Here is a 271740-nt window from a genome sequence, read left to right as displayed (position 1 = left end):
TAAGGTGACAGAAGAATGGACCGGCATGGACATGGGAGTCTTAACTAGAGCATGGATAATTCTTCAATTACGCCGATTGACAAGAAAAAAGACATATACAGTGACGCCTCTACTTACGAAAATTCGACTTACGAACTTTCAGAGATACGAACTTGTCCGTATGTAGAGTTGCCTGTTCGGACCGAGAGTCGTAAGTTCAACCGCTGCGCAATAGATGGCGGTGGTGGCATCTACATCTGCAGGACATGAAGAACCAGTGGCACCTACATCTACAGGAGATTATACAACTTTTAAAGCCATTCCCCGTGTTTAGTGTACATGCCATACGACATGTTTGGAATCGACAGGGGTAAAGTTGGACTTACAAACAGAGCCCTGGAACGTAACTCGTTCGTAAGTAGAGGAGTCCCTTTACTGTAGTATATACTGTAGTTTAGTAGTGTATAATGTAGTATAGTAGTGTATAATGTATAGTAGTACTGTACATGCCGTACAACACGTTTGGCATTGACAGGAGTAAAGTTGGACTCACGAACAAATCGACTTACGAACAGACGTCTGGAACCCAACTCGTTCGTAAGTAGAGGAGTCCCTGTAATCTATTTTTCGTGGTCGATTGCTCAGGCCTCTTAGAAATCATAGCCGCTCCGACATCACCCTGCCTCCTGAATGCGGGAAACCCCCTACCACGCCCAGCGTTGTAACGTGGCTGGTGATGCCAGAGATATCATCCAAGCCCTGCCCATCGCCTCCCGTACAGAGGGTACCGCTTGGAAACTAATTGTTTCCAATTGGTCAAACAATCGAACCGATAATCAATAGAGCAATCGATTACTGCACTTAAATAATCGGAGAGCGCAACTCATGTGTGGACCTTCTCCCAACTCCAAAGGTGTGGAATCTCTTCCTTACAGTCCTTACTAAGCGCCAAATAGGACTTTCATATAGCTTTGGCAGGCAACCAATGATTAACAAAAACATCATAATCAAGTAGTCATGTGAACAATATTTAGTCCGCCTTTCCACTGTGACTAAGCGCTCTGAAATTAAGACAAAGAGTGCTGCTATGTTGTAAATACAAGGTGATCCATGTATAAATACCCCACTTAAGTAATCAGAAATTATAGAGCAAGCGAAGTCTATATTTAAAACACCCCTCTGTAGAGTATTGAACCTTCACAATATAATTTAGATAATCACCAATAATAACACTGGTCAACACACTTTTTCTGGCATAAGGTATTCCAACGGTTTTAATGTAATTTTGGGGTGCTGATTCCAAATCTGGCATCAGTTTTTGTCTATCACATTAGGTTTTTGAGATATCAAATATTGCATTTTCAATAAAAACTGCAGAAGAAAAATATTAAATAAATGCGGATATCTACATCAAATGATATTATAAACACACTATCCTAAAAATACAGCACCATATTTTAACAATAAAGCAGTCACTGACTCGCAACAACTTGCAATCATAAGTGACAGAGTTAATTTCGGGTAAAATCAATGAAAATGGGGTATGCCAATAGCATTAAAATGATGTTATAGAGCAAATCTGAGATCAGATTTGGAATCAGCACCCTGAAATTAGTCTAAAACAGCTGCAAAAGTCCAGGCCAGAAAAAAAAGTTTTTTTCTTGTTGACCAGTGTATAATCAGTGGGGTACCGATAAAATGGGTCAGCCTGAATTCTCCCTCTGGTACACGATTAGAGCGGCTAAGATGCCTTGCAGCAACGGATAAATGTCAGACACAGGCCGCGGGCCAAACGAAACGAAGCGGCAGGCCGTATCTGGCCCCCCGTGTGGGTGAAGCGTCGCCAACATGACTGCCCCCCTCTTCTGCTTTTCACCCGCACGTGAAGAGGCGGCCGTCTGCGCTAGCCACGCGCGTGACGTTCGACCGTCACATCTAACGCAGGAAAAAATGCGCGATATACCTCGGTCAGGACACGTGGCACCTCGCGTTGTGGGCTAACTACCCGCGTCATAACGCGAAATATAATGCGCGTTAATTTTTTTTTTGCTGCCAAATTTTGCAATTTCGTGACCGTTGGAGTCGAGAGGGCCGGGGGTGGTGGCTGACGGCTCTCCGCTGCCGGACTGCGTACACGCGACCAATGAAGTGGGGAGGGCAGGTGGCGGAGGCTGGATCGGCCTCTGGACACCTGGGGCTGCACCGTTGGCGAGGCACACTACCCGGTTGCCAAGAAGCTGATCTACCTGATCAACAAATCATCTTAATTGTCATCTTCTTGCATCCATCCTCGTGCCTCCTTTGTTGTTGTTTTTTAGGAAATTTTTTAATAACCGGCGAAGGCCCACGATTTGCCCCCCGCGCTAAATCTGACTCCGTGGTGTAACGAGCCGCGCTTTATCGTGGGGCTTTTATTGTACTCGTGTGCCAGTGCAGTGCCACCGACACTGTGTCAGTGACGGAGCCGGCCTAGGATCAGTGGGCACCTACGGCTCACGCTGTGGCAAGAACCACTGCCGAGTCCGTGTGTGTGTGTGTGTTTGTTTTTGTACCGACAGGATATTGCACTACATTACCGTATACATTTTTAATGCCATTTTCTTTTTAAAAAAAGGTCAGTGTTAAGAAAATTGATTTTTCAGGGAGGCACATTTATAGAGGTCATTTGCTACCCCCGATGCTGTAAAAATCGCAGTGACAGCAAGTGTGGATTTGTGCACGCCTGTGTGCGGGCTTTTATATAACTGCACTCTCTTCACGCTTGGAGTTCTGTATAAAACCAATTTGTATTGCATTTGATAGGCGTGTCGTCTACCAGATGCAATCATATAGGCGGCACCAAAAACTAGTGACAATATTTCTAATGTCATTTTTGTTTAAGTTTGATTCAGAGTAAAAAGTAAAGTAACATACAAATCGTTACCAAACTATACATTGCTGTTAGTGGTAGCACAAATGTAAGGAAAACAATACCCATGTTGGGCACCTGATGGCCTGAATGATTTTTGTTATGAAGTGGTGGTCCTGGAAAAACTCGATAACGCACGTTTGTCTTTATCAAGATAACTTGTCACGGCTTCATTGACACACAACCATTAACATGTGGTCATTTTGTATTTGTATGGCCACGCAAATTAACTTCACTTCATCTTCCTACGATCACTAAAACACTACTTGCAGGACAACAAAGCTTTCCCGTGAATTGGCACGGTTTTTTTTCAAGACGCCGCTTATTTCTTCCACAGTTGTTGTTTTTTGTGTCTCTGAACGAACCTCTCCCGTTAACTGAACCTCTGCGCAACTCATTTGCTGCTCCAATGCTTCCGTTCATCACACCACTACAACAGAGTTCAGAATGAGGGTTAGCACAGGGCATCGTTAAACTCATCAGAACTGCACCTGCGGAATTTCTGAACCGCAAACTCCTGTGTCGGCGAAGGTGAAATTGCTTCACTCTGCACCCAGCTGATCTCAAATCGTCGCGGAGATGATCAAAAATATGCCGGACTGCTTTTCGACAATTTGTGGTAGCGGGCTCGCATGTTTACGCTCCCCCGCGGCTCATTCCATCGCTCTCGAAGTGGGCGAACGCCTAAAACATCTCCAAGTGCGTACTCGGGGTTAAACAAAAAAAAACCACGGGGAAACGTTTTGAACTCGAACTCGCGAAGCTTAAACAGCGAGCGGCATGCAAAGCAACGCCGGTGCGTCGTTTGGTCTCCACGCAGCGCCGGGCAGTACCTCCATCACCGCAATGTGTTCCATTTACTTTAGTTGTGTACTGAACTGCACTGTGCTGGGAGCAGTGCAGTGCAGTACTGCTCTTCCACACCCTCCAGACCAGGTCAGGATTTTGTTAATATTATTACTTTTAAAAGTGATGGCATATCTTGATAATTGTATACGGTTTGTGTTTTTGCTCCGATGTTATTTGTTTATCGCTTAAAAAAATAAAATTCCAAAAGTTGATCTTCATGGAAACAACCGCGGTTTTGTTAATAAAATGGATACACTGCAGCATCAGTTTGCCACCTCTGAACTTAAATAAAAAAAGTGGGACATGAGAAAAATATCTAAGAAATAAGGGAAAGATGGGATATTACATGTCAATCTATTGTCTTGAGCAGTGTATTATTAGGCAAGTGACAAAAAACAAGATTTTGAATATCCTGGCAAACCAAATTTTACAACCCTACAACAACAAAAAGGGCAATCCTGTGAAGACCAGAACTGATGGCAACCTTTGTAACCGGGGGGGATGCCACCACTTCACTCCCTTGAATCACTCCGCTATTTTTTTTGAGGACACGCCGTTTTTAGGCGGGCAGTGGATGGAGGTACTCTGGAAATCAAAATCAAAGTAAACTCCGCCACTTGCGGCTCGTTCGTGCTGTGCTTCGTGCCTGGCGACAGGGGGCCCTCAAAGCGACGAGGTCGTGGAGTCGATCACCTCCTTTCCGTTGCACACGGTAGGCACCCCTCGGCAGGGGACTTGGCCTGCGGCGCACACAAAGACAAAGATCCCCCGTGCGGCGCTGAACAGAATGTTCGGGCGAGTGCTGCGAGTCGAGCGCCTATGCACGTGCAGTGTATGTTGGAGTTAAAAAAGGACAAGTATAACCCGTAAAAACAAAGTTTTTCACTATAAATCCTTTATTTGCGTGGCGGCTATAGTCCTCTCGTCCTCTGGCTTGAGATGGCTGCCACCTATGGGTCAGATGATTGCATGGCAGCATTAAGCAATTGGTAATTAAATATAATATTAATTGTCACGCACAACGAGTCTGTGTGGAAAATGTCAGCTCGATTGGATCACGGGAAGTGGGTTAAAAAACGACCGAAAGATTTGCACGGTCCTAAGCAAGCAAGTGAACTTAATATAAAGGATTTAAAAACGAAAACAAATCAATTAAATGACGACGTTTCGGAGGCAACGCCTGGAGCTTTGTGATGTAGATGGCGGAAGTAGATAAGCAAGCTAGGTTTCATATTCTTAGGTTTTTTCGGTAAAGTCACGTAGGTAAAAAAATAAAAGTAAAATTAATAAAAGTAAAATAAATAAAATAAAAATCACGACGTTTCGGAGGCAACACAAGCTTCCGTCTTCAGGTGGAACCGTCACAGCACGATAGCTGTATCAAGTAAGATAAATTCCAAGAAAGCAGTCCTTGTATATATACTGGTTGAGGGTGGGAGGAGCCAAGGTAGGCCCTGGATATTCCACCTGAAGACGGAAGCTTGTGTTGCCTCCGAAACGTCGTGATTTTTATTTTACTTGTATTAATTATAATTGTATTTTCTTACCTACGTGACTTTACCGAAAAACCTAAGAATATGAATCCTTGCAGTCACGAAAGCTTCAAATCTAGAAGCAAGCTAGGATTAAGCCGCCTTTTATTATGCACGCCCGTGGGTTGCTGGCAAGCAGTGTGTGAAACGCTAAACAAGCTACTATGGCTGTACAATTATAAGGCGGCTAAAGTTTGGCTTGGTTGATGACATCTTTCCAATGATTGCTTAATTTAAAACCATCCTCTCGGTTGAAGTTGTGTCTATGTTTGTATATCTGGATGGCTTCATGGACAAATCTTTGGTAGTAGTGAGAAAATATAAAAAAAACCCCAAAGAGTATGGATCCTTGCAGTCACGAAAGCTTCAAATCTAGAATATGTTGGAGTTCTTTCGAGCCGGACGTAGCCAATCGTGCTAATCGAGGGGTGCTTTCACACCTGATGAGGCAGAGCTGGGGCTACTACGGACAGTCAGTGCAAATACACAACAACAGTGTGAGAAAACATAGAGCTCACAAAACACAACTTCATAAACTCCCCGTCGATATTTTTCTCGTCTCTTTTTCTTGCCAAGTTTATTGTTGCAACCAGTTTATGGATCACTTTAGAATGGGGGGGGGGGCAGGGTTGGGGGGGGGCACATTTTGTCAATGTTGCTGCTACCTTTGAAATTCCAAGCTTTCATGCGAGCATGTTTATAGACACGCATTGTTTCATACTTTCTGCAAAACTTTTAAACCATTCGTCAGTGATGTTCTGCCCTGTCTCTCCCATCTTTCGTTTTGTAAAGCGTCTTGAAATTGAAATTACATTCGGATGCTATGAAAAAAAATGAATTGTTGTGCTTATTTGTTTAAAAAAATTCAATGGCGAAAAGCTGTTGCATGGCTAAGGGCTTTAAATTGGAATTTGTTTCTGCCTTACACTTATAATTCAGTGTAACGCATGTGCGTGTTCGAGTCAATTTCATCACAGCAGTTATAATAAATGGACAGCCTATTCTCAATCCACTGCTAGATGACTGCCTCCCCATGCAATGTCCGTCATGGTGGGAGCTGTTTGACCATACTTCACCACGCTGGTTACTGTCAATTGGTGAAGAAGTGAGCGCACAGGCAGGACTGGTTCAGATGTCACTCGCCTACTGCAGATAGCCCTGGGGCCTGGATTTGAACTCAGGTCACCGGGTTCACATTGCAGCGTGCAACCTGTTGCACCACTTCTCCAACCCCTGTGCAACCGTACACGATTTAATAATCCTCCCCCCCCCCCCCCACAAACATCCTGCCTATAAAACAAATGCTCGTTGTTTACAGCTCGTGCGCTGGTTCACAATCATGACTCTCGATTCTCGGAGGCCGCCGAGGTTTTTTGCGTCGGTTGGCACAGGAAGGGCGGCAGTGAGACAAGATGCCACCGGTACCATTGTCAGCACGGCCAGCGCAGTTCGCACCCACTCAGGTGCAGCCACCCCCGTGGGCTTGGTTCTCTCTCGGAGAACTTGGGGTGCATGGGCAACAAGCGGCTTCAACTGCGACCCGGCAGAGCCTTCCCAAGTTCATAATATTTCTGCTCGGCCCGAATTTCTAACGCGGAATGTCGAGGCGAGCCTGCGAAGCAAAGTTGTCACGGGAGAATTCGGTCCCCTTTCTGTCCTGAATTTGCAGCCGAAACTAAACTCAACTTTTTGGTTTTATTTACCAGGTAAGGCCCACTGTGCAACATAGGCTCTTTTATTTAACTATGTTTGTCTGTTGTTGTTGTCGTTGTCGTATCCTCAAAATTTGTAGCTCAATTTTAACCCACTTCCCAATGTGGCATCGACTGCAAACTTGGTATACTTATGTCATACTGATGACAATACTATATTCTATCATAAAAAATAAAAAACATATTTTTAAGCATTATTTTTTATATGTTACGTTTCGGCTTGGGTTTAATTATTCTACGGTCAACTGACGATGGCTGTAAATGACCAAGGCCTCTTACGTTGTGGCAAGCTTCGGGGCCACTCCTGGAGTCGTGGAGTTCTGTCATTACTAGTACATTTCATAAAAGCGTGTTTATATAAAAAAAAGTTTGTTTTAATATTACTTATTCAGAAGCGACCTCGCCACAAATGGACATGACTGCAAGGTGTTGTGGGCTACACTCCAGTCCTGCGGTTTCACAGAAACGCGTAATATAAGAGCCGTCCCCTCACAGCAAGTGGCCGGACCTCAGGGTCTGTTCGTCACGGGTGGCCGTAACAGAGATTCGTCATTGCGTGCGTGTAGGACGGGCTGAAAAACAGCCACCTTTTTCCTTGCGAGCGTTGCCACCGCTGCGGCAATGTCCGATGGCTTCAAGAGACACTGGAGCTTTGTGCTAATTGAATCACGCCCGCACGTTCGTGACGTTCTTAAGGGTGGCGCGTGCAGCTATGCGTGGTATTAAAATAGTGCGCGGGTCATTTCCTCTGCAGCAACTGTGACGCCTTTGAAGCTGTTTGTTGACTTGAGCTTCAACGGACGTCACTTCCTCATTAAGAGGCACGCGCTTGTGATTACAGGGACGCGAGAATGTGAGCTAACTCGAAAAAAATAATCGTACGAAATGCGCTCGGTGTAGGGGACCCGGCACAAGATTCATGAGCCACACACAAACGCTCATCTCGTGTGGCAGGGGGCCGTCCATAAATGACGTCACGCGATTTTGGACGATTTTTGACCACCCCCCCCCCTTCATCACACGGCGTCACAAAAAGTCAGACCCCCCCCCTCAAATATGACGTCACAAAGCTCTGCCCCCCTCCCCCCAAAATAAAACATGCTTCAAATCGCTTTAAACCATTGTCATCGTAGTGCGTATTTAATGTGGCTGCTGCACTCTGATGTTGTAGGAGAAAACATTTATTAAAAAGTCTATTTAACTAAGTAGAACGTGTTGTCTATATTTATTTAAAGTTGCGCATTTTGATGTGACGTCACATTTCTCAACCCCCCCCCCCCACCCTTCGTCACGCATCGTCACAAATGTCTGACTACCCCCTTCCCCCCAGGTGCGTGACGTCATTTATGGACGGCCCCCAGCCTCCACAGGTGAAGACTTCGTCATTCAGAATTTAGCCAGGTAGGAGCAATCAATTTAGCGCGGGCCACGTGAATTTTATTTCATCGAGCCGCAGCGGGACTTTTAACAGGACACCAGGATTAACTGTCGGCTCTATTACCAAGCACAATGAGATTATGAATGTCCAACGAGCAGACTGGTAATTTAGTTTATTATCAATTCTAAGTGCCACTACTACCTTGCACGGCACGATGTCGCTTGGCACTGTGCTATGATAACGGATTATTTGTCTCGAAAGATACATCTCGACGGATCAGCAGCACAACCTTGCGCTCGGAACCAGGATTGAGGGATGTTGTTTTAGCTTACACATCCAGCAATGACAAAGCCCGGCTTCAGCTTTCTGCAATCAGATCGTTTTTGAAACGTTTTGCCCTTTGCCAGCGTCGATTAATGTCCAAGGTCCAGATTGATTATATTTATACGATTTGAGAAGCAGTGAGTTTCGTGATGCAGAGCCACAGTAGGCTGCCTTTATTTTTATATTCTTGGTTCTTTCGGTAAAGTCACGTAGAAGGGAAATAATAAAATAATAAAAATATAAAACAATAAAAATTCTCACGACGTTTCGACTGCAACACAAGCAATTATCATCAGGTGTGGATTTCACATAATCAGGTGTGGATTTCACACCTGACGATGACTGCTTGTGTTGCAGTCAAAACGTCGTGAGGGTTTTTATTGTTTTATATTGTTTTATTATTATTTCCCTTCTACGTGACTTTACCGAAAGAACCAATAATATTAATCTCTGCAGTTACGAAAGCTTTAAATCAATAATTTAACTGCTTTTATTTTGTCGGGAAAGTCGGTCAAATTGGTTAGGAGAGTCAAATAATGCGCGGCTCATTGGATTATTTCTCCCCTCCCCCCCCCCCAAAAGGAACGGCTAGTGTCATTTAAAAAATGCAGCCGAGTTGCTCTGTGATGCAGAGATTTTCTATGACCAGCCAGCAGCACTAATTGACATTAAACGACTGCAATAAGCAATGAGGCCAAAGCATTTTCCTTCCACTCAGCGTCCGATCCTTACATGCCTTTGCTCTGCCTCTGTGACTCAAAGAGAAAAAATCAAATCAACCTGATCTTGGGGGCGATGGGGGGGGGGGGGGGGGGCTTCACTTCACGTTGACAGGCTCCTCAGGCCAATCGCGTACGGCACCCGTTCGAGACGGGCAGAGCGTGGCAGCAATCTCCCGCCCTCAAATGTCAATCCAAACGGAAACCCCCGCTGACACAATCTCCCAGACGAGCTCTCCCCAGTCCGTCGCTCTCGCCGGCCGGCTGTCAGTCAGCTGCAGCGGAGGGCTTGTGGCTTACAGCCAGCCAGGCACCCTGTGTGAAAAGCATAGCCCCACCACCTGCCACGCGTTGTTGTATAGCGCGGGGCGTCGCACTGCCGCTGTTCCGTACGTTGACACTGCTCTGCACTCCTCTGCGATGGTTCGACGTGACGGTTCCACTTGACGATAACATTGGGGGAAATTCCATTTTGATAAAAATACAAATTAAAATAATCCACGAAGAGCCAATTCTTCCTTCTAGATTTGAAGTTTTCGTGACTGCAGGGATCCATACTCTTTGGTTCTGTCGGTAAAGTCACGTAGGTATAAAATAATTATTCTTCTGTCGTACAGCAGGAGGGGGGGAAAGGAACAGTTTTGAAATGCTAAGTTTTTTAAACCATTTCGATTTAAAGCTTTCGTGACTGCAGGGATTCATCTTCTTGGTTCTTTCCGTAAAGTCATTCAGACGCTGTCTTTCCGACAGCCCTGTTCTTCACCTGAGGACGGCTGCTTGCGTTGTGGCCGAAACGTCGTGAGAATTGTATTTTATGATGTTTTATTTTTATTATTTGATTATTTCCCTTCTACGTGACTTTACCGAAAGAACCAAGAAGATTTTTTAAACCAGCCCAAGGAGGCAGCAGACGCTGCGTGGATCGCAGCGGCACCGCTAGGACGTTGCACGGATGGCGCCTTCGCCGGCGACGCGTTTTGACGCTTTGGATCTCACCACCGTCACAGGTCGGTGAACCTGTGCGTTCGAGCGCGAGGTCCAGGGTCGTCGTGTGAGAGAGATGCTCGCTGCCTCCACGGTCGGGTCCTCGACGAGGCATTTATTGCCACCTCCATAACCGCCCACGATTCGTCCAGCGAGTGCCGATGTCGGTATTTTATTTTCGGCTGCCGGAGCAAGAGGTGCGTGTCCAGAGAGAGCTTCCAGGATTTCAGCCTCTGGTGTGGGGTGTTCTTTCCTGTCTTGTTGATGAAAACCAACGGACTCCATCCATGCATGGGCGGGGAACCGAAGGCTCATGGGATGGCCATGGCTTGCGACCTCACTTCATGCGGCCTTCTGCCACGTGACACCTACCACTTTGTAACAGCTCGCAAACGATATCCGTCCATCGTCGCAAGCTTCGTAGCCACACTAATCTGGTTCCAGAGGGAAATATTTTCGACATGGCAACAACACTGATTGGAATTTTGGCACGCTTGAGGCCCTTGCACTCACTGCAAGGGCCTCTTGCTCACGACTTCACTGCAAGGGCCTCTTGCAGTGACAGAAGTGGCTGAGCTGTGTCTGTCCCCCAGTAACGCCTTAACAGACTGTTTGGGCAAGTGCTGTTAGCGAGTATCACCTATGAAGGTTGGCACGGCACACGAGGGGGTGGCTGGCCAACACTATGCCTGGCCGCCTTTGTCTCCCCAGTACTGATGTTTACACATCGCCCCAGATACTCGTTTGAGGCTGAGTCGACCTAGGGGAGGTCCAGGACCGATTATGTTAATAGTCACTGGTGTTGTTGGCCGTGAGTGGGAATTGAACTCGGGTCGCCGGGTTCGTAGCGCAGCGCGCTTCCCGCTACACGACCGCATTGTAGACAATACACACACATATCAGAAAACAATTATTTGAAACCAAAAAATATGCTCTGATCTCATCTTATTTTGGGCCCTTCATTCGAGATATTCACATGCTGTCTGAAAACAAAATGTCTTTAGTATAGAATCGATGATTTGTGGATGCACTAATAATATATCTGGGGAAGCAGTTACATATATGTCAATCCATACGGTTTAGCCCGTATTCTTGTACAGGGAAATTGAGTTTTCAGGTCCATACGGCGCACAGCCATTTCGATACGGGCAAACACATTTTTGCCTATTTGTTTGTGTTTCTCCCTTGTAATGGGACTTTGTAGGATGAACGTTGAGATTTATAAGGGCACCACGGGGTGACCAATACGGTCTGAATTGGTATGTAATAAGACAGGCACTAATACATGGTGTTGACAGGCATGCTATTATGTAACTTTGGTGCCAAAACTCTTAAGCACACAGTGGCGGCGGTGGCGGCGGTGGCTGTGGTGACGGCGGTGACTCACTGAATGAGCTGGAGGGGCCGGAGCCCGAGACGCTGAAGCGGTTGGTGACGACGCGGAGGCTCGCCACGTTCTTCTGTGGCTGGAAGAGGATGACGTGAGCCTTGGGGGCGAAGAGGCAGCCAAGCACCACGGAGCCACTCAGGCTCACGGACACGCACATCGTGGTGGTCTGCACCTGCTCAACACACCGCCGTGGGTGAGTGGGTGAATGTGTGGTTACGTGAATGGGTGGGTGGGTGGATGGATGGGTAGGTGAATGGGTGGCTAAATAGGTTTGTGAATGGGTGGGTGGATGAATGGGAAGGTGGACGATTGAATTGGGGAGGGGGGCTGGGGGGGTCCGTGGGTGAATGTGTGGTTACGTGAATGGGTGGGTGGGTGGGTGGATGGATGGATGGGCAGGTGGGCAAGTGGGTAGATGGATGGGTGGGTTGGTGGATGAATGGGTGGGTGGCCAATGTGAGTGGCTTACCCAGGGCAGGAGAGAGAATGAAATTGGGGGAAAGCTGGTCGAAAGTACATGGCGTGATCAGAGTGGTTTATTTGTTACCACAAAGCTTATATTAATAATAATCCAAATAATTACCTTTATGTTCCCACGAAAACTCACGGAATTTGTAATGTTTGGCCATTTCTGTGAATATTTAGTTTTGTTGGTATAAACCAGAGGACATGGAGAAAACTCACTGTGCATACAAAAAGGTGACACTCAAAAGCTCCGTACAGATAGATTTAAGATTCCACTGCTGCACTTCCATCTCTTGGCCATCTCCCAGCCAAGGTGACAACACCGGGTGTTCCCAAGCACTCTGCTGTCCGGACACTTTCCAGGCTCAATTCCTGATTAACGTCCGAGCGTTGACATGATCGGGTGCGTTCAGGGTGGGCCGGTCTTACGCTCGGTAGTTGCGTCTCTTTTCAGCCCAAGTGGTGATGAAATATGCAAGTGACTTCTGCCAAGTAAAAAAAGAAACTGTTCATTATTTACCTATTATCAATTTTTGGTGCGATCTTTTTTGGTTCAATTCGTTTTGCGCGGCAGGGTTGAGCAGCCTGCATCGTGCTTGGATGGGCGACAACCAAACACCATCAGGAAAAGTGTGATGACGACCGCTTGTGTTGCGATCGAAACGTCGTAGTTTTTTGTTGTTATATTTTTCTTAACCTATCTACGTAATAATAGGGCTTTTGGCAACAAAACTGAAACCTTAACCACAATATTTGCAGTCAAAATGCAAACAAAAAACACACTATGATAATATATGCATTGTCCTTGAAACTCATTGATCTATCTACGTCACTTTACCGAAAGACCCAAAGAATATGAATTCCTGCAGTGACAAAAGCTTTAAGTCAAGATTTAAGCAAAAAAGAGGTTTTGGCTGCTGAGCGGGGATACAATGTGGGCCTCGGAGGGCAATGTCACTCTCCAGGCTCGAGCCTGCTTAGCTACCGAGATTCGTCGAGATCCCGAGTAAAATCTGCCACGTGGACAATGATGTACACGTTTGGCAGTGGGCGTAGCCATCGAGTGTGCAGGCAATGCAACTGCTCCACGGCCCGTGGGCAGAATGGGGCCTAGGCGCCAGGGCCCAGGCCAACCGCGATACCCCACAGAGCTAGAAGAAGGGTAAAGGCAAGGGCCGAAGCGACGGAGTTACCCTGTAGTCGCTGGAGGTCACGTAGAATATGGGCAGGAAGGCGAGCCAGATGATGCACGTGGTGTACATGGTGAACCCGATGAACTTGGCCTCGTTGAAGTTCTCGGGGCACTTGCGCGTCTTGAACGCGTAGACGGTGCACAGCACCACCAGGATCACGTCGTAGCCCAGCGAGATGAGCATGCTGGAGTCCTGCACGTTGCACTTGAGCGTCACCACGTTGCGCTTCTCCAGCGACGTGTCCCTGCGGTCGCCGGGCGGCTCCACGACGAGCCACGCGATGATGAAGAGGACCTGGCAGCAGATGAGCGCCATGCAGATGAGCACCTGTGACGCGGGGCTGATGAACTTGAGCCGCTGGGCGCCCTCCTTGACGCTGTTAAAGATGCGCGCGATGCGGTTGGTCTTGGTGAGCAGCGCCGCGTAGCACATGGCGAACGACGTGCCCAGGCCCAGCCGCCGCAGCGTGCACACGGACGGCGACGGCTTGGCGATGAAGAAGAAGGTCATGCTGTAGCACATGAAGACGCCGAAGAGCAGGATGTAGCAGAGCTCGCGGCCCGAGGCCTTCACGATGGGCGTGTCGTTGTGCTTGAAGAAGACGGCGGCCACCAGCAGCGTGCACACGATGCCCAGGCACGAGATGGTGACGGGCACCACGGCCCAGCCGTCCTCCCACTTGATGTACTCTTCCGGGAGGTCGTAGCAGCCCGTCTGGTCGTCGGTGGGCCAGCTGCCCAGCTTGCACTCCAAGCAGGTGAACTCGTCGAACAGGAACTCGTAGGGCTGGCACGGGATGCAGATCCAGCAGCAGTTGTCGGGCTGCATGCTCTTCATCTCGTTCTTGGCGCATGGGTCACTGCACTGCGACACGGGCACGGAGTTTTTGGCCCACTGGATGCGGCTCGTCTCCAGGTGCAGAGCCTCGGCCCAGTAGCCCACCTTGGTGTAGGTGTAGCGCTTGCCCGTCTGCTTGTAGTTGAAGAGGTTGTAGCGGCCGATGCCGTCGCCGAACTTGTCGAAGCGAACCCTCGAGTCGTTGCGGAACGGGGCTGCGTGCGGGAACGAAATGCATATATACGTACGTATGTTGAACCTTTTTCGCACCGTACATAGCCAACCGTGATCATCGCAGGTGCGGGAGGAAGGACAACAAACTGTACACAAAAAAGTGGTTCTCAAGAAATGAATTTTCAATCTAGACGATTTAAAAGTTCATAACTCCAGTGGCTTCCTAATATCGGGAGAGCGTTCCAGACGGCCGCAGAAGCGCATCTTAAAGTGCACGATGCGGTGACCATCTTTGTTTGATGACGAGCCAACAGCCACTGCTGCGAGGATGATCGGAGTTTCCGTAATGGTTTATGCTCCTTGACGAGATCAGCAAGGTGCACTTGTGGTTTATTTGTGGCAAGCATTTTGTGTGTAATGGGTGCTACCTTATAATAGTATGTATGTATGTTGAACCTTTTTCGCACCGTACGTAGCCAACCGTGCTAATCGGACATGGTCCGATCTTGCAGTACTACCCATTATGACACGTGCCAAAGAATGTTGTACACCCTGCAGCTTAGTAATGGAGATGAATTTCAGTGCGTTACAGTTACGGCTTTGCGCGGCGTGATGATCACACGCGCGTGTATCAGGGACGCGTTCCCAGATTTCCATATTGATCTCAAAAATATGAAATCGGGCCGAGATTTAACATTTTGGATGATGCAATTTAAACAAAAAACATGTCGGATTGAGGTCACTGTCGAGGCCTTAAGCCTGCGCTTTTTTTCCCGCCAAAAGTAGTCACGTGGCATCAGCCGATGTCGTGTTTATCAGCACAAAGACACACGTTATATGATCACACGATGTAATTGGTCCGAAGATACAAAAAGTATCCGAAATTGTCCTTAAAATATGAAATGTTAAAATAAAAAAAATCGACCACAGTATGTACATATCGTTATTATTTAACAATCACTGTTGTTTACCAAAGGGCCAAAACGTCATGCAGCCTGCAAGAACACATCACTTTTGAAAGAGTAATCGATGAGAATGAATACGTGTCTTTAATTGAACAAGCTTATGAGAACTTGGGCAGAAGCAGACAGAGGAGTGTTTTGACCTGCAGAGTGTGGTGGTCGAATGCATTTTGGGTCATATTAAAGCAGTGGTTCCTAACCTGGGGTGTACGCACCCCCTGGGAATGCGAGATGCCCTTTCTGGGGGTGGCGAGACACGGCAGGAATTTTTTTTAGAAGGTAAATCACCGAAAGACAAAATCCGCACGGGCACCGAATTACAACTATATTCATATTCTTAGGTTTTTTCGGTAAAGTCACGTATGTAAAAAATAAAAATGAATAAAAGTAAAATTAAAATAAAATTAAAATCACGAGTAAGATACTTACTTGATACAACTATCGTGCTGTGACGGTTCCACCTAAAGACGGAAGCTTGTGTTGCCTCCGAAACGTCGCGATTTTAATTTTATTTTTATTTTATTTTACTTTTATTAATTTAAATTTTTTACCTACGTGACTTTACCGAAAAAAACCTAAGAATATGAATCCTTGCAGTCACGAAAGCTTCAAATCTAGAATTACAACTACTTTGTTTCATCAAAATTATAAATTGATTGGACGACTGAGAACCAACAATGGGTTGCAAGACAGCAGTAATGGTCAAGAACCACTGCATTTAAGAATCAGCCGAGTAGATGGAGTAGATATGAGCACGATGTGTTGGTATGTATCACGGTACTTTATAGCTGCTTGGGTTTAGCACTTGCTTCAACAGTGCAGGCCACAGGGGGATCTTCGTCCCCGGACACGCATGCTTAGCCTTACATTTTAAACGGTGGTGGAATATTCACTAATATAAAGTAAATATTTCGCGTAATTGTTTAATAGCGCAGTGATAATTATTAACCAATTACGAAAAAAATAACATTACCTAAGGTGCAATTATATATAATGGTTAATGAAGCAAGATAGCTTTACTCTTTATCGTAATTAGACCAGGGTAACATAATGGGCAATTATTCTAATTGCTCTACCACGAGGAGCTATGCACAATTAATTTACCCAATGCATGCACTCCTATTGTGATCGTCTCATAATAAATGGTCGGATCACCTGTGGATGTAGACTTTGTTCATACCGTCACGCGCGTAGTATTCCTCGTCAAAAGGCAATGCCAACGTGCCTTCTGCCAATAGCCAATTTGTGCTTAAATGAGTAGAAACAAGAATTGGTTGATTTACACTGAATACAATATGCCAGCGTCCTCACGCGCGCTCTTTTGGATGAGATTTGGTGGAAAGATTCAGCACGAAATTACGTTTTTTGACAATATATTTTGTCAAATAAACACAGGCAATGCATCGTGAAATATAATTTAGCAAAAACATCGGGTAACATAAGTATGAATTAGCAGTCAATCGTCAGATTTTTGTAAATTAACGTGGAATGGTGGCAGAGTGGAGAGTGCACTCCGCTATGAAGCCAGTGACCCCGAGATTGCTTCACAGCCAGGTCTAGAGGTCAGTGGCAAAGAGTGATTTGAACTAGTCCTTGACCCCTCGGTACTGACCGGCACGGTGACCTATTGCCAGACAAACCACTTCAGACGTACATGTTGCGGTGTGGCCTTCTTGCACCAGTGGATTAGCAAAAGGCTGTCAATTCTGATGTATTTATCGTCATTGTTTAATTATTGTATTCATTTTAGGTTTAATCCATGGATGGAGTTTGCCGGGGGGAGGAGGGGGAGGCAATGCCCCCTCCCAGACTGGACACCTTTATTAATTTATTGTCAGTAGTTTACAATTAATCTTTAAAAAAATAATTCTATGCTCCCGCTATTCCTAATGTGCGGGAGAAAGCGAACCCCTGCCCCCACGTTCCAAATAAAGAAGTCAGACTCCGCCTATGGTTTAATCGTATAGCTTCTCGCATGTCTTTGTGTTGAACTTCTTTCGCACCGTACGTAGCCACCCGTGCTAACCGCAGGTGTGGGGAAGGCCAACAAAGTGAACACAAAACAAATTTGAGATGCATTATATATATACGGCACGTGAATGTGTGCGTTGCATGACCTGCCATGGTTCGCAGTCTTCTATATTCGAAAACAAGGCAGTACAAGTTGCACATGTCTGATGATTGGCAGACATTCCTCAAGACGTAGAGAAATCTTAACTCGAATCAGCGCTCTTGGGTCACCAAAGACGAACACACACACACAAGATCTTTATCGTCATCTGAAACAGTGCCCTCCACGTGGAATGTATTTGCCAATCATCAGGTGCGTGCAGTGTGTAATGCTGAACGAAGAAAAACTGTCAAACGCGTAACTCTAGGGGAGGAGTACGGGAAGAGACGATGCTCAACAGGCGTTAACAGGCATGCAGTGCTCTTAGGGACATCGAGCCAGAAATTATTTGTTGGTGCAATACACGACGACAAACATAACGGACACGCCTGCGAATCACGCAAACCCCCTAAAGCATGCATACATACGTACATACGTACATACGTACACCAATGCAATTGTCGGCAGGCGACGGTAAACATGGCCCGCGTTCGAACGCAACGCACGAACTTACCGTCGAACTGTGCCTTGAGTATGAACTCCTTGTAGAGTCTCTTGCCATCGATGGGCTTCATGGCATCGCAGAGCCCCGTGGTGTTGGGGCACAGGGACCTCTGCATGTTGTGCAGAGCGTGCGCCATGGCGTACACCGCGTTCACCACGAACATGATCTTCGACTCCTGCTCAAAGTTCTTGTCGTTCAGGCTCCGCTGCTGGCTGCACTCGTTCTCCAGGTGCGGCAGCTCGGGGAGAGTGCACTGGAACTTGTGTTGCCAGTACTCGCGGAACCACGGGTTGCGCTCGTTGGCGCTGGGCCTGAGCGACTTGAAGTATTCGCTGAACTCCTGCACGGGGAACGACGACAGCTCGATGGTGATGGCGCCCAGGGCGGCCTTTTCGTTGCCCTTTACGACGTTCTCGAGGGCGCCCCACCCGTCGCTTGCCACCCACAGGAAGGACGTGTTGTTGCTGGTCGCGGCGGCCAGCAGGTTCTTGGCGTCGTCGCTGCGCATGAAGAGGACGACGACTCGGGCGTTGGGCTTCTGCATGAGGTTGTGGACGATGCCCTTGTACGAGTCGGGGCTCGTCAAGCGGCCCACCTTCTCCGACGTGGCGATGCAGATGTTGCGCGAGCGGGCCTCGTTCTCGAAGGCCTCGATGCCCGTCTCGCCGTAGTCGCCCTCCGACGCCACGGTGGACACGTACGTCCAGTTGAAGAAGCGCAGGATGTCCGCCATCGCCTTGGCCTGGTAGAAGTCGGGCGGCACGGTGCGAGCGAAGTAGTCGTAGCGCGACTTGTCGCTCAGCTTGGCGCTCGTCGACGCGTAGCTGATCTGCGGGATCTGGAAGAGCCGGAGCAGGTTGGCCACCTAGGGGTAGCGGGTGAGGTGTGACGATGATCAAAAGGTGGGAAGATGTACGTGAGAAAATGTAAACTTTTTTTGTAGTATTGCCAATGTTGAGTCAATTCTTTTTTAAAGCTATCGGTGTCATGCCGAGACGAAGCATCCTTTTAGATCTATAACAGAGCAGTGCAACCCTTCATGTTTCATAACAGCCCATGGAAGCGGATATCAAAGAGCTACCTCTGAGGTCTCTGCGAGTGATCTATGATCCACACCGTAGGGGGCAACACTTTAATGCCAACTTTGCCACCGACAATAATGTGTGTTGCACAATAGTCAGACCGAGATTTTTTTTTTTTACTCCCAGAGCTGGCATTAAGAAACATTAATTTCAGAACAAAATGTAATTTGATGGGACTTATTGTGCAGTTATTGATAAATGGGCTGAGGCCGTTACACCTGCGACACTTGAGAACCCAGTTTAATATTGGGTAGCTGCCTGAATTTGAATCCAGGATGTTGGCGATGCAAGCTCAGAGCTCTGTCCTCTGAGCCCAGCGTTAAATGCATGTTGACGTGTTATTCTTGATGGAGTGGGGAGGCTACTATTTTCTGGCTTTGCCTGGGAAAAAAATATCCGTCCATCTCTCTGTCTGTCCCCAGGACACTCCACACACATTTTCACAAAACTACAAAGCCCCCTTCCAATGCAATCGCTGTCCGCGACCGACCGACCGACCGCACCTGTATGGAGACGCTGCTGTCAGACCCCCCGATGACCCCCGCGATGGGCTGCGCGTTCCCTCCGTGGATGGCGTACGTGCCGTCAGGGCACATGAAGTCCGTGCCGTCCACCTTCTGCAGCGACGAGCGCACGAACTCGAGCGCCTGCTCCAGCGCGTACGTGTCCTTGAGGCACGTGTCCAGGACGCGCGCGCCGAGCCGCACTCCGGGCAGCAGCCGCGGGTCCTCGTTGATCCGGTCGAGCGCGAACAGCATCGCCTCCATGCGCTGGATGCCGCGCGCCTCGTTGATGGGGCCGCAGTCCTTGGAGCCGTCGCCCTTCTCGTGCACGGGGAACAGCCCCCCGACCAGCAGCTCCTGCTCCTTCTCCGCATCCTTGCGGCCCGGGCTAGGCTCGGGCCGCGAGGCCGAGCAGACGACGGCGGCGGCGGCGTGAAGCGCGAGGAGCAGGGGGAACGCGCGGCGGCGCTGGTGGTGGTGGTGGTGCCGGCGGTGGCAGCGGTGCGGCGGTGGCGGCGACGGAAGAGGCATGGCTCGGCCGCGGAGGGGCGTGCGTGCGCGATGGCGGGCGGCGGGTGCGAGGGTTAGACCAGCGCGGAGGAGCGGGCGGCCCAGACGCTTGCGCCCCTCGCGCGTTCACCTGCTGGCACGGTTACGGGCACGGACGGTTAAGCGGTGTTCGTCGGTGATTCTGCATCGGCAGTGGGCGACGCACGGAGACAGAGCGAGTGAGCGGCTCGCAATTCGGGAGGTTGCGAGTTTAAATCCTTGTTGGAGGGTTACTTAGCACTGCATCCCTCCGGGGCTGAAATAATGACGACAACTTTGTGGTGAAGGATGGATGGAGTCGTTCTCGCCATAGGAATATGGAATTTCCTCCATTGCTTCAGACCTGTAAACGGGAGGCGAGCACCACCTCATTGCTCAGCTGAGCAGGAAATCGCTCCGAGTGGTGGATGCGCACGAGTGACAAAAACTCACGGTTGGCTACGTACGGTGCGAAGGAAGTTCAACATCCATGCATACGACACATTCGCAAATGACAGGCGGCATTTTGGCCGACAGCACAGAGAGGGACCAGTTATAGTGGCAATCAGTGGACTAGGTACTGAGCTTGCAGGCAGTGCGTCTGCACCGATGTTAGCCATAACTGTCAGAGACACCCCTCCCCTTACCCAACCCGCAGCGACCAGCGTGGTGAAGTATGGCCAAACAATTCCCATGACCAATACAGCATGGGAGATGCCTTCATCCGATTTGAAGAAGAACCGTACACAACATCCATGCAAATTGTATAAAGGCAACGGCAATTGGCTGCGAGGCGTTGTCCTGGCTGGGTAATACGTACACTTTTCAGTCTGATGAAAGAAAAAAAACCTCCCCTTAAAAAACTGAAACCATCTGCGAGATTAGATGCTTCCAGTCGACGTACTATCTGTATAGACTGATTCCGCGCTTTTAAGTGCACCGCATTCGACGCTCGTTACACGTGGCCTGAAAAGGAAGCGTACGAAACCCGGGCCGAGGTAAAGGCCAATCTTGGAGAGGGCGCAAATGACGAGAGACATTCAAGATCAAAACTAACAAGTTGACACAAAGGTCCCTGTGAAGGTCAGTAGCAATCTACCACTCGCTGTGCTCTCTGCAAGGCAGCAGCAGCAGCGGCGGCGGCGGCGACGGCGACTGTCAAATAGCGGCTGTCACCGAAGGACCCGGCTTGTTACGGCCAAGGGAGGGAGGTGGGAGGGGGTGGGGGGAACAAACGGAATCTTGATTTTTGTTTGTTGTTGTTGTTGTGTTCTCGACCGTACACTTGCGAGGCTCTAAATTACCCATAAAACAGGTTTTTCTTTGGGTTAGATCGCGTAAATATAAACGTGTCGTTAAACCCGCCACCACCCGACACAGCCAATTAGTAATGTTTGTCACGTAAAACAGAACGTTGCCAATTCGTCACTAGTACAGCACTATTGTATAGTGCAGTGTATAGTGTAGTGTATAGTAGTGTATAGTGTAGTGTATAGCGTAGTGTATAGTAGTGCATAGTGTAGTGTATAGTAGTGTAGTGTATAGTGTATAATAGTGTATAGTGTAGTGTATAGTGTAGTGTATAGCGTAGTGTATAGTAGTGTAGTGTATAGTGTAGTGTATAGCGTAGTGTATAGTAGTGTATAGTGTAGTGTATAGTAGTGTATAGTGTAGTGTATAGTAGAGTATAGTGTAGTGTATAGCGTAGTGTATAGTAGTGTATAGTGTAGTGTATAGTAGTGTATAGTGTAGTGTATAGTGTAGTGTATAGTAGTGTAGTGTATAGTGTAGTGTATAGTGTAGTGTATAGTGTAGTGTACTAGTACAGCACTAGTGTATAGTGTATTGTGTGTAGTGTACAGCATTAACCGGTGTGTTGAAGAGCAAATCCACAACATTTACAATCTGAGTACGACGTTTCGCCAGTAATTACAACCAGCTTCATCAGGCGACAGCCAGATTTGTGGAGAAATCCTCCTCTTTCGTTCCTTGAATAGAGTGGTAGATGTGATGACATCACTTGTGCTCTTCTTGCGCGAAGTGGTGGGGGGGATGACATTGTGTTTTGGCCTGAGCAAGTTTTGCATGGAAATCCGTGGGAAGCCACTGCTGTGTGGAGCTGCTCAAGCTTCAGATGTCCCCCCTGGCAGTGTCGTTTTCTCACAGGTTCGGGGTTTTCCTTTGCATCTGCCAACGTCGGGCTATCGGGCAGAGGCTGAGGTGTCCCCAATGAGGGAAAAGGGGCCCCAAATGTCACCGTAGCCAAAACCATTGATGCCGCAACGCCTCGCCGATGTTTTCTACTTGACGGTAAAAAATAAAAATAGTAACCCGATTTATTTCGCACGCAATATTCTTTGACGGACATAAATGACCGCGACTCTTGACGTGCAGAGCCGAGCTCAGTGTCGCTCGCGAGTCAAACAAAACGTGGTGGAGGGGGCCTCGATCAAAATGCGCGGATCAAAATGCGCGGAAGGCGCGCGCGGGAAGGTAGCGATGTAACGAGCAAATGGTCGCACAAGTCTGCATGTGATCGGGGCTGATGTGCAAGTCGTGCCCGTGATGTACGCGAGCGACGTTCCCTTTTGTCCACCTCGGGTCAGGCGAGCGGTGGCTCCAATCGCCGTTTATCCACACGATTAAACGTTGCGGTCAATTGTGACTTCATCGATGCCATTAGCTGTGCACTGAAGCACTTGACAGGGCTATTCGGGGCTCATGCTGTAATATGCAACACGACGCGGTTTCTTTGCATTGTTTTGTTCCACGAGTAGCCGGTGCTCGAGTGGTCGCGCAGTGGTTCGTGCAATGCGTCGTGAATCCTGCAATCTGAGTTCAATACTCGTCCGTGGCTAGCATGAGTGGCGAGGCTAGCATGAGTGGCGAGGCTAGCATGAGTGGCGAGGCTAGCATGAGTGGCGAGGCTAGCATGAGTGGCGAGGCTAGCATGAGTGGCGAGGCTAGCATGAGTGGCGAGGCTAGCATGAGTGGCGAGGCTAGCATGAGTGGCGAGGCTAGCATGAGTGGCGAGGCTAGCATGAGTGGCGAGGCTAGCATGAGTGGCGAGGCTAGCATGAGTGGCGAGGCTAGCATGAGTGGCGAGGCTAGCATGAGTGGCGAGGGATTATCGGAACTGGTCCTGGATGCTGCGCGTCAATCAACCCGATAACTGACAAGGCGTGTGGACACCTTTATCTGGCAGCGGACTGTCAAACAAGGGCAGGATATTATACAATTCGTATCATTATGAGACCTCTTTTACCAGTGGCAAAATATAGTAGTAGGTTTTAACCATTTTAAACTGGTACAAAACTGACACCTTTATACAAGGCATCATGTTTGCAATAACCACAACACAAGTAGTCAAAAATGCAAACAAAAAGAAGCAACTCTGATAATGATAATAATATGTACAATCAACTTCAAGGACAGTGCATATTATTATCATTATCAGAGTTGCTTCTTTTTGTTTGCATTTTTGACTACTTGTGTTGTGGTTATTGCAAACATGATGCCTTGTATAAAGGTGTCAGTTTTGTACCAGTTTAAAAGGGTAAAAACCTACTACTAAATTCGTATCATTATGTATATATATATAGCATAAGTGGCATTTCTATTTTTTTATATATATATCAACCTATATTATGAAAATAAAGCACGCTGTTAGTTCCAATTTAAAATATAATCTCTCTCGCCACAGGGAAAATCAATACACGTTTCATGTGGTGGTGCATCACGCGCCTTGATAAATCTCTCTGCAGCGAGAGGCAGAGAGTCTTTGCCTTGTTAAAGTTAACAGTTTTGTTAAAGTTAACAGTTTGTTAAATTTAGCAGTTTGTTAAAGTTAACAGCGCTCAACGCAAACATCGCGTTCGCTTCCAGCACCTCCATGCCTCTTGTCCTAAAACAATTGCGAATCTGGCTCATGTGTCGCTTTAAGCGCTGTGTGATATTTGCTGCGTGATATTTGCTGCGTGATATTTGCTGCGTGAGATGTATTGCGTGATACTTGTTGCTTGATATATCTTGCTTGATATTTTTTGCTTGATAATTGTTGCGTGATATTTTTTGCGTGATAATTGTTGTTAAGTTTGATATTTAATTGTTTTCTTGGTTCTTTCGGTAAAGTCACGTAGAAGGGAAATAATAAAATAATAAATATAAAACATAATAAAATAATTCTCACGACGTGACTTTGCCGAAAGAACCAAGAAGATTAATCCCTGCAGTCACGAAAGCTTTAAATCGAAATTTAATTGTTTGTTAAATGTTCACCAAAAATATACATTTAACACATGTTTAATTATTGGCAACACATTACACTATTGGAATGCAAACAGTTTTATACGTGCAATGATTAACTGTATATTACAAAATAACCAACGACATGCATTGTCATGAATTAAACGCACATGCAAATTGCATAACCATTGTGCAATCCATTGCAAATGATTTAACAAACGGCATATGTTAGATGTGCGTGTAAAACGTTGGTCAACATTCAACAAACATTAAGGATCCAACGTCGCAACGAATATTTTGCCATATGGCATGGCGGAGCAGCTGCTATTGTTGATTCCAAATGATCTCGATCCGTTTTGTTCAGTGATTTTGGCTCAAGTTCCGTGCAACAGAACCTCTTACCCCAACATCAGCGAGCGGCGTATTTGTTTTTCAAAGAGAAAAAAAACCATCAAAGATAACGCAACAACAACAAAAATAACCCCTCCCCCCTCCACCCCACCGCGTTCCAATCTTTGATTTTCGTTTTCAAACATTTGCGTTTGATTCGCGCACATAATTTTTCACAAACTACCAAACACGGCAAATATGTATGTCATCTCCCCGTACGTGTGGGAGGTTTAATTCAACACGCTGCAATTCCGGTTTCCTCGCACGTGCAACGTTTACAACAACACCTTTTTATAAAAAAATATATTACTTGTATCTGCGAGAGAGTTGGCGCAGTGGTTAACACTAAAACCCGAACCACGAGTGCAATTCGCTAGCCTCCTCCTGCTACTGCTCCTGCACCGACCTGCACTCACCAGCGTGGTGATGCAGAACACAAGGCCACATGTGAGTGACAGAGCTTGGAGTGTGGCTTTAATCCAGCAACGGATCGACAAAGGGCTCCGTAAAACGTGGTGAAATCTCCCACCCCACCCCCCATATACCCCCACTTCCACTAATTATAAGACTCGGGGAGGCCTTCAGTGGATTGACCATTTTGATTTAAAGCTTTCGTGACTGCAGGGATTCATATTGTTGGTTCTTTCGGTAAAGTCACGTAGAAAGGAAGTAATAAAATAAAGTATATAGAATTTTTTTTATCATTATTATTTTCTAATTTCCCTTCTACGTGACTTTACCGAACGAACCAAGAATATGGATTGACCATGGCTGCTGTTGAAGATGCATGCGGGGGTGGTGGAAGAGGCGTGGAGGGAGGTTGCCGCTGTGGAAGGAAGGCTGCGTAACCAGACAAAGATCCCCCCCGCCCCCTTATAGCTTTAACAGACTGTTGGGGCAAGTGCTGTTAGCGAGGGTGGATGGCCAGCACCCCGCACCGGCCGCCTTTGTCTCCCTTCGTGGCGATGTTTGCGCACCGCACCAGATTCTCATTCGATGAGGCTGACTCGACCCAGGGGGATGCGGCACCACGACCGGTCCCGATCGATTGATCGTTGCTGACGTCGGTGTCCGCGAGCGGGAATCTAACTCGGGTCACCGGACACCACGTGGCACAGAGCGCGTGCATCCGTGCACCACACTGGACCGGCGATGAATTTTTCCCCCCCTCTCTCCATCCCCTGCATTGTGTAGCAACAACAGCGGTAGGCGAGCGAGGCGTACCCGCAGCGCCGATGTTCGCAAGTTCTCCGCTTTTTCAGCCGCGCGACTCAAGTAAGTTTCGTCGGTGAGACGGAAGAAGAATAAAAACGCAACGACAACAAAAAAAACACAGCGATTGTAACCCGCCAGGGAACAAAAGTTTTTGTCCCCCCCTCTTCCAACGATAGCCCAATTTAAAAGCGAAAACAAGCATTTGCTTGTCAGCAGTTTCAGGGTCTATAATTGCGAGAGAGTGTCCTGCAGCAGCAGCAGCAATAACAGCAAAGGTGGCATTGACTGCGTCGTTTAAAAGCAATTCATGTCTCGCGGTGTTGTATCATTAATGTTTACTGGGGGAAATATCATCGGCATTAAGATGCTTATCCGGCGATGTACTTCCAGAAATGAGCCTGTGATGCGATCGAGGGACGTGCGTTCGATGCTGTGCCTGCTGCAGATGCCTGCCGCTACTGTTGCCTGCTGCAGTTGCCTGCTGCAGTTGTGGTAGTCGCTACTGGAAGGCAAACGATGTCCGTGGCGCGCTAACGAAGCGATAATTGACTGTGTAACAAACAAAAAAATTTTGCTCCTGGGTAATAAGTGTTATTTTCTAATTGCTTATGCCTCAAAAGTCCATAAAATGGCTATTATTTCCCACAAACTTTGCCTTTTGTGACTAGGACAGTGATATTTTGAAATGTGCCTATTTTCAATGTGAAAACGTGGTGTGCATTTGTGTCATTCTTTCACGTAAAGTTCTGGTCACAAAAGCAAAGTTTGCGTGGAATAATAGCCATTTTCTATTCTTTTGAGGCATATAAGCAATTGGAAAAGAACACTTACTACCCATGAGCTAAATTCGTGTTACAGATTGATTCCAACCCACCCCGCCCGACCCCGACCGTTTCCATGCGCTCGTCTAATTGAGTCGGCGTGGCTTGACGGTGACACTCGCCCTTGTCCGGCTACGCTTGGGGGGGGGGTCACGCAAAGGTCAGCCGGCGATGTTGGAATTGACCCAATTTTGTAACAGCAGCAACAACAAAAAAACCCCGCACAAAATCTTCAAGGCTTCGTCTGTACCTCTTGTTGCCTCGTGCTGGGATTGTTGGTGAATGTTGAAGGATCAACATCATGATAATAGCAAGGGAGTGGCAGACAATTAATGAAAGGCAGTTGAGAGGCACGTAAACTGGGGAGATGGAGCAATGAAATGGGCTTGCGTGTGGGCGCTGGGTGGATTATTGCATCACGGGATCGTGAGAGGTAAGTGTGGCAGCGTGGGGAGGCCTTCGTCCAGCAGTGGCTGATGACGATAATTATTAGTACTGCCCCACGCTTGCTATCATATCATTCCATTATAATTTCGGGGGTTATCGGGATCGCTGCCGTACTGACGGTCATCGCAATCAGACGGGTGCGAGTTGACTGACGGGGCGACGACTCGTCCCATCGTGTGACAGAAAACAGCACGAAGCAAAATAGTCCAAAACAAGAGAAAACGTTGCGACCGAACGCAAACATAATTCGTGCATTTTTGCCTATTCGTCCACGCCGGTCGGACATCGTGGAAGAGGCGGAAGTACCCACACTTCACCCCACCACACCTCACCCTACCACACTTCACCCCACCACACTTCACCCCACCACACCTCACCCCACCACACTTCACCCCACCACACTTCACCCCACCACACCTCACCCCACCACACTTCACCCCACCACACTTCACCCCACCACACTTCACCCCACCACACTTCACCCCACCACACTTCACCCCACCACACCTCACCCCACCACACTTCACCCCACCACACTTCACCCCACCACACCTCACCCCACCACACTTCACCCCACCACACTTCACCCCACCACACTTCACCCTACCACACTTCACCCCACCACACTTCACCACACCACACGTGACCTGCCGATAGGCGGCTCGAGTAAGAACGAAAGGACGAACAAACAAACAAACAAACGCGTCCTTCGTCTTAACTGCCGCTCCTGGAAATCGAACGGGACGCTCCTCTGGATTGCAAGTCCCGTGTCCTAACCGTAGCACGACGAGAGCATTCCTGCATAGCCACGTGGCATCATAGCCACGTGGCATCATAGCCACGTGGCATCATAGCCACGTGGCATCATAGCCACGTGGCATCATAGCTCACCGGTGCGCTCACCGGTTGCGCTCACCGGCATCCCATTCGGGCACAAAGCGCGGCGTGAATTCTGCGCGGAGAGACTTTAGATCGAAGGAAGCTGTCCGCGCGCGAGTAATCTCTGCCAAATTGAGACCGGCGCTCGGCACTGCCCGGTATATTTATGGACGGGGTAATGGGCACTGTCGTGCACACGGACCCTGTTTCGTGAAGCATTCGGCATGCGATGATGACTGTCATCGGGGGAATATCAGATCAATAGCCAGAAGCGTGTAATTAAAATGGAGGCAGCACAGCCTACCTTTGTTGACTTTGGGTTTTATTTTCTGACACGGATATTGTTGTTGTTGTCGTTGTTGTTGTTTTTGTAAAGGAGCGCACGAGTTTGTTCCCGCTCGCAGTAGAAAAAAGGTAATATACGGTATTCCGAAGAACAAAAAAACATGTTACTCGACCGAAATATTTACCGAGGCAGAGCCCTACCGAGCGCCGCCTTTTGTACGGTGCGGAGTCGATGAGTAAACGCGTCTGCGTCGTGTCAGCGAGCGACTGGGTGAGCCATGCGAACGGCTTCAGGAGTAGCCTCGTGGAAAATGCCTCAGGCCACGTGGTAGCGGTGCTGCGGTGCTGTCCGTGGCTTTGATATTTGGTGACCACAGTCGCATCGTGAGCCATTCTTAATTTTTCGATGTAAAGCTTTCGTGACTGCAGGGATTCATCTTCTTGGTTCTTTCGGTAAAGTCACGTAGAAGGGAAATAATAAAATAATGAAAAATATTCCTCGAGTGAAGAACAGGTCTGTCTGTCTTCCGACAGACCTGTTCTTCACCTGAGGACGGCTGCTTGCGTTGTGGCCGAAACGTCGTGAGAATTATTTTATTCTATTATGTTTTATTTTTATTATTTTATTACTTCCCTTCTACGTGACTTTACCGAAAGAACCAAGAAGATGAATCCCTGCAGTCACGAAAGCTTAAAATCGAAATGTATTTTATTATTTTATTATTTCCCTTCTACGTGACTTTACCGAAAGAACCAAGAAGACCATTCTTAATTGTCCATCTGTTCAAAGGAGATGGCTGCATCTTCCCCTACTGATAAAGGGGTCCTGAGACTGAATTAGGCTTCTCTGGATAACTATTTTTTTTTATTTTCACAGTATCCATGACTTCACCTAGGAAACAACTCTTTCAAACAAGCAATCTGCGCTGCACCAGGAATTGTTTTTTTACCACAATGCAGTACTAAAATCACATTATATTTTCCTTAATTGAAACCAATTTATCCCCGCATATTTGACTGATGCTCGGTGTCTCCAATGGAGTATTTTTGGGACCCCCTCCCTAGTCACGTCCCCCCTGGACCTCCCAGAGAAATATTTTGTGAAGCTCAGCCCCAGATAGCTGCGGCTGACATTAATACCTGTCTAAGACCGAAACAGCCCGCTTATATGTCCACTCAAAAGTGTTAATTTCTCACCTTCCACAATTTGTCGAATGTGACCTCCAACAATAAATTCAGTCCAACTCTCTGGCCTCTCTGCTCTGAAGAGGAGGCGCATGTCCCGACACATCCGTCTATATTTTTCCATTACAAAGGCAGTGCTAATGGCGAACGCCGTGAGCATTCATTGTGTCCGTATTGTTTTTGCCCTGCCGAGAAGGCCCGGTACATTTGTTAGTCTCAAAGCGTGGCAGCTTCAAGGCGCCTCGACAACTCTCGTCGTGAAATGTTCACTTCAACCTTGACACTGCCACACGCAGCTGTTGCGTGGCTTAATGACCGATAAATAATACATCGCGCGGAGACAGACGCGTGGACAAAAAAAAAAAACCCCAACCCTTAACGCTCTCCTCGAGATTGTCGGAGGATGTATTTTAAGACACAAATGTGACGCAACCTTCTGCTAACACATTAAAATTACTTTTCTCTCCTCCAAGCCCACCACTTCGTCGCAATTGCACTTCGTTGGAGTTGTCGGGCACTCTGGCGTGCTCAAAGCCACGTGTTTTAAACGTGTCGCTTGATGCTGCGCCATTAGAATGGAAGTCAAGCCGCTCAACAGCCCTGCAACGCAAGTTGCGTGCGAAGGAGAGACGGGGGGAAGGGGGTGAGCGGGTTACAAAGCTCCTATTGATTAACGTGACCCCACGCAGTCGAACGCCCGTCTCTAAATTTTCCCTCTAACCACCTTGCGCTGGACCCACCCCCGTCCCCCCAACACCACCACCCCACCACCACCCCACCACCACCTCCACCACCACCACCCCCACCACCACCTCCACAATCACCCCACCACCACCCCCACCACCACCTCCACCACCACCCCCACCTCCACCACCACCACCCCCATCACCACCCCCACCACCACCTCCACCACCACCCCCACCACCACCCCCACCACCACCTCCACCACCTCCACCACCACCCCCACCACCACCCCCACCACCACCTCCACCACCTCCACCACCACCCCCACCACCACCCACTCCCGCTGAAATTGTTTTAAAGCAGCCCGAATTGGCGGGTCGCGCATTCCACTTGCCCAAACGCTGGGGCCGATCTTCGCTCGCCGAAAGCCGCAACCTCGACTCCAAGCGGCATGCCATCGCACACCTGGGCTCCGCGCTCGCTATCGATCGAACGTCATCCTCGGAGCCGTCGCGTTCGATCGCTGCCCAAAAAAGAAGTCGTTCCCCCGCCCTCCCACCCCCCGATGGAGTTTGCTGACCTGGAATATTTTGAAGTCTTTAGACCACTCGGGGTGGTGGGGGGGGCGGCCCTTGTACAGCTACTGCCGCCGCAGTCGCTGCCGCTGCTGCAAGGTGCAAATCGTTAGAATAAGGGCAGAGAAGCCGGGTCTCATGTTCTGGCCTGGCTCACCGTGGGTGGCCTCGCCATTTGCACACGGATGCGTGTATGCTATGTTGAACCTCTTTCGCACCGTACGCAGCTTACCGTGGCTAATCGGAGGTGCCTCATTGAGAGGCCGGTGGGGCCTCTGGCACTAAGGAGAACGGAGGAAGAAGAATAAAAATGAACTCTTAACGATACGTAATAATTGTATTTTTTTAAATATAACAATGCTAATAATCTTGACATGTTTCTGCATTCTCTTCGGGTGCTCCAGTTTTCTCTCACGTGTATACAAACTAATTAATTGGCTGAGTGGAAGTTAGCAGCCTGCATGCGGTCCACTCTGTTAAGTGAGAAATCAACGGCTAATGCCGTCATTAACGCGGCGGTCGAAAATCGATCAACAATGCCCCGGTCTCCAGAGGAACAACTCATTTACTGAAAACATCTTAATATATTGAGGACTGTAGAGCTTGGGCAATTGTTGGTGGCTGGTTCACCGCCTGGCTGCCCCCAGCTTGGCTGTCGTTCCTCAGAGATTGTGAGATGCAATTTACATGAACGACGACGCTGCATAAAACGAAACATTAAAAAAAATAGCGCTTACATGCCCCAGGAACTTAAAGTGCTTAATATCATAACTTATCTCAAACATTAGAAGGGCACCCCCAGTGGCAGCTGTCCCTTCGCCGTACAAGATGAGTCGCGAGATATGAATTACCTCGCCCAGTATGCAGGAGGTCGTGGGTTCGATCCCGACCATTACGGCTGTATATTTGGAGTTTGCATGATCTCCCTGTGGTCGTGTGAATTTTTTCTCTGGGACCTCCGGGTTTTCCGCACACATTTATAATCAACGTGCATTTAGAGTATTTGGCTGCTATAAATGTCCACTTCATAAGCCACTTTGTTGAGCTATCATTTGTGGCCAGGTCGCTTCTGAAAAAGAGCTATGCAGCTCAGTGGGCCTTACCTGGTAAAATAAAATAAAAATAGGGACGATAGTTACGCGCAATCCTAACTGAGTCATTTATGGAACTTTTTTTTTTCTTATAGAATAACATACGGTGAGCGCTCGACCTGCTCATTGTAAATATTACACACCGCTGCCCGATGGGCGCAAAGCAACATACGTCGTAAACTCTCTTCATAGTTGGTCCCAACAGTCATGTGACCACAACATTTCGAGATGGTGGTTTCAACGAGGCTGAGAGTCGTGCACATGTTGAGTGCCGGTCACGTGACACGCACGGCATGCCGTTACGGGAGTTGTTGTCTTCCTGCTGGTTTCTAAGCACGCCCTTTTCTTCGTGCTTCTCACATTGGGATTTAAAACTACGGCACGTACATTCTGCTCTCCTCCCTACAAATGCAGTGGATTTTCTGTCCCATCACACGAGATATTTGCTTCATGTAGCCCATTGATTGATCACTTTTGGTGACGTAAATTTGTGGGTACCACCATTGGTACCTCATTTGCCAGTAAAAAATATGATAATTGTTTTTTTACCCTTTAATCTGGCAACAAACTGACACCTTTTTTACGAGGAGTCATGTTTGCATAGACCACAATACCTGCAGTCATAATGCAAACAAAAAACATAACTCTGATAATGTATGCACTGTCCTTGAAGTTGATTGGTCCACACCCGAGAGAGCTTTCCTTAGAGCCTAGTCTCACATGGGTTGGACCAGATGACGCCAAAGGCGCACAACTCAAAGACAATGCACCATCAGAGTATGAGAGCTCGGGGTAAGCATTTACACCATTGGTACCTCATTTGCCAGTAAAAAATATTGTGGGTACCACGCAAGTGGCACAGCTGCAGAATGTTGCCGGCGGTGCAACTGCACTGGAGCCCACGGAGCGGAAGGGCTCCAGCCCCCCGGGGCTACGAATAGAGGGGGCTCAATCGGACTGTCCGCATAGCCCATGGCAAAAAAGAAAAACACTCTACGGCCACCGCTGACGACGACGACGACGCCGCTTCTGCGGCTGCCGAATTGAATTCGAATGCACGACGCGTAATCGGCGACAGGCAGAGCGGAGTTGGATTGACGCGCGCGCGTTTTGATGTCTCGCTTTGTTTTTCTTTCTTCTGCGCCGCTCGACTGGCCAAAGGGGAGAGAGGGGTAGGGGGGTGGTGAAGGGGAGTCACGCGCATGCCAATAAATGAAGAGGCTGCCGTTATTGAACGACACGCTCCAGCAAGTACCTTACAAGTCTCGGCCTCGCTCTGACACGGCCGCTCGCCACTCCCGTCCCTTGTCCGTTGAACACGCCGTGGTTCGAATTCGTGTCAGCTGTCGCTCCCTCCGTCCGCGGATCTCTCGTTCGGACGGGATCAATGCTATCGGTGGGATCAATGGGATCAATCCGCTGGCACAATACGAGCCGGTTTGTATCTTCCAGAGTGATCACCGGTGCTTCGTTTTAGCCTGAACGGTTTGGAAAACATCGTTTCCAATCATGATTTTTGGCGCTCCACACGCCCGTTTCATCATACATTTCGTCCTCATCACACTTATTTTGTGTCCTCTTTGAACTATAGGGATATGTAGGATAATTGTGGACAGGCGTACTCTCTACTGTACTCTAGTGGTAGTGCCTTACGCTGATAACCCGTAACTCCAAGCGGGCCTGGCAGCATCCCAGAAAATATTGGGTGCATGCCCGGGGTTTCTTCTCAGGATACTTTATTCTGATTTCCTGCCACTTTGCAAACGCTTAATGGAATTGATTAAACATCTTTAATTCAGGGCCACTCTGAACAAAGTTTACGTTAAAATTCAGTGAGACTTACTCAGGTAAATGGCATTGTTTTTTATTATTATTATACGAGGACACGGATTTGTATTTTCATTCCAATTTGTAGCTCAACATTGTTATTCTTATTATGATAAATCGTGTGGTGCGTCGCCTATGACCACAAATCGTCGTCGGATCTTCTGAGACGAAAAATCCTGGCTGGTGCTGTTACGTAATTTGGATGGGATGGGCTTTCTTGGGTGTGCGAGGTGACCAGACGAGGGCAGTGACGGAGTTGATCTGTGCACTCCTATTTGAGTGTAAAGTTACCCCCACCCCGCCCTCATTCTCTCCTCCGGGTACAGCAAAGAAGCCAAGCAAAGCGTTGATGGTGTTGGCAACTCATCCCAATACAGGACCCCTCCTTACCAACATTCGACTTACGAACTTTCAGAGACACGAACAAACTTGTCAGAATGTCCAGTTGCCTGTTCGGACTGAGAGTCGTGAGTTCAACCGCCGCGCAATAGATGGCGGTGGTGGCATCTATATCTGTAGAACGTGAAGAACCAGTGGCATCTACATCTACAAAACGTGAAGAACCAGTGGCATCTACATCTGCAGAACATGAAGAACCAGCGGCATCTACATCTGTAGAACATGAAGAACCAGTGGCATCTACATCTATAGAACATGAAGAACCAGCGGCATCTACATCTGTAGAACATGAAGAACCAGTGGCATCTACATCTATAGAACATGAAGAACCAGTGGCATCTACATCTACAGAACATGAAGAAGCAGTGGCATCTACATCTACAGAACATGAAGAAGCAGTGGCATCTACATCTATAGAACATGAAGAACCAGTGGCATCTACATCTATAGAACGTGAAGAACCAGTGGCATCTACATCTATAGAACATGAAGAACCAGTGGCATCTACATCTACAGAACATGAAGAAGCAGTGGCATCTACATCTACAAAACGTGAAGAACCAGCGGCATCTACATCTGCAGAACGTGAGGAACCATTGGCATCTACATCTACAGAACGTGAAGAACCAGCGGCATCTACATCTGTAGAACGTGAAGAACCATTGGCATCTACATCTGCAGAACGTGAAGAACCAGTAGCATCTACATCTGCAGAACGTGAAGAACCATTGGCATCTACATCTGCAGAACGTGAAGAACCAGTGGCATCTACATCTACAGGAGATTATACAACTTTTAAAGCCATCCCTCGCGTTTAGTGTACATGCCGTACAACATGTTTAGACTTACGAACAGAGCTCTGGAACGTAACTCGTTCGTAAGTAGAGGAATCCCTGTATTGGGGGGAGGTTCGCTTTGTCCCTCACTATAGGAATCGCGGTTTCTTTATAATCTATTTATTTTATCTATCTCCACCTGATGAAGACCGCTTGTGTTGCGATCGAAACGTCGTGGGTTTTTTGCTTTTAATTTAGATTTTTGTTTTCTATCTACGTGACTTTACCGAAAGAACCAAGAATATTAATTCCGGCAGTCACGAAAGCTTTCAATCAAAAGTTAGGTTTTAAGATGTTCAAACACGAATGTTTTAAGTCTAAATTTATTTTAAAGTTAATTGTAATATTGAAATAAACTATTAAAGGTGTCTAGTTTGGGCGGGGCATTTGGATGCAAACGTTGCTTTTGTGAGTAAATAAAAGACATTATTACAATTATATGTATTTAAGAAGAGAACGCCAGATTCAAATGTCGATGTCTATCTACATCTTGCATGCGTGTGCGTAGATACGTGAGTGAGACCCACATCACGTAAGAGAATGCTGATGAACGCCCGATTCAATTTAAGGCGGAGACGCTGTGTAGGGGAGCGGTAGTGTGACGGTTAGCGCTACGCTGCGCTACGAACCCAGTGACCCGAGTTCGGATTCCCGCTCACGGCCAACACCAGTGACGATTGTCTGAACCGGCCTTGGGCCTTCCCTAGGTCGACTCAGCCTCAAAAGAGTACTTTGTGTGGTGTGTAAACATCGCCACTGGTGGAGACAAAGGCGGCCGTGCGTGGTGTTGGCCGTCCACCCACTCGTGTGCCGTGCCGACCTTCATAGGTGCTCGCTAAGAGCACTTGCCCCAACAGTCTGTTGAGGCTATACGGGGGATCTTTATCTTTTTTGGTGGGGTCGTGTGGGCACTGCGGCCACGAGCCGTTGTCCAGCTCGTGCACAGGATAAACACGTGTGCATAATTAACATTTTTTAAATTTTACTTTTATTAATTAAATTTTTTTACCTACGTGACTTTACCGAAAAAACCTAGGAGTATAATTGACATTTTGTGCTGTAAAAATACTTTAGATCTATCACTCAGAATTCGCTCGATTTCGTCTTGATCCGAGAAGCTCGAGCAGGCTCCAGCCCGGAGAGTGTTTGGCCTCCGCTAACGTCGTCGTTGTGTTCCGATGAACGCCTTGTTTGCGTTTTCCCTCTGCGGAGCGGTGTCCCCCGACTATAACCTCCGCAGCCTGTGATTGGACGAGGGTCAGTGCGGGTTAGTGAGTTCCTCCCCTCCCCCACCACCGCCGCCTCCGTTTTACGTCGTTTCGCGAATACGTCGTCACTTTGTGATTAACACCGCTGACTTGATTTACGTCGCTTCAACACCACACGCTCACGGCGCTGACAGCATCATCGTCCGCCCTTCCTCGTAATCCGTCGCCTCTCGACCTTCGCCACCACCACCACCACCGTACGCTTCGATTTTACGTCGTTTTCGATATTCGTCGTCGCACATTTCAGGAAACGCATCGCCCCCCCCGCCCCCAAACGTACAGCAATTAATGTCGCTGTGCTTTCCACCATGCTTAGCCCTTCGGCAGCCTGCAGCAGCAGCAACAACAACAACAACCTAACGTCCATTGGTGGTCACCCATCCAAGCACTAGCCAAGCTTTAGACGTCTGATGACGTTGGGTGAATTCTGGGCGATTTGGTCATAGGCCTTGTACATTCATAATAAACGTATAAACTGTTTTGTTTGCCAAGTGAAGCCCACTGAGCTTCTCGTTCTTTGTCAGATGCGACCTGGCCACCCATGATAGCTTATCGAAGTGGCTTACATTGTCATCACACGTGAAGCTGTATAGTTGCAGCCAAATAATCTAAACGCATGCGATTTCAAGTTGCGGAGGGCAAAAGCCTGGAGGACCTGGGGAAAAATCCACGCAAGCACCACACACCAACTACAAATAAACCACAGGTATCGTCGGTGTAGGCATCGAACCCAAGACCTCCTGCGTACCAGTCGAGAGATATATCATCTCGGACGATACAAGCAGTACCGGATGAAGCTAGTTGCGGGATCTGATGCATATGTTATAAAGGGGCCCTAAATAAAAATAAAACGCGTAAATATTAAAACACACATTTTTTATTTGCACAGTAAAGTAATTGTAATTTTTTCATTTGCTATACAGCCATATAATACGACAAATCGCTCACCTTAAACACCCAGTCGTTCATAACAGTTGAAGGCAGTATAGTACTGTAGTAATAGAGCAAGTGCAGAACCATTGAACCGGAATTGATAGCTTGAAAGCGTTTAGCGCGGGGCCCTTGAAAGTGCGGGGCCCTTGAAAGTGCGGGGCCCGTAGCTACTACATATGTAGCTACTACATGTGTAGCTACTACATGTGTAGCTACAACACATGTAGTTACAACACATGTAGCTACAACACATGTAGCTACTACATATGTAGCTACTACACATGTAGCTACTACACATGTAGTAGCTACTACACATGTAGCTACTACACATGTAGCTACTACACATGTAGCTACTACACATGTAGCTACTACACATGCAGCTACTAAACATGTCGCTACTACACATGCAGCTACTACACATGTAGCTACTACACATGTAGCTACTTGTGCTACGAGGATAATCCTGCACTGGATAGAAGTAAACACGAGCGAGCCAGATGTGTGCGTCTCTGCTGCGCGATGTTTGTCCTGTATACACAACATTTCAATGGTGAATGGCACACGGGATGCACACGTTGACTGCCTCTCTCCATCGTCGAAGTAAAGCAAGTGCTGAAGCCGTCGCATGCTGGGATTGCTGCCGAGCGGTCGCGTGTTCGCCGCTTTCTGCAGAGGTTCGCGGTTAGAATCCAGCGGCCGCCCTGGTTATCACTGCGCGTGTGACAACCGACGTTGAACATCCCTTGACGACATTCGCAAGAGCAGGCCCATTGCGTGTCGGCGTCTAGGGGTCCAAATGTGTCGGTCAAATTTGTAAAAGTTCACGGCAAATTACTCCATTGGTGGTTATGTTCAGCAGCAGCAGCAATTGTCGCCTCCTACTGGCAGGCTGATGCCCCAGGCCACTCTTGAAAATTATGCTACATCCGGGTCTCTTGGGTTCTCACCTCGTTCATCTTTATCGGTGCATTTTATTTTGTTTCTCTCCCTCTGCCCCCAGCAGACATTTGTGGAAAGCGCTTAAAAGTGTTTCGTACGTACGGGGAACTTCTTTCGCACCGTACGTAGCCAACCGTGCTAATCGGAGGCGCGGGATGGGGGTGGTGGCAACAGCCTAACCGCAAAAAAGCAGCTCTAAAGAAGTTCGCTTTCAATCGGGATTTAAAAGTGCCAACTTTCATTGCAAAGAGGGAGCAAAGGAGAGGATGAAACACCCATCCACGGGGGTGACGTCCCCCCACGGAGATGGAGCTGGGAATTTAGCTCGCAGATTGTTGCGTGGAGAGAATGTGAGAAATTGCGACGGCTCGGAGAAAAATAACACGTGGTTTAGATAAGGTACGCAACGATAGGGGCAGCATGCTGACCGCTAAGAGAAGGGAAACGGGCCCGGGGCATGGGTCGAGATGAATAATGGAGAGGAAAGCCAAAAGGAGGAAAGACGCCAAAGGGGGCAATCACCGTGGAGATAGAGTGAGGCTTTCATCCAGCAGTGGATAAATAATGGTTATTGTTGATGATGGGTTTAGTTTGAATGGTTGATGTTAGCGGGGTGCTGCAGGTGGTGAGATGTTAACTACCTCGCCTGGTCTACACGAGGTCGTGGGTTCTGTGATATGTTAACTACCTCGCCTGGTCTACAAGAGGTTGTGGGTTCTGTGAGATGTTAACTACCTCGCCTGGTCTACACGAGGTCGTGGGTTCTGTGAGATGTTTACTACCTCGCCTGGTATACACGAGGTCGTGGGTTCTGTGAGATGTTAACTACCTCGCCTGGTATACACGAGGTCGTGGGTTCTGTGAGATGTTAACTACCTCGCCTGGTCGTGGGGTTGATCCCGACCTTGACGCCTGCTGCTGTATATTTGGAGTTTGCGAGTCTCTCTGCCCGTGGTCGCGTGGATCTTTCTCCGGGTCCTCCGGTTTTTCCCTCCACATTTAGAATGAACATGCGTTTAGAGAATTTGGCCGCGGTACATTTCCACGCGATAAAGCCACGTTGTTGGGCTGTCATTAGTGGCCAGATCGCTTCATAAAAAGGGCTACATAGCTCAGCGGGCCTTACCTGGTAAAACAAACATAGGAAACCATAATAGAGGCTTTTTTGGGGTTTGGTCGCGTAAATATATAAATGTGTCGTTAAACCCGCCACCACCTGACACAGCCAACTAGTAAAGGTTGTCACGTAAACAGAACACGCCGATTCGTCACTAGTACAACCAAGCCACGACATTTAAAATCTGAGTACTATATTATGGATGATATTGGTCGCGAAGAGCCTACGTGTTAAACAAAACATAGGTACACAGGTGATGGGATCTGCACCCATTCGGTGGTTCTCAGAGATTGACTCAAGCCACGATGATCATCGCATCACTTGAGGAACCCTGCAGTGCTCACTGCACGCAGCCTTACGTAAAAAGAAAACTCTCACGGAGTGCGAGCGGAGGTTTCATTGTGAATACGGCCGAACAGGCTGCGTGCATTAATAAACGTGCGCGCCGTTACCCCAAAAACTCACGGTGCCAGTTCACGTGGGATCGCAAGCCCAGCCGACTTGTAAAGTGATAGGTTACGCCTTGGGCAATGTCCCTACTTCACAGCGCATCGTGTTTTTTGTGCTCGTGCGACACGTTCAGCGCAGCATCGCCAATTCATTTGCCGCCGGATCAAGTTGATCATCGGTGGTTTTGTCTGCCGCGTCAACATTCTATCTTTTAATTGGCCTTAATAGATGCTCGCTCAACAATATTTGCCCGACCATTCGAACGCATTCAGTTGCCAAACTCGTGTGCTCGACGTTTGTACGTTGCACCCAGTGGGACGTCGTCTTCATGCGCTTACCAAACGCTCCCATTCAATTACAAATTATGCCGTTGCACGCCGCACGAGTCTGATGATTGCTAAACACCTCCATCATGATATAGGAATAGGTTTTACCCTTTCTGGCAATAAAACAGATGTTAAGACATTATTGGTTCTTTCGGTAAAGTCCCGTAGAAGGGAAATAATAAAATAATAGAAATATAAAAAAATGTATCGTGAGAATTGTTATTGTTTTATATGTGTATTATTTTATTATTTCCCTTCTACGTGCCTTTACCGAAAGAACCAAGAATACGAATCCCTGCAGTCACGAAAGCTTTAAATCGAAATTTAGGTGTTAAGATGTTCAAACACCAAATAGCTGTCTCTGGTGTAGGCCAATCAGTTTCAAACACCATGCCATCTATTACTAGAGCACGCTTGTTTGCATGTTCACCACAAGTCCGTGTGGTTAATGCCGACATGATTCCCTGCGAAATGTTTCTATTTGGTGTTTGACCATCTTAACAGCTGTTTTATTGCCAAAAAGGGTACTTGATACAGCTGTCGGGCTGTGACGGTTCCACCTGAAGACGGAAGCTTGTGTTGCCTCTGAAACGTCGTTATTTTTTATTTTATTTTAATTTATTTTATTTTTTTACCTACGTGACTTTACCGAAAAAACCTAAGAATATGAATCCTTGCAGTCACGAAAGCTTCAAATCTAGAACCGATTCTTGTATTTTGCTGCTGGCAAGGGACCTCCATCGTGATGCGGAGAGAGTGCAGCGGACGAGAACGGCCACTGGAAGTTGACAGAACGACTTTCGAGTTCTCTGCAAGTTGCCTCATCCGTTATTATTATTATATTATTATTAAGGTTCGGGTTATTCGTCTTGCTAATCGGTTTCGTTTCTGGCACGTCGATCAAACTTAATATTAGAATTTGTTATTCATCACAGCAGGGGAAAAAAATGCGAGCTAATTGAAAAAAAAAAACTCCACGCCACAAATGTAATCACTTTTGTGCAGTCACTTGTAACAAGGGGGGAGGGGGGGAGGGTTGGGGTGAGTCAATCAATACATTCGCTACACTTGAGAAGCCAGATTAACCATGGTTGCTGGAACCCTGGATTTGAACCCAGTGCCAGCACGGTTTGCTCTCTGACACACGAGCGCCATCTCCCTCGCCCGTGCCATCTGGCAACGTCCGCCTACGACGCAGTTAACGCCTTAGTTGTAGGGGGGGGGGCACTGCGAAGTGGGGCCGCCTCTGCATTGTAAAGGCAACGGCAAGGAGCAACCCCCCCCCCAGCCTTGCCTGATGATCCCTGGCTGCGTGGGCGTTCAAAAACGCGATTTCACTCACCCCAACACCACCCACCTCTCTTTCAACAGCGGGGGCTGCTTTCCGGCACAGTGCCGCGTGACCTCCCTCCCTCTGTCATGTTGAGCCAATACCGAGAGCCCCTTCTCACACACACACACACGCGATAAACTAATGCGTATACCACGCGCAGAGAGCCGAAATAACTCAAGCGTTGGCCGTGACACCCGGGGGGATATGGTTTAGGGGCCTCTCTAGATTCAATGCCCCTCCACTGCACCGGCTTTTTTCGTGCTTGCGTCTGATATTATTTGTTGGCTTAAACAAATGCAGCCCGTTGATATTGTCGAAATGGAAGGGCGGTGGGGAGGATTCATTCAGCAGTTGATTGATCATGGCTGAAGATGATGATGGCCAACGGGCCGATAGAATAAGACAATTATGTTTTAATGCTCAACCCCCGGTTCACAATGATTGCACACAAACACGCAGAAGGCAATTCAAACGTGAACGGCAGTATGAATTCAAGAGTATGGATTCCTTCAGTCACGTTTGCTTCAAATCAAGAATGAGCAGTAGTTCTTGTACAGCCCAATTTGGAAATCCACTGCTGGATGACAGACTCCCACACGCCGCGTCTCTCGTTGCAAGGGGTTGATTGGCCCTATCTTTACCGCGCTGATCGTTGTGCGGATCGGTGAACGTGGGGGAGCTTAGTAACTCAGTAAGTATTAGCCGTGTAATTTGATGCACGGCCCAGCAATATTTTTTACGCAGCTACATTGTTTTGTTTCCGCGGCCAGAGCCGTGTCGTTTAGAGGAATAGCTGCCGCCGATAATATCCGCTATCACCGTTGAGTACTTGCTGACGAAAGCCCGATAGCCTCAGATGATCGAAACATGCCCGGAGTGTGCCTGCTGAAACAAACGCCAACAGGGCGACACATTAACGCGTGGCTCGTTCCCTTGATGACCTATTTCTAGGCCGGCTTGAGCCTGGACGCTGCTTGGGACGGGTGACCGCCACGCACAAAAGAGGTCATCTTAGGGCAGGGATCGGCAACCAAAATAACAAGAGGAGCCATTTATTTTTGTCGAATTCGGTAAAAACAAAACAAAAAAACCCCACTTAATATTTCAAGAGCCGCAATGCACACCGCGTGGTGAATCCGAGACGGGCGGTCCTCAATGAATGACGTCACAAAGCGGTCCCTTGAAGAGCCGCACGCGGCTCCCGAGCCGCGGGCTATCGACCCCCGCCTTAGGGTTTGGTAGGAGCCACACGGTGACCAACAGAAGGCGGTTGCGACAAAATCAATCGTTGTACTGTGCCTCCCTATGCTTCCACGTACTTGCTCTCCGCCTTCACCGAACCAGCTACGGATCGGAGTGGCGAAGTACGGTCCAATGTCCCCGCCACCCACAGCTGCGTATGGCAGCTCTCATCCGGCAGTGGAATTGATCAAAGGTGTGTTGTGCGTGTACACCTTCCCACGTGTACACAAAAAAAAATGGCACTCGACTTCTTTATTTAATTAGCCACAATCACGGCTCCCATCTGTCGTTAAACACATTTGCCGGGACCCACTAACCTCCCACAAACCTACGCTGAATATTTTCCGGAGCTCAGCCCACGGATAGCTCCGGCTGAAATAATTCCCTGTCCAGACTCTGCTCCACCACATACTCGCGCGTGTGCTCACCGCTAATCGATTCGCCGCCTTACAACCCGATCGTCCGCCGAAATATCCTTTCCGTCGACCTCACAGTTGTCACCAGTGCGGCGGTTCCTAAAAATACGCGCTTGAAGACGAGGCGTTATAATTGGGATGGCATCCAATTTGTGCAAAACGGTGAGCTGGGTGGGGTGCGTGGGCGCGATCGTGCCTTGTCTCGCCACCAGCAGCGACTGTGTGTGTGTGTAGGGGCGGGGGAGCGGTGGCGCAGTGGTTAGCACACCGCACTCCAGTTCCCGCTCACGGCCAATAACAGAGGCGAATATTTGAACCGGTTCTGGTCTTTCACGGAGATGGACTCAACAATACCTGGTGGGCTGTCTAAACATGAACACCGGGGAGACAGAGGCGGCCGGGCGTGGTGTTAGTCACCCACCTCCCCGTGTGCCGTTGTGGCCTCTAAGGGTGCTTACTCGCTAACGGCACTTGCCGAAACAATCTGTTGATCTTTGTCTTTTTTGTGGGGAGCGCGGGGGGGAGCGGTGGCGCAGTAGTTGGTTGTCGTACTAACCCAGCGGCCTGAGCTCGTTGGAGAGTGATTTACGAGCACCTGTGTAGAACCTCAACACTGGCGACAACAAAGGCTGTTCGGTGGGCTCGATTCTGGCCACACCACTGGCCCCAACAGTCTGCGTAAATGTTGTGGCCAATCACGGCCATGGGCAGTAGCCGGATTATCCTCGTAGCAAAAGTAGCTACACATGCTACTGGATCCGCACTTTCAAGGGCCCCGCGCTAAATGCGTTCAAGCTATCAATTCCGGGTTAGTGATTCTGCACTTGCTCTATTACTATAGTACTATACTATCTTCAACTTTTATGAACGACTGGGTGTTTAAGGTTAACGATGTGTCGTATTATCTGGGTTTATAGCAAATTTAAAAATACAATTACTTTGCTATGCAAGTGAAAAATGTTTTTTAATATGTATGTGTTTGGTTTAATTTAGGGCCCCTTTGTAACATATGCTACAGGCCCAGCACTAACTTAATAGGTGGTCCTCATCACCCTTCCCCTCCCCCCACGACCCACCCCCCCTACCCCCCCCTCCCCCCGACAATTCCATTGTTTCTTTTCAGGCTCAAGATTCCGAGTTTGCAGTGGTGCACAGAGCAAATAATGTGCCATATAGAAGGGCCATTTCCCGAAATATCGCCGATTATATATTTCCGTTTAAGGCCACAGTGTTATTGACGACATTTACGAGTACAACATTTTAAATAAGCTATTATGCACGCGATTAAACGAATGCATCGTGAGCTTAGTGAGCGATTATTATCGATTAATTGCAATACCCCTATACCAATAGTGTTTCATGAAGTCACCAGCGGCTACATGGATTCGAACCCAGGTTTTCAGCGGTTTCAGCTCAGCATTCAGCGTCTCGTCGGACTTGCTTGATCTAATGGTCTGGGGAATTGACCAGAATTGTGATTCGGAGCAATCCTGATTCTGCCGATGAGACAATGAAGTGGAAATCGCTCCAGAGGTATCTTGTGTTCAACAAACGCTGTTGAAGATTAATTGATGGGATGTCTCAATTGCTTTCATGTGTTTTTTTACGTGGACAAAGGGAGGCGTTTTGTCTGGTTATTTATACTACTGCATGACTTATATTCTCCCACCACGACCCAACTGATTATATTAATTACTGTGTCACGAAAAAATATTTTGTTCCTGGGTAGTAAGTGTCATTTTCCAATTGATTTTGCCTCAAAAGTACAGAAAATGGCTATTATTCCCCACAAACTTTGCTTTTGTGACCAGGACAATGATATTTTGAAATGTACCTATTTTCAATGAGAAAACGTGGTGTGCATTTGTGTAATTCCTTCACGTAAAGCCCTGGTCACAGAAGCAAAGTTTGTGGGGAATAATAGCCATGTTCTATACCTATGAGGCATAAGCAATTAGAAAATAACACTACCCAGGAACAAAAATCGTGTAACATAGTGAATTATCTGGTCTCATGAAGGCAGACAGGCAGACCCAGCACTGTTCAGCCGGGTGAGAGAACCCATCGAGTGGTCGTGCCACACAGAACCATCCCATCCCGCAGCGCGTGAATTCGCCACGGACACGGATCACACGAAGTCTGATTGCAAATCATCGATCGTGATTGCAATCATCGATCGTGGGTCCACACCGATGCCGAGTCTCACGCCAAGAGCCGTCGCGTTCTGCTCGAAGCGAGACGATTTTTGTTGTTTTTGTTGATGTTGTTTTCCCTCTTCGGAGTTCGCATCTTGAACCCCGTCCGCGAGCTTAGTGCCCGAAACGTCGCGCTTGGGCCGTTTGTGAGCGACCTGGGTCGTGTTAATTATTAATTGGATGGGGAGCGGTGGTGCAGCGGTTAGCGCTGCGCTACGAACCCGGCGACCCGGGTTAGATGACTGCTCAGGGCCAACACCGGTGACGATTTATCCGAACCGGTCTTGGGCCTCCCCTAGGTCGACTCAGCCTCAAATGAGTACCTGGTGCGGTGTGTAGGGAGACGAAGGCGGCCGGGCGTGGTGCTGGCCACCCACCCCTTCGTGTGCCGTGCCGGCCTTCATAGGTGCTCGCTAACAGCACTTGCCCCAACAGCCTGTTCAGGCTATACGGGGGATCTTTGTCTTTGTTTTTATTAATAATAATTGAGGAGCGGCTGATGAAGGGGGAGCGAGTGACTCGTCGTCCCTCCGTCGCTTATGGACTATCCAGCTCTTGAAATGTAAATGCATTTTAATATTCCCGTCGCAAATTTAATCACGCGCCACGCGCCGACCCAAACCACCTGAGGATGGGAAGCCCCCGCTCCTATCAGACACCGCGTACACAGACAAATGTGCCCCCTCCCCGCACCTCCGACTAGCACCCGGTTGGCTACGTACGGTGCGAAAGAAGTTCAACATACGCGTGCGTGCGTAGCCCCTGCGAGGTCGACTCAGCCTTCAGTGAAGAGTACAGCTGGTGCAGTGTGTAAAACATACACGCGCAAACACGCACAACAGCCAAAGGTCACCCGTATAGCAGTCAACAGATTGTTGGGGCAAGTGCTGTTAGCGAGCGGCGCCCACGAGGGGGTGGGATGGCCAGCACCACGCCCGGCCGCCTTTGTCTCCCCTGTGGCGATGTTTACACGCCACACCAGGTACTCATTTGAGGCTGAGTCGACCTAGGGGAGGCCCAAGACCGGTTCGGATAATCGTCACCGGTGTTGGCCGCGAGCGGGAATCGAACTCGGGTCGAGCAGCGCGCTAACCGCTGCACCACCGCTCCCCATCAACATACATGTACACACGCATGTGAATGGATGCGTGTTTACATGTGTGTCGCTAACAGGGGTGGCGCAGCGGTTAGGGCGCTACGCTACGAACCCGGCGACCTGTGTTCGATTCCCGCTCAAGGCCGGTGACGATCGTCTGAACCGGTCCTAGGTCGACTCACTTAGGTCGACTCAGCCTCAAATGAGTACCTGGTGCGGTGTGTAGTAAACATCGCCACTGGGGGAGACAAAGGCGGGCGGGCGTGGTTACTGGCCACCCACCCTCGTGTGCCGTGCCGGCCTTCATAGGTGCTCCCCAATGGCACTTGCCCCAACAGTCTGTTGAGGCTACACGGGGCATCTTTGTCTTTGTTGTCGCAAACAGCACTTGCCCCAACAGTCTGTTGAGGCTACACGGGTGATATTCTTACTATGTCACATGGTTTGGATACAAAATAGAGCACAGATATCTCGCACATGGTCATCAACAAACTAACTGGTTAATTGTTGTCAGCGAGCACCTGTTAAGGCAGCACGCCCGACCGCCTTTGTCTCCCCAGTGTCGATGTTTACACACCGCCCCGGCAGGCACTCGTTTAAGGCTGAGTCGACCTAGGGGAGGCTCGGGACTGGGTTCAACTATTCGCGACCCTCATCGCATGCTTGGGAGCGGGAATCGAACTCGGATCCCCCGGGCTCGTAACCCACGGCCTCCTCTTCCCCCCCCGCACCACCGCTCTGTACTACCAAGACAAAGACAAAGATCCCCCGTGTAGCCTCAACAGACTGCTGGGGCAAGTGCTGTGAGCGACAGCAAAGACAAATATCCGCCGTGTAGCCTCAACAGACTGCTGGGGCAAGTGCTGTCAGCGACAAAGACAAAGACGCCCCGTGTAGCCTCAACAGACTGCTGGGGCAAGTGCTGTTCGCGACAGCAAAGACAAAGATCCCCCGTGTAGCCTCAACAGACTGATGGGGCAAGTGCTGTCAGCGACAACAAAGACAAAGACGCCCCGTGTAGCCTCAACAGACTGCTGGGGCAAGTGCTGTTAGTGACAACAAAGATCCCCCGTGTAGCCTCAACAGACTGCTGGGGCAAGTGCTGTTCGCGACAACAATAGACAAAGACGCCCCGTGTAGCCTCAACAGACTGCTGGGGCAAGTGCCGTGAGCGAGCAGCGCCTATGACAGGCAGGCACTGTGGCACACGAGGAGGTGTGCGTGGGTGGCTCAGCAGCACGCCCGGCCGCCTTTGTCTCTCCCTAGCGGCGACGCACCGGTGCATGGAATGCACGCACATACACAAACAGTATAGAGTGGAACTGTAGACACACACGCACACACACGCGCGCATCTGGCATCACCAAAGCGCCGAGAGCCCACGTCATGTTATTTTGCAGTAATTGCTGCTCGAGTGAAACACGGCTGAGTGATAATTGTCGGCACCGGGGCGTTATTAAATATGCATGCCCTTAATAGCGTAAATACAGGGAGACGCGGAGAGGAGACTGGAGCAACTTCTTGCGATCAGGCACAGTCACATGTCGTGCACAGCGATTTTTCACTCACCCACTCGCTCACTCACACACTCACTCACACACTCACTCACTCACTCACCCACACACTCACTCACACACTCACCCACTCACTCACTCACACACTCACTCACGCACTCACTCACTCACTCACCCACACACTCACTCACACACTCACCCACTCACTCACACACTCACACACTCACCCACTCACCCACTCGCTCCCACACTCATCCACACACTCACCCACTCACTCACTCACACACTCACCCACTCACCCACTCGCTCCCACACTCATCCACACACTCACTCACCCACTCACTCACACACTCACCCACTCACACACTCAGTCACCCACTCACTCACACACTCACACACACACACTCACCCACACACTCACCCACTCGCTCACCCACACACTCACTCACACACACTCACCCACACACTCACCCACATACTCACCCACACACTCACCCACTCGCTCACACTCACCCACTCACTCACCCACACACTCACACACTCACCCACTCCCACACACACTCACCCACACACTCACTCACCCACACACTCACCCACTCGCTCACCCACACACTCACCCACACACTCACTCACCCACACACTCACTCACACACTCACCCACACACTCACTCACACACTCACACACTCACCCACTCCCACACACACTCACCCACACACTCACTCACCCACACACTCACCCACACACTCACTCACCCACTCACTCACACACTCACCCACACACTCACTCACACACTCACTCACACACACACTCACACACTCACTCACCCACACACTCACCCACACACTCACACCCACTCACTCACACTCACCCACACACTCACCTACCGACTCACTCACTCACACACTCACCCACCCACCCACTCACCAACTCACTCACCCATCCACTCACTCCCACACTCTCCCACACACTCACCAACCCATTCACCCACTCATTCCCACTCACCCACAGACTCACCCACCCACTCACCCACCCACTCACTCACACACTCTCCCACACACTCACCAACCCATTCACCCACTCACTCACATACTCACCCACCCACACACTCACCCACACACGCACCAACTCATTCACCCACTCACTCACACCCACACACTCACCCACCCACTCACCCACCCACTCACTCACCCACACACTCACACACTCACCCACAGACTCACTAACCCATTCACCCACTCACTCACCCACTCACTCATACACTCACCCACACACTCACTCACCCACTCGCACACTCACCAACCCATTCACCCACTCACCCACACACTCACCCACCCACACATTCACCAACCCATTCACCCACACACTCACCCACTCACTCACACACTCACCCACACACTCACCAACCCATTCACCCACTCACTCACACACTCACCCACCCACACACTCACCAACCCATTCACCCACACACTCACCCACTCACTCACACACCCACCCACACACTCACCAACCCATTCACACACTCACCCACTCACACACCCACCCATTCACCCACACACTCACCAACCCATTCACACACACACCCACCCACTCACCCACACACTCACCAACCCATTCACCCACCCACTCACCCACTCACTCACCAACCCACACACTCACCAACCCATTCACCCACCCACACACTCACCCAATCACACACTCACCCACACACTCACCCACTCACTCACACACTCACCCACCCACACACTCACCCACCCACTCACTCACCCACTCACACACCCACTCACGTGTTTGATCCCTGGTCCAGCGCCGGAGGAGCGAGGCAATTTGGCTCCGTTTCAGCACCATTCCGTGTCCATTCTGAGGATACGAGTCCATGCGAGGTCCCGGCACAGTAACGGCGAAGTGTCGTCACTCATACTGATCATTATAATCGCGGTACGTGCCACGACTATTAGCTGGCCTCGCTAGCGCTCTTTCAGTTGTCAACGCCGCACGTTCAAGGTTTTTGCAATTAATCAGAGATTTAATATTACAAATAACAATACAGATTAGGATGATGGTTATGATAATGGAATGATGAAAATGACTGATGTAGTCATAAGCTAATATTATTTTTGTTGTAAACTGATTATTATAATGTGTGTTGTTGTTGTTGATGATAATAATAATACTAGAATGATAACACCGATCTAGCCATTAACTAACGGCATCCCCCCCCCCCCATCCTTCTAACGGATGAGAGTGATGATGATGATGGTGATGCCGAGGATGATACTGGAAGCGGGAGAGAGAGAGCGGTGTAAGGCCAGGACCTTTCCTCCTCCTCCGTGCTAGCGCAGTGCCTGCCGATTGCTGCCCCCCCCACGCCTCCACAGATCTCAGGCACCAGAGACGCCGAGGCTTTGCAAGCGCCTCGACTCGCCCGGAGGATGCAACATCACGGATCCGTAGGAGGCACACGAGGGCCAAGGAAGGTGGTGGTGGTGCGGGAGGGAGGGAGGGGAGGGACTACACGAAGCCAATTAGCGCTCTCCAACACATTGCACATCCACGCAAAATATATCCCACCCCACACCCCCCACAACCGCCTCAACCTCCCCACTTCCACAGTTTCTCGTTTTCTTTTTTTACGATCAGAGGAAACAAGAAAATGATCGGTGTAGTCGGCACTTTGCTTCGTTCATCATTTCGTTTTTTTTCATGCTTTGCTTTATGTAACCCCCCCACCACCCCCCCCCCCTTTTTTAATGAAAGCTTTCACGAAAAATGTCACGTTCTGCTCTCTCTGCCCTCCCCCCCCTCTCTCTCTACCCCCCTCTCTCTCTCTACTCCATGCCGCTCTCTCTCTCTCGATTCTCTCTCTTCTCTCGCTCCCTCTCCTCGCTCTCTCCGCACTTCCCGTCCAGCTTAAAAAAAACCCCCTCCATGCCCCCGTGTGATGATCCAGCGAGCGCTCTGTAGATCTCGCCCGAATTAGCATGGTCATGCATATGCATAGGGGCGGCCTTTGGCAGGCTAACCCGAGCCGAAACGCGACGATGTTGACGCTGCAATGCACCTTGTCCCCCCCCCCCCCCACCTACGTGTCTCTCTGCATCCACCCGGTTTGTGTCTCCGTCTGACCGTGTTGGGGGTCTCGTTCCTTCGTGTGTGTCCGTGCAGTCTGTCCGCTTGCTTGTCTCTCTGCTCGCCCCAACAGTCTGCTCAAAGCAATACGTGCGATCTTTTGTCTTTGTATGTTTTGCCTGGTGCGCTCACTCTCTCTCTCTGCCCCCTTTTGGCCGTCTGTGTGTGCGTCCGTGTGTCTGTGTGTGCGTCCGTGTGTCTGCTCGTCTGTCTGTGCCGTCTATGCATCCGTCCATCTGTCTGACGTACGCGTGGAACAAAGGTTACAGAACGATGCAATATTTATTCACGTATTGTTATGGCTGTACAAGTGCCCTGTGTTGCTCGTCCCATGTGTGCGTGTGTGCAGTGTGGTGATGCACGCGTGTGATTGTGTTATGTATCTGTGCAAGTATTTGTGTGCTACTTGTATGCGCGTGTACGTACACACCCATGCAATGTTTGAAACCCTTTGTAATGTCAATGCTGGATTAACATCTCTTCCACGCGGTGTCAATCATGGACCATACTTCACCACGCTGGTCAATGTATATTTATAGAGAGCGGAAAGGCGAAACGGATCCGGTATCACTCTGGATCGGTGTTCGCCGTCGGCCGTGAATCGAGCCCAGGCGTTGAGACCGAATGTGAGACCGACATTGATGTGAAGCGTTTAGTTGCGTTGGTTTGTGAGCACGTGTTTGTAAGTGTATGGTCCTGCGGCACACAAAGTTGGCACAATAGGGGGCACAGGTGGTGCATCGGCCAGTCAATCATCTTAGCCAGTCGACCCGTGGCACTCGCTGGGTCTGCCCCTTGACCTCCTGCCAGCGGGCGTTCGACGCTTCACGTGGCCTCGACGTGCACCTAGCCTGGCACAAGCGTCGCGGTGGCGTCACCGCCACTTAGTGGCGAATTGTGGTTGTTGTTGTTTGTGGTTTTTGGGGCGATGTGGGGAGCGGTGGCGTAGCGGTTGGTCCAGTAACCCCGAGTTCGATTCCCACCACTCACCACCAATAAAATATAATCAGTGGCGAATATTTTCACCGATACTGGGACTCCTCTTAGGTAGACTCGGCCTTAAATGAAAAAGGCGTCCGGTCGTGTTCCTGGCCACACTCAGCCCCCCCCCCCCCTATTGTTATGGGTGCTCGCTTACAGCACTTGCCCCAACAGTCTGTTTAAGGTTATACAGAAAGGGGGGAATCTTTGACTTTTGTGGCATTGTGTGCAGGTGCCTTGCACTCTTCACACAACATCAGCCCACGGAGTTCATTCATTAATCTTCTGGATTTGCCGGCCGTCTCGCGATTATCGCCTTACCCTTTTGGCTATTAGCTTATGAATTCAGAGCGCCGCCCCCCTGCCTCAGCTAACCCGATTATAGATCCGGTCAATACGCAGCCATCGAGCCGGGGAGTCAATAGAAAAACAGAGGATACGCCGGATTTCACTCGCAGAAGAATAACCACCAAAGACAAAGGTCCCCCGGATAGTCGTGCAGACTGTTGGGTCAGGTGTTGTCAACGAGCAGAGCACGAGGCTGCGTTGACCTCGGAGCCAATGCCCGACCACCTTTGTCTCCCCGGCGCCGATATTTTCACACCGCAGCAAGTGCACTCATTTAAGGCTGGCTCCACACGAGAGGAGACCCAGAACCGGTTAATATTTTCCGAACTAATATTTTGCAGTAAGCAAGGTGCCACGGTTGCGAGATGTTAACTACCTCGCCTGGTGTGCAGGAGGTCGTGGGTTCGAGCTCGACCCTGACGCCTGCGTGGATTTTTCTACGGGTCCTCTGTTTCACCCCCACACCCCTCCACATTTATAATCAACATGCTTTTAGAGGACAGTATTTGGTTGCTATACATTTCCACATTTGATGAGAAGCCTTTTGTGACTGCTAGAATTCATACTCTTTGGTTATTTCGGTAAAATCACGTGGATATTTATTTTCCTACCTACGTGACTTTACCGAAAGAACCAAAGAGTAGATATTTCCACATTTGTTGAGCTATCATTTGCACCTCCGATTGGCTACGTACGGCGCGAAAGAAGTTCAGACGTGGCCAAGTCGCTTTCTCTAAAAAAAAAATAAGCTACATAGCTCGCTGGGCATTATCTGCCAATATAAATAAATGAGTTTAAAACTCAGGTGGCATTTCATAGAGGCAGCGGTGCACGCTACCACGACGCTAACGGCTCCAACAACTATCGCTGCTTCCAACACTGACCGCGGCAAAACAAGAAAACGCCGCGCTACCAACCGACTCGGCCACTTAATTTCCCTTGCCCCTTGCCTCGCAACGGAGACGGTTACATAGATGTCAACCCCATATCAGTGCCTAGCTGATTACAGACAAATTCAGACCTTGTTGGTCATCTTCTGTGCCCTTATAAATCGCAACGTTCCTCCTACAAAGTCCCATCACAAGGGAGAAACACAAACAGACAAATATATATTTTTGTGCCCGTATTGAAACGGCTGTACGTCGTATGGACCTGAAAACTCAATTTCCCTGTGCAAGAATAGGGGGTAAACCGTATGGGGTTTATGCAGCTTTAGAGCACATGTTGCTGACATTGGGATTTACGCATTAATGCGTCCTTGCCAGCTCCTCTCCCCCGAGTCTTCTGCGCGTCATCGCGATCAATTCCTAGTTGTGTAGTTATAATTTATTTAGACGCTATTGCTTGTATCCTAGACAGTGTGTGCAGATGGTGGGCATTTGCCGTCGCAGGCAGAATGTCACCCGCGCGATTGGCGATTCTCTTTCAAAAACAAAATCTCGACTGCTACTACATTGCATTAAACGTACACTTCGACATTAGGGCGTCGTCGTCATAATTGACAGTCCTTTTTCTGAATCCACGATCGGTCGAATGCCTCCTCCCCACTCCGTGTGTATCGTTGAGCGGTTGGTTTGTTCGGCCCTAATGCACCACGTTCGGCCAAGCACGTTTATGACGGATGCGTTCGAGACTGGCTCAGATATCGCTAGAGCCACTGATGTTAGCCGTGACCGGGGTTTCGAACTCCTGATCGCCAGGTCCATACAGTGCAGGTGCGCCAATCTCGTCGCCACCTCTTCGCCAACAATAAAGATATTTTAAATGCCATTAGCTCCCATAGACCGTTTTCAACCAACATTGCTCGCTAGCGTTGACTGGTGATTCGTCTCGTCGAAGGTGGGAGTCTTTTGACCAATAACATCTTGGAAAGCCAGCAGCATTTATTTAACCAGCCGGACTCTGCCAAACGCGAGACCTTGAGCGTCGAAGCCGTTCCAGAGTTGTACCGTATTGTTTCAACAAATGCTGCTGCGTACAATTTGTCTGGAAAGCCAAGGGGCCCGATGGACACCAATGCACACATTTTATTTTGACGCGAAGAGACAAATGGAGATATCATTCGTTGATTTCGTGACAGCAAACGGCACTTTGACTTGGCAAAAACGGCAACGGAAAATGCGTAACGGATGCGCATGAATTATGCACGGACATCTAAAGCAACGTGTTGAGTGTGATGTTAGATACTTGTTTTTTTAAAAACCTCAAACGTAATCATTTAGAAAATGCATCGTTATGAGCTGTCCCAGTGACCGTCTGAAACGTGCACTCTTTTACCAAACTAAGACATCTCTCCATGTTAAGCGCCGCAACGTAACGTCAACGCAAACGGCTCGGCCACAGTATTCGTTTCGGTGGTACGATTTTAATACCGATCTGAGAGCGAGTGACAATGCAACTCGTACGGAGGAGGGGTGCACATGCGTACCTTACGCCAAGCGCTCCATCCACAACCTCCACTCACCGTTTCGCTGCATCTCCGACTTTCTCCAGGCGCGAGTGACGTTCCACTCATTCGGAAGAGTCAAACAAAGTGAGCGTTTTATTTATACGGAGGCCGGCGATCACGATCCCCCACTGGCTAGCCTGCCAGAGCCAGTTCGTCTCTCTCGTCTCGCCTCGCCTCCCCAAATCCCGCATCGGGGCACTTAAACGCCGTCTCAGCCCGAGTCTCTGCTTGCCCGGACACGCGCGTTGCGCAGCATCCTCTGTAGCAACACCGCAGCTGCTGCAGCAGCAGCAGCAGCATCAGCAGCTTCGCCATCAGGCGGAGCGCGTTGCCATGGTGCCGGCGGGATGGGTGTCGCCCTGGTAACGTGTAGAGGAGGAGGAGGAGCAGGAGGAGGAGGAGGAGAGAGGAGATGGGGGAGAGCGCCCGGTGTGTGTGATACTAGGGAAGAGGCGTCTTTCTAATTGACTCGGTTGAACGTGGTCTGCAGTGGGTGTAGCCTAGTTGGTTGGCATCGGTCATCGTAGACCTGCGCCCTGGCTACTCTGGGCAGTGCAGCTGCACCGCCTGCACACTCGATAGCTTACGCCAATGAGTGGCCAGTGTCCCGTGGCAGAGCCATACCGCGGACTGTGGGGCAAGGAGGCGTGCAACAGATTTTGGCAGAGAATGCGAACTAAATTGGGAGGATCTTCGAATTGTAAAGTCAATAAGCTCTCGACAGCTGATGGACAGGGGCCGCATCGTGACAGAGTAAGGAGAGGTTAGCGAGAGAACGGGTAGAGAGGAGGAGGAGGTGGAATAATGGGTGGTTGTAACTGATGGAGGTGGTGCGGGATCAATGCGTGCGGCACCTTGCTGCAAGCGTGGGGGGCTGGATGCAGGTTTCCATAGTCGCGAGACTAGGATCGATGGTAACAACGGGCTTGCAACGAGCCTTTGGCCGTTCATCGCAAGTAGTGGATGGGAAGCGCCGGCTTCAGCGGTTCCCTCCCCGTCTTCTTGCGAACGGCGAACTTCCGAAATGCTCGGCGGGAGAGTGACACACGGCAGAGCCCACGTGCTGTGGTGTCGGGGAAGAAGGGGAGAGATACTGGCACGGGAGGTCCCATGATGTAGCTGCTCACTCCGAGCTCTCAATGCCCTGGTAGTGGCATAGTCCTTGTGCTGTTCGCCTTTTGGCGTCCTCTGGTCTAACAGTGTTCGAGACGAGGCTCTATAGAAAGCTGTCTCTGGTGCGGACCAATCAGTTTCAAAGACAATGCATCATATACTACCCAGGCATGTTATTTTGTTTCCATGCTCACCACAAGTCTATGTGGTTGATGCAGATACGATTCCTTGCAAAAGGTTTCAGTTTGGTGTTTTAACATCTTAACACAACTGTTACTGGTAGGAACCTCCTGGTTACACCAGCACACAGGGGATTATTGTGTCCGTTCGTCGTGCAGGGAGGGGTGGGTGGGGAGGGGTTGGGAGGGGAGGGTGGGGAGGGGCTGGGTGGGGGGGGAGGGGCTGGGTGGGGAGGGGCTGGGTGGGGAGGGGTTGGGTGGGGAGGGTGGGGAGGGGCTGGGTGGGGAGGGTGGGGCTGGGTGGGGCTGGGTGGGGGGTGGGAGGGGTGGGGCTGGGTGGGGAGGGGCTGCTCACCCCGTGGTGCCCTTATAAAACTCAACGTTTAACCTACTCACGCCGGCTTGTGCCCGCCCTCACAGTCGGGCATATTTGAGGAATACACCACACCGCCGTTGACCCTGGCCATTGACCGAGCTCCCTCCGCAGGAGGAATGTGTTTTATTGCCAGAAACGGTAAAACCTATTCTTATATGGAGAAGTAGGCAGTTTATGCGTTCCAACACACGCGTATCCTGGCAGGAATAACAACGAGCAGTCTCCCCTATCGTCCCCTCGTGGCCTTCTCGTTACAGACGGATCAAATAAAACGACACGAAAGACGAAGATCCCCCGTATAGCCTCCAACAGACTGCTGGGGCAAGTGCTGTTAGAGAGCACCCTATGAAGGGTGGAACGGCGCACGAGGGGTTGGGTGGGCAGCACCACGCTCGACCGCCTTTGTCTCCCGAGTGGCGATGTTTTACACATGCCCACTGGGCACTCACCTGGGGCTGAGTCGACTTATCTCCAAACACACAAACACGAACGCGCGCACAGGGAGATTCGGTGAAACCCAGCGGATGCGTTAATGTTGACGGTAAAACGAGAAAATACGGACACCAAAATACGAGAATGTAGAAAAAGAATAAAACAGGACATCGTTTGTTTTAGTTTATTGTCCATATACAGTAAAGCTATAGCCCGTAGAAACGATGCTTGTTTTTACGTGTGTTTTTTATTTGCGGCGTGAAGTGGAGTAAGTGTGGAATCGGAATCGGCATTAATACGCCATTCAACGAGAGCCACACACGGAGGGCTTTGCGTGGACTCGTTACATACGACCACGGATTGAACCCAAGGCCCTTCATCACCACACGGGATCCTTCCCAACTAGCACGCCACAGCTCATCACCCTTACAAACGTTATCCACTTCCCACCCCCCCACTCCACCTCGGTCCTCTCCGTAAAAATAAAAAAATACCCCCAAAAATTGCTCCGTTGGAATGAAACACAGCGATCTGCGAAATAGGTGGCAGGACCCTTCCGAAAAAAAAGAGTTTATGAGTCTCAGGATTTCCTTGGTGCAAAAATAAAAATAACGATACAGGGTGCTTCAAAAATGTTTTAACACTTCTGAAAATGTGCAACGATATCACGAGAAATGTGCCTCCGGGCTCTGGAGACCACCTGGAGAAGATTCCAGGCACGTGTTGACAATGATGGCGAATAAGTGGAGACTCATCTTTTTGGTTCTTTCGGTAAAGTCACGTAGAATGAAAATAATAAAATAATAAAAATAAAATATAATAAAATAATTCTCACGACGTTTCGGCCACAACGCAAGCAGCCGTCCTCAGGTGAAGAACAGGTCTGTCGAGAAGACAGAGTCTGTATTATGTTTTATGTTTTATTCGTATTATTTTATTATTTCCATTCTACGTGACTTTACCGAAAGAACCAAGAAGATGAATCCCTGCAGTCACGAAAGCTTTAAATCGAAAAGTGGAGACTCTTTGACTTTTTGAAGCTATGAAGCTACGATTACCATTAAAACGATCATCGCATAAAAGTGTTAACATTTTTTAGAAGCACCCTGTTCTAGCAGCAGCACATGAGGAGGGGACACCATCTAGTGACGGGAACCCTTTAGCCCGCATGTTGGACTTCTTTCACACCGTACTTTAGCCAAGCGTTCTAATCGGAGGTGCGGGGGAACGACAACAAACTAAACACGCGCAGGTGAAGGGAAACGTCATTGCACTCGCCCTGTAGATTTGTTTCTGTAAAAAGAAAAAAAAAGCCCCTGGTCCATTTTGAACAAAATGTGTTCCGTCTGCAATTGACAAAAAATTAGCAGCTTTTTTTCGAAGTGTGTGAGAAATATTTTATCAGCACTTTGCCCCGGCTCACACTTACACCGCCGCCGGCGCTGGCAAACATTGAGGTTTGGCAGTACATTTGTCAGCTGACGGTACACCAATGGATCCTTCTCTTGTCACTTAGCTCACTGCCAGGCCGCTTTGATAACACTGGTCAACACACTTCTTCTGGCACAGGGTATTCCAACGGTTTTAAGGTAATTTTGGGGTGCTGATTCTAAATCTGGCATCAGTTTTTGTATATCACATCAGGTTTTTGAGATATCAAATATTGCATTTTCAATAAAAACTGCAGAAGAAAAATATTAAATAAATGTGGATATCTACATAAAATGATATTATAAACACACTATCCTAAAAATACAGCACCATATTTTAACACTAAAGCAGTCACTGACTCGCAACAACTTGCAATCATAAGTGACAGAGTTAATTTCGGGTGAAATAAATGAAAATGGGGTATGCCGATAGCATAAAAATTAGATGTGATAGAGCAAATCTGAGATCAGATTTGGAACCGGCACCCTGAAATTAGTCTAGAACAGCTGCAAAAGTCCAGGCCAGAAAAAAAAAGTTTTTTTTTGTTGACCAGTGTAATTTAGACGAATGCAGTCATTCTCGTTTTATGGTGAAACACGCTGAACAGGAAATTATTCCCATTTGTTGTTGTTTACGACGAACCTTTCCAAACACATTTTTGCAATCACAATAATGAATTAAGCAGCGCCGCGTCACGACCGCAGCGTGCACTGTTCCCTAAATGAACGACAAACGCACATGAACATTTCATCATTTGTGCCCAACCTCCTCGTCAGAACTCGGAGGTTAAGCAGGCGTGAGCCTGGTCGACCGCCGTGCAAGACCCACAAAGTCTGTGAGCCCAGATCTGATATCCCGCACCTCCAATGAGCACGGCTGGCTACGTATGGTGCGAAAAAACACATTCCTGCGGAGGGAGCTGGTAGGAACGTTGGGTTGCTCGGTCAATGGCCAGGGTCAACGGCGGCGTGGTGTATTCCGCAAATATGCCCGACTGTGAGGGCGGGCACAAGCCGGCGTGAGTAGGTTAAACGTTGAGTTTTATAAGGGCACCACGGGGTGAGCAGCCCCTCCCCACCCAGCCCCACCCTCCCCACCCAGCCCCTCCCAACCTTCCTCACCCAGCCCCTCCCCACCCTCCCCCTCCCCACCCAGCCCCTCCCCCCCCTCCCCACCCAGCCCCTCCCTCTCCACCCAGCCCCTCCCTGCACGACGGACGGACGGACACAATAATCCCCTGTGGGCTGGTGTAACCAGGAGGTTCCTACCAGTATAAGTTCAACACACATACATGCATCTCACTTGTCGGTACCACCTGAGCTGATTGTTTCGACGTGGCCAGTAAAACATGGTGATAACCATTTGGAATGAGTGGGCTATTAAAGGATTCACTGTTATTGGACGTTTCGGTCATTCGGTACGACTGTAGCTTTGACAACAGAGGTGATAATTATTTCAGCTCTGGCCCAGGGCATCACAGTGTCCATCTGCCTTTTCCATTTCGCATTGAAACTTCTGCGATGTCAGGACATGCCACAACATTCCCAGGACTGAGTCCCAGGAGTACATATTCTAAATTTGGGAAATGTGTTCTTTTGAAACATCACGCTCCTTGCACACGTTAGAGGAGCGTCGCTTTCCCGTTACATTTAAAAACGGGTGCTACCCATACAGTCGATGCGTTGCATTCGTTTGCCTGGCGATGATGAAAATAATGTCTTCAGAGGTATTCCACAACCCAAATGTATTTCACGAGAAACGAAGCAGCGATTTTTAAAAAAAATTTATCTTGGCACAATTGCTCATCGCTAATTCATTGTCGGTTGTTGTTTCACGTTCATCTTTGATGTCGAGTTTACGATGTTGGGTGCGTCCGCGCGATTTTGTTTACATATTAACTTGTAATGTTTTCTTGTGGCTCGGTGTCATTTGAACAAAAAAAGAGAGAGAGAGCACTTCGGTTTGCACGGACTCTGAGCTGCGTTAAAATAAAGGATGTGTATATATATATAAAGTATATTTGACCCATAACCGACCTCGTAATTTCTCGGATTCTAATCAGGCCCGACCACCGGGCAAAGATAGCCATACGTGCTGTATGGCTACGTTATGTCCAGTGCAGTAAAACGTATTTTAGTACTTGCGTTAAATCTCGGTTTGATAGGTGGCCACTGACCCACTCCGCATTGCGATCCGAGCGAGAGCATGTCGGTGACCACGATATCAACAGTCAATTTTTGTACTGTACTTCTATGCTCCCCACACAGACAATCTTGGTGAAATATGCTAAAATACCCACACCCCCAAACCCCTCCCATAATTTACACAGTATAGAGAGGCCCTCACTCAGTAGTAGATTACACACTGTTATTTATAACACACACATATGTAAATCTACTTCTAGACGAAAGCCTCCCCAAACCCTGTTGGTCACGGGGTTGTTTGATCATACTTCACCGTGGTGGTCAGTGAAGGATGATGGCATGGAACACGAGTGACTCAGGCATCAGTCGCCACTGATGTTAGCTGCGATCAAAGAATCGAGCTCGGGTTGCCAGTCTCAAAGTGCAGAGCGCTAACCACCGCGCGACCACTCGGCAGAATTTCATCACGCACGGAGGGAGGGGGGGCACAGTTGCTGTCACACTCTCATGCCAACGTCTTAGACGGAGATAACCCCCCCCCCACATCTCCCCTGTACGGATAGGGATGACAACTTGGTAGACATTTAATTTCCAGTGCCACTATCCTATTTTCACACCTGGCGCTCAGCCGGCTGTCGCAGGCGCACGGAGGGGAAATGTCAGACTCGAACCGAAAAAAAAAACCCCCATTGAAAGTTGTACCTGTTGCGGCCAACTTTTAAAATACAAATTAACCACCGAGCCTAATTAACGCGTGACGCGCGAGGCAAGTCTGTGCACATCTTCTACGCTGGGATACAAACAGTGGCGGCAAGGTTGGCTGCCAATTTGCACGGTCGGAAACGTTTCGGGTGCGAAATAAGTTCAACATACGTACGTACATCGTGGCGGCCAGCAACTTTTCAACGCGACAACGGAGTGATTTTTGAAATCTCCGATGAAGCACACGAATCATTTTTCGTGTTGTTTTTTTGTATCCGTATGATTGGAAAAGATAAAAAAAAAAGTATTGTATACATCGGCTTTGACGAACCAATGTTATGATTTCGTAAATATATTTTTTTGGTTGGATCGTGTTGGTAAAATGTAATATCAAACAATTATGAAATAAAATGTTTTAGAAGTTGATAATACGAACAACTCCCGCACCTCCGATGGCTACGTACAGTGTGAAAGAAGTTCAACGTGCGTACAGCTACTGTGCACAAATAATTACAAAGTACATTTTTATTTTGAGTCGTCCCTCTCATGTTTGCGTTGCTATCTTTGAACGCTCATTGCATTGTTGCAGTGATGATAATTCACAGCCGTTATTCAATCCAATGCTGAATGAAGGTTGTCACTCGGTGTTGTTAGGGTGGGGGGTGATCATACCTCTGGGTTGTTTAAGAATTGGGGTGGAGCAAGGACCGCTTCAGATTTTATATATTACGTGATCAAATCTAGGTCACCGGTGGGTTCAACGCGCATTGCCTTAAGCACTGCGTCACCGCTTCGCACATCGGACTAGCGGCGGGTGGCTACGTACTGTGCGAAAGAAGTTGGACGTACATACAATATGTAACATTGTATTCTTGGTTATTTCGGTAAAGTCACGTAGAAGGGAAATAATAAAATTATAAAAATATAAAAAATAAAATTCTGACGACGTTTTGACTGCAACACAAGCAATCATCATCAGTCGAAACGTCGTGAGAATTTTATTGTTTTATATTTTTATTATTTTATTATTTCCCTTCTATGTGACTTTACCGAAAGAACCAATAATATGAATCCCTGCAGTCACGAAAGCTTTAAATAAAAAAAATGTAATATTGTTTTGGTGGACTTTGGGTTGGGAGTACAATGTTTTCGGTTTTCACTGAAATCTTAAAGAAAGACATTTGACCGTAATATAGGTTTTTTTTGTGGGTTAGATCGCGTAAATATAAATGTGTGGTTACAGCTGCCACCATCCGACACAGCCAATTAGTAAGGTTTGTCACGTAAACAGAACGTGGCCAATTCGTTACTAGTACAACACATCGGTGTGTTGGAGAGAAAATCCACAACATTTACAAACCCCCCCAAAAATACTCCTGTATTCCCATGTTCTATTGAAAGCCTTACAAAGCATTTTTTTACCCCAATCTAGGTAAACAACCGTGTTGTTGTTAAATTTTAACTTAAAGCTTTCGTGACTGCAGGAATACATATTCTATGGGTATTTCGGTAAAGCCACATAGATATAAAAAAAATCCTAAAAAATCACGACGTTTCGATCGCAGCACAAGCAATCGTCATCAGGTGAAGTTAAAGACAATACCCATAGAATACGTGTTGGTGTTGTTGTTGTTCACGATATTTCTCCGACTGATGTCGCAACATCGTCTCCCGCGATGAAATTCGACGGACAGGGGCTGCCGCTGCGCGTGCTGAGGAAGAGGAGGAGAAGCCGTCACGTGCCGCTGTGGTGGTGGGGCTGTGTGGGCTGTGTGGGCTGTGTGGGCTGTGTGGGTTGTGTGGACTGTGTGGACTGTGTGGGCTGTGTGGGCTGTGTGGACTGTGTGGACTGTGTGGGCTGTATGGGTTGTGTGGGCTGTGTGGACTGTGTGGGCTGTGTGGGCTGTGTGGACTGTGTGGGCTGTGTGGGCTGTGTGGGCTGTGTGGGTTGTGTGGGCTGTGTGGACTGTGTGGGCTGTGTGGGCTGTGTGAGCTGTGTGGGCTGTGTGGGCTGTGTGGGCTGTGTGGGCTGTGTGGGTTGTGTGGGCTGTGCGGGCTGTGTGGGTTGTGTGGGCTGTGTGGGCTGTGTGGGCTGTGTGGGCTGTGTGGGCTGTGTGGGTTGTGTGGGCTGTGTGGGCTGTGTGGGCTGTGGTGGGGCTGTGTGGGCTGTGTGGGCTGTGTGGGCTGTGTGGGGCTGTGTGGGCTGTGGTGGGGCTGTGTGGGCTGTATGGGGCTGTGTGGGCTGTGTGGGGCTGTGTGGGCTGTGTGGGCTGTGTGGGCGGTGTGGGCTGTGTGGGCTGTGTGGGCTGTGGTGGGGCTGTGTGGGCTGTGTGGGCTGTGTGGGCTGTGGTGGGGCTGTGTGGGCTGTGTGGGCTGTGTGGGTTGTGGTGGTTGTGTGGGCTGTGTGGGCTGTGTGGGCTGTGTGGGGCTGTGTGGGATGTGTGGGCTGTGTGGGCTGTGTGGGTTGTGGTGGCTGTGTGGGCTGTGTGGGCTGTGTGGGTTGTGTGCGCTGTGTGGGCTGTGGTGGGGCTGTGTGGGCTGTGTGGGGCTGTGTGGGCTGTGTGGGCTGTGTGGCCTGTGTGGGCTGTAGGGGCTGTGTGGGCTGTGGTGGGGCTGTGTGGGCTGTGTGGGCTGTGTGGGCTGTGTGGACTGTGTGGGCTGTGTGGGTTGTGGTGGCTGTGTGGGCTGTGTGGGCTGTGTGGGCTGTGTGGGTTGTGGTGGCTGTGTGGGCTGTGTGGGCTGTGTGGGTTGTGGTGGCTGTGTGGGCTGTGTGGGCTGTGTGGGTTGTGTGCGCTGTGTGGGCTGTGGTGGGGCTGTGTGGGCTGTGTGGGGCTGTGTGGGCTGTGTGGGCTGTGTGGGTTGTGTGCGCTGTGTGGGCTGTGGTGGGGCTGTGTGGGCTGTGTGGGGCTGTGTGGGCTGTGGTGTGGGCTGTGTGGGCTGTGTGGGCTGTGTGGGGCTGTGTGGGCTGTGTGGGCTGTGTGGGCTGCAGGGGCTGTGTGGGCTGTGGTGGGGCTGTGTGGGCTGTGTGGGATGTGTGGGCTGTGTGGGCTGTGTGGGTTGTGGTGGGGTTGTGTGGGCTGTGTGGGCTGTGTGGGGCTGTGTGGGTTGTGGTGGCTGTGTGGGCTGTGTGGGCTGTGTGGGTTGTGTGGGCTGTGTGGGCTGTGTGGGCTGTGTGGGCCATGTGGGCCGTGTAGGCTGTGTGGGCCGTGTGGGCTGTGTGGGCTGTGTGGGCTGTGTGGCTGTGTGGGCTGTGTGGCTGTGTGCGCTGTGTGGGGCTGTGTGGGCTGTGTGGGCTGTGTGGGCTGTGTGGCTGTGTGCGCTGTGTGGGCTGTGTGGCTGTGTGGGCTGTGTGGGCTGTGTGGGCTGTGTGGCTGTGTGGGCTGTGTGGGCTGTGTGGCTGTGTGGGCTGTGTGGGCTGTGCGGGCTGTGTGGGCTGTGTGAGCTGTGTGGGCTGTGTGGGGCTGTGTGGGCTGTGTGGGGCTGTGTGGGCTGTGTGGGCTGTGTGGGGCTGTGTGGGCTGTGTGGGCTGTGTGGGCTGTGTGGACTGTGTGGGCTGTGTGGGGTTGTGTGGGCTGTGTGGGTTGTGTGGGCTGTGCGGGCTGTGTGGGCTGTGTGGGCTGTGTGGGGCTGTGTGGGCTGTGTGGGCTGTGTGGGCTGTGTGGGGCTGTGTGGCTGTGTGGGCTGTGGTGGCTGTGTGGGCTGTGTGGGCTGTGGTGGCTGTGTGGGCTGTGTGGCTGTGTGGGCTGTGTGGGCTGTGTGGGCTGTGGGCTGTGTGGGCTGTGTGGGCTGTGTGGGCTGTGGTGGCTGTGTGGGCTGTGTGGGCTGTGTGGGCTGTGGTGGTTGTGTGGGCTGTGTGGGCTGTGTGGGCTGTGTGCGCTGTGTGGCCTGTGTGGGCTGTGGGGGCTGTGTGGGCTGTGTGGGCTGTGTGGGCTGTGTGGGCTGTGTGCGCTGTGTGGGCTGTGTGGGCTGTGTGGGCTGCAGGGGCTGTGTGGGCTGTGTGGGCTGTGTGGGCTGCAGGGGCTGTGTGGGCTGTGTGGGCTGTGGGGGCTGTGTGGGCTGTGGGGGCTGTGTGAGCTGTGTGCGCTGTGTGGGCTGTGTGCGCTGTGTGGGCTGTGTGGGCTGTGTGGGCTGTGTGCGCTGTGTGGGATGTGTGGGCTGTGTGGGCTGTGTGGGCTGTGTGGGGCTGTGTGGGCTGTGTGGGCTGTGATGGGGCTGTGTGGGCTGTGTGGGCTGTGTGGGCTGTGGTGGCTGTGTGGGCTGTGTGGGCTGTGGTGGCTGTGTGGGCTGTGTGGGGCTGTGTGGGCTGTGATGGGGCTGTGTGGGCTGTGTGGGCTGTGGTGGCTGTGTGGGCTGTGTGGGCTGTGTGGGCTGTGTGGGTTGTGTGGGCTGTGTGGGCTGTGTCGGCTGTGGTGGCTGTGTGGGGCTGTGTGGGCTGTGGTGGCTGTGTGGGCTGTGTGGGCTGTGGTGGCTGTGTGGGGCTGTGTGGGTTGTGTGGGCTGTGTGGGCTGTGTGGGCTGTGTGGGCTGTGGTGGCTGTGTGGGCTGTGTGAGCTGTGTGGGCTGTGTGGGGCTGTGTGGGTTGTGTGGGCTGTGTGGGCTGTGTGGGCTGTAGGGGCTGTGTGGGCTGTGTGGGCTGTGTGGGCTGTGTGGGTTGTGGTGGCTGTGTGGGCTGTGTGGGCTGTGTGGGTTGTGTGGGCTGTGGGCTGTGTGGGCTGTGTGGGCTGTGGTGGCTGTGTGGGCTGTGTGGGCTGTGTGGGCTGTGTGGGCTGACGTTCACTCGGGAGGACATTTATTGATCACTTTTGCTTTTAAGAGCGGTGTCACCGTGCAGTCGCGTGCAGCAAGCGTTGGCTAAATAAAAGTCGACTGCATTTCTCTCGCGTGTATCTTGCAAAAAAAAGCTGCTTTGATCGGGTTCTTCCATTGGTTTCGTCGTAAATGATCAAAATCTGAATATTTATGCTGGAGGAATTCGACGAGCTATGAAGCTCTTTTTCACAGATGCCTAGTAGGAGCACGGGGTAAGAACGTTACAACAACAAACAGGACAAAACACTGTCGTAGTGCAAAGTACAAGAAGGGTAAACAGATCACCCAAAATTTTTACAAGTTAAACTAAACCATGTCCACCCGACCAGGCAAAGCCCACTGAGGCATTCACCTATTTTTCAGAAGCGACCCGGCCACAAACGACAGCTCAACAAAGTGGCTTTATTGTGTGGAAATTTAAAGCGGCAAAGCGCTTTTTTAATATTGGGGATAATTGCACGAATCATATTTACTTATAGTGTGTATAATGTGATGCATGGGTTAAGCAATTGGGATGTGCGAACGGCGTAATGTTTGTAGAACGAATGACGTGGGAAGAGAAACACGTTGTCAAAGAGGATTTGTTTTGCGATGGCACGCGCGGTTTTTTTTACACGCACACACGCACGCACACGCACGCAGGCACACACACGCACACGCACGAACGCGCACACACACACACGCACGCACGCGCAAACACATACACACGCACGCACGCGCACACGCACTCGCACACGCGCACACATACACACACACACGCACACACACACACACGCGCACGCACGCACACACACGCACTCACGCACACACACACGCACGCGTGCATCACGGAAACGATTTCGATGGCGTGGTGACTGCGATGGCGACACGGGCGAAGCGAGCTCGTGCCGTATCCGTGTCCATTGTTGTGAATCTCACGAGACGACCGCGTCTCGATTGCGCCCCCAACCCTCTTGAAACTTACATATCCCAGTAGGTTTGCGAAGTTTCTCAAAAAATCTAAAACGATCGCAAAATACTCCCCGCCGCTGCCGCCAACCATCCCGTGCCCAAGTTCCCGATTAGATTTCTGTGCCATAATGCCTGCGCCCTCGTGTCATAATCATAAAAAAGCCTTTGCCGATTAATTGCATGGGGTTTTCACGCTAAAGCTTTACACCTTGGTCGAAGTGGGAATACCCACACTTTACCACCACCACACACGACCCGCTGATCGACAGCGATGGACCCATTGATACTGCTGGGTAGACAGAAGCTCCGGCGTATTCTAATAACCATGCCCCCCATCACTTTCACGACCACGTCAGGAGATCGAACCGGTGACCTCTCCATCGCAAACCACCCCCCCCGCCGCGCTTACCATTACCACCACGGCGGCATCAGCGCCGTTTGTAAACCGGTTGGATTAAGGCGACAGGACGATTCCGGAATCCATCGTCGGATTCGGGTGCCAGAGGCCACCGAGAAAGAAAGGGGCCTTTTGTTCTCGTTCCGGCGGATGCGACAAGCCATCACTGGGGACGTACACAGAGCGAAGCCGATGGGAGCGAGCGCTTTTGCGAGCCGACCGCACACGTACCGCTCCCGAAGAACAACGCAGAATCCCTCGGCGAAAGGGAGAGAGAGCAAGAGAGAGGGGGTGGGAGGGAGGGCTTTCAGATCGCTCGCTCGCTTGCCCCATCTATTCGCCGCTCAATCGAGGTATTCCCCTTCCACGCTGTCGAAACTTCCAGCCGGGTCCGAGATAAATGCGTTTCACATGATTGCTATGCAAACCTTTAAACTCCCCTCTTTCATTAATTCTATTATACCCCACCCCTCTCACTCGCTATTCAGTTGTCACAAAAGGGAAATAAATAATTAAGTTTATTTTCACTTGGCATCTGCGTGTTTCACACTGGGGGATTTTCATGTTTTACCGAGTTGCCTGTTGGCAATGCCGCCTTGTATGGCCTCCTTATGCATGCATACTTACCCTAGGGAGTTAAAACATCTCTAACAGAGCAAGCTGAAGATTATATATATATGTATAAATGCTATAGATGTGTTTGCTTACGCAGTAATTTGTCTATTTGGTGAGTGAATTGTATGTTAGACTCACGATGAATTCCCTCCGCTTCCATTTGATGACAATTCAGGATCAAGAATTGATGTTTTTGTCGTCGTTAGTACCGAGTGCGTCGTCTGTGTTGCCTGTGTCGCGTGTCTCCGTCTTGTTTGTGTCCGTCCAAAAGTTACACATTTGCACAGCATCTGCACAGATTTTTAACACCGGAATTCACGCGCACAATTCACAAAAATATCGTGAGCATCCTCATGTTTCATTGATGAGCCGACGACTCACCACGTGCCTCGTAAACAGACAACACGGTGTAAACTAAACGAGGTGAATTTAAACGAGGTGAAACTCAACGAAGTGAAACTCGCCAAAGCGCCAGGTTTCTTACCATAATTTTATTTTATTCAAGAAAAAGGTTGCAACACAGTACACGGCGAATTATATTAAATTCGTTTCAACATCAATCACACGGATTTTTTTTTTAAGTTTGTAACGATGACAACATTTACTTAGAGAATAAATCTGAAGGGCTAGCGAATAACAATCTTGTTAAACTCCAGGCAATACAACGAAGAAAGCATTTATTTTATAGCATCTCATATTTAACTTATTTTACATTTTTTTTCCACCGTTTTTTTCTAATCTTCCAGTCTCTCTCAGTTCTAACGATGTACAAAATGAGCGAACGATATCGTTGCAGACGCAGCGACGGTCGGCACCCCCCAAATCAGTCACAGAGGGAGGGGGGGGGGGGTTGCGTTCCCCCCCGCGTTGTTTCAGCCAAAGTCGCCAATAACACTGGTCAACAAAAAAAACATTTTTCTGGCCCGGACTTTTGCAGCTGTCTTAGACTAATTTCAGGGTACTGATTCAGATTTGCTCTATCACATCTCATTTTTATGCTATCGGCATACCCCATTTTCATTGATTTTACCCGAAATTAACTCTGTCACTTATGATTGCAAGTTGTTGCGAGTCAGTGACTGCTTTAGTGTTAAAATATGGTGCTGTATTTTTTGGATAGTGTGTTTATAATATAATTTTATGTAGATATCCACATTTATTTAATATTTTTCTTCTGCAGTTTTTATTGAAAATGCAATATTTGATATCTCAAAAACCTGATGCCAGATTTGGAATCAGCACCCCAAAATTACATTAAAACCGTTGGAATACCTTATGCCAGAAAAAGTGTATTGACCAGTGTAATCAACCCATCCGCAGTCGGAGGTTCATCTCGAACGTCCGACCGCGTTCACCCAGCCATTATTGTTTTGTTCCACAATTCCGCGAGTTCATAGCCAACGCCCGCCCGCCCGCCCGCGTCCATGACTTGAGAGTGCCGATAAGGCTAACGAGTGCGTTGTGTTGAACTTCTTTCGCACCGTACGTAGCCAACCGTGCTCATGGGAGGTGCGTGAGAAGGACGACGAACTAAAGCCAAAAAAAGCAGTTCGAAAGAAGCGAGTTTTCAACCAGTGCCTGCTGCACGGCAGAGAAAGAACTGCACACCGCTCACTCACCCACCCACCCACGCCAACGCAGCGTGTCCAACATCGCACAACAACACGAGACCTACACAACAGGCAACGCGATCGGACTGTACGCTGGGTAGCGACTACCACGGCGGTCGGTGATGTGTTCCGACGCATCACGAGAACAACAACAACACAAATAAAGGCTCTGGAAGCCTGCACACGCAATTTGCGACGTGCCGGCTGAACAAACTCTGTTCACGCGGGTTGACCAATGCGTGGTCCACGCCGTATCTCGCAACGACATTCCACACACACACACACGTGGCTGCTGATTGTAAAAGATTGTCCCCCCCCCCCCCCCCACTTTTCTCATAGCAAACCATTCCCGGCTCGTACGCCCCCGCCCCCCACCCCCCCCCCCCGGGTGTCGTGACTGGCGATGAGCATATTTTTTTTTCGTTGTTGCCACCGTTTTAATAGTCTGTCGCAAAATAAATAAATAAGCGGCAATGAAGGGGCCCGCGTTCCACTTGTCCGCGCTAATGGGAAAGATTGGCCCCGCAATTTACGGCCGATTTTGCGGGCAAAAAAAAAATCTCAACGCAGCTGTTTGCATTGTTAGGGAATTTCGAAAACCGATTTTCTCGCCGCTTTTGTTTGTGTGTGTTTTGTGTCTCAGGGCAGCAGTTCCGGAATGCACATATTACTGACCAAAAAGGCAATTATAAGGTAACAGTTATTGTCGGGAAATTACTGTTAGCCGACAATAACCAAGCTCCTGTCGAGTCGACAGCAAGACTAAATGCAGTGAACATTTCTCCCACTAACCTTATCTCTACTCATCCTGAAATAAATTCATTAATGTGTGCGTGTTTTTGTCTTTGTGTCTGTGCTTACATACAAACATCTCCGCCACGTGTGCACGCGCGCGCACACACACACGTGTTACTGACACACGTGTTATCACCTTCGGACAACATACTAATGAGGGCATTCAATTCGAAGTTGCCTAACGCATGAAAATCACGTTGTACTCGAGAAAAAAAATAAAACACAAATTTAAATCGAACTCGGGATAAAACTCGACGCATATTTAACATGGCCGGCTGTTTGGGAGGTGGCTTTGTTGTGAGGTCAAAGGGCGCAGTGCTCACCATTGGGCAGGAAACGATACCAAGTATTATTTAAACGTTCTGCAATCACAGCCAGAAGGTCCAGAGAAGAGGGCCAGACGAGAGCCAGCTTCTTCTGGTGAACATGACCGTGGCGACAGTGTCGTAATCAGACGAGGCAGGAGATCCTGCCCCTTCGTCTGCGTAACTCCACCACGACTCACCCCACAAGAGGCCTCGCGATCAGCAAGATCTTCAACCATCTCGAGCAAGTTTTATCTAATTCTTAGTATTTATTACGAATTTAAATGTATCCCAACGATAATGTGCATTTTCGTACACTTAATCACATTTAGTGACGTATTTATTTTCCAGATATGATCGGCTAGGAATGCAACCCCTGATTTTAACATGTTCATGGGAAATTAGTAGCATTTCCCAGCAACGAATGCCTCGTGCATTGTGGGGGATTCCTGCAATTAAGTGATTTCCAATGAAGCAATGCTCTTGTGGCATTTTGATGTCAAAATTGGAATGTTCCACATAAGGGGGATCCCTGTTTTTGGAGAGGCGGTGCAGCGGATTTTACACCATGCGTTGCGAACATGCGTTAAGAACATAGCCACCCGAGTTTCTGTTACCAACCACAGGTGAAAACAGTGGAGAGCGATCGGTGCCAGCCCCCCCCCCCCCCCCCCCCATTAACCTCCGAAGACCATCAAGGGTGTGGAGAGATCTTCATCCAGCAGAGGTTTGACAAAGGGCTGTAAATCATGATGATGAATGCATTCTCAAAATCATTCTGATTGCTATCCGAAGAGCTCAACCAAGTGACAGGGACAAGATACAGCTCCAGAAACAAGTGGTCAATCAGGTTTGATTCAATGGGATCTGAATCCTTGATAAGATGCCACTGCATCCTGTGTCGATGGAATGTGCCGACGAGGGCACATAATGATTTATGTAATCATCACGAATCAGAGGGAACGATTCAACCCGGGAATACATGCATACCTGTCAACCCGTATTATTGTACAGGGAAATGGAGTTTTCAGGTCCATATAGCGTACAGCCGTTTAAATGTGGGCAATTTTGTTTGCCTATTTGTTTGTGTTTCTCCCTTGTGGTGGGACTTGATAGGAGGAACGTTGAAATTTATAAGGGCACCACGGGGTGACCAATAAGATCTGAATTGGTCTGTAATAAGGTTGGCACTGGTAAGGGGTTGACAGGTATGGAAATTCTGTCCCATTTTGACTCTATCTCGTTCGAAGAGTTGAGTTCACCTGATTAGCCTATATGTAACAGCAATAAATGTGAATTGTCAATAATTGGCCATCACGTGCACGAATCAATGCGTGCATCTTGAGCGGGGAAAAAAAAAGACAAAACTCCACTAACTTTAACCGATGAATGCTGCACACTGGGACCGTGATATGGCAATGGCTTGGGGGGGACCTTCACCCACAGCAGTGGATAGATTATGGCCGCCGACGACGACAAATCGATGCGTCGCTACATGCCCAGTGCGGTAAAGTGTTGTGAGCTTCGCTTGTAAACACGCAAGGCTGCGATGACCACGAACTAGTGAAGGCCGTACACGGCAGCGATGGGCCGCCCGGACGAGTCGGCGGGCAACGTGAGCGGCCCTCCTTCACCTTCGGTGGGGGCCGCAAGCTCGACCTCGTTGCTTGTGCACGTGACCCCCGCGCGTCACGCCGAGACCAGGCCACCACGAGGGGCACCACGGTACGCGGGTTACCCACCACTGCCGTCTGGCATTTAACCCGAGGCCCGTCGGACCCATGCGTGCGCGACGATGGCTGCGTAACGGCCGCACTTGTGACTCGAGTACTACTGTGTAAGCGACGCTAAAAATAACATCGCGTATTAAATCCGTACAAGAAATGCATAGACTGTGGACAGCAGCGACAGTGACGCTCCTGTTCAGTTTCTCACAGCTGTGCCGCGCAACTATCCGATGCGTTTTCAGGTTGTACCGTGGGCTGCTTTTGCATGACGATTCACTCCGCACGCTGGCGGGCTTCTTCGGGAACCGAGGGAAACATCGGGACATCGTGCTCAACAACACGCCACACAAAGACACGCGGGAGGGGACACATCGAAAGCCAAGCCGCTACAAGGAACACTGAGGCACTGCCAACATTTCAAGAAAAGCAATACAAATGCCGGCCAAACGCCTAAAACAAAAAGCTCATAACATTGCATTCGTCTTAAAATATGAAATGGCACTATTTTGCCTAATGCGGGGTGTCCCGGATTTTTGTGTAACCTTCAAGAGTGCCGTCCTGCTGCAGACACCTGTGTGTAAACCGAGGGCAATTTAGCGACTAATTATTGAATCGTATTAAATGCCAACAGGTTTTGGCTCGAACGGCTTGCTTGAATAATCCTTTTCAAATGTAATCCCGTTGCGAACATCACCTCCATTGGATATTCATGGCAGCGCCACTTCGTTTTAATGGGCTGCGTGCGCAAAGATTAAATAATTTTGAATCAAATAAATCGTGATTCTATTTAATAAAAGGAATGCCAATTATAACACCTTTTTCATGGCCACAAAGCATTTGATACGCCGTGTTAAAATAAGTGTCATAATTTTTTAAATATTTGTATTATGGTTTGTGGTGGCGTAGCAGCTAGCGGACTGCACTGTGAACCCAGCGACCCGAGTTCCAACTTGTGGCCACGGCGAACATCGCTGTCAAGTGATACCTGAACCAGTCCTGGGACCTACACTCCCTTCACCAACCTGTACTGACCTTCATGGCGAAGCTCAGCCAAACCACCACCATGACCGATAAAGCATGGGCAGGCCTTCATCCAGCAGTGGAATGACAAAGACGCTGTAAATTGAAAGTGGGTTTACATTTTTTTTTTTGCGGATTGATGTGCATCTGCCGTCTCGACCCCCATCCCTCCGGCTGATCGATGTCTTCCACATGGGCCTGACATCGCGCCGTACGGCTATCCAGGTCATTGGGGTCGGCATGGGGCCCAGTGCAGAGCTTCGCAATGAAATTGGCCAAGGAGAGCAGGGCCTGCGTTGTGTGAGCAGGTCCCGTGTCACGTGAGGAGGGCCTGCGTTGTGTGAGCAGGTCCCGTGTCATGTGAGGAGGGCCTGCGTTGTGTGAGCAGGTCCCGTGTCACGTGAGGAGGGCCTGCGTTGTGAGCAGGTCACGTGAGGAGGGCCCGTGTCACGTGAGGAGGGCCTGTGTCACGTGAGGAGGGCCTGTGTCACGGGAGGAGGGTCTGTGTCACGTGAGGAGGGCCTGCGTTGTGTGAGCAGGTCCCGTGTCATGTGAGGAGGGCCCGTGTCACGTGAGGAGGGCCTGTGTCACGTGAGGAGGGTCTGTGTCACGTGAGGAGGGTCTGTGTCACGTGAGGAGGGTCTGTGTCACGTGAGGAGGGTCTGTGTCACGTGAGGAGGGCCTGTGTCACGTGAGGAGGGCCTGTGTCACGTGAGGAGGGTCTGTGTCACGGGAGGAGGGTCTGTGTCACGTGAGGAGGGCCTGTGTCCCAGACAGTATGAGAATCTTTGATAAGATTTTAGTAAAAAAAAAAGTGATTCACATTTTTCGTCTTGTTAATTGTTTGTGTTTTTTTAGTATTGTTCAATGTGTAATTGTTGTTGGAGTGATGAGTGACGGAATATCTAAGTCTGTGCTCTCTGGTCGCCTGGGTGAAGAGTGGGGGGTGGGGGCTATCTCCTTGCCCAGTCCTGGCCAGCTGGCTCTAAAACTCAATAAACAAACACCCACACACACCCACACGCACCCACACGCTGCTTCAACATCGCGCCCGTATCGCTGGACGTGCGTTGCCCAGTTCCCAACAGCGGCACCGGACTACAATGGGCAAATAAATAATAGTGAATGCTCACTGAATTTAGCATTGAGGTGGTGATCGTCTTCCATTTATTGCCCCAAGCCGATGGTGGAATGTCTATATTCTTTTGGCGGGGTTGAGTGTCTCCACAGGCCAACCAACCACTGATAACTTCCCCACGAAGTGGTAATATTTTTTTCAGCCTCGGTGAAACGATGAGCTTAGTCAACACCCAACCAGGATTCAAAACTAGCAAACTTTCGATTGCGAGCTGCATGCTCTTTCCACTGCTGAGCCACCCCAGGGCCACGTGGTGGTCATGCATATCTACCGCTCTCTGTGGGTGGCCAACACTGGCAACACTCCCCCATAAGTCCTGGGTTTCAAGTGTCCCGAATAGCGGTGGCGCGTGCTACATTGTCGATCGATAACTCTGAAAAGCCACGTTGAAAAAGTGTCAAATTAAATAAATCTAACTTAAATATGTATTCGCGTGTAACATGCCATTTATCGACGCTTAATCGCTTCTTTAAAACCCGAAGAAAACTAAAAAGAAACAAAAAAAAAGCAATTCAAGTGATTCTGTTCCGAGTTGTGCCGCCTGAAATACAACGGAAAGTTTGACCACGTGGGCCCCCCACGTGTCAGTCACCTTCCAATCCCTCTCGCCGTGAACCGAGCTAATTTAAAATACTCGACGTACACTGAACAGGAAACGGCACTAAACAAACTAAAATGAGCGACCACGACAATAATGATTATTTAACATTATTTGTGAAATGGAACGCATACGAGAGGACGCGGCAGGCCGAGGAGTCCAAGCGATAAATCCAGTTCATGTGTCGGTGCAATTAAAATTGTGGTTGGGTAGTGCCAGGTTGGTGAGGACTTTGTCCAGCAGTGGATTGACCATGGCTGATGACGATAATGTATTTTTTACACCTTACATACATTTAGTAATTTTGTCACGCCACATGGCACTAATTCACAAGCATTCTGAGTGTAATAGTAATGTATCTTTCAAATTAGTTGCGCCGGACAGGAGAAGTGTTAAGGAGGTGCAGACTGAACGTCTTCATTTCTTTGTGGCTTGAACAGCTGCATGATCCTCGCTCAGCCATTCGCGTTACCTCCGCACTGCCGATGGAATCATCGATGTGTCTGCAGTTGGCATTGCTCAGCCGGTGCGTGCAGCACAGCGTTAACAGTTGCAGTTTCCATAGTCCTGCAGTAACAAAAAAAGATGGTCAAATTCGTATTTGCAAAACGACGGATTGGAGAATAACGCGCCAGGTTAAGTTTATGGAAAAGGCTCTCGCGTGATTCCATTGAGGTTACAAAGAGGAGATTCAATATTTCCACTCGTTACCTTTAATCTGTGCTTGTGTAGTGACCTGTGCAATCATTATGATGTTCGTCATCATTGACTTTCATCCACTCGGTGCGAGCTCGTTGAGACAACGCAGGTGTGTAATATCTGCCAGGGTGGCTTGGGTAGACAAAGTTGAGTGTGAAATGAGAATGGTAAAACCTGTGATGATGATGATGGTAACAATGATTCCCAGCTATTGTCCAAACAACCCTGAGAAAGTACAAAGCAATTTTGGAAACGACTCGCTTGCACGCTGATAACAACTTTTTTATAGCACGGCGCCTGTTTGAATTTGCTAATAATCCTGAACAGGACAGATGTTGTCCGTGCCGTGATGAAGCAAAACATTGTGAATGCGCTGCTATCGCATAGTTCCTTTTTTCAGGAACATTCTGTTGGAAAGTGTCCAGACTCGCAGGCTGCGTTCAAATCCGATGGTTTATTACAGGACCGCGGAAGCTGAAGCTCTGCTATGATTTTTCTTCGTGTTGTTTGGAAGCGTGAAATGAAATTGTCCCCTAATTTTGCGCGCCCCTCCCACCTGCAGAGACTAAACCGTGGGTTCTCTACAGAGGACCGACTGCCAATCACATACTCCAGTAAGACAAGCGCTTTCAACCCAATCGGCTGCGCTGCATGAAGCTGTGTATTACAGCTTCTCTACCGAATTACAACGGAAACCCCTACAACAAACAACGGCGGCATATGGAGGTGACATTGCCCAGAGGTAATAAGAGTGTTCGACGCTTGTTGCAGAGGTTCGCGATTCAAATCTGACAGGCTGCCGTGGTAATTATTGGGGTGTGTATTTACCATACAAATATACTCAGCCATTGTGCGTCAGTGTCAACGTCCAAATTAGCAATATTTCAAAGATTACCCGCAAATTACTCAGTTTGGATTACACGTTGCAACATCGCCCCCTAATGCAAAACTTCTGCACACCGTGTCTGCACAACACAGCCCCTTCATTATAGCCGAGCGCTATAAGAATTGGGCAAAATATCAAATGCACTCTAATATTATTAGTTATTAAACAACGGGTGGCTGCGAATTTGCAGAGGGGCAGCACTTTTAACTTAAGCATCGCCAAAACAAGAGACGACTTAATTAGGGCATCTGTGCATACGACGAAGGAGCTACCTGCATGTCAGGTCATGCTTAATGGCCGGCCCTTGATATATATATTGTTTGGCAGCGGGTAATGTTGTTACACTTGCGGCTTAATTAACAATTTTGCCACCAATTGGAAAAGAGGGGCACGGTGGGACTTGCGAAGGCATGTGCCGGCAAAGCCGTGCGTCACACAAAACTGCGGTCCCCCCCAAGGTGGCTATGCCAGTCAAGCCATTGCAGCCCAGTGGAAAGGCGTTGCGGCTGGGCTCCATGGGGACACGGTGCCGATGTTTGCTGCGAGGTCTTTCGCAAATTTCAGCACGACGGGCGTAACCCAACAGAGACGCCTCGAGTAAACAACGCGTCCTCGCGCTCTGCACTGCCGCCGATATTACAGCCGCCCGCTTCCGCGCCGTCGTTTATCCCCCCCCCACGCCATCAGCCACTGCTGGCTGTGGGAATTGAGAAATGACAAAAGAAAGCAAGCAAAGAAGAGAAATGAATAAAATGCTCAACAGGACCTCAGGGGTGACGATGCTACAGAGCCGAGCTACACCACCGCTAAGGTGGAAATGTCAAAAGCCATCACCGGCATTAACGTCCGATAAGAAAGCAAAAGGTTCAGGCCCATGCCAGATCATTTCAACAAACGAACAATTTTTTTGCAATGACAGTGGGAAACCAAGTAAAAATGTGGAATAATGATGCCGGACGGCCGAGCATGGTAAGTCATTAACCATCTCCCATTCCGATGACGTACCTGAACGTCATCATTTTTTTTTTCAGAATAAAAAATAAAATAACTTTATGGGTACCGAGGGCTTCCACAAGGCCATGCAGGAGGGTGTGTGGCACAGTTTGGGGCCAGCTATCATTGAGTGCGGTCGAGTTGCTACAGTTCTCTGCGGTGAGTACAGTGTCTTTAAAAACAATGGCGCTTTGCCTCTCTAAAAAAAATTAACGCTAACCGCTTGCACGTTCCGAGATTCAGCGGTGAGCGGGACCCACCCTGCAACTTGCAGACGTCTTGGAACGGGAAAGGGTTTATTGATGTTTTGTTACATTAACCCCATAAATTGAAAGGTATTATTCTGTGTCTCTTATAGATCTCAAAGTTGAAATCTCTAAGAGACACTGTGTGAGCATAGTATCCCTTGTTAGGAACTTGTTTAGGATCCCTTGCTGGCACATCAACATCATTGTAAGCAAGACCCTCACTCGCTGGGCAAATAAGACTGACAAAAAATGTATTTTGCAGTTTCGTTTAAACAATAAAAAGCAGGTATACGCACTACAATTTTCTAACTCGTCCCCTGCGAAAATTAACTGCGATGGAGATACGTGCGCGCGCGTGCGTGTGCGTGTGTGTGCGCATGTGCTCGTTGCGAGCGAGCGAGCGAGCGAGCAGGCGAGCAGGCGAGAACGCTCCTACAGCTCAGCCAGCACCTCCGGCAGCTCGGGAGGCTCCGTTGCGGTGTCCTTCTGCGGGGTCGCGGGTTTGGCTCGCGCCTCCGTCTTGTCGCCGTCCTCCTCTCCGGTGATCTCTTCGAAGGAGGATCCGCTCGCCCCCGACTCGCTCCGGTCGCTGTTGTCGTCCCCGTCCGCGTCCCGCGCCGCCTTGCCGACCGCCCCGATGCTCGCGGCCAATGCCGCCGCGGCCGCTAAGGCCGACAGCGATGCGCCCGCTTCCTCGTCGTAATCCTCCCCCTCGTCCTCCTCCTTTCTGTCACCAGCTTTCGCTCTCCGGCCCGCGGGGAGCGAAGGCCTGGCTCTCGCTGCCCTGCGTCACCGTGGAGACGCTGTCCCGCGTCACCGTGGAGACGCTGTCCCGCGTGGCGTTGGTGCCCGAGTCGCAGGTGAAGGAGCTGGCCTCGCTCGACGTGTCTCCTGTGGGGGGGGGGGCACAGCAGGACGTGAGGCAATGTCCACATCGCTAGACATTCAATCGTACATTCATTCATTAGTTTTTAAATGAATTTAATCGTTTGTTAATGTATTTCTTCATTCATTAATTTGTTCATTAAATTATTAATTGCGTCATTTGCGAATTGGTACATTTGCTAACTCGTGCTATTATCTTCTATTTGTGCAGCGGTCGGTGAACTCCAGGTGCAAGTGGAGTGGTATGGCTGAAACAGGCTGGTGTCCTTAACAGGGGATAAGCCGACAGTGAGATGAGGAAGATATTGTGTTCCTACGAAGCAAACCTGTCAACATCCCTCAACTCTTAACCATGTTAAAAACATAAAAAGCACTCCGTTCTTGGACGTGAAACCCATCCCAGACCCTGGATCATAATCGCTGTGATTGAGAATTGTGTTGGGAGCTGTGCCAATTTACATGATAAAATTGGCCCTCGTTATGAAACGTGGGTTGAGCTTTTGTTTTCCGTGCGATCTTTATTCACGGCACTTGGAATACAAATCTCCGCCACCAGAGAATTCACTTGCAGCGAAAGAGGCTAATGATGGCATTTTTTCACCTCATCATTTTTGGGAGGACCTTGAGAGGGCCTTGCCTCTTGACAATTCAGCTACAGTTTTAAAATATCCATTGCTTAAACAGACATTCAAAAACGTACCCTTCAACCTGACGGGTGAAATCGTGAATTGAAGCCGCATAATTCTTTCCCATAATATCCCGCTGAAGGCTTGTCAGCAAAAGCAATGCACCGCACGAGTATTCTTTCAAGCTTCTATCGAGTTCGTTCTACATTGCTCATTAAAAAGGGGGTGCCAATCATCTCCAGATAAGGGGGGGAGAGGCAAATTTTTTTCTTAAAAATTCGACACCGTCTGTTGCAAGCACAAACGCGTCGCGATCTTTGAAGGCATTTTCAAATCGTCTTTTTGAAAAGCACAACACAGTTATCACGTGACGGGCGGCGTATTTCAGACGCGAGCCTGACGCGTTGACATTCTCGGATTTAGCCGTTATTGGCATCGTAGCGCACAAACCGGCTGGCGAAGGCCCTCATACGCATTCATGTATGCCCCCCGCCTCCCATCGCCACGGTGCAGCGGCGGCGGTGATTGGCGGAGCGCTGCACTTTGGCCAGGCCACGCCGGCATTACCCACGCTGACAGTTACGGATGCGCCAGCAGCAACGCTCGGCCTGCGCTGCACACCGAGCCATGGCGCCAGGACGTAGCCCACCCCCGCCCGCAACATCGCACGTGCTGGCCGCACCCCGGCCGCCGCCGAGGCCAGGACAAAGCGAGCGCGTCGATTGTTGGCAGAGCCTCAAGACGCTGGAATATTTTTCTGGTTAGCTCACCCGCCCGCCCGCCAGCCCGCTCGCCCCGGCCGCACACGCCAAACGGAAGAGCCTCTTGGGAGCGGGATCCCAAGTTGGGGGGACGAGGAAACGCGTGTGCTCGCAACGGCACCGATGACCCCACCGTTCGCCGTGCCCCAGTTTTGAGCGAGGAAGTGCGGCGCTGCGGGACACGCGAACGCGTGCCCGACGCTGATTTGCAAGCGCTGGCTTAGGAAAACTATTACAATAAATACGGTTAGGGTGTAGTGCTGGGAAAAAAGAGAGAATTAATGGAGGTGATAAAAAAAAAGGAGTGTGGGTGTAATCCATTCGGGAACCGGAAATTTTTTAAAAAGAGACATTTGCATTCATGTACATTGTGTGTTGTGAGATGCAAGCCGGGCCCAAAAGATGTTGGTGTCAGCATCTTTAATAGGATGGCTGGTTTGCAGTACAAAGGGTCCGCATTAGCCAATTACCGAGCTGTGCGCTAAATTATTCCACTTCCCAATGCCGTGATAAATTTGCCGTGCACAATGAAATAGAACTCTGCGGTCAAAGAGAAGTCCTGCCATGTGTTTGGAATGATTGTAAGTTAGCAACAACACAAATATAAGCATTAGCTCTTTGTCAATAAACTGCTGCGTGAAGGCCTCCACATAGCGTGGTAATTCATGTGGATTGTTTGACCGTAATTCACCGAGAATTTAACTCGGAACGCTGTGTTCGTATCACAGCATGCCAATCACTGCACCACCAATACACTCGGGATAAACACAGACAATGGATAGATTAGCACCCTCATATGAGCGATGAAAGTGAAAAAAATGGGAGGGGGGGGAGAAATCCTTCCTAAGGTATTTTGACCTTTGACTGCATATGCACACAAGCTTGATGTTCACACTTCAGCTTACAAAAACAAAGATTAACCAAAGAGCGTCAACAGACTGTTGGGGCAAGTGTTGTTAGCGAGCACGTATGAAGGCCGGCACGCCACACGAGGAAGTGGGCTGCCAACACCACGCCCGGCCGCCTTTGTCTCCCTAGTGGCGATGTTACACATCGCACCAGGTATCCGTTTGAGGCTGAGTCGACCTAGGGAAGGCCCTAGATCCTAGGCCGACCGGTTAAGATAATCATCACTGGTGTTGGCCGTGAGCGGGAATGGAACTCGGATCGTCGGGGTCGTAGCTCCTCACTTCAGCTTATCCCACAATACCACATGCAAAGGCATTAAATGCAGACAGGTTATAAAACAAACCTGATGCAACCAGTGTAAGCACATGACTTGGGGAATAAATCAGACATGTAAGTTGGTAACAGCAAATAGATTGCTCTTTTCTGCAGAACCACTTTCGTTTTTCTCCCACACACAAACAAACAATATATATGGGTGTACAATAGAAATAAAGAGAAACGGTAAAGTTGAACTTCGTACGCAACCAACCGTGCCAAGCAAACACCTCCTGACAATATTTCGAGACCCAATGAGGTTTTTTTATCACTGTGAGCTTCCCACACAATTGTATAAAATGGCAAAGAAACAAAAAAGCACCCTTCACCACTGCAAACTGTTCAATAATCACCACGGCTTGGCCGGTGGTCTCATGCGAAGCCCACTGATGGAAGTTGTGGCCAAAGTGAGGAGAAACTTAGAAAAGCTTCACTCATGGTAGAAACTGTCAACCACCGCCACCTGCGCGCTTCAAGGAGCCCTCCATTTTGAAGACGTGCAGCACGGCGAAAGCGAGGGAGTGTTTTTTTTCTTGTAAGAAGAAACTGACAGAAAAAACAAGCGTAAAAATAATACATTCGGGTGAAACGCCACAGCCGTGCACAATGGCCAAACTGACATTTGCGTCCCCATTTAGTCAATCAATTGAGGTCCAGACTATCTTTCGTCCTCAACTCCGTCGCCTAATGAGATTCTTTATTTAAATCCCCCTACCGCATTCATTAAAGCTGACGGCGTTTTTCCGACGTGGGACACCGTGTGGGGGGGAGGGAGGGGCAGCGGTGGGAGCAAGGCGTGTGCCCGAAGCCTCGAGACGTTTGCCGTGGGGTCAGACAAAGCATCGGGAAGCCGCTCGCCCTCTAATGGCGCTCCTGCCTCTTCGCCGGGCCAGTGGGTGAAATCCACACTCCTATGGCAGTTACCGGTGTATCTGCAGGACAGCCACAACATCTGTAACCTACTGGGGACCAGCGGTCGGCAAACGTGCGACTCCAGAGCCGCGGGTGTTTACTAAGGACCCACCCCGTCTCGGATTCCCGTGCATTTGCAGCTCTTGAAATATTGAGATTTTTTTCCGAATTCGAGAAAAATGGCTCTTATTGTTAATTTGGTTGCCAACCCCTTGCACTAGACAAAGTCGATGAAATGTCACAGTTGTATGTGTGTCTGTTGAATTTCTTATGCACCAACCGTACGTCGTCAACCGTGCTATACAGGTACGGATTCAAAGTCACCACTACCAAACCCACCCCCCGCTCCCCAAGCCTCAATTTGTCTCCCACATCACACGTAATTTTCTATCATTTTTACAAAACCGTCAAAAACTCTTAATAAAAACATTTATCGGAAGAATGAGAAGGGAAAGAATGAATGAGATTAATACGGTCAAACATTTTGTTACATTTTTACCAAAGTCACAGGTCACAGTTTGATCGTCACCAATAGCATTGGCCCTGGTTTCCTGCAGTTTGAGTCTTCACTTGACTCTAAGACAAAAAAATACTCAACTGGTGTTCTTGCCAGACGAATTCCAGCCACAGGCCAATTCCTTTAGACAGAACATTAAGCTGGAGAGGATGACAACCTTAAACACAGCAGCACGGTATACTATGCGGTAAGTATATGTCGGCAACATCACAATCAGCTGTTTGTCAGTCAGTCAATCTTTTCCTTCATACGGCTAATTTTATTGTAGAACAACTAAACATTTGAGGTTATTGAGCCAAATAATTGCGTCGGGAGTAGCGAAGTGTTTCGCTGTGACGCCCCCTTCATCGAGTCGTTGTATGTTCCATGGTGACCACAGTCGCACACAGCAAGGGGGTCTTACATTTTACACTCGTGCATCGAGTACCCACATGGCAGATGCTCGTGCTTGCTACACAAACGGCGAATTAAAAACGGACAGACGGATAAATGAAAGCACTTACGATGACGTTGTCGCCGTGGGCGCACTACACAAGGGCCACTGTGTTTAAGGTCATCACCCTCCAACTCGGAGTGCTGTCCAAAGGAGGTGGGGCCCCGTGATTCTAATTGGTTTGACACCCACCTCCACCCTCGCAGGATCTGACACGGCACGGCGTGTGCGGTGCATGCGCCACGTAATCCGACTGTTCGGGTGAACTTGGTTAGAAATAATCAAGTGGCAAAGGAAAATAAGACGTCTGTGGACGCCGCTAATCGGCTGAGTTTGCAAGACCACCCCCCCCCCCCCCCTTCGTTGGAGCAAACTCGCACACATCCCTTTTAAAGATCCACGGGGGGGTACGGAAGCGCCTCTTTGTCGTAATGTTGGCAAGCGCCAACCTCGTGGATTTGTTCAATAAATTTCCACGACTTTTGTGCGCTGTTCATTTCAATTATTCCGCCGCTCTTATTAAAGGAAGAGCGCCCCCCCCGGCCGCTTGACACGATTTTTATCGCCGTGCGGTGAAACGCAGCCGCGACAAAAAGCACTCATTTCCTCGAGCGGGCGAGATCAGAATAAATTTTGGGCCATTGCTAAACGGCCATTAAAAGCCGAGCACAAAGTAAACGTCCGCGAGAGAGCGTGTGAATTGCATCAACAGTGGCGCGGTTGTTCGGGGGGAAATGACCCAGCGCACAGAGTTGCACCTCGAGTGGTTTTAATGAGCGCGGTCAGTCTCGCGGCCACCCGTCTCAGGAAAATACCTGCAGCAGCAGCAACGGGGCGACGTTGCCATTCATCAACCCTGCACCACAGCCCCCCCCCGTGCGCCAAACGGCGATGCCAATTAAACTTCCCCTTACAGAATTTCCATCAGCTGTTCCGGCAAATGTCAGCAGTGTCGGAAATAGGTCTACATTTCTAGCCAAGTGGTAGTGTAATTATTTATTTTCCTTCCTCCAAAGGATTTTGCGGACGGGTGATTTTTCATGAAAATGGGAGGACTGCGGGCCCACTTTATGAAGCGACAATGCATTTGCTAAGGTTAATATATGATCCCCCTACTCTGCCTGCCTACCTGTGGTTAGTTATGATGTGTTAATAATATTCACAGCGTGTAAAAGGCTACGGGTACGCTTTCATTACATTCAATAGCGTACAGAATGAACGCGCGGGGGGGGGGGGGGGGGAATCGTTGCACAGCGGTAAGCTCGACGGGCTACGAAGGAACCCAAACACGTGGGCTTGGCCAGGACGCGTCGCTGGAAGGGCCAATGCTCGAGAATAATGATCGAGTGACAAAAAAGAAAGGGAGGAATCAAGAGAAATGGAGCAATTAAATCGTCTGCAGGTAAACCTATAAAACTATTTGTTATTTTTCCAGCTAAGGCCCACTGAGCTATGTAGCTCTTCTTTAGAAGCGACCTGGCCACAAACGATAGCTCAGCGAAGTGGCTTATCACGTGGAAATCCATGGCAGCCACATACTCTAAACGCGTGATTCTAAATGTAGAGGGAAAAACCGGAGGACCCGAGAGAAAAATCCACGCGACCACGTGAAGATACACATACAAACTCCAAATATAGAACAGCAGGCGTCAGGGTTGGGATCGAACCCACGACCTCCCGTGTACCAGACGAGGTCATTAAAATCTCGCCACTGGTGTTAGATCAGGGGTCTGCAACCTGCGGCTCTATAAGGACGACTCCGAGACGTTATTTATTAAGCGCCACCGTCTCGTATTCACACGCAATGCGGCTCTTAGAAACATTGAGGGTTTTGTTGGTTGTCGACCCCTGAACTTGTGTTAGGTGGATAGTGACATCTCAGCACCGTGACAGGTGGCCGATGGCTGGCCTTGCGTCCTCCACAAAAGGACGGCGCACTTTGAAATGTAGCCTCCCCACCTGAACACCTCTGTGGCCAGGACTGAGATCTCCCAGTGGTGACAGATGCACCTCGGAGGTGGGGGGCAGGGGGGGGGTTACCAACCAACACACCGCACATCCAGAAATGTGCAAATAAGTGTTACCGAGTGTGTGTGTATAAGCAGATAACGTTAAGCAGATAAAGGCTCGCCGCTATAGAAAGCCGTAGAAGGTGGATGTAGGTGGATGGACGGATGGCACAATAGCTGAAATAATTATTTTCTCAATTTGTATTGAGTCCCCAGTGAATGTAGGAAAGTGTCTGGCTCTCTGATAATATAAACGATTACAAGAATTTGAATAACAAAAAATAAACGATGCAGAGTGGCCGTACAAAGGCAACCATATAAACGTGAAGAGTACGCGTGGAAATAAAAACACCACGGGGTGTGCAGATCGAGCAATGGCGCGGCACTATGACACAAACCCGTCGCAAACGCCGCAAGCCCAGCAGGAGGTCGTCTTTGCGGCCCCAATGGTCCGGATCGCCCTCCCACCGCCAACCGCCCATGGCGTCGGCTCACCTGACCCTGTTCAAGCTCAGGCTCAAGACCATTCCCCCCCCTTCTCTGCCTACCTTTCTTAAATGAATAAGCCCACTCTGTATGGCGTATTCTTAGGTTTTTTCGGTAAAGTTACGTAGGTAAAAATTTAAACTAATAAAAGTAAAATAAAAATAAAATAAAAATCACGACGTTTCGGAGGCAACACAAGCTTCCGTCTTCAGGTGGAACCGTCACAGCACGATTGCTGTTTCAAGTAAGAGAAATTCCAAGAAAACAGTACTTGTGTATATATACTGGTTGAGGGTGAAAGGAGTCAAGGCAGGCACCTGGATATTATTATTGTGAGGGTCGGTGCGGCTGAAGCACGCTGCCAGGAATGAGCCTTTGTTGTGTAGACTGGTTGAAATGGGAGGTTTCAAGAGTAGTTAAGGTGCGGCTGATTTAAAGGTGCGCTTGCTGTAAATGGGACTGAACCTTTGTTATGTAGTCGTGGCTGCGTGCATTTACACGTTATAGAAATGCTCGGTGTGCTGTAATGATGAACGACTGAAACATTTGTCTAGTAATGGTAAGAAGTGGCAACCATTCCACGTACCAGCCTTTTTAGTCAATCCACTGATGGATGAGGGCCTACCAACACCGTGCAGGTCATGGGGGTCATTTGACCATACGTCACCATGCTAGTCGGTGAGTGCCGGTTGGTAACGGCGGGCAGCATAGATTGAGTATAGAGAGTACAACAAAGCATTTTGCTGTTGCAGCGATGGCGGCCACATCGACGAGATTGCAAATCTGGGTGATTTGGTCATAGACAACCTTTCATTATTAGGTCTTAACCATCGACAGAGGCTGGTACCAAATCCAAGCCACACATAGACATGCATTTAAAAAATATATATTAACCCTTTCCCGTTCCGAGATGACTGCGAGTTTCAGCGTGGGTCCCGTTTACCACTGAAACTCGGAACGCGCAAGCGGTTCAGCATTATTTTTTATTTGGAGAGGCATAGCGCCGCTGTTTTTAAAGACACTGTACTCACAGCAGAGAACTGTAGGGACACGACCGCGCACTATGAGAGCTGGTGCCAAACCGGGCCACACGCCCTCCCGCATGGCCTTGTGGGAGCCTCGGTAGTGATACAGTTATTATTTTATTACTTCCCTTGTACGTGACTTTACCGAAAGAACCAAGAATATGAATTCCTGCAGTCACGAAAGCTTTAAATAGAAAAGTGATAAAGTTATTTCATTGAAGTTTTTATCCCGGTCACGTTCCGATGATGTCATCGGAACGAAATCGGAAGAAAAACTAATGGCGTACAGGTCTTCGAGCAAGATACACATTCCCTTTGTAAAACACAGCTGCCGAGCACAGGCACAGAGATCTCACACGTCAAGCGACCAGCAACAAACAGCACCGTCAACGCTGCATAACAGACGAGCGCTAGCGCAGGTCTTGAATCGAGCGGCGATCAGAAGAGAAGACGAGACGACGGGAGGAGGGAATTCCCAAGCGGAGCGGTGCGAGGGAGGCAGCAGAAAGAGGTTGCGTTGCGGCCTGCAGTGTGGCGAGAGGGGGGTGAGTGTGCGGGCGAGTTGAGCGAGTTGCTGTGACCCCCCAGTCCGGTGGTTGAACGCGGTGTGCGCGGGCGTGACGAGGCCGTCCGGCAGCACCGAGCACTCTCAAAACGGACGGAGGAATCCAATAAGAGAAGGGTCACAGCGACGTGGTGAAAAGTCACAGCGACGTGGTGAAGGGTCACAGCGACGTGGTGAAGGGTCACAGCGACGTGGTGAAGGGTCACAGCGACGTGGTGAAGGGTCACAGCGACGTGGTGAAGGGTCCCAGCGACGTGGTGAAGGGTCACAGCGACGTGGTGAAGGGTCACAGCGACGTGGTGAAGGGTCACAGCGACGTGGTGAAGGGTCACAGCGACGTGGTGAAGGGTCACAGCGATGTGGTGAAGGGTCCTAGCGACGTGGTGAAGGGTCACAGCGACGTGGTGAAGGGTCACAGCGACGTGGTGAAGGGTCCCAGCGACGTGGTGAAGGGTCACAGCGACGTGGTGAAGGGCGGCGACGAGGAGGCTGGCCGAGCGAGTGACTCGAGCGAACCGGCGAACACCGGATCTTCGAACGATCTGACTGCTTTACATTCAAAATGTGCATTCAAGGTGGCAATAATAGAATATTCTTTCAGTGGTGGGGGGCAGCGGAGGAGGGGGGGGGGTATTTGAATAAAATAAATAATGCTAGTGGCAAGAGAGGAAGGGATAAGCCTCACATCACTCACACATATTACTATTTAACTGAAACTCGTATGGTAATGTAATAATGAAGAAAAATCGGGACGGCACAGTGACAAAGTATGAGACACCGTAACCTTTTCACAAGTGGCGATATTGTGCCGCGCGGCAATAGAGCCGTGCCGAAATAATAATAATAATGCTGAGCCGCTGGGAGTTGTTGCCACGTGGTTGAAGATTCTGCGAGCATCAGGCATAGTGCGCTGTAAAGTGTGATTCAATTACCGTGGAGGCAGCTTAACATCGCGGCGCCTAATGCCATCTCACCGTTTATTGTTGCGGAAAATTTCATCGGCATGTAATGCTAACTAAGGAGCTTAACTTTTAGCTTGAAATGTATTACACGCATTTTTTTCCCCCCCACTGGCGTTTTCAAAGGAATTTTTTTGTTGCTTTTTTTAAGGGCAGAAGTACGAGTGGGTAGGCCACAGTCGATCGGCAGATCGCGTGTTGGGATCAAATGTGGATACTCCCACCCCTTCCAATAAACTAAAACTACATATATACAAAAATATTTTACCAGCTAAAGGCCTACTCAGCTACATGGCTCTTTTTCAGAAGTGACCTGGCCACAAATGAGTGCTCAACGAAATGGCTTATCACGTGGAAATTTAGTGCAGCCAAATACTCTAAATGTGTGACGTTGATTCTAAATGTGAAGGGAAAAACCGGGGGACCAAGAGAAATCCACGTGACCACGGGGGAGAACACGCAAACTCCAAATAAACAGCAGGCGTCGTGGTAGGGATCGAACCCACGACCTCCTGCACACCGGGCGAGACAGATAACATCTTGGCCACCGTGGCGCCCAAGATGTGTGGCCAGTGTGGAAGAGTAGGCCAAAATACCCTCTAGCGCTCCCTGTAGTGGAGGCCATTCCGCCAGCAGTGGCTTGAACAAAACACTGCAGTGATGCACGTTCACCTTTCATGAAATGCGGAGGCCAATATTCTTATGGCAACTAATGATTTGCCCGTATAGAATTCCAGAAGGGATTATTTTTTGCCAACCTTGTTTTCACATTTCGTTTAAATCTCTGCCTTGCAGAGTCTGTTTCGTTCTTTCTCACATGTTCCATTAGCCAAAAGGTAATATTTGCATATGGTTTGCATCTAATTTTCACAAAGTGTGAATGATACATTCTTATTTACCGGATCCCATGCACGTACTGTGAGCGTATGAATCGATTTGATTCGATGAATTATTTCACGCTCAAAATCTTTACATCGCAGGGCAGAGAACTGAGTACTACTACTACTACCAGAATCCACCACTGTCGTTACCCAGTTCATATCCGTTACCAACCAGTTTAGCCGCAATGAAGAAGGGAAGACGGCCTGTGGAGATGGTATAACCTCAGAGTTTCTTCATCAAATAGGCCCTGTGGGCCTCCAGTGGTTGGCAAAACTCTACACCTCTTCTTCCTAGCGTTGTTCCCGCTGTGGCGCAGGGTCCGCTTTTCGGCATTGTCTTCTCCATCCGGCTCGGCCCAGGGCATCCTCAGGGGACGCGCCGACCGTCTTCATGTCCTCCCCTATTCGGTCCATCCATCGCCTCCTCGGACGTCCGCGCGGACGGCGGCCCTCCGGCTCAATACGCACGGCAGTCCTGGCCACTGATGACTCCCCACCCCGCATCACATGGCCGCACCACCGAAGCCTTGCCCCAAGCATCCTGTCCGCAATGGGGGCCACACCAAGTCGCTTCCGAACGTCTTCGCTCCTGACACAATCCCATCGAGTGAGCCCGAGGCTCCATCTGAGCATCCTCATCTCCATGGTGTGGAGAGCTTGTTCGTGTACAGTTGTGGCTGGCCAGCACTCAGATCCATAGAGTGCCACCGGTCGGACGATGGTCTTGTATATTTTTCCCTTCAGCCTATCTGGCATTTTCCGATCACAGAGGACTCCGGTGACTGGCAAAACTCTACACCAAAACCATGGAATCCGGATCCATCACAAAGGCATGGCGCGAGGCAACAGTTCGTGCCATCTTCAAACTTGGCAAAACCGATCGATAACCCGGGGAAGCTATAGGCTGATATCATCTCTGTACATGACCTACAACTCCTGGAATGCATCATCCTCGAGAGAAGCAGCCCTCTCATCGAAGCAGTGACCCCCGCAGAACAAACGCGATCCTGGCCTAAACCTAGTTGCTGCGACCAAGTCTTGGCCCCTGCAACGCACATCATCAAGGCCAGACGCCGGAAGAAACCCAAGATTGGTGCAGTCTTGGTAGACCTGTCATGGGCCTACGGCATGGGTCTGGATTATAGGCCTGGTGATGAATTTCTCCCGTCAGTCGTTCTCATGACGTGTGCAGCCCATTTACACTCGATTCTCAGTTGTTATTGCAACAGCATTGGTGACTCCCCCCACCACTTACAACCGCACGGGCTCAAACCTATGCACGTGACCCGCAAAGGCCAAGCCGGTTTCGTAAATAGCCCCGCCGGTGTGATTAAGGTTCGTCAGTGACCAAGGCTGTGCCCGACGTGCATCTGCAAGCATCTGCATCTTTACGGGTGAGCGAAGAAGACAGCGCAAGCATGAGCACCGGCGTGGGTGGTTTCCGCGCATGAAGGTTTAATGCGCTGCGAGTCCAGGGCGCCATGAATTTTTGACATATTCGGAGGGGGTGTTCGGCTTAGCAAGGCGGGCTTTTCACTTTGCTGGGGGGGGGAGGAGGAAGGGCGGTGGAGTACAGTGGCGAGGTGTTTACAGCGGGAGGGTTAGCAGCCGGTGGGCAAGAGATGCTTGATGTGACCCACCTGTCGGGATTTCTCTCGGGCAGAAAACGTTTCAATATTTAGAGGGGGCTTTTCCAGGATGTGAAGTCCCAGTCTTATTTACATGTGCCCTTTGATGTTATGAAAGAAATTTGTGTCAAAAATTGATGTCCTGCTCAAAGGCATTCTGCTAGCCCCGGCACTGGAAATTTTAATTTGTGCTCGCTGTTATGTGTGTCGCGTGCGAAATTCCCTTGTGTTTTTCACAACTGGAAACATGGATTTTCAGCGACACAGTCAACGGGTGTTTCCACAATAAGATGCTCGAACTGCCACAAACAATAAATGGAAAAAATAATGAACAGTACTTATTCCACGCATACGCGTGTCACACGTTTCTCCGGATTAATTTGCCTTCCACAGGGCTTTGCATATGATTTTCAAAGGTATAATTGGCACTTAGACAATGATTTTTGCTTGACCAAAAAAAAAAAAGCGATACATTTGCATGCAGAAGTCATTAAATAGTGGCAGAATTTCATTCCAAAAATAGCAGCGGGGCGAGAAATAATTCATCACCGACTGGTAGCAGCAATGGGTTCCAAGATAGGAAAAAAAAGCGTACGCATTTGAAGCAATCAATTATGAACACCTCATTAGGTTCAAAAATAACCGAGCATCTCAAAACCCCGATGGGCTGTGCGGCCAAAGTACCGATCAGAGTTACACAACGGATGTAAGTTTCAGGGATTAACGAGCGTGCGCCTTGCACACAAATCCAGTACCCAGATCCCAGCGTAATCAAACACGAAAGCCACATCCGTCCAGCAAGTGCTGCCAACCGCAACTGTGTCGCAGCGGTTGGGTCAGCGGCGACGGCTGATACGCCAATGGGCAGGTAGTCTTGAGCAGCATGCCTTGCGGGGTCAGGGTTCAGGTTTAGCGAGTTGTCGAGTCGAGCATCAAGCTCCCTCGCGCCGCTGACAAACGGCACGCGTGCGCCCGTCCTGAGCAAGGTGCGGTATTCCGTAAAGTACGGGGCCGACGTTTGTGGGATCACAAAGAGGGGGCGGCGCTTTACTCCGCATGACGAAGAGCAACCAAACGGGAGTGCAGCGCGGCAGCAATGAGATGCGTCTGCCCCCCCCCCCCAGTCCCCCCCGTCGATACAATCCCCATAAAAATATTTTCAACGAATTAGCAAGTTTCGATTTAAAGCTTTCGTGACTGCAGGGATTCATCTTCTTGGTTCTTTCGGTAAAGTCACGTAGAAGGGAAGTAATAAAATAATAAAATTAAAACGTAATAAAATAAAAACCGAAGCATGTTTTATAAAAATAAAACATGCTTCGGTTTCTTCTCGATTGTATAAACATTTGCTAAAAAACATAATAAAATAATGTTTTATTTTCATAAAAATAAAACATTATTTTATTATGTTATAATTTTATTATTTTATTACTTCCTTTCTACGTGACTTTACCGAAAGAACCGAATTAGCAAGTGTTTATACAATCGAGAAGAAACCGAAGCACCCAGAGAAAACCCACGCGTTGCGAGGGAGAGGGGGGGGGGCAACACTTTATCCCATGCAGAAGGGACGAACGATATCGGTCCACACTTTGCCGGACTGCATTCTGCTGGCGAGCCAGGGGTATCGCACCTCGGTGCCCACGGGAAGGGAGTTTTTCCCCCGACAACCCAAGGAAGCCGAGTATAACAAAATGGGACCTTTTTTGCCAATATCAAAGTATAAAAAAAATTTACTCGTAAAAACAAAGTTTTTCACTCTCGTCCTCTGGATTGAGATGGCTGCCACCTATGGGTCAGATGATTGCCTGCCACCATTAAGCAATTGGTAATTAAATATAAAAAAAATTTCCTAAAAAGTGTAAAATTTTGGAAAAAAATTTTCACGAAAATAAATTGTCACTCACAACGAGTCTGTGTGCAAAATGTCAGCTCGATTGGATCACGGGAAGTGGGTTAAAAAACGACCGAAAGATTTGCACGGTCGTAAGCGCGCAAGCAAGCAAGCAAGTGAACTTAATATAAAGGATTTAAAAATAAGAATAGGTTTCAACCTTTCTGGCGTTCTCTGGTCTCACACTGGTCAGACTAGGCCCGAAAGAAGGCTGTCTCTGGTGTAGGCCAATCAGTTTCAAACACAATGCCCATATATTGTCAGAGCACGTTTGTTTGCATGTTCACCACAAGTACGTGTGGTCAATGCGAACTTGATTCCTTGCAAAAGGTTTCTATCTGGTGTTTGAACATCTTAACACCTGTTTAATTGCCAGAAAGGGTAAAACCAATTCTTACTTTTTCAAGCCTAGTATAGTTATCCAAGCTAAATGTGGTTGAAATCCCTCATGGCACAGCGCACTATGCACTCCCCATCGACTGCCGTTTTCTCGAGAGATCTTTTTTTTTAAGCGCCCGTTACCACCTCTATGCACGTGTCCCTTTACGCAGCCCCGAGGTTTGTTGCGGCGGCTGTCAATTTTTCTTCCACGTCGCTTTCACTTTTTTGTGGGTCACGGTGGCTCGTACGCACGCATGCATGTACGCCGAACTTCTGTCGCACCGTACGTAGCCAACCGTGCTCATTGTCTTTGTGTGGCTATCTGAACTTCTGGAGTTTTCACCGGATAAATGCAACGATTCTTTGGCTTTTGGCGCACGGCACTTTTGACGGAATCGGCAGCATCCGTGGCCGCCGGTGGGCACGATGACTGCCGCATCCCATCGACGTTATCCGCGAACCGAATCACTGTGGGGACAGCGCCGCACAAGAGTTTTACACGCGCCTTAATAAACAATTTAGCGGCTGCCTAATTCCTTCCAATCAAGTTGTAATCACTATTCCCCATCTGCATCAAAGGATGATTTCCCACTGGGAGAGAATAGCAAAGTTCTGCATCATGGTAATTATGAGCCAGAGTGTTTTTAAGTTTTTAACCCACGTAGGATGTGCATTACGATCATCAATTCGTACCATCGAATGACGCCTAACTTTGTAACAATATTGCAGGAACAACGGCAGCTGGCACTGCCGTGGAGGGTTTGTGCGGTTGTGGCGGACACGTTGTCAGGGTTGTGTTGCGGATTGTTCGAAAAGGTGTCTGACGTTTTCGCTCGACGTGCAGGGACCGCTCAGCTTCCTGAACAAGCTCCCAGCACGCGGAGTAAAATGCAGGACACCGTGCCGGACAACACGCGGTACACGATCACACAACGGAGAGAGCTATGATAACTGATTCAAACTGGCAAGAGGAAGCCTGGTGGGAGTAGATTTCAATTCCGCTATGAAAACCATTCTGCCTAACCCCTTGCGCTCTGTAGCCCAGAGTTCATGCAATTTTGATCGTGTTTAACTGTCAGTTATAAAAGTGTTACTGCGTCGTAACGCGAAGGAATGCAGTTTTGCGGAAGCAAACGAGCGAGCAACGGGTGTTTAAAATCAAGCTGCGTGCACTTAACGCTTATTTGAGGGTGCACAGTTAGTGGGATAATTACGGTACGTGCTGGGTGTTTGGAGTGTCGTTATTGATTACTGCGAACTGGGTACCCTATCCCTGGCGTCTCCTGCCGAGATCTCGCAAAGCCACTAACCCTGTGCATCCAGCATGCAAGATTGATGGGCACAGCGAGGACATTAAGCCCCCCTATCTCTGTCGACCATGAGCATCACATGCACACAATACTGCACAGCAAATATCTCTCCAGCAGTGAGGATATTAATACAAGTAGCACGAGTTGCTTGTAAAGAAATCACGCCAATGTGTGTGTATGTGTCTATGTTCTTGTGTGGGGAGCGGTAGTGTGGCGGGGGGTTAGCGTGCTGCGCTACAAACCCGGCGGCCCGAGTTCGATTCCTGCTCAGAGCCACCACCAGTGTGACAGTTATCTGAACTGGTCCTGGCCCTCCCTTAGATCGACTCAGCCTCGAATCAGTACCTCGTGTGGTGTGTAAACAATAGCACTGGGGAGACAAAGGCGGCCAGGCGTGGTGCTGGCCACTCACTCCCACAATTGCTGTGCCGGCCTTCGTAAGTGCTCGCTAACAGCGCTTGCTCCAACAGCCTGTTAAGATCTTTGTCTTTGACTTGACTGATGTTGGCAACAAGCTCTATTGGTTGTGAGAGTGGCCGGGTGGATCAGAGATCAGTGCACGGAGCCATCGTCGCTGACATCTTGGCTTTTAACCTGGGCATCAACCACCTGTGCTTAAATTTGTTTTAAAGTCTTGGGTAATTAAGCCCAGCTTGATGGCCTCAGCTTGGTCAGCATTGGCCACACCATTTTCTACTCAAAAGTGATTCAGAGTTTTTCACCGAAATATTTTAGAAAATATAAATATATGCATCTCCCCCACGGGGCAGGGAAGGCCTTCATCCAGCAGTGGATTGACAAAGGGCTGGAATTTACTATTCCGCACCAAATGGGAACCGCCTGAATCTGGTGAAGCTGTCTGGAAAAAAAGTTACATCGTAAAATGACACATAGCACATGCAGACATGTGGAATTAAACATTGTTTTTCTCCTGCTTCAGATGTTTACTTTTAGAAAAAATTAATGCACATATAAAACGTCACAAGAATTTATTGAAGCAAACACCACTCCCATTATGTCGGTGTGGCCGCCAGCAAATCCTTGTGGCGAGGCATGGTGTGTGGGGGGGAGGAGGTTGCTTCATAAATATTTTAACAAAGGGCTGCAACCGGACATCCGAACCCTCGTGGATAACCGAACACTGTTAACCCCCCCCCCCCCCCCAGAGCCGCAAATCCTTAGCAAATTCACGGCGAAATTCAGGATGGGTTGCCCACGTGTGCGAGTCTCCCCGTGCGTCCGTTCTATAATTTGCGCCTCCGATTTCGCTGGCGGGCGGTAGAAACGAGAAATGTAGCGGGCGTAACGGGCACCTGCAAACGGGGGTTTCTCGAAAAACACCGCTGCTGTTTGCCCCCCCCCCCCCCCCCCCCCCGTACGGCTGAAATGACAGCAAAATAATTTGGCACGAGCCTCAGGGCGAGGAAAGGAAATTCCCACAGTAGGTGGAAGTGTTAAAGGCTGGCTGTGCTTCTGCCGAGGAGTATGTCAGGCTTTTAATAGTGCATGAGGCAGGGACCCCCCCCTGCACCCCCCTCTCCCGATGGGGTTTGGCAAAAAAAAAAACCCCTCTGAAATGGAGCTAACGTGATCCGTGATGGCAATGGTCGGGATGTATTTTTAGACGGTCCGATGGTGATGTCCACAAAGGAGTTCGTTTTTTGAATGAACGGCCTTCTGCACAACGATTAAAGCAAAAAATCAGGAATGTGTGATTGCTGGGTGTGGGGGGGTGGTGGACGTAGTAATTGTGTGATGTGTCCTTAAAAAAACTGGCAGCACGAAGCCCAAATTGCACTCAACAAACGCACGCAAAATTTAAAAATGAAATATTTTATTTTAAATAAGCTAATGTTTGTGAGTCCAACAAAACCACAACAGCTACCAATCGCCACTAAATGGTGGTGACATCACCACAGTGCTTGTGCCAGGCAAGGTGCACTTTGAGGAGAGCCTTTGAAGGGCCTTTGAAGTGTCAAAGGCTCACTAGCCGAATGTCACGGAACAGACCCAGGTGCCATGGGTTGACGACTGAGAAGACTGGCAGATGCACCACCTGTGCTCCCCTACTGCGCTAACTTGGTGCATTTCACCTGCCTGGCGCTCCGCTCGTTGTTGTGAGCGTCGCTCCTGTGCCCTCTGTCGCTCCGATTGTGAGCACGCACGTACATATACAAACGCGCGCACACACACACACTGTAGCTTACTGCTCGATGAAGGGGGAGGGCAAGTGCCTGCATTTGCTGAAGTGAAACAGGCAGGACTGACTTTTTCCACGTAACATATAATCGTTATATTCTAGAACTGTGAGCGATTTTAGTTGGTTAAATCGATGATTCGCCAGAAAAGTTGACGACTGCTTTTGTGGTCAATTACTCGGGCCACCTCCATAAATGGTGGCCTCTCAAAGGCGGGAAACCCCTTCACAAGTCAAATTCGAACAAACAAAAAATTGCCCGCAAACTACTCAATTGGGATACACGCAGCAATCATCAATAAGTGGCTCATCGCAAGTGGAGTGCTTAGAGATTCCCCGTCATAATGGGGACTCTCTATCAAAAGCAAATTAACGTCATCAACTCATTCCACCGGTCACACACATAAAAATCGGCTACGAATCGCACTTTGCTTCTGTGGCAAGTTGAAACGTTATTGAAAGCGTTTTTGTTTATTAGGTAATGAGGCGGCGTGGTTAGGGATGATACCACCATTGATCGAGCCACTTTGCTTCGTTTCCTATTTTAATTGCGATCCAATTGCCTTTCGAGCGGCCGACATATTTCACGTGCGTCGTTTTGGCGCCCGCACGAGACGACTCTTCGCCCGCCGGCGCCGTCCCACGGATTCCGGCCGTCCGCTCGTCACGAACGGCGAGGACGGCGAGCGAGTGCATATCATTGCTTTTGAAAGTCGACAACAGGTATGGCAACATTATTCTCTCACCACCCGCGGGTTTTCATTTCATAACGGGAGGCGCACCACGGAACGCGAGAAGGTGGTGGGTGGTGGGGGGTGGGGAGGGATGGAACGCTCGCGAAAAATCCCTCCCAGCCGCAGAGCGTCGCCCGTGATTACAGCCGTTGGCTTCTCTCGCCGGGCCCTATGATGGACTGCGGGGCAGGTATCCATCAAGTAAAAAAGCCAACTGAAGCAAGGTGGTGGCTATCATCATCATTGTCGTCATGCATGTGCACATGTGCACAGAAATGGCGAAATGTCCTCTCGTCGTGCACAGGACGCAGAGAGATTCGTGTTTTTGTTTTGGTCCTGCAAGCACCTCTTTGTAGATTCAGCGGTGTGTATAGTTCCGGCTGAAATAGCTGTTGGGCTATCAATAAGGCTGTGTGCTGAACATGGCCGAGATTTGTGATGTCATCTTTCCATGCATAGAATGCTCAGTTTATTGTTTTGCTCCTGAAGGTACCTTATTGTGTCTATATATTTGATACATATTTTAAACATATATTCGGGCATGGTGTTGGCCACCCACCCCCGCGTGTGCCGGCCTTCATAGAAGCTAGCCAGCACATTTGCCCCAACAGTCTGTTAAGGCTATACGTGGAGGCTTTGTCTCGGTAAACATATATTAATCACGCGCTTAGATATTTACAGCTTTATTTAGAACTGAAGGGAATGGTAATCATCACCGGGCTGAACGTACACAGTCATGTCGGCTGGACAGGCCACAGCATGCGTGAGATGCATGTGTTGTGATGATCCTGAAGGGCTCTGTGTGTGTGTGTAAATTGTCAACTGAAGCAGTTCGAAATATTCGCACCTCTTCGGCCACACAGGCTGCGTGGGGGGTGAGTGTGTGGGATTAAAACAACGCCACTGGGATAACCGAAGGTTGCATTGGCCATTTAAGTTAATGTCGCTCTAACATGCAATGCAGCGCCTGCAGGATAAACTCGTTATGTCTGTGAATGTTGACAAAAAAAAAATCCGTGATTTTCGACTCAAATGAGCGCTGAGACAGGCAGTCATCTGCTGCTTACAGCGCTGAGACAGTGGTGGAAATTCCTAGTTACTCTGGCAGGGGCGGGCTATTCATAGGACACAACAACATATTTTATGTTTCCTTTCTTGTTTATATATTTTTTACTTGTTTATAGTCGCCATCAAATTGATAAAAGATCAAGAATGACCACGAGCCAAAGAGATCTAAGCACCCTGAAGACCCTTGGGACTTGACAACATTAACTCTGCTCTGTTGTTAAAAATACTCTGCCTGCTAAAGCCTGGAATGCGAGCATTGCTCAGTTGTTTGGTGACATTATCCAAGCTTTATGTGAATGCCAGGGTAGAAAGTGAAAGATCCAGAGACTGCGCTAAGCCGTACTATAGCGTCGTCCGCATAATTCCTCTCCCTGCCTCGGCGATATTGTTTCTTGTTCTCAAGAAATAATTTAATCATTATCGTAACGGTTGGTTTGTTAACGTGCTGCTGGATTCACTACTGGCAAATGATGAATGTAAGTACTTTCAAAGATATTCTTTGCATTCAGGTGTAAATCCTCATCATCATGATGATCATCAGCCAAGGCATATCCACTGCTGGATGAAGTCCTTCCCCAAGGCTGCTGCCACCTCTCATGATCCTGCGATGTAACAGTCCTCTGAGCAGCTGCACACCACAAGCCGATTTCATCGCTCCATCTCCGCCGTTTAAGTCCACTCTGATCGGTTCCCTCCTTTGGCTCTCACTCCGTTGTTAACCTCGACCGGTACAGGCCATCGTCCCCTCAAAGGACGTGTCCTGCTCAGGCCCGTCAACTTCTCAACGGGGTCTTACCTGCTTATACATATAGGCCATCTATCTGTGAACATTACAAAACACTGGCACTGTGAATTTCAGGGCGACTCTTTCCAACCTTAAACAAAATGTCCACTGCACGGCCTTGACAAAACAAGACAACTGGATGTGAAAGCTGAGGGCATTTCCTGCTCTTCCCCTGGAGAGAAAGATGATGAAATTCCCAGTGGGTGCAGAGGATTTGGGTTGGATTTTCCAGCATGGTCTCTCCCAGTGGCCAATATTTATTGATCGTTCGGCCGACGAATGAGCGGCGCTTTCAGGTGATTCCTTTCTCATTAAGGGCCCATAGTATTGACCGAACATCGGGCTAATGCATGGATTCTCCTTAAGGTAAAATTTCACTCCCATTACTGATCAGAAGGAGGGTATTATGGTTCCCTAATTCGGGGATATGCTTACATGTTGCGTGTTGAGAATATCGCGTGATACTGCAATGTGGTTATTGCTCAGAAGGTGCGTAGTTATAGTGACATGTGTATAAATAGCCACTATAGTAGCTGGGTGGCTCAGAGGTTAGAGCGTGTAGCCCAGCACCACTGATATTCTGGTGTTCAAAGCCAGGCAGCCACCTGTGATTAAACTGGGTTATCAGCTGTAGATCTCAGGAGTAGTTCTCTGATGTCATCGTCCAGGGTCGTTCATTGACACGGGGTGATGCACTGCGAGCTACAGAGTTCTGAGTGGAAGTGTCTTCATCTCAAGAGCTGATGCTGGTTGCGCAAATTGGAATAAAATTGGCGAAGAGGCAAAAAAAACATACAAAGGTTGTCTTTCACACTATACCTTTTTTGACATTTTTCAGATCTGCCACTTCACAGTGGAATAATTCCAGCTCTTGGCAGGAGTGGAATTTCCTTTTACACCTCGGTGTGATTCGCCGACAAAGGAATATATATATATACCTTGTTCTAGTCTGCTTTCAAGATGTGCTCTTTAAAAATATGCACATCACGTGTTCCGCCGGCATAGAATTCGAGCCTTGATTTCACACACTTTGTTTTTTTATTCCCCGCAAGGCATGTTAATCACATGTCAATACAACACATTTTTTCGTTAAAAGGTTTAATTTCCACAAACGGAATATGCTGAATTAGATTTTTCTTTTTTACGATTTGGTGACTGGGGCTGAGACCATCAAGGTGCTACACTTGGGAGAGATCCCCACAGTTTAATAACGGATGGCTGCCTGGACTCAAAATCCAGAATATTAGAATCAGAATCTTTATTTAGACCGGAGGAATGCGATGAGCTATGAAGCTTTATTTTTTCACAGATGTCCAAGTATGGGGCGGGTGGTGCCAGGTCACTGTTGTCACATGGGATTATCCACACCCCCCCCCCTTTGCCAAGCCACCCGGTCACCCCCAATAGTGCATTAGAATACTGCTTCAACAATTAACCTACTTTTAAAATGTAGAATGCCGTTACATTCGGCCTATATTAATGCTGCAATAGGCGCAGGTTTGTAAAGGAGGTGGGGGGGGGGGGGGGGGGCTCAGGACTTGTTTAGATGTTACTCGCCCATCTCACGCTATCCGTGGCGGGGAATCACAACTCAGGGACACCAGGTTCGGTGCGGTGCGCTAACCACTGTGCCGTCGCCGCTCTCCCCGACGCGGAACGAAATTTGAGAGTCATCAATCGTTCCGCAATGATGCACTGAAATTGCTTGGAAGGCAAAACATTGTCACACGGCTGAGCAAGGAGTTGTAAAGAGCAGCGACTGTGCTATGAAAGAGAAACCTAATGGTCTTATAAGCTTCAGATTAAATCTAAAGGAAATGTATCCAGCGTACGTCTAATATTTGTCCTATTCCAATCACCGCTGTTTCACAATAATCATCCGATGCAGGCCCCCGTAGGGTCAACATCAACTGTTATTTCATTGTAAGAGCAAAAACCATGGAGATATGTACATGTACAGACCCTTTGTCAATACACTGCTGAGTGGGGGGTCATGGGAGTTATTACCCTATACTCTACCACATTGGTCAGTGCAGGCTGCTGAGAGCGGGAGGCACAGACGTCAGAATTAAAACGATGCAGTGTCATGATGGATGTTGCTGTACTGCCCTGTGCTATCCACGGCACAGCATCACAGCAGCCCATGACACCCGCTGTGACTGCTGATCGCCCATCCAAGGGCTTTCCAGGACCCTAATGAGGTCGGGAACATTGCAGCTGATTTGGTCATAGGCTCAGGAAATGATAACATCTGTCGGTTTTACTGTCACAAGTGGCACATTCATTGGGTTATTATCTGGTTCATTTCTAGATGTGTGACTTGAGCAGTGGTCATTATTTGGAATTGTGGAGAAAGTCAGAAGGCTCGAGTTATTTCCGTGGGTCACGTCTGCTTTTCCCCGACACGATTTTTGGTGCTCGCCGTTTAACATGTGGACATGCCGCTGGCTACAGACTCTTATGAACTGACAACAATGCTTCCGAGTAAAATATGAGGGTAAAACAATGTGACTGCTACTGGACCCTTTAGCCATGTTCATAGGCTTCCCATTATGCTGAGCTATTGTTGAGTGACTGTCACCAATATGTCAAAATTTAATTTCTCATTTTCCCCCTCCAAATCCATCACGGATGTGTTCCTACCATCACAGAACATGCAATGATGGATGGAATGGGGCGTCTTCAATATTCTGGCCAAACCAGTATATGGCCTGCGATACATACAATTCCTTTGCTCGCTATTTAAATTGATAATTAATCAAATGTGCGCAATGTCCATAAATGAATCGCCCGAGGTGCAAATCGTCCTGCAGTTGGTCAAAATTATAATAATTCAGCACCAAGAACTCGGATTTTTTGACCGTAAAAAGTAAAACATTTGTTAAGCTCATTACTCTTCAATGCGTGTTCTAGTTGTACCACATTCTGTTTTCGGCGTGATGTCCGACGCTTTCTGAAGGTAGCCCCGGGCACACGAAGCAAAACTTTGGACATCGTACCCGGACAACACGCGGTAAGCACCCGAGAGAGGACATCGGAGAACTGTACGGCGCGGCAGAGAAACCGTACGCAGTCGCAGCAGAAGCACATTTTGTCTCTCACGCCCATGCTACGCATAGGGCTCAGACTGTTTAACAAGGTCCCCTTCCCGAAATAGATATCGGTGTTTCCGTAGTCGTGAGCAGAGTAGCAGAGTGAGGCTCCGAAGTAACTAGCGAGCGCCGCGATGCATTTACTGGAAGCGTTTAGGGAGCGGCCGTTTGGCCCAGTAGGATCAAGTATGGCCTGCACCAGCACCCTTCTGCATGCAAACCCCCTTGAGCGGGAAAGTTCGGACAGCTGTGCAATGTAGAATGGAGAGAGAGGGGGCGTGCGAGTCAACCAGTGAAGACCTTCCCCGTGAGTGCCTTTAAAATAGAACGTGTGTATTAAATTATAAAATGGACAGCGTGATGCGTGCTGTGATCGTGTTACGTGTAATGTGGCCCCAATTCGGTCGAAGAGGCAATTTCTGGTTTTAAATATGTCCATGGCAAACTTAATTTTGATCCACAAAATTGAGTTTGTCGAAATAGGGCTCCTAAAGTTGCAGAGATAATTTCAGGCAACTAGATTTTCTTAATCTTAAAATAGCTATCTCGCATTGTCACAAAGCCGGGCATCACCAATCATTGAAAAATCACAAATTAACTTTCTTCACTTTCTTTGGTTTGAGTTTGTCGTGCCGAGGTCGCAATGTTACAAGATAAATATATGACATTAAACAATCAGACAGTGGCTCCTAAAGGCCAATGAGGGTTTTAATTTTACGCACTGCATGGGAGGCACAGAATAATTAATAAATCATGATGATGATGAATCCTTCTGGTGAGTTATGATGGTACGCAGTGGATCACACAATTACATGAATGCATTACTCTGTCATTTAGTGGTGCAATGGTTAGTGTGCTGCTCATAATCGGATGGGGTTTAAGTTCAAATCGTGGCAAAGGATCAACTTAGCGCTTCATCCTTTTGGCTGTCAATAAAGAAAACCACTCGGTTGAAAGTCCACAGTGATTGCTTGTTTGATATATTTTCCCCCTGCCATAAGAATATGGAATTTCCACCACTTGCTAAAAGCTATAAAACAAGCAGTTTCAAACGCACACTTGTGTGAGTGGGAAGCCACTTTTTGAAGATTTGGCATTCGCGTGACCTGAGCCGTTCCCCAGGGTACATGGCCAATCAGGGCAACTGCCCCGGGCCCCTCACTTCGGGGGGGGGGGGTGTGAAGGCGTCGGGAGGGGGGGCCTACACGGCGTGATGTACCCCGAGCCCTGCACACCCTCTACAGATGGCCCTGAGAGCATGAAATATATCGTAATACTTAAAGCTCAAAGAAAAATATGAGCCTTTGCTATAAGTCCGTGCAACATCTGTGGAAGTACAGTGTGACATATGCGAGGCAATATTTATTTTGTTGAGGATGTAATAATCTGCAGCCGGTAGTGTGAAGGTGTTGGGCACAAAGTAATTGACTCGTAAATAAACAATACAATTTAAGAGGCAGGAAGCTTATAACGCAATTGTAAACTACTTGGGAAAAAAACCTCTGCAGTCAAGCTACCACCTAAGCTAATTGCCATTAGAAGGCTACCGGTGTCACTCAGGAATTAAATGCTATTTTTCACTGGCGTATTCCAATAAGTAGGCGTATGAACCGTGTGCTGATGTATTTATGAACATTAAGTGGGGCCTTTTGTCAACGCTGTGATTAATGATCTGGCTGGAGCCCAGACCATTACATGAATCAAGACGGCAATCTTTCACGTCCCCTTTGCCACTGACGGAGAAGATTCGCAGGCTGAATTTCAATTGATCACTCTTAGCCATTCTCTTTTTTTTTTAACGTAACGCTCACAGAATAAAAACGCCGCCGGACAATTCCTGAACTTAGAACTCACTTCTACGTTTGAATTATTTAAAGCCCTTTGTCAATCCACTTCTGGATGAAGACCCCCCCCCCCCCCACGCTGCGTTGTCACGGAGGTCGTTTGGCCATACTTCACCACGATGGTCAAGGTGGGTTGTGGGGGAAGTGTTTGGGGCAGCACCAGTTCAGATACCACTCACCAACGATGGCCTGGGAATCGAACCCAGGCCACGTATAACACAGCGCGTTAACTGCGGTGACCCCGCTCCTCTTATTTGAATAAGTGCAATTTATTTAGATAACAGTTACCGCATGCGATGCCAGTAGTGGGGGTTGGTTCAACCACACTTGACCACACTGGTCAGTGTGAGGTTGGTGACGGAGAAAGGACATCACCGGTGCAGATATCACTTTCGCCAACTGATGTTAGCCGTGGCTGGCAATTAAACTCCAGTTTGCGGCGCAGTGTGCCAAGAGCTGCGGCACCGTGCATGCTACCCGTCCAAGACAACGTAACATCTCAACGTGTATTCAACGAAAGGCTCTTGGGCCCAGAAAACTCACAGGGAGCTCTCGGTGCTCGACAAAAATCACGACACAAGCGTGAACGCAGCAGCTATACTCCCGCGCCGTAGTCATCCCGTCTGGGCGTCTGGCGCTTATTCTCCGGCTGGAGACCCCCTCCCCCCGTGGCGCTGGGAAGCACCGATGTGGAACTCGCCACTCGCACTGCGAATCGATGCCACCGGGAGCGCAAAAGTCCGGAGATGAAACATTGTCACAGGTTGTACGGTGCCAACACCCCCCCCCCATTTCCTCCCCCCCACCACCCCCTTTAATTTTCCGCAAAATTAACCACGAGGGGGCCGCGCGAGTTACGGTCCCGACCCGACGGCGCGGCGGCAGACAGCGAAACGCATTTGTAAAATACTCCGCACGCGGCGCGGAAAGCCATTACGCGAAGAGTCCATCCGATGCATTGCAGCTCCGGTGTTCTAAGCATTACAACACGGAGCCAGCCGCAAAACACGACAAACGCAGCATGAAAACTATTTCTCAGGCCACTGAGAAAGGCTAGACTCGGCTGTTAAAAAAATAATGTTTTCTAAGTTCGTCTTTTTTGACCTCGGAGCTGTTGTAAATCACTTGTTATTTTGCCAAGTGCACTGAAAAGCAAAGCCTGATGTCTCAGGGAAGCGAGAGTAACCGAGCCACGTTCTTGACCAACAATAGCCGGGGAAAATGAGCAGCGCTGCCACGGCATGAATCACTGTCCGCTTCGCCTTGCCGCTCCGCGGTGCTCGGCAGGGCTGCTAACCGCGAGTTCACGAGTTGAAGTCCCCGCCAGGGTCAACTCGGCCCCATAACCATCGTTCATTTGGGGTCAGCCAAGTGACCACCGTATGCCAAGGCTGCACCCATTGTCAAGGACGCCGGTTGGTTATTTATCGCTACCGTCGGGGAATATTACTTCAGTCCATCCGTCTGTTCGACTATCCATCCAAGGACGTGATAATCATAAAACCCCAAGCCAATCTATATTCAACTAAGTACACCGATTTTCAATGCCACTGCCGATATTTGTGTACATTCTTGACAAAATTTACAATCAAATCCTTTATTGGTTTGTCTGTAGTGCGATGCACATGACTCTCATTGGCAGAGTGGGTGGCAAAAGTGCTGCCCCCCTACTGTGTGGACCAGAGGTCGCTTCTCGTCATCTCAAGAGGTAGCTGCACTACACCGCGGGAGGTCTGATACGATTCTTCGTCTCATGGAATAATTTGTGGGCCGAAGATAGATAAAAAAAAAAATCAGGCCACACAAACGGAGCGCACGCGCCGCCTTTTACACTCGCACCGCCGCCGCGTACCCGTGGCCTCGTCGGATGCGCGCGGCGCCTCCTCGCGCTGCTGCCGCGCTGCCTCCTCCATCTCGGGCACGTAGAACTGCACCTGCTTGGCCAGCGGGCAGAAGTAGTGGATGACATCGTCCCAGTAGATCTCCACCCAGGGGTGCGCGCACAGCTTGCGCTCCTGCACGCGGACACGCGCATGCGGACACGCGTGTTCACATCGCTGCACCGTGACCACTGGCCATGCCACGCGACGCGTCGATTCGTCGAATGAGTACAGGTTCGTACGGCCACGACCGGAGGTGTATCTCGACTCGCCCATCCTGGAGATTCCGTGATTTGTCAAGGGTCGGCGTTAAAATTCATTTTAAAAACTCGTTTTTTTTTTTATATATAGCTGCCACTTGTGGCTGCAGGGATCATATGAACCTGTTAAACACAATGTATACAAACCATGAAGATGTGTTCTTTCATCAGCGATTTGATGCACATATCAGAAGGCTTAAGAATATAACATTGATTGACCTATACCTCCACTCACAATATATACATTGATTTATGCATGAACATTGATAATTTACTTATTTAAGCAAATATTTACACTGGCATTAATGGAATGAAACCTGTACAAATTAGACTGAACAAATGAGAAACAATACAAACGAGAGAGTACAACATAGGGGTACAACGATCCAACCGATTCATCAAAATTGATGGACATTTATTCCAACGTGCTGAAATGAACCATGTATGTAAGATTCTATTATTTTTTATTCATGTAGCTTGAATGTTTAGGCCACTCCGGTTAATGTTACAGGCCCCTATATTCACCCTGAATTATGACCTCTAATCATCACAATTCATTGAATTGTGGGAAGTGGAGGGGAAGGAAGGGGGGTATCATTACAGGGTCGAGTAAAAACTAGACGAAGAAATGAAAACGGAATCCAATCTCAACTCCGAATTGTAAAACAACCCCCACCACCGACATCCCTGGCACGGTGGGTCCGCAGAAATACTTATGAACCACCCGCTGCCCGCCAACCGACCACGCCTGCATCAAGTGTTACAGTCGGAAAAGGGCTACGCTAGTAATTGAGCACACATCCCAGGAACGCAGGTCAATGGCAGCAACCTCCAAAATCCGTGTAAAATCACCTGAATTACTGCGGTGGCCATGCCCTTGTCATCTTAGAGGACTCTAAAAAGTTTCGGAAACCTACGAGAAGTTTGGGAGGTTTGAAAGGCCTCTGGCTTTCTGAGATGCGGGTGTGGGCTCGAGGCGACGGCTGTCAAAAGCGTTGCGATTGAGCGTTAAGTAACCGGCGGCAATTGCCGCGCTCAGCGATTGATCCGCACGCCCTTTGGCCCATTGTGGTCTCGGGTGTGTGCGCATGCCGGCTGGCCGATGGTAATAACGGCCACGTGTAAAGGGGGTGCTCAATCATAATCCGACTGCGTAAGTTCTCAGGTTAGCCTATGCATCACACAACACGATACTTTGTCCACGGCCTCACGCAGGCAAGCCGGTTGGGCCACCTGTCCCACTTTTTCCCAGGATCGTCGTCCTGTTCAGGGTAGCTGCCCTGGGAAATCTGAGTCTTCCTCGGGTCACAAAAAGTCAACGTTGTTGTTTTTGTTTCCAGTTGCATAATAATACTGCACGCAATACAAGCCATTAACAAGTCGTTCTTTCCTTCTCTGGTACAGAGATATTCTTTTCCCGATGATACGATGGCAACCCTTGCCAGTGGCAACATTGCACCCACAAAGCTACACGCAGACACTAGCGCGCTATTGGACGGTTATTAAATTCAGAGAGTGAGCAGGATTTTCTATATATACAAAGACAAAGATCCCCCGTATAGCCTTAACAGACTGTAGGGGCAAGTGCTGTTAGCGAGCACCTATGAAGGCCAGAACGGTACACGAGGGGGTGGGTGGCCAGCACCACGCCCGACCGCCTTTGTCTCCCTAGCGGCGATGTTTACACACCGCACCAGGTACTCATTTGAGGCTGAGTCGACCTAGGGGAGGCCCAGGACCGGTTCAGATAATCGTCACTGGTGTTTGCCGTGAGCGGGAATCGAACCCGGGTCGCCAAGTTCGTAGTGCAGCGCGCTAACCGCTACACCACCGCTCCCCACTCTATATATATACACACACACTCACAAACATATAACTTGTGCTGAATTGCTATTTACAGAGTATATATAAAAAAAGAATGTGAATTTGTAGTGTCAAATTACTTGGTTGTTTTCAACCTGCTATCATTTGGCTGAAACTAGTTTGCCAAAACAAGTCTGAGGCTGCAATTTTTTTCTGCTTTGCCAAGTAATAAGTAATTGTTATTGAGTGTTTAAAGCAATGTCTACACGTATTATGAGGTCTCATACATCCAGTCAGAGAGTGTGTTTTGGTTTAAATATTTTAACCGATTCTAATTTGACACCGTATTTTACTGTTGTGAACGTGGTTACTGTGGCTAGTATCCTTGTGTTTATTTGATGTTCCCACCGCATTATGTTACGCAAATAGCTGTTCTTGTACAGAGCATAGAGAAGCTCCTCATATTAAGACTATGTACTAATCTAAATAATTATTATATGTATGACGTATTTAAAGTTGCATTATAAAGGCTAGAAATTGTGACATCATCTCAAGCCACTGTATAAACAGGAGTAAACATTTCCAGTCTAGTATTAATACATATACATTTTTTTGAAAGATTTGAGCGAGTAGACTGGTAAAGGAATTGGAGACGACATTGCACTAGGAGCGTGTGTTTCACAAAGATAGTAGGCAATAACGCAATTCACGGGTCCCGTTGTGAAAGCTATTCGTCCTGTAGCCCTCGTTGGCTGTCGTTTGCCCTCCGTGTGAAACGCCGTACAATGGGAACCGTACATCTCGAACCGCTGCGAGCAGCCAGAGAATTGGTTACTCACATTTTCTCACACCCCAAGAAAAAAATAAAATCTCAAAAGCATTAATCGATTGACCCCGCCGTTGCGTTCAGTGCCAGCTCCCATCGGCGTTCAACAGTCAGGACGCACTCGAGCCAAGGCCCTTGGATCGAAGCGGCTGGCGGTAGAAAGCTGCGCGCACGTCGAGTCCTCGCGTCGCATCACCGAGGCGGTCGATCGGGCTCCGCCGGCGAAGTGCCACGCGCAGACGGGGCGACGGCGTGCGCGGTCGCCAATGACACGCTGCTGAGCCGCCATCGACCCAGATCCGGTTTGCGTGAGAGAAGCCGATCGGGCCAAGTGCCTCGGTGGTAGTAGAGCGAGTGGCTCGCAATAGTGTCACGGTGGCAGAATGTTAACCATCTCGCCTGGTATGCAGGAGGTCATGGGTTCTTCTGACCTTGATGCCTGTATACTTTGAGTTTATGCGTTCTCTCTCCCTCCCCGTGGTCACGTGGATTTTTCTCTGGGTCTTACAGTTTTTCCATCCACATTTAGAAACATGCGTTTAAAAGTATTTTGCTGCTATAAATTTGCACGTGATAAGCCACTTCGTCGAGCTATCATTTGTGACCAGGTCGCTTCAGAAAAAGAGTTAAATAGCTCAGTGGGCCTTACCTGGTGAAATAAAAGTAGTAAGTCGTTGTAGAAGGTTGTCAGTTTCAATCATGGTTGGGGGCTGATTCAGCCCATCATCCCACCCGTGTCAATAAAATATGTGCCACTTCGTGGGGAATTTAACACTAGTTTTCCTACGGATAGACTTGCCCCGCCATGGGAATGAGGAATTTACACTGGCGGCTCAGAGCTGCAAAATGGAGAAGCACCGCCTCGAACGCTTGAGCAGGAAATCACTTCGGACTTTTTAAAAGCAACGCCGACACTGAAGAGTCACGATCGGTAACCAGCGCTCAAGACAAATGCCGTGGGCCGTCAATTCTCAAAGAGATGACTGTCATTTATTCCTGCTGCCCAATTTATATGTAACTCCAAAACCCCCGTGAAAGCCACGTCTTCACAAGGGCAGCAGTATCAATATAAATGAACTCAAGTGCCAATTCGCCTTTAAAATAAATCGTTTCCCTTGCCTTTGGCCATCAAGTAATTGCCTCTATCTCGGCGTCATTCAAATGCTACGCAATATCTATTTGCCAAGGTTAATGTTAATCATCGCAATCATCAGCCGTCGTCTTCCCACTACTCAATAAAAAAGGCCTCGCCACGCCGTCTCCACCGCGCTCTTTCAAGCCGTTCGTGCGACTGGTTCTTTCTCAGTGTAATTCAGAGCATGTGTCTCTCCATGCCTCTTTGCACGCCCTCCAACATGTGTTACATCCTCTTTGGCAGCGTCCGTGTTTCTGATCCATCCCTTAGATGGCAATATGAATTGATTGAAAACTCTCCTCTTCAGAATCACAATGAAACACTGCAGACGCTGTCTTTACGACAGACCTGTTCTTCACCTGAGGACGGCTGCTTGCGTTGTGGCCGAAACGTCGTGAGAAGAATTGTATTTTTATTATTTTATTATTTCCCTTCTACGTGACTTTACCGAAAGAACCAAGAAGATGAATCCCTGCAGTCACGAAAGCTTTAAATCGAAATTTAAACACTGCTTTCTTCAGTATCACAATGGTACACCGCTTCAGTATCGCAATAGTAGAAATTTCATTATCAAATGCGATGATGAACATTTCATTATGAACGTCAATATGCGCCGACAATTGTTTCGTGCTAATCAACTCTTATTTGTAAGGGACCTTCCACTAATGTCTCAAGGCGTCTAGTGGCTGCAGTGATGACATGAACCTATTACATACAATGTATACGAATAGGAAAACATTGATTCTTAAAACGTAACTCAATGCATGTCTTGTGAGCTTAGCAATTCATATTTATCAGTGAATCGATGCACGGTTCCACCTCTACCACAGAATCCCTCCATGGCGATAAATGGAGAGTTTACTCATCAAGACAATATTGCATGTATGGCATGATGTTTGTAAATGTATCATGATTGTTATTGAGTCCTTGTTAACTGCTCATTGTATCTCTCATTACGACTCCATTCAACACAATCCCAGGCAAATTCAGCTAGTCTGTACGTACGAGACTAGCCATTTACTATAATGAGCCAAAAATGTCTGTGTGTACCGCACGCGACGTCACTCCACGTCGGCCCGCCCCCCTCATTAAAAATCATGAGCAGGTGACATCACTCCACATCGAACAGACCCCCTCATTAATAATCATTATAAGATGACGTCCTCCAAATGGACACCCCCCCGACTTTCATAATAATTAGCGGCTGACGTCACTCCACATGGGGGGCCAAGGCGCCTCCTCCCCCCTCCTCGGCGTCAACTCACAACCCTCACTACAAAAGCAGAACCCTCACGTCACGCGATCTCTCTAACGCTGTTGAGACATCAAAGTAAAAAGGACGTCATGATGAACAAGGGATTATAACCTTTAAATTCAATAAGTCTGTGTCACCGCGCCCTTACAAATTGCACACGAATTGATGCAATGAATATCACGTCGCAGTCTGCTTTTCGCTTGCAAGTTTCAGATTTACTGCAATACGCCCGCCGCCCTTGAACGGGCAAAAGGCCAGTAGCTCATCATTGTATAGCCAGGCTGCATGTATCTGGACTAGCCGTAGTTCACAATCATTTAGCCAGGCTGTCTGTACTAGAATAGCAATAGTTCATAATGGTAAATGTGTTTTTTTATTCCTTTCCCACCAATATCTTACTGCCTTCACAACAATTGTCTGCAGGGTAGGGAATACGGTTAATTTACTTACATACGCTGGATGAACCGTTACGCCTGCCAAATCTAATGTAAATCAACTGTAATGTTTCACATGCAGTCATTTATGTTAGTATCTAACACCAAGAGCTATAACATAATAAGCCATGACCGTTATGTTAATTCGAGGAATTACGGTTTCACATAGTCAAGGAATAAAATATTTATGCAAATGTAATCCCATACTCTTAGGTTTTTTCGGTAAAGTCACGTAGGTAAAAATAAATAATACAAATAAAATTATAGAAATAATAATAGAAATAAAATTATAAATCACGACGTTTCGGAGGCAACACAAGTCTCCGTCATCAGGTGGGACCGTCACAGCTAGATTTGCTGTATCAAATGTAATCCCAATTTATTAAGTGTCAAATATGGGATGCTGAGTGTTGAGCACACCGCAGCATGAACCTGGAAACCCGAGTTCAATTCCAAGCCAGTGCGAACATTGTCTCGTGAACCAGTTCCCTCCCCAACAGAGATAACTAAACCTTAAAACAAACTATTTTGTATTTGACCAGGTAAGACTCACTGTCCTATATAGGTCTTTCTCAGAAGTGAACCTTTCAACAAATGATAGGTCAACAAAGCGGCTTATCACGTGGAAATGTGTTGCAGCCGAATACTCTAAAACGCACGTTTCTCAACGTGGATGGGAAAAACCGGAAGACCTGGAAAAAAATCCACGCCACCGCAAGAAGAACATGCATACTCCAAATATACAGGTGTCGGGATCAAACCCACGCGCCTCCTGTATACCAGGCGAGGTAGTTAACATCTCGCCACCGTGGCGCAAACAGCTCTGAGCTATCCACTTCTATGGGGCTCTCTCTAGTGGAGGCCCTTCTGCCAGCAGTGGTGTTAGCAGGCAATTGCAGGGCTGCACCTTTACCGCCACCTTACGTGGGCCATTCGGGCTTAAAATGTCAAATACAATGATGCCAGCAGATCACTTCCCAGACGCTAATGCCACGGTCTCTTAAGAGGTGAAGTGGGGAATATTGGTTTCACGTGAATGCCGACATGCAGCTTGCGGTAGATTAAAACATTGTTTAGGAGTACACATGCTTAAAGAAGAGGCCATTGCTATCATTATTATAGTAAACAAAAAAATCACCATACCATTTGGACTTGTAACATGAGCTATGGCATTTTTTTTTTCAATATACAAAGTGATGACCTAAAACCCAATTAAAAGGACTTACTTTTTTAGAAGTAAATGTTAGGTTTAATGAAGCGCATAAAATAAGGTCACATGCTGCACTATCCGGTGTTAACATTTTACCTCTGAAATAAAGAAATATTAGTTCTCCAATTAGGTTGCAATGTCAAACTGTGACCTGCGTTTTCCAAACATTCAAATTCTCAAACGTTTAGTTTTTTTCTATTTACATACACGGCACACATACATGTACATTTCCTATTCAGGCAGAGCTGATGTATATTCAATTTCACAGCTATTACGGAGAAGTCTTGTGAATTATAAATGAGCTCGGAGGCATAGGTTACCAATACGTAACCCGCAATTGGAAATTCAATTACAAACACAATGGGAAGTCAAAAAGGCGTGGGGATACCATGGGCCCCGCCGACACAAGTACTTAGATCATGCAGCAGGGTGGAAAGCTGGCGATCGGTCTTTGCACCCGACAACAAAATAATTCAGTCGACACTTTTTAGAAGAAAAAAAAAACCTCCAAACTTCTTAGCCGGAATTCTGATTATCAAGTGGCCTCAAATTTATCTGCGCAAAATCAGAATGTTCGGGAGACGATTCTGCCTACGACCTGAGCCTTCATGGAGACAAACGGAATGACCTGGAACTGTGGCAAAATATTCTGAATATCTGTGCCTTTGTGTCGATGAGACTCACCTGGTAGTTATCTCCCAGAAGCGCTAAATTCATCATATTATGTGAGCCTTCTTGCAGATAAGAGAAAAAAAACCCAGCAGCTATGTCGTATTCTTCACCGTGCAGGGTCATGTGTTGGCCAGAAAGGGCTCACAGTCCAGGCGTGCTCGCACACTTGTACCCGGGCAAGGCGATGTGATGCAGCGTCTCCATTGGCATTAAGACATCGGAACCAAGACGAGCTGAGCCTTTTCTGTAATGGTCTGACACCGCTAAGTTCTTATCCCCATCTCATGGACCTGTGGTCTCGGATTGGTACAAAACACCAGGGCATTTTATAGGCAGAAGAAGAAGGGAGAACTACATGATAGTGTTTGGGTCTTTCGGTAAAGTCACGTAGATAGGTTCAAATAAATAATAGAATAAAACAAAAAACTACGACGTTTTGATCCCAACACAAGCGATCGTCATCTTTTTTCCTCCTGATGACGATAATTTGTGTTGTGATCGAAACGTCGTGAGAATTTTATTGTTGTATGTTTATTATTTTATTATTTCCCTTCTACGTGACCTTACCGAAAGAACCAAAAATATGAATCCCTGCAGTCACGAAAGCTTTAAGTCAAGATAGAACTACATGATGTTCCAAGAAGACTCTCTGCTCTCTGCCTCCCTCCAGAGCCAGAGGTCCAAGTAAACATAATTGATTTAAAACAAGGTTTTGTGTGTTTGAGTCAACTTACACTATCACGAGAAATAATCAGTTATTTTCGTCATTTTCAGCCACTTTTTTAAAAAGAACATATATACGGCCCTGAAGTCGATTCAGACTCAGGATCTCAGCAGTGCCGGCTCTAGCGCTATGAACTATTACACCGCCTGGACACGGCTTGTGTCTTTAAATCGCACCGGTCACTCACTCGGGGATTTTATCAGCAAGTCTGGCTGCAAGTACATGGACTGCCAGCTCAACAAAATCTGCTTTAATCCTTAGGGGACAGGATATAAATATTGTTCCCAGGACTAGCGGTGCCGACATCACAGGGCAGTCGTTTCTACCTGGGGTCTCGGTGAAGGTCACCCCAGGACCATCTACCTCATTTGTCCTGAGCGGACCTTCCTACGTGTGCGGCTCGGTCTGGCCTGCTTTACTTGCCCTTCTTCTGGCCTCGTACATTCACGTCTCCGTTAGGATTTCCGTGCCCATCACTCTGCAGATAAACCAACCCAAGAAACCAAGTGACTGTAAGCACCTGAAACGTCGTGAGAATTATTTTATTATGTTTTATTTTTATTTCTAGATTTGAAGCTTTCGTGACTGCAATGATTCATATTCTTAGTTTTTTTTCGGTAAAGTCACGTAGGTAAAAACATTAAAAAGCAAAATAAAATAAAAAATAAAATAAAAATCACGACGTTTCGGAGGCAACACAAGCTTCCGTCTTCTGGTGGTGCCGTCACAGCCACGACAGCTGTATCAAGTAAATGAAAGATTGCAGGAGCTACCACTCCGTTTATATACTTTTTAATGTTTTTACCTACGTGACTTTACCGAAAAAACCTAAGAATATTTATCCATATTATTAAATTATTTACCTTCTACGTGACTTTACCGAAAGAACCAAGAAGAAGAATACCTGAAACAGCATTTGGGGTACAAAGAAGGGATCATCACAACTCTTTACCAGAGCTTAACAGGTGCCAATTATTACTTGCTCAGAAAAGCCTCAATTGAGTTACGACTCTTTTGTTCAGGAGGGTCCTGCATTGGGATGTTTGGCCAATTCCATGAGAAAATATTTGGTGTGCCGGAATAACTTCAGAAACCAGAATGGGATTACACTCGACACTGCCATCTGCTGGTGACACCTCCCGAACCCGTACCTGCAACACCAGGCGAGACCTGGTGGATTACTCATCCAGTTCGTAAGCGAGCTCAAACTCTGCTCAGCTTTTGAGGCGTGACAAGACAGGGCACATGCATGGTGACTTGGTTGGGGGCGAACGCACGGTTCCTTTTACCCGATATCAAAGGGTGATGAATTAAATTGTAATTAGCATCATTATATATTTTTACACCTGCGGGTTTTCTTTACATCGTAAGTAAAAATGGTTAATTCTGTTATCCTACAAGCATGCCCAGCCCTGTTTCTAATCTTCCCTCTGCCACCACGTGATATACCCAGGGAGCAAATTTAATTAACAGAATCTTCTTTCTGAACCTTTTTCCCATTACCGCAGGGGACAGACCTGTAATTTTTAATCAGTGATTATGGAAGTTTTTATTAAAAGGAATGAGTGGATAGAGATGGTGAGAAGTAGGAGGCGGGGGGGGGGGGGGGGATTTAAAAAACAGTGTCTGGGTAACATCAATTTCCCTCTCCGAAGTAATTTGCTTGATAGAACTCGTTGAGTCAATGATGTCGCGTGAACCACGGCTTGGTTTGGTAGAATTGGGAGTGGTACAGCATCATCGATTCGTCAATTCAATACCCATTCTTGAGCTAACAAACCACGTGCGTTTTTCAATCATCCGTATACTTTGTATGTGCAACGTAACGTCCTTGCTCTCACCTCCGATTAGTACCGTTGGCTACGTGCGGTGCGAAAGAAGTTCAGGTTGAACAAATATAATGTACATACAGCAATGGTTTCATGTCTCCCGTGCAGCTATTGATGTAAAAAAAAGGAGCAAAACGAATCTTGAAATCGAACCATGACCCCCCCCCCACCCCACCGAGTCGTGACATTCACGGAATAGCGAGGAGATTAATAATTCCACCGCAACTCGTTATCAGAAGGTAAAGGTGCAGCCCAGCAATTGCCTGCGCGGGCCACCCGCTGGCGGAAAGGCCTCTACTCCGCGCTACACGGAGCTCTGGAGAGAGCCCGTCTCTCATTGGGGTATTTTTTTTCTCCTACTCTTCCACACTCGTGGTCAGACATCTCACCATAGCCCACCGTGCACAAATTGCCGATCGACGGTAATGCACAAATCGAAATTTAACCGCCACTACGTGGTAGGATTCCACAAAACTTTAAGATCTTTCAACAAACTCCGGGATAAGAAGGCTCAGCTAATCGAGTCTCTCACCTTTCTGAAGAGATGCCGCGACTCTAAGGTAATACCAATCACATTTACACTAACCTCTGCTGCTGTAACCCTACGCATTTCACAAGTAGTACTAATCGCATATCTGCATTACCTATAAATATGCTAAATTCATCTTGATATGCAAATTATTTTGTCAAGGCGCTCTTCGCCCCTCCATCCCAGCTTAAATAGTCGCTCCAAGCCTAGGGCGTGTCATTCAGACTCTGTCTTCTCGACAGACCTGTTCTCCACCTGAGGACGGCTGCTTGCGTTGTGGCCGAAACGTCGTGAGAATTATTTTATTACGTTTTATTTTTATTATTTTATTATTTCCCTTCTACGTGACTTTACCGAAAGAACCAAGAAGGGTAATGCGCCTATTTATACTGTTGGGTGGACAGAGGTGGGATGGAGGGGGTTAAGAAACTTGCTCCATTGTTTTAATTGCTGGGCAATGAGGTGGAATTGAACCAGCGGCCCTCGAGACTGCAAGTCCAGCGTGCTGGCCATTACACCGTGGCAGCATCCAGAGCTTCTTGGATGATCGCCAACACAAATGGCGTCTCTCTGCCCAAACACTTTGTCTGGTAGCGAAATGATACTTTTGACAAATGCGCAGGGTGTATATTCCACCGAGTTGCTTTGCCCAAAGGCACGGTAAACCTCACAGATAAAACAGACTTGTAAAGTAAAATAAATGAAGCCATCAAGAACTGTAACAGAATACGCACGTATGAACAATGGAGGTAATACAATACGCGTGTAATGCGGGCGCGGGCGACCTCCCGGATGTGACGTCACGGAGAGGTGGAGTTAGGTGACGTGGGAGGAAAGGTTAAGGTTCTTAAGGGAGGAGACCGGAAGAGGAAGGCAGAACGAGTGGGACTGGACCAGAGTAAGGCCACGTGGGCAAAGCCAAGGGGTGGCAGCGGCGGCCAGCGGTGGCCAGCTAAGGGAGCAGCCAGCGGAGCTGCGAGAGAAGACAGCGGTGGGGCGGCTGGAGAGAAGGCGGACGAGGAGCTGCGGGGAACACAGCCGGCGAGGCTGTGTGTGAGGGAGAGGCTACGAGAGCGACGAGAGGAGAGAGAGGCTGAGAGAACGACGAGGGGAGAAACTGCAGGAGAGCGGTATCAGTGTCAGTATAGAGTCTTATAGAAGGACAGCCGTGCGGGTTAAGAGAGAAGAACCGAATAAAGGACACCAAGCCAGACATCGTGGTCGAGTCCTTTATTACATTGGTGTCGGAAGTGCAACGGCATGTCGAAACAAGTGAGAAAGAAAAATGTTCCAGCGCCGGCATCGGCTTCTTCGTCCGAAGACGAAGACTTCCCTCCAAACATGGATCCTGCCAGGGTGGTGGAGGAGAGCCCTGCTGAAACGAGTGCGGGGACGGGAGTGGAAGATGTAGCCACAGTGTCAGGGCCGCCGACACCATCAGACGCTGATCGGCGATGGCTGCAGGTGGCTGAGCAACTGGAGACTCTCAAGGACGCCCTGGGCCAATTGTGTCATCTCGTCACCCCAAGCACGGCGACGGAGAGAGCGGAGAGTGCTCCACAGGCCGCCACGGGTTCTTCACTCCCGGCGCCATGGGCCACGCGGCAGGAGGCCGCCATCTTGCGCGTGCCGCGGCGGGAATCCGCCATCTTGACCACGCCGCGATTCGACGCCATTTTGAATTTGCCTCCGGAGGAACCATCGGCGGAGGGCGGAGTGAAGCGAAGTCGGAGTCGCCATCTCACCACGGTCAAGGAATTCGCCATTGGGGGCGACTGGAGCGCTTTCGCCTGCAGATTTTTAGCGGCGGTCCGTTCTGCGAGATGGACCGATGCTGAGGCCTTGGAAGTGTTGCCGACTCTTCTGGACGACGAATCTGTTCGTTTTTTTCGCTCCATTAAGGCCGAGAAGAAGAGGACATTATATGGAGTTTTTCAAGAAATGGCCGACGCCTACGAGCCACCTGACGACGCGCATCGGCGATTCGCTCAACGACAACGAGCGCCCGAGGAGTCGCCTGTGGCGTACAGGGGTGCAGTGCTTGATTTGGCTATGGCCGCGTATCCAGATACAACACCTGACCTGCTCGAGCCTCTCATCTTGGGCAAGATGCTCGAGCTGTCGCGGGATCTTGGGATTCCCATGCCGGTGTGCGGGCATGAGAAGCTCACCTCCCGGGCGGCGGCGAAATGTCTGGATGCACAATTCAACCTACGACGATGGAAACAGGTCACGGCGTGGACAGGGGGGCCCGTCGCGGAGGGTGGCGCTCTGGGTTGGGACCCTACGAAGTCGGTATACGTGCCGGATGAGCGGGGCCCTCAGGAGCTGACGGCCGCCTCGGTGCCATGGTCAGGCCGCGGTGGACCGGCCTCTCGTGCTGCACCGCCGATACGCGGGCGGCGCGATGCAAGGCCTGCGCTTCGGCGCAACGACGCCGATTGCTTCCGCTGCGGACGGAAGGGCCACTACGCGAAGGACTGCTGGGCCCGCATCCCGGGTCCGCCACAACAGGAGGCCTCATTACCGGCCAAGCCGCCCAAGGATCCACCGAAACAGGCAAGTCGGCACGCACCAGACACCCGGCAAGGCTTTACACCTCACCCATCACCTTCGTTGTGCGGTCATAGTGTTGTTGTTAAAGAGGGACCTTCGACGGGGCCTTGTCGCTCTGTGACGCAGTGGCGCAAATTGGCACGGAGGGTTGTTGCGGCCGCTACGGGTTCGTCCACCGTGCCGGGGTCTATACAAGGGGTGGACGTGCGCATTTTGGTCGATTCCGGGGCGTCCGCGACTATTATTTCGGATGTCATTTTTCATCTGTTAGGCATCCCACCCGGGGCCGTGCGTCCGGTTTACGGGTCGTGCGTCGCTGCGAACGGGGGTAGTATGGGCATCGTGGGCCAGGTGGACGCTAAAATATCTATTGGGGATGTGTCGGCCTCGGGCGTTGTGTTGATTTCAAGATCCTTGGCAGTTCCCTGTTTATTGGGCACTGATTTTCTGGCTAAGATGCCTATTTTGATCAAAATTAATGAGAATTGTATTGAACTGCCGGGTGGCCGTCAAATTTCGTTTCTGCCGTCGCCCTGGGGGCGACCTGCTTCGGCCGTACAAGTGCAGGCGCTATCCGTGGCATCTGTTGATATTCCACCTGGTTCACAGATGCTTATTCCCCTGCGGTATCGGAAGCCCCTGCCTGGTCGGCTGGGAGCGGTTGGGATCTTGTTGTCACCTTCAGCCTCGATAACGGCCGGATCGGCGCTGGTCGGAGCGCAGACCATCGTCCGGCCAGACCAATTACCGTTTTTGCAGGTGCTCAATGCGGGTACGGAAAATGTCTGTGTCCCAGCCGGCACGGTTGTGGCACATGCCACCACGGCATTTACGGCTCACGATTGTTCGCATAGCCAGGGAGTGGTTGCTGGTGTTTCCGAGCCTGTGGCTTCGGATGACCGCTGGATTGCTAGCTTATGTGACGGAAATTCTTCCCTGTCTGTGGATCAACGGGGTGCGCTTCATAAATTGTTATTGACGTATTCCGATGTGTTTAGCTCCAATGATTTGGATTTGGGACGCACCTCATTGCTTCACCATCACATTGCTACAGGCGACGCTGCCCCTATTCGGTTGAATTCGCACCGAATGAGTCCGGCCGAGCGGGAACACGTTCGGGGGGCAGTGGAGGATATGTTGGCTGCGGATATTATATCGCCGTCGAACAGCCCATGGGGCGCGCCTGTGGTTTTGGTTAAGAAAAAGGATGGCAAATTGCGATTCTGTGTTGACTTTCGAAAATTGAATAAGATATCGGTGGCAGATGCGTATCCCCTGCCGCGTATGGACGACTCCCTCGACGCATTGTCGGGGGCTAAGTATTTCTCTACACTGGACCTCTCTTCGGGATTTTGGCAGCTTCCCCTTGACGAGCCCTCACGGGAGAAGACCGCATTCCGTACGCCGCAGGGGTTGTTTCAATTTAACTGCCTTCCGATGGGGCTGAATGCGGCCCCTGCCACATTTCAAAGGCTCATGGAACTCGTTTTGACGGGGTTGCAGTGGGAGACATGTCTCATATATTTGGACGATATCATCGTCTTCAGCCGCACATTTGATGAACATTTAAGGCGGCTGGAGACGGTGTTCGCGAGGATGCGCTCCGCGAACTTGAAATTTAAACCAAAGAAATGTCACCTACTGCAACGGTCCGTCCGTTATTTGGGGCACATCGTGAGTGCTGAGGGGGTGTCTACGGACCCGGAAAAAACGGCGTGCGTCCGAGATTGGCCGACTCCGGTCACCGTGGGGGATGTACGTCGCTTTCTGGGATTTGCCTCGTATTATCGAAGATTTGTACCGAATTTTGCGACCATCGCGAGGCCCTTGCACCTCCTTACGGGTAAGGGACGTAAGTTTGCGTGGGGACCGCCGGAAGAGGCGGCCTTTCAGAGTCTGCGTAATCTGTTGGCTACCGCCCCAACATTGGATTATCCGGATTTCAATCAACCGTTCATTCTTGATACGGATGCGAGCGACACAGGTATTGGCGCGGTGTTGTCTCAGTCTAAAGGGGGCGTAGAGCGCGTCGTTGCGTATGGTAGCCGGGTCCTGTCGCCCGCGGAAACACGCTACTGTGTCACTCGCAGGGAACTCTTAGCCGTTGTTTTTTTCCTACGTCAGTTTCGACCGTACCTGTACGGCCGTTCCTTTATCGTACGTACGGATCATGCGGCCTTGCAATATGCCCTTAAAATGGATCAACCTTCCGGCCAGCTGTCGCGTTGGTTGGACACGCTGCAAGAATTTTCATTTCAAATTCACCATCGTAAAGGGGTGCGCCATGCGAACGCAGACGCACTTTCTAGGTTGCCGCAGCGCTCCCCTTGCAAATGTGCGTCGGGGACGCAGAGATGTGCGCCCAGCCTACCCCCCCCTCAGCCGGTGGTATTGGCTGTGGAGAAGTCGGATGCTACTGTGGAACCGGGGCCGACTGATGGGGTTTTGAATCTGCCACGGTCTGTTTGGATAAGGGAGCAAATGATGGATGAGTCGTTAGTGTCCTTGCGGAAGCGATCCAAAGTGGAGGTTGGGGGTCCGGTTACGGAGGGTGCGCCGGAAACCGCGGTCCGAGATGGTCTGCTTATGTGGAGGGAAAGTCTCCAGGAACACTGGCGTCTAGTGGTGCCTGCGTCCCTCCGATACGAGTTGATTAGAACTCTCCATTGTGACACGCTATTACATCTGGGTGTGCAGAAGACCTTGTTGACGTTGCAACGTCATTATTTTTGGCACGGCATGTCGACGGATGTCGTGGGGCACGTCCGCGCGTGCCCTGACTGTGCCCGGCGTAAGCCTCCTAAACATCCTTATGTGCCACCCTTACAGTCAATTCGGGTGTCTCGGGTCAATGAATTGGTGGCACTGGACATTTTGGGACCTTTCCCACCTTCGGCGAGGGGTAATAAATATTTGCTGGTCGGGGTTGAGTACCTCTCCCGTTGGCCGATGGCCTGGCCGTTGCCCGATCAATCGGCCGCGGCCATTACCGACGCCTTTTTGTTCGGATATGTTATGGACAAGGGTGCGCCGGAGAGACTCCTTACGGATCAGGGCCGAAATTTTTCTTCGAAATTATTGGCGGAAGTATGCGCGGGCCTAGGGACTAAGAAGGTCCGGACATCCCCATACCATCCGCAAACGGATGGTATGGTTGAGCGGCTAAACCGGACATTGTCTGCCATGCTGTGCCACACGGTGAGTGAGCAACAATCGGATTGGGACCTGCACATCCCGGGGGTGCTTTCGGCGTACAGGATGACTCCTCATGCGGCTACGGGTTATTCGCCATTTTACCTTATGTATGGTCGGGAAAACGTGCCGCCAATGGATGTGCAGATGGGAACCGGTGTGAGGGGACCTTGTAAACCGCTTCCTGACTACATTCGGGACACTGTTCGCCGGGTCTCGGAGGCGCGGGAGAGTGCCCGTGTGGCTACGGCCAAAGCTCAGGCCCGAAATGAGAGGTACGCACGGCGTTCCAAAGGGGAGTGCCCCTGGAAGGTTGGGGACCTGGCCTGGCTCCATTGCCCGCAGGTGCGGCCGGGTACCTCTCCCAAATTTCACAAACCTTGGCGAGGGCCTGTCCGCCTCATTGAGGTTCCTAATCCTCAGTCGGCGCGTGTTCAAATTGGTTCTCGCCGCTGGTTTGTTCACACGTCGCGCTTGAAACCGTATGTTGCTCCCCTACATGATGCATCATCTCCCAATGTTGCCTTGCCGGGGTCTGTTGCTGCCGACTCTCCCCCGCCTGCGTCCATTGATCTTGCTAGAGCGCCTGTCGTACCTGTTCCAGGCAGGCCGGCCTTGACACCGGAGGGGACGAGGCGCTCTGCTCGGAGGGTGCCTGCCAGATCTGCGGGTCCTTCGAGCCCTGCAGCCCTTCCGACCCCGCTGCAGACGCATCCGCGGGACAAGCCCAAGACTGATCCTTCAAGGACACGGGACGTTGGTGGACTTCCAACAGCGACAGGGGGATTTCACCCTGTCGCTCCTCAAACTCAATCACGTTCCCGTTCCGCGGATGGGCCGCCGACCGTCCGGGACGGGCCGGCGACCCGCACACGCTCTAAATCCCTTGTGTTTCGTTGATTGTTATGTTGTATTGTTCTTACTGTGTATTTATTGCCTGCTTCTGCTACGTTATTGATTGTTGAGTTGTGTTGATTGTTCTTACTGTTATATTGCATGCTTGGTGTCCTTTGGTGTGTTACGCTCGGGTTCGCCCGCATTACTGTTGGTGTTGTTCAGCCGAGGTCGGCTGGGTTTTTCTCCACGGGGGAGGGTGGTGTAATGCGGGCGCGGGCGACCTCCCGGATGTGACGTCACGGAGAGGTGGAGTTAGGTGACGTGGGAGGAAAGGTTAAGGTTCTTAAGGGAGGAGACCGGAAGAGGAAGGCAGAACGAGTGGGACTGGACCAGAGTAAGGCCACGTGGGCAAAGCCAAGGGGTGGCAGCGGCGGCCAGCGGTGGCCAGCTAAGGGAGCAGCCAGCGGAGCTGCGAGAGAAGACAGCGGTGGGGCGGCTGGAGAGAAGGCGGACGAGGAGCTGCGGGGAACACAGCCGGCGAGGCTGTGTGTGAGGGAGAGGCTACGAGAGCGACGAGAGGAGAGAGAGGCTGAGAGAACGACGAGGGGAGAAACTGCAGGAGAGCGGTATCAGTGTCAGTATAGAGTCTTATAGAAGGACAGCCGTGCGGGTTAAGAGAGAAGAACCGAATAAAGGACACCAAGCCAGACATCGTGGTCGAGTCCTTTATTACACGCGTATAAATAACGAAAAAAGGAAAAATAAATAAATGTAACTGTTCAATCAGTGCTATGCTATTGGCTTTTATTTGTTGATGTATCGCAGCATGATGCAGGGGTGCACGCACGAGCATTTGTCATTCCCACTTAAAGATTACAAACTTGTCAATAAGCAATTTATATCAACCCCTGTTGACATGGCACCTCCCTGAAACAGCACCGTGGCAGACCCAATAAGCAGCAGCGACTGCTTAATGTACACATACCTGTGCAACCCTCTCTCACTCCACTGCTGGATGAGCACGATAATTCACCACGCACGCCGGTTGGTGAAGGCGAAAAGCATGAACATCGGAGCATAGTACGGCACAACAATTGATTTTGCTGCACTGACCTCTGCTGACAATATGGTCCGTCAGCAGCCTATGCCACCTGTTATCCGCATGGTGGTCACCTCAAAACTATCCAGGCTCAACGCTGATGAGCTTCCGAGGGTCTGAAGTGATTGGACTCATTTTGGGCGAATTGGTCATGGATAGCTGCTCAATACCACGAAAAAATAATGCAGTGAACTTACCATTTACTCATGAATGAACATGGATGCAGGATTTGTAAATTACATTTTGCAGAAATAACTGCTCACATCCAGCCTTCCAGATATCAAGGAACTACAGTAATTTTAAGGTAAAAACAATTACATTTTAAGACAACTGTTTTCTTTTTAATACTTGACTTTGTATATTAACAAAACTTTAATATTTCGATTTAAAGCTTTCGTGACTGGATGGATTCATCTTCTGGTTCTTTCGGTAAAGTCACGTAGAAGAGAAAGAATAAAATAATAAAAATAAAACAATAAAATAAAGTGTTTTATTTTATTATTTTATTATTGAAAAAAGCCCTTAATATTTTACACAACTGGAGAGTTTTTTTTTTTTTACTCACAACGATACGTCCCATCGGCCCTTGAAGACACAATAAGTCGTGACTGGTCATTGGCAACTGCCGTGACATTTGTTTGTGCCAGGGAGTATTTCCATGTTTATCACTCAGTTGATTTCATTGCTTACATGGAGCAGAAAAGACAAGGCTGGGCACGAATGTGGAGCAGAAAGAACAACAAAAACTGAAGCTCCAATGTGAGGGAGTGAAAAGGAAGGGATGACATGCTATCGGGAAACGAAACGTGTGTTCACAATTTGCACTTCGGCCAAAGCCGAGATGTCAACAGACTTGCGGTTTACAGCAACTATCACAACTCGCTTCATCGTTCATCATGGTCATTCACAGCCTTTGTCAATCCACTGCTGAATGTAGGCCCTCTCCCACGCCGTGTCCGGTCATGGGGGTCGTTGGATCATATCTAAATTGAAAACTCATTCATTCAGAACTGCTTTTACTGGTAGGAACCACCTGGTTCCACCAGCCCACAAGGGATTATTGTGTCCGTCCGTCCGTCGTGCATCCAAAAATGGGAGGGGTGGGGCTGGGTGGAGAGGGGAGGGTGGGGAGGGGCTGGGTGGGGAGAGTGGGGAAGGGCTGGGTGGGGAGGGGCTGGTCACCCCGTGGTGCCCTTATAAAACTCAACGTTTAACCTACTCACGCCGGCTTGTGCCCGCCCTCACAATCGGGCATATTTGCGGAATACACCACGCCGCCGTTGACCCTGGCCATTGACCGAGCAACCCAACGTTCCTACCAGCTACCTCCACAGGAATGTGTTTATGGTGGTCCTACCCCCGCACCCCCGATTAGCACGGTTGGCTACGCACGGTGTGTAACAGATTCAAGATACATACTTAACCGCTCTGGTCAGTGTGGGTTGGTGAAGGGGGGGGGGGGTTAGCCTGTAGCTATCTCAACTTTTAACGAGCTACACTCAATCAAAAGCGCCGGTTATACAACACGTGGTCAGAGTTGTTTCTGACATGGACCCCACTGCCAACCTTTCATAGGCCCCGCCGCATCATCTGCCAACTCTGCCTCTTACCAGGGAAGCCACACGCCTTTAGCCTGCATCGTTGAGTCGAACACGAGGCCACCGCACATTCTAAAAATGTACGATTTTTTTGTTTGGGGCCACCAGTATAGGCTTTCTAAAACCGAGGTCTAGCGCAGCCAAAGCAGGACCGCATGGTTAGGGCTTCGCGGAGCGCAAGCAAGGGTTAACGGCACGTTCATTTGCGCTAAGTCAACGGATCCTTCTGCCCCGCGCTAATGAAGCCTACATGTTTGTTAAGTATTAATGCACAGAGGAACACTGATTATCTTCCCAGGCAACGTTGGGGGTTGTGCACAAGCATCGGCGCCGCGTCCTCCCCTCACAGGCTGTTGTGGACTTAAGAGACCCTGCGAACTGGCTATTTTATGGCACTGTGGACAATTGGTGTAACTGCAAAATTACTATGAATTCACCCCAAAAAAAGTCTCACTGAATCTCAACGCAATTTTTTGCGCAGGAGCGGCCATGTTGCTATGTATGACCCCGGTTGAGTAATTTGCAGGTATTTATTTTCAGCACTGCAATATTTGGTCAATACCAGTTACATTGTTCGCGTGTTTTTTTTAGTTATCGGAAGAAAACCCGGAAGAAGCTCATGCAAAACAGAACGCACAAACTCTGCACACAGAGAGGTGCCTGAACCAGGGATCGAACCCCATGCATTTGCTGTGAGGCACAAGCACTTCCGATACACCATCATACCACCAGGAACGGAGCTGATAGCTTCCTCATCAAAGTCGGCTGCACCTCCCGGCTCAACACGGTCACAAAATAAAACTAAATGCAACCAGAAGCAGGCCGAGGTAAATGTTTGGAATTACACTGGGAGGCAGAAGATGAACACGTGGATCAGAGAACGCAAGCAAGTCAGAGACGTCATAATGACCTGTTTTGAAAAGTGCGCTTGGGCAGAACGCGAGATGGAATGCACCCCCTGACGATGTCCACCAATGGGAGCAATTACATCAGCCTGTGTGCGGGTGCTAAATAGACTGCTGCTTCGCAAGAGATGGTGACGGCTTTGGGAGGTCTTTATCCAGCAGTGCATACATCACGGCTGATGAAGATGAATAATTCATTCACTGCGGGATGCAGTTCTCCCCTTGTCGTGTCAGCCAGCTTGGTTGTTTGACCATACTTCACCACAATGGTGGTAGACAAGCGATATGAATCGATGAATCGCTGCACCGTTAAACCTCTACTGTGTCACCTCCAGGGCCGAGATTTTACTTCACAAACCTCCCCAGATTGCGAGTGCTATAATAATCCACATCACCATCATCGGTAGTTGCCATGATCTATCCACCGCTGCACGAACTCCTCCCCAAAGCCGTCGCCATCTCGAACCGTCTTGCGATGCGGCAACACTCCGTCTTGCTCACGCCGTATCATTAGACTCAAAACGGAGGTCGGGTTCTTGGCAAGGGGTCTGGTGGGAGCCGGTTTAAAACGGACGCGCGTACACCGGCACTGCGGGACCACCAACCACAGCTTCCCTGAGTAAACAAGCTGCCAATTACCTCGGTCGTGTACTGCCAGTTCTCGCTACCCAATGCCCCGTGGAGTCCCTGGGGGCATACCTCTGGTAGACAGGAGCAGGCCCAATTGCCTGCAGTAAGGCCGTGTGCCCACTGCTGCCGGGAGCTGTGAACCAATCCAAAGGGTTCATGAATACATTCATCGCTTTAAATCGCGAGTGAGGCAATGGGAGATTAATTATGACTTATGGATTAAAGAGAATGCAATTTTAAGCCAGCAATGCGTAATCAGGGACGGCCGACTATTGCAGGGCAATTTCCACCATGTCGTATTGTGCTTTCGGCTCGGATGTTAAATTGAAGTGCACGGCAGCACGGATAATCACATTGAAGGATTTCTGAACACCCCGCCCCCCCACCCTCCCCCCGAGTTGGTGATGAATTGAGGATGTCAAATGAGCGAACGCTTTGCTGGGGCTGTCGCACATTTCCTAGGATGCATAGCTCCCCGACGGGCTGTGGCCACAAGGTGAGAGGTTAAAGGTATTCAGAAACCAACGCCCGGGGAGAAGACGCAGAAGGGTGATTGAGGACCAATGCTCCTTGAGCTCCTCAAGGTGACACCAAAATATAGAGTGTCCCCCTCCTCCCTCTCTCCTTGGAGAGAATCCAACAGGCAAATCCACAGACAGATTGTGAGGGGTCCCCGATCCGTGCTTCAGGAGAGTGCAAGTGCATCGAGAGCTGGGACGGCGAGTTGAACCGGGTCTCTCAGAAAGACTGAAGCCAGATTTTCGTCGCCTCTCTCCGTTCGTCGTCGATTACGGAGGGGTCCCTTTGACAATGGCGGCCAAAGCCGACACGAGGCCTCAAGCTGCCTCGAGTTACCCAACGAGTCGCGTACTGAGCCGATAACAGATAATTATCGACCACTCCACCGATTATAATCGATAATTATTATCTAAGAGATTGTGATAACCCGGCTTTACAGTGCACGCTTCTTGTAGAGTTTTGCACCACTTGATTACAAAATTACATATGGGCAGGTGCCTAGCGGCATTGGCTTTGGTTGGCTGTGGGAACAGATGATTTAGGTTATTTGGCTGCTATAATCTTCCACGTGATAAGCCACTTCAATGAGCTATTATTTGTGGCCAGGTCGCTTCTGAAAACGAAGCGGATGGCTAAGTGGGAGTTTACCTGGTAAAATGAACCGGTACATATATGTTTTAGTGACTTCCTTACCTTTCCGACACTTAGCACTCCTATCGTGTTTGTATTGTTATAACTTTCTGACCCACTCCAGCTGGACATCTGTAAAAAAAGAGCTTCATAGCTCATCGGATTTCTTCAGTGTGAATAAAGGATTCTGATTTTGAGAACCTCCAATGCCTTACAACGTGCAGTCGAAACCCGAAGTGAACTCGGAGCACTCTGTATCGGAGGACGCACCGATGTTCCTGTGCATGTTTTCAGGAGGCTCAAAATTGCCAATCCCGGGGTCTTAACACGAGAGGCGTAATGATGCATCAATTAATATCGGGTCTTAAGGACCACTGCATGCATTCACCGCAAGGCAGTGTGGCACACTAGTGGCTGGGACAATTGGGTTCAGTCGTTACACCATGATCTGCTCCTGCTTCCAATTTCCTTTCTGTTGTCTTTTTATTATGAAGTGCTCATTCGTGTCAAGATTAAATAAACAACGAAAGATAATGCCGTGACACGGGTGACAGCTAAATATAAATCCGCTGCTTGACGGAGGAGCAAGCTGGTGGTGAGAAATTGGTTTCGCGCGGCGGCGACGACGACGATGCACGGCTACCTGGGAGGCAGGGTTGGTGGGTCACGAAGAGATGGACATCTAATAGCATTAAATGAATGTAAAAAAAAATGTAGAGCAGGTGCAATACTGTATGTGACATTTGAAATGATCAAATTTGTAAGCACATCTTCAATTACAGATTTCAGCCTGTTTTTTTCAAAACAGGGATGAAAGAAACTTGGTTTATGCCGGACTCGAAAAACGAATTATACTCGAGTGAGACAACCCACACACATACTACCTTCTGAAATTCATAAGAAAAAATAATATTCAAATGCTCACGATTCGGATCATCGCCTGACATCATCGACGACCTAAACCCGTCTAATGTCAGACGAGCTTCAGAACAATTTCGATTTAAAGCTTTCGTGACTGCAGGGATTCATCTTCTTGGTTCTTTCGGTAAAGTCACGTAGAAGGAAAGTAATAAAATAATAAAAACAAAACATAATAAAATAATATTTTATTATGTTTTAATAAAATAATATTTTATTATGTTTTATTTTTATTATTTTATTACTTCCCTTCTACGTGACTTTGCCGAAAGAACCAAGAAGATGACTTCAGAACAATGTCGGTGAACCGCCAATGCTGCCGACGGGACGCGTAAAACAGACTTTGTGCATGCAGGCGTTGACCTGCTTGTTTGCGGCAAGGTGGCAAAGAATATAATGACCGCGGTGGCAGGTTGAGCGAGCGAGAATGAATTCAAGAATGACTGCAGCGGCTTCCGAAGTAACGTGGGGAACCTGCTGCTGCTGCTGCTGCTGCTGCGGCGGCGGCAGCTAATGTCGCAGACACTACAGCTGCAAACGCGGCAAAGCAATTTACAGCTCGGCACCAAAATCCACCCAAGGGCCTGCTGCCAGCGGGAGCCAGTGGTGTCGCATGGGGCGTAACCAACGGCAACAACTGGCAGACATATTCCAAATTACGAAGAGGAAAAAATACCTCCCGTCGTTAATGATTCTTAACGGTGTGTTGTTGTCGTCGTTGTCCGTCAAATACCGTGGCCGTACCGTGTGTGTGTGTGTGGGATGTGTGGGAGCGGTGGTGTAGCGGTTAGCGCGCTGCGCTACGAACACGGCGACCCGAGTTCGATTCCCGCTCACGGCCAACACCAGTGACGATTATTTGAACCGGTGCGGGGTCTCCTCTAGGTCGACTCAGCCTCAAATGAGTACCTGGTGCGGTGTCTAAACATCGCCACTAGGGAGACAAAGGCGGCCGGGCGTGGTGCTGACCAATACCACCTTTTGGTCGTTCCCCATCAGCTTTTGAAGATGTGTGAAAAAGAGCTTGAAAGCTCATTGGATTTCTCCCGTGTAAACAAACATTCTGATTTTGACTAGCCCCAACATTCTGCTAAAGGCTACATATGTAGGATCTTTGTCTCTGCGGAGGCTGCCATGTTGGAGGTGACATGCAGGCGGGTATCGGAAGGCAGCAGGTTTGATTCCGGTTATTTGGATGAAGCCGTAAGGGCAGGGTGCAATGTGCCGAGTTTACATTGGACTGACAGCAGCGTGGGTGGAAGACCCAACCTCATACAATCCCATCCGTCCAGCACAGCAGTATACCTTAACCCTTGCAAGAGAGTGGGTCCACTGATTAGGGCATGCACAGACTCACATCCTCTTCAGTGGCTTGATGAATCGTAACGATCTTGGGGCCGTGATTCGATTCGAGAAGAGGTTGATTTTTTTCACCGCATGGGGCACTCTTGAGATCCATTAAGGGTGCCTTATAAATCCAAGTTATTATATATTTTTAATACGTTATGTGTATTGTTTATTGTTTGCCGTGTCTTGCGTGTACAGCTTTATTTGCTCCGTCAGCCAAAATGCAACGTTGGCATATCCTAAACAAACGCTTTCCGTAAATTGGAAATAATTGTACGCGATGCATTTATCGCGAGCACAAGAATTGCTTTCAGTCGATGGATCTGTGCATCGTTACACGAACATCCATTTCAGTCATTCCACTGCTGGATGAGAGTCCTCCCCCTGCCTCAGCGTGGCTTGTGGGGGTTATTCGACAACACTTTTAACCAGGCAGGTCAACATTGGTTGATGGTAGGCGAGGAGCATAGATGCTGGAGCATAGTAGAGTACAACTCCACGATTCGATGCGCAGCACCTCCCCTGCTAATGACGCAGGCTAAGAACAGCCTACTGTGGTCGAAACATCTCAGCACTGCGGAGGTTCAACTCCTGCTCAGCTGGCAAGATCTTGAAGATAACGGGGCGCTGAGCAGGGCTACAGCCTGGCTACTAATGACACACGCTGGTCATTTATTCAGAGCATGCGCACGAGACACTCGGCGGTGGCTAATAAAAGAGAGTTAAATTTCGATGTAAAGCTTTCGTGACCGCAGGGATTCATCTTCTTGGTTCTATCGGTAAAGTCACGTAGAAGAGAAATAATAAAGTAATAAAAATAAAACATAATAAAATATAATTATAATAATAAAAATAAAACATAATAAAATATAATTATATCACGTAGAAGGGAAATAATAAAATAAAAATAAAACATAATAAAAGATACAATTATATTAAAAATAAAACATAAAAGATAAAATTATATTATATTTTATTATGTTTTATTTTTATTTTATTATTTCCCTTCTATGTGATATAATTATATTTATTATGTTTTCTTATTATTATTTTATTATTTCCCTTCTACGTGACTTTACCGAAAGATCCAAGAAGAAAAGAGAGTTAATCGCACTGAATAATGACCACGGACGATATTCAAGTTTTATTTGGGGGTTTTGTTGTTGTAGTTGCTTTACCGGCGTTGCGTGCAGATACACGAATGGAAACACGTACACTCTGTTGGCCTCGACACACGCAGCTCCAGCCGGAGGCTCGGTGGGTACGGCTGAGCGCTAATTTGAAATAAGACCCCGTGCAGGTAAGAGGACAAGAGGGGGGGGCGGTGAGGAGGGTGGTGATACATTACTCACTGCCAGCCGGTAATTTAGGCGTGACGTGAAGCGACAATGACCTTCGCCGGCGAGGCACGGCTCTGCGATCCCGCCCGTGCTACGTGCGAGCGCGTCGCTAGCGGGAACTGGCGCTCAGTCTTCTGTTTTGGGCTCGATGTAGGCGCGCGTGTGTGCGTGTTGTATAGGTGCTCGCTAACAGCACTTGTCCCAACAGTATGTCAAGGCTATATGGGGGGTTCTTTGTCTCTGTTGTATGGGGAGAGTGCAAGTGTAGCGGTTAGCACGCTGCGCTAAAAAACAGAGTTCGATTCTCGCTCAAGGCAAACACCAGTGACGGTAATATCTGAACTGGTCCTGGGCCATCGCTAGGCCGACTCAGCCTCAAATGAGTACTAGGGAGACAAAGGCAACTAGGCGTAGTTCTGGCGCACTTGCCCCAACATTCTGTCAAGGCTACAGTGGGAATATTTGTCTTTGTAAGGTAAAGGTGCAGCCCTGCAATTGCTTGCTCATGCCACTGCTGAAGGGCCATGGCTTCTTCTTGTGTATGGCTGCATTTGATTAGCAACGATTAAAAAATATAAATCTAGCTTGTGAAGCCACGAGATAGTTTGTTTGCCAAGCGAAGACCTATCATTGAAGGATCTGAGAGGCCAAGTGTTCATGTGATACATCGTCTTTCGCAACCACAGTCACATTTTCCATCGGTCGCGTAGATCCCGATCGACCGTAAGATTTCACAAATAGCTTAGCATTGTTCGGCTGCCGGGAGCTCTAGAGGGTTTTTGGCCTACTTTTCCACGCTGGTCACACACCTTGGAAGAGGTTAGTATCCAGACTTCATGCCACCACATGTGACCTGCCCGATCCACTAACTGTGGGGATGATGCTCATTTGTACTGCGGGGCAGAGGGGGGAATTGATTAAACTTCCCCAATGTTTAAACCACCGTGCCCCGAGAGGTCGAAGCGGCGACCTCTGGATAGCGAGTCCAGCGTGTGCGAATCATCGTGCCGTGGCAGAAAATATAGAAATAATAATTTCGATTTAAAGCTTTAGTGACTGCAGGGATTCATCTTCTTGGTTCTTTCGGTAAAGTCACGTAGAATGGAAATAATAAAATAATAACAATAAAACATAAAATAATTCTCACGACGTTTCTGCCACAACGCAAGCAGCCGTCCTCAGGTGGAGAACAGGTGTGTCGAGAACAGGTCTGTCTTCTCGACAGACCTGTGAAAGAACCAAGAAGAGAAATAATAATAATAACCTGAGTTCTCAATTACCGTCTAACTAGCAATTCTCACCAGCCCGCCGAGACAGACACACACGATTTTCATTTCAAGTCACGTTTACATGATTACCTCCTGCTTTAATGGCAATTGTTCCGTAGTTTGTTGGTTTTTTTTGTTGTTGTTGTAAATAATTGAGGGGAGTGATAAGTGGTTTTAAGAAAAAAACTAAAAACGTGCAGACGGCAAATTGACGCAGCAGACGGGTTGTGAAAATGTCTCGGGCAGTCGGCTTGCATTAACAACAAATAATTTAACACTAAAGCAGATCTATAAATGACTTCTCACCCAACCTGCCAATCTTCAACACCCCCCCCCCCGCCGCCACCTCCACAGAAAATAAAATCTTTAATAATAATTTTCGCATGACGTCAGTGAGGATAATACCCGTGTGCGTGGGGGATCAAGAAATATGAATAAAAATAAATAATCCGAGGTGGTAAAAACATGGAACCAACATTTATTTTCCGCGCCGGTAATGCATCACTGCTAGAATGAAAAATCGCAGGTGTACGAGGTGTCGGGTTTTATCCGAACTTAACCGATATAAATTAAAGTCACAATCGAGGAATGTCATGTTTTATTCACAGGATTGCCATTTTATTGCGGGTTTTTTCGATGCCATTATACTTTGTAATACATATTGTTAAATTGCTATATTATAAAATATCGCCATTTTCGTTGTCTCGGCCTAGGTTTTGTGGGATTGCACGTCATGCCTGATTTTCGGCTGATTGTGCCTCTGGCCATGAGCCGTAATAAGAAAAATGTCGCGCAGTCCCCGCCTGACAAATGTGATTCTATTATTTTCCTACAGGTAGTAAAATGATAATTACACATTTATAAAAAAGAGAATACAAGCAGCTCCATGCTTGGTCTGTGTGACTGCTGTTTGAAAAGGTGCCGGATGCCATTTTGGCCACACAGTTGCTTCTAGTTTTTTTAAAAATCTTTTTTTGTTCACAGAAATTGTGCAAATCGCCGGGGGAATTGTTCGTGTATAAAATTTATGCTTTAAAAGACAAGAAAAAAAACACCAGAGGAGTTGGATATTATTTTCCTTTATACGAAATGGAATAGGACGGGACGTGAGATTCTTCACATTTTCGAATGATTTTCCAGGCTGCCAAACAAAGGCGGCTGTAACAAAAGCTTTGTGGCACTGACGTCTGCCTATCCGCCTGCCCAAACATTTTACGGGTAGACACACGGGTGTCCCGACAACACCTTCATCAAAGAAATAGATTGGATACCACCGAGATCCCAAGATGGTATTTGATCAACTTCTTCTTAGCAAATTTCCCACTCGTGTGGGGGTCTGCCTTTCCCCCCCACTCATTCCCAGCCCGGGCCATCATCTCCACGTCCACTCGATAGTTCTTCATATCCAGGCTGGCAGAAATAGCTCGCCGTGTGTGGCCTGCAAACAGTCCTCCATCAGATAAAGGTGCAGCCCCGCAATTGCTTGCCCATGTCGCTGCTGACGGGGGGATTTTCACTCAAGGGAGTTCTACTAGAGCGCCCCCTATACGGAGCTCTGAGATTCCCTCCGGAAGGTACATTGGTCTTCTCTTCCACTCTGGCCAGACTTATCGGAACTGGTGGGCGTACCCACGCTTTCCCCCACCTCACACGAAGTTTGCCGATTGACTCTCTGCAGGGCGACCCGTTTATGACGCTGGTTCGGTCAGAGGTGGCGGTGGGGGGGGATTGAAGACACTTGAGCCGCTGCTTCAACTGCCACGCCAAAAAGGTCAAATCGAACCGGCGGCCTCTGGATTGCAAGCCCAGAGTGCTAGCAACTGCACCACGGCAGCATCCCCTCCTTAATATTAAAAGATAAAGCACACAAGCTACAAAAGAATAACCCACAGGGCTTGCTATTTAAATACAAAGTCATGGAATTATGCAAGACAAAAAACTGAATTTCGCAATTAACATCTCTTGATGGTCCCACAAAGTCGACCACAAAAGGTATTTTGGATCCTGTTTGAAAAATCATGATTAAGGTCAATGTGTTAGGAATCAAACCGTCTTGTTTAAAATGTACACAAATGCAAAACAACAAAACAATTCTTGCCAGCATACCCTTTAAAAGTTAATCCCGTATATAAAAAATCTGCAACGTGTAAACACACGCGAAAGCTAGACAAAAAAGGTCCGATAGCAAAAACACTAAAGAGTGCAAATGAACCAATTGTTACCGTAACGACTTTTAAACCCAGTTGCCGGGCACAGTGCCTCAATGCCCATAAACGCAGGTAGCCAGCAACAAATGGCACGATCAACGTTGCAAGAGGCAAAGGGTGTGTGAACGCGTTTCTGGAAATCGAGCGAGGTCTTGCCTGCGAGAACTTCGGGAAAAGAGAGGGATGAGAGGAGGGAATTCCAAAGTGGGGGCAGTGCGTGAGAAGTCGCAGACAGAGACCTACAGTGTGGCGAGAGGGTGAACGAGTGAGTGGGTGAGTGATGGGTCAGTGGGTTGGTGGGTGAGTGAGTATGTTGTTGTGACCTGCAAAGTGGTGGCCGGACACAGTACTGATGAGATTAAACGGTCTGATAGACCGAGTCCTCAACGTGGGAGGAGGAATCGATGAGTGACAATCACGAGAACAGTAGCCACGGTAGTAGAGATAGAAGAGTGATATGGAGGTGATTGGCCACCAGTGAGCGAGTGACTGGAATTTAATTATTTACCAAAATTATAGAAAGAGGTGCTTCCTTAATTTTTTTCAATCTGTTTGTATAATGTAGGACTTTAGCAAATCGCTGCAATGGTAATTTGACGACTTGACACAATTCAGAGGGAAGATTTTGATTCACAAATCAATTCATTTTAGACCAAATGTGAATGTAGTGGCCTCGAGTGGCAGCACATGAATCATTTACGTAAAAGGTATGAACGCAGAGGTGCAAACCTGAATTTACATGCTCACCCTGCTGCTGGCAGAGTGGCCTCCACGAGAGGAAGCTGAAGATAGCCCCTCTAGGGATTACAGCTCTATGAGTACAATAATATATTTTTAATGGTACAAGCCAATCCATGCATTAATTCATTCTGAGCGCACCAATTGACTTCAATCGATTAATCATGCAACGGTTACATCCCTAATTAAAATCTTTAATGAACCAATCACACAAAGAGACACACACACACACGTGCGCGCGAGCGTGTGTACTTCTGTTAGCTACATTCATAAGGAGGAATTGTGCAGCAGGGGTTAGTGGACTGCGCGACGATCCCGGTGACCCGTGTTCAATTTCTGACCAAGTACAACGCCACTGTCAATCGCTATCTGAACCTGCCTTGACCTCGCAAAAGGTCGATCCAGCGCTCAGATGAGAATCTGATGCATTACGGCATCAACATCAATATCGGGGAGACAAAAGCGGCAGCTGGTGTGTAATGCTGGCCACATCATCACCTTGTGTGTCATGCTGTCCTTCACGAGTGCTCACTAATATCTCGAAGCCCACGTATTCTAGAACGATACACATTTGTTTAAAGGTGGAAGATGCTGGGAATAACAATGCATTGTTTTCTGGTAGAGCCGCTTCATACTCTGGGGCGTCTCAGAGCACTTCACGCCCAATAAGCGACTTACATCTCACATCACAGCTTCAATAGTTTTTTTAAATTGCACCCCACGGTAGCAGCCATCTCCGGGTGGCACAAAGTGACTCAGCACCTGGCCTGCAAGCGGGCATTAGTCTGCCAGTAGGGGACGATGATTGCTATGTGTAATCCCAATCAGTATTGGGATTAGTACCACCACCACCTCCTGCTACAGGCATTCTGACGGCACTCCACTCATTGTGGATGTCCCGATGAGGTTGCCGGAGAGGGCTCTGGTAAAGGATCATCTCTGCTCGAGTTCAAATTAGAGACAGCAGCCGCAGCACCACTACTCCTACTGTTGACATCCTGAAGGCGCTCCGCCCTGTCTAGATGTCTCGGTAAGGTTGCTGGAGAGGGCTCCAGCCAGTGTATTCTGCTCCATCTCCAGCTAGCTAACGTGTCCTCCATAGGTGCCTCGATATCCTGCAATTGTTGACTTTGGTGACAATTACTTTTTAGCCGAGTTCCTGGCCAGAGACGTCGTGTGGTCGGGCATTGGTCCTGGTGCAAGGAATTATATGGGGCCACTCCCTGTCCAATTTCCCCTCTTCTCGTAGCCTGGCGTCTTGGCCCGTCTGGCCCATGGGCCCCGGTGCAGTTATTCCACCAGCATACTCGATAGCTATGCCACTGCAAGGCCTCGACACAGAGACGTGGCTTTCTCTGTGTGCCTATGTTTGTTCTCTCTCTCTATGTATCTCTGTGATATCTGTCTGCTTAAATGTCTGTCTATATGTTTCTGGTTCTGTGTTTTATCTCTCTCTCAAATTTAGCATTCTCAGGAAGAATGTAATCAACCAGGTAGGGTGTTGACTGTTATGTTATCCGACTCTCTGTTGTATTACATTCCATTTCTAAGTATACTAGATTTGTGTTTCTATTTCATTTATACCTGATGATGATTGCTTGTGTTGCAATCGAAACGTCGTATGCTAGTATTTAATTTATTATTTTATCTTTATACGTGACTTTACCGAAAGAACCGAAGAGTAATTCCTGCAGTCACGAAAGCTCCAAATTAAGATTTTACGTTCAAATGCTTGCCGCAAATGAACCACAATATGTTGCCGATCTCGTCAAGGAGCATAAACCATCTCGCAAACTCCGGTCATCCTCACAGCAGCGGCTTTTGGCTAACCATCGAACAAAGACGGTCACCGCATCGTGCACTTTCAGATGTGCTTCTGCGGACGTCTGGAACGCTCTTCTTTCCGATATTAGGAAGTCACTGGAGCAATGCACTTCTAAATCATCTAGATTGAAAACTAATTTCTTTAGAACTGACTTTTGTGTTTTATTTGTTGTCCTTCTCCCGCACCTCCAATTATCACGGTTGGCTACATACGTTGTGAATGAAGTTCAACATACATACATACACACGAAGGAATGTTAACATACATATAACTATAGGAACTAAAAAGTTACACGAGATAATCATAAGTCGTCTTGAAGCCAAAGTGTTTGAAACCACTGTTCCTGATGTCAATTCTAGCTGAGCGGCTACGTCATTAATTTCTGAAATCATGAGATGCTCCACATACCCGCTAGCCTCAGGGCCCTATTGGGGGTCTGCAAGCGCAGAATTTATAATGTTGGATTGTAGTTGTAGAGTTGCGTGTGTATGCGCTTCACTTGAGAAAGCGTACACAATTCAGAGCGTTGTTTAAACGATGCAATGTTTTTCAAAGCTCTTTTGTTAACGAATCCAAACGCTTTTGTGGATTTTTTTGTTCGCTCGTACGTTTGCATCATGTTACTTTGCACTGTAAAACAGAAACAAAGTAAGGATATTTCCACAATTTTTAATAGGCTGGGACCGCCGTAGACATATAACCACCGTGTCCAGCACCATGACGCTGCCCTTTACCACGAGTAAATAATAAATAAAAGTCAAGGCGACGTGGAGAAACGTCGAGGCCTTAATTGTTGTGAGACCTGACACACAAGCGCCGTTATCGCTGGCAGCTTGACAAGCAATCAACGTTGAAATAGAATCCCAGCCATGCATGGCGGTGACAAACGGAGAACGTAACTTCTATGCTCCCTCCGCGGGAGGGAGGTCAGCTCCACATACCATGCGCTGTCAGCGCCGTCTTGCCATCACTGACATCGAGTGGGCACAAGAAGGCATGTCGGGTACGTCCACTGTGCGCGTTGTGAAAATGGTGTTTTTGGTGATCGCCAACAGCGGACCTTGTCGTCGCTGCAACATCAATGGCAAGAGATACCCGTGCGCTTCCAAGTGTGGCCTACCGGGTGTTAGGCTGCGTGTTGAGTGGTGACGTGGCACGGCGACAGCGCGTTCGCCACTTGTCGCACAGGTTCACGGTTCGAATCCAGCGGCCGCCCTGATTAATACCGTAGTGCGTATTAACGATTATTATAATAATAATATGCACCGTCTGTTTCTGCTCACAGTGGACACCAGAGATCCCATGTATGTATGTTGAACTTCTTTCGCTACGTACATAGCCAATCGTGTCAATCGAAGGCGTGGGAGAATGACAACAAACTAAACGCAAAAGGAAGTTATAAAGAAATTAGTTTTTAATCGCCTGACGTCGTTCGCAAAAGTAGGGCATCGCGTGCCAGCATCGTCGTCAAAATTTGATACATTCAAAAAAATTACAGAAATCGGGATTACACACACAAACACACCATCAATCAATGCCCCCTACTGGTCAAGTAATGCCCTCAGGTTACTCTTGTAACTGAGCTTCATCCTGGTCTTTTGAGTTCTCACCTGGTTAAAAAAAGTTAAATAAAGCGAAGCAAGTAAGCATTTCTTCTCTCCGGCGTTTGCTACGATCTGCTGTGGGCATCAGCGCCATGAAGATGCCCGCAGTTGTGCGTGGCAAAAGTTAGATAGAAAAAGAACACTAAAACACGCAACCCAACTCAGAAGGCCACATCTGGATTACGAGTAGTTGCGAAATCCAACGTTAAATGCCGTACGAGTGTTCTGCACGTAATAGCTTGCAGTTTTCCATGGCGATTTAATGCTTTTCCATGATCATTCCTCATGAGTATAGCAGCCTACAGTACCCCCTTTACGGATGGCAGTCACCCATCCAAGCACTATCCAGGCCCAGGCTCAATCGTGCCCAGCTGCCAAGATCTGATGAGATTGGGCACATTTCCAGCCGATTTGCTCAGAGGCATAACAAGTACAATTAAAATATGATCGATTCTTAAAACACACACTATGATGCGAATATTACGAGGATAAGCATCAATACATTAATCAATTAATTGATGTATCCTAATATTACTAACATACATGAACATTTATTTTTCTCAAACTACACCCAAGGCTTTCCTAGCTTGGGATCCCAACACACTGGGAAAGACAAATAGGGAGTTTGGCTTGAGAACATTAATCAGCACGCGCAGCATTGATTTTATAATCTTCCTTCAATCAATTCTCAAACAAAACTTGCACGGGTATTTATGTAGTTCTCAGTAATTGCAATCGGCCAATACGCCGACTCTGCCTAATAGAGCTAATTAGTAATGTGCTCATTAAGAAACACCTGGTGCAAGTCGGCACATTTTCACAAAATCCTCCCCTTTGATTTGAAAGTTTGTAGTCTGCTTTTTTTTTACGGCGCTGCTGACTCTGTGCTGAAGGCATCGTTCGTGGCCGTGATTGCCCATGAATCTTAATGCGGCCGGACACTTTTGTGGAGGATGTTCGTGACATCCTCACACACGAACGCCACACAACCACGGGTTAAGGGTTCAAGGGTCACGGGGGCACTGTCGTGCACGACACGCAATGCGATGATTGAGTGGAGAAGGATTGTAAAAGGGCTGGAAAACCGAAGGTAATTGGCAGGAAAGGGGGAAGACGGGCTAGAAAAGGGGACGGAGTTGGAGATGTGGTGTTCATCTTCTTAGTTCTTTCGGTAAAGTCACGTAGAAGGGAAGTAATAAAATAATAAAAATAAAACATAATAAAATAAAATATTTTATTATGTTTTATTTTTATTATTTTATTACTTCCCTTCTACGTGACTTTACCGAAAGAACTAAGAAGATGAATCCCTGCAGTCACGAAAGCTTTAAATCGAGATGTGGTGTTCGTTTTGGATAACGAGTGGAAGTGTGGTGTGAGTTGGCGTTGAGAATAAAGAGAATTTTTTGTTATTTTATTTGAACCGATCTACGCGACTTTACCGAAAGACCCAAAGAATATGAATTCCTGCAGTCACGAAAGCTTTAAGTCAAGATTCTTGACCAGCTCAAGTCTCCTCTTCACTATGGTGGTGGGGTGGCGGTGGTGGGGAGGTGGTGGTAGCGGTGGGAGGGGTTATTAAATGCATGTAAACTATGGGAGGCGATGCAGCGCCTACAACTCGTGATTTACACTCAAAATGTACGGAGCGGTCTTTCAATCACAAGTTTGGAGGAGACAATGGCGGCGATGCGAACTCAAACAAGGATTGGCGAACCGCAGGCCACTGAGAATATTGACACTCAAAGCGAGAGTTTGTGATGCGTCACCTACGAAACACACACACACACATACGAGGATTCCAATGCGCTTAAAAGAATCATCATTGAAGTGACAAGGTGGCCCAGAATTCACCGTTGAGAATCCTGGACTGAGATTCAGGTATTAGCCGCATGTGATGACACCAGGTTCTGCGCTTTGGCGAAATTCAAACTGGAAGATATAAAAATACTGGTTGAGAATGTCACGTCACAAACATCACTCGCAGTGGCACAATAGTAGTCGGTGAGAGAGTGCTGCTGATGCCTACTGTGTGGAACAGATTTTAACTCAAGGGATTTCCTAGGCAGCTCTGTGATATCCACTTCAACGGGCCGTTATTGAACACGCCAAGTTGCGCTGTTGCGCCAGAGATGCAAATGGATAACTGCTGCTGCTCTATTTAAGACCGGGAGCAAGAGCAGAGCCTCACCATTCTGGCGAATTGCCCGATGATGCTGGATGCAATTACGAGCGAAACGTCGTACTAAAAATGTTTTTTTATAAATGTTGTGGTGTCACTCTTGAACACACCGGTGGGCTAAAGTAGTGAACTATTTGTCTTTTGTCAACGTGACACTTTTTTGCTGTGTCGGGTGGTGGAGGGTTACGACACATTTATAAATAACGCGATCTAACCCAAAAACGCTTATTATGACTAATATTCGTCGCGAAAACCTACGTGTTAAACTAACTGTCCCATGACATGATGCCAATAGCACAATTTGGCATAACATTAGTCAATAATGTAAATTTATACACGTATGTTTAAAATCAGTGACTAATGTTTATCCACTGCTGAATGCATGCCTGTCCAAGTAGGGGGGAGTAAAAACTGGTTTGAAGAATTACAGACCCATTTTACCTACCACGTGTCTGGATTGTTTATGAAGAGGACAAAAAAACGGAAGAATGGAAGTTATTATGCATGTTGATGAAATGCGGGTGTGCCAATGAGCACTCTCTGTCAAGTAATCTTAAAGTCTTCAGTGACCAATGTACAAGAACGCCATCGTTACCCAACTTTCACATTTGCAGGCGTGTGACATGCCCATCGCAAGACTCATCAAACCTCGTATTGATTTTAAGCCGACCTCTTTGAACTTTAAGGGAATGTAAGATTTGTTTTTCTTCGTACATGAACACTTGTGGATGTGTGACCAACATAAGGCAGTGTAAGGGTTACAATGGGAAGCATGACCAGAATTATTCATGGGGCCCTGCCTAGGACACTTTGAAATTAATAGTGTTGATATAGGTCGCAATGTGAATGAAACCAATCTTAATTTTGCTTTATTTTACGTGCCACAATCTACATCGCCGTTTCCTTGCTCAGGTCCACATAGAGATTAATTGAATAGCGCCGTAACAATTGTCACTATCCTATTAGCCACACTTATCTGTGAAAATAATCCCTGCTATCCATATACGCGCAGATAAATAGTGACAGCACAATTAATGTGATGTGCAATTCCTCTGGATCCGCATAAAAACCCAACACGGCCACGTCTCGGTGCGCCCTTTACCCACAAGTAAACGGAGATCATAATCATCAGCTAGGATCCATCCAGTGCCGGATGAAAGCATCCCCAAATGGTCGCCGTCTCGGGCAGTCTCGAGGTGCAACAATCCATATTTGCAACAATCCATCGCGTTGATTTCATTACTCCATCTCCACAGTGGCTAACCTCTTTGGGTGTGTTTCCCCTCCTGTGGCCGCCTGTCTGTCAATAGTTTGACCACCAGCCCAGATCCCCTTTTCGCGACGTCTCCCGCCCGAGCAAAGTCGAGATAAATACGCGACGAAATCTGAGAAGTGCGTCATGAAGAAGCACGGTGCGGTGCATTCTTGGAATTGCATTGAGAGAGCGAGAGGAACGCATAGTTAGGAAAAACACACACACAAATTAAGAGACATCACACACATAGTAAATCAACGTTGGCCAAAGAATACTAATTAGACGGCGTGCATGTGACAAACTGCATGTGTGTAAATACATATGTAGTGGTATAGCGATGGCTGATGGCGGCGTACGGCAGTGCTCGCGTCAGCAGGCCACGATAGACACGAGAGGGGGACATCTAGGGCAAAGGTCACAGAAAGGGGCCCATCGGGGAGTCCCGGGAACCCGCGAGAAGGTTCCAGAAAGGGGGCGTGGCCAGGGCAGAGCGAGGCCACGCTGGGAGTATAAGAGGGGGCCCTGAGCGGGAGCTCGGGGCTGTTGCTGGAAGTGGGATCCCAGTCGTGCTGCTCAAGTACATCGTCGTCACCATCTCCTCGTCCTCGTCACCATCTCCTCGTCGTCGTCTCTGTCTTCACCGTCCCGGGGCGCCGTTATTCAGACAGCCTACCAACTGTTCTAAGTAGTGTCACCGACAATAGACGGTCTTAATAATAATAATAGTGTGCACCCACGTAGGGTGTTTGTTACCCCGATGGTGCTTGTTAAATAAAAGAGTGTTAAATAAAAGAAGTGCCTCCAAGTCTTACTGTCTCCGAGTTGAGTCACTACACATTCACACAGCCACCACAATGGCTCCCATTCACGCATCATTCCAGGCTAAATCAATGTGCCGATTCTTCGCTCAATGGCAATGACACCCTAAAGGTTGGCATTATAGATGGCCCAGTAGGACATTGCCCCTGTCATTGGGTTTCTGCATTGCAGATGCGGGGACACTATAAACATTGACGGGTCCCATCGATCGCTGTGTGGACAGAAAACATATCGGGGTTATGCTCCGAACTCGGTGATATCTGAACCTGTGACCCCCTTTTATCAACTCGCACTGACCAGCGTGGTGAAATATGGTCAATGAACCCCCCCCCCCCCAGCAGATTGACAAAGTGGCTATAAATTGCTGTCATATTAATTGAAATAACAACTGACAATATTTGCAAAGGATACATATAACTGAATGCAACTAATATCCGTAACGGTACAGTATCACATACTGGTTTTAAACAAAATAAACTTTTCGTTAAAATGTGGGCCATTTGAATAAAACATCACGAAAATAAATATGCGCATCTATTTCTGGACAGCAGAGTACAGTAGAGTAGAAGGATTTGGCCATGGGGTTATTTTTTTTTGGTATGTGCTGTTACGTATGTAACCCTGTGTTCCAAGTCAACCCGCTGAAATGCACATTGATTCGTGCATGTTAACGGCAAGAGGCATACAGATGAAAGGTCACTGGGCTGGTGACACTCAAGACGGAAACGGGGCCACATCACCTGCTGTTTTTAATGATGTTGTAATGACTCAAATGCAGGATGTGGTAAATCATGGACTACTCGCTGCCCTGACAAGAGGCAGAGGGGAGGGCAACCGGGCACAACCTAATTCTGGCACTCTCGTCCTATATATTTTTTCTTAAGAATGGGGGAAAAAAAAGATAACGTGTAAAATATATAAATAAATAGCCCTCCAAGGCCTGCTTCCCAAAATGCAACGCTCGACTCGTTTGAAAACGTTGAAAAAAATGCAGCATCTGCTCACGTAGAAATAGTGAAAGGCGCACGCACGATATGACACACCGTGGCGGACGGGCCTCCTGACGAACTGCTTTCCCGTAAAAAGATGGCACTGTCAATTTACAGGAAATTCACCGTTCGTTGAAATTCCACCAGGCATACGTAGTACGCGTCCATTGAGTGTAAGACTGTCAATCAGTGGAGAGGGTTCATTGCAATATGTGCGGTGGACAAAGTTGGCACAATCAAGTATATTGTTCATGCTTCTGTGGATATTGCAGTTTGCGCAATGCCGCCGATAATCCGATAACAATGAGAATAATTTACGCGAAAAGATGGTTCGGAGAAAAAAAGCACAACAGGAATTCTCAGCGTTATTTGCATGGCAAGATGACAGTGCCCTACTTGCAAACTTCCCGTGACAACAACCAGCTTGAAATATCTTAACATATCTTAAATGTTTAATATGGGCAGCAGCAGTAGCAGCAGCAAGACAACTTCGTATCGGGTTCAATCGCATTAGAACTCATCAGCACAGTATAGCAAACATTGCCCCTGCTCCTAATTGCTGCCATTTGTGGCTGAGGGATTGATGCCGAGCCACACTCCCCCCCCAACAAGGTCTCTCGTGAGCTCTGGGGCTTGGTCACGGTGGCGTCGTGGCTAGGGCTCTGCATGACGAGACCGGCCATCCGAGTTCGATACTGGGCCACGGCTAACTGAGAGATATCTCAACCTGATTGCCCCCCCCCCCCTCCCACCATTCACCAACCCGCACTGACCAGTGTGGTGAAGTATGGTCAAACAACCCCCAGGGCAGACACAGCGTGTTTTCATCCAGCATCAGATTTACAAACGAGCAGTACGTTATGAATAATTATTCTTAGTAATATGGGTGAAACATTAAGCCAGTCTTTTTAATTAACTAAATCATGGCAGTATAGCATTATCGCTCTCTTCTTATGACATTCAATGTTTTTTTTTCAGCCAAAATTTCAAGTAGCCATTAAATTCACACATGTGCGATGGCGAGCAAAGGACACACTCACACCTCAAGCGAGATGTGAATGTTTGCACTTTGTCCTTTGGAAGTGCTGATTTATTCCAGATCGGCACACACAGCATCTTGCATGGATGTCTACACGTATTGGTGGGTGGAAGAGGGGAAAAGAGTTTTTTTCCACCCCCAAGGTTACAGTGAAGGGATGTCTTTTGGTGTATGGCATTCCTGCCTATGCACACACTCTCACGGGCTGTTTGAATAACGCCCAGCGCAACTATCCCCCGTTGATTGCTCACTGGGTGTGCTCTTCCGCGCGCTTGATACGCACGCTCCACACTATGATTGGACTCTTGGAAGCAGAGAGACGATGAGATGTTTTTTTTTACAATACTCCCCATCGTATCTTTCGAGCAAATCATCTGAAATGAGTCTGACATGTCGTCAGACCTCGGAAGCTAAGCAGGCTTAAGCCTGCAGAGTGCTCGGATGGGTAGCTACCACCCATCAAATGGGTGTCGTAGGCTGAGGGGCTACATATACAGCAAGATGGGGGTGCAACAAGAGGTGTAGCGCCCCCCGAGTGCGCATTTAGAGGGCGCGGATTCGCTGCCACGCGGTGACCATTAACCCTGCATAGCAGCGTGTACGGCAAGGTGTCGCACCCCTTAGTGTGCATGCCAGAGGTCGCTTGAAGGGATAGATCTCAGAAGTAGTTCTGATCTCCTCTTCCACGAGGCGGGGGTGATGCACTGCTCTGCCTGTGTTTTGAATGGATATGGGGAGGGGGGGGGGGTTGTGGCACAGGGGTAGTCCCTCACGCCTCACAGTTAGGAGGCCCTGGGTTCAATTCCCGACTCGGGTGCCTTTCTGCGAGTTTGTACGTTCACCACTCGTTCCGCACGGCATTTCTCTGGGTTCTCTCAGTTGCCCCCCGCCCCCCAAAACGAATCAAGTTTCAAATTTCAAAGCTCTGAAACATTGCTCGCACATTGCTCACACGTTACTCACGCAGCAATCGTTGCCCCTCATGACAGACTAATGCTCATCACCAAACCAGATGTTGTCGCTGTACCTTGTGCCGGCACAGGGGCAGCTGCCGATCGGAAGGAGGATCCGTACTCAGAGACGTCTCGTTTCGTTTACATCATATAGCGCAATATAATAGCACGTTCTTCTTGGTTCTTTCGGTAAAGTCACGTAGAATGGAAATAATAAAATAATAAAAATAAAACATAATAAAATAATTCTCACGACGTTTCGGCCACAACGCAAGCAGCCGTCCTCAGGTGGAGAACAGGTCTGTCGGAAAGACAACGTCTGAAGACTCAAACATCTCGACAGACCTGTTCTCCACCTGAGGACGGCTGCTTGCGTTGTGGCCGAAACGTCGTGAGAATTATTTTATTATGTTTTATTTTTATTATTTTATTATTTCCATTCTACGTGACTTTACCGAAAGAACCAAGAAGATGAATCCCTGCAGTCACAAAAGCTTTAAATCGAAATATAATAGCACGTTCATTCGGCCCACGACGTGGCGCCGACAGCACAGTGCTCCGCGGGCCGGGCATGCACTGCCCGGCTCCTGCTCGATTACGGAAACAGGGCGGGAGTGAGAGTTGGGCCCTCACACGCCTGAGTTCAGCACGGAGTCAGCCGCCCGGCTCCGGGTGAAACCCAGGCAACGCTGCCACCAACAACGCTCTGCTCTCGGCTGGCATCCCGTGCCTCAGAAGGGATTTAAATGTCAGCACATATGGCACGCTTCCCACAGGGACGCAAGGCATAAAAAAAATTGCCAAATATATCGAATGTTTTTAATAAGCAGCAGATGCCAACTCAGCCTGTTCCAGTAATTAAAGAGGAAACGTCTCATCTTATTGCCTTTTACAGAGAACAGATTTTTTTTATGTCTGAAAGTACGTACCAATCCAGAAAGATAATTGGCATAACCAGGTTATCTCATCAATTAATGACAATTTAACTAAAAATATCAGGTGCGATCCGGTTTATTTCATCATAGATCTCAGAAGCAAAGCATAGTTTGGGCCTAGATAGCACCTATTTGTACGCACAAACACGTTGTCATAAGCTACGGGACTACATAGCGGGCAGCAGGCGGGAACGCAGGAAAAATGCATTGTTGTACTATACTTCTATGCTGCCGTGTCTATGTTCAATCCCTTCACCGACCCGCGCTGACCAGCGTGAAGCATGGTCAAATAACCCCCCCACCCCCCCAACCGTGACTTGGAGGGGAAGTCCTCATCCAGCAGTAGAGCGAAGAACAGGTGCCATTTTGACATCACAAACGTGATAAGGTGACCGGCACTACTGTTGCTTGTTTGAATTCCTCACCCTGGTCTACAAATCCCTTCATGGCTTTGCCCCACCCTATCTTGCCACTATCATATCATTCTACGTCTCCTTCTCTCCCTCTACGTTCTCAATCTTTGTTGTCCTTCTCTGCTCCTACTTCACCTTGCGCTCAATCCACGCTTTCATTCTCTCTCTCTACTTGCTCCCCTTCACTGGAACAAACTTCCTCCTCCACATTAAACAGTCACCTTCGCTCGCTAGTTTGCCGCTCCGCACTCAAAACTCACTCATTGTTTCCTAGCTCACCCCACGACCCCTTGATCTCCCCCTCATAACCGCCACCGCTACCGTTGCTTCTTCGTACTCTCAGATGGCTTTCGCTCATTCCCTGTTCATTCCATCCATTCGTCGTCGTTCACTGTCATCAATTTCGTTTTCACCGAATTCGCGCACCATCACAGATTCGCCCCCATTGCTTCCTCTCATCTATTTCATCCACCTGATCTCCACCGTGACATTCATATGTACCACTGCAATGTCTTGCGAAGTGCCTTGCTTAAGGCGCCATGTAAATTCCTTTAAGATAACAAGATAAGACACACACTTCAATACACTTGCATGTCCTTAAAATAAAAAGAATCCACACATTCCCCTTGAAAGAGCAGCACGGAATCCACATCGCTCGGAACAGTACGAGGCCAAGTCACCCATATGTTTGCGGAAACCAATTAAAGTGATTAAAATCGGGAAGGGGACACGGGGGCGGCTCGAGCGGGAGACCGTCACTCAAAACGAAGGCTCCCGACGATGGCGGCACCTGCCGAGCCAACGAGAGCCCTCGAACATCAAACCGACTGTTTGGAGCAAATGCTCCTGTTAGCGAACACCCTGCGAAGGCCGGCACGGCTCACACGAGGGGTCGGGCGGCCCGGCGCCACGCCCGACCGCCTTCGTCTCCCCAGTGGTGAAGTTTACACACTGGCACAGGGTACTCATTTGAGGCCGAGTCGACCTAAGGGAGGCCCAGGACCGGTTCAGATTTTTTTTTGACTGCCGTTGGCCGTGAGCGGGAATCGAACCCGGATCGACGGGTTCGTAGTGCGGCGCGCTAACCACTGCACTCCAGCTGACACACAAGAGACAAAGATCCCCCGTATAACCGTAACAGACTGTAGGGGCAAGTGCTGTTAGCGAGCACCTATGAAGGCCGGAACGGTACACGAGTGGGTGGGTTGCCAACACCCGACCGCCTTTGTCTCCCCAGTGCTGATGTTTACACACCTCACCAGTAACTAATTTAAGGCTGAGTCGACCTAAGGGAGGCCCAGGACCGGTTCAAATAATCGTCACACTCACGCGTGCTCACACACAGACACGCGCACACACGCCAATGCGCACACACCTGCTATTGAGCTGGTGTTTAAGCTCGTTCCGTTTGTTCAGACAACCGATTAAAATACAACCGAGGAAGTGAAAAAACGAGGCTTGTGCTCTTTTGTGTTCGCTCAAAAGGTTATATTTATAGCCCACATACATTTCATTTATTTTGTTCTGCGGCATTAATCCTGGTTATTTATTTCAACTTTAACGTCCTTTATATTAGCTTTTGAATAATGCTAATGCAGACAATATGCAAAAAATCTGCATATCTATTTTTACTTTTTTGCACTTGCTTAATCAAAATGTGGGCGTAAGGAAATTGTAAATGAACAAAGCTTCAAACGTTGCGAGCTGTTAATGAATTCCATAGCTCGAATATCAAAGAATACGCAATGCTCATTTATCACTGGGCCTTGGAATGACACACCAGCTCCCATGCTGTGCCCACGCTCACAACTAAAATGTGTGCGTGCAGAGATCTTTTATCAATCCACTGCTGGACGAGAATTATTTCATGATACTTCATCACGCTAGTTCGTGCGGTTTGGTGAAGGCGGGAGGCGCAGGCATTGAAGCATAGAAAATGAGTACAACAATCAGTTATGATGTGCTGGCCTTTGTCGACCACTTTGTGTAAAATGTTTTGATAAACTAAACTATCTTTTATTTTACCGGGTGAGGCCCAATGAGCTAAACAGCTCTTTTTCAGAAGTGACCTGGCCACAAATGACCGCTCAACCAAGTAGCTTATCACGTTGAAATGTATAGCAGCTAAATGCTCTAAACGCGTGTTGATTCCAAATGTGGAGGGAACAACCGGAGGACCTGGAAAAAAAAATCACACTTGTCAGGGTCGGGATCGAACCCACAACCTCCTGTATACCGGGCAAGGTAGTTAACATCTGGCCACTGTGGTGCGCCACGACGACCTATGACAACCTGGTGTGCATGGTAGTCACTAGCCAGGTTTTACCCCTGATTAGCTTCAGAGCTCTGACAAGCTTACGAGATTACGAGTAACCCAGGTGATTTGAGCATAGCCATTAAAATGCATATTCTTGTGTCAATGATAATGTCATGTGCCTATCCAGAAAGGCCTCAACGAATCTCTGCATCGGGATGTTTGGCATGAAGAGTTTTCTGCGTGCGGGAGGAAATTGGTGAGACTGGAGAAAACCCACTCGCAATCAGGGGAGATTGAACTCAAACGGGTCAGAAACTCGTCTGCTGCACTGCCATTGCATGGCGAATCCGAAGCCATGAAGATTACGGAGTTTAACAAATCTACATCAGCTCCAAGGCACTGGATCACAGGTGTCCTTTGACACTCTCGGTTTTATTGGTTCACCTCAATTGCATTGATTTGGTCACAGGCCACCGAACAGGGCTCTCTCGGAGCACATTTCACGAAGCGGCGTGGCCGCGTTTCACGCGTCTCCCGTTCCCCCCCCCCCACCCCCCCGGCATCTCGATACTTCCAGGGAAAATCGAGAGAAAATTTAAGTCGCAAACGCGACGGGGAGCAGGTGGTGGTTTTGGAGTGGCGGTGGAGGCACGAGGATGAAATGTCGCTCTCGTGAGGAGGCAGGGGGGGAGGTGAAGCCGCTTGCAGATGAACGCGCCACAAATCAGCCTGATCTGCTGCACTCGATTTCATAGCCCCTTGTCAGAAGGTCATCCCCGGCACCGCGCCTCGCCGTAGAGCGCCGTCGCGACGGCGGCGGCGACAACGCTCAAGGACTGAGCGCATAAAACACCGCGGGATGGTAACCGAATACTTATTATGCGGAATAAAACAAATCAAGCGATTTCACCACACGAGCGTTAGCGCTGTAATGTTACGTGCACGCTTACGTGTTTAGGTCCACATTCGGGGAGCGGTAGTGCACCGATCGGTAGTGCACCAGGAAGCGGTAGTGCACAGATCGGTGCATTGCCGCGCTATGTGCGATGCACCCATTTCCGCTCAAGGCCAACACCAGCGACGATTATCTCAACCAGTCCTGGGCCTCCCCGAGGTCGACTCGGCCTCAAATGAGTACCCTGGTGCGGTGTGTAAACACCGACCCCCTCTCAGGTGCCGTTCTGGCCTGCATAGGCGCTCGCTAACAGCACTTGGCGCAAGAGTCTGTTCAGGGTATATGGGGGCTCTTTATATATAGAGGTTAGCGAGCTTTTGTGCAAGCTGTGGCATCACACTCCAAGGGTGACAGATTACTCGGTGTACTTATAATGGGGATATTATATATTAAGTGGTCAAACCTGAGAGACCTTAAATCAAGTAAAAATTACAGACTGACTCTCCGACCGCTATGAATGAAGCCAAAGAACCCCACCCACCTCTCCTTGCCCCAATGTTTGTGTGCCCCCAACGAAAGATGTCTGATTGTTGGATCTTTCCAGCTCACAAGCATCGACTCGACTCTTATCTGTGCCGGATGTCATCTCTCCTCGAAAGGGATCGCCATTAAAATTAATTTCAGTCACTCACTCGGTCACAAATGTCTACGGGCATTCGGTGTAGAGGAAGTGGTCGCGCAGTGATTATCCACTCTTCATTCATCCCATCACCCAGGAAAGATTCCTGGTCATGCATAATACCATTTGGCAATTGGTATACAAACATGTATTGGCCTCCTCCAGGTCGGCTCCGCCTGAAATGATTACCGAGTGGTGTGCTGTGGTCAACTTCTAGTAATGGAAAGAGAATGATAACTAGTCGGGTATGGTGCTGACTATACCACCTCCCTGTGTGTCACGGAGGTCTTAATAGGCGCTTACGAAATGCATTTGCCAAGTCCATAAGGCTATGTGCCAGACATGTAACGAGCGCATCGATTCTCATGCTCATGAAACATGCATGGGAGTTGTGTCGATGGAGATACATCATTTAAAATTATGCAAATCCTTACGGTGATGTTACGATTAAGCTAAAGGGAGCAAAGAAAACTTTACAAAACAAGATATAAAAAAAATATTTCACGGATTTCACAGTTAAAGTGAGACAAAAAAAATCAATTATTGAATCGAATCACAGCCCTGGTCAGTCACAATTTTGTGAAGAGGGCACTCCCAGGACTGGTTCAGTCATCGCTCACCACTGATGTGAGAGCCAGCCGCGACCGGGAATCGCAACTCGGTGCCGCCGTGGTCATAGCCCAGTGCGCTAACCACTGCGCCACGACTCTTTCGCATTGTGGTACGTCCTCTGCCAGCCACAGCTTGTACGGGGACCGTACGGTTGGTGTGGGCATGGCATTTGTGGCGAACGAGAACTGAAATGACCCCGCAAAAACCAAGCGGTGGTGGGGGGGGGAAAGTGTACATTATTAAAGTCGTAGCTCCCGATGTTGGGCGAAACACATCCAAGCAGCGAGGAAAAACCAATTCGAGTCTGTTAGCGTTTCAAAACGCAGCCACGTGGGTCATTAAATAATACATCGAACACAACAAGGGTTTGGGCTCTTCCAATACGCGTGACATTTTGATTGGCTTTTTTTGACACCCTCATTTCAATACGCGGTCCCGCGCCAGCACGTCCAGCAGTGCGATGACCAAGCTTACGGCGAATGTTAATTAATATTGCCTTTTTTGCTACTAAATATTGCACGAGTATTAATAATTCAGTAGGTCTTTCCTGGATGTTGGTAGCCTTTGGCGCGAGCGCATATATATTATTTTTAAGCGCAAATACATTATTCTCAGCGCCACAATAAAAAAAATTTAGGAATAAAAGAACGTGGTGTTTATGAAGTGAAATTATAACAGGGGTCGTCGAGTAAGAGGGGAAACTGCAGGAAATACAAATCGCGTGAAAACTGATTGCATAATCATTGATCAAATTAAAACACGTGTATAAATAATAAAAGCACAATGCTATTCTCGGCCCGCAAATAACGAGCATGCATTAATTAAATCCTACACATGCGATCCCATTAACTATCGTTATGCGCAAACACACTGGAGTGGTTCGTAGGGTGCATAATGAACGCTGTGCTCTTTGTACCTTATGTGCGAGCACGTGTGTGAAATCATCAAACCTAATCCGTCACCACCAACAACAACAACAAAACACGCATTCGTTAAAAACAAACTCCCGACTTTATTGCTCCACCAATCAGCAGTTTTATCCCAGGTCTCAGTTTTGAACCAAAATTAATCATTGATGGGAAAAACAACGTGAAAAAAAACCACACAGAGAGAACACGTCCATGGCCAGCGCACAGCAGGTAGCTAAACAAACGTCTCTGATGCACCGGAAGAAATGAAGTTTTCCTTTCAAGGGTGGAAATAAATTACTGAATATATAAACTACCCTGCACTCCGTGTGTTTGCCGAGCACTTGTGCACATCGGTTCTATGCATAACAGCCCTTGGGCTATAGTTAGAAGAAATTTGCACGTGTCAATTTATTTTATTGCAAACTAGCTTTATTGCCCGGCTTCGCCCGAGACTTGGATTCTTGTCTTGGATTAATACACGGTCTACGCGGAGCGTGGGGGGGGATGCGTGACGTCAGCAGGCACACTGCGTGACGCTGCCGCATGCGGGTGACGTCACAGATGTGACAGATGTGACGTCACAGATGTGACGTCGCCGCTCACATGCCGTGCAAAATATATCCACTATTGCGCCCCCCAAAATACAAAAGTCTATTTTTATAATTTTTGCATTGTGTACAGCCTGGAAGCTACCCACATGCCAAATTTCAAGTTTGTTGCATGTCGGGAAGTATGCTAAACATTTCGGACAGACACACATTCACAAATTACCGTTTGATATATACAGATAATTTTATTTCAAATAAATTGACAGCCCTATGTCAATCCACCATTGAGAAGAGGCTTCCTCGTGGTGGGGGAGGGGGGGGGGGCTGGGAGCGGTTTGAACATACTTCACCGGTGGGCAGGAACAGTTCCTACACCTCCCGCCACTGATGATGCGAGCCGTGGCCAGGGTTTCAACTCAGGCGGTATTCGCGCTGTGTGTTCGCAGCGCAGCGTCACAGACCACCACCATGCCACCGCTCAACATTTCCACGCATTCGGGGAGATCGATACTTCACGCTTCAGAGAAATACTCCCCCCACCGCACCTCCGATTAGCGCAGCTGGCAATGTACGGTGCAGAAGAAGTTCAACGTACATATTTGAGATATTTTGCGCCGCAAGTGGAAACGCACATTTGTGGCTTGTGTCTGGCGTGACAAGCGCATCAGCCTCGAAGGTGACATCAGAAAGTCGTGACGACGTGGAGAAGAGCGTTGGAGAGAGAGAGGAAGGCGCTCGTCCCAGACCAAGGGGCTTGATGGGTTAATGCAGATCGATTAGTTGGGCCATTTTATTGCGGGACTACTGCATGGTGTTAGCTTGGTGTGGTCTGTGACTGTTTTGCTGTTGTTTGTGCTGCCTTGTCCAATGTTGATAAATCGAAATTATGAAATAAATTATTTATTTATATTTAGTCACCTTTTTTCTGCCTTGACCAATGAGGATAATGAATGCATTTAATTATTTAGTTTTAGTAACTTGCTTACAATTTTCTCGCGTTTTGCATTCCCAACTGTAACGTCTGTTAAAAAAAGAGCTTCATAGCTCATCGGATTCCTCCTCCAGTCTAAAATAAAGATTCAGATTCTGAGACGCTGAACCAGGGGACTGTCACATCGGGCTGAAGTGGCTGCCGTTGCGATCATTGGCGACCAGGCCGAGGCCATCGGCTCACTTCACTTGAGAACCCGGTTAAGCACAGGTGGCCTGCCCGGGTACAAACCCGCAGAGCCAAAGTTGAACTATACGGGTAGCAGCTGTGGTCCAGTTGGGGTCCGAGGCCCCTATGCAGATGCCTCTCTCCCGTCTCGGTCACAGTGGGCGTCGCACCACCACAGCTGCCAAGTTGTGGGTGCCGTGTGGCACCGGTGCCAAATTAAGCACACGGTTACATTTTGCACAAGCACCGGTGCGTGCATTAACGATTCATGAGAAATTTTGGGCTTCGGTGCAGCGCCACTGGCGACGCACAGCGGTCCTTTAATTATCGCGACACTATCAAGAAAACGAGATTAAACTCGGAGCTTTAAGTCAATGTTGGCAAGTGGCACAATGCTTTGGCTGCCACTGGTTAACCACATGCTAGTGGCTTGAGATTTAGGGGCAAGGTGATGCCTCGTTTCATCATTAATGGAGAGGAGGATTGCGTTAGCAAGGCTATGGAGGATGTCGGTGCACGGAGGAAGGAGTAGAGGGAGGTCAAGGATGAGATGGGAGGAATGAGATACAAGGAGAGTCGATGTGACCATAGAAGAGGAACCGAATACAAGTTCAGTAAAACCTTGAGTAGCCGCACTAATACAACGGGAACCTTCATCAGGTCAGATGAAAAGTACGCCTTGCCGCCAATCTTATGAAAGCCTACGTAATAAAGACAAAAAAAACGTGCGTAGATGTTAATATGTATTATATGTAGTGTAGCGGTTAGCTTGCTGCATTACAAACCCGACGACCAGAGTTTAATTCCCGCTCACGACCAACACCAGTGACGATAATTTGAAACGCTATTCTAGGCCTCACCCTAGGTCGACTCAGCCTCAATTGAGTACCTGGTGCGATGTTTAAAAATAATTCATTCTGGGAAGTTTAAAGGTCGGGAGTGGTGCTGGCCACACCCCCTCGTGTGCCGTGCCGGCCTTCATAGGTGCTACTCACAGCACTTGCCCCAACAGTCTGTTAAGGCTATACGGGGGAGATTTGTCTTTGTTACAAACCAAAAGCCAGAAAGTGTTCGCTATTCACTTCATGTACTGAATTACTATCACTGGCTCTGGTGTTTGGTGGGGTATGTTGGTCCCCCATCTCCCACAAGCCCCCCCCCCCCAACCCTCACCAGCCCTCCCGGCATCCCTCAAACTAATACGGTGCATTGAATACACTTTAAATTCTAAATATTCTCAATATTTTAGACACATACAATGTAACATCTTTTATCGCATTGATTAAAAAATATACTTATTTATATGTAAAAAAACACAGATGATCCTTTTACATAAGTTACTCTCATATGGTTATCCCTTTCATTTAGTTCAAAGATTGTTGTTTTAATGGGCAGCCCCAGGTAAGGTGAAATGAAAAACCCCGGCTAGGAAGGAAAATATACCACGCAAGGCACGATGTGGCCCCCATACATATGAAGTACCCGTCGAGGACGCTTGACAACGGAGTTGAGGCACACGTATATTTATTTAACAAGTTGCCAGTACAGGACAGCCCTAGAGGGGGTAGCGGCCCCCTCACCCGTATAACTCAGGGAATACCCCTAGCTATCCATAGCCTATCCCCTGAGTCCTCCACTAAGAGCTAGGGGAGGCTGTCTGGCCCGACACTGGTAATCGGGCTCGGTACCCGGAGTCCCAGAGCACTGGCTCTGGTTCACGGGACCACGCCACTGGCTCGAGCCTGATCCCGTGGGGCCCTGATAAGGGCGGCGATCAGGGGGAGTCCAGGGCTCTAGCTACGACGTCTTCCGACTTCTTAGCTTAACTATAACATAACTGACTAAGCCCATATAACGACCCCTTTTTATACCCAACCCTCCTTGAGGGGTGGGGCCCCGGGGGATCGTAACGCCGAACCAGCCCCCCCCCAGGGTGTCTGGCTCGGACGTCGCAGAGGGCATCTCCCTGTGCACACACGTAGCCCCGCCCACTGTGTTTCTTTCCCATAGGCTGCCATGCATAACGGCCCTCTCTCCAACGTCCCTACATCACTCCCCCCCGCATAGCTCGCAGCCGTCCCGGCTGCAACAATTTCAACAAATGAATCTTTACCCCTTGACTCCCCCCGTGTGTGCCCCATTTTTTTTCCATTTAACAGAACGAGAATTAAACAACAACACTAACAATGCCCCTAAAGGGAGAACAAACCGACGCGCCCCCCCCCCCGAATAAATACGAAATCCGTAGAGGCAAGATATGTACATTTCCCGGAACCCTCAGCGCACGCACAACACGCACACAAGACGCACACACACACACAGCCATAATACAACAACGCGCCAAGAGCGCCACACGAACGCAGCGTCCAGCAACAATAGCACACGAAAGTGTACCAGAAAACGCAAAAAAAAATAAAAAAAAATTTTCTTCTTATTTTCGTTTCGTTTTCACTTCTTGTTCGCGTTCCAGTGTTTTTATAAGAGTCTGCGCATTTTAGCGCGCGTCCTTGCCGCAGGCCCGTCACAAGGGCCAACCTCAGATGGCGGACCATTCGGTGGCCGCTGTCCCATCCGAGGCGAGTCCGCAATTGGAGTGGCGGGACCCTCGGCATCCCCCGTGAGGGATGTGCGCGAGCCCGTCATTCCGGGAGAACCTGGGGGCGGGGCAACCGGCAAGACGTCAGGTGAGATCAACAGAGGCGGACCCTCCGGGTCGGTCGACCCCTCACATGCTTGGCCCTGCGCGTGTGGAGCAGAGTCCCGCACCGCAACGAAGGGTTTTAGTCTAGAGGGGTGAACGAACCACCGGCGCCTCCCCCACTTGATACGAACGCACTGCGGTCGCAAAACCTCGACCACCTCGACGGGGCCCCGCCATGGCCGTACCAGTTTCGAGGAGGTCGCAAGCGGTACCTGGGGACAGTGCAGCCATGCCCTGTCCCCTGGCTTCCACTGCAGCACGTGCGCGCGCGCAAGTCTGAGGCGCTCATTCGCCTTTTGGCGCATGCGGGAATTGAGCATGGCAGCATCCCGCGCCTCAGTTAGCTTTTGAAGGTTAAATTTAACGTGCTCGTCCAATTTAATTTTACCTAGAGGCGCGGGGATCTGCAGCTGTGCCCGAACAGGTGGGTCATGTTCGCGACCATACATGAGAAAGAAGGGTGAAAATCCCGTGGCAGCATGGGGGGCCAATCGATATGCTGCCAGGACCCCTTGAATTTGCAAGTCCCAATTGGTCTGTGACTCCGAAACCAGGTGCGACAACATAGACGTGATGGTACGATGCAGACGCTCGACCATCCCGTCAGTTTGTGGGTGATAGGGAGAGGTACGAATCTTCTTTGTACCTAGGAGATCACAGACTTGTTTGAGGAGGTTCCCGGAAAAATTTTTACCCTGGTCGGTCAGCAGCCGCTCCGGAGCACCTTTGTCCATGACGTAGCCTTGGACAAAGGCGTCCACGATGGCTGCTGCCGACTGATTTGCCAGGGGCCAGGCCATAGGCCAGCGTGTGAAGTATTCGACCCCTGTTAGCAAATATCTATTGCCCCTAGGGGTGGCGGGAAACGGCCCCAGGATATCCAACGCTACGAGTTCGTTCACCCTGGAGACTGTGATGGACTGCAACGGCGGGTTCGACTCCCGAGCTGGTGGTTTGCGTTGCGCACACCGGGGGCATGCTGCCAGGAGATCCGTGACATCCCGTGTCATGCCCGGCCAAAAAAAATCCAGCTGGAGCGAGGCGAGGGTCTTTTGGGTACCCAGGTGGAGGAGGCGCTCATGAGCAGCCCACACCACCTTACCCCGTAACCCCGCAGGAACTACCAGCCGGTGACGGTGGGATTTACCGTCCCAATGCATGAGCAAGCCCGCGTGTATTTCCCAATTGTCGGCATCACCCGTCCCACACCCCCTCTCCCTGGCGCGACGACGCAGCGCGAGGAGGGAGGCGTCCTCCATCTGGAGGCGTCCCCACTCAATCACAGGCAACCCAAGCAGGGAATCCCTTCCCTGTTTCCCGATCTCATCGGGGAGCGATGTGTCAACATCGGCGGCGGCCGCCAGGACTGGAACCGTCATGTCCCCAGCTGGCTTGCAACGCCCCGACCCCAGGAGGCATGCGCATTCGGAGGTGGTTGGCATGCGCGACAGAGCGTCCGCATTTGTGTGGCGAATGCCCTTACGATAGGTGGTGTCAAAATCGAAATCCTGGAGGACCTCCAGCCATCGGGACAATTGTCCCGATGGCTGTTGAACCTTCAGGGCGTACTGCAGTGCCGCATGATCCGTACGGACAGTGAAATGCTGACCGTACAGATATGGGCGGTACTGTTGGATGAAGAAAACAATTGCCAACAGTTCTCTACGGGTGACACAATATTTTTGCTCCGCTGGAGACAACACCCGACTGCCGTACGCAACCACCCGTTCCACGCCATCAACCACCTGGGAAAGCACGCCTCCGATACCTGTGTTGCTCGCGTCGGTGTCGAGCAAAAACGGCCTCGAAAAATCGGGGTAAGTCAAAGGAGGAGCCTTCACCAATGCATCCCGAAGGGAGCAGAAAGCTACTTCCTCATCCCGACCCCAGTGGAACCGAACCCCTTTTGATGTCAAAGCATGTAGGGGTTTGGCAATTGTAGCAAAATTAGCGACGAACCGTCGGTAATATGAAGCGAAGCCAATAAAACTCCTCACCTCCCCCACCGAGGTCGGAATTGGCCAGGAGCTGACACACTGCGTTTTGGCGGGATCGGTAGCAATACCCGAGCGCCCCACGATGTGCCCCAAATAACGCACTGACTCGCGAAACAAATAGCATTTTTGGGGCTTAAATTTCAAATTAGCAGCCCGCATCCTTTGGAAAACCGCCCGCAGCCTCTGGAGATGTTCGTCAAAGGTTCTTCCAAAAACAATTACGTCATCCAAATAAATCAGGCACGATTCCCATTGCAATCCAGCCAAAACCAATTCCATCAACCGCTGGAAGGTTGCCGGCGCTGAGTGTAAGCCCATCGGCAACCGGTTGAATTGGAACAGGCCGTGCGGTGTACGGAAAGCGGTTTTAGGCTTCGAATCATCGTCCAGAGGAAGCTGCCAGAATCCCGAAAGTAAATCTAGTGTGGAGAAGAATCGCGCTCCCGCCAAGGCGTCCAGCGATTCGTCCATCCGTGGGAGCGGGTATGCGTCGGCAACCGAAACCTTATTAAGGCGACGGAAATCTACGCAAAACCGCAACGAGCCATCCTGTTTCTTAACCAGGACAATCGGTGCTCCCCAAGGGCTGGTAGAGGGAGAGATAATGTCGGCGGCTAACATGTCATCGACAGCCGATTTGACATGGTCCTTTTCGGCGGGACTCAACCGAAAAGGATTTTGGCGAATAGGCGCGCTGTCACCCGTGTCAATATGGTGACGCAGCAGGTGAGTACAACCCAAATCGTATTTATTCCGACTGAAAACGTCGGAAAATTCCTTTAGCAGCGATCTAAGCCGTTGGCGCTCTAAATTGGACAGGTTCGTCGATCCCGCACAAAGCGCGTCGAGCCACCCTTCATCGCCGTCCGAATGCGGGTGCGTCCGAGCAGCAGTGTCAATGTGGTTCACGGCAGGTTCCTCGCAGGGCACCGGCGTCGCGTGAGCGAGCACAGTCCCTTGGGGAACCACTACTGTCTGCGACCCGACATTGAGGACCGCGATGAAGGGATCCTCGTCCCCCCTTACGATGGTCTGGGCCGGAATTAAATGAGGCCCATTAACCCCGGCCCTAGACGGCCCCAGCACAACACCCTGATCCCCAACACCCTTAGCGAAGGGCCTACGAAGTTTAAGAGGTACCAGCATTTGTGCCCCCGGCGGCACACGCACTGTTTTTACGACGAACGCCGGTACCGTCGCGAACGCCGTCCGAGTCGCTACAGGGGAAGGCAGGAACGCCATACGTCGCCCCGACGGAAGCTCAATGCATCCTTGGTCGATCAAAATACGAATTGGCATCCTGCCCAAGAAGTCCGTCCCCAGCAGGCACGGAACTGCCAGTGAGGAGGAGACAAAAATCGGCCCCGACAATTTGATGTCCCCGATAGAAATTTGCGCTCGAATCTGTCCCACGATGCCGAGAGAGCCCCCGTTAGCGGCATAGAAAGGGACATTAACCGGTAGCAAAGGACGGCTCTGCACCGGTAGAATATTGTAAATTAGTTCCGAAATAATTGTCGCCGATGCCCCTGTATCGACTATGATGCGTACCTCCACCCCATCAATGTAACCGACCACGGCCGACGATCCCGACGCCGCGGCCACCACGCGATGGGCCAACACGGACCACCGCTCGGGCTCGATTTGAGTCCCCGCAGTGATCCGCGCCGGTCCATCGCAGCGCCCCACCGGCCCCCCGTTCGTTACGGTGCGAGAGTGTGCGACAGGTGGGTGCGTTGGCCAAACATGTGAGGTGCCGCGACTCGCCGGATCATGGTGCTGGAGCTTGGGAGGAGGAAGAGGAGGGCCGGCGTCCTGTCGAGGCGTCGTCCCCCGCTGTCGAGGAGAACGGCACCCCGAGGCGACATGGCCCCGGATGCCGCAGTTGAAGCACCGCGGGAGCGCCGATGGAGACGATGGACGGTCGAAACGCCTCGGCCCGTCCCGACCCGGCCGCGCCCCCGTCGTCTGTTGCCGTCGATGGTCGACGGCATAAAGTTCTTCTGACGGAAGGGTGGCTGCAGCCACCGCACGCCCAGCCGATGCCCTGTTTGCCTTTCGCCGCTGCTGCAGAAGGTTGGCGTGGAGGAGTCGCGCAGCCTGGAGGGAGGTCATTTCTGCATCCCCTTGTGCGATGACGACGATGTCGAGGTCGTCCGCCAAGAGGAGGATCTTCTCCGCGACCATTGCGTCCACGCCGTCGTCGTCCATGCGGGGAAAGGCTGTTTTTGCCAGCGCCAGAAGACTTGTCCGGAAAGCCAGAGGCGACTCTTTTTCACCCCGCCTGCGATCGTAGAACTGCTGACGGCATTCGGCTGAAGGTCCATAGACCCCGGCCAGCAGCTGTAGCGCCATTGGTAGTGTAGCCCGCTTCTCTTTTGGCGCCGACGTGAGTGCGGCGAGCGCGTCCCCATCGAGGAGCGCCGGCAGCGCGCAAAGGGCCTCCTCGTCGGACCACCGCGCCATCTCCTGATGGGCGAGGAAGCGTCGCCGGAAGCCGCCCCAGTCACCCTCCGCACCGATGAATTCCTTCAGCGGGGGCAGCCTTTGGTGAAGCGCAGCGGTCGATGTGGACTCCCGCAGGTTGCTTTCACCTCCCTTTGGCGGTGCCTCGGCGCGACTGGCCGATGGCATCGCCTGTCGCGGCAGCGATGACGCATCCTTCGGCTGCGATGACGCTGCAGCCCCGGCGACGGCGATGTCGGAGCCGATGTCTAAGCTGGCCACGCCCCGAACAGCCGCGGCGTCCATGGCGGGAAATTCTAATTGTGAAGTCGCTGAAATGGCGGGAAAGTGCTCCGGCCGCCGGTTCTCCTCGCCCTGCGGTGGACCACCAGCCCCCAACCGCGTAATGCCTTCCAGTGTGGCGGCAGCGGCATAAAGTAGCTCCGCCAGCCGTTCGTGAGCCAGTCGTAGTGCATCTGGCTGCGGCCCCTCTCCATGCTGACGTTCCGGTGAGAAGGCGCCAGGCTCCGGCTGCACCCCATCTTGTTGCTCTGTCTCGGGCTCGGCGATCTCCGCGGCGTTCTCCTCTTGTGGTACCCTGGTCCGAGCTGTATGGCGCGTTTCCATTTTTACCACTTCTGACGCCAGATGAAGTACCCGTCGAGGACGCTTGACAACGGAGTTGAGGCACACGTATATTTATTTAACAAGTTGCCAGTACAGGACAGCCCTAGAGGGGGTAGCGGCCCCCTCACCCGTATAACTCAGGGAATACCCCTAGCTATCCATAGCCTATCCCCTGAGTCCTCCACTAAGAGCTAGGGGAGGCTGTCTGGCCCGACACTGGTAATCGGGCTCGGTACCCGGAGTCCCAGAGCACTGGCTCTGGTTCACGGGACCACGCCACTGGCTCGAGCCTGATCCCGTGGGGCCCTGATAAGGGCGGCGATCAGGGGGAGTCCAGGGCTCTAGCTACGACGTCTTCCGACTTCTTAGCTTAACTATAACATAACTGACTAAGCCCATATAACGACCCCTTTTTATACCCAACCCTCCTTGAGGGGTGGGGCCCCGGGGGATCGTAACGCCGAACCAGCCCCCCCCCAGGGTGTCTGGCTCGGACGTCGCAGAGGGCATCTCCCTGTGCACACACGTAGCCCCGCCCACTGTGTTTCTTTCCCATAGGCTGCCATGCATAACGGCCCTCTCTCCAACGTCCCTACACATACAAGAACACACTTCTGGCTTCGCAGAAGAAAATAGGGCAGGATTTTGTGATTTAACACATCCTGTTAAGAATAATGATGATAATAAACTTAGGTTTGTGGTGAAATAGGTTGTTGTGGAATGTTATTATGGGGTTGTTCCATTTCAAGAGGTCTTATAAGCTTATTAAACTGGTCTACGTGAATTGGATTTAGCAATATTTGTACGTTGTATTATTTTAAATTTGGAATTTGGCTCTTATTCCCTGGCCTCTAAGCAGAATATGCGCATTCATCTGTAAGACGTAACTCAGCATTACCGTCATGAAAAGCTGTTCAGGCCAAGATAATGTTTACGTCGTGCTCCTGGTTAAATAAACTCAACTCACGGTCTGACATGAAGGTTTTTGTCATGTTCACATGACAAAAACCTTCATTATTGGCTGTATCGGGTGGTGGTGGTGCGTTAACGACACATTCATAGCTAAGCAATCGTAACCCAAAAAAAACCCTTTTTCATGATTAATATTGGTCGCGAAAGCCTACGAGCTGGATGACGTCAAACCGTCTGAAACTGAACTCGGACAAGACTGACTTCACACGCTCGGGACCCCATCCACCTAAATGGCTGTAACATCTCCCCCCCACCCCCAGTGTCGAGTCAAATAATGTGTCTCGGAGCCCTTGTTGACGTCGAGCTGACGTACGCCACTCGCATCGTGCGTTTTGACCTGACGGTGCTATCGGCGTCGACAACTGCGCGCCGTCCGTCGAGACGGCTAGAGGAGACACGCTTGTCCGCGCGTTCGTCAGCAGACGCGTGGATGACCGCAACCGGCACCTTCGGCTGTTGCGCCAGCGCCGTGCAGCCGTGTCCGCTCCGGACGGTGTTGAACGTCGTGCGGCTCGCCTGATAGTTCGGAAGCGGAAATGTGACGATCCGGTCTCGCGACCTCGAATCGAGACCAGTTCACATGGCTACCCAACAAACATAGAATTATTTACAAACTACGCCGACACATATACGAGGATCTGCACCAATCCACTAAGTCCTATCTCACCGAGGAGTGTGTACCAGCCTCAATGGGCCGCAATCGAGGTCGTCGATCTGCTGTACCCGCGTGCAAACCTTGTGCGGTGATAGGGCCAACGCAGTTTCACCGGGGTGTCCAGCCCGAAGACCTGGAACCAGCTAACCGGCGGGCCAGAGGTTCAGGATTCATCTTTGAGTCTAATACTTTGAAATTGTGTGGTGCCAAAGAGCCTACTCCGTGTGATCAATGAGCATTCGTGATAGACTGGACTTGTAAGAGTGCACGATAAGAAGTGTACAGACTTACTTACTGCAATGTTATGAAGATAAACAGGTGTCTGAATCAAATCACAATTCACCAAATCCCTGGGGAGGGGGGGGGGGCAGCCGGGAGGTAGGTTGTGGTGAAATGTTCCACCACTAATGTACCCATTTGTCACTTTTCTATTTTGTTATTTCCCCCCTATTACAAAAGGTATTTTCGCTAGGTTTTAAGAAGATCACCCCTTCCCCACACCCTGCTACGGGAAGGCATTCCAGCGTGTTACGCAATCACGGAGAGCACCTCTTTCTCCATAATATTCAATAAAAACGTCGGCTACAAAAAAAACACACAAGTGGAACCCTTGTGTGACCTTGTGCCTAATAATGAAAGCCAAGGGAATGGATGGCTCAGGGGATCAAATCCATATTACACTTAGATGCACAGCTGGCCGAATCCCCTAACTTGTCTACGCACGGTGAATTATAGCCGGGGTTGAACAAATTATCACATGCATTTGGGCATTCGGTGGCACTCGGCTTGAGTGTGGGGCACTCTTTGTATTTTTTTTTCGTGGCCCAGTAATGATTTATTAATGGGGTTTTTTTTTTGTTCACACGCTGAGCCAATATTTTGCAGGCACGCATAATCAAATCAATGAGGCGATGGAACAGATATATTTGAGTCTCTTCTCACTTGGTGGCCGAAACTTGTCCGAGCAGCTGTACATTTCCCGTTCCTAATCAGCGCAAAGGAATAAACTTTGATTAAATCCGATGGTCAATTTTATAATTGGACAAATCAGACAAAGCTTTAAAAACCATAGCTCTGTAGTTTCAGCTACATTTCGTTGACTATGAAATTCATATTTTTTATCTGTTTTCAATAGAAAATACATTAATGGTTATGTAAGTTATATATTTATATAATTAATTTTTAAATATGCTTAAAATGACAACTTTCATAAACATTTGTGAAATAAACGCAATTAATGATTCGTCTTTAGCATTTACTGTCCTGTATCTCAAGATCATTTTTCTGGAGGGCCATGAATTGGGACGTTCGACCAATTCTATGACCGAGTGTTTGGTATCATGTGGGAGGAAACTGGGGCACCTGGAGAAAACCCACACACGAGGAGGCAGTAACACTGCCCCATCTCATGGCCACCTCTCAGCCCAGTGACTAAAACACTGGGTAGGCTGTGGTGGGCACATGCCAGACAACTAACCAGCCTCAAGCCTGCTTAGATTCCGAGACCAAGCTAGACTGTGTACATTTATGGTAATTTAATTAAGTGTGCCAGTTAGTAACCTGTAACCATTTCGTGACTGCAGGGATTCATCTTCTTGGTTCTTTCGGTAAAGTCACGTAGAAGGGAAATAATAAAATAATACAAATTAAACATAATAAAATAATTCTCACGACGTTTCGGCCACAACGCAAGCATCCGTCTTCAGGTGAAGAACAGGTCTGTCGGAAAGACAGCGTCTGAATGAACACCGTTGTGGCCGAAACGTCGTGAGAGTTATTTTATTATTTTTATTATTTTATTATTTCCCTTCTACGTGACTTTACCGAAAGAACCAAGAAGATGAACCTGTAACCAGTATATTAAATAAACCCATTGAGATACACTGCAAATGTCCTCTTTTGTGGAGGCAATACTTGTTTATTTTTCTTACAGTGTTCTGTTTTATATCTTTAGGCTATCCTCGTTCATAACCCCCGTCTTTATTTAAAAAAACAACTCGAAGTCAAGCATAAATAAAGGACTTAGTAGATGAATTAAATGACAAACAGGTTCATGCCTTCGGTGGGAAATCTATGCAGGAAGCTTTGAAGCCTGCGGCCTACGAGAAACCCACGGGAACACATATTCCACTACACTTGAGCAGATGTCTCATTCCCAGGTCATATTTGTAGCATCCCGGCGCATGGGAGGACAGGCAAGCTTGAGAAAACGAGGCCCACATTGGTGACCATTTACCATGGGGAAGTGTGCAGCATGGGTTGGTAACAATAAAGCCACCGTAAGACCAATTTGGTTACCACTCAGCCCAGCCTTATTGGTTCAATTCCACATTGTTAGTGCCGAGAACAAGCCTTTCCCAGAATGACCGAGCGATAAACGTCTGCACTATGATGGCTTTTGCGACGAGAAGGCTGCACTTTGAGTCGGTGTCGCACTGTTTTTATTTTAATTTATTTTCAGCAATAACAATTTCCTGGTGATGCCTGCTCAAGCACGGCGTTATAAAAGCCAAAATTGGAATGAAAAAGGCAGGTTTTGGAATATAAAAAAGAAAGTTTCGAAGGTAATTCACCGTAACTGCTGGTTCTGTCAGAGCTGCGCAACCGTTTTTGAAGGGGAGAAAAAATTAATGGGCAGTGAATCACGCTGCCAGGAGCAGCGAGGACAAGTGGGAAGGCAAGAGTGAGGTGCCACCATGACGAGATGTTAACTACCTCACCCGGTATACAGGTGGTTGTGGGTTCAATCCCGAGCCCGACGGCTGTATATTTGGAGTTTGCATGTTCTCCCCATGGTCACATGGATTTTTCTCTGGGTCTTCCGGTTTTTCCCTCAACATTTAGAATCAACGTGCATTCAGAGTATTTGGCTGCTATATATTTCCACGATATAAGCCACACGTTGAGATTTCATTTGTGGCTTCTGAAAAAGAGCTATGTAGCTCAATGGGCCTTACCTGGTACAATAAAAAAGGTAGTTTAGTTTATCGTTTCATAGGTGAGGGGTGGGAAACAGTTGGGGGCACATCGACCAACGGGCCCTCCTTGGGGAAATACTGACCAAAACGTTGACTAACTCAAATTTGACTTCCTTCATCAGTTGAATCCCAGTGGAGTCTGCCTGCTGCTAGTAGTTGACAACTATAGATGTGGTTGTTACGGTCACCACATGACCGAAACGATTAAGGCTCTGAGGAAAAGAGACCTTTGCCGCCGGGCAATCACATTGGTCCGTCCTGTGGTGCTGATTTGTTGCGGCTGGGAGTAGGTTTGCTATATGGTTGCCTGCGTGATGGACGAGCGTGGACGCTCATCACCTGGGCTGTGTGGCAGGAGCAAGGCCTTCACTCCCACCTGCACAAAAGAAAATACCCACCACTGACAAGACCTCATGTTTTGTCAGATTGGCTTTTCCATGTAAAAAAAATGAACCAGCCAAAATGTCGAGTTTTACAGTCAGCCATAACCAGAATTTGTTAAATTTATGGAGAGTAGCATTTTTTCTGTACATGTCTATTCTGTCTTCCTGGGCTCTGGCGTGAATATGCTTGGTGCAGTTTCAAGTTTAAGGTCGTGTCTATTTGGGAAATTTGGTTCTGAGAATTGTTCTTCAAATTACCAAGGAGATGAAACAATACTTTTCATGTTGCATGCTTTTAAAGGTGACAACTGAAATAGTTTGACTATGTCGGGTAGTAGAAGATTTCACAACAATGTTTTCGCTAAATCATTATGTGGCCTAAACAAAAAAAATATTTTTGCAAATGCGGATAGTAATGAACTTGAAGTGTCAACTTTTATGTACATACTACACCGTTATATCTATTAATGTTGTGGCTTACTGAGGTGCAAAATATTATGTGCAAGTCTGGGCACTTATCATTTAATTATTTAATCTTTAAACCATTCGCAGAAATATTGGCAATGTGGTCCAAATCCGTATATTAGGGACACAGTCGGAACCGGACATTTCGGAACATTATCTTCAACAATGTTATCTTCAACAAACGGGCCCCCTTGCCACCCCGTAAAATTTCTCATCGCCTGCGACAGACAAGCCAAGGGTTTTTCTAGGTTACATATCTAAATTGTTGGTGCCAAAGTAAATGCACACTTTTCCCATGGCTTCACAACCCTTGCAAATCATCAGCCGGGTAAGAAACGGTGATGCTGGAGGGAGGAGCTAGTAATGGGGAGCTGTCACCTCCACTCTTCTTGCGCCATATGTCGACAGGAAATTATACCTGTCCCCTATTCACGGCGCTGATAATCTGGCAAAAACACAATTTTGCAGGGCTGTCTGCCATGTGGAGTTTGCATTGAATCAAAACTTACCTACATTGTGAGAGACACTTACGGATGCAGCCGCAGTGCGAGGGTAAAAAAAAAATACGATGGAGTCATAAATAAATCTATATTTCGTTATGCAGCTGAAGCAATTTTATTCGTGATAAATTTACGGTCCAGGTCTGCAGATGCATTAATGTAAACCGGTACATGCCATTTCTCAACCGTGCAACAGAGTTAATGGGAACAGGTATGGGTCTAAAGCCTTGAAGCTTCTGGGTGACTAGTTTGACTGTGCCCGGGGTTAGGTAAAACTGGGATCTTTCAATTAAAGAGCACACTCATTTTGTCCCATGGGAATTTACATTTTCACTCCTTACGTCGTCCTTATTATTTCCACTGTGTGTTTACCAACGATGTTTAGTATGAAATTAAATATACATATAGTTCGATTCACACATGAACAAAAAAACTATAATGATATAATATGAACCACGACATCTCGAAGAACGCGTGGATTATAGATATTCACCCAAGCCACCGACATGTCGACCACTAAATGAAAGTGAGAGGGGATTGCGTAGGACAAGTCGCTGGAAAATGATAGCAGATGGTCGAGATTGTATGGATGTACGTATGTTGAACATCTTTCGCACCGTACGGAGCCAACTGTGCTAACTGGAGATGCGGAGGGAGGATAAGAAACTAAACACAAAAAGCAGGCCTCAATAAATGATTTCTCAATCTAGATGATGTAAAATTCCATAGCTCAAGTGGCTTCATAATATCGGAGGGAAGAGCATTCCAGATGGCCGCAAAAGCGAATCTGAAAGCGCGCTATGGAGTTGACCGTCTTTGTTCGATGGTTGGCCAAATACAGCTGCTGTGAGGATGTCGGAAGTTTGCGTGAAAAGGTTCTCACGGTTGATTATATATAACCCACGACTCGAGAGACACTCGGCACCTAACTCCAATTTCACCAGCGAGGCATTCGGTCGCTGCATTTTATTCTCATGGATTCGGAATTTGCGTCTCTGTTGCCTCGTCAAATTTAGCGCCCAAGTTGCCGATCGTGTGGTTTTAACGACTGGAATAAATTTGCCGCGGCAGAGTTTTTGGGATTGTGAGATGTGGATTCGATTTCATTGCCGCAGGTCACAACGCAAACAGCTTACACCCATTAACAAAACAAAACCACTCACACCAGAAATAAAATTTTGTAGATGGAACATTTGAGCATCTCAACGTTGCTTTAAAAGGCTCTGCAGGTTGTTGTTGCTATATGTCTATTGACAAATTTTTTTTTATCATCAGACAGCCTTCATCTGAAACACAGAAGTCGGAGTGATTTGTTATTTTCTGCGTTTACTGTGATCCTGGATGATCTCAATGGTATGATTTTTATAATCAGGTGCAGCAAAGTGGTGGACATGTCTCGTCTGCGGAATGCAGTGCACTCTGCAATTCACTTAACCTCCACAAGTCTTTGACCTGTCCAAAATGTAGTCATCATCAATGATGATGACAACTCTCAGCGTGAACCTGACTTCATCTTTCTCACCTCATTGTAAAAATTACTTCCTATTAACAAAATTGATAGTACGGTATGTGTAAAAGAAGTGCTTAGCATTCATTGCAATAGATTGAGTGCTCGCTGCAAGAATACATAACCACGAAAGATTAAAAGATTTTTCCACCTTGCGAACTCATGATTTTTTTTTACGATTCACAGTCGATTCCAAACAATTAATACCTTTTTTTAGTTACAACGTGGTGAATCCAGCACCTCTAATGACTGCAGATATCACGTGAGCATGCACAGCACAGGCAGATCAGAATAATAATCGATTCTCCCACAGATTGAAAAGACATATTATGATGATAGCAGATCGTCGTCAAGCCCATAACCCAGTAACCGAAACACAATTATGATTTCCTCTACAGATTCACTTGAGGGTCGCGAGTGAGAACCGCTGGCATCGATTACACCGAGTCTGTTGATATTTATTGCCATCAGACAGGAAGTAGACCACTGGGCGCTTCACATGAGATCCAAGTGCTGGCATCGCTCTTTGGCAAACGCTTGCTGGCAGTGCCAAGAATCATTTTCATAGCAACAGTGCCCTTGGTCACATCAATTTCTACAAGCGGACTTGGGTCTTTGGGCTCCTCACGTTGCCCACTGCTCACCAAAGCGTGACCAAATCACCCCGAAGGCGCCCGATCTCGGCAGATCTCGGCAGCCAAGCAGTGCCGAGCCTGGCTACCGCTCTCGCACGGACGGGAGGGCCTGTACAATCTCGTTTGCGTTATTTCGCCTCGTTTATCTCTGCGTCTCGTTTGTACCTCGCTTAATAACGTGACAAAATCTCCTCTCAAAACCACGAGCTATGGCAATACGTATCCACCTTCAATTTCTGCGGCAACCTCGCAGGCCATCAGCTGGATTTTTTTGGGGCTTTGCAGCCAAAGAGTCTCCTATGAAATGGAAATAAAGGGTCTTCAGCCCGGGAAAGAATCAATATAGTGAAAGATACCGGGAGTGTGTTCTGCAGAGCACACATTAGAGACACGCTGGCTGATCACTACCCTGATATTCTCTGAAAAGCCCTTTCCAATACTCTGCACGCTGATCTCTTACGACAGCTATGGCATAGACAAATGGAAGGCCCAAAGGTGCAGGATCAGAGTCAGGAACAACTGCACAATACGTCAAAGCAACGATATTGAGCTTTACAAAAAAAAACATTCCAATATCCTCGAGATTTGCTGGAACCGTTGTTGCTGGTAAATGTATTTTGGACACTGGCCAGCGCAGATTCACATTGTGCAAAAGCATCGCATCACTCGCTACAAATTCAAACGCCCATACTCATCAATGGCCTCCACCGGAGGAATCGTAAGACCCGCGTACTTGGAGCGCTAACATTTGGGGTCACTGGCAAAGCTGCAGGAGGGCACCGCCCGTTCCTTGTGTGCATTTGTGACGAGCGCCGATAAGTGGCTCGTATTGACAGCGGCTGCACAAGGACGCTTGCAGTGATGAGATTGGTAAAAAAAACAGATGGATAGCGATAGGGTGCCCGTCAATGATTTTTTTTTTACAAGCCTGGAAGGGATTAACACAGCCGGTGAACCAATGTCAGCTGATGCAACACATTCTTTGGCGGCGTATCTAATAATGGCATATTCACCAATAGGTAATTGTCGCATGCTGCTGATAAATATTTCAGAAGAAAGCACCGTTCCAGCGATTAGCACGCCGCACCGTAAACCGATGAGCAAGTTAAATTCCTGGCCACGGCTAACATCAGTGGTGAGTAAAATCCGGAGCTCGCCCTGGGTCCCTCCCCGCCTTTACAAACCCACACCACCCAGCATGGAGAAATAGGCTAAAATGATTCCTGTGATCAGAAGGCATGAGAAGGCCTTCATACAACAGTGGATTGATAAAGGGCTGAAAATTATAAAACATCTCACTACCAACAGACTGGACCCAGTATCCAGCGTCTACCCATGAACGATTGTCTGGATTGTACAAATCCTATTAGACATACTAACAGACGTCAGATTTCCATCTGGTGTTCACTTGTTGTCTCTCACCTGGTCATAAAATATATTTTTCCGTCTTTCTGTCCACAGAAGGTACACCAATGTAGAAAGTCGAACCACGTGGATGCAGTGGCAATGTCTGGTGGAGCTGAACCAATGAATCCATGGCACACACACACGCACAGTTTCCGCACATTAGCGTAGGCGCCTGCAAAAGTTGGGTCAATCAAGGGCACTGCTCAAGCAAAGCCCCTCTCTTTCCGGCTCTCAGCCTCCGCTAAGCTTTCGTCCCCGCGAGAAAGCGTGATGACGCGAAGGCGGGCCGCTCAATAGTTAACGCAACGAATGGCGCGGAGCGTCGGCCGTGCACGCGCGATGCGACGGCAATTAACAGGAGAGCTGAGCTCCCCCCCCTCCCACTCCCTCGCCTGGCCCCCCTCACTCACCAGCGGCGGTGTGAATGGAGGGTTAATGCCGCGGTGAAACACGCACCTGGATCGTAACATTGCCAGCCTGCACATTGACATGTTTTAACGTGATCGGTCTTGCTCAAAAAAGCGACGGGCTAAATTTGGGATGATGTTTTTTTACGAGAATGTTAAGGGCACCTTCTTCGTGTCAATCCACTGCAGGATGACGGCCTCATTACGCTGGTCTGCGTGGGTTGGTGAAGGAGGAAATCAAAGAAGTTGGAGCATAGTACAGTACAACAAGGCATTTTGTTGCACTGCCCTCTGCTGACAATGTAGTCCTAACAGTCGCCTACAATGACAGTTTTTTTTTATGAAAGATGGTTGCTCATCCAAGCACTATCTAGACTCAACTCTTAAGGACATCTATCCACTGCTTTTTGAGTTTAGTTTGTTGTCCTTCCCCCGCACCTCCAATTAGCACGGTTTGCTATGTACGGTGAGAGAGTTCAAGACTGTATACATACATACATGGCAAAGCAGAGTCCTTTATAACTTATCTGTGGTTTGACTACTGCAGATTAGCTATAAAGGATCGTATTACTAGTATGAACACTGCAGATGAGCTATAAGGGATTCATAATTGACAAAACATAATGCAGTATTCACACCTGAAGAATTTCAACTAAAAGGATATTACACTAATCTGCGATCTTACTATCTGTGGTTGTGAAGTCGAATCGATATCCAAGGACAAGAGGGCACATGTCGCAAATGTGTCCTGTTATCTGTGGGTGACTGCACAGATAAGGAGAATATTTTTTTTCGTGTAAGAGTGGGCAACACAAGCCACCAATCATGCCCCCCCCCCCATGTTCCATTCCACAAATGTACAATAATAATCAATGAATAAGAATAATTATTATGTTCTCCTGTGAATTAAGTGCTTAAAGTGGGCAATGCAGTCATAAAATATTTAATAACACTTTGATCACAAACTATTGCTCAACATTGAGGCTCAAACGTTACAAGCAAACCCCGCATTGTAGACTCTTATTGCAACTCGCAAATCTGAAAGTGTTATTGTATCACGGTGGGATACCCGTGGACACCGAACGTAGCTTGATTAAAACAGCCACGTATAAAAATAATGCAGTTGGAAAAATATAAATGCGTATAAACCTACGTGTGCACGTACAGCCCCCGTTAGTCAATCCACTGTCCGGTGCTTTTTCTGCAATATTTTACTGTCTTTTCTTGGATTTTCTGTTTGCACTCAGTCACATAGTCACTTAAAGATGTTTTTTGTTCATGTTTTTTTTGCTTGTTGCGGTTGCACCCGATTCAAGAGCCGAATGGCTCACAGGGCTATACCTAATAAATGAACTTGAACTTGAAGATGATGGCCTTGCGGGGCTCATAGGTACCGTTTGGACGCACTTCCCCATGCTTGATCAGTGCGGGTGACTGAAGGCGTGGGGGGCATAAACATGGGTGCACAGCGGTATAATACGACGGCGTATATTCGCAGCGCTGCCCTATGCTGCTCACGTAATGCCGAAACAGCCTATAACAACCTGTTTGGGGCATGGCGTTGGCTCATCCAAGAACGACCCGGGCCCAAACCCGCTTAGCTTCCACCATCTACTGAGATCGGGCCCCGTTCCATGTGATTTGGCCATGGGCTCGAACAAATACAGATCGAAAATAGTCACACAGAAAATAACGCCCTTACATTGTCAAAATATGAACGCGTATATTAATTCTACACCGTACACTAACATTGTGCCATGCTGAATTTTGTTGCAAGGGGAATGCGGTGCAACATAAAAGAGCGTGAGCGGTGTGTATGGGTAGTGCAACGGTTAGCACGCTGCGCTATGAACCCGGCGACCTGAGTTCGATTCCCGCTCACGGCCAAAACCAGTGACGATCATCAGAATCGGTCCTGGGCCTCCCCTAGGTAGACTCAGCCTCAAATGAGTACCCGGTGCAGTGTGTGAACATCGCCCCTGGGGAGACGAAGGCGGCCAGGCGTGGTGCTGGCCACCCACCCCTCGTGTGCCATGCCGGCATTTATAGTTGCTCGCTGACAACACTTGCCCCAACAGTCTGCTATGTCTAAACGAACAGTGCTTGTGGCTCGACATCACTCAACCTCGGCTGCGGCTATTGTGACAAACCGGGATGCCCGGGATGCCCAATCAGGTTGGGAACATCTGTTGGAAGCCACCAGGATCCGTATCGCTCGGCTGCCTGGGCCGATCTCACGCTGCTGGCGCTGCTGCGTCACGCGTCACGCCAGAGAATAGCCGCCACCTGCCCCCAGCAGCGCAAAATTTGCAGAAAATCTCTCGTTCTACTCCCAGCTGCGTATTCGTGACCTTGACAATGAATCCACTACTCCACTCTCCGTGACGCTGAGCTTCGCCAGGACACTGCTACGCCGTCCTCCCGGATAGATTTGCAATGCGACCTCTTGTCCATCACGATGGCTTTCCTCCCCTGTGCCTTTTCCTTCCACATCAAATTTGAATCGATGTAAAATACATCGGAAGCGTCCTATGATCGGTGGCGAAGCTATTTGAGCGCAGGCGGTACAACCGCACCATTGCCACAGGCTGGAGGTGCCCCAATTCGCCAGACTACAAAGAGGGGATATGAAACAGAAGAGGCCCAACTTGATTTGTTTTGCAACAGGACCCATGCCAACCACGCCACTGCCTATAACCACTAAGGAAGGAGTTTAACGAGTGTGGAAGCTGGCTTCATGAAAATTAAACATGCCTTTTATCTTTAAGACATTTATATACATTTACTTTATTACTTTATACTGTACCAGGAGCTGAGTGTCCTGGTGTCTTTACAAAGAAAGAAAATCATTAAATCTCCTTCAACAAAAAAAAAGTAAAGATTGAGCACAAAGATAGAAATAATTCATCGTATAGTCTAAAGTGTTTCCAGCAGCTGCTCAGTGATTCAACAACGGCAGCAATTTCCTCCGAACGGATTCACGAAGCGAAGGAGGACGTTGCTTGGATTGTGCCAGCTCATTTGCCATGAACGATTCGAACATAAATAGGCATGTTACTACTCATGGTTATTTTAAAGTTCTGGCAAAACGGTCGCACATCCACTCGGAAAAAAAGAATCACACTCGAAACGAGCATGCGTGCGTGCGCACGGAACATCGATTTCCTTGCGCAATGTGATGTTTTGAAGCAATCCGGGATCTACAGGCTGCAAAGGTTAAAAACTGGTTACATTGAACGACGAATAAATTCTGCTTCGTAATGCCAAAGGATGTTGCCGTGGTGCAATGGTTCCCATGTTGGACTTGCGATGCAGAGATCACCAGTTCGGCCATGGTGGTGAGATGTTAACTACCTCGCTGGTAAGGAGGAGGTCGTGGGTTCGATCCCAACCCTGACGCCTCTATATATTTGGAGTTTGAATGTTCTCCCCGTGACCGTGTGGATTTTTCTCCAGGTCCTCCGGTTTTACCCTCCACATTTAGAAACGTGTTTAGAGTGTTGAGCTGCCATACATTTCCATGTAAGAAGCAACTATTTTGAGTTGTCATATGTGGCCGGGTCGCATCTGAAAAAGAGCTATATCGCTCAGTGGGCCTTATTTGGTAAAATAAAAAAGTTTAGTTATAGTTTAATCTCCCCGTCTCGGTAGTTGAAACAATGGGTGGGCAAATCTTCTTGCTGTGGATTTCACACCTGAAGGCGATTGCTTTTGTTGCAGTCGAAACGTCGTGAGAATGTTATCGTTTTATATTTTTATTATTTTATTATTTCCCTTCTACTTGACTTTACCGAAAGAACCAAGAATATTTTTTTTAAAATGGGTGGGCAAGTTTGTTTAATGCCCAACTCTGCCCACTCAGCGGTACAAATGGGTTCACCCCAGAATCAGAATCCTCATTTATTCTGGAGAAATCTGATGAGCTATGAAGCTCTTTTTCACAGATGTCCAGTGTTTCACAGATGTCCATTACATATCTCTCTGCAGTGGGACCCTCCAGAAAAAAAAGAGTCTTGGAAGATCTCAGCTTTGCTTTATTGGGTAAACAACTAATGTTCAAATTTGCGCATTAAAATGGAGGTTCAGTAAATAAAATAAATGTTTATGAACTAAACAATTTTTTTCTACCAGGTAAGGCCCACTGAGCTATACATTTTCAGAAGCGACCTGGCCACAAATGATAGCTCAACGAAGTGGCTTATCACGTGGAAGTTTAGAGCGGTCAAATTCTCGAAATGCATACAGTATTCCTGAATGTGTAAGGAAAAACCGGAGGACCTGGAGAAAAAACATTATGCTCGCAATAAAAGCATGAAATTACACGTGTAAAAATAAATGATGTTGCATGTAATTGGGATTCAGGTGTTCTGCAGTTACTAGAGGCGCTACAGTGTAGCCAATGAAAAATTACCGACAGTATTTTGGAATAAAATCTCGATGCTGAATCACGACGATCTATTACAAAAGCACGGCGTTCCGTTTGTCCGTCAACTAAATTGTAATAGCCTTTAAGAAAGCCTGACTCAAAACGTATAGAAAGTGGACCCCCCCCCCTACCCAGATGTGGGGGTAAAAAGTTTATCTAACAAAACAAACTTCAATCCCCCAACCCCCCCCCCCCCAAAAAAAAAAATCTAGGAGGCATGTATGCCTACACACCCTACATACAATAGTCAGTAGTATCTACATATATGCCTACACACAATAGTCGAGAAGTCCTTCTCAGGAGTCAGAATAAGGCGGCAGCAGGCCACGGAAATTCTAGTTAAATCAAATTTGTTGTTTGCCTCTTACAACGAGTTGACACCCTTCCGAGATTGCCTTCCTTGTACTTGTGCTCCATTATCTCATTAAAGTGAGAGAACAAACTGTGTAAATGTTAACGCACATTCCCTGGCGATTATCGTCCCTGTAAAAGGAAGCCAACAGAAAGAAAAAAAAACGCAACACGTTATTCTATTCTTAAGTGAGAAAGTGCTCGTCAATGGGTAAATAAATAAAGAAATAGCTCTACATGTTCTGGGGAGAAGCACGCACGCGAAAATTTGATCGATACCACCTCCAGTGGGTCGCAAATCAGACATGGCGGCGTTGAGAACTGTGGTCAAGCGCAAGGGAATAGTGCCGCTGCGCATTGCCACGAGGGTTAAGCGAGACGTGTGTTCGTACCGTTTGTAAGACGCATCCATCTGCCGACAGGCGTGCAAAATAATCCGCTAAATGTATAAATGTTAACTAGCCGCAACGGCTGGGGATGTGTTGACAAGTTAAAATATAAAGGCCGATATTTGTGAAGATGCCACGAACGGGGCGCCGTGCCGAACGTCTTGTGCGTTTATGAACTACGAACTTGGCTCTGCAGCCACAGGCTATCGATGTGATAATTACACCGGGCACTCAAATCAATTTATAGCCTGTGAATATTTATAAATCTGCCACACTTTGTTTCGCTGGGGTATCGTGCTTGAAAAGTGATGCTTTCTGAATCTCTGGCCGGCCCGTGAAGATGCAGGCCTTAACGTGGGCCCCGTAATTGGGTCTGTCATAGACAGAGGCACAGCCGAATAGCTTAGGGAGTCCTAACCAGGGCCAATTGCCTATCACACTGACAGCTTCTGCAAGGCTTAACGAAACTCTTTAACAAATCACAACCGCTGCACACTGACATTTAATCACACCACTAGAATGCAGACATGTACATGAGCATTCCACACGGTTCCATCAGTGTGCATAATCTTGAGCAGCATGTTTGTACAGCCCTTTGTGGATCGTAGGGATTTATGTGACCATACTTCACCATGCTGGTCAGTGGGGAATGGGTGACTGATCGTGCTCAAGATCCATGGCCCGGGTTTTGTAGCGCAGTCTGCGTTAAACTCCATCCACAGCTCCGTGTAACGTGTTTAAGAGGCATAATTAGTTGCGTATGGATAATGCATATTGTCTGCTTACACTGGCACCCAGAGGACTCCTGTGGAGATTCTAACTCGACCTTTAATGGTCCACGGACACGCAATAGATTTTTAATGTCACTGTAACGTACCGCTGAGGATGGCCATAATTGAATGAATGGAAAGGCAAATGCATTCCATATTCAATGATCGACGGTACAACGCTGCGATTACAAAACCAGACGCGGTTTTAGGCCGGCGTACTACTCAGGAATTCGAGCCACACTGAAGTGAAAGTTCTGAGTAGCTTCGATATGTCTTGATATTAAATTAGCTTGTCCCTACATGGGGGACAAGGCCGTCAAGCAATGTGTTCGGTGACCCCCCCACCAACCCCGTGTTCATCTTCATCCTCGGCAGCTCTTTGTACCCAGTATCTGCACTCTGATAAACTGCACAGTACGTACTACGGCTTATCCTGCACAGGCAGCTTTCTCTCCCCATTCATTCGCCAAAGTCTTGCGGGTTCGAGATAATGTTTTCTCTGGCCATTCGCCCATCACGACACTTGCTTTCCTGCAGAGGAGGATCGTGGCGGTGGCCATCAGCAGCAGTGTGTGCGTGTTCACTCAATACGCAAAGTGCAATTAAAGGCGCTATTATTATCCGCAGGCAATTAAGCACGTGTGATTATGGAGCGCGCTAATTGGCCGGCGGTTGCGAGCACGGCGGAGCGTAAGTGCGGCGGGGAGCCCGTGTCGCACACGCGCTGCGAGGATGGTTTGCCGAGATACACGTTCGCGCGTCGACATTTAATGCGGCGGTCGGCTGCTCTAAGCAGGGACGCATTGTAAGTGAAAGCACCGCTTGTGGCCATCGATAGTTGTAAATGTATGTAAGTATGCGTGTTGAACTTCTTTTGCGCCGCATTGTAGCCAGCCGAACAAATCGGAGGTGCGGGGGAAGGACAAAAAACTAAAACACAAAGAGTGGTTCTAAATAAATGAGTTTTTCAACCGGGATTTCAAAGGAAACTTCTCCAAAAAAGTCCCCCCTCTGGCAGTCTGTACTTTTCCTGTAATACAGATTCTTTTTTGCCAAATTGCAAACTGGTATTTTTTATTTCATTCTGAATAACGGTCATTTGTCATTTTTATTGCTAACATTTAAATCACAATAAAAAAATATACTATCAGCAACAAAATTGTAAAGATGAATGTCCTCTGCAAAGTAAGATGCACCCCGAGCATGTGCCTGGTGTCAAATCCGGTCTCGCAACAATAAACAACAACAGCCGACATTCACCACTAAGTGGTGGTGATGTGCCAGGCGAGGTGCACTTTGGGGCTACGTGAAGTGTCGAAGGCGTGCTAGCAGGAGTTCACAGAACAGACCCAGGTGCCATGGGTTGACACAAAAAGACAAAGATCCCCCCCGATATGGCCTCAATAGACGTGAACCTACCGGGTTCGTAGCACAGCGCGCTAACACACACACGCACACCTGACAAGACTCAGCCCCGATTTTTCTATTAAAAAGGGGAGAATAAGTGCACCTTGTATGTTAATAGATAACACCCGATGCTTATCCAATTAAATACAAAATATCATCATTATTCAACATCCGTACGTACCTTCTTTTTTCAAAAGGCGGAGGAAAAAATACCCCCCCCCCCAACATCTAAATTTGACATAAGCGTGCAGAGGGGAGAGAGCGATCTGAAATAACATATTTCAAACGCGCAAGGATGATTTCCCCTGGCCTATGCTCCACACGTCTCTCTGCTGAGAACTCGCGAGAGGCCGCGACTCTTTAAGATTTCGCCGTCGCTGGGCTGCAACGGGTAGCGAGGTCGCACTCCAGCTGCGCTTACTTCTTCCAACCGAACGGGCTGCAAAATTCCAAAGAGGAAAACTCGCCTATTCCACACTATTCGAGTTTGTCAGCACGAGGAGAACGCCTGCCCGCATGTCAAACCGCCGTCATCACTGGCTCTCCGCGAAGCAACGACGTCAAAATCCACGTGCGAGCGAAAAAGGGATCTCGATTTAAAGCTTTCGTGACTGCAGGGATTCATCTTCTTGGTTCTTTCGGTAAAGTCACGTAGAATGGAAATAATAAAATAATAAAAATAAAACATAATAAAATAATTTTCACGACGTTTCGGCCACAACGCAAGCAGCCGTCCTCAGGTGGAGAGCAGGTCTGTCGAGAAGACAGAGTCTGAATGACAAGCCTGGAGTGTGTCATCCAGACGCTGTCTTCTTGACAGACCTGTTCTTCACCTGAGGACGGCTGCTTGCGTTGTGGCCGAAACGTCGTGAGAATGATTTTATTGTTTTATTTTTATTATTTTATTATTTCCATTCTACGTGACTTTACCGAAAGAACAAAGAAGAGGAAAAGGGATCGTTGAGTGAATGCGTTAATTTAGCGCTCTGCCAAGCAGCCTCTGATTAACCCCCCAATGTGTCGGGTGCTTATCCTGCAAAAGAGGCTCTTGTCTGCTTGAGCGTTGCAATGAAAGATCAGAATCCAAGCAGGCAAGATTGCACCAACTTTCAGTTTGCCATTTTTGTGAGAATGTAAAATGTTTTATTTACATGACAATTGTACATTTTCGACTCAACTAAAATACCGGTGGAACTTTGGACAACATTCTTGTAGGTTGTTTTAGGATGAGTAGTATTCACGAAGTATTCAGTTTATTTTTGATGCAAGTGTCGAATCTAGTTTGTCGATATAACGCCGAGCGAGGTAATGAAAAAACTATCAGGAGACAAATCTTTAAATGTACAAAAATTGGCGGTTCCCATTCGAAGATATATTTAGATGCATCTGTTTGGTTTTGTTAATGAAAACCCAGTTAACTAACTACAAATCATATTCTTGGTTCTTTCGGTAAAGTCACGTAGAAGGGAAATAATAAAATAATATAAATATGAAACAATAAAAAAAATTGTTACTTTCTTTGTTTTTATTGTTTTATATGTATATTATTTTATTATTTCCCTTCTACGTGAATTTACCGAAAGAACCAAGAATATGAATCCCTGCAGTCACGAAAGCTTTAAATCAAAATTTAACTACAAAACAGTATTTCTGCCCTCTCTGTGTTACGAAGTGTGGGTACATTGTCCGAAATATCAGCTTGCAATATATTTTGCTGTGATGAGGCAGCGTTAATAATTAATGCAGAAAGTTTTTTTCTTCTTTTTCTTAATTTGAGCCCATTTAAAAAGTGTACACGTGTAAGTGGCCAGGCCACAAGACCCTAACAGATGGTGATGGTTTGGGGAGGCCTTTATCCAGCAGTGGACAGATCAAGGATGATGATACATATACGTGATCAAAAATATATATACCATGCGAAGCCGAGTCAATTGAAGGTCCTCTTTAACATTAGAATGCACACTTGTTTTCATAAGCATTTTTTTCATTGTCATTCAAGAACCCAGAATGCAGCGGGAATTTCAAAAGGAGGGAGTTACGGCATGCAACTTATAACAGGCCAGGCGTAACGCACCCTCCTCAACATTCAGGAACGAACGAGGTAACAAGACACGCTGCCCTACCATGGGAGGGGTAACAATCAGGAGCAGTGTATTCAAGGGGAGGGTGGAAAAACATTGGAAAAAGGGGGGGGTGGAGAGAAGACACACTTTCATCTTCTTGGTTCTTTCGGTAAAGTCAAGTAGAAGGGAAATAATAAAATAATAAAAATAAAACATAATAAAATTATTCTCACGACGTTTCGGGCCACAACGCAACGTGACTTTACCGAAAGAACCAAGAAGATGAATCCCTGCAGTCACGAAAGCTTTAAATCGAAATTTAAGACACACTTTAAAAAAAAAAATTACTGCCATTCAATGTATTTCTCACTCCACCGCAACCTTAAGGGCCTCCCCGCAAGAGAGGGAGCTCCAAATAGCCCCTCTGGAGGATATTTGGGCTTCCCTTCCACACTGGCCACACAGGTTTGAGAAACCACGCGCCGATCGCCTCACCCTGGTGAACCCAATTGGCACCGCCGCTGGGCCAACGAAGGATGCTTTAAGCAAAAAATTCTAATTAATTAAAGTAAAATAAAAATAAAATAAAAATCACGACGTTTCGAAGGCAACACAAGCCTCCGTCTTCAGGTGGAACCGTCACAGCACGATAGCTGTATCAGCTGTATCAGCTATCGTGTGATTTTTATTTTATTTTTAAATTACTTTTATTAATTTTAATTTTTTACCTACGTGACTTTACCGAAAAAACCTAAGAATATGAATCCTTGCAGTCACGAAAGCTTCAAATCTAGAAAAAATGCTTTAAGCAGTCGGGCTGCTCAAGGGGAGCATCGAATTTTGCGTGTACGATTGTTGGACTTCTCTCGCACCGTGCTAATGGGAGGTTTGCGTCAAAAAGCGTTAATTTAACGAGGAGGAAAAGACAGTGAATTAGGGAGGCACATTTGCCCCCATTCAGAAAAAGTCTTAGAAATCTACGCATTTGCTCTCCAACTGCAGGAAATATTTTTGGAAACTGCAGGAAATATTTTAAAGAAGCTGAAATGACGGACAAACGTCTATCAATACACATATCAAAACGGCAATAGCATCGCAGCAGTAAGCTGAATATGAGCAGATCTAATTACAGCACAGTTCTGATATAAGCAACAGATGCTTACATTACACTCGTGGGTAGAAGGCAAAGGGCAACTTCTGATATAAGCACACTTGGCATTGCTCCCAAGGTGTGTGCTCATATCCAGATAATCCTGTACGATGATGATTATTATTTTACTAGGCGTCTCTCGTGAGCAATTACAATTAAGGAATCCGTTAAATGTTTTTGCCCACTCTCCAAATCAGGTCAAGCCTTTTAATGAAGTAAAATTGTGCTTTGGGAAGGGATTTTATAAATCTGTTTTGGTAAATTACTCAGCTTTTGTACGACTACGTATGTATACGTTGAACTTCTTTCACACCGTACGTTGCCAACCGTGCTAATCGGAGGTGCGAAACTAAATATTGGTTCACGAGTCAAAAGTAGAATAACAGACAACTTAAATTAAATCAAGAGTTGTGCGAGCATTTAAAATAAATTATGAGGGATCACACCGGCGACTTTGTAGAAGAAATGGATTAAATATGTTTACAGTTGCTGTTATTAACGAGCAATGCCTGACGGTTGAAAAATTACATGGCCAAATGTCAAGATGTGCTATGGATTGAACACTAGTCATTTAGCAGGAGACTTGACTCAATGTGATCTTCCTTCGACTGAATGAACAATGGAATGTGCATGACAAATAATTCATGATTAAATTCCCCCTACCTCGTGCCGAGATAATGGATTGACAACATTGCTCATCAGCATGTTAGTTTGTAATCCGGCTGGGTGGCATGGGAGGTCACAGCACTGAGCTAGCACAGGTGAATTTTAATCCTTGTAGCTTGCCTTTTATTTCACTGGGTTCTCAAGTGTACCGAGTTTATGGTCTCGACTGCACATGCAACATTTTTTTCTTCCAAACTTCATTTAACTAAATTCCAGCTTTGACAATTGGTGGCAGGGTGGGTGAGAAAGTGCTGCCACCCCCAACTCTGTGGAACAGAGGTCAGTTGAAGAGATCTCAGAAGTAGCTCTGTCGTATCTGCTTCTGTGGTCCGTTTTTATAGAACAAACGTCTGCATTGCCTACAAGAGATCCGAATGGATCTTTATGATAAACATGGCAAAAAAAACAACGAAATTAAATATTTCTAGTTTTACAAAACTAGAATTCACAAATGGCACATAACATCTTCATGAAGGCATGAGGGATCCTCTTAAAATATTCGTACGCTCGACACGAGAGCTGCCGCTCACTAAAAAAAGCAAGCACTGCAGCAATTCACTTCTTGCAGTACTTTCCAACGTGGCCTTGGGGGGGGGGGGAAGTTTGCCACATCGGCACGCGTCCCCACACAAAGGTCACACTTAGCAGCTCGGAGACATTTATCTCTGCCAGTTTCGCCCTGAAGACCAGAGCAGTGAAGGACTAAAAAATACTAATAGGGCAAATAAATGCAAAACCATGCAACCCATTATCGCAAATTGACAATTCTCTCTTACTGTGAGAAGGCATGATGGTGGTGGCAGGGGAACTGGATGGGGCTACCATTGTGGAATCTGCCAGTGGGATATGCCTCAGGCAGACTCACAAGCTACACCACTACCGTGTATTCTCCAGATTATAAGTTGCATTCTTCCCCCCCGCCCCCCCGCCCCCCGTATCTTAAAGCAAAAAATGTTCGGGGTGCATCTTATAATCCAGTGTGTGTGTGTGTGACCAGGTTTTCGGTAACATTATTCCCAGCGGGCACACGTTCGAAGGTGCATCTTACTTTCAAGAGCATCCTTTAATCTGGAGAATACGGTTTACGTCAAGTGGATAATTTCTGTGCACACGGCGGAAGCTTTAGGTACAAAAAACACAATGACCAAAGGTGCAAAATCATGTACATACGTAGTAACATTTCCTCTGGGGGGAGAGAAGAATGTGAGAAACGTGATGCCAACGGAGAGAATGGACGTGGGGATTGTGATTATAGTACAGGTGGGGATTGTGATCATATGTTTTTGTTGTCATTGTGTAGTAAATGCGTGTGCACACTTCTATAGTGCCACCGGTAACGGCATACCCTCATTGCTTGTCATTGCTCATCATTGCAACGATTCACCCCCCCAACCGACACCGATCAATGAATGGTGGCAATTTACAGCGGCGATTTGATTCAAGAATTGATTTTTTTTAAGACTACGAGCTCGAGATGTCACGTGAAGCCATCACATGCGACATATACAAATCGAAAAACACTTATTCTTACGCATACCGCTACATTCACGTACCGTAAGCTTAAGAATCGCCGACTGAGACTAAATCAAATATAACGATACCTGTGTAATACTGGTAGCAACCTGCTGGTTACACTAGCCCACAGGGGATTATTGTGTCCGTCCGTCGTGCATCCAAAAATGGGAGGGGTGGGGCTGGGTGGAAAGGGGAGGGTGGGGAGGGGCTGGGTGGGAAGGGGCTGGGTGGGGTGGGGAGGGTGGGGAGGGGCTGGGTGGGAAAGGTGGGGCTGGGTGGGGGGTGGGAGGGGTGGGGCTGGGTGGGGAGGGGCTGGTCACCCCGTGGTGCCCTTACAAAACTCAACGTTTAACCTACTCACGCTGCCTTGTGCCCGCCATCACAGTCGGTCATATTTGCGGAATACACCACGCCGCCGTTGACCCTGCAGGCCATTGACCGAGCAACCCAACGTTCCTACCAGCTCCCTCCGCAGGAATGTGTAATTATGAGTGACTGTTGAAACATATAAAAGTATGGTTTTTTGTATCAAATATTTGCACACGTATAATGCAATGTTGCGTCGAACTAGGACCCATAGGATTAAGAGATGGTCCTTGCTTATAACACAAGTTCAGCAGCATTGATTCAAGCAAGCCAGACTCTGCTGATGAGACACTGTAATGTTGAAACCGGTCGAGAGTTTTTCTTGGACTGCTGAAATCAATGCTAATAAAATTACGCACTCCCAGAAGGCCGTGGGGCAGATGTGTCATCAAAGAAATATTTAGATTTTTCACGTGGAGACAAAATTCATGAAGGCGACATTGTCTGTTCATCTAGTCTGTTATTAATATTCTGCACGGCAACGCAACTGCCTATTTTCAGTTAAACTATTGAGGCTTGTGGCATAAATACATTTACTTTACACATGTAACCAATTAGAAATTCACGTTCAAATCTTTCAATCTGCCAAAGCAAGACATTTGCCGAGATACATTTGTCCACGTTGACGATCAACTGGCATGCACAGTGCTGTGTAAAAAAAAAAAGAACACGCACACTCAAGCATTCACAGCCATTTGTCAATTCACTTCTGTGTCAAGGCCTCCCCACAAGGCTGTTGTTTTGACCACGATTCACCATTGCTGAACGGTGTGGGTATGGGGAAGGGGGGGGGCAGGACCAAACTTCGATGTCACTTGCCACCCACGTTAGCCGTGGAAGGGAGACAAACTCAGGTGGTTGGGTTTGTGGTGCGAAGCGCTAACCGCTGAGCTGCGCCACCGCACCGTGAGGGTTTGATAAAAACGTGGATGCAGTACGTACAATGTACACATGTGGGGGAAATTGCTATGGCCCGCAGCTGTTAACTTCCGAGCATTAATATTAAATCTTGTGAACTGTGGCTGAATGTACAATGATTTCTGCCCATGCAATGCGACATAACCACTATATATGCATGGGAATAGCTAAACACTCGCAAATGTCCACCCACTTGCAAACTGTGTTTGCATTTACCGTATTCTTTGGATTAGAAGACACATTTTTTTCCTCCACAAATTGTAAAGAAAGATCTGGTAGGTGTGAGTGTGTGAGCGTGCGTAACTAGATCTGTACAACTTTATTGGGTTGAGTCTTACTTTCCAGAGCATCTTAAAATCCCAAAAATACGGTATATTAGGGGTGGATTTATTCCCCCCCTCCCCCCACCCCGAACCACCCCTGCCACTTTGCAGTGATTTGATGAATTGTGAATCACGGTGAAGATTAAATTAATCAATCAAATGTTCTTGATTACGTTACAGTGAATGGTTGCACTTCAAGTGCCTGAAGAGTATATTTCGTTCTTTTGTCTATCATGTGTATCAGACCTCCCCTCCCCCTCTCTGTCCATTGTGTTGGCGTGTGCAGCAGCAACCGCGTCCAAGCCGTCGTTCAATTTTTTGCCCCCCCCCCCTTCCCGATGAGTTGTACTAACATTCTGATGAGCTCCCCCCCCCCCCTCTCCTCCCCCCTTCAACTTGCTTATAAAGGATTACATCTTGAATCATTGCCTCACTTGATGCAGCTAATTCGGCTGTGACGGTCGCATCTGATGACGGAGACTTGTGTTGCCTCCGAAACGTCGTGATTTTTATTTTATTTTATTTTCATTAATTTTGATGTTTTACCTACGTGACTTTACCGAAAAAAACCTAAGAATATGATTCCTTGCAGTCACGAAAGCTTCAAATCTAGAATTAGTGCCTGAAGAGGTGACAAAAAAAAACCCATGACATACAACGTGAGGCAGTGTAGCAAACAAGATTGTTGTACTGTATGATACTCCAATATCTATGCTTCCCACATTCACCAACCAGCATGGTGAAACATGGAGTGGAAGGCTCCTCATCCAGCAGTGGCTTAGGAGAAGGGCGGTGCATGTGCATTGCACACACAGGTACATACGAATGAAATAACATCGTATTGATGCGTGTTGAACTTCTTTCGCACAGTACGTAGCCAACCACGCTAATCGGAGGTGCGGGGGAAGAAGGACAACCGATTCTTACGCCCGCGTTTCAATGCACATATCGTGGGCTTGAGAAACATTATTCATCGATTAGCTGATGCATCGTTACCACCCTTAACGAGTAAGAGAGTGCCACAAAATATCCTTGGCAGACGCACGTTGTTTGTGCTGCTCCGCTTAGGTATTGCTTACATTTCAAATTAGCAATATTTACATGAACTGACGTGTAACATAATCAGCCGCTACTGCACCGCACCACGCAGCGGGCTGGAAATTTGATCAATTGGAGGGTGGGCCGGCGGTAGCCTAATGCGAAACATGTGTCATGCTTGTAGCGTGTAACGAAATAACCATTGGAGGGACCTGACACAATGCCACTTCAGAAACGTCCATCTCGAGCGCGCATCAAGGATCGCCGGCAAGGTGATCAACGCCCACCCACCACATCACGCTTCACGCTTGAATGTGTCTGTGTTTTTTCTCGTTTCTTTATATACATTTTTTTTTTACCGCAACACCTCCAGAGAGCAGGTCTCAGAGATGGCAATGCAGCCTAAGACACCGTCATGCCGCTGTTGTTGTTGCTGCCGCTGCTGCTTTGTCATCCAACACAATAGTTCGGCCTGCTAAGCCCTCACAGCCACCGAATCCATACTTTAAAATATCAATTCAATTACAGCTGACGTGCCAGATAAATACGTCCTGGGGAAAATAAATCTGAACTGGTACCACTGTATGGGTGAACAGATGCGGGAGGAGACCGATAGAGAGACGGGGCCGATGGGAGCGTAAGAGAGGAATGACATGGAAACATCGGCAGCAGATGGGATGTGACGATGATGGCCAACGGCGGTGGAGGAATGCTGCCAGAAGTATGTGGACCTAGCAGCCTTCACAAAGGGGTTGGACTGAAAGCGGGGGGGGGGGGGGGGGGAACTACCACAGTATTGCGCTTGTTTTCCTCGTCTCTTCCTCCTTCGAATGTTTCTGCGTCGGAATATTAATGCGGTACAACGTTTCCCCGGGGGATATCGGGAAGAAGGAAAAGTGTGCTTCGGAGCCCAGAAACGCTCGATTATTGAGAGGCCATCTTATTTGGTCACGAACGAGCAGCATGCTGGAACCAGCGCGCATGCTGGTTCGCCGTGCCAACGTGCAATTAATTTGGCAACAAAGGTAGGTGGCCAGGCCCTCAAACGAAAACGGGCCCTTGATTTTAAACGGCGATGGGCTTGAGCAAACCTAGACGGTCGATGAATCCGAGATCGATCCTCAAGTGCTTTGAACAATTACGCACCATCCTAAACACGTGAATGCCTTGAAGAGAAGCCTGCTCTCCAAGTGGCGCTTTGAATGCCAGGTTGCTTCCTCGAGAATTAAAATTGGGGTCCATGGAAGAAGCTTGACCCTCTCCAGACTAATATGGAAGCACCGGATTTAATTAGACGTGTAATATTGCCTTGGGGGGGGGGGGCAGGGGGAGGGGAGAACCTTCAAATCAAGAACAATGTGACAAAATAAGACGCGTGCGTAAAATGATAAATGAATCGTCACCACCATGAGCAGCAGTCAGTAGACTATTTGATTGAAAACTCAATTATCTGGAATTACTCTACGTGTTCAGTTTGTTCCCCTTCCCCCCACACCTGTGATTAGCATGGTTGGCTACGTACGGCGCGAAAGAAGTGCAAAATGCAAACGTGCATACACTTGTTGCATGAACGCCTCCTCCTCACACCTCCGATGAGCACGGTAGCACGGTTGGCCACGTACGGCGCAAAAGAAGTGCAACATGCAAAGGAGCATGCACCACACATGCATGCGTACGTACGCACACCATCGCCATCCGTCATGGTCATTTGGTGCCACAATCCATCTCACTCCTGCACATCAACTGATCCCATTGCTCCATCTCCGTGATGGTCGAACACCCCTCTCGTGTGCGTTCCGTTTCGTCACTAGTCTTTGTCCTCCATCCATCATCCCCTTCGATTCGTGTGTATTACCCAAGCACTTAGATTCATTAGGTCGGCACACCGCATCCGATTCGCATCTAGTCCATGATCTACGTGTTACTTTCTTCGTTTCTCAAAAAATCATCACCGAACACTTATTCACGAACTCTTCAGATTTAATAAGATTTTCTTCGCCCGTGTCCGTGATTCAAACCCATCGCAGGTGGCAGTGCAATGGGGAAAAAGTCCTGAACACTGGTAAGCTGATTTTTATTCCGGAGTTCATCTATCTAAACGCACAAATATTCCTACGATTTGAAAGTTACGGGCAAACAAAAAGGTGCGAGTGGAACTTAAGAGCTCAATCATTCCACCTATGCAGTCAGCAAAGGCAACTTTACAATGCTATTTCGTTATTGAACAGCAAGCACACTTAACGACACATTGGCCTTCAAATTCTTGGTGTTTTCGGTAAAGTCACGTAGAAGGAAAATAATAAAATACAAATATAAAACAATAAAAATTCTCACGACGTTTCGACTGCAACACAAGCAATCATCATCAGGTGTGAAATCCACAGCAAGAAATTTTTTAAAAAGAGCTTTAAATACAAATTTAAGACACACTTGGCCGTTATTCATAGAGATGACGTGATCCGTCCTCCTACCCAATTCATGAAATTGTCTCGATTCAACCTCACTATTCGATCCGAGATTCAACATACAGCAATTCCTCGTTCAATGCGGGAGTAGATGCGTTCCTGGAAAGTGCCACGTTAAGTGAGGAATTACCTGCATGTACATTACAGGGAATACATGAATAAAATCTATCCAAATATGCATCACATTTGCACTATAAAATCATCCAGCAGCCATCCCATAGCAGAACAAAGAACTGTATCATTCCGTGCATAGACCCAGATTTACAATACCGCTCAGTTAACCAGCTCTAGAAAGTAGTTTGCCTTTGATCGCTCAGAAACCCCATTATAACAGTTATAACAGACGCGTTCCACGTTATAACACAAGTGTTGTAAGTTATAACGGCCACTTTCCACGTTATGATGGGCGCGTTCCACGTTATAACAGGAGTGTTGTAAGTTATAACAGCAGTGTTGTATGTTATAACGGCCACTTTCCACGTTATAACGTGCACGTTACGAGTTTTCGCACAACGTGGAACGCGCCCGTTGGCGCGTTCCACGTTGTGCGAAAAGTGTTCCCTAATTGAAGAACTGTGTTATAGCGAAAAACACGTTGTGTGGGGGTGCACCATGAGTGTTTTACATGCATGTACTTATTCTTAAACTTAAAAACATAAATATACAGGATATTTATGAATTAATAGGTCGATGCGTCGTTATATAAATAAAGTCCACAATTTGCATGGTGTGAGGAGGCCCTCATCAAGCAGTGGATTTAAAAGAGGGCTGTTCATGAACATCATTATTATTTTAGTATCTAATATCTCTCTTCTGCTGTGGCTATGGCTTGAATGCTGCATTGCTGTAAACAACAAGTTTCAACAACTGTCAGTGACATTCAACTCTCACCCTGCAGTCAATTTACATCTTTAGTGTTTGGTCGAAAGCCTTTTCCAGCATCCGCAATGCAATGCATGCTGGATCCTCAATTCTGTAATTAAACCAATGAGTCTCGGGAGATCAGCTAGTCAAAGAAAAAATGGATATTAAGGTACAACCATTGGGCAAAGCAATAGAGTAATCACCGAGGAAGATTTAAGCCGTTAATTAGAATGAATAAAATACGACGGCGCAGCTTAAGAGGGGCTTGCATACGTTGCACATTTCAAATAAGCAGCCCGACATCTGCGTGAATCTTTCGTGCAAAATTTAAGATAAACAATTATAACCCCAAGGTATTCTCAGCGCCGAGCTGCGCGTCGCTCGGGGAATAACTCCCTCTCGTCACGCTAGACGTCGGCAATATTTCGAGGTTCACTGCGACGTGACCCAACGGTGCGCAGGACTGGCTTCAGAATGTCACCGACCAACGATCGGCGTGCGCGATATATTCGTGGCACAAACAAACAAACAATTCAAGAGCGCATTTATTTGGCAACGTAAGATATTTCTTCGAGCAACCGCATGTGGCATTCGGTGAAACTTTGTATTAATATGATGGAATTAAGCTGCGGTTAAAAAATATTTCAACAATAAAACCAACATTTTTTCAAGAGTACAAAGGTGTTAGCAATTGCATTAAAATATAAATGTGGTAATAATCTTTTTAAAGTTAAGGAGCCACGTGGTAAGCTCTCTCATGCAATTGGCTTCAAGGCCCTCTGGCATGCCTGGGTAACCTGAATCATTAAATATGCTTACCTAAAAAGTGAAGGGTGGGAACGGTGGCCAGGTGGCTCAGAGGTCAGAGCGCTGAGCTTGCGGTCGCTGAACTTGGAACTTATTCTGCAAATCGTACGTAGCCGAGCGTGCTAATCGGATCCTGGATTCGAATGCAAGGCCTGCTATTAAACCAGGGTTTCTCAAGTGCAGCAAGTTGACGATCTCCATAAAAGAGGTCTCAGCTCCGTCACAAACGACTGCACAATAAAACCCATCACATTAATTTGGCTCTGCACATAATTCAAATAAACTCCAGCCCTGGGAATGTTAAGTATTGGTTTGGCTGTCGCATGACAAACAGCAGGGTGCCACGGTGGTCGTGGGTTCGATCCCAACCTTGATGCTTGTATATTTGGAGCTTGCATGTTCTCCCCGTGGTTGTGTGGATCTTTATCCGGGTCTTCCGGTTTTTCCCTTCAAATTTAGAAAAATGCATTTAGAGTATTTTGGCTGCAATATATTTCCATGTGATAAGCCACTTCGTTGAGCTATCATTTGTGGCCAGGTCACTTCTGAAAAAGAGCTGTATAGCTCAGTGGGCCTTACCTAGCAAAAAAAAATATTGAAAATAGTTAAAAATATCTATTTTCAGTGGCAGATCGGGTGAGAAAAGTGTTACCCCCGTATTGTGCTTACCAGACACAAATATTCATATTCAGAAAAAAGATAGTTGAAAGGATTCATCAATTCATATATTCTTTTACCTCGAAATACATGCATTGATATCTATATGTGCGTGCATCAGAACCAACGTGTTTTTTTAATTCACGTATGTTTATGACTATGACCGCAGTAGATTCACAAAGGGCTGTAAATTGTAATATTTTATTACACGCTTTAGTTAATAGGTTAATGCCATCCCTATAGCCGCTTGAGGCATTTCAGGGTGTTTATTGTTGAATGGAATCACCACCCCAAATCATCAAAAATGAATCGAATCCCCAGGAGGAGGAGGAGGGGAGTCATCATTGCACCACTAATTAAATTGGCCTTCTGCATGAGAGTAATGTATAGCAACGAACAGATAGCTGCTTTGATGTGCATTCGTCTGCCCAGCTGCCAAAACAGTCAGCGGGAAATAACGGAAACAATTAGAGGGTTGATGGGACAGAAACATGTCTGCATACATCATTCAGTCATTATCCTCAAGTCATATTTCGATTCTTGGCAGTAAATCCTTAATTGCTCAGTCAGCCTCATGACAACATGTTTTTTAAATTATTTTTGTCCAAAACCAGACATAATATCTACACATATTGGACTGTATTGGTCATGAAGGATGGCAATGGGCTTGGGGAGACCTACATGAAGCAGAACGTTTTTTAAATAAAGTAACTATCAACAGATCATGCGGTTTTTAATCCTCAGAGCATGCACTAAGCGAGCAGCGTGCTCCCCCATTATCTGCCTGTTTATTTACAAGGCCGAGTGTGGCTCTGTAAATATATCAGCAAAACTGTCTCATGAAAGCAGCGATTATGACAGATGCCCAAAGTTGGCGGCCCATTGCTGTGGTGGCAGTAGTTATTATTTATTCACACTTGTTAAGCCAGTAAATCTAGCCCTCACCGACTCATCCAATTATTTGTTTCAGGAGGCTCCTTCCAGATGTTTTTTTTCCAGAAGCGACCTGGGAAGAAATGACAACTCAACGAAGTGGCTCATCATGTGGACATTTTTTCGCCGCAAAATAATCTTAATGCATGTTTCCAAACGTGGAGGAACAAACGGAGGACCCGGAGAAATATACACACAACCACGGGGAAAACATGCAAACTCCAAATATATAGGCAACTGGAGGAAACCCATGGAGACCAGGGGAAGAACATATAAAGACCACACAGCTGTTTGATTTGGGAATCGAACCCAGCCAGGCCCGTCTTGCTGTGAGTAACAAGCGTTTCCACTGTGCCACCCTGTGACGACAGGATATTCCTGTAACTCTTGCTTGCAATGCCTGGGTTTGGCACTGGACCTGCAATTGTGCCTTTTAGACGAGCACGGACCGTTACCGGTGACACGCAGCCATGCAGCTACGCAGCTACGCAGCCAGGCAGCCAGGCAGCCAGGCAGCCAGGCAGCCAGGCAGCCAGGCAGCCAGGCAGCCACGCAGCCACGCAGCCACGCAGCCAGGCAGCCACGCAGCCAGGCAGCCAGGCAGCCAGGCACCCAGGAACCCAGGCACCCAGGAACCCAGGCAGCCAGGCAGCCACGCAGCCACGCAGCCACGCAGCCAGGCAGCCACGCAGCCACGCAGCCACGCAGCCAGGCACCCAGGCAGCCACGCAGCCACGCAGCCACGCAGCCAGGCAGCCAGGCAGCCAGGCAGCCAGGCAGCCAGGCAGCCAGGCAGCCAGGCAGCCAGGCAGCCAGGCAGCCAGGCAGCCAGGCACCGACAAAGCCACACTTCCAGGCAGCTACGCTGAGGGAACTGCTTGTGTAAAGAACGAGGAGCAGTCCAGTGGACGGCGACACCGCCGGTCAACAGAGCGCGACTGCTCTGCAGTTTGAATGTTCTCTTTCTAAGTTGCTTGAAAGAGAGTGCTGCTTTTTTGTTGTTGTCACCAGCGAACACCATAATTGGTTGACACACTGCCTCAATAAAGGGTAGCCAGAGCTTCGTCAGTGGAAACTTAACTTGCTTGTGAATTAGATTTTTTTTCATCTGTTTACAGATTTTATTCCACATGTGTTATCAGAATTGTGTCTTGAAGTCTAGTGTACATTCAGAACCCTAGCAGAGAACGGCCCACAGACGGACACATGACAGAGCTACTTCTGAGATCCCTTAAAGAGACGTTTTATCCATAAACACGGCGATGCAATTTCCCACACACCCTGCTACACAGATCAATAACAATCAAAGATTTATATTTTTTTCATCTGGCATTTGGACAAATTAAGTAAAACACCACATTGAATGCGATAGCTTTTAGTGAAGTCATTATTTGTTACTGGGCTGAGACAATCATCTCACTAATCATATTTTTTACTGGCAAATGAGGTTCCCATAGTGTAGATGCTTGCCCCGAGCTCTCATACTCTGATGGTGCATTGTCCTTGAGTTGTGCGCCTTTTGGCGTCATCTGGTCCAACCCATGTGAGACTAGGCTCTAAGGAAAGCTGTCTCGGGTGTGGACCAATCAACTTCAAGGACAATGCATATTATCAGAGTTATGTCTTTTGTTTGTATTATGACTGCAGGTATTGCGGTCTATGCAAACATGACTCCTTGTAAAAAGGTGTCAGTTTTGTTGCCAGATAGAAGGGTAAAAAACCAATTATCATATTTTTACTGGCAAATGAGGTTCCCATAGTGCATCTCACTAAACTTGAGAAGGTTTAATCACGTGTGGCTGAACCCAGGATCGCTACTGGACATCTGTGAAAAAGAACTTGAGAGCTCATCGGATTCCTCCAGTATAAAGAAATATTCTGATTCTGATCTGCTGCACTACTTCATGCTTTGACCCCCCCTTTGGCACCACTGCCACCACATGCATGCGAAATTGTACGGTCAGAAATTAATTTTGTTACGTATACTTTTCTTGCACGAATGGGGCAGAGTTGTGGCTATTTCGTCTGCAGCTCTTTCAACAGCACGGTGATAATAGCTATTTGCATTTTTAATAAAAAAAAGTATTCAATGCATTTCAATTAATTGCTTGTCAAGAATTTACAAACACCGTGGCGGCCTTAGATTCTCACGTAATAGAGGGGAATATTTAATGCTTCATCAGCTTGTTAGGCCCTTGCACTACCTCAGGCTATCAGACTTCACTTCCACGATTCGTCCTTCTCTAATGGGGTCTCCCTCAAGGTCATTTATCTTCGCGAATCTGCCTCGGCAAGGCACCCCGCCGCCCTCCAACCCCTCTGGTTTGCACTGCAACCCATTCTGCTACTGTCTCTCCCCCAATATACGGCTGACTAATCTGACCTCAGGAAATACTTAACACGACTGTGCGCACACTTGGAAACGTGATGAATCCCGTGATGTTTACCGTATTTTCCCGCATATAGTCCGCATACGCATATAACCCGCAGACGCATATACCCGGCAAAATTAGCGTTTTGTGTAAAACAAATTTCAGATACATCTTCTTGGTTCTTTCGGTAAAGTCACGTAGAAGGGAAATAATAAAATAAAACATTATAAAATTATTCTCACGACGTTTCGGCCACAACGCAAGCAGCCGTCCTCAGGTGAAGAACAGGTCTGTCAGAAAGACAGCGTCTGAATGAACACCACCAGGCTTGGCAGCGTATATTTAAGCTGGGTTGGAGGGGGAAGAGCGCCTTGACAAAGGAATTTGCATATCAAGAGGAATTTAGCATATTTATGGGAAATGCAGATATGTGATTAGTACTACTTATTATTTTATTATTCTACGTGACTTTACCGAAAGAACCAAGAAGATGAATCCCTGCAGTCACGAAAGCTTTAAATCGAAATTTCAGATAGCCCGCACCTCCATATACCCCGCATGCATTCATATCTTTAACGCCGTTACCGTAGCTTAATTCCATCATATTAATACAAAGTTTACATTTGTAATACATTCCACTATCAATTGTTTACATTAAAACCATAACGTGCACAAAGAAAACAAACTAACCGGAAACGAGTGAACTTAAAACAGTAAATAAGTGAGTAAATGTTCATCACTTGACACTCAAACTGGAATGTTTAAATTCTCAGAGCTAGCATCCAGCCACATTAAGTGCAGAAATAAATTTAACTTGATAAGTGTTTTCTTTTGTGCAGTCACTGAGGACGTAATTTAATTACAGGCAGCTGCCTCCGAGGGTTTGCGTAAAGTCATATGGCACCACGTACGTGTAAACTTTATTTGTTGTACGCAAGAACTGAGCCTGCCATTCTTCAAACCACACAAGTGGCGGCATCTCTCGAGTCCACCACTTGTGTATGAGATTAAACTATTCAAACTATAAAAAAAATGTACCAGGTAAAGCCCACTGAGCTATTTAGCTCTTTTTTAGGAGCGACCCGGCCACAAACGAGACCTCAACGAAGCGGCTTACCATGTGGAAATGTAAAGCAGCCAAACACTCTAAGATGACAGAGGATGCCGGTATCAAGGCCTTCACGAAAGACCAACGTCTAAACGTCGAACGGCACTTGCGGCCCATCCACAAGTGTGGCAGGAAAGAAAACGCATCGTGCGCCGTTTGAACTCAACAACGGCCCATCGCGGCACTCCCAAGTGGCACGCGATGGCCACCTGATTCTGCTCAAGTAGGATCGAGGGCAAAGGGGCCGCTGGTTCAGCCAAGGTAGCCATGACGGGCATCCCAGGAGATCAAAGACAAAACTCATCCATGTGGAAAAGGCCCCTGCGGGTTTCCGACTGCCTACAAATTGCTGGATCTACATTTCGCTTTGCTGTTGCCCAGCTGCACATCGTTGATGCTTCAGACGATAATTTTGCGGTTCATTGTCAAAGTGATGTCCCTGCTCGAATGAGCAATGGGGTGGTGTTCAAATAATTTTTAAAGCTCTGAGGCCCTGCGGTGGAAAATTCCATGTTCCCATGACAAGGGCGAGTTTATCCATAGGCCAACCACAACCTTTGAAGCCAATGACTACCGCTGAGCCACCTGGCTGGATAGAAATTGTCACTGCACTGAAATTACGCAGATTTGGATCTTCAGATACACACACTTTAACTATAGGAAACATTAAAAATAAATAATTACTGTAATAATAAGTCGGCCAGGGTTAAGCTGCAATTTCTGTTCAAGCCATTGGTAAACGAATGGCAGATGGCTGAAAGTTTGTGGAGCGGTCATGGAAACACCAGACAATGTCGTGACTTTTCACGGAATCGCGAGGATAGTGGTGTATGGTTGGGGAGTAGAAGCTTTCAGCATGTGAAGCGAAACACTTTGGACATTATGCCGAGCAGCAAGCGGTACAACCCACAAACACATCGGAGAGCTAAGCATTCACCGGGGATTGTGGGTAGCTGGCAAGGGGAGTCAGGTAGCAGCTCTCTCTGTGCACGACCTGTGGCCCGAAAGGGAAATGCTAAATGTTAAGAAGACAGCGGAGTCCTGTGGACGCCGACACCGATGGATAAACACGGCATTGTCGTGCTGCATCGTTGTGCTATATCGGAACTAAACAGTTCCGGAAGAAGCTCCCAGCATGTGGAACAAAACGTTGGACATCATGCGGAGAGACGTGCGGTGCAATATGGAAACACACGGGAGAGCTAAGCATGCATCTTGCTCTGCATTTAAGTAGGAATGGCTTCGAGTGTGGTGAAGTGATTCTTGCGCGATTCATTTCTCCCAATGCACACCCTTGGAGAGGAAATAACTTCACAGTTGCTTGTTGAACAAAGCCACCTACGTTATTATTTACCAACAGCAATTATAATCGCCATTTAGACTTACACAGGTGTCTGAATACAACTGCATCAATACACATCGCAGAGTCGGCCATCGTGAAGCAACACCACTATCAAAGCGACATGGCGCGCTATGCAATTAGCGAAACCCTAGCTCAAATGCCAATGCTGTACGCAATTCCCTCCTTGTGAGATCAAAAGAACAAAACCAAGCCGCTTCAAGATGATCCGGAGCCTTTGATCTGACCGTGACGGTGCCCGGTACAATCGGAGCAATTACCGCAAATGCTAGGCCGACTGAAAAGTTGTTAGTCAACACAAGTGTGACCTTGGAAATAAATCTGTCACCGGCATTTTGAGTGCATCAAAAGTAATTGTTGTTTGACGACCACAATGTTTAAAAGTATTTACAAATCATGGTAGGAGTGGTGGCGCAATTATTAGTGTACTGCACTACGAACCACACGCCATGAGTTTGATTCTGGGCCATGGCTCTAATCAGTGGAGAGTGACATTTCTCAACGGGTTCTGGGTCTCCCTTCTTCACCAACTGACGCTCAAACAAGCTATACCCAGCTGACGTGACCTTGGGGGAGGTGGGGGGGGGAGAGACCTTCATCCAGTAGTATGAAAGATCAAAGTTGGGGGGGGGGGGTTGGGTGGTTACGATGCTCGGGGGGTATAGCGATGCATCAATTCGTCATCTGAAATCAATTATTCTGCTCACAATACATATAACGCATTGGCTCGTGCAAGTCATAATCAGTTGTGTTTCGTTCATATATATTTGGCAAGTTACTGGTTGATGTGACTCCTGCAACCACTAGAGGTCTACTACCATGCACTGCAATGTAAATACAAAAACAATGATTCTTCAATGCAACTGTGGCAACGTATAGAATCGTGAATGGGGGGGAGGTGGCGGGCAGCGGGGGGTGAGGGGCGGGGGGCAATGGCTGGCTATTTTCTCGCCCTCGAGCATACGGGCAACAGATGCATCACTGCCAGTGCACTAATTATAAGAATCCCTGGGAACACCAACTGCCAGTGCTGGGTTAGTGGCCCAGAGCGTATTCTCCCAAACTCCTCCTCCTGGGACTTCAGAAGGTGCACCCCTCTCTCGCCTGCACCGATCACGCAGGGCGGGATGAAGCTTAACAACTTACGAGATCAACGGGCTGTCCTTGACAGGGCAAATATTTTTCGACCGTTTTTGTTTTTTCTACAATGTCGCTCTGCGGAGGCACTTCTAACCGGTTACTGCTGCACAACGGGTGGTTCATCTATTGAAACAAAACCTTACCAAATTCATCAAATATATCCGTGGAACGGGTAGAAGACGTCCACCGAATTGGTGGTGGACACACACCACGTAATTGTATTTGTTCTAGAAAGCCTGACTGTTGATGAGACCTGTAACGGCGAGTTTATTTGCTTGAAACACCACACATTGATGATAGACCCAAAGAAATACGTAAAAATGTTAAGCCAGGGGGCAAATAGAGGTGTATCTATTTGTCGATTACTTATAAAGCTTCACAAAAACGCACAGTGAGTTGATATCTGAATGTATACATTCATATGCATCTACTTGAACTGTAAAAACAATGCATTGATTTTTTTGACAAGCGTGCAGTAACATTGAAGTAAAACCCAAATACCACAATTTGCAATGGCTTAACACTCAAGGGGACGTCAGTCCATTCACTGGAACATTGCTTACATCAGCAACACTGCACAGTAGAAAGTCAATAGAGCAAATGTTCGAAGATAAAAAAACACGTACGAGGCGCTAATAATTCCCATTCATGCAACACGGCATAGCTTAAGAGACGCAAAGCACGGCCTCACTTGCAAAACATGCCACCTCCAAAAGCAGGCGCCTACACTCAACGCGGTGCCCCTAAAATATTTATGGCTCGCGCAGAAGCACCCGCGTGTTGATTAGATTCTGCCCGCAAGCGCCGTAGGCACTGGCAAAGCAAACTTTCCTCTGCTCAGCAAAAAACAGATGCGCCCGAAACAGCTGCTGACTTGGCCATAAGAGAGCAGAAAAAACGCGGCATGAAGGACGAGGCCCCGGCGATGAAGCGTTTAACTCGCGGCAGCCGGCAACGCTGGCACGCGGCTGTGCCACCGCGCCCCACCATTGACGGTCGAGGGACATCCGAGGGCTCGGCAGTCACGCGAGACGTCGTTGCAAGGGAGGGCCACGTGCCGGAGTGCGACTGAGCATGATCCTTGCAGAAGGCAAAGCATTGGGGAAATGCAGAGTCTCCCTCTCTCTGTGTTTGGAAAATGTTTTTTTTTTACTTACAGCCCATGAGTCAATTATGTTGATTAATCAATCAGAAATTATAATCGACTACTTTGTCGGTAACTACTCAGGCCACCCCAACATCCTGCCTCCTGAAAGCGGGAAGCCCACCCCCCTCCCCCGAGAAAAACCATGCCCAGCTTGACGCGCCTGATGATGCCGATGCCATCGCGGAGCCCCGCCCATCACCTTGCATCTCGCGGAACATTCTGGAACAGACGTGTGACCTTTTTCCCCCCAACTATATTTGCGTTATCCAATCTGTCGCGTAATCGATTCTCGAAGTAATTGGACAGCCAGGCCCCTAATGCTTTTCTCTGCCGTGAACATGAATTTGGTGCGAAAGTTAAAGCCACAGAGTCGGTCGAGGGTGTACGTTTCTTAAAAAAGCAAATCAATTTCACTTGTAAGCGAGCGGGCATGACTGCAGGCTCCATTGCCTTGTCAAAGATTGGCGCTGTTAAGACAGCATCTCCGAAATACAGAACACCAACGGTTTGTGTTGGCAAGCCTTGAACACGACACACAGCAAAGCCTGCAGAGTAATTCATCACCCCGTTTCATAATAATGGTGATAACAATTTAGAATCGCTACAGGGTTTGCAAGCCAAATGTCAAAACACTGCTCACTTAACGCATTGTATTCAGAGGGCACTTGGGTGGCATGTGATCACTCTGCTGCTAAGTGAACCATTACATTTGTAAAAGCTCCGGGGATGGATTGAGCGCCAATTTCAGAGTGGCTCAGTCATTTAAAACGCTGACTAAAAGCAGTGCCTTTCTGAACCCACTGGCAAATATTTCAGGAAAGGTTCCCGATTAAGTCATTTTCTCCATGCACTAATGAAAAAATTCATCAAAGGTGACAATGTTACACAATTATGATGGTGACTTACTGCCTGAACGAATCGCACATTTTTCACTTGGGTGCAATTGCGTGGTGGTGGTGGGAGAATGGGTTCCCTTTCTTTGATGTATTCTGACAATTAATCCAGGTTTTCAAGCTTGTGTATTCTCATGACACCTTGCAACAAAAGGTTTTGCGAAATGAAAATTCTGCTCAATGGACTGAATGCATTCGCTATATAATGAAACGGTCGATTTCATAAAAAAATTTAAAAGCCAATTATTTAGCCGAGAAACTCTCGCCGGAGAGTCCTGCATTCGGATGTCTGGCCACTGCCGTGAGTGAGGGTTTGGCCTGTGGCAGGGAACTGGGGTACTGCAAGGCCCAATCACACGAGGGGAGAGATACTCAGCACTGCCATCTCATGGCCACGTTGCAGCTCCATGTCAACAACACCTGGCAAAGCCCTGGTGGTCAACGATCCAAGCACGAACCAGGCGAGACTTTGCTTGGCTTGGCTCCCAAGTGCCGATTAAATCGAGCAATCGGATAAAAAATGGTGATAGGCGTTTGAAAATTGTAACTGAAATTATGGGAAAATTGCACAAAGTAAAAATTGTATCGTCAAATAAATGCAATTTATGAATATGTTGAAAGCAAATTTTAGCCACTTAAAACTGTTGTACAAGGACACATAACAGACACAAGACAATTGAAGACCCCTAAATTGTAAATACAAGATAAGTTTATGAATATTAAAATCCTCCAAACTCAGGGTCTGTGATTGTGTTTGTCAATCACGGTTGCTTTAGCACAAACCCAAAACTCCAAGAGACCAACGGAAACAACAGCACTCCTTGTTGAAGCAGTTAAGTGAAGAGTTGATATATTTTGTGAATTCAGCAAGGATTACAGGCACCTGGGGACAGTGGACGGGAGTTCTAAAGCCCAGTAGCACGAGGGCAGAGGCAGGAAGAGAAAGGAAAGAGGTCGCATGTGTGACCTTGGCATAAAACGTGTATCCTTTCCTCCCCTGTCCTCCCAGCCAACACGTCTATGCATGTGTGTGTGTATGTATGTTGAACTTCTTTCACACCGTACTTAGCCAACCGTGCTGATCGGAGGGGCGGGGGAAGGACAACACCAATTAAACGCAAAAAAAGTTCTAAAAAAACTTGTTTTCAATCTAGATTTAAAAGTGCGTAGCTCCAGTGGCTTCCTAATATAGAAAGGAAGAGTGCTCCAGACGGCCGCAGAAGTGCACCCTGAGATGAAAACTGGGAGGTGACTGCACAGCACTGCGAGGATTATCAGCGAAGTGATAGAGTTGGAGGTCACCCAACTGAACGTGCAAAGAGCAAATGCGATGGGTGGAGCGGGTTGGGTGGGAGAGGGTTGTTGCCGCCTCACCTTGATGTAGCTGCCCAGCGCAGGGCCGACCCTGTAGATGGCCAGGAAGATGGAGAGGAAGGTGGTGTACGGGAACGTGGTCTTCACCACGTGCGTAACCTCCGGGAAGGAGACGATCCGGAAGCCGAATTTTTCGAAGAGCTTGCACAGGTCCTCCGACGGGGCCTCTCCTCCCTCGCTCAGGATGCTGCCCACGGCATAGCGGGTCTTATCTGGGGACACCTGCCAGACACGGCACGCGCCACGCACGCTCTCATCGTCATTGTCACTTGGTGTTTACACGTCGGCTCCCATGCGGTACATCTCAGGGTATCCTTCGCTGGCAGCTGTCCCTGCAAGCGGGGCATTAGTCTGGCTTTACTAAAATTAAACAATTTGCGAGTCATTAATACAATTCGGTAACATCTGAACCATGACACCGGCGTAATATGGTGTACTATTTTTTGTTTTTAATAATGTCATTGGATCGATCTTGAATGTCTACTGTGAAGCAAATAGCGCAGGTTTTATTGCATAGACACCCACGGTATTAACCAAGGCAGCCGCTGAGCGAACGCGCCAGATGCTCGGCCAGGTTACCGCCCCACGCAATCTTCCCATGTTACCTCGCTTTAACAAGTGAAAGACATTTCATAAACGAGTTGCATGTATTACAGTAGACACTCGGTGAATGTTTTCAAACCGTTCCACAAAAAACTACTGTTAACCGAAATAACTGTCAATCGAGTATGAAGCATTATTGTCGGATTGGCCCAAAATTGGCGCCCCGTATGAATAACGTAAACGAACCGTTAATTAAAAAAATAACGTCAGTCGAAACAATGGGGGTCCCCCATGGGAGGCGAAGCGTTCACCGAAAAACCGTTAACCAACGTCACTGTTAACCGAGGGACTACTGTATTGATAAATCTTCAAAATGCCCCACAAATAAGTAGCACAGCTTCCTCGAGAATTCTATGAGTAGATTTATTCGGCCAGCCAGCCACTCCTGGTGCCCCGATATGAACCTTATGGCGGGACCCCGGGGTCCCGAAAAAACGGAAGTAAAAATTGTAGTTAATTAATTATTTTTTGGCGACTCCGTCCCACCGCGCATATGAACGCCGCGACCCACCTAGCGCGGATCATTCTGTTCGTCCAAGCGAAGCGAGGACGAATGCGCAGAAGAAACAAAACCTTGATTAGCGCGTCGTGTAGAGCTCATCGAGAGGAATAGATCGCCGTATCGTTCGCCTTCAACAGACATAAAATGACGTCGCAACGCAGTTCATGCGAGAGCCGGGGGCTTATGGGACCCCGGGGTCCCGCCATGAGGTTTAAATATCTAGTTTTGAAAAGGCATGCGAGAGTAAAAAAAGACGACCCTAACTGCGCTGCTGCTGCGGTGCTTGGGGCCTCAACAAACCAGGGGGAGGACCCTTGAATTTTGAGAGAGTGAGAGATTCCCTGTGAACCATACGATTGCGCAATGCAGAATGTGGCCTTCGAACAGAGACGACCCACAGTTGCCGTACCGACGCGACATCTCTTATCACACTCGCAAACGCATGTGATCTTGAGTCAGGTATTAATTCGGTAGTTTTCACTTGTAAATAATGCCCAGCATTGTTGGGGATGAAGAGGTTTTCAATGAGATCAGGGGCCCTACTAAGCCTCTCAAGGATGGCAGTGGCGGTGAAAAAGATGCGCTGTAATCCTCTTAGGCTGTCGACGTGCGCAGTGGAACAAATCAGGAGGATGACACTCGGACAAAAGCTTACCCCAGACTCTAGCACTCCACTCATCTGCTTAGCACACAACTACTACAGCCCATGCTTGCGTCTGAGCTGCTCTGCCAAGCAAGAGACAATGATGGCCTTTGCTAAGAGTCAATGCACGTACACCACTTTATATCAATCTAACGATAAAGGGCAGAAGAGCGATGCTCACAACAGTGAGTCGAGCGCCGGCCATCGCAGTCAAGACAACCCATGGCACCTGGGTCTGTTCCATGAACTCCTGCCAGCAAGCCATCGACAATTCACGTGGCCTCAAAATGCACCGAGCATGGCACAAGCACCGTGGTGACATCACCACCACTTAGTGGTGAACGACGGTTGCTATGTTACGTTAGTGTGGGTATGCCCACCTCTTCAAACATGTCCGATCAACGTGGGCGAGTAGACCAAACACTCTCTAAAGTTTGCTCCAGCGGAGGCATGAGCAAAACGGTTCCAGGGTCACAACTTTACCTTTCTTACACAACACCAACTGACCAATGCTTCCAGGTCATGCGACCTCATGTATCACATTAGCGCAATGTCTTAACGCCATAGCGTCGCGTATACAGATGTTATGATATAATATTGAATTGCAATGTAATAATGTCTGGACATGTGGACCACCTTTTTCACTCATCTTCATCTCTGGTCTGCAGCTCCCCAATATCCACAGGTTTGGTTATCGCTCTCATCTCGTTAACGTGCTCTCTACATCTCTCCCTGGGCCACAGCTAGGCAGGCCACTCCAACAGCTGTCGTAAAAAAATACAGGAACAATGGATTTTGCTGCCCACTACGCAGCCTGTTGTTCTTCTTTCATGACAGTTTAAAAAAAGCACAACAGGCTACAACTGTATTTTTAATTCTCTAAGCCACTGCACGGCATCCGGGGCGATAGCAGAGTGTAGTCCGCTTCTTCCACCAGACCACGCGCGATGTCTCGATTGGGCGGCCATCAGTGACACGTCTGACGGTTTGCACCTCACCGCATTCGCAGTTTGGCGAGTCTCGTGATCGTTTCATTGATGGAAGGAAATATCAACGCCCTCCTCCCGTGCGTGTGGTTGGTGTTGGGACACGGTTGGGAGCGGTCCCCACTCTGTCGTCGTGGCAGCAGAGAGGAACCAAGTGGCCTGTGTTCCTCCGTCGGATCTTCAAAATGGTTCTTAACACCCGTCATGCATGATGCTCACTCATCCGAGCACTGTGCAGGCTCGACCCTGCTGAAGTTCCGAGATTTGACAAGACCCAGCGGCACTGCGGGTGATTTGGCCGCGGGCGACACACCATCGCACCCATATAATTTATTTGCACATGCTACGTAATAATAATAATAACCGCGCGCAAGCGTAACATTTAACTTGCCACAATATTGAACGATTGCACCGAGAGGCACAGTGCCGCGCAGAAATTCCCGTAATTTGTGCATTTCCCACCAAGCCGTTTGCTGGTGCCGTGTGTGAATGCGTACACGCCTATGTATACTGGACCGTCTTTAATTAGCACCTGAGTCACACCATCTCTTGGCGAGCCAGTGGATATTCATCGCCGTGGCCACCTGCACGAAACTGTCAAGCGATGCACGTCGGCACATGCAGTGTGCGGATTAAAAACAGCAGAAGAAGCCCTCCTGCGAGTTGCTATTCATGGTCACCTTCACACATACGTGTCCCCGAACACAAGGACTGCTATGGTGGCTTCTCTTTGCACGTTGTTGTCGTGAAACGATCGCAGCCACCATCGTTGTCATCAGATCTACAGCGAAGATTCTACGACGCGCATAGCCGTTAAAACGCAAAGGCAACGCACATGTAGCCTTTATTATTATTCTTGTCATGACTTTCTTGGCTCGTCAAAATAGATTACAGTCTTGGAAGCTAAGCAAAGGGTTAAGCCCGAATGGTACTTCACTGGGTGACCACTGAGGCTTACCAGGTGTTGTATGCATAGAGCTCAGATGGGGGCAGAAGATGGCACTCGATGCGGGTTTTCTCTGGGTGATCCGATTTCCTCCGACCTAAAGCCAAACACTCGGTAATGGAACTGACCAAAGATCCCAAGGCAGGACCCAATTTAAAATGAGTCTTGATTCACAGTCAAGCTTTCCTGGATCATCAGCCATGGTTTATCCACTGTTGGATGATGGCCTCGCCCAAGCTGCCACCTCTCATGATCCTGCCATAGAACGATGCTCCTGGCATCTGAACTGTTATTGTAATTGAGATTTCTTTTTTCAAGTAAAAATATCCTCTAACACTACTAAGCAGCATTGCAAATCTGCCCATGGAAATTGTAAGCGAGTCGCCGAAGGATAAAACTACGAATATTACCAGAAGCAATGCGCCCGGACGCAGTAAACCGAGCGTTTCATCAGCCAGCCCATCAGCACCCACTCGGCGTTCTACTGCACCGGAGGGTTTCCTCATTATGAAAATCCGCGATTGAAAAAGAGCTCTTGGGTGCAAGAGATTTATGTCCGCTGGTCTCCTTAAATGCAAACCAACTTGGCACCAGCGGCCCGCACAATCTCGAGTGGCATTTCCGCCTGTTTTGGTTTTCTGGGGCCGATGACCCGAGGGAAAAGTGTCAATCTTCCCGGGACGTTTACAGGTTCCCCCCGATTTTAGTTTGTTGTGCAGTATTAATGCACCACTCGGGCCAGGCGGCTCAACGGCAGCGAGCGCATTCAAATCCTGGTTGGGGGTGGGTGGACACAGTCCAACATCCCTCAGGGGTCAATAAAACGAGTACCACTTTGTGGTGAAGACAACAGTGACTGTCGTATAGATATACTTGTCCTCACAATAAAAAATGTAGAATTTCCACCACTGGCTAAGGGCCGCAAACAGGAGAATAGCGCCGCCTCCAAGCTTATTTGAAAATAAATCACGTTGACTTTGACGAGACAATGCATCTACACGTGGTTCACCCTCCTGGGTATTGTGGGAGATATTCTTTTTTCCTATGTCCCGGTCGTTGTTATACATCAAGAGGTGGCAGCTCAACCGATGGCTCACAAGAGCGCGATTGCGCATAGGCGTTGGGCCGTCTTCGTTTCGCCAGGCGTAACCGAGACAACGACGAGGGGTATGGGGGAAAAGTCAAGAACAACAACGAGCCATCGTTTTGGGTGGCGCACGCCGGTAACCTTGCGCCGTGGAGTCAGCGAGGGTTGGTAGGTGGATCGTCGAACAGAAGATGTGAATCTCCCTTCCCGTGGCCTTCGAGGTGCCATACCGTGGCTCGCCAGGAGAAAGCAGGAGAGCAAGTGGACTAATTGCCATCTGTTTCAATCTGTACGTGGATAGAGCGTTGCACCCCTCTCACTCGTGTGGGTATTTCTCCAGGTGTTACGGTTTCCTCCCATACTTGTACGGACACACTCATCATTAATTGTTTGGAAACATCTTAAAATAAATCCCAATGCAGGACCCTTCTGAAAAAGATCCCTACGATGCAGTGTGGCTTTCCTGGATAAATAAGTAATGATTAATTATCACGGAAATGTGCCTTTTATTATAGCCGGTGATTTAGTTTCGGTGGGTATGGAGCAGCGAGATCAGCTTGTGCACAGCAGCGAAATGGATTGTGGCCTCGTGGGATGATTTTTAGGGATGGCATTTGTCCAGCAGTTGGTAGATCATGGCGAATCATGATGATTATAAATTAGCTCGGTCAGATGCTTCACATTAAAATTGGTGGGAAGGCATATGAAACAACCATTTTTTGTGAGCTATGGCTAACACAACCACAGCGTGGAGTTGTTGTATCGTGAGACGAAGATTCAGGCTTTGGACTGAGAAGTCAAGAAGAAGAGTCAGATAATATTGTCAATCTGCTGCTAGATGAGGGCCTCGCTGCTCCGTGAGAGTTGTGGGAGTTAATCGACCGTGTTCTGCCACGCTGGTCGTGGGCTGGCGAAAGTCGATGGCAGTGAAACTATGGATTTTGCAGACCTGCCCTCTGCAGGCCACAACATAGCCACGCAGTCCATTTATACACCGCTTTTAACACATACTGTTTCCTTGCATTCAATTTGATTCCCAGGTCACTGGCCCCTTAAAATGGCTTGCCACATTATGGCGTTATAGAAATTGCCGTAGTAATTATTATTATTGCCGATTGGATGCACTGATGGGGAGCACAGGTTCACATTAAGGTGGCCATCACCAACAGCAAACCGAAGCAACAACACCTTCCAGCGAATTGCCCCGTTCAATGCCAGGAAGGAAGCGGGCGTTAACAAGGACGCAACGCGTAGGGAACAAAGTAATTTCACTTGACATCCATCTCCTGAAAGTCAATTTTACTGACAAGCACATAGGTGCAGCAGCGGCAGTGCACTCATTTGCAGCAGCATTCCTCAAACACACCGGCCGATGCATCGCTCGCTCGCTCCGTGTCATTACGCCGGCCCCGACAACCACACATAGAGGGGCCCAGTTTTGTACTGATCGCGCGGTCACTCATATTCGTGGCAAGGCAGGACAGCTGGGCTCGGCGGGCATTGCCGTGTACTGCCGGCGGGGGGTGCGGGGAGGCAAGGCGAGGGGGTTTCCCCCGCTCCACGGATCCCGGGGGGGGGGGGGTCGGCAGGCAGCTGCGCCGTCAGGACGCACGAGCATACGTGCGTGTGAGCGTGCGAGTGCATGGGCCTCGCTCGTGCGTGACGGCTACGAGAGTCGTCACTCCCGGTGGGACATCCGTAAGAGTCATAACAAGGGACTGGATCCAAGACCTAAATTGGCATCGTGCAGCTCTGAGAATCTTCATGTGCAGCCCATTAGTCAATCCACTGCTGCATCGGGGACCTACCCACACCGTATGGGTCATGGGAGCAATGTGACCATAGTTCACGACATGCTGGTCAGTGTGGGTTGGTGATGGTGGCGGGATAAGATGTGAGAGCACAGAAGTACAGGACAACAATGCAATTTGAAGTGACGTGCTCTGCTGTCCAACACGTCGCCCCCCAGTCCCGTATGGTGGTTGCCTATCCAAGCCCATTCCAGGCTCACATCTACTTATCGTCTGATACGGGGTGCATTCCCAGTAATTTGTTCGTGGGCGAGAATTCAGAAACAAATCTGGAAGGAAAATATTTCGCAAAAGCTCAAAACTGCAAGAAATCGAAATTTTGCACTAATGAGCGATGCCGCCGTTCTAATTTCCAAACCCTCACGGGACGAAAGCGAAAAAGACTTGCTCAGGTTGTCATTCCCGTGGGGAACAAAGATGTAAAAAAAAATGATGCGCAGCCTAAAAAAATGACAAGCGCGATTGATTTTAATGAATGGATAAAACCCGTGGAGAAATTCATCCGGCAGGCAGAGAATGGCGATGGCTTGGCGGGGCGTCAGGCTTGCCGCGTGGCGAGGACGCCCCCAAGCGGTTAGGGTCAGGGCGAGGGTTGGGCTGGTGTGGGCGAGAGAGTGGAGTGGGGGTGTGAGCGTGACCTCATAGTCAACAGGGAGGAAGGTGGCGGTGGACTTTGTGGTGAGGAGGTGAAGGAAGGTTAATTAGCAGAGATTTTTTTTTGTTATTGAGGCAATGCGTGGGCCCGTTACATCGCGTTGCAACGCACGTACACACCACCGTCAACATAAACTAAACCGTTTATACACGGTAGGGGATAGACAGACGGGGAACGGACACGCTGCACCAATTAGTGGAGGGTTTTCGTGCCGTTAGCTCTGTAGTGGACTGCACTTAACATTGGACGGGTTCAGGGAAGTTGACTGGGTGGTTTCGGGGGTCAGGACGCTGCGCTTGCATCGTTGGAAACCTGAGTTCGGATCCTCGTTGAAGCCCCCAGTGATGAAACCGAGGTCTCGACTACTGTCGAAACTGCAAGGGAGGAGTCAGGTGGCTCAGAGGTGAGAGCTCTGGGTCTGGCACGACTGAAATCCTGGGTTAAAATCCAGGCAACCCCCTGTCATTAAACAGAGTTCTCAAGCATGTATCATATTAAATATGGCTTTTCATCTACTCGGGAAAATTTTACAGATTTGAGCAATATTAAGAAATGTTTGTTTGACTGTCACATTATGGGTACAATTGATTCCTTGGTGGTCTAGAATGCTGTGTCTGTGATGTAGTAATGTGGCGATGGTTCTTTCGGAGCTCTCTCCGAGCTTACATTTACAAGCACATTTCTTACACTGATACGCTAATCTCTCACGATACAATGGTCACCCCCACAGCTTCGTTTGTTAAAAATTTTCCGATCTTACATTTACATGCAAATTTCATGTCTAGCCCCGCCTGCTGACCTTTGGGCTACACCCATCTCAAACCCTTACAACTCCCTGCCTTAGCAGCGCTCCCACCATATATTTTTTCCTGCCTCAGCAGCTCTCGCGCTATATGTTTTACCTGATGACGATTGCTTGTGTTGTGATGGAAACGTCGTGATATTGTTATTATTTTTATTATTTGTTCTATCTACGTGGCTTTACCGAAAGACCCAAAGAATATGCTGTAGTAATATTAACACGACTATCTCTAGCAGGCAGAACTTAATGTAGTTCGTCTATGCAAAGGATTTTTAGTTAAGAACGGCGCTCACAGTTTATCTCTTCAGCGGCGGCTTCATGCCAAAGAAAAAAATTTAAATGCTGCAGGATTCTACAAACCAAATTGATTTTGGAATACAATGGCTCATTCTATCAAATTATAATGTGAATGTGGCACCTCTGACTTCCAATCTTAAGTACAAATCTTCACTGGAGATGCAGCACATTCATCTCCGGAAGTGTAATTGCATGTTCTGACTCCACATAGAAAAAGAATAAGGGTAATTTTTTTCACAGTATAATGGTTTTTGGCTGCAGTGAGAAAACTGCAGCTTAATTGGGAGACAGAATTTAATTACATCCTTGTTATGCAAGCCCAACTGAGAAAGTGTTCTTATAAAGACACACGTGCCGATTGGCGTCAGTCATAACTGGCATTCTTATTATTAATATGCTCGTTCTCCCAGGAAAGCTTCAATAATTTACAATTCTTTCAGGATGGCCCTGCCAAGTTTTCTCAGTAGGGGGCCATATTTCTCCGTGTAATCACAATCGAGTAATTTGCAGTTATTTTATCATTGGGAAATTTTAGCCAAAAGCAGTTACATTGTTTATTTATTTAGTCTTTTGGGGGGGAGGGGAATGGTGAACCCAGAGAAAAACCATGCTGCAGAACACGGGGGAGAACCTAAAACTCCACGCAGAAAGGTGCCCAATTTGGGAGTCCAACCCAGAACCTTTTTGCTACCCTGCCACTACTCAGGACAGTGACTGCTGCTTTGCACATCACATTTCTGGCTGGAACATGCCTCTGTTCTGACAAGCAGGGCTCAGCAGCAGCAGGCATGTTCAACGCTTGTTGCAATTGTCCGAGATTCTAACCCGGCAGGATGCCATGGTTAATGCCACGGGTGCATTGACCATAAATATATACACCGTCTGCTTCACAATGGATATTAAAGATCCCGTGATGTCATTGGAAACGAGCAGGGCAATGCGCTTGGGTGTCAGGGTCCAAATTTGCTAAATTAAATTGAGATTACAAATAGCTATTATCGCCTATTACCGCCAGACTAACGTCCACTTTCAGGCCGGTGCTGAGCCACCATATCCCGCATAGAGACAGCTGCCACTGAGTGCGCCCTTTGAATGTTTGAGATGAGTTGTGATCTAAGGTGCTTTGAGTTGCCGAGGAATTTAAGCGTCAATACAAAGATCGTTATTCTTACCAACAACCTGATACGTTGTCATTGTTGCACACCGTTGTGAACGTGCACACTTTAAATGCCGGGCTGAGTGGCTGCCACAACTGGCTTCGCTTCAAGAGAAAGCAAAAGGCAAGCTGAGGTTCGAGCTCCCTCTCGCGATCACAATGAACACACGTGCCAACGTTTAACGTGGGGAGGGGGGGAAAAAAACAAGTTCGGAGAAATTAGCACAAAGTCACTTTGGAATTATTTCTGATTACAACCTCTGCGAACGCCAAGATTCCGTGAATACACAACAGTGTAGCGAGGCAAAAATATGTCAAAACATTTTGAGAACTTCAATGTAAATCAACAATGCAAGTGTATAGATGTTTTTATATTGTACAGTGGGATCGTTTACAGCTTTGCAAGTTGGCATAGGCATACAATACTTGAAAACCTGACCAATTTAACCAGTGGGCTGCTGATTGTAACACCCCTTTTTAGGATGTACCGATTTGCAAAGCAAAAGCTGCATAAAAAAATGTAAATCAATATGTACGTTAATTTTCAAATCGGTACGCAGGTAATGAAAACGTGGATTTTAAGAAATCGACACGCTTAAATCGATATGGTTGGTATTGTATAAAAAATGTCATAGTAATTTTGAAGTGTGTCCGTGAAAACATCGTTTGGGGGGGGGGGGGGAGGGGGCCGAATGAGACAACTGTAACTCACGACTAGAGGTGAGAAAAATCACCCGCTGATTGAAATCCCTCGGACGACTCGCTCGCAACCACCAATGGCAACCCACTGAAAGCCAAACGCGACGCCTTGTGGGCCATTAGGCGCTCCCCTTGCCTTCTTAACAAGAGCCCCAATTTCCTCCAAGGTCCAGCAACATTGCCAAGGACACGCTGAAGATTTCCCACGGGGTTCGTGGCCCCCACACTGCGCCGACGCACACCGCCCACGCGCGTCCACTCCGTCTCTTCATAACGAGCTGCGGTGGTCACGGGAGCTCCGCTGCGAGATATAACAAGGGCTACCACTCGATTTAGAGCTTTCGTGACTGCAGGGATTCATCTTCTTGGTTCTTTCCGTAAAGTCGCGTAGAAGGTAAATAATAAAGTAATAAAAATAAAACATCATAAAATAATTCTCACGACATTTCGGCCACAACGCAAGCAGCCGTCCTCAGGTGAACAATGCAAGTGTATATATGTTTGGTGGCGTTTCATTCTTCACCTGAGGACGGCTGCTTGCGTTGTGGCCGAAACGTCGTGAGAATTATTTTATTATGTTTTATTTGTATTATTTTATTATTTCCCTTCTACGTGACTTTACCGAAAGAACCAAGAAGAAGGGCTACCACCTGCAGCCCTTTCGCACGATCCACCACTCGACGAGGGCCTCCGCCTGCCGTGTGGCTCCGAGGAGGTCTGCGTGTCCATGCTTCACCGCGCTGGCGAGCGCGCGTCGGTGGGCAGGCACGGACGTTGGGAGAGAGCGGTGAAGGGATGGATTTTGCTGCACTGCCCTCTGCTGTTGACAGCTAGGACCCCCACAGGCCCTGAAACAACCTGCTTGCGCATGGTCGTCACTTATCCGAGGATTGTTCGCGCTCAATCCTGCTAAGATTTCGATAATCTGACTGGTTTGAGCGCATTCCAGGCGCTTCTGGGGCCATCTGGAACGTTCTTCCTTCCGATATTAGGAAGCCACTGGAGATACGCACTTTTAAATCTACATTGAAAATTCATTTCTTTCTTAATTGCTTTTTGCATTCCGTTTGTTGTCCATCCGCCGCACCTCCGATTAGCATGGTTGGCTACGTATGGCGCAAAATAAGTGCAACACGCATACATGCGGCGTTAATGACTCCAGCTCTGTGGTGGATGTACTCTCAGTCGTGTGCGCACAGATACCCGCTCACAAATACGCATGTATACATCATAAATTGCATAGGCACGCCTACATGCGTACATGCGTACATGCATACATAGACAAAAGTGCCCCCCCCCCCCCCCGTATTGCCTGTAACAGACTGTTAGGGCAAATGCTGTTAGCAAGCACCTACGAAGGCCGGCACGGCACACGGTTGGGCGACGTGCAGTGCGAAAGAAGTTCAACGTACGTGCGCACGCGCATAACGATCGGAGCAGGGCGGAAACGTGGGAGGCCTCGCGTTGGAGCGAAAAGCCTTCGTCAAGGAAGCGCTCCACGGTCTGCCTCACTTTTGGATGTTTTGGCCGCACGCTTCTGCCCGCCAAGAACAATAAGCGGAGAGATCCAGCGCCGAAGTCAGTACCGGGGCCGTCTTCTCCTGCGCGCGTTGAGCACGGCGCGCGCTCGCGTAGGTGGACGCTTTTTTTGCGAGCGCGTTTTTTTTTGGGGGGGGGAGGTCGGAGGGGGAAGTGCTGACTCAGTAGAACCGCGAAAGTAAAATTGTTTCCATAAAACGTAGGACGACGCGTATTTTAATTAAGCTATCGCGAGTTTGGACTCGCTCGGAGACGGGGGGTGAAAAAAGTGTACTTATATCATGGACAACTTACGCAAGTATTATGCCGCTTACATGTTACAAAGTGAAACTCTGGGGTGCAAAATAAATCTCGATAATTTTCTGCCTATTTTCCATAAACTCCAGGAGTCAATGCTATTTTCTGTTTTGCTCAAGTAAGACTTCAAATGTAGCAAAACTTTTCAAATTCGTGCCGAGATGGGGCTGCTATTGGTGGCTTTATATTTAGACATCAATCCTGTTACCTACAAGGTCATATATGCACGTAAACGTGGACATTTATATAAAGTTGCCATCACTTCTGGGTCTCTCCTCTAATCTGCCAGACAAGCAGAGATAAATAGGAATACAGTAATCAAGAACAGGATTTGTTCATGCGCCTTATTCAGGGATAAAGATCGCAGGAAGATACAGCAGGATGGATAAAAGGGAATGTAACTCTCTACTTGTCTGCCAGAGCTGGCAGGTTTGGCTCAGGGGGGCCACCCTGAGCTGCTGAAATCTGGGTTCGAATCGAGCTTTCAGCCGACCTGTGATTTAACCGGGTTCTCAAGTGTAGCAAGAGCTCATCGTTGCAGCCCGACCACAAATGACTGCAAAAAATAACACCACGTTGTCACTTAATTCCATATATTCTCCCAGCTCTGTGGACACAACACGTTGGCGTGATTGCTTTATGAATAAACATCTCTATCGCAGACCACGTGATAATTAGGCACCACCGAGTGTGGACAAGAGACCATTGACAGGACTTCAGAAGTAGTTCTGTGACGTCACCTTCCCAAGGTTGACACGGCCCTTGCTGCGAGCGTTGCCAATAGAAATGTCTCTTGACATGAAGCTGACAGTAAAATTGTAACTCAAGCGAGAGGCAAAAACAGGAAAAAAATATAAAAAAAACAGGAAAAATGTTATACCCACGGCAGCCGTGCTCCACATTTCAGCTTCGTAAATTATTCAAAAGACACAGGCTTTTTTTTACTCAACGTTGTCTTAGCACTGAAGGTGAAATTAATGCGGCCCCAAACGAGGATTCACTCAGAATTAACAAGCTCCGAGCCTTGGGCTTTAGCATCGTTATATTGGCACGACTTATCTGAAATAAAATAAGAAGACATATTAGATTTTACAAGACAACTGCATGCCATGAATGTGCAAACCGCATTCGTGAGTTACCGCATGGGAAGGTCTAAAACCCGTCAAGTGTTTTTTTTCAAGTTGCCAACCTGATGCACTTATCCAATTTCCGCACGTAAAAAAAAATCCTCACACAGCAGATACTTTGCGCGAAAAAGATAGGAACGCCATGAACTTCACGCGGCCGAACGAACATATGCGGTGCGGTGCGTGGGCGCTTTCTGGAAGGAACCGAGAATTTACTGCTCCAAGCTAGGAGCAGCTTTCGCGCCAAACTGCTCCAAGGCGATGCTCCGTACGCCGACTTTATTATACGCGCACTACTTACAGTGCACGGGCGCGCTAGATGTGAGCGGTGGTTTCACGTTACACCCCCTAAAGAAAGTTAAAATAAGAAAGTTAAAAAAATCCACGAATGCTTAGATAGCAAACGCGGGAACAGGCTGTTTATGATCTAGCAGGGCAGCTACAGCGGCCGGCCCCCTGAGGGCACGGCTCCCGGGCCCTAGGAGGAGGAGGAGACAAGTCGCGTCCCGCAGCTCTGGCGAGCGCGCCGTGGCCCTGACATCTGGACCCCCGTGGTCTCCGCCGTCGATCGCACACCCACCCAGCGGGCACGCGGCGCCTGCGCGCAGATTCCCGTCCGCTGGCTCGGGGCCCCGCGCACACGCTCGCGCGCAAACATCGGGCGTGGATAATCGGCGCGAAGAACCCCTCCGGTTGCCTTCGCGGAGAGAAAAGCCGCCCCCTCTTCCCGGGGCGTTTTGAATCACACGATTCTGTGAACTCCGGGTCATAAATTTCCAGCGTTCTGCCTGAAAATCATGTCTGTCTTTATTTTGCGCGCGCGCGCGTGTGTGTGTGTGAAATCCTACCACTGCTCTTTGCATGTGTTTTTTTTCTTTCAATATAAATTCTTGGCCCGTGATAAGAATTCAACAGGTAGTAGTGGTAGTAGTAATAGGCATGGGTCTTTTATAAGAAATTTATTTGCCAAGAATTCGTTTGCAGAAATGAAATTATACACCGCATGTTCAGATGAAAAAGTTGACCAAACATATGGAACTTATTGTAGAAAATAATTTAATGCAAAAGCAACAAATGTATGTATTGCTTAAAACTTTAATAAGCTTTTATTTCGTTATTAGATATCAGAAACATTTGTATTTTTGACAACGCACAAAAAACTTGCCATGCTACCTCACAACAGAAAATATTTAAATAAAGGCAGATGTTTTTGGTTGTATGTTTTAACATTACACAGTCCCTCCAGAAAAACGCGGAGTTTTTTGGTGATTGTTGCGGGCAAAAATCGTTGATTATGCGGCACGTTTTCTTAAAAAATGCGATGGAATATGCGGGATATTTATGCAATTTTATGCGATTAAACTGCGGGAACTTGCAAAAACTGCGGTTTGATGAAAAAGAGAAAAAAAAGTGATTCCCCCAACACCCTATTCACTAGGCTACTACTTTAATGTAAAGAGTCATTTCTTATTACTTCCTATGATAAGCAAGCATACTACATCACAGAAAGTGCTGGGAATATTTAAGTTCTCATCTTGTTTTATTTCAGACCTTAACAAATTGATGGCTCAAACTTACAAAACATTGAGTCGAACAAGTTCTGTAGCTTTACAAAATGAATATGCTACAACTTCTGTAAAAATGAATAAATAAAATATTAAAAAATAAAATGTGTGCTTCCTGCTTTACAGAGGTAGCTATACAAAACAGACATCTTCTGTTAAAATAAGTGTTTTCAGTGCACAGTAACGTAAGCAATACAGTAACAGTACAGTCTTACAGTAATGTAAATTTACATACTACTAACAAAAAAGTGAAATCTTACAACTGTAATGAGTGACGTCGCTTCATAACGTTCCCATGGCAACAGGGGAAATGGCTGCGCTTGTGTGAAGTAAACGCAACATTTTTCAACTTTCTGCTAAGATATATGTGACTTTTTGGCAACGAAAATGCGGGGATTATGAAATCATGCAAGCCCGCATATTTTGCGCGCGGAAATCTGCAATTTATGCGGCGAAAGTGCGGCGTATTTGAAAAAACGCGCCCCCCGCATAAATATGCGGACTTTGGCTGATTTTGCGTGGAAACTTGCGATCGCATAATCGCGTTTTTCTGGAGGGACTGATTACAATTTTAACCTTGTATTAATGCATGTATTGCTTTTTTGATTGGTATTTTTTTTAGTTACTTAACCTACTCAGGATTCTCAAGGAACAAAAGACCGTGTCCAAGCCAGGTGTATTCCTCTACGTTACATTCAAATCTTCATAAAAAGAAAAGATTTAGCAAAATCTCATTTTTATAATCGTGGCCTAACATTTTTTTTTCAAATGACAAATTTTTCATCTTCATGATGAGGATAAAAAAACACACACACGAGAGCATGCTCTCAAAGACAAATTGAGTTGGACATCATGGCGTAGAAGTATCCTATATTAAATTAGTGACATGCACTTGAGTGAAGGTGGAGCGGTAAATTTATGCATCGTGCGGTTTCTCGAGATCCCGTGTCAAAGCAGCCTTCCAAGACAACCTTAACTTTTGACAAGCTTGGGTTCTTGTCCATGAGTCCTTACAAATTACGAATTTTGAGGCCCACTGAAGGAACCCAGCCAGGTGGCTAGGCGGTAGAGCGAGCGCCTCGCTGGAGGGAGGATGGGCCCATCATCCCTTGAGCGTGGATAAAACGGGTGCCACTTTATATTCTTGGTTCTTTCGGTAAAGTCATGTAGAAGGGAAATAATAAAATAATAAAAATAATAAACAATTAAATTCTCACGACGTTTCGACTGCAACACAAGCAATCATCATCAGGTGTTGATGATGATTGCTTGTGTTGACTTTACCGAAAGAACCAAGAATATGAATCCCTGCAGTCACGAAAGCTTTAAATCGAAATTTGGGTGCCACTTTGTCGGAGAAGACGACAGTGGTTGTCCTGTGGATAGACTCGCTCCCGTCACAGTAATGAGGAATGTCCACCACTGCCTCAGGGTTGTAAATGGGCGATAAGCACCAAGCTCACTGCTCATCCGAGCAGGAAATCACTTTAAAACTTGGACTTGTTTTGAAGGAATAGCAATTTCGAATAAATAATATAAAGTTGCAGCCACTCATCGTAGCTACGTCTACATTGACAGATTCACAAGAACTTGTGCAGACAGTGGTATAAAAATGTAAATCTAAATTCCAAAGAGTATACTTGAAGGTGATGATGATCAGGGGTATAACAATTCATCAAGTCGTCATCTGATATTAATTATTCTGCTCATGATATGCAACACATTGCCTCGTGCAGCGATTATCAATTGTGTTTCGTTCGTATATATATTTGGCAAGTTATCGGTTGACATGACCCCTGCAACCACTAGAGGTTTGCTACCATGCACTGCAATGTAAATACAAAAATAATACTGGTAGGAACCTCCTGGTTCCACCAGCCCACAGGGGATTATTGTGTCCGTCCGTCCTACATCCAAAAATGGGAGGGGTGGGGTTGGGTGGAGAGGGGAGGGTGGGGAGGGTGGGGAGGGGCTGGGTGGGACGGTGGGGAGGGGCTGGGTGGGTACGGTGGGGAGGAGCTGGGTGGGGAGGGGCTGGGTGGGGACGGTGGGGAGGGGCTGGGTGGAGGGGTGGGAGGGATGGGGCTGGGTGGGGAGGGGCTGGTCAACCCGTGGTGCCCTAATAAAACTCAATGTTTAACCTACTCACTACCGGCTTGTGCCCGCCCTCACAGTCGGGCATATTTGCGGAATACACCACGCCGCCGTTGACCCTGGCCATTGAACGAGCAACCCAACGTTCCTACCAGCTCCCTCCGCAGGAACGTGTTTATTCCTCAATCCAATTGTGGCAACGTATAGAATAGAATTGTGAGGGGGAGAGGAAGGGGGTGTGGAGGTGTGGGTGGGAGGGAGGGCGAAGCAATAGTTACAGGTCTAATTATGATGCTGGCAATGAAAACCATCATAATCAGGATGATGATCGTCATTACACCATCGTAAGTGATGCAAGATGAACAGGCACCGGCCATATGCGCCGAATTTAAGTTTGCAGCACAGCAAGATTTTCCACGTTTAGACACTAGTACAGTCACTAATTATAATTGCCGTTGATATTACGTTTGAATTATGGAGCCGGCACACAATTCACTTCATATTACAACTGATGCCCTTCGGGCTTGTTTAATGACCACTTCGTAATAACATCGTAGGCTTTGCATTTACTTGGCTGGCAGATGTTCTGAACCGCTGAACCCTTTCAAGCCTCCCAATTCGTGGGTGATTTTGCTGAACTGTTGGGGGCTATGAAGCCACCAATTTCACGAGCAGACGGATCGTCGCGTGAAAATTAAATTCCTTCTTCGAGCGGTAACTTCTCTACCCGACCGAAACAAACACTCGCTTTACCGAAGACGGGCAATGCATATTTTCGGCAGTTTTTTTTTTTTAATACAGTATATAAACACGTGGTGAATGACTTGGCTGCGATCATCAAACAAGCTGGATTTAATAAAAACCAAATTCCCAAGTGCACTGAAGTCATTGCTTATCTTTGGCAAGAAGAAATTTTATCAAGCAATGGTGATGGCAAAAAAAAAAACGCCTTCGCGCGTGTGTTTGTATGTACGCCTTAGAAGTCCATTTCAAGAACACTTCACAAATGATATTCACAACACAACGGTGGTGCTGCTCTCTTTAGTGTCCCTATCACATTTAACGCTTCGGCAGAGACAGCATCGTGCGGAGACAAGCCCACCAGACCGGACCACTGTCAATGGAGCAAAAACAAAACCACGTCATTCCGAATAACTGAAAGGCACATCGGGATCACTTTAGCTTCTCAATATCAATTTCACGTTCAATTGTCGATATCGATTTGCAGCCCTGCTTCATCAAGAGGGGTATGTGGCAGCCACGTTTTCGGTTGCGGAACGGAGCGGTGGAAACCGTCGGGCTGAGAAGCATCCATAATTGGCAATATGTGCATCGGTGGCTTTACTGGACTCGAGAGTGACATGCTGAAGCGTTTACCAAGCTTTGCCCGGCCGTATCTATATATATATGCGGTTATTGAAAACATGTAGCTGCTGGAAATATAGCAAGGAGATTAGATTTTCTGCTTTCAGAATTCTTAACTTTTCAACACAAACGTCTCGGATTTAGACCACCAAACTTAGACAATATAACGAGAGGTGGCAGGAAGGGAAGTCAGCCAGTGCCAGGCTGACGTTCACGGTTGGCTCTACACGGCTGAGGCTGCAGTGCAAGCGATGGGGGTAGCATATTTCATATGTTTCTATACACGCACAAGTACACTTCTTGTCTGCCGAGGATCAAATCACCCGGAATGTGCCTGGTATCGTCAGAGCATCGGAAGCTAAGATGGGTTAAGCTTGAGATTGTGCTGGAATGGGCGATCACCACGCACAAACAAGTTGCCAGAGGTGACTGCGAGGCTATGCTGTGTGCGGTCGAGGAGAGCGCAACAACAATGTTGTTCTGTACTTCTATGCTCTCCATAAAAATTCTCCCCGCCGTCATCAGCCTGCCTTCAACAGCCAGCATTGGGAAGTTTGTCAAATAACCCCACGGTAACCCCCACCACCCAGACAGCCCGGGGAGGCCCATATTCCAGAGTGGGTTGACGAAAGGGCTTTATGTACATTTAGCCATCACTCGTGCAAGTACATTGCACATGCACATCATGCTTGGTGTGTACTGGGTTTCAAAACGCTTTTGTATACAGTACAATGTGACATATCCAACTCGATGGGTATTGAGGTATAGGTGCAGATATGTGAAAATGTTGGATATATTAACGTCCATTTGAAATTTATGGTTACACCGAGCATAAACGCTGCACTTGGTGCAGGCAGTTAAATGGTCAGGGCAGATATGTGACCGACAATGGACATTGCACCTATTTCGATTTAAAGATTTGGAGACTGCAGGGATTCATATTCTTGGTTCTTTCGGTAAAGTCACGTAGAAGGGAAAGCTCTGTTCTTCACCTGAGGACGGCTGCTTGCGTTGTGGCCAAAACGTCGTGAGAATTTTATTCTGTTTTTTTAATTATTATTATTGTATTATTTCCCTTCTACGTGACTTTACCGAAAGAACCAAGAATATTGTACCTATTCTATGGGACGTCAATCTCATGCTTTCTTGGCAGCGCTACATTTGTGAAGTGAGCACACTGGCCCGCACGGTGCATTATAGTTACCATTTCCCTTCTCGGAATGTCTCGGCTTCTTCTCATTCTGTCCAATAAAAGTTTGTATTTTTAGACGGGACAATAAAATAGCCATCGAAAAAAAGGAAAAGAGATGTTATTTTATTACCAAGCAAAAAAATATATCGCAAGACATTTATTTTTTTTAAACGACCCATCCTTACGACTAAATAAGAGAACTTCTTTGCCGACGGAGAGAAAAAAAAACCCCTCCGTACATTCTTTCCAATTCGGCGGAAAGATTTTTTTTGGTCTTCTGCCAATTGTATTTCCACGTGCCGCGCGTAAGTGCTCTTCCTCCATAAAGCTCGTCGGAAGCGGCGCTCGTGTCAAGGTGATTTCCGAGCCGCCGTGTTGCGCCCCCGTGGCTTCCTCTGCCGTGGGTCTCCCCCGGTCATTGCGACGAAGGCCGGTGGAGACATTTCCAGCGAGTCCCACGCGACCGCCCATCGACTTGCAGATCGATGGGCCGAGCGGCGGACGCGACTCTCAAGCCCCGCGATTTACGGCGCCGCGGTGAACGATATTTCGCGGCAGCGCAGCTCGGCTTCACGTCCTCTGAAGCAGCAAAACAGTACAGCGCTGTCTCTCTATTTGTTTAAAAGACCGCGCGATGATTTAACAGAGTCACATGTCACGTGATTAAAACAAAAAATATTATGGACACGTGATGCCATCGCAATTACCTTCCCGATTGTTTCGTCTTTGACCCTTGCCTCATAACTCATCATGTACATGTGCATCCCTTTTGTCAATCCACTGCTGGATGGAGGCCTCACCGAGCGGTGTGTTACACGAGGGTTTATTTGACCATACTTCCCTACTTCTAGATTTGAAGCTTTCGTGACTGCAAGGATTCATACTCTTAGGTTTTTTCGGTAAAGTCACGTAGGTAATTTTTTTTTATTAATAAAAGTAATAATAAAAATATTATATAATAAAATAATATTATAAATAACTATTTTATTGTAATTATTACTTTTATTAATTAAAATTGTATTGTTTTTTTTACCTACGTGACTTTATGAAAAAACCTAAGAGCATACTTCCCTACGCTGGCCAGTGCGGGTTTGTGTATGCATTTGCCATGTTATTAATAAATATTTGCCCGTTTAGATTTTTATAATCCTGACGCTGAACTGTCACAATGCTTCTTCACCAAAATACATATTGATAACAATTTTAGTTTAGTTTCCATCCTGATTCTTCGATGTATTTTTTGCAGTTACAATTTGTCCTTGTGGATTCAAAAGTTGCAAACGGCTCATTAGCTGCTGCAGGATTTCCTGGTGGTTGTGGCGGTGGTTTCACAGCTTGTCACTTGTTGTTACACGGACACTAAATAGCACATAGTCAAGGCTTTTGGAAATTAGCGGCAGGGTTGCTCAGTGCAGCGGGCACCTGCTCATTAGGTCGAGCGATCGCTGTATATTCAGAGCTGGTAACCCATAAAGGGCTGTGCAAAGCCACGAGGGAGAAGAAACGTTCGTAGATTCACAATCGGATGTGATTTATAGGACTCGCGCGTCCGCTTTTTGCGGATGTGCTGCGTAACTCTCCTACGGCGTTTTCAGGTTTCACCGCATGCCGTTATGGCCACGGCGTACGGCTAGGACCGAAACGTCGGACGCAGCGCCGGACGCGGCGTCGAACAACACGAGGTGCGATTTAATTTGCCCTCAATATGAAGTCAATTGTGTGCCGGCTCCATAATGCAAACGCAATATCACCGGCAATTATAATCAGTCACTGCACTAGTGTCAAAATGTGGAAAATCTCGCTGTGCTGCTGGCTCAAATCGCCACAATGATATCCACAATGGATAGCTTTGCCTTGAGCAAATAGGCTCACTAATGTCCACAAGGATTAATTCTTCCCCTCACCAGTGAAGGTTTTATTGATCATTGATCCAGATGATCTGATAACACGTGCACGGGTACTACATTCCAGCCCCGTGCATGGCCAAGGTAACTGGAGGAGAGTGATAAAAGACACAATGGGATTTATTTGAGAACATAAACTCAAGACTTAAGGATCGTTTCCGTAACCAGGGCAAAAACAAAGAGAAGACGGTGATACCCTCCAATGGGAACGAAGCCAATGAATTGTGAGAACAGAATAGAAAAGGTTGCTGGGAAAAAAAAAAGCTGGCATTCAAACAAAGGTCAGGATTTATGAGTACATCGGCATATTGCAGAGAATTCTCCCGGTACCGAGGCATGGCAAACTTAACAGGAATCACGGAAAGGAAATTAGAACTCTCCATTGGTACGCCGCCTTAAAAAAAAAGACAGTTCAAGACATTTGCAACAGATGGTAAAATGCAATGTCTGGCACAGGCTGGCCAACAACCAATATAGAAAGGATCTCATGTAAACATGTACGGAATAAAGAATGATAATGTGTTTAGACACACAATCCGCTGGGCAAAAAGCATCCCCTTGGCATTTGTGGGGTTTGGAAGCTTACTTCCAAGATAACATGGTTATCCAAAAGCATTTAAGTGAAAAAATGAATTAAACTGAATGGGCTCTTACATTTTGAGATTGATGAGGATCGAGGGACTTGCGTTGTCAGCAAAAAAAAGTAGATTTATTTGGTGTTTGCCGAAGACCGTGTCGAATGTAAGCAGCCGATATATACACACACAGCAGCACTCTATATATATAATTCAAAGCAATCGCGATCATATGTCCTGTTAACATATGGTGTCAACACGTCTTAGGGTTTTTTTTTTACTGCATCGAGCTGCTGGTCCGAAGAAAGCACACAGCATATCACAATGTTAAGCGAACACTCTCATTATTATACTGATTAATATTCACATCACGTGTAAAAAACAAATGCGCTAAAAAGTCAGTCGAAGGCGATGTCCATTCTGCTTCATGTCAATTTCAGTTCTGCTGTCTCAGTGAGAGTGTGATCTTAAGGAGGGCTCCACAGTAAACTTGGAACGGTTTCAATTTCACCCCCCCAACGCAAACGTGTGAGCTCCCCACACATTTAAAACGTTCAAGTAAAATAAATAAGCTTATCCGCATTATAAATGCATTAATTAAAGTCACCAAACCTGATAGAAATTTGTAAAAAAAAACTCTCTTCTCAACCTCCGGCGTCGCCGTTCCGGTAAAAGGGCTTGCGCCGTGTAAAAGGTCTTCACTTAAATAGTCATTCGTCCTGCTGCATAGGCTAGCCCCGGAGCCTTGAGCCAGGGTACGGTTTCAGGCAGGGGCGAAGTGGGGTTAAACTTTTAAGAGGTGCGGGCATGGCATCCCTTTTGCTCGGTCCTGGGAGGACAGGACACAGGGGGTTCTCCACTTTCAGCTTCAACTGAACTGCCTGCTTGACCATCCTCTTCTTCCCCAAACCCAAAGATGCTCACTGAAGCTCCGCAGTGGCTAGGAGATGTTGACTACCTCGCCTGGTATGCAGGAGATCGCTGGTTCGATCCCGACCCTGATGCCTGCTGCTGTATATTTGGAGTTTGCATGTCTCTCTCCCTGTGCTCGCGTAGATTTTTCTCCGGGTCCACTGGCTTTTCCCTCCACATTTAGAAAAATGCGTTTAAGAATATTTGGTTGCGTTACATTTCGATGTGATAAGCCGACTTTATTGGGCTATCAATTGTGGCCAGCTCGCTTCAGAAAAAAAGAGCTGTATAGCTAAAGTGGGCCTTACCTGGTAAAACAAAAAAATTAGTTTAAAAAACATAGTAAAAAATATATATGTTTTGCTTAGCTCCGCTCGCTAATTTACTGCCGGGGCGTAGTGCATAGCACATCGCACGCGGCTGCAGGAGCTGCAAAGCAACCGAAGTCTTTTTCCCTTTGGCGAGCCAACCGGCATACCGGTGCAAGGGGCCAGCAACCACCGGCCCTCACCACATGAAAGAGACGGCTGTTTGTCCAAGGGGGGGATTTTTCATTTGTTTCTAACGGCCTGTAAAATGAAGAAACAAATAAACGTGGACTCATGTAAAACCCTTGGCCCACATCGTGCTTCAAGAACTGCAATTGCTTTGTGTAAAGGGCTACTAAAGCCTCTTTGTGGAATATGTTTTGGACGCGAGCGGATTTCGGCGGTTCATTTCTAACAAAATGTTTTAAACACTACAGAACCGGCCGCCGTACTTGACAGTGTGATGTGTAGCTGTTGACACCAACTATGGGTGGTCTTTGTGGGCATGTGGAAATGGAAAGTCCATAACGCTGTGCCAGAACTCACCGAAAGCAGCGTTGTGTTATTTCCTTACTTTGTAAAACCAACCACATTTTGACATCTCTGACCGTCACCGATCAACTGCTCGCGACGCGTGTCGCGTGGGTTTCACACGGGTTACACTTTTTCGATTTTAGGAACACGCCCTTTGCAAGAGGTTCAGACAATATAGGAGCACACAACAATCTCAAGAAGGTCCTTGTTTACCGACTCGACAAATAGAGAACGGAGGTACACGGGTGGCTCAGGGGAGCTCATACTGTTTCAGATCGTGGAGTCACCACTCGCGAGAGTTCAAACCCGGGCAGCCACCCGCAATTTCACCGCGTTGACGAATACATCGGGCTTCAGCTCGGTCGCTGTTGACCGAGCAAAAAAGAAAGGGTTCAATGAAATGATTTATTTCATGAATTAACCGCATTCCAACTCCGGGGAACATTTTTTCCGGGGTATATAAAAACGTGGCCCTAAAGTGTGGATTACAGAAAGAAAAAATACCTTTATTTTTAAGCGACTTCAGAAACAGTTCTATCGTGTGTCATTTTCTGAGACCTTTCCCGGACACAAGGTGGTGGTGTGTGCTGTTAGCTGCTCATGTTCGGAATCAAATTAATCGTGAATATCACGACACGGTGCCGAAAGCACACACAGCGGAATATACACGGGAGAAAGAAAAACAAAAAGGAAGAATCGCGAGAGCATACGTAACTGTGTTATGCATAACCGATGGCATAGCAAACGTCGTCATATTGTGTTTATTCCGACAGCCTGGCATCCACCATGTGCACGTACACTGCTCTAATAGGATAGGCTATTAAATGTCAACTGGCATATATTATAAGTACAGTCAAACCAATCCCCATAACTGACACGTCCTGGGGAGATCTTCCTTCAAGCTGCGGTAAACTGACAAGGGGGGGGCTATACAAATATTTCTTTAAATATTATGTGACATGTTATTCAAATATCAAATATTGTAAAGATGCGGCTACTCACTTGAAGCAATGCGCACAATACATACGAAACGTGCACTCGCTCCACCGTTACCACACATACGACGATTCTAAGATTCAGAACGGTTCGTACGGTCACGATTCACGCATCGAACAGTGTGTGTCGCAATAGACTATTTTCGATGCGTGCGTGACTGCCACACCGTACGTATGCACGTTGAACTCCTTTCGCACCGTACGTGGCTAATCGGAGGTGATGAAAAAAATTAAACACTCTTGAATGGAATCGAGACAATTCATCAAATCCTTGGAACTGGTGGAAGGGGGGGGGGGGTAGAGACGCACGTAGCTGCAGGCCTAATCATTACAAATATTGTTTCGCGAGCAACGCTGCCACTCGCAGCCGCTGTATTTAAGCAAGCTGTGCGCGCGTGCACATTTGTAAAGAGCTCGACGGTATGAGTTACGGCGCTGCTTGCCAAGCCACATCGAGCAGCGCCGTAGTCCGCGCTCTCACTGGAGCCGACAGAGAAAGAGCCACGTGCCGTCTTGCGAGCGGGCACGTGCGAATGCCACTCAGCCCGAGCCCTCGGGGTGGGGTGGGGTTGTGTGTTGGCGGCGACGGTGGTTGGTGGTCGGTAGTGGTGGTTTGGTGGTTGGTGGTGGTTGGTGGTGGTGGTGGGGCGGGTGTTGTTTTATCAGCCCACACCAAGCTCCATAAATGGCACCAGCCAAGAGAACTGGCGAGCACTCAACGTGACTGTGCTCCCAAACGCGGTGCCGACGAGCGTTGCCGCTGCAGCGGAGCTGACAGAAAGAGGGGAGGGGGGGGGGTGGTTGGGACTCTTCCTCTGCTTGACTCGCCGGCTGCAGGTAAACTTTAACAAAACCCAGCCGGGGTTGGAAACCCGAGTTGGAATTGTGCAAGTGTTTTTCGTTTTGTTTTCCTTGGTGAGATCCGTTTGGATTCGAAGAGTGTTTCCATCGCTGTAAAGGTAAGCAAGAACGGAATCCCAATCTGCTCGCATGCTGCTAAGGATCGGGAGTTTTTCATTTTTTGCCAAGAAATTAATTTGGCTTGAGGTTTGGATGTCGTAAAAAAATAAACGGAACGTGTTTTTTTTCTCTTTCAACTTGAACTTCAAATTAACATAGCCCTCGGGAATTAAACGTTTTCTACAAAACTGAGCAATTGGGATTTCATATTTATAGCCAACACACAGCTGGCACATAAAATATTGTATGTGCATGTTAATCGTTTTGTTTTAAGTCGTCAACTTTGCAAAGGTAATTAATTTTTGATTCTGTGTTTTTGGAGGAAAACGCATTGCACGTGTAAAGTACATCAAAACATAACACGATAGTTTGTGCACGGTGTAACATTCTGTTGAATATTTTTGTTCTGAAGCGGCTTATTCATATAATGCCAAGTACTCACAAGGTGTACGTCGTAGCTATGTAAACTGTGGAAGAGTTTCAGAATCACTTGTGTGTGGAAATTAGTGTTTTCTATTTTTTGCCAGGTTACTTTTGAAAGCAGTTAAAAATTAGAATTGTAAAAAGTTATGGCAGAGCGGCTGAGATCCTGGGTCAAGGCACTCTGCGATCCTCGATTTGAATCAGGGTTTCAGACACCCACGATTAAACTGGGTTCTCAACTCATAATAGTAGTTTTTTTGGGTTTAGATCGTGTAACTATAAATGTGTCGTTATCCCGCCACCACCCGACACGGCCAATTGGTAAGGTTTTTCACGTAAACAATATGTGCAAATCAGTTCCTACTTAAGCCCTCCAGTGTGTTAAAGAGTAAATCCACAACATTTACAACGCGAGTACGACTTTTCGCTGGAAATTACATCCAGCATCACCAGGCGATTTTTGCCAGAATTGCTCTCAATTCGACACATTTATACAAGTGCTAACTAACCGGCACGTTTTGCTTACGCGACAAAATGTGCAAATCAGTTCCTACTTAAGCCCACCAGTGTGTTAAAGAGTAAATCCACAACATTTACAACGCGAGTACGACGTTTCGCTGGAAATTACATCCAGCATCACCAGGCGATTTTTCCAGAATTGCTCTCAATTCGACACATTTATACAAGTGGTAACTAACTGGCACGTTTTGCTTATGCGACAAACCTCACTGGTTGGCCGTGTCGGGTGGTGGCGGATTAACGACACATTTATACTCACGCGATCTAACCCCTAAAAACACCGTTATATTGAATGACATTAGTCGTGAAAGCCTCCGTGTCAAAATGGGTTCTCAACTGACTTTAAATCAATGTCAAACTGGTCACTAATGACTACGCGGAAAAAAACCTGCAAGAATTTAAAGTATTTTCTCTCCGTGTAATTTGGAGAAAATAAATTGTATGCCACACGACAATGATTAAATAACAGGACAGGTTGAAAGGAGCTACATGAATGGATCTCACGGATAGTCTTGCGAAATCTTCAACGGGACGTTCTCTGACAGAGGGTACACATTGATCGGTGAGAGTTCTCAATCGACGCTTGGGTCTCATGAACATGGCACCGATTGCACGAATACATTTAAGAAACAATAGAACGTTTTTTTTTAAAAGGCAAGAGATATAAAACAAACCATGTATTGTTTCACGAGCATGGACGTATAATTCTTTGGGTCTTTCGGTAAAGTCACGTAGATAGGTTCACAACACAAGCGATCGTCATCAGGAGGATAAAAACAGGGAGAAAGCTGCAAAGGCAGACTGCTTAAGCAGCTCCCCCCCCCCTCTTTATTTATTTATTAATTTGAACCTATCTACGTGACTTTACCGAAAGACCCAAAGAATATGAATTCCTGCAGTGACGAAAGCTTAAAGTCAAGATGAACGTATAACCGAGGTGGGGAGGGAGAGTGGTTGGCATAGTTGCTTGTACACTAAGCTATGAACCTGGCGACCTGAGTTTCATTCCCAGTCACAGCTGACATCTGCGTGGCAAGTGGTATGCGCTCCATTCCTGGGGCCCACACCCTTAACAAACCCACAACATGAGCATGCTCGGGTACGGCCAAACGATCCCACACGAGTCATACCGCACGGCGATCGTTGAAAGGTCTATGGAACCCGTGAAAAGCCAGGGCGAGTGTTTTGTATAACTTCTTAAAAGTCTGTTTCCCAGAGGGCCAGGGCTGGGCCACTTATGTTTGGGTGGCAAGGACACCCCATGAGCTGCACTCCCAGCCTGGCAGGCCAAACAAACGCGACTTGGCAGGACGCACCGAAGCATAGTTCAGCGGGTGCAGAGCCACGGCCATTAATACCACAGCCCCAAAGCAGGAGAAGGACGTAGATAAGTGACAACTTGACACATTTTATTGGCCCACCTGATCTTTTTTGTTGTTCACATGGATCACCGGTATCGGCAGAGAACACTATATTATCCTTGAAAGAAATGGCAATCCGATTGCTTTTTACTTCCGGCGATCCCTCGCCTAACCTCTTGGCGACGGCACAATGTGGCATATCCGACCGTCACACAAATTAACAGCCCACACCCAGTGTAGTAGTTGTGCATGGTGTAGCTGTCATTTGAGAAAGATGTTCATGTACCCGACCGTTTCACATGCATAAATGTACTATTAATATCGCGTAAGTTCACTAGTTTGCGCTTCATTTTTTGCGTAGTCAGCCTATTTTTTTTTATTTAGTTCGTTGTCCTTCCCACCCCTCCCACCTACGATTGGCACGGGTGGCTACGGACGGTATGAAATAAGTTCAACATACATACGTACAACATGAATACATCGTTTGTGTGCAGTCCTCTTTCCATCTCCCTTGTCGTCATCACCTGACAGATGTTCACATATCAGACCTTTTCACACATTCACCTCTCTGTGTACCCAGCTGGCAGGCTACACGAGGTCTTACTATATTGTGAATAAATCTAGTTAAGTACACAGCTGTATATTATCTTAACGATGCGCCCTGAATTTCATCTTTCCATCTCGCCGGCGATCATCTCTTGAAGTGAAGTCAAGAGTACGGAAGAAATGCTATATATGGATACCTTGCAGAGGCGAGTCCAACGTATAATGAATGCCTCTGGGCTGAGCAGCAATTCTCGCTAGTCCACACATTAATGGCAAGGATTGTATTTGCCAAAAACAACGCAGGCAGGCAGCCCCACATGCCATGCCTCCACAATGCACGAGAGGTCTGTGCTCAAAAACAAAATAAACAACGCTTATGGAAAAATAACACGAGAGCTCATTGGGTGCGATAAAAAAAAAAAGACGAAAAAATTCACGGAGGTTTGTGCCGACAACGTCGGGCAGCGTTTTGCCGAGCAGTAGGTTTGTGCCGTTACGTGTCGGCTGAACTGTGGTTGGGACGGAGCGACTGCAGGTGTTCTCCTCAGCTGTGCATGTCACCTTCTGAGCAGAGGTCGCAAACGGGTTTTGATTCCTTACCCGTACCTGGCCGCACCAGGGTCGCAAATGGGTACCTGTACCCAACCGGGTACGGGTACCCGTTCCCTACCTGTACCCTACCCGAAATGAGTGACAAACGGTGACTCACCAGTGACTCACGGCCTACCCGTACCCGTACCTGGCCGCACCAGGGTGGCAAACGGGTACCCGTACCCGGCCGGGTACGAGTAGCCGGGTATCGGGTAGGGTACGGGTATCGGGTACCCGGTTGCGACCTCTGCTTCTGAGCGGTGTAGAGCAATGCGCCGCACTACCCCCTCCCTCCCTCTCTCTCCTCCACCCACAGCCACCCTTCGCTCTGGACCGGATAGAGCGTTCTCGCGCTCGTTCGCTCGCTTGCGTTTTGCCTCGGAAGTGCCTCAAAATATTTGGCAGGTTTATAGTGACCTCCCTGTTTGTGGTGACCGGTTCCCCACCCCTCGCCCCCACCGCCATCCAAGCGTGGGCAACTTTTTTTGCGTTGTTGTTTTTTAATGTGCATGGCAGGCCGAGCACAAGTGACCAATAGAAATGTGCCCCAGCTGTTGGAACCGCTTCAGACAATTTACGAGAGCTTTGGGCGGCAGAGTCGGCCTTGGGTTTCTCCTGTCCACACTGCTGACTAACAGGAGAGAGGAAGCAACGCACTCACGCTTTTCCACTATTCACTCAATCATAACTTCTTTTTGCGCTGCACCGCAGCATGTGTGTTGTGGAAACGGATTTTTACATAATTCATTACAGTACAACCGTAACGTGAGAAAGTATGCACGTAATTGCCAAAACCTGCAGAGGCCGGTCAAATATAGATCATTGCTAATGAAACGCCACTCCTGAAACTTTACATTCAGCTGCTGGAAATTCAGCGAGATGCAAGTGACAGATAAGTGAATTTTTGAACCGGACCCAAACGACTGTTATTTATGAGAGGCTGGAATTTAACAAGTGCCGCTGTTCACATTTGTGCTACTGGAAAGCGTCCTGCTGTCAGCACCGTGTTCATCAAGCTGCTAATACAGCCCCGCAGCTTCGGCTTTGTGTATTCTCTGAAGCGGGAGCGAGCGAGAGGCTGCGAGGCTAAAGTCTAACCTTCTCAACAAAATTATTTTGGCAGCGAACCTGCTCTTCTGAGTGACCAAATTCACAAATGTGGCTTCTCGAAAGCCATTACGACGAACGGCACACGCCGCTCTGTGTTGCAGGGCCGTGTTGATGTTTCGCGCAGGGCATGCATTTATATTACAAGGAACCCCCCCCCCATCTCGTGTAAACATAACAAAGGCAGGCTGTGCAATTAAGCCAAGGCATGTCAGGAATTACCAGACAGCACTTACGCTTAACCTCGCTGGCTAATGCTGGGTCTTCACAGGAGTTTAGGCAGGTTTGTTTAGGCAGGTTTAGTGAACGTCACATGCCTTGTGTTACGCGACACCGTGCTTGTGCCACCACAGCGTAGGTTCTTAACTTCAGGGTCGTATGGTGGATAACTTGATGTGTACACGTGTCCATAGTTTGAGCTGTGAACTTTTATACACGCACAACAAAATACAATAATGTTCCTTTACACATATTATTATCACCATCCGTCTGTCCTTCCCTCCCTCTCCCTCCAGCCAGCAAAACATAATTCGCTCTCACTAAATGCTTACAAAATGCACTCATTACAAAACATTACCTTTTCTTTCCAATTGACCATGCTCAGCCTTTCAACATCTCCTGCCCCCCACACAACAAACATCCAGTGAACTCTAGTTTGACACAATAACACGACGTCTCGGGAATAGTTTTAGTTTTCTTGTGCCCTTAGAACAAAGGTCTTGGGAGAATTATACAGCCATGGCAATGCCCTGCCTTCTATTAATCACTCGTCACTTTTCCCACTCGTGTCACTTAACCAATGGCAGCTGCTCCAAAGGTTTCAGTGCCCTAGGCTCCGCCCATTTTGTACCTCATCGAAACCTGACTGGCTCTCACTTCACGCACCGATGCATGAAGTTCCCTCTTGTCAACTTTGCAAAACGCTAACTTACATCCCCAGGCCCTCACTTAATTGAGGACTGCGTTGCCATTACGTTTCATTACACGTATAATGCGATCCTGCGTTAACCCAACCGAGGAATGATGGCTATCTAGCTAAAGCACGTATATCGCAGTATGCACTGGCGCTGGCTTTCCCATATGGCCTGTTCTGAAAGCCAGCACTTACTTGAGGAATTTTTGGCCAGACTATAGACTGAAAATTTAAACCCCCCCCCATCATAACCAAAAAAGCAAAGTTATGGTGTAACAATTATAAGGTATGCCACCTTCATCAAACAGATAAAATCTTGCTGTTTAAGTCTAAATAGCTAAATAAGTTGGCAGCTCTTTTAAAAGGTCGGCATCTTTACACTCTCTCTATCAGATATTTTCTGGCAAGTGTCCTTAACCTTTAAAAAAAACTGGTAGAAACTAGTCAAAAAAACCAAGAAGCTATTAATAATGTTAGACAGAAATAATTACCAGTCGTCTGTTTGACATGTTCCTTGCACTTCAGACTACCCCTTAACCCCAAGGTCACAACTGATATGCAAGTTATTGCTGACATGCCTACACAGCAGCGAAAAGTATCACGTTTCAGATATGTCAGAAATGCCCATTGTCTTTATTCCTTAAGACAATGGCATTCCAATTAGGCGGCCCACCACTGCGCTGTTGTCTATAAACACCAGCAATGTTATCCACCTCATTCAGGGGTAATGTGGGATCATTTAGGGAATGCACTTACAGACGGAATGCGAGCGAGCGGTATTGTCGTGCCACTGCCTAAGAATAATAAGACACAGGAGCCCCGGCGGGGTGGCGCGTTGAAATGAACCTTTTACCTGTTGGGCAATCTTGTTTGGGAAGATAAATGGCCAGGATTGTGCCTTCAAGCTCCCAACCGATGACACGCGATCGTCAACACGCCTAGCGGGCAACATAGCTGTACGGGAACGCACAAACGCTCCCAGGGGTCTTTGACACGGGGAACGTCATTTATAATTAGGCAGCACTCAAACCCCACATTATTGAAAGTGTCATTCACTCACTTAGTTTTGGCGAGGCGTCATATATATATTTGCATTTGATGTAAATCAAGTGTGCGCTTATTAGTGGGAAGTAATTTCTAAGCGATTGTGATTTTCACGCGAACCACTGTCTGTGAAATTGTTATAGTTCCGGAGAAATTACGCATTTTTTCAAAGCAATGTTTTTATTTTCATTAAAATATATATTCGAAACGCACTGTTGACAAAAACCCAGATTATATTATACAGAATATTAAGACCTATTAAACTTGCAAGTGTTCGTTTGTTATGTTTGTAGTGTTGATCTTATCGTACTTTTATAGTACTGTAATTGCAATAGTTATTGCAGTCTTGGTGTTTTATTATCATATCATAGTTACTGTGTTGGGGAATTAACACAGTTAAATTGTAATGCTATTGCTATGTTCAATGAGAATGAGCTGTTAATGTGTTCATCTTTTATGTACAGTTAGTGTCCTTGTATTATATCCTTGTATCTACTCGAACATAATTGTACTTTTGGTTATACAGCTAATATAAAAGGGAAATGTGTGAATATGTGTGTCTGTTCGAAATGTTTAGCATACTTCCCAACATGCAACAAACTTGAAATTTGGCATGTGGGTAGTTTTCCAGACTGTACACAACGCAATAAGTATAAAAATAGACTTTTGTATTTTGGGGGGGGCGGGAGGGCACAATAATGGATATATTTTGCACGGCAAGTGAGCGGTGACGTCACATCTGTGATGTCACCCGCATGCGGCAGCGTCACGCAGTGTGCCTGCTGACGTCACGCAGTGTGCCTGTTGACATCACGCAGTGTGCCTGCTGACGTCACGCATCTCCCCCACTCTCCGCGTAGGCCGTGAGTTAATCCAAGAGAAGAATCCAAGTCTCGGGCGAAGCCGGGTAGTAAAGCTAGTACAGCTATAATCTAATCATGTAAACAGAATGCTAATATGTATTTGATTAAATGAAGCAACATTCAATAAATCAATACAAATAGTGATGTACTACGAAGTTGAAGGCACAGGCTTCACAGTTACTTACACTATAGCGCGTAATTTTTTTACGTAGAATTAATGGGAACTAACATGCAATGTCTACTAAGCTATAAACTATTTATATTTCACCAGGCAAGGCTCACCGAGCTAGAAAGCTCTTGTTCAGAAGCGATCTGGCGATAAATGATAACACAAGGAAGTGGCTTATTACGTGGAAATTAATTCCAGCCAAATACTCTAAGCGCATGTTTCTAAATGTTTACCTATGCAAAATATCCACAGACGATATGCACATTTTACATTCAGGCTAACGGAGCAAACAAAATGTACCAACAAGACAGGAGGAAAAAGAAACGATACAAAAATAATTGATTATTTAATTGAACCGTGGCCTCAAACCATGACTAATTATCAAATCAATGGGAAGGTGTGCATAATTACATGCCGACCAGAAGTTACATCTGTTTAACCCAAAAAATATAATTTTTTGATAATCTTTGGCGATGCAAAGATACCTCCGGGCACTTAAAATTTTATCTTCAGTTGAAAAATAGAAACATCAATGCAACATGTCACTCAATTTAACGATTTATTTCATTTGTCCAAAGATAATATTTTCTATTGCATTTTGCTACAAGACGTTTTGTTTTTAAAGCACAAAGGGTTTTTTTTTTTTTCCACCGGGGGACACTTAAGTTTCAGCAGGGATCTTAAGCTTGTGAAGCCACGTGCATAAAGCAGTAAAAAAATGCACTTTCCCGTATTGACCAAACCGCTGTGCACAGTCAGATAGTCACACATGGCAAGTGGCCACAAGTGGGGCTAAAGGGGGGCCTGGACTTGTGATCATTGATCTGAGCAGACTGCAGCACTGTGTGAGAGTAAGTACAAGACAGAAACAATAACCGAAAATCAATTAAAGCACCCCCAGTATGGTCACTTTTCATTACATTTGCTTGTGTAATACAGCATATTCAAACTGGTTTTATAATACGGGGCAATTGTGCTCCATTGAAATGGAATTATTGAATGGGTGCAAATAACCATTCACAACTATTCATAAGATGGTATGCCTACGATCAAAACACTCCATCTAAATGCATCCGATCTTATCAGATATCGGAAGCTAAGCTTCATCACCACGGATGGGTGACCCACCAGGGCCTGCCAAGTGTGTGGGGTTTCTAAACATGCCAAACACTTGATTAATGGAACTGGTCAAACAGCCCAATGCTGGACCCTTCTGAAAGCGAGCTGTGAGACTCAGTGATACATTTAAAAGTATATTTAAACATTAAGTCTTAAATATAGTACACTGGCTGCAGCTTCATTTACAATTGTAAAAAACATAAGAATACAAAAATATAGGAGTGCTACAATAACAAGCATTCATGCATGGTTTAAAAACTTTTTTAAAATTCATCCAGAATATTCTCAGATTTCGTCGTGGCGTATATACACAGAATCAAGCTGGAATCAATGTAAAATACAAACAAACAAAACCACTCGTTCTGACGAACGATAGAAACTGACATTTTTTCAACGGTTTTACTTAACGTGACTCCTGTCTGTGTGTCGTGGTCAAATCTTGTAATCAAAATTTTGTCTACTTCCTGTTGCCAAATCAATTCAAAATTTTGCACACGTGCTCAGATGCGGTGACAATGCCCATATCAAAATCGGCATCGATTAATCAGTTAATTCGATACTTTAAAGCAATTTTAATTTTGTATGGACGCCTTATTATTTATATATTTTTGTGTACGTCAAAAACGCCGTGATCCCTAAACTCTCGAATCGCCTCGCCAAAGAAGCAGGCGCCACGTGTCTCAGGCGCGCCTGCTCCGTGTGAACGAGTTACGGGCACCCTCACTCCACACAAACAAAAGTTGTACATTGAAGATTCATTTACAAAATAACCAATTAATTCAAGTAAGCGTTGATGTGGGAGCAGGCGCCACATCATCGACGCACTTCTCGACCGTGAGCTAAACAAACTTGTGAATAAAACCGTTGTTTTTACAAAAACTTTTTTTAAGGAGTTTATTTCTTCATAGTTAAAAAATAACCTGTTGTGTCCTGTTACAACCAGAATGGGGAGGCACTCAACATATGGTCGACAGCCCTGAGAATGTTGCGCAAATTCCACATTCCTATGGTTGGGGAATAAACCATTCCACGGAACAACCTCACTGTCGACTTGCCACAAAGTGGTACTAATTTTATAGATCCCTGGGGTGAACGAGGGCTGTGTGGGCCCTCAACCTGGAATGCGGGTCATTAGTGACATTTCCCAAACTTCCCAATGCAGGTCCCTCTGAAAAAAAAAGTTGAGGATCAAGAAACACCCTCCGGGATAAACCATACATGATGATGATGATCATTATCATGAATAGATTGACCGAGTGGAGGGTCTCTATTATTTATTGCAAGTAGGCATCCCCACGCAGTTGCGATCACAGGGGCTGTCTGACCATACTTCACCACTTTGGTCAGTGCGGGTTGGTGAAAGGCAGTGCCCAGGACCGTTTGAGACATCACTTGCCACTGCTGTCAGCCACTGCCATGAATCGAAATCAGTTTTCTGGATTTATAGCAGAGCATGCTAACCACTGAACAACAACTCCACCTCAAATAACTATACTGTATTTCATATATATGAATACATAAATAATCATGAGGTGCCCCCTCAAATATTTCTATAAAATCCCAAACAGGATGTGAAACCACAACCATCCTAGTTTTTTTTTTATTACAAAGTTGCTTGGCACGGGCCGAAAGGCCCTAAATGCCCAGCACCAGAGCCCGGAACTTTGACCACAGTACCACCTGACCAGATTTCAAGAGCATGAAAAAATGAACACTGCACGTTGGCAATGGAAATTTTTTCCATGGCTTATAAATGAGTAGCAGTGTCTGAAAGGGTTGTGCGTGTGCACATGCGTGGTAGAGACTGCGCAAACAGGTCAATATGTGCAGTACTTGGCCTCAATCTTAGCCACAGCTGGGCGCACGCTGAGCCCTCATGCCAAGGGGGCCTCACCAACAGGAATCACGTCATCTGTACAGCGTGGCACTTCAAGAGGCAGCGAGCATACCTCACGATGCGCACACACGCTACATTGGCAGATGCCTGTCGAATGCTGTACGGTTAAAGAGGGGGGCATTATGGCAGCGGACACACGATGGCGTTAATGAGACCATACGGTTGTGTATTGTCAGTTCCGTGTTTATTATAAACTGCGTTTACATGTCTCAGTGGCTTTACACCGGAAGGTTATTTTATTACTTTGAAGACTCTTTCAAGAGCAAATATAGCACCTGAAATATCGCAGGTGTGTTGGGTCAGAAGCGATTAAATCAGCGCATGTCCAGGCGCGAGATGAACTGTTGCATCGCAAGACTTTGAGAGACTGTGAGGGATTGGTAAAATCTTAATCCAGCAGCTGACGGAGCATGATTGATCACGATGATCGAGTTCGTATAAAGGATGCATTCGTGGCTAAAGATCTGACATTCATTAAACGGAACGCGTCAACCGCAACACATGCGGATCACGTTTTATAAAGGTGGCAATCGACGCTCAATCCTACCAGTTAATTATCGCCCAGGGGAGCGGAAATGGATCGTGCTATTTGAGGGCAACGTCTGCACTTGTTGGGCAGGTAGTGATGCGTGCACTCTGAACTGCCAAGAGGCCAGGTTCTGTGCGCTCATGCCCACACGGCTGTAATGCGTACACACATTAACATAACATTGAGCTCCATTCACACGTTGGCGAATTTTGGCACAAACGTATTAATGTCTCCCATCCCAACCATAAGGAAAAATAACCAACGTGATATTTTCACCCACCACATCGAGATATGAAATAAGGGACAATAAACAATTGCTGCGAATTTATTCCTAAGTAAATTTTCCTAATTACACCATTCATTTAACCATTATATGCACAAATAAACTCGACGCATTCCTCAATAACACAGCCTTAGACTAGTGAGGTAACGTTTCTGGCAACGGCCCTTCTTGATTGCACATAAATTACAGATGTCACAAGTACGTCATGAGAAACGGCTATAGATTAAGTATTGCCCAGCAGCAGTTTGGCACATGTGGTTCCACGAAATTGTGGTCAGGGGTTTTTTTAGCTGCCGCAATAAACCACATGCCAAATACTGCAGTGTGGCAGATTGGCCCCAAAGAACCTCATGACAGCTCCTCACACCCATTACGTGTGTCATCAGCACGAAAGGTCTTTCCCTAAGGGCAGAGACTCAACAACAGCCTATTGCATCGACTGTGTGACCTGTGAGACCCTTAAGGACATGGGGATGGGGGTGGTTGATTGGTTGGCTGAGTGGTTAAGGGAGTGGGTGGGCGGTTCGGAGTGCAATGCTGCCCACGGTACTGCTTTCCGTGATTACCATCAGGACCATCAGGTGAAGCTTATTAATTTAGAGAATGAAAAGACGGGACCGTGGGAGGTCGCAAGGACTGGAGCTGAGAAGGGATGGTCTAGCAGATACGTAGGTTGGTGGAGGGGTGGGTGATGAGTAGGGAGTCAGCAGGTAGGTGAATATATGAGTGGAATAACGGAAGTTGGATAGTGTGTAAATTAATTGACTTGGTGAGCAGACATTGTGTGGGGGGGGGGGGGTTAAGTGATCGGGAAGGTGAGTGATTGGGTTAGGTGTGTGGGTAGGTAGTTGGGCAAAAACGCTCGAGTGTGAAGGTACGTAAGCGATTGATTTGATGGATATGTGATTGATTAGGTGGGGGTGGCATTCCTGTCAACCCATACGGTTTAGCCCGTGGTCTGTAATAAGGTAGGCACTGATAAGGGGTTGACAGGTATGGATATCATGATTAGCCAAGATCTATCTGCTTCTGGATGGAGGACTCCCCACGCTGTCGCCATCCTTCAACGATCCGTTCAGCTCCTGTGCACGAGCTGGCCTCATCGCTCCAACTTCCCGGTCACCAATACGATCTCCACTTTGTAGGATGAACGTTGAGATTCATAAGGGCACCACGGGGTACCCAATGAGGTGTGAATTGGCCTGTAATAAGCTAGGCACTGATACGGGGGTTGACATGTATGGGGTGGGTTACTGGATGAGTAGGTGACTAAGTCTACGAGTGAGTGCCTGGAGTGGACGACTGAGAAGTTGGGTGGGTGGGTAGGTAGGCGTTTGGAACTATGGGTTGGTGGCAGGTGGCTGGATGAGTAGATGATGGCCCAGTTGTTGAGTGGGTGACCGCAGCTATTGCCTACGTGTTTCGGTTTGTTGAGCAGGCGCATCAGAAATCCACACGAGTACCTGACCCAGAGGTCGCAACCGGGTACCCGATACCCGGCTACCCTGGTGCGGCCGGGTACGGGTAAGGAATCAAAACCCGTTTGCGACCTCTGACCTGACCGCTCAATCCCACACCCCTCGACAACCACCCAGGCCCCTGGCCCGCGGAGGTCGTCAGGGTCATCAGCACGAACAATCACCCCTCAACCCCCCCCCATGACAACAACCACCGCCATTCGCCACTAAGTGGCGGTGACGTTACCACGACGCTTGTGCCAGGCCATGTGCACCTTGAGGCCACGTGAGGTGTCGAACGCCCGCTGGCCAGGAAGTCACGGGGCAGACCCAGCAGAGGTCACGGGTCGACTGACTGAGATGGCCGAGATGACTGGCCGATGCACCACCTGTGCCCCCTACTGTGCCAACTTGCTGTGTTATAGCCACTGGACAACAACAGCCGCCATTCGCCACTAAGTGGCGGTGACGTCACCACGACGCTTGTACCAGGCCATGTGCACCTTGAGGCCACGTGAAATGTCGAACGCCCGCTGGGCAGGAGGTCACGGGGCAGACCCAGCAGAGGTCACGGGTCGACTGACTGAGATGGCCGAGATGACTGGCTGATACACCACCTGTGCCCTGTACTGTGCCAACTTGCTGTGTTATAGCCACTGGACAACAACAACAACCGCCATTCGCCACTAAGTGGTGGTGACGTCACCACGACGCTTGTACCAGGCCATGTGCACCTTGAGGCCACGTGAAGTGTCGAACGCCCGCTGGCCAGGAGGTCACGGGGCAGACCCAGCAGGTGCCACGGGGCAGACCCAGCAGGTGCCACGGGTCGACTGACTGAGATGACCAAGATGAGTGGCTGATGCACCACCTGTGCCCCCCTACTGTGCCAACCTGCTGTGTTATAGCCACTGGACACACACCCCCACCACCTTCAACGCAGCACCGTCCGCCCCGCTCACCTGCGCGGGGTCGTCGTAGTAGACTCCTATGGAGCGCAGCGTGGGCGCGATGCTCGCCGCCTCTGTGTAGAGGCGGCCGCTTTGTCGGTAGGGCCCCACACAGTACTTGTAGGCGACGGTGAGGCCGCGCACGGGCGGAGACCCGGTACGCACCACCACGGCGGCGCACAGCCCCGAGTGGAGCGCTACGCCCACCAGCGAGCCGAGCAGCAGCAGCAGGAGCGCCGCGATGAGCGATAGCAGCGCCCAGTCCTCCATGAGAAGCGGCGACGACGACGGCGGCGGTGACTGCGACGGCGGCGAGAGAAAGACGACGATGGGTCGATGTTGGGGGGGCTTGTTGTTGCTATCCGCTGCCACCGTTTGTATTTACTGGAGCGCTTAAGCGCGCGGCGGAGCGAAGCGCGTGCCCGTTGGCTGCGCGCGCAGACGCTGACCAATGGGAGGCGCGCGTTGGGCCACCTCGCGCCCGCGCCCACCAATCACAGCGCGCTTCTGCGCGTTCGGTCTACGAAATGCAATTGGTATGTGGTGGGTTCATAGGTGGGTTTTGTGGTTGGTGGGGAATTACCGTTTGCTGGCGATTGTTGTTTGTTTGTTATTTGGAGGCGCTGCGGGGGAGGAGGAGTTTAATGACAGAAGGCAAGGGGGATGCGGCGGCGACGTGTCGCGTTTGCGGCAGCTGTCGTGATCGGGGAGAATGAGGCCGCGAATGTCAACAATGCGGGCTGCGTGCGGGACTCGTGAAGGAGCGCCACCGACTTCCGGGTCCACGCGCCGCTTTGTACCACGTGGGCGGACGCGACCAATGCTCTGGGAGGGAGGGGAGGGGGGGCGCATGGAACAATGGGGCCACGTGCTGACAGAGCTCTTGTCGTCGACGATTCGATGAATTGTTACGGTTTCGTTTCGAGGATTATTTGGGTTTTTTTTAAATCCTTTATATTAAGTTCACTTGCTTGCTTGCTTACGACCGTGCAAATCTTTCGGTCGTTTTTTAACCCACTTCCCGTGATCCAATCGAGCTGACATTTTCCACACAGACTCGTTGTGCGTGACAATGTTCGTGAAATTTTTTTTCTCCAAAATTTTACACTTTTTAGGACAAAAATACTATATTTAATTACCAATTGCTTAATGCTGCCATGCAATCATCTGACCCATAGGTGGCAGCGTTTTCAAGCCAGAGGACGAGAGGACTCTTGCCGCCACGCATATAAAGGATTTATAGTGAAAAACTTTGTTTTTACGGGTTATACTTGTTTATAGGATTCTATTGAATGTATCGGCCCCTAGTGGCTGTGGAGGTCACATGGACCTATTAGTGGACATCTGTAAAGAAAATAGCTTTTTCGCTCGTGGGATTCCTCCAACCACGTGGGCGGACGCGAACACTGCTCTGGGAGGGGTGGGGGCATAGAACAATGGGGCCACGTGCTGAGAGAGCTTGGATGTACAACGGCGTCGACGATCCGATGAATTGTCGCAGTTTCGTTTCGAGGATTATTTGTTTTTTGTTTTGTTACGATTCTATTGAATGTATCGGCCCCTAGTAGCTGCGGGGGTCACATGGACCTATTAGTGGACATCTGTCAACACAAGAGCTTTATAGTTCATCAGATTCCTCCAATATAAATAAATATTCGGATTCTCTTTTGCACAATATATGAATCGAAAAAGTTATGCTTTCACAATTCGATGGACTTATAAGTGAGCTTATGAATAGATGATTATAGATACATTTCTGAATTAGGTCACGTGATGATCTGACCAAGCATTTAACGTAAAAATTGTTTTATCTCACCGGTAAGTTGAATAATTCTCTCAACCAAATTTCGCTATTAGATTATTTTCTTGAAACTATGCCAATAATATTCTTGGTTCTTTCGGTAAAGTCACGTAGAAGGGAAATAATAAAATAATAAAAATATAAAACAATAATGGTTGACTTTACCGAAAGAACCAAGAATATGAATCCTTTTAGTCACGAAAGCTTTAAATAAAAGTGTATGCCAATAATCTTCAGCAAAATCCGGGATGTCAGCAATATTGTCTGCGAATACTGAACTGATACATTTATCATGATGTAAAGAATACATATCACGGTAGCCCTGTGGACATCATCAAAGCAGAGGGACTAATTGTTCGAACAAACATTGTTTTTTTCACTAAATCTTTACACAGAAGTTACATACCACAATCATGGAATTACATATTAGTCATTCTATTAAAAAAATATGACAAACGGAACTTGAGTGTGACGGTTTACAGATATATTTACCTATTTTTAAACGTGCAGTATAAATTGTTCGCGAAGATCATTGGGAACAATGAAAACCAACCAGGTACGTAAGAACGACTCGGGACATGTTCCATAACCACCGACTGAATACTATTAATCAGATTATGGAAAAGACGGACTCCTATTTTTCCTATTCTTTGCAGATTGTGAAAAAAGAGTTCAACTGTAGAAGTTGATGCAATCATTCAAGCTCTCACAAAGCTATACGTAAAATATAGAAATAATACCATGTACTCAACAGCAACAGCCACGCGAAGATTACATAAAGAATGTACCAAAAGAAATACTAAAAGGGTAGTCACGCAAAGTGTCACGCTTTTGCTAAATGTATTCACAGCAGCAGAATTTATCTTCCGAAACTCGGTTTGGGGAAACAAATGGATACATAATGTTGGGAAAACCTCATTCGTCTCATATTTGCCAATTGAAATGTAGTTTCAGGAAATATTATAAGAAGGTAAAAACCAAAGTATAATAAGGTAATAAAGCGTTCTGCAAATTTGCGCTTGGCATAAATGTGACTATAGTAAAAATAAAAGTGAATTGAAATTCGCTCACTGAACAAAATGGAGCTGTTAAATCACGGACACAATTGGCAGAACATGCCCAACGTTTGGGGCCGTCCATAAATGACGTCACGCACCTGGGGGGGGGGGTGGGTCAGACATTTGTGACGATGTGTGACAAGCGGGGGGTTTTGAGAAATGTGACGTCACGTAAAAATGCACAACTTTAAATAAATATAGACAACACGTTCTACTTAATTAAATATACTTTTTAATAAATGTTTTCTCCTACAACATCAGAGTGCAGCGCCACATTAAATACGCACTACAATGACAATAGTTTAAAGCGATTTGAAGCCTGTTTTACTTGGGGGGGCAGAGCTTTGTGACGTCATATTTGAGGGGGGGGTCTGTCTTTTTGTGACGCCGTGTGACGACGGGGGGGGGGGGGGGTCAAAAATTCGTCCAAAATCGCGTGACGTCATTTATGGACGGCCCCTTATTGAATTTGCACCGGAATCAAAACGACCTCGTCGCTACTCAAATTAGAACCGCATACCTATAACTCTTGGGTTTAATGACTCCCTCGGCTCGGCCTAATCACGAAGAGGGGGGGTAGTTGTGTGTTTGGTGTGTGTGTGTATCAGTACGTGTGTAGTAGGGGAGCGGTAGTGTAGCGGTCAGCGCGCTGCGCTAAGAACCCGGCGACCCGGTGGTTCGATTCCCGCTCACGGCCAACACCAGTGACGATTATCTGAACCGGTCCTGGACCTCCCCTAGGTCGACTCAGCCTGAAATGAGTACCTGGTGCGGTGAATAAACATCGCCACTGGGGAGACAAAGGCGGTCGGACGTGGTGCTGGTCACCCACCCAATCGTGTACCGTTCCGGCCTTCATAGGTGCTCGCTAACAGCACTTGCCCCTATAGTCTGTTAAGGCTATACGGGGGATCTTTGTCTTTGTGTGTCTGTGTTTTATTGGTAAGTGTTAGGAATGGTTCGTCGGTTGTCATGCTTTAATCTGGATCCCAGTGTCTGTCGACTGTGTTCATTTCAATGTATCTGTGTCTGTCTATTCAATAGTTTCATGTTGATGTCTGTGTGTGCATGTGTTTGTTAATGACGTCACCGCCACTGAGCGGTGAACGGCGGTTGTTGTTATCGTTGTTGTTGATGACAATATTTCATTGTCTGCGTGTCTGTTGATGAATTCGAAAGTACCGCGACACACCTGGGATGTATTATTAGCGGTGCCAAGCACGGGATAAGAGAACACACGCGCAGATTAAATATACGGCGCTGTTATTCAAAACTGTTTAGACAAGTGGTCTTGGGTTAGGACACGTCGTTTGAAGGTTGATGTTGATGGGCGACGGTGAAGAATACTGAAGACGGGAGTGGCAGCCAAAGAATGGAACGTCTTCGATAGGGCACGTCCAACGGAGAGACGGAGCGACGAAATCTGGCCGTGTGCATGTGCTGGGTGGATTGTTATATTGTGGGGAGCGGGTGAGCGCTGCTGCGCTGTGAACCCGGCGACCCGAGTTCGATTCCCGCTCACGGCCACAGGCACCAGTGACGATTATATGAACCGGGCATTGGCCCTCTCCTAGGTCGACTCAGCCTCAAATGAGCACCTGGTGGGTCTGTGAAAACATTGCCACCGGGGAAACAAAGGCAGCAGGGGGTGATGCTGGTCACCCACCTCATATTTGCTCATGAACGGCACTTCCCCCAAGTCTGTCAAGACTATACGGAGTATATTTGTCTTTGTTATACTGGTAGGAACCCACTGGTTACACCAGCCCTCAGGGGATTATTGTGTCCGTCCGTCGTGCAGGGAGGGGCTGGGTGAGGAGGGAGGGTCTAGGTGGGGAGGAGAGGGTGGGGAGAGCTGGGTGGAGAGGGTGGGGCTGGGTGGGGAGGGGCTGGGTGGGGAGGGTGGGGAGGGGCTGGGTGGGGAGGGTGAAGAGGGTGGGGCTGTGTGGGAGGGTGGGGAGGTTGGGGCTGCTCACCCCTGGTGCCCTTGTAAAACTCAACGTTTAACCTACTCACGCCGGCTTGTACACGCCCTCACAGTCGGGCATATTTGCGGAATACACCACGCCGCCGTTGACCCTGGCCATTGACCGAGCAACCCAACGTTCCTACCAGCTTCCTCCGCAGGAATGTGTTATCGCAAGGGTGGTACAACATTTGAGTGTGGCTTTCATCAAGCAGGTGGATTGACCACGGCTGATAGTGAATTTGTTTTAATTATTTCTTCCCTAAATCTGGGACTCCCCCCCCCCTCTCCCCGATTGAGAGCCCCCACTTGAGGCCATTGATTGAGCGTGTTTTATTGCTTGCTTTGCTTATGCCCGAGCGCTTTTTTTGAAACCGCTGCTGCCAGGCCAGCTCGCGAATTTGTGTTTGCTCGCTCGAAAGGCCTCCCTCCTCCTGGGTGCGCACTCCTCCTCCTCCTCGCCGAGTCCACGTGGCCACGGGGCGGCGCGCACACACGCGCGCACACACACGCGCACCGCCCCGTGGTGTCGGGTCCCAGCCCCTCTTAAATGTCAACCTCGATTATCCCAGAGAACAGAGCCGAGGACAGGCACACACGCACACGCACGGACGCGCGCGCGCGCGCAGGCACACACACGCACGCGCGCGCAGGCACACACACACACACGCGCACGCATACCCACAGACTCGTATATATGTAGGAACACACAGACACGCTCACACACGCACGTATGTAAACATACACACAGGCGCACGTGCAGATACATACCCACAAACTCATACAGACAGATATAATCAATCATACGCACGAAGATATAGACACACAGGCACACATACCCACCCACACACAGATACACACCCATCCATATACACACACACACAAACATACCCACCCACTCACATATACAAACACACGTACAGAGACACTCACCCCACACACGCACATACCCACTCACACACACACACACTCTCCTACATATATCGATACACACACAGGCACACGGGGCAGGCAAGCACCGGGAATGAGACGTCCCATGCACTTCGCCTCGCGTCGTCGTCGTAGTGCTGCTGCTGCTGCTGCCACTCAGCGAAGCGGCGGAGGTCTCATCCACGAAACGTCTTAGCCTCGCAGGTACATCACCTGCACACCTGCACACCTGCGCAGGGGACGCGTGACATGCGAGTGACATTGCATGTTGCGTGCGTATCCTGTACATGGCGCTTACGCTGCTATGTAGTATTTTAATGCAATATACTTATCGAGTATACCTGCTATATATGTGTGGGACTTGTACGTTGCGCAGTTTCGATATATGGAGTACTTACAAGCTGTATAGTTCATACTTGCATGTCACATAGTTGTACTGTATAGCACCTTGCGTGTTGTATATATGTTTAGAGTAGCTGCGAGCTGTATTGAGTAACCCACAAGGTATATCGGTCCTTGCGTTACACGTTGTCTGTAACCTGCGTTTGATCTCTGATCCATGCATTCTTCTTCGTCTGCTGGGGTGTAATTCCAAGCTTGCATCTGCTCTCCACCCCGCCCTCTCTCTCTCTCTGTGTTCCTTTGAACACCTTTCAGCTCTCGTTCATTGTGAGTGTGACGTATGGACACTGGCAATAACACCCATATGTACACCAACCCATATGTACACCCACCCATATGAATGCATGCTGAGTATATGCTGTATAGTCACCTATGCGCCTATCGAATGCGTTTGGTGGTGGGGACGAGCGGTGGCGCAGTTGTTAGGGCACTGGGCTCCCAAGCTGATAACCCGAATTCGATTCCCGGTCACGGCTAACATCAGTGGCTCATGAGATCAGAACTTAGCTTCCCATAGGTCGGCTCCACTTCAAATGGGCGCTTGGTGCTGTTGGTCTAAACATGAGCGTGGGGGAGACAAAGGCGGCCGGGCGCGGCGTTTGGCCACATCACCCGCTCTCCCTTCATGCGCTGGGCCAACGTGAACAGGGCGTTTTCTCGCGGCACTTGCCCAAGCAGTCGATGTAGGTTATACAGGGGTTCTTTGTCTTTGCTTATTATTAACAACCGTGTCGTATTTGGTGTGTGCGAGTTGGTCGGTTCGTGTGTTTTTATATGGGTACACGTGTTCTACACATGCTCGCTTTTGGCATGTACACGTGTGTTGGTATGTACACGTGTGTTGGCATGTACACGCGTGTTGGTGTGTACACGTGTGATGACGTGTACAAGTATGTTGGTCCCTACACGTGGTGTGTTCTGTATAGGTGTGTCTGTGTGTACACGTGTTTTGGTCTGTACACGTGATCTGGTCTGTTACAAGTGTGTGTGTCTTCTTGGTTCTTTCGGTAAAGTCACGTAGAAGGGAAGTAATAAAATAATAAAAATAAAACATAATAAAATAATTCTCACGACGTTTCGGCCACAACGCAAGCAGCTGCTTATTTTATTACTTCCCTTCTACGTGACTTTACCGAAATAACCAAGAAGATGAATCTCTGCAGTTATGAAAGCTTTAAATCGAAATTTAAGTGTGTGTTTGTGTGTATACCTGTTTCGTCTGCAGACTATCGGGAAATGAATCTCGCATCACGAACGCTATGTTGTACATTTGCTCTGTCGTGTTAAAACTAATCCATGAAAGCGAGTTCACGTCGCGGGAACACGTGCTCAATAATATTGCGAGCAGGTACGTCAGGTGGACAGTTATGTAACCAGTTCAGGTATGGGAAGGCATGTTGCCTAGAAACCAGGTTAGTATGATGATTACAGCTCTCGTGTCAGCCCACTGATGAACTAAGGGCTTCCCACACCATATCAGTCGTGGGCGTTGTTCGACCATACCTCACCACGCTGTTAATGACGTTAGCCGTGGCCGGGAGTCGTACTTAGGTGGCCGGCTGGGTTCATATATAGCAGCGCGGTGCGCTAACCACTGCGCCACGACTCCTCCGCCCGCCCCGCTCCGGGTATAAGGACACGCAACGCTTCGTTGACTTATTCCATAACAGACATTTTTTTAATTAATCAAGTAACTACCGGTTACATATTTCCGCGGTATTCTCAAAGTGCGGTAATTGCAGGTGCATATTTGAGCGTGCCTGGGCTTGGACGTTCTGTTTGCGGCTTACGGACTCGGTACACACGAAGCGACGACGAGCCACAGGGTCGAGCGTGCGTTCACGTATATACGCGAGTCATTGTATTCAAGAATAGTGGAGTCATCTGTTTGAAGCGGGGACGGGGCGGCGGTGCAGCGGGTTCGAGCCACTTACGCTCTAAACCCGGCAAGCAGAGTTCGATGCCCAGCAGCGGCTGTAACAACAACATCAACAACCGGTGGCGAATTGGATTGGAACTGATCCTGGGCGTCGCATGTCCCCTTCGCCAACTTCAGTGCCGGATTATCCTCGTAGCAACAGTAGCGACATATGATGTAGCTACACGTGTAGTAGCTACGGGCCCCGTACCTTCAAGGGCCCCGCGCTAAACGCTTTTAAGCTATCAATTCCGGTTCAGTGATTCTGCACTTGCTCTATTACCATAGTACTATACTGCCTTCAACTTTTACGAACGACTGGGTGTTTAATGTTAGCGATTTGTTGTATTATCTGGCTGTATAGCTAATGAAAAATACAATGACTTTACTATGCAAGTAAAAAAATGTGTGTTTTTAATATTTACGTGTTTCTTTTAATTGAGGGTCCATTTATGACATATATGCTACAGGCCCTGCACTATCCTAATCCGGCACAATCCAACTTGCAGTGACCAGCTTGGTGAAGTATGGTCGAGCGAATTCCATGACCGACTACACAGCGTGGGGAGGCGTTCCTCCAGCAGCGTTTGGTTCTAATCTGTTGAACCAGGCAATAACCTGCTTAGACACGTCAGCTGCAGGCGAGCATGGATCAGTGATTGAGCGTTGTTATTGTTAGGAGGTGCTTAGATATGTCCAAGACGTTTCCAAGACCCCAGATAATACATACGAGAGAAAATTGATTTACGAATGGAAATTAAATCCAAGAATTTAGATTCCGTTTCGACTATGAATTACAAATTGCATACATTTTTAAAGCACGTTCCTAAGCTTTAAGTGGAATGCAGTACAGTGAGTCTACAAGTTATAACCAGCTTTGCAGACTGATCTTTCCATTTTTTTTAATTAACCTGAGTTAAACGTACTTAACATTGTATTTGGTCTAAGTGAACTATGCGATGTCGGATGGCTCGCAGTAATTGGTATTGTGCATTATCAGCACAATACAAAATTCTGCTTCCATATGCTCCCCTGCCTTCAGCAACGGTGAGGTGTGATCAAATAACCCCCCCTCCCCTACACCGGAGTGGGCAGGCCCTTATCCAGTAGTGGATTGACAACAAGTTATGTATACTTACACATTTACATGTACAGAGGGCTTAGTTGATTGCTGTTAGACTTCAGAATAGGCACATGACTGGTAGCCACAAATATATTGAGAGGTATCCTGGACGTGATATGACGGGTGCGGGAATATTTCCCAGATCAGCAACACCGAATAGGCTGGTGTGAAATTAAGACCTGTCTGCACATGTGCCAAACGTGCAGTCGAGTGTAAAGTGGACACACACAAAAAACCCGAAGTGACATCATTCTAAAGAGTAAGTAGGTCACTTGCCAAAAACGTAGGCCTAATGTGCAACGGTTACGTCGTGTGCTGTGGCTGAGAGAGCCACACATGTTGCTTGGAATTACCTGCACTGTGATCCTTGGCACGTCCAGAAGAGGAGCCGAGTAAACAATTCGAGCATATTCATTGGAAAGAATTGTGAGCATGTGGCAAAGCATGCGGTGTTTATTGGTGAAGCAACCATCGGCGGTCTCGTGAGTGCGGCTGGAAATCCGTGGAGTTTCGCCGTGCCGAATAACACACAGCCTTCCTTCTTCCACGAGAGTGGGTACTTTTTAAATCCTTTATATTAAGTTCACTTGCGTGCTTGCTTGCGCACTTACGACCGTGCAAATTTTTCGGTCGTTTTTTAACCCACTTCCCGTGATCCAATCGAGCTGACATTTTTCACACAGACTCGTTGTGCGTGACAATTTATTTTCGTGAAATTTTTTGTTCCAAAATTGTACACTTTTTAGGAATTTTTTTTTATATTTAATTACCAATTGCTTAATGGTGGCAGGCAATCATCTGACCCATAGGTGGCAGCCATCTCAAGCCAGAGGACGAGAGGACTCTAGCCGCCACGCATATAAAGGATTTATAGTGAAAAACATTGTTTTTACGGGTTAATTTGTTTGAATCGTAGTACCACCCGGCAGAGGCACACAACCCAGCTAAACATTTCAGAGGGAGCAAATTGTTCGGCGAAGATCACACATTTCCAATGAAGTGCACATTCGTACAGCAGCCATCCAGTTCAGTGTAATCAAGCAGGCATCAAAAGGGACCAAATGCCATCGGGCTAAAGAGTAGACTGCCGTGTACCCCGAGACATGGCCGCGAATGCTGCATTTAAAAACTTGCGCGCATTTAAAACATAACACAAACTGATTACCCACGTGTTCCACTGCGTTTGAATTAGGAACTCCGATTCAGTGCTTTAATGTTGCAGATGTTGCCTATTGCGCGTCTTTCGCCCGTATTCTAAAACTACGTCATGACCATAATTTGAATGGTCATCATTATTTGTACCAATTAAAAACTTCTCAATATTGATAGTAATCTTACCAAAATATTACATTTCCACGAATTGCCGCTGGTATGCCTAATTCCATGTATTTATATTGCTGGCCAAAACCTCGGAATGAGAGCGGTGCCTGTGAACAATCCAGGTTGCATTTCGATGTAAAGCTTTCGTAACTGCAGCGATTCCTATTCTTGGTTCTTTCGGTAAAGTCACGTAGAAGGGAAACAATAAAATAATAAAAATATATTTTTTATTCTTTTAAAATAAGTTTTTGTTTTGTTTATTTGTTTCCCTTCTACGTGACTTTACCGAAAGAACCAACAATATGAATCCAGGTTGCATTTTGCATACTGACTCAACAGTGAACGCGAAATAAAATTAAAATACATACGTTTTTAATTCAGTTCGTAGCATAATTCTTCACTCACTCGTCGGCCTAAGTGATTGAAACATCTTTATACTACAGCGCATTAAGATACCTGGATCACCCATCATGCTCGCGCGCTATTAATTATTGTCATGCTCCTTACCATTGCTTTGAGCAAGCTAATGTTCTTCACGTGGTGGAATGACTTTCATTTAAAATAGAAACCCCATACCTATCAACCCATACGGGTTACCCGTATTCTTGTACAGGGAAATTGAGTTTTCAGGTCCATACGGCATACAGCCGTTTCACTACAGAAGAATAATAAATAAAACAATGTCTATTTGTTTGTGTTTCTCCCTTATGATGGCACTTCGTAGAATGAACGTTGAAATTTATAAGAGCACCACGGGGTGACCAGCAAGGTCTGAATTGGTCTTTCATAAGGCAGGCATTGATAAGGGGTTGACAGGTATGTAACCCCGATTAGCATTTGGCACGATTTTAAATGTCAACGTTCATTTTTAAACTCTCTCATATTCGTCTCCTGTACACTTCTTGCACAGAATGTGTACACTCTTCCAAACGTGGCGCTCATCATATCTTCAGGTTGTGTGTGTGTACACTATGAGCGGTAGTGGAGTGGTTAGCGCCCCGCGCGACGAAACTGGCCACCCGAGTTCGATTCCTGCTCAAGGCCAACACCAGTGACGATTGTCTGAAGCTGGTCCTGGGCCTCCCCTAGGTCGACTCAGCCTCAAATGAGTTACCTGGTGCGGTGTGTAAACATCGCCACTCGGGAGACAAAGGCGGCCGGGCGCGGTGCTGGCCATCCACCCACACGTGTGCCGTACCGGCCTTCATAGGTGCTAACAGCACTTGACCCAACAGTATGTTGAGGCTATACGGGGTCGGGGGGGATCTTTGTCTTTGTTTACAGTATGATCACCAGCCAGCTGTGAATATGATGCTCATCCCCTCCCAGAGCTCCTCCTTGGCAACACACGCCAAGCGGTGTGTCAAAGCCGCTTGGCTCGTGCACACACATGGTACAATTTAACGCAATTTGTACACGTCCAATGCTACTATTGCGACTACTAGCACGAGTTGAGCAGGGATCGGGTGGGATTTACACATCTGATACGAGCAGCAGCTGCGAGCGAGCGCAGACGCAAATGCCACTTGATGTAATGAAGGCAGCCCACACCCCCCTTGCCCTATCGTTGCCAGCGCCTGGTCTGGCTGGGTGGTTAGTCAGGAGGGTATCGAGGGTAGGGCACGGAGGGGGGGGGGGTACCTTGATACCCCCCTCAGCCTTGCTCGTGGCCAAAGCTACGAGTTGGGGGCTCCCTGGACAAGCACCACGAGATGTACTCGTTGGTTCTTTCGGTAAAGTCACGTAGGTATAAAATAAAATGAATCACGACGTTTCGATTGCAACACAAGCAATCATCATCAAGTGGGAAAACCATGGCAAATTTTTTTTTTTGCTGAAGTGGGAGAGAGTTTTGGTGGTAAGAGATGATATACTTAGATACCTACATAACCTCTTACCATGGCATCTCTCTCCCACTTCAGCAAAAAAAAAAAATTTTGCCATGGTTTTCCCACTTGATGATGATTGCTTGTGTTGCAATTGAAACGTCGTGATTCATTTCATTTTATACCCACGTGACTTTACCGAAAGAACCAAAGAGTATGGATTCCTGCAGTCACGAAAGCTTCAAATCGAGATTGAACCACGTGTTTAGAACGCGGAGCTTCTTCGGGAACATCAGCTAACGAGCAAGCGGAGCGGTTTCTGGACAAGCTCGGAGCGAAACGTCGTACGTCGCGCCGAGCTACGCGGGAATCTGTCGGAGAGCGACGCAGCACCGTGATCGTGTCGGACCATTTTCACTCTGCACCTCAGCTCGCCTCTTGGGTTATTTTGTAACTCCAAATTTAATCGAGAGCAGTCCTCGTGTGTTCCACGTTCTCTGACAAAATACAACACACTCGTTGGTTTTTTCGGTAAAGTCACGTAGGTTAAAAGAAAACAAGTAGATTAAATCACGACGTTTCGGAGGCAACACAAGCTTCCGTCTTCAAGGTGAAACCGTCACAGCAAAATAACCTACGTGACTTTACCGAAAAAAACAAGGAGTATGAATCCTTGCAGTCACGAAAGCTTCAAATCTAAAATACAACACGTTAAAAAAAATGTTTTATTATAGCTTTAATAGATTTGATTATATTGTGCGTAGTGGATATGTTGATGAGTTCGAGGCGTGGATTTAAGTGATCGTGTGCGTCTGTATTTGCGTCTCCACGTGGAATTTCGGCGTTCTAGATGTGTCACTGTGTTCGCGGTAGTAGTCTTGCGTGCGTTTCAGTGCTGTTCTGTACATTATTGAAATGGATTTGTGAATCGCACAAATACATTTCAATAATGGAAATGATGCATCGACAAAAGTCAGCTCAGAACCAATAATAATCGACCTACACCAAGCCCCATCTTTACACGCAAGCCACAAAAGGACAATCAACACACTCATCGCGTTTGAGGTTAGAACAGTGAAAGGTTTAAGTTCAAATAAGTTTAAATGTCGTACGAGCGTTGAATATTTTGTGTTCTATTACCAGGCACGGCTAAATACCAGTGGCGAGTGAGATCTGAATTGACAGCACAGTATAGCACCTTCACCAACCCACAACTGACCAGCCTGGTGAAGTATGGTCAAACGACCCTCGTTACAATTGGCCACGTGCGATTCTTTCACCCAGCAGTTGTTAAAGGGGCTTGTATATTGTGATGTATATGTGTAACCATATGCCGGTATATATATACTCGATCCGAACACCGCAGTGCAATAGGGCTACGTAAATAACAGTATCGTGTGTCTATTTTTCCATATTACATTGTACGTAATGAAAATACAGGTCAGGCAAAGAATTCAGGGTGCTAGGAAGTGTAGTGACACAGTCGGTTTCCTATCGCCATTATTCTCTCTCCCCATACGGCTAAAATTACAGCCGCTTAACAAGAATCTGGTGGAGGCGTGCGTGTGTGTGTGTCTGTGCGTTGAGCTTCTTCTGCGCCGTACGCAGCCAAGCGTGTTGGACGGCGGCGTTGCGGCTGTTGTCTCGCTCCGCTGTGAACCCGGCGACTTAAATTCGATTCCCATCCATGGGCAAACGTGAGCCGGCGAGCGTCACCTGCACAGGTCCCCCGCGCTCCCCTCTTTCAGTAGCTCCCCCGTTCGCCAGCGCGGTGAAGTATGATCCAACAACCACCACGATTGACAACGGCATAGGAGGAGGAGGGGGGGCTGTCATCGTCATCCTGCAGAGGATTTGACAAATGGCCGAATTTAACAAGAATCTCAGGATTCTGCTCTGCTGCGCGTGCCCCACTTGTTATTTGCCTGCGAGAAATTCCTTTTCAAGAGCCTTTTACCGTGCGCGCCCTTTGAGCTGCACGGAAAATGAAACGGGTGCGACGTTTACGTGCAAAGTAACGTGCGTTCTTTTGTTCACCCATCATCATCACCATCACCATCGTCGTCGTCGTCATCATCGTCATCATTAGCCACAATGGCTGTCGCTCTGTCGTGTTCGACCGCCGTTATGAACTAAACTAAAAGTCAACAAATTTTAGTTTTACGTTACCACTATTCTATATCGTACGTGCGTTGAACTTTTTTCACACCGTACGTAGCCAACCGTGCTCATCGGAGGTGCGGGGGAAGGACAACGAACTGAACACAAAAAAGCAGTTCTAAAGAAATGAGTTTTCGATCCAGATTTAAAAGTGCATCGCTCCGGTCACTACCTAATTTTGGAAGGAAGAGCGTTCCAGATGGCCGCAGATGCTCATCTAAAAGCGCGCGATGCAGTGACCGTCTTTGTTCCATGGTTAGCCCAAAGCCGCTGCGAGGATGACCGGAGTTCCGCGTGGTGGTTTATGATCCTTGACGAGATCAGCAAGGTATTGTGGTTTATTTAAAAATCTATTTTTTCAGAAGCGACCTGGCCACATATGATAGCTCGACGAAATGGCTTATCGCGTGGAAATATATAATAGCCAAATACTCTACATTCATATTTATGAATGTGGGGGGGGGGGGGGGGGGAGGACTCGGAGAAAAATCGACGCAACCACAGGGAGAACACGCAAACTCTAAATATAGAGCAGGCGTCAGGGTTGGGTTCGAATCCACGACCTCCTGCATACCAGGCAAGGTAGTTAGCATCTCACCACCGTGGCACCCCATCTCGACCACCAGCCATTATCCCTTCTGCCCTGCTCAAGCCTGCTTATTATTTCTTAACAGTGTAAAGAGTTTCGATTTAAAGCTTTCGTGACTGCAGGGATTCATCTTCTTGGTTCTTTCGGTAAAGTCACGTAGAAGGGAAATAATAATAATGAAACATTTTTATTATTTTATTAATTCCCTTCTACGTGACTTTACCGAAAGAATCAAGATGTCTAAAGAGTCTATCATTTGCATACTTTCTCTTACCCAATAATTCCTCTTTCTGTAATTCCAAGCATGCGCTTTCCACGCTTCTTTCCACAACTCTACATTTGGACATTCACAAAACGTGTAAACCCACGTCTATTGCAATTACGCGCATAGTACATGCACACCCCTATGCACATCTCAGCTGTGTTTAACGTTGTACTCTCTGTACGTACTCTATATGGGAAGAACACTCGTTGGTACATTGTGCAATGAACCCACAGGCCTTAGTTATGAGTCCCAGCCATGGTTATCATCAGTGGCAAATTATAATTGCACTGGTCCTAACCTCCGCCCCGTCCAATCCGATTAGCACGGTTGGCTACGTACGGTGCGAAAGAAGTTCAACATACGTACACACGCGATGACTAGCGTGGTGAAGTATGGTCAAAACCCCCATCCCGAGGACCGACACTGCGTGGGGAGGCCTTTATCCAGCAGTGGAGCGACTCAATCCTGTGAATGGTTATTCATTATTTTACTTTGTTTAAAACAAGGTGAGAATTTGCTGAGGCTGTTGACTGCGCGTCGTTACGAGGTGCCTGGAAGTTTGCAAAATCAAATCCTCAACTGCTGCAAATAAAATGTGCGATTTTAGTTTTTTTTGTAATTCGTTCCATTTGTGCGCACTTTTATTTTGGAGATGGCGACAGCGAGGGAGACGCGTGCATTTATTCCGCCGCATTCCTTTAATCAAGCCAGGAAATAGGCAGGGTTTCGAAGGTTGTTCTGCACAAATTTCTCTCTCTCTCGCTCATATGTTTACGTGTTGTACCGCGTGTTGTTCAGAAGCATGTACGACAATCAGATAATTATACTACACGGGTTATACAAAAAAAATACCCTCCGTGAAAACATTACATTTCCGCACGTCAAATGAGACCGGTTGTGGCCACGTACGGCGCGAAAGAAGTTCAACATACATACAAACATTCGGCACAATTACCCCGCGCAAGACAAAAACAAATATAACCGGGTACCGCCCCGCGCCACCGAAAGTGGGCCATGCCCAGCGGCCGTAGCTGCTGCTGCTGTTGCTGTTGTTGTTTGTTGTTGTTCTTGGCGAGCCATGCTAAACAAACACGAGCCATCCCGCTGAGACCTGCACCCTCCATTGTCAGCGCGGAATCGCGTGGTCGCCGTCACAGATACGCGCATTCTTCGCCCGCGCTCAGAGTCATCGCGCACCGGCCGGGGACATTTTTTGAATCGATGAAAAATGAAGAAAAGCAGCAACGACCCCAAGGCGCTCGGTTGGGTTTTGACGGTCGTTTATTTTTAATTTTTGTGTGTGTGCGATCGCTGGCTAACGCTCGGAAAGGGTAAAAAAAAAATTCCGTTGCCGGTGCGTGTTCGATTTAACACCCACCAGAGAGGTGCGGATTTTATGTACGTGTGAACTGTACGTTGAACTTCTTTCGCACCGTACGTACCCACAACCGTGCTAATGGGAGGTGCGCGGGGAGGACAACACAAACTAAGCGCATTAAGCGGTGAGCTTTTTTATCAATCTGGATTGATTCCGGGTCAGGCAGTGCCGGATGAAGCAAGTGTGGGGCCTGTAGCATATGTTATTAAGGGGCCCTAAATAAAAATAAAAACGTTAATATTAAAACACATAAATGTTTTACTTGCATAGTAAAGTAATTGTATTTTTCATTTCCTATACATTCAGATAATACGACAAATCGCTTACCTTAAACACCCGGTCGTTCATAAAAGTTGAAGGCAGATTAGTACTATAGTAATAGAGCAAGTGCAGAATCGCTGAACCGGAATTGATAGAGTCGGAATTGATAGCTTGAAAGCATTTTGCGCGGGGCCCTTGAAAGTGCGGGGCCCGTAGCATGTGTAGCTACTACACGTGTGTAGTAGCTACACACGTGTAGTAGCTACACACGTGTAGCTACTACAAGTGTGTAGCTACTTTTTGCTACGAGGATAACCCGGCACTGGGGTCAGGTGGAAGCGGTTGCGTTTAAACCGCCAGTCGAGAAAGAGGATGGCTCAATCGGCAGCCCCCCCCCCAATACACACCCCAGGCTCAGGTGCCAAACCACCGATTTGGACCGAGTTGCCTTCTCCCCCACTCGAGATCGCCGTCTTGCGTGGCGTCGTCAGACCGCGAGCGAGCGCGCGCGCGCTGCGTAATCGGTGAGTGGCTGGTAAGGCTACGGGGTTGTCACGGCTGTGTCGCCGGTGGTCATGTAAAACCGTGAATTTGAATTAAGTCGAAAGTGAACTCTTGGGAACGACAGTAGAAACGTGAGATTTGGTTTCTTCCTTTATTTCCTTTAAAAAATGCTTTACGTTGTGTGCTGGAAATATAGAAAATACAAACAAATTTTTGATTTTCGGCAGGGCAGCTCATTTTCACGGACCCCAGCTGGGGTGAGTCAACCTACCGACTAGAATTTCAACTCGCAGCCTTCAGCGTGCGAGACAACCCCGCTATAGCGCGGAGCCACCGAGCCAGTTTACTGAACATTACCAACGCCGAAACTCGTGGCTTTAATCGTTTGTGATCCGCTGCCATCCAAAAAGCTGCAAGGGATGGTGGAGCCTGGATGCGTGTGTGCGTGCGTGCATGTGTGCGTGCGTGCGTGTGTGCGTGCATGCGTGTGTGCGTGCGTGTGTTCGTGCGTGTGTGTGTGCGTGTGTGCGTGCGTGCATGCGTGTGTGCGTGTGTGTGTGCGTGCGTGCGTGCATGCGTGTGTGCGTGCGTGTGTGCGTGCGTGCGTGTGTGCGTGCGTGTGTGCGTGCGTGCGTGTGTGCGTGCGTGCGTGTGTGCGTGCGTGCGTGTGTGCGTGCGTGTGTGCGTGCGTGCGTGTGTGCGTGCGTGCGTGTGTGCGTGCGTGTGTGCGTGCGTGCGTGTGTGCGTGCGTGCGTGTGTTCGTGCGTGCGTGCCAGACTCAAATGGAAACACAACTGGAGCCCGTCGGCACGGCTTGGCACAAGCCAACAGTTCGAGACTGGATTCAATTGTCGACTGCGGCTCTTGCACGCTGGCCACGTTTCACATCACCTTGCCATCAGCTGTGCTCCTTGTCGCAGCAGTGATTTCGATAAAGTAACGGATTAACTTGAAGGAAACATACCGAAGGTGACGACTCTCACGCTTCTCAACAGCTAAGCGTTTCTTAGTTATTATTTCCGATTAGCTCCGATCGCGAAGGCAACGTTAACACATTCGGCGACGTTGACACGTTTATTATACTTTAGTCAAAAGGCAACGGGTTTACAAGGGCAGCCCTGCAATGACTTTCTCACACCGTTGCTGGTACAAGAGCCTCCATTGTAAACGCAGGCCCCATTTACCCGTCGGGAGAGAGAGTTCATCCAAATGTTATTGAGGACGACTCTTCCACTCCGGCTGGATATGCCGGAAGGAGTAGCAGCATTTTGGTAATGAAGCAAAATCCATGCTAGAAACGTCGTGATTTTATTTATTTATTGTTATTTTATTTTTTCACCTACGTGACTTTACCGAAAGAACCAAAGAGTAAGCAAGATTAATTGTTGTACTGCACTCTTCTCCAATGTCAGTGCTCCCAAAATCACCGACCGGTACTGACCAGGGTGCTGGGAAGCACCGTGCGGTCAAATCACCCCTGCAGTGCATTTGACACACGAAAAAAGGGGATGTTACATTTAGATATAAATGTCTAGATATAATCAATGAAAACCGAATTTACCGTCCGCTACGATGCATCGCAAGCTTTAAACTTGCCTTGGGGGAGAGGTTTTCGTTGTTGTTAAGATGGTGTGACATCGTCTCTGGTTTTGTGCACGCGGGGCTGAGTGTGTCGCTCCGAGCCACCGGCTCTTGGCGAGGCTTTTGCCGAAATGTCACAAGCCTCACTCAACTCTACTTTGGATGAAAAAAGAAATCGCAGTTGAAGTGTTTGCAATTTTGAAATGGTCTCTCGGTTTTTTTTGTTTGCGCCTGTGGGCAGGAAGTTAATTTTAGCCTGGCAAATATCATAACGTTATACTGTATGACGAAGAGAGAATAATTTTTTTTGTAAGAAGGGGAACATTGTACCTCAACTGTACACTGCACCGTACCAAATACATTTCAAATGTATGCGGTATTGTCATCTTGAAAATGAAATTAGCAGAGTAATTTTATGAAATAGAAAAAAATTACACCCTTGGGCGATTCACACGTTGGCACATGTTCATTTTCAGCTTTAATTTTTTGGTGAGAATTCGCCAACGTTTCCATTACCAACAGTGGGGCATAACGCCCAGGCGAAGAGTTTCAGCCATTTCATCAACGTGGAAAATAGGCCCCTGACAGAATATACACTAACATTCTCTTTGTGTTTAGACAATGTGAATTCAAAATAAGTATGTTATTACAATCGTAGTCTTTCACAGGTTTGTTGCGTACAGCTCTGTTTTCCGGTTGTACCGTGTGTTGTTCAGTGTATATGTCCGACGTTTCGCTCCTCATGCTGGGAGCCTGTTCATGTAATTTTTTTAGGCTTCTGGAACACCGAAAGCAGGAGTGGCCGCTCACTTGTAGCCCTGCTGCTAAATCCAGTTCTCCAAGAAGCTCCCAGCACGTGGAGGGAAACGTCAGACCCCGCGTCAAACAACAGAATCAGAATCTCTATTTATCCTGGAGAAATCCGCTGAGCTATGAAGCTCTTTTCAACAGATGTCCAGGAGGGGCGGTACAACCCAGCAAACACTCCGCAGAGCTGTACGGCAACAGCCCGCGAAACCAACGCAGTCGGCGCAATCATGATACCGTAAGATTTTGAATGTATTTAGCCGGCTGCATTTGACGTCTCGATGCGCAAGCAACGAACATTCCTGTAGCACCGCATCCCGTTGCTGTAAGGGGCCACCGAACAGTTGGCCCTGTTGAGTTGACCTCCGACGGCACGGGAATGTGAGCGGCCACGCACTCGACACCGCCGCTCGCCCGGGACGGGTGGGAATGGATGGGTCGGTCTGCCGAGACTGCAGAAGCTTTCCCTCCAACATTAATGAGCTCTCGGCGGACGCGAGAAGCGGCAAGTGATTATTAACACATTCCTGCGGAGGGAGCTAGTAGGAACGTTGGGTTGCTCGGTCAATGGCCAGGGTCAACGGCGGCGTGGTGTATTCAGCAAATATGCCCGATTGTGAGGGCGAGCACAAGTCGGCGTGAGTAGGTTAAACGTTGAGTTTTATAAGGGCACCACGGGGTGACCAGCCCCACCCCTCCCACCCCCCACCCAGCCCCACCCAGCCCCTCCCCACCCTCCCTCCCCTCCCCACCCAGCCCCTCCCCACCCAGCCCCACCCTCCCCACCCAGCCCTTCCCCACCCTTTCCTCCCCACCCAGCCCCTCCCTCCCCTCCCCACCCAGCCCCACCCAGCCCCTCTCCACCCTCCCCACCCAGCCCCACCCTCCCCACCCAGCCCCACCCTCCCCTCCCCACCCAGCCCCTCCCTCCCCACCCTTTCCTCCCCACCCAGCCCCACCCAGCCCCTCCCCACCCTCCCCTCCCCACCCAGCCCCACCCTCCCCACCCAGCCCCACCCTCCCCTCCTCACCCAAACCCTCCCTCCCCACCCAGCTCCTCCCTGCACGACGAACGGACACAATAATCCCCTGTGGGCTGGTGTAAACAGGAGGTTCCTACCAGTATCAGAATCAGTATTTTGCACTGGAGTCATCCGATGACCTGTCAAGCTCTTAGTCGCGGGTGTCCAGTATTGGTGCGGATCAGAACGTTGCAACAAGCAAAGCAGCACAAACACAACGTATAGGAAAGATAAACAAATAACTTAAAATGTATACAAATAAAACTAATTGTTTTTATCTTACCAGATAAATCCCACTGATCTATTCACTTGATTGATAACAAAGCAATGTAACGAGCGTAACATCCCAGAGTCGTACCCTCTTAAAAATAACATATTGGAAATTAGTGCGGGTTTTCCGTATGAACAAAACTATAAACTCATTTTATTTTAGCAGGTAAGGCCCACTGAGCTATTTAGCTATTTTGTCAGAAGCGACCAAAGTGACTTATCGCTCAACAAAGTGACTTATCATGTGGAAATGTATAGCAACAATTCTAAATAATCAAAATCAAGGGGGGGGGGGTGGCTTCTGCTCCACTCAGATCAGCGCAGGAACGGTCACCCACGTGGGCTTGGATGCCACCCTCAACGTTAAACGTTGCAGCCCGAGTGTCTACATTAGGAATATGTTTCAGTTTACACACAAGTACATTTTGGATGTCATGTAGCGGTTGAAAGCAACCACGTCTGAAGATGCTGTACACACAATTGGGACGTCAGCATTTCTGGGGAAAGGAGACACACACATTTATTTATTTTGCGTAGAGAAATAAACAGTTGTAGCAGAGGGGAATAGGAAGGTCGTGGCCGTGGACTTGAACAAGGGGAAGGGAGTCAACATCGCATATGACTTGGGAAACTCAGTGCCAGACGACTGGGCTACCAGTGGAGACGCAGTGACCTGTCGTTGAGCATGAGAGTTTGACTGGGGGACTTCGACAGGAAAGCATCGGTTGCTGGAGCAGAGGATGCACGGAGGAGAGTTAAACAAAGGGGGGGGGGGGGGGAAGAGGTTGGAGAGTGTGCGGAGAGAGGATTACAATGAGATCGTCGGGGACACGTGGAGAAGGGCGAGTCCATGGACGATTATTAGGTTGGAATTTACAAAGTGTCGAACTGCAATTGCATCTCATTATGCTGTACAAAGATTGGCGACATGAGAAAAAAACGTGTGTACGTATATATACATTCTGTGCGCGTAATGATACAATCCAAATGCCGGTGTTGGCGCTCCATTCTTTGGCCTTCGGGCCCCTGCAGAGTGATCGGCAGTGTAGGAATTTGCGGCTTTGATGTTTGACAAATTTTTCCTGTGACAAATGACTGGATTCTTCTCAGCGCTATTTGAACGTGTAGGGACAAGGTTTGTTTTGTGTGCGTTTTCATCCACTCGTATTTTCTACTTCCCTCTCTTTTGTGATTGCGTCAAGTTATTGCGTGACTAATGTGAAATGTAATTTTTGCGCAAACGTACGCCTTGTGCAGAATTCCACACGTTCATCCTGAAAAGACACACTTCATATACACAGGAGTTGCAAATAGCATTTCCTCTGAATAAGTGTAACCTGACTTGAGAAACCAATCCATCACATGTAATTCAGAAGCAACAAATGCTATCTCCAATAATTAATACAGTGAAGCTCCTCATCTGCACTGATATGGGACAGCGCGCGAGGGAAGAATCTTGTTATCCTCATTCAGCATGGTTGCCTATGTACGGTGCGAAACAAGCTCAACATACATACACACATATCCGCTATTATCCACGAAAATCACTTCCTTTCATTCACGCAAAGAAGCATGGATGAATGCGGACACTCAGATGAATTTGCCATCAATTCCGGGCCGCTCCTGTTATGCGCGCTTGAATGCGGGTAGTTGAGTGATTGAGGTACTACCGAGTGCCTGCGATAGGCGCGGGTGATAAGAATGAATTAGCTGCGACTGCTAAGTTACTCCTCGTATCGGTAAAAAGAGCACCGGTAAATATGACGAATGGGTTTGCGGATAATGGAAGATCCACAATCGATGCGAGGTAGGGATTATAATCGGCAGTGCGGGTCAAAGGAGTTTCACTGTTTTCATCATAGATCTGAAGGGTGCCACGAATTTCGCTGGGAACTTCAGTTGTAAGAGACAGTGAAATTACACGCTCTTAGGTAATGCAAGGTATGCCTTGACATATGCTTTACATATCAGAGGAGGAGGAGTGCATGTGCGTCTGTTCCATTCAGACCGTAGCAGCGAAATAATTTATTCTCCCTCGTAAAGTGTAACAAAAAATTACGAAGTAAAATAAAAATTCCTAGACTTGCAAGAAAGGATCTTTGCCATATTTCTTTCTCGCATGGAAAGTGAGATATTATTGTGACTAAGCATGTGGAATTTTTCCTTGCGCTTTGTAAAGGTAGCAGCTGGCTCCTGGCATTTATACTATACAGAGCGAACGTACATTTATTTTGATTGCCAGCATATATAAACGCTCAAACATTCGCTTTCAGTGAAAAGTCTATTTGTGCGACCAAGTAGGCCCGAACCGTTTACATTTTTATTTGGTGAGATATGAAAACAAAACCAAAAAAAACAACAACAGCGGATGCAAACCCTAAATAACGCCGCCAGGTATGTGTGTGTGCACGTGTGCGAACGTTTGGTCAATATTTTATTGTAAATAGAATGCCCTTTGTTAGATAGAATTGTAATGAATTCAATCGTGGGCCTTTCGGAGAACTACACACTGTGTTGTCATCTGAGAAGTACTGGCTCAAGGCAAGTTACTTTATCTTCTCCTTCGACTATACTTTTTAAACTGACTACTCAATCCTGGCTGAGAAGTGCTCTTGCACGGCTTATTTGTAACGGCTAGCGTGGCGAGATGTTAACTACCTCGCCTGGTAAACAGGATGCTCGTGAGTTCGATTCCAACCCCGACACCAGCATATTTGGGGTTTGCATGTTCTCTCTGTCCGTAGCCACGTGTATTTTTCTGCGGGTCCTTCGGTTTTCCCCTCCACAATTAGAAACATGCGTTTAGAGTATTTGGCTGCTATAAATGTCCACGCGATCAGCCAACTTCATTTGTGGCCAGGTCATTTCTGAGAAAGAGCTACGTAGCTCAGTGGGCCTGAGCTGGTAAACAAAAAAAATTAACCCGTAAAAACAAAGTTTTTCACTATAAATCCTTTATATGCGTGGCGGCTAGAGTCCTCTCGTCCTCTGGCTTGAGATGGCTGCCACCTATGGGTCAGATGATTGCTTGCCACCATTAAGCAATTGGTAATTAATTATAATTTATTTTTTCCTAAAATGTTGGAATTTTTGAAAAAAAAATTTCACGAAAATAAATTGTCACGCACAACGAGTCTGTGTGCAAAATGTCAGCTCGATTGGATCACGGGAAGTGGGTTAAAAAACGACCGAAAGATTTGCACGGTCGTAAGCGCGCAAGCAAGCAAGCAAGCGAACTTAATATAAAGGATTTACAAAGAAATAGTTTAGTTAGTTACAGTTTATAATCAGGGCTTGCCGCCACGTGATTAGACACGGACCTCATGGTCTCTCCACAACACAAGCCTGCTCCTCTCAAGGATGGCGAGCGGAGAGGCGGCGGTCTGTCTGCTCGTGTCACCCTCAAGGAATGCGTTGCGATCCCAGCGCTGGGCTGACATCAGCGCTAAAGATTGTATAATTCCACAGCGCTCATACTTTGCCGTTTCTGTCATCGCCCGATTCATTTGCCGTTCCATCCTGCGTACCGGGATCTGCTGCGAGAACCACAGGTGGTACCACAGGCAGATGGAGACGCTTCCCACGGGGAGGGGGGTGGGGTGAGAAGGCGCGACATTTCATTCTTTTTGTTTTTTAACATGACTCAAGAGTAATAATGACAATGAATAATAAGACGAATAAATTCTGGTAAATATAGCCAATTGTTACAGGTCGAATAGTGCTGACAACCATCAACATCATGGTCACAGGATCATTAAATATGATACAACGCCAACAAGGCACCAGCCAAATGCCCTGCATATAGCAGTGTGCAGCATAGCGACATTCCGAATACTTGACAAAGTGCATTCGCTAATTGTAATAACCGGGACATGGAGCCAGCACACAGGATTAATATTGCAAAATGATGAGGTCCTCTGGGGCAGAAGTAAAGGTGAATTGTTCCACCCCTCTCAGATCCAATAAATGTTGAACATCACAGGTTGCTGCTATGGGCTTTGGGGCTACGTAGTGAGCGGGTAAGAGTATAGTGCAACTTAATGCTTTGTTAAACTGTACTTCCATGCTCCCCTGCGTCTATACTGCCCAGTTTCGCTCACCCACGTTGACCAGCATGGCAACGTAGCGTCAAATATTTATGCGATCTAACCACAAAGAAACATCCTTTATTATTTACTAGCTTTACTACCCGGCTTCGCCCGGGACATGGATTCACCACCCCCGGCCGCCTTTGTCTCCCCAGTGGCGCTGTTCACACACCACACCAGTTACTCGTTTGAGGCTGAGTCGACCTAGGGGATGGCCCAGGACCGGTGAAAATAATCGTCACTGGTGGTGGCCGTGAGCGGGAATCGAACTCGGGTCGCTGGGTTCGTAGCGCAGCGCGCTAACCACGACACTACAATGCGTTACGCTTCCACAATGGCGGGTCACGTGACAGATCACAGCTCACTGGCCGTGCAAAAAACATATGCATTATTGAGCTCCCCCCCCCAAAAAAAAACACACAAAAGTGTATTTTAATCATTTTGTACAGTCTGGAAAGTACCCACATGGCAAATTTCAAGTTTGTAGCATGTGGCGAAGTATGCTAAAAATTAAATTTTGATTTAAAGCTTTCGTGACTGCAGGGATTCATCTTCTTGGTTCTTTCGGTAAAGTCACGACGGACCTGGTTTTCACCTGAGGACGGCTGCTTGCGTTGTGGCCGAAACGTCGTGAGAATAATTTTATGTTTTATTTTTATTATTTTATTACTTCCCTTCTACGTGACTTTACCGAAAGAACCAAGAAGATGCTAAACATTTTGAACAGATACACATATTCACAACTTTGCCTGTTATATATATATATATGGAGATAATAATAATAATAGTAGCTTATGCGATCAATTAAAATAACAGCTACGACCGGCGTGTGTGCATATAGGCCCTCGCCCAGCAGTGGATTGGCAAACATGGGCCTAGACTGACTGTGGAAAATCTACCCTGGTATTTTATTCATCGCTTGCCCATTAAAGAAACTCCAGCCAGGTGAAGAATGGTGATAGCGGTGTAGCGCTCTTCACGTTGTCACTGTGGTCCCTGTTCAATCAGCAAAACCCTCTTAATGATAAATACCCTGCCTCTATGTCCATGTAAAACAACTCCCCCACATCCTGTAATGATCTTTTCCCTCCAGCTACGCTGCCCATTAACGAAATTTGGAGCAGCAGTTTAAACGAAAGGGATATGCTCTGCAAAGTAGTGGCGTGTGCTAATTTTCGCTAAGTCTTTAAATATGTCGGGGGGGGGGGGGCTCGTTGGAATTGCTTTAAGAGTTTAATTCCCTTGCAGAGGCACTAAGCCGTCACCTGAGAGATACTGGGCTCAGCCACGGGGCTGCCAAAAATTATGTGACCACCTTGGTGTGAAGGGCTTCTTGTGTGCACCGGTGCCTGCTCCAACTCCCCTTCGATCGCTGTTAAGTCTAGAACATAAACACGGCGCGTTAGGTTCCATAGCTCTAGAATGATGCAAAAAACAATGACCAACATCGTGTATTTATGTTGAACTTTTTTTGCACCGTACGTAGCCGACCGTGCCGTTCCGCGGTGCGGGGGAAGGACAGCAAACTGAACACAAAAGGCAGTTCTAAAGAAATCACTTTTCAATCTGGATTTAAAAGTGCATAGCTCCAGTGGATTCCTGACATCGGGAGGAGGCAGAGGGTCTCGCTGCTGCGCACCCATCACATCGCTCTCCCACGCGGCCTCGGGTGGCAACACTCCACCAAGAGAGACGATGCCGCTGCGACTGAGCTGAGCCGAGCGCTCCATCTCCGCGGTAGAAATCCTTGCCGGGGCAGCAGGTTCACAGCCTGTGAATCCCGTGAGCCATTGGTGATCGGCAAGGGCCTTGCGTGAGTGGTCAGTGGGGAACTGTTGCAGGTGCCACGATTTAGAGTGGTTTTAATTCTTAAACAAAAAAACATGTGGAATGTACCGTATGTTGATGTATGTTGAACTTCTTTTGCGCTGTACGTGGACCAACCGTGGTCATCGGACGTGCGATAAATACTTTGTAAAGACGGTGACGCTGCCTGTGGCTCTTGTCCACTGCACACATAGACGTGCCTTGAAGTGCTGTCAATGAAACCGCGTCGGGCCTACGAGAGTTAACGCGCGCTTCCGTGTCACTCACACTCTCGAACGACACGACATGGTCGTGCAACAATGAGTCTCCTTGCCGACAACACCTGCCGTCTACGGCTTTTGGCATCTCGTGGTGCTCGGCTTTGTCACGGGTGCAGAGTTGTTTGGGGAACCCACTGCTCAAGGCTGTGTTGAGCCACCATTTCAGGGCCCCGCGTTACTCGGAGTGGCGTCGTTCCTGCCCAAGACCACTTCCTTTCCTTCGCGGTCAATAAGACGATGTCTCAAAGCTGTGCGCGTTCTCTGACCCACGCGCTCCTTCCCTTGAAGCTCGGTGTAACTCCAAGGGTGCGTCTCTTCATCGCGCAGCTTTTTCATCTATTTTTCAAACTCTCTCCTGTCAGTCTCTTTGGTTCTTTCGGTAAAGTCACGTAGGTAGAAAAATTAAATAAAACCAAAAAAATACGTATTTTTTTTTCTACCTTATTTTTTTTTAAACAAAATTTTAACATTTTTATTTTTTTGCCTACGTGACTTTACCGAAACAACCAAAGAGTATGGATTCCTGCAGTCACGAAAGCTTCAAATCAAGATTCTCTCCACGTTAAAGGCTTTTGCAGTGGATTGGTTTTTTTTAACGACCGGGGGCGGATGCTTCTGCGCCTTTTAGAGTTCCTTTTGTAAACATTGCTGGTCAGAAGCCTAATTAATTTGAATCCCTAGGGGTCTGGATTTGGGGTTATTGTTGTCTGTCAGGAGGCGCGCGCGCGCGCGTGTGTGTGCGCATTTAAAAGCTGCGCCTGATTCTTATCACGCGTTTCGAAAAAATCCCCGTAAAAGCGAACAAAAAAAAGTAGAATTGGCGGATTGGCTGCGTGCGCAGAGCGGGCGACGGCCGATGGTCAAGCAGAACGAAGCAGCGCCAGCCAAGGAGTGGGACGACCACCGTGGAGATGGAGCGACGGAATGAGCTCGCGTGCAGGCGCTCGTACATGGCACGATCCTGGCAGGCGACGGCGGGGTGAGCAGCTCTTCATGCGGCAGTGGATTGACCATGGCTGGTTGGGGCAGTGGTGATGGGTCACCAATGGGAAACGGTGTCACAATTGTAAAATAAAAATATGCTGACGACGGTATTTTTTATCATCCTAAAGATAACGTTGCGTACACGTAGTACTGCTGGGGTAAAGCGCTGGCACAAGTGGTGCGCACACTGCGCACAGACCCCGGTGACCGGAGTTCAAGCCAAGTCCACTTTGTTTTGTTTAACCGCGTGGTGAGAACCACAGAGACCAGGGGATCGAGAACTCATTGGCGACAGTGCCCCGGGTCATCACACGGTGGCAAGATCTTTACAATATAACACATCAAGCAA

At 47.9% G+C, this 271740-nt stretch overlaps 2 protein-coding genes across 9 annotated transcripts; both read right to left on the bottom strand.

The window, feature by feature from the left end:
• Nucleotides 1-2471: 2471 nt before the first annotated feature.
• On the bottom strand, nt 2472-55088 carry LOC133342626 (metabotropic glutamate receptor 3-like). 8 transcript variants are annotated; one of them, XM_061551900.1, is made up of 7 exons: nt 50927-51099; nt 49628-49700; nt 19607-20246; nt 18031-18886; nt 13434-14485; nt 11773-11947; nt 2472-4476 (listed from the first exon to the last, which is right to left on the bottom strand). In XM_061551900.1, the coding sequence occupies exons 3-7, from the start codon at nt 20135-20137 to the stop codon at nt 4400-4402; spliced, it is 2691 nt and encodes an 896-aa protein (XP_061407884.1). In that variant the 5' UTR covers nt 20138-20246; nt 49628-49700; nt 50927-51099; the 3' UTR covers nt 2472-4399. The 8 variants fall into 8 exon arrangements, with proteins under 8 accessions (XP_061407884.1, XP_061407883.1, XP_061407882.1 ...); XM_061551899.1 differs by lacking the exons at nt 49628-49700; nt 50927-51099 and adding an exon at nt 54727-55088 and having other exon boundaries at nt 19607-20249; XM_061551898.1 differs by lacking the exons at nt 49628-49700; nt 50927-51099 and adding an exon at nt 54727-55088.
• A 22787-nt stretch (nt 55089-77875) lies between these two features.
• Nucleotides 77876-243756, bottom strand: TEX264 (testis expressed 264, ER-phagy receptor). The gene is given in 5 exon segments (XM_061551905.1): nt 77876-78649; nt 78651-78805; nt 105982-106144; nt 203727-203948; nt 243064-243756. Coding segments are annotated over 5 exon segments (1101 nt in total). The 5' UTR covers nt 243322-243756; the 3' UTR covers nt 77876-78346.
• Nucleotides 243757-271740: the final 27984 nt, after the last annotated feature.

The sequence above is a fragment of the Lethenteron reissneri genome, chromosome 15 (assembly GCF_015708825.2).
Source record: "Lethenteron reissneri isolate LAM-NWPU_2019-01 chromosome 15, ASM1570882v1, whole genome shotgun sequence".
NCBI classification, from domain to species: domain Eukaryota; kingdom Metazoa; phylum Chordata; class Hyperoartia; order Petromyzontiformes; family Petromyzontidae; genus Lethenteron; species Lethenteron reissneri.
This window is presented reverse-complemented; position numbering and strand designations above follow the sequence as displayed.

Coding starts and splice junctions, on each gene's coding strand:
- LOC133342626 (XM_061551899.1), bottom strand. CDS start 20,137: ATGCCTCTTCCGTCGCCGCCACCGCCGCACCGCTGCCACCGCCGGCAC. Junction 18,887..19,606: donor ACAGCAGCGTCTCCATACAG/GTGCGGTCGGTC, acceptor CGCTACCCCTAG/GTGGCCAACCTGCTCCGGCT. Junction 14,486..18,030: donor ACTCAAGGCACAGTTCGACG/GTAAGTTCGTGC, acceptor TCCCGCACGCAG/CCCCGTTCCGCAACGACTCG.